The sequence below is a fragment of the Neofelis nebulosa genome, chromosome 4 (genome assembly GCF_028018385.1).
Source record: "Neofelis nebulosa isolate mNeoNeb1 chromosome 4, mNeoNeb1.pri, whole genome shotgun sequence".
In the NCBI taxonomy this organism is placed as follows: domain Eukaryota; kingdom Metazoa; phylum Chordata; class Mammalia; order Carnivora; family Felidae; genus Neofelis; species Neofelis nebulosa.
The window spans coordinates 58,969,669-59,258,026 of NC_080785.1; the positions used below are offsets into that span (position 1 = coordinate 58,969,669).

A 288,358-nucleotide genomic window follows, 5' to 3' on the forward strand; every position below is an offset into this window, starting at 1 on the left:
TTTGTTTGATCAGCTACTGGGAGACTGGGTCTTCAGGGCTATGATATAGCTGGTCACTAAAAGGGAACAGGGCATCATGGATCTTGCCCTAGATTTCATCCAGAGATAAAGTGATAACTAGACCCAGAGAAACCATTTCAAAAGGGAGTGGGAGACAAATATACATGTTTTTTAATACACTACATAAGCTATTCTGATTTGATATAATAGTTTTACCTGGTAACTTGCTGCATATACAGGCTAAGGGAAAGGAAACTATCACAAAAGGAAAAACAGGCATGAAGAGGGAAAATAATGAGTTTGATTTCAGATGAAGTAGGACTACCAGAGTCTTCAAAAACTTGTTGGCAATGGAAATCTTATTTATTTCTTCCATGCATCCATGCATCTATTCCTTAATTGAATAGAACATTATCAAATGTCTATTAGTGCCTGCACTGGGATTAGAGGGGAGGGCAAGTGTATAGAGCAGTTAACAAAACAGATGTGGTCTTTGTCCTCATGGGTCTCACAATCTCAAGGGTTGACACCAGAGGTAGAGACTATTGGTTCATGAAGATTGGCTTTAAGAGGAAAAATGGAAGAAACTAGAGGCAATGGCAAAGTTAAAGATTTTTTTTTAATGAGGAAAGAGCTAGTAGGCAGAGGTTAAAGATACAGAGAGGAGATAAATGATAAAGTAGACCTAGAAGAAGAAAGGAAGGTCTGGACTTGATAATTCTCACATATATTTGGGGAAAGATGGTGGGAGGTACAGTTGGCCAGGGAAGGAGTTTCAGTTGCTCCAGTTTGCCAGTGTCTATGCCCATGGTGAGGTAGAAAGTAAGGACAATTGCTAAAAAGATCTGGAGGGCAGGAGTCCTAGGGGTTTCTATGAGGAAGTTTAGAATGGCCTGATGAGAAATATGCAGTCATCTAGTGGTTAAAATGCATTGTTCTGACATCAGAGAGGAATTGGTTTGAACTCTGGCTCCTTCATCTACTATGATGAGGGGCAAATGGTTTAATGTCCCCAGTCCTAAATTTCTTCACCTGTAAGATGAAGTCAATAGTAATACCTGTCATGGGGTGTGTAGGATTAAATGAGATAATGCTTGTAAAATACCTATAACAAGGAGTGTTCAATAAATATAAGCTATCAATTATATTAACAGAAATAAAAGGGCAGACAAATTACTAGAGCTTTGGAGAGAGTGTATATTGACACATGATATTTTTAGAAGGATTTTCACATGGCCTTAAAGGACCAACTGAGACTACTCTATATTTTGAATGGCCCCCTTCTCTACAGTTAGGCAATATTTATAGCTGTCCTTTGCAGCCTGGATATAACAGGGGGGGAAAGGATAGATTGTACAATTGAGTTGAGAATTTGCAGGCAGGGTTGACCAAAGAAACTTTAAGGGTGTTAGTGAGAGACGCTTTGGCATCTGCTGTGAGGTACATTGTCTGTAGAGAAGCAAGTAGAGTGGGCAGAAGTTGAATGAAAGTGAAGATGCTATGAGAAGGCAGATAACCTTGAGTCAGAGGGAGGTAGAGTGAAACTAGAAGGAGCCATCTAAGAGCTGGAGAAAGAAAGTGTTGCTATGAATAGAGAGTATGACTCCAGAGAGCTCCACAAGAGCTCTGTCCATCCACAGCATGCCTATGAAAGCAGGTTAAGGTTCACTGAGGGCTCAAAATGTGGTCAGCAAACCCCACTTCATGAGGTCCCAGCTGCTCCCAACCAGACAGGCAGCTCATGTATACTGTCTGCCTCCCATTCCACTGAGTTTCAAATGGCTTTCTCAGATGATTCAGGGTCCTTCTCAATGGTCACCCAGTATAAGACACCAGTCTCTCCCCATTGTGCAGTCCCAATACCATCAGGGGTTCTGTAAGTGTTTTCTCTTGGAATACACATATCCCCAATATTAGGGGAATTAGGCAATATTTATAGCTCATCCACTGTGAGGTATGTTGTGTTTACAGAAGCATTGCTCTGTCCCCAAGGTGCTGATCAAACCCTTCATTTCAGGTACTCCTCCATAGGCGGGCTTGTTCTTGACTAATAGCTGATGACCCTAACTTAGGTGATCAGGTAAAGGCTGATGAGCCTTTCTGCTCTCCCCTACCTCAGTCAAGCTGCCAAAAAGCCCCCAGCTGCCCCCAGTGGCTGATGACTCTAAGGTCCCTCCTCCCTGTGACCGGCCTTAGCTGGGGTAGGTACGAAGAATGCCAAAATTTTCATCCTGATGCAAACCAATCGGTAAAGCTCTGCTGATGATCGAATGGATGATGGAAGACACTAGCCATTAGAAATGGTATCAGTTTTGCAGTTTGTTTAGTAGGTTTAAAATGTGCAGTCATTACCCAAATATGCAGAAATGATGATGGAAATCTCATACTTCTACCATTTCAATACCTTTAACTCTTCTTTAAAATGTAATGTCTTCCAAGCAGGTGGTTAAAAAAAAAAAGTCATTTTCCTTCTCCTTCTCCTCCTCCTCCGCCTCTTCAATCTTCTCTTCTCTCCCCTAAGTGAACCAAGTTCCCTGAGAACAGGGAGTATCTTGTCCCAAAACTGTGTGCTTTGTCAGTCGTGTCCTGTCTCTATCCTGTTCCTCTCCCTTCACCCACTACCCATCTTCAGGCATGCTAACTTGGCATTTGCTATGGTTTGGATGCCCTTACTTGGCCTTTGGGTATTATGGGCTGCCATCTGCTGCTGCTATCCGTGCTGACTGCCCTGATGCCTGGTCACAAGATCCCATGCATTTGGAGATTTCTCATCCTAATTTCAAGCCTTTTTCACCGCCTCCCTCCACTTCTTAGCTCTTCTATATACCTCTAGAGAGCTCAAAGACACGCAGCTGTTTTCCCCTCCTATGCTGCAATGTGTGTGGGTCTCTGCAAGTGCACCATCAGGGTCTATTGTCCAGACACATTCTCCAGCTGCGGATCCAAGTCCCATAGCAGCAGGATTCTTGCAGAATTTCTTTAAGGAGTCTGTGTTCTTCTTTGCTATTTTTCTTGAATTCCTCTTCAATCTGTTTGAATTTTCTAGCTAAGGCAGGATCTAAATCTTAGTCATCTTCCTCTCACCTTCTTCTTGACAGCTAGCTAAAATGTTATCTCTTTTCCTAGTGGTGAGAAAAATGCCCAGACATTAAAGAGTAAATTCTTCCCGTTTTATGATTTATAGCGTAAACCATAGATTTTCAAGGTATAAATTGCAATTCATTAATAGGTTATAAAATCTATTTTTGTTAACGTTAAATAGAATCAAACATACGCTACTCTATCATATCATAGGTGTAAGTATTGTTTTGTAAAACTTCTGTTTTATTTGTGTGTTTGTGTGTGTGTTGTATACTGGATCAAGATGTAAAAATATTAATTTCTGTGAACTACCATCAAAAAAAGTTTTAAAAACACTGGTGTAAACTCTTTTTCAGTTCTCCAAGCTCTGACTTTTTGGAGCCTAAAACATTTTTCTCCTTCAAATTGTTTGGCTCTTGTAAATCAAAGTGTTTGACCTGTCATTGGTTTTTGACATAAATTTTCAGATATCAGTATTGGCTTTTTATTCCAGATTCTATCATATCTTCCTCTGAGACAATGGACAGCACTGGATGATTGGGTAAAGATGCTTATGACAAGAAAAAAAGTAGGAAAAAAGAAACTGGGACTAAAGTGTTCATAAATTTTCCTATTAAATGGTCTCAGAATGCATATCAACAATTAACTTCCCAAGTGGGTGAAAATAAAAGGATTCACACAGTTCCATATAAATGAAGCTATGATTGTTTTATGCAATAACTATATCTAACATTTACTGAACATCTAACGTGCCAGGGATGGGAACATAGAGATGAATAAGAAATTTCTGCTCACATCCTAACTGTGTAGGCAGATAAAAATAATTCATAATGTAGTAAGTGCTGGTAACATAAGTCAATGCAAAGTGCTGAAGGTCCATAGAAGAAGAATGTCAAATTTCAGAATTCTGAAGACAAATAGGGGTTTTCCAGGCAAAGAATGGGAGGAAGTATACTCCAGGCAGAAGGAATAGCAAAAGTGGGAAAAGTACATGAATGCACAGTGCATGTTTAGGGTAATTGGATGGAAAATACAAGGCAGAAGTGTAGTGAGATAAGGCTGAAAACAAAGACTGAGGACAGACTGAAAAATGGGACGTTCTTAACACAATCCTGGCAATAGCATATATTAATTTTATTGCTATGTGCCATGCTTAGGTATTCGTACTTACTTTTGTAAGGCACATGGGAGCCGGAAAGTTTTAAACAAATGTGTGCTTTTTCAATGTGTTTTAGAAAGGTAAGTGCAGTGGAGAAATGTTATGATGTGAAGAAAGTTAGTAGAATCAAAAAGAATATGGCAATCAATTGGAGGTGGGGAATGAGGGTGCCAAGGGCATTCCAAAAGCCCCTAGCTTAGGGTAAGTGTGTGGATGGCAATAGCAGTACCTAAGATGTGGTTTATAGGAAAAATTGCAGATTTGAGAAGCATAGGATCTCATGTGAAGTTTGGCATAAAACTACAAGTAGGGGAAGAAACTATAAAGGTCATCAACACTATTAAGGGAATTTATTCTAGTGTGGGTTTCCAGGAAGGGAGGACTGAAGATGCGTGCCTATCATAAAGATACTCTTTCTCAAGGTGTTTGATGAGATCTGACTGCATCAGAATGGGGCAGAAGGGGAGAATAGATAATCTCAATATAATACTGGGGTGGGGCATATGCTGAGGCCACAAATCCAGTTGAAGGCTAAGAATGTCTGTGTCACCTAGAGTGACTAGAGATAGGCAGTAGGTGGTAGTAGAGTCAAACCTCTGTAAAGGGAAAATCTATTTTGACTTGTTTGTCCAATGGGCAACCAAGCATAATGATATATAATTCAGGGAAAGATAATATCTGGGACTCCCAGTGGGCAGACAACTAGTGCTAGTGTGGGGGAAATCTGTCAGTAGGTAACACATTCACTGGTGGGTCTTATAGGAGAATTCTAGTGCCTAAGAGAAAAACTGATAAGGCAAGTAACTATAGACCTTTGAAAAATGGAATACTCTGTGGGTTAATACCCCACTGGCATCCCCACTAGGGACCTAGGTAAGGAAACAAAAACAGGGATCCAAGTATAAGGCTCTGGGTACAGTTTGGGAAGTGGGTCTTGGCAATAAGACAGAAGCCTATTACTAGCTGACCAGGCAGAACATGGAGAAGAGAGCTGATAGGGAACTGAATTGCAGAATGTTAGTACCTCTCTACGTGGCTAGCACATTATAATCACTTGGGGGTAATCGAAACAAATATCTTCGCCTAGTACCCAATCTAAACCAATTAAAATCAGAATCTCTGAGGGTGAAGACTGGGCATTGATATTTAACACAAAAACCATGCAAGTGTCCTAAGTCAAAGTTGAGAAACACTAAAGTATTCTTAACCTTAACTGCCCATTGTAATCACCTGGGTAGCTTAAAACAATCCTGAGGCCAGGTTCAATCCCAATAGATTCTACTTTAACAAGTCTGGGGTTTGGCTTAGACATCAGGTCTTTAAAAAAGGTCCCTAGACAATTATAATATGTAGAGATTTGTGGTCTAAAACTATACTCTCCAATATGGTAGCCACTAGCTACATGTGGCTATAAAGCACATGAAATGTCACTATTCTGAGTCAAGATGTTCTATGAGAATAAAATACATACTGGATTTCAAAGACTATGAAAATAATAATGTAAAATATTCATCAATAATTTTTATGTTGATTACATGTCAGAATGCTAATATTTTGGGTATGTTAGGTCAAGTAATATATTAATAAACTTAATTTTGCATTTTGTTTTACTTTTTAAAATTAGCTACTAGAACATTCAAAATTACTTATGTGACTCATGTTATATTTCCATTGGACAAACGACAGTCTAGCGCTTCTTACATGTTTCCAGCCTGAAGTCCAAATTGGTTCTAAGGAATGCAATTGAACTAAGCCTAGGATAGACTGGCTGTGGGAGGAAAAAGGCCTGTGGCCAAAAAGATCTTTTCTTTATACAACCCTTATTTACTCATAAAATTAAAGTATGTCAGGGTTAAAGGGAATATTAAAAGTCATTCAGTTTAACTCCATTTTATACTAAGAACTGTATATTTCATTTCACTTTGTTGTCCTAAATGAAATACTTCCAATTAGTTATTATGATTAGGTAACAAACATTTTCCTTTAATAATGTAAATAACCTGAGACTAAAGAAACTTAATCACTGACACAAGATTCAAACAAATTCTTTCCTTGTAGTACCTAAGGGAAGGCTGTGGGGAGACAAACAGATTGCTTTTCTCATAATCCCTAAAGGAAAGCTGTGGGGGAAGAAATTTGAGTTTGGACTTGGGGAGGGGAGCAAGGTAAATGGGAACAGTGAGTACTCCGGAGAATAAAATAGGTCTCAGAGGAATCCTACAAGGGGCACTTAGTACAGGAAGAAGACACCATGAATCTGAATGGACCAGGAGGAGATAGTGGGAAAAAAAAGATACTAAAAGGAATTGGGAAGCTTTTTATTTCAAAATTTTGCCTGTTTCCAAGGAAACAGGAGAAAGAAAACTCAATCTCCATTTTTGCAATTCCCGTAAGTCTGACTAATACTACAGTATTAAAGTTTAGTGACACTGAAAGTTAAATAGGCTTTTAAAAATTAAAAGTTGCCCATGTAGAACACTGACTGTTAAGTGGAAAATTCCTCATAAAACTTAGCTACATACAGCACCTGGATTTTCTAAATGGTAGCACATGGCATAAATCTGGACAGAACTACACTTTGGAGGGGTTGCTTTATAGCTCAGAGTTTGTGTCTCTTTGAAGGCTAATATCCTTGAGTTAGATACTTTGGACAAGAAGGAAAGTGTTCATTTCCTCTTCGTATATGAGAGTTGGTCATGATGTAGTTTAGAGAATCAGGAACATTAAAATGGGCCTAGGAGTCCAAACTTGATTTGGTAACTTTTTGACAATGAATTTTTTTAAAAAGTAAATTCTGTTTCCTGTGCTTTGAGAAAGAGGTCTCTGTTTCTCCTATCACTTCCTCATATGAGATGATGATCATTTAAATCCAGTTCTATCTGTGCAACTTGTAGCAAATGCAAGATTCTTCTTTAAGGTGAGGCATTCTGCTTTTGGGTACAAAAATAGAACCTCAGTAGGGTGGTAAAAAGAAATTCTGGCCAAGCGAAGGGGGCCATGTGAATAAAAAATTTAGATCAGCCAAAAAATTTTGAATTGATATTTTGCTCAAAATGTATTATTGGCTCACTCACACAAACAAAAGAAAACAAAATAAAACTCCTTATGTAATCTTTGTGAAAGAAAAATTGACTAAAAATTTTAATGATAAGAGGAAATTCGAAGATTACAAGAGAAATGTGTTTAGTTAACAGGTTTGTAGGTGCTTAGATACTCACTTATATCTTGTGGGCTTCATTCTTCCCAGCTTTGTAAACCAAGATTCACCTCCCAGAACTTTGAGTACCAGGCTGCTGTCTGATTGAGTTCCAGAAATGTCTCTACATGTAGTGCAGTTCTTTTTAAAATCCCATGTCCTTATTTATCTCCTTTTTCTCCACTCTGCAGCAATGGACCCATCTGAGTCAACTGAGTATACAGTCAATTGCCTTTTTTCAAAAAGAAACACTTTCTTGCTTCCAAATGAGTCTGTGCTTAACAAATTTTTTCTTCTCACATGTAAACTGATTTTTTTCTTGATTGAAAAACAAGTCTGTGATTCTCAGAGTTTCTTAGGAAGTAAAAGTGAGGCATAGAGAACAACTTAAAGAGTCCAAGAGGCTCTTATAAACTAGCTTCAGAAAACTTCACAAACACCTCAGGAAAATGTGGCAGTTATGAAATTTGTTGTGTATCAAATTCCTAGCAGAGCTTTTATACCTCCTACTTGGAAGTTTCTTACTTTTTAATTTTCAATTATGCATTTCAAGTATGCATTCAAATCGAACTTATCAGAATTACATTGGCCCAAATTGGGTAAATAGGGTATAATAATCCATGACATTTCTTCCTAGTTTTTTAAAATTTTTTAAAAATTTTTTGATAACATTAATTCATTTTTGAGAGACAGAGTGTGAGTGGGGGAGGGGCAGAGAGAGAGAGGGAGACACAGAATCAAAAGCAGGCTCCAGGCTCTGAGCTATCTGCACAGAGCCCAATGCGGGGCTCAAACCCACCAACTGTGAGATCATGACCTGAGCTGAAGTCAGACGCTCAACTGACGGAGCCACTCAGGCACCCCTCTTCCTAATTTTTAAATAAAATAGTGTCACTTTTACTTGTGGTTTTTAATAGAACCCTGTTTTTTTAACTGAGTACATAATCACTCAGAATAAAGACTACATTTCTCAGCTATCCAGGTAGCTCATTATGGATACTAATAAGTTCTATTCAACGAGAAAAAATGAAGTGATGAGCACAAGTTTTAGGAAGAATATCATTCAATAAAATGGGAGTGCAGATGGTGATGACATTACAATGCATACCTCTTTCTCCATCCACACATATTATAAATATATATGCACATATATATATCTACACACATATATATATACACATGTATATGTATATATACACATACATATATACATATATATGTGTGTAGATATATATATGTGCATATATATATACACATATATACACGCATATATATATATATATATATCAGAAGAAATGCAGAAACCATTCCAAGTTTTGCCAAATATAATTTTATATTCGTTTTTATAAACAATTAGACACATTTTGGAAATTGTTCATTTTCTCACTTCAGTGACTAATATCCTCACCCCCTACGCCCATGCCATATGGCTTTTTTTAATGTTCCTTTTACACATAAAAGAGTATGGAGACAGGGCTAGGCCCAGGAGAGCCTAAATAAAATCTCTTTATGAGTTTGTCACATTGACCAGTCTCTTTGAGATTCTAGCTGATACCATTTATCAGTCAGAAGAGCATATGATTTTTGATCCTAGGGTGGTGAGTTTGAGCCCCATGTGGGTGTAGCAGTTACTAAAAATAAATTAATTAATAAACTCCCAAAAACGAGAATAGTAAGAACAAGAATAACCAATATATACATTCAGAATGTCAAGTGCCAGTCACTGTGTATAAACATGATCTTATTTCATGCTTACTACACCATAGAGAAGTAGGTATTGCTATTATCCCCATTTTAAAGAAAACCTAATTTTAGGATAAAGTTTAATTCCTTATTCATTTTTCTCTTGCTGGGACTAAAAATGAAAGAACTGTGAAGTGTAGCAAGTTATTTGGGTGGTAAGTGCCTGGAGTTATTCTGCACAACCCATTGCTGGGGCCCTTACAAATATAAAAAAAGCACAAAACACCTCATACAGATGTGTTTTGTGAGTAAGTGGGTTGGAGGAGGGCATTGTTTTTAATCAGTCAGCCTGAGTATTTTGGTCCTTGACAACCTAATTAAACTCTAGCTTTGGCTATTTTCTGTCAATGAGATGCAAAGAAACAAAGATATGAGTCATTTTGCTTTTTGCTTTTTTGGATATTTTTCCTTCAGTTAAATCAATATCATTAAACAATCTCAGAGAACCTGGAGTTTTGGACATCCTTCATATTTTTGAAAATTAGTGTGTTCAGGAAAAAATTATTAATACAGAATTCTATTCCGCATGATAAAAATACAACCTTGACATGAAACTGTTGCCAGGAGAGGATTATATACTTCAAAGAAAAAATTGGTTAAAACATTCATCTTTATTCTTTTTTGCTTCATCCCATCAACTTAATGAAACCACGAATGACAAGCTATAAGGAAAACCTGCATCTCAAGCCATGATTTTCTTCCTAAAATCAAATCTATTTTTAACAGCTACTGTGAGCCAGGGACTAATTTTTACACAAAATTATACATTCATGGAAAAACTGTGAATGAATCTACTGCTTGTTAAATGAACGTTAAGTAAGTGATGGAGTAAGCTGCCACCTAGAGTTGAGATTTCAATTCAGTTCAAAATATAATATGAAATTGATTCTATCAGTCTGAGATTTTTTTTTTAATGTCTCAATATTTAGATGTACACAGAAGTCCTTTACTTCTGAAAGTTAATGTCTGTATAGATTTGGAAATTTTGCCAAAGAAGAAAAGGGTAATATTTCTTAAGGAAGCTACAAGAGTCCTAGAAGTTAAATATGTTGATATGCATTAGCCATATATATATATATTTTTAATGAGTCTTTGGGAAAATATATTTAATATGTGAACACATGTAAGTACTCCCAAAATGATTTGGAATGTCTTATGTTAGGGCACCTGGCTGGCTCAGTTGGTAAAGCATGCAACTCTTGATCTCAGAGTCATGAGTTCAAGCCCCATAGTGGGCATGGAGATTACTTTAAAAAAAGTCTTATAACTTTCTGGAACAACAGTCTATTTAGCCCAACTCTTTTATTAATAACCTATTTGATTTCCTGCTTCACTTACAGCCATACTGAGGGCCAAAGGCTTCTACTGTATGTGTATCAGGATCAGTGTCAAAATCCAGGTCAACTGGGGCACCTGGCTGGCTTGTTGGAAGAGCATGCGACTTTTGATGTCAGGGCTGTGAGTTCAAACCCCAGGTTGGGTGTAAAGATTGCTTAAACTATTATTTATTTATTTATCTACCTATCTATCTATTTACTTATTTATTTGGCAGAGGCAGGCAGTTATGGAGGGGCAAAGAGAGAGGAGAGAGAGCACAGAGCCCGACTTGGGCTCAAACTCACCAACTCTGAGATCATGACCTGAGCTGAAATCTAGAGTTGGACGCTTAACCAACTGAGCCACCCTGGCACCCCAGGTGTAGAGACTACTTAAATAAATAATACTTTAAAGAAAAATCTGGGTCACTTATTCAAATTTAAATATGACTGTTAATTGTTCAAAGGTCTGGAAAGCTAATGTTTTCACTTCCTTAAACAAGGTTGGTCTAAAATCATACTCTTGTCAGAAACGCTGAAATCAATAGATTAGTCATTAGAAAACCCAGCTGGCTTAATAAATTGTGAATAGCCCATTCTCACCCTGAATTTGCATCTACCCAAAAGTGTGGAAAGGATTTCTATGTCCTAACCACTCCACGTGCAGCATGGATGGAGCCATGACTGCATGGATGGAGACATACATGCTCTGTATGGATTTTCTGAGTCAAACAGAGCTGGAGATTGTCTATGAAGTAAGAGTTTAGGGTAAGGGGTACCTGGGTGGCTCAGTTGGTTAAACGTCTAACTTCAGCTCACGTTGTGATCTCATGATTCATGAGTTCCAGCCCTGCATCAGGCTCTGCACAGCCTCCTATCAGGCTCTGCACTGGCAGTGTGGAGCCTACTTGGGACTCTCTCTCTCCCTCTCTCTGCTTCTCCCTTGATCTCTCTCTCCCTCTCTCTGTCTCTGTCTCTCTCTCTCAAACTAAATAAACTTTAAAAAAAAAGAGTTTAGGGTAAGCTATCTCTTCATCTGCACAATTCTATGATTGTACGTTTTTCACCTGACTACACTCATTCTTCAACCTTGGCTATGTACCTGGTTTATCTATCAGTCTCTTGGTGCGTGGAGAATAAATTGTTGACTCTTTTCCACCTCACGGAATGTCCTACTTCTTTCTCCTACTCCAGGACTTCCTCATTCTTGTTCTCTCCACCCACTTTCACAGCACACATTTATTGTCCTCATTTTGTCCCACAAAATTCTTTTTCAATAATCCTTTCCCCCTCATTTCCATCATCCTCTGTGTGACCTCTATGGCCCAGTCCCCTGAGGGCAAATGTGTGTTTAATCCTGTTGATTTGTTGTAACTTCCCTTGGCTCTTCTAGGCTCTCCCTAAGAGTCCTTGCCTCCCTTACAGCTCCCCATAGGAAGCTCTTGCTTTCCTGCTTCTACAATCAGCCAGAAAGGAAGCAAGATAGGTTTCCTTCTCACTCCCTGGCAATGTCTGTATTGTTAAACTGTATTCTTTGACTTGTCATTATTTGACATTTGCACTTTATTTCTTCTGTCCAACTTGCCTACAAGTCCCTATGCATCTTCTTTTCTCTTTCTTCTCCCCCACCCCTTCACTAAGCCATTTTTGTCTACTTTAGACATTTTTGATCTTCATTGCCCTCTTGGTTTCTACCCCATGTTTAACTATAATATTAGTGTCTTGCCATTTATATCAAAATGTCTTACAACATGAATTGAATACCCGCTGTGTGAAAGGCATTATTCTATGTGCTTTGCAGTAGTTATTACTTCATGTTAAAAAAAAACAAAAAAACAAAAAAAAACAACTTCAAGAAGTAGGTATTATTATTGCCCCTATTTGGCAGGTGAGGAAACCTATGCACACAAAAACCTAAGTAACTTGACCAAGGGAACACAGGCAGTAATTAGTAAACCAGGAGTTTGAATCCCAAAAGGTTAGGCTCCAGAATCCATAGACAAAGTCACTAGGCTCTACTGCCTCCATGTCTTAGCACTTCTCTTAACTCTTCCTTTTACTTCCAGTGCATACTATGACTCTCAAAAATTATCAGAAAACCTAGATTCAGGTTGCTTTGAGAAGGGGCTACGAAAGTCTTCTCACCTCAGGCCACTGCAACAGCAAAGCACTGTGGATCCAGGCAGCTCTGCTGTAAACAGCAAAATGGTAGAAAGGATTTGGAATTAGATAGACTCAGATTTGATTCAGGCTCCATCCCGTATATGGTAGACGTTGTGTGGTTATTTGACTTTTCAAGTTTTTCTTGTGTGACACGGAGATAGGTGTCTATCTTTAGTTCATGTCAGGATTCTAATCCAAAATTAAGTCTCTTTCCATTTTCCCTCTTACTCCTTCTAGTCATGTCTCCTCTAATTTATTGTTTTAATTATTTTCAATGTTTATTTATTTTTGAGAGAGAGAGAGAGAGACAGAGCATGAGCAGGGGAGGGGCAGAGATAGAGGGAAACAGAATTCGAAGCAGGCCCTAGGCTCTGAGCTGTCAGAACAGAGTCCGATGCAGGGCTTGAATTCATGAGCCATGAGATCATGACCTGAGTCAGATGCTGAACCAACTGAGCCACCCAGGCACCCCTTGTCTCCGCTAATTTAATACTGTCTTCTGGTAGTTGTTCTCAACTGAGAAAGATGACTGATACCTGAGCTGATAGAGATCTGGAGCCCTGGACCCTATCCTTCCCCCTCTATACTGTCTTCATTGTCCACTCTTGTAATGTTTGATTCTTGTCAGCATCTGCTAAATGGAAGACTAAAATTATTTTCTATAGAACTCACCAGAAGTAGTAAGTAAATGCCTAGAAAACAAAGGGTATTTTCCATAGGAAGTGGGAAATGGGAAAATTGCTTGTGAATGCAAGGTGACTTGAAGAATCTTCACGGTATTTGTGGAGAGTTAGGCAAATATACATATATGTTCTACCATCTATAAGTGACTGTATGAATTAGTATACATATATATGGGTTACAGATTTGTGAGGGAATATTAGATGAGATAACGCAAGTCAAATGATTAGCATAGAGCTAGGCATGTAGTAAGTACTCAATAAATATTAACTATTGTTTTCATTACAGTCCTGTAAGTGAGTCTATCACTTGATTATTAAAAGCCTGACTAGTATTCTTTGCAAATAAAAATAACAGGACATGCCCACTTCAGAAGTGAACACACAACTGCTTTCACATTTTTATCTTTTCAGTTTGATCAAATAGATTACACTACTCACATACCACTGATTATAATGTACTTGAATTTAGATCCATATTAGCTTTTCAAATTTAATGTTGTAGCCTGAATGGTGCTCTTAGAATATAAGTGGGAGGGCACCTGGGTGGCTCACTTGGTTAAGCATCAGACTCTTGATTTTGGCTCAGGATATCATCTCGTGGTTTGTGAGATTGAGCCCCATGTTGGGCTCTGCACTGACAGTGCCAGGCCTGCTTGGGATTCTCTCTCTCTCTCTCTCTCTCTCTCTCTGCCCTCTCCTGCTCACTCTCTTTCTCTCTTCCTCTCTCTCTCTCTCTCAAAATAAATAAGTATTTAAAAAAATATATAAGGGGAAACTTTAAGCAATATCAACATTGCTTAATCAATGTGTAGATCAGATCATTTCTCTTCACCAATATGTTGAGAACACTGAAAATATGCTACAGGAATGTGAATGTTTTAGGTGTTTAGAAAACAAACCATATTTTTCTAGGGGATTATTTTTGTGTGTATTATTGCTTCATGTCATATTCCAGCATGGGCAAAAGGAAACCTGCTCTGGTTAATAAAATGGGCTAATTCTGGAAAGTGGCATCAAATATAGGCAGAAATTTCGGGAGCAGTTGTTCACCACAAAAATGCATACGTGCAGCTGTTCCTGATAAAAAATCAGAAATCCCCCAGGAAACTGATAGAAGCTAAAATGGAAAATAGATGGGTAACTAGATACTATCAACAAAAGGGGTCAGGAAAAAGAAGAATTCAGATTAATTCTTCCATATAGTTTGCTTACTAAAATGATTTTTTATTAATCTAGTCATACATACAAAAGTATTGACCCAAGTATGATGATACTTTACTTAAAGGCATTGTTATGCCCATGAGACCTCTAGGTCTCATTTCACAGGGAAATTGTGGGTGTCCTAAGAAGATATACAGAGACAGAGTTCAGGGACAGATGAGTACTCAAGAATATTGCTAGACCCATGAGCCACCAAGGTTATTGAGTTGCCCTGGACACATTAGTAAACTCTGCCTGCATCTTCTTATTTGTAAGACAGGGTAGTAATAAACCTATGGGATAGGATTGTCTAGAGAATTTAAAAAGATAGTAAGCGGAAAAGCACTTCAAACAGCTTCAGATCATAGTATCTGCTTATTAGATGTTAGTCGTCACCATCATCATCATCATCATCACCATCACCATCACCATCTGTATTTAAATTTAAAAATGGGCCATCTGAGTACTTATTCCCTGGAAACTCCTTCCAGTGATAATCACTTTGACAAATTTCCCATCTGCTAGGAATTGTTTCAGCCCTGTGAATTGATCATACTTCTACCATTTTCTTTAGCCTCATATCATTAAAGATATAGCAGCAGAACGTCCTTTATTAATAGTGGAAGGGAACCAACAATTATTTTCTTCTTTACACTTATTCTAGTCTGAAGATTTAAAAATCATGTTGCCTTTCATCAGCACAGATCCCAAGGAAGTTGTACTAGTTCTTCAAGTTTGAGAAGGGCTTGATATTTTCTTTCTTTTTAAAAAAAAATTTAATGTTTTATTTTATTTTTTTGAGAGATAGAGACAGAGCACGAGCAGGGGAGGGGTAGAGAGCGAGGGAGACACAGACATCAAGGCAGGCTCCGGGCTCTGAGCCATCAGCACAGAGCCCAATGCGGGGCTCGAAACCACGGATGCAGGATCATGACCTGAGCCAAAGTCGGATGCTCAACTGACTGAGCCACCCAGGTGCCCCAGAGCTTGATATTTTCAAAGCAGCTTCAAATATTAAACATCCCCATGAAGTAAACCAGTAACTTCATCTTTCATCATAGATAAACAGGACACGGTGAGTTAAAATAATAATTTGCCTTAGGTCATGAACTAGCTCATCATTTGAAATGTCTTCCTTTCAGTTAACTAGTCTGTGCTTCAATCTAATAGGCCAAGCTACAACAAACAATATCAAAGTACTTATTTGTATTTTGTTATATTTACTGAGTCATCACGGTAACCTGTTCCTCATGAATCTGAACTTTGCATCTCATGTTCTACCTGCATGGAATGGCCTTTCTTCCCTAGCCCCTTTGTATTCTATTTTCTACTCACTGTTGTAACTTACATGCAACCTCCTGTAAGAAGCCTTCCCCGATTTGCAGTCTCCTATTTATTGTTAATATAACACTCTGGATCCCACAGATCCATAGTGTATTACAGCAAAAACTATACTCTATTGGAACAATAGGCTCTCTGGAAAAAAAATTCTTATTTGTTTTTATATTCTCTAGCACATGCCTAGCACATGGCATATGCTCAACCAAAAATTTTGAAGAAAGAATGCCTAAATGATATGTGTATTAGGACACAAGAGGATGTACCATGATAACAAACGCAGCCTACATTTATTTCTAATTTTAATATAAGTGTCCAACAGATCAGAAGGAGGTTCTTTCCCAATAATTCAAGAATACAGGTTGACAAGTCTCTACCATCTTGTGGTTACTGGCTTGTCTGAAGAAGGTGGCCACGATTTCCAAGCAGGTTCTGGGTTGCCAAGATGGGAGAGGAAAATGCTGGTGGATGGCACAGGAAATGAAATTTACCTGTGATAGTAATTTCCTTCCAAAAATTATTGGCCAGAACTACTCAACATGTAAGGTAGACAATGCGTATCCCTGGCTTATCTCCTTCTGTCTCCAGCCTACATGAATTCAATGGATAGCACCTGTGGCTCCTTTTCAACCACCTGCCTTTGAGCAGGTACTCTCTTTGAAACTTCTTTGTACAGATTTAGAAGTGCTTGGCATTCACATGGATGAACCCTGATGTGGGTGTTGTTTAATGACTATTCTGTGCAAGAATATAAGCTCAGTTTCCTTTTCTCAGCTTAGGACAATTCAGAGATGTCACTTATCCTCCAGAATTCTCCTGTGGGATCATGCTAAAACCTAACCTGAGTGGGACTTTTGTCTGAACATTTACTTGGCTTTATTTAATTCCTTGTTTTGCTTCATTTCTTTACTGTTCTCCCTTGTGAATATTTTCTTAATACAACACTTGCATACACATTTTTGTCTTAGAAACTGCATCCAAGAAGCTCAACCTAAAATACTGACACCTAACTAAAAGATGGACAAAGGGGCACCTAGATGGCTTAGTTGGTTAAGCATCAGACTTCGGCTTAGGTCATGATCTCGTGGTCTATGAGGTTAAGCCCCGCATCAGGCTCTGGGCTGACAGCTGAGCCTGGAGTCTTCTTCAGATTCTTTGTCTCCCTCTCTCTCTCTGCCCCTCCACTGCTCATGTTCTGTCTCTCTCTCTCCTCCTCCTTTCTCTCTCTCAAAAATAAATAAACATTAAAAAAAAAAAGGTGGGGAAAAAAGTATTACGCATGTCTTTTCCTGAAAGAGAAGAACCGATATAGGTAAGCCCTGTTATTTCTACCACAGCACAATGAAAGTCAATTTGGTGATTAAAGGCTAAAAGACGTGGGTTTAGCTATCTAACTACCAAACAAGGACTAGACATCAAGAAGACGGAAGACAGAAAAAGGTTCCCTGAAAAGAACGACTTCTTTGCTGGGTGAGAAGCTGGGGAAGTCAGGCCAGTGGCCCAAAATACAAAGTTGAAAGAAGCCCTGGGCTTGGTTCTGGCAGAAGTCGTTACTTGAGGAGGGTCGATTGTGCAGTACAAATAAAGATGACAGGCAATACAAGGAGCCCACGTGACATCACAGTATAAACAGTATATGCAGGAAAGCGTAAACACTGGAAGAAGTCAATTTGATGCTACTTTGGGGTTATTATTTCACAATGGGTCCTTAATCAATGATGAACGGTAGGGGGATTTGAGGGATAGGATGTGGCCTTCTGATGGGAAGATGGCAGTAAATTTTATGCAGGGTTGCCGGGTAGTAGAGAAGCCGGCCAGAGGCTCCAGTTTCAGTCTAGTACCAGGTAGGGAATCAAAGGGAGAATCCCAATTGTATGAAGTAAGCATGCTGTGAGAGCGAGAGTCATGTTGCCCTTGATTGGCACAGATCTGCTCAGTGTGCATAGACACCCTAGTACTGATTCCTGTAGCTGCAAGATTCATCCCACATCCCTCAAGTTGATTTTCTCTGCTCAGCTTCCTATGGAATAAAGATTCCTTCAGGAATAAAGGATGGGAAGTAAAAGATTTCTTATTAATGCTTCCAGATTTTGAGTTAAAATTAAAAAGCCTTTCCATCCACCCATGTTTTAAATGAATCCACTTATGTTTTGTGCTTATATGATATTTTTTACATTAGATATCCGATGCAGTCAGAGTTTTCTCTTTGGTATGGGTGAGATACGTGTCTAATTTTGTCTCTTCCAAAATTCTGTTTAATATTCTAAAATACTTTTTTAAATCCATCATTCCCCCGGTCATTTAAACAGCCACCTGTATATCATTTACTAAGTTCCACAGATAGTTGGATCTCTTTCTGGGCTTGTATTGTTACATGTGTCTCTGTATTCATGTATCCACTCCCTATTTTTTAAATTATAGAGACTTTATAGTGTGTTTTGTATCACATAGGGCTAGTCCTCGCTCATTAGATTTTCTTTAGAGTTACTCTAGCTACCCTTGCATGTTTATCTTACCATATGAACTTTAGAATCAACCTATATTAATCAAAACAAAAACAAAAACAAACAACTTCAAGGTATTTTTATTATTATTAATCAGGATCACAATAAATTTATATATTAACTTGGAGAGAATTTACATCTTTATAATGTTGAGTTGTTTTATCTCAAAACAAGGGATGCCTTTCCATTTCTTTAGGTCTACTTTCTGGGTTCAAGAGTATTTAAATTTTTTCCTATATAGGTTTGTCACCTTTTTTGTTAAGATTATTCTTAAGTATTTCTCTTTTCATTGTTACTATATTTTTACTTCAATTATGGATTTTAAGTGATTATTTTTCTGTGAAAGTTATTGATTTTTATAGTTAGTTTAATATCTCCTACCTTATTAAGTGTTTTTTCTTATTGGTATTAGAATTGATTCTTTTCTGTGTTTTAGGTATACAAATATATCATATGTCATTGGATATAGTTTTACTCTTTCTTTTTCGATTCTTATACTTCTGCTTATTCTCTCTTATACGATTGAATTCACTGATACCTCTGCTCCAAGATGAACAGTAGTGGAGCTAACGGGCATCTTTGCCTTGTTCCTGACTTTGGTGGTTCTGTATGTACTCATCATGTTATGGAATAGTGTACCAACTTGCTGAGCTTTTTCAACATATGTAGGCCTGTGTATGGTTCCTGAGGATCTGTTTTATGAAAAGCTTCAAAAGTGATTCTAATATAAACTCTCATTTGAGTGTATGCTCCATAATCATACAAGATAAAAGTAAGTAAATTAAACAATTACATGAACATTTGAGTCACATTTTGTGTAGGAGTGGTGGATATGAAGATAGCATTTTTTTCCTTCAAGGAGCTCAATTTAGTAGACAAGAAAGACATAAACCCATGGTTGTGTACAGTATAACTATTACTCGATAGAAAGTGTTCCATCACTAGTATCCTTCCTGGAAGTTGTCTTTCTCTAGAGAGTTAATAAAATATTTACTGTGAAGTTTTCCAAGATTGCATCCTATAATGCTATCTATTGGTCTCTGATTTTTAAACTCATTCAAAATTGGCCTTTATCAAGAGTCACTGACTGAAAAAACCATGATGTCCTACAAAAATTCTAAATTTCCTGCCCTGCTTCCCCCTCACCCCACATCTTATTTTCAAACTGTAGCTATATTGATTATAGCAAGCAATCTAACTCATTTGTCAATTCCTGGTATTCTCTAAGTTATTTTACCATCAGAGAACAATCGGTTGTCTGTTAGACAAAATTATGTGCTACATTGTTTTAAGAAGAAAGGAATTCTCTACTTTTGTTAAGCAGTTTACACAAATATTTTAAATATTCTTTACCTATCCCAAACCAACTCTGAGACCCATATTTTCCCTCTGTGCCTATTGGGTTTATTCTTTTTAAGTTCTCAGCTACTTTCAAATTTGGAGGGGGGTATAAAAGATGGTCTTAATGCTTGCGGTGGAGGGTAGAAGTAGACCTTTTGGAAAAAGAAGAGATAGAGTTTTAAACCTGAAATGGACTGTGGAATTTTACAAATTAGAAATAATGGGTTAAATCTTTGTCCTTCTGTGTCCTTCAGCTCGAACTGGTGCAACATTTGGATGGCTTTCTCCCACTTGCTGTCTGTCAGTCTCCTTGGTCGGAAGGACTGTCTGTTTGGGAGTTACTCATGATTATTGTTTAATTTGAGATAAGTTACTACTTTTTTTTAAAGTTTATTTATTTTGTAGAGGGAAGGGCAGAGAGAGAGGGAAAGAGAGTGAATCCCAAGCAGACTGTCAGTGCGGAGCCCGACTAGGGTCTTGAACTCAGGAACTGGGAGATCATGACCTGAGCCAAAATCTAGAGTCGGGTGCCTAACCCAGGTGCTTTGGGATAAGTTACTACTTTTAATGTCACGGGAGGGCATCTTATGGAAGAAATGAATATATAAATAAGTATATGATAAAGAATAATGAGTCACATATTTCTTGTTCCCAAACAGAATTTTAATGTCTAACTTTTTATTCTTGGAGCTGAACACCTATAGCCATGTTCATTTGCACTTCTCCTATAATGAACTGTGATGAAAATATGGATTCTGGGGACAGGAACATCCAGGGGCAAATCTCTTAGCCTTGTTGTACCCAAACCTTTCTTTTAGCTGTAAATTAAAGGATGGCAAAACATTGTCTGTTTGGTCATTGGGGCCATCATACCTTTCTATTTCATGCTTATCTATCAATCTATTTGTACACGTTTAGATTAATAATATAGCCAATAGTATAAGAAATATTTGTAAAGACGATTGTAGACTCCAAGAATGTGAGCTAGCCTTAAAGGTCAGACTAGCTTGACTACCCATTAAATAGATACAACCTACTGTAGCCTTAGAATTAAAGATAGAATTTCTTTCTGTACATCTATGAATCATTCTCAACTGGGAACTTAATGATTAACATGATTAGAGAAGCAACACTAAATTTCATCTCAAAGTAAAGTTGGAATGTGGTAAAATTTTTGTTAAAATGGTCCAGTTGATTTGATAGCTTTAGCTCCTCAACTTTCATTATTAGATTTACCAGTTAACCTGATATCTTAGTCTAGTTGTATTCAGTATAAGCCTTAAACATTATTCACTTCAGCCTTGACAGGATATTTATAATGTTGTCTATTGGCTATGATGACAAAGTATTTTTAGTTCTTAGAAACTTCAGTGTACCACATTTTAATTTTCAAACCAAATATATTTTCAAAGAAACCTTGACTACATTACTTTATTGTGGCCGTTATATTTTAAATGAGATTTAAATAATTTCTTCTGGTGCAATAGGTACAATCCACCAGAACTGTTACAGAGGCTAACAGAATATTGCTTCAGTGAGGTAAGTGGGGCCTGCACAGCCTTCTGTGTCATGCTTATCCAAGCAATAAATTACTTTCTTAGACAAAAATCATCTTATGAAATTGCTTTAGCTTTTTCTGAAGTAAAGGTATTGAATACATAGTATTGGGAACACTTTATTTTGCTTTTTATCACATACAATTATTTTCCACTTGATAGCTAACACACAAGAGAACAAGATGGATTTCTTATATTTTACTGTTTTCTCATTTATATTGTGTCCAGTTTTAATTTTCCTCAATAAAGATTCTTTCTGCCCTATAACTTAATTTCACTGGCTTCTTAACCCAGAAGTCTTTTTGAAAGTAATCTTAAAACGTCTGAGTTGTATTTATCAAATTTAAATTTAATGCATAATATTATTTCCCTATTATTTTCCTGAAGGTTATTTCCAAAGGTAGACAAAAGTCAAGTCTAAAGGTTTTTTAGAATATAGATAGTGGCTTCTTATTAGATGTTCATCTTCTTTGATGTTTGACAAGCGAATAGCGAGTGCCTCTCATTTTACTCTCTTGAGAAATATGCTAACAATATCACACATATACAAATAGGCTAGTATGTGAAGAAAGTAACAAGGAAGGAATTAAATGAAAAATAAGTGTCTTTGGTATTTAAAACTCTTAGGAAGCCTTAGAATCTAGTTTAAAAACATCAGGCAAAGACAGACTCCAATCCATACTCAGGTGAATGTAACCACCTTGGTATGGTATATTCTGAGTAAATTCTGACACAGAAAGCTATTTGTTTAGTTTATTTTTATTCATACTAACTTAAGTCAGCTTTTGTAGGCTTATAGGTCTTTTTTTTGAATCTGAGGCAAACTACAAAACTATTCCCGGGAGGCGGGGGTGCAAAGTGCACTTAGAATCGAACACAAAATCTTGCATACAATTTCATGCAGTTTGCAGACTTGCCAAAGCCCACCCATTAACTGCATAGGGATTTGTATTAGTCGGGACTCTAATATTACAAGTAAAGAGGAAATCAGTTCATGTTATTTTAAGGCAAAGGTAAATGTAGTGGTCCCTGTTTCTAGGAAGATACTGAAATAACTCATAGAAATGAAGAAATGGCTACAGAAAGTAATGCCTATAGAAAGAATTGGATCTGGGAACTCAACATTCCCAGAACATACTCTTTCTGCTGCTCATTTCTGCTTGTCTCTACTTCTCTTGACATATTAATATCACTTTCTCCTGCTCTGCAGATATGCCTCCTTTATGTGGCACAGAACATACTTGCCAGCAGATTCTACTTAGCAACCCCAAAAATATAGTATCCTGAACATACATAGTATCAAAGCCAGAAAGGGATTCTATCTCTGCTTATATCACTTGTCAATTCACTAATCACTGTTGCTCAAATTAATCAGGTGCAAGTTCCACGGCCACTTCTGTGGCAAGGGAGGCAGAGTCTGTAAGCAAAAGAAAGAGGACGGGTCACCTTAAACACTATAACTGACATTGTTGGGTCTCCACATCAAGAATCTGAAATAATAGAGATGCTGAACAAGGAATTACCTTTCTCAACCTTTGAGAACTATTACAAGTCATAACCAATCAAATGTGAGGTTGGAGGAGAGGAAGAATAAGCTGGCAACCAATGGCTGAACTGAGACTGTGTGAAGGGGTTCAGAGTGTCAGTGCTCAACAGTGGTAAGCTGGTTAAGTGGCTCTTCAGGGGGAAAAAAATGGTACACATATATTTATAGGTATATATAGATTTATCACGGATTTTACCAATACCAGAAAATGAGTGGCACACAATTTATTTAAAATGATACAATGTTCAGGGGACACCTGGGTGGCTCAGTTGGCTAAGCATCTGACTTCGGCTCAGGTCATGATCTCGTGGTCCATGAATTCAAGCCCTGCATTGGACTCTGTGGTGACAGCTTAGAGCCTGGAGCCTGCTTAGGATTGTGTGTCTCCCTCTCTCTCTGTCCCTCCCCCACTCACGCCCTGTTTCTCTCCTTCTCTCAAAAATAAATCAACGTTAAAAAAAAGAATATAGAAAAAGATACAACGTTCAATATTGTTTATTATTTGCATATAGGCAATTAACTCTCTTCTAATGATTTTGTCGATTTTTGCGGAATTCTTGTATTCTAGCTCAACTGTGATTGCAACTGACAAACAAGTGTGAACAAACACTGGTTGATATTTTATTTTTCCTTAACAAGTAAGATGTCAGAAGTTCATTCATTTGTCAACAGTGTGAGCAACTTCCTTCCTGAAATGGATAGTAGTGTTTGAATACTAGAATAGTTCCTCAAATTTTTTTGTGTGTTATTTACAATATAACAGTTGGTCATGACACCTTTCAAGTTTAATATGCATTATCAACATGTTCTTGATCCCTTCCTTAACTCTAGAAAATCAGCAAAACAGTAACTCACATCTTGATTTTGTAGTATTTACCAATTTCCTTGGTGTAAACACTCCCTCCACAGCTGGTCTCCAGCTATCACCAGGACACCGCGAACAAAGAGTTAGGAAGAGATGTGAAGTAGCCCACTATTCTATAGTTTTTTTCCCCACGCAATAAACATAAATGACCTCGAAAACACAGATAGTGGTAAAAAGTAGTAAAATAGTTGGGAAGCAAAGATTTTTTTTTGAGTATTTATGGCCTTCATTTTACATATAATTTATTTAATTGTAAGTTCATATACTTTAATTTTTAGTAATGATTGTATCTAAAAACCGGCGAGTAAAATTCCACGAATTTTAACAATTGGCCCCTAGCTCATGAGTCAGGCTGAAGCAGCTCTGTGATGCTTTGCATGATTTTTATGAAGCATAGGTAAGAAATAGTACTTGAAGTTACTGTAAAATAGAGAGCTAAAATGTAAAATTAGGGTTCTGTTATGGCATCACTATGATTTCTCTAAAATAGTGTACTCAGTAATACTGGTGGATATCCAGTATTAAACATGCTCAAATTTGAATGGCTTTACTTCATAGTTTGACAAGTTTTATAGATTGTTCGCCATTTTAGATTTTTCAAATCCATTTTCTTTTGTATTAGGGCAAGTGATCAGGTACCTATTTTATCACATTTCCATTAGCTTTATATTTTAGCTAGAAAAGGAAGCCAAAGCAGAATCTCTGCAAGCCTTTTCTGTTCCTTCATCAATGTGTGTGATTAAAATCTCACTTCTTGGGGCGCCTGGGTGGCTCAGTTGGTTAAGCGTCCGACTTCAGCTCAGGTCACGATCTCATGGTCCGTGAGTTCGAGCCCCGCGTCGGGCTCTGGGCTGATGGCTCAGAGCCTGGAGCCTGCTTCTGATTCTGTGTCTCCCTCTCTCTCTGCCCCTCCCCCGTTCATGCTCTGTCTCTCTCTGTCTCAAAAATAAATAAACGTTAAACAAATTTCTTTTAAAATCTCACTTCTTTTGCTTCATTGCATTATAAACTATCAGAATCTCTTTCATATTCTAATAATCTTCTAAAAAACTATACTAGACAAAGTGGGACAATGAACACTAGGAATACGCTTTTTATCTCAGATAGACTGCCATCTTTCAGAGAAAATAATTTGTCCAAAAAATAGGAATGAAGGAAAAGAACAGTGAGAAAACCTTTGATATTTTACTTTACTTTTACATTTTTAGCACCAAATACAAAAGCATCTGCTTACTAGCTTTCTAGCAACTCAAAACTCTCATGTGCTTTAGAGGAATACATGATATGGATAAATGAGAGTAATTGTTGAGTAAGTTAAGTTGAAAACTGGATAGTAATTGTGTCATTTAGTAATCATTTTGTCTTGTGGAGGGCAGATTTATTACTTTTAAACATTGTATTGTGAAAACCTATCAGTTTTAGCTAGCATACATTTTGAATTTTAGTGTATTTCTTAAAATAAGCCAAGAAAAACATACGATTATAGGAGACGCAGTATTCCAAAGATATTTCTAAGGAATTGGTTAAAAAGAAAAGGGATAATGAATGAGACTAATAAATAAGGGAAAGATAATCTGGGGCTTAGGAGAAAAATCAGAAATAAACTGATAATAAACTTACTATCAAAATGGGACTTTGCAAATCAACTCTGGACTTAACTTCTCATAAATGTCCATGTGCTGCAGCAAAACAGACACGCTGTTGAAGTTAGCGCACAACTGTACTCTGTAGTTTGTTCTTACTGGTGGTTGCAGATCACAGGTCATCCCTTTCAGTTCCAGTGGGGCTCAGAGGCAGCCCGTGACCATGGTCACAAGGACATTAGGGACTAAGGGTTAGCCTAAGGAGACAGAGTTGATTAATGAGAGACTTATCAATGTCAGACACAGTCGAGGAGAAGGGATACAATTGGTTCAGGAAAATGGAAAAGCATAGGTCTCTGAGGGTGAAAAGTGAAGGAGAAGAGAAATTACACAGCTCAAGTCTGGTACTTCACTGGGGAAGGGAGGCAGAAGAAAAGACATAGACGGGATACCATCCCCTTAGGTTACAGTGTAAGCCTGGCATGAGGCAGAGGCCAATAGGCGTGAGGCAGACATAGAAAGATCGCATGATGTCAGTGATAAACAGGCCTCAAGTGGGCTCAGAGAAATTAGCTGAATGTATTATGCATATCAATCAATGAGAAAAATTCAATAAAAACGTGAGATTAACTTTTACTATCAGGAGAGGTAAATTGCGTTTACATTAGAGTAGAACTATGGTTAGATTTTGACAAGTTAACAGAAAAAATCAGATAAAACTCTATAGGGTTCATACTCTTATTTCTTCTTTTATGAGGGAGGGGGGAAAGTAGGTAAACTGGAAAAACAAGTTATTGTTAGATACATTATAGTTTAATTCAAGAGATCCTGAAGAGATCTAGGCTGCAACAAGCAGGAAATGTTTGAGAAAAAGAGAGTTTTTATTGGACATTCAAAGGGCATATTAACTCCTAGATTTGTGGCTGAGTGTGTGGGAAATATAGTAGGAAAAAAAAGTTTCAAATCTGAAAAGTCTAGACTCAAATTGATTTGCTATTAGCACAGAACTCTGAGGTGAATTAAACTTCTGAGTCTCAATGTCCTCATTTAAAAAATGTAGCTAACAATACTTACCATGAAGTGTAAAGGTAACAAGATACCCAATGCACCTGGCACAGAGGTGTGTAATAACATTATTTCCCTTGTTCCTGAGTGAACTTTCAGTGTGGGAGACTCTCCTGATCAGGGTGAGGAGCACCTGTAAGGCATCCCCAGGCAAAACTTGCCCCACAGTCCAATTAACCAAAGTCATTCTTTGATACAACTCCCGAGCCAAACACCTGACTGTATTACCTCCTTAGTTCCCAATTTTGCCACATTCTTGGATAATGGGTATTGGAACTCCCTGGGAAGGCTCTTACTACTTTAAGAGGAACTTGTCCTTCGTTCTGGTTCATGCTGGCCTTTTATTCACTCTTTTTTTCTTCCATTAACTCTCCTGGCTTTCTTTTCTGAGTAGACCAGATGAAACAGGGTCTTCAGCCTGTCCACCTCTCCCAGAAATACTCTGTGTGTGTGTGTGTGTGTGTATGTGTGTGTGTTTAATGTGTAACACTAGGTTGTGATTTGATAAAGTAGTTCTACTTAAAAACTGGTGTAACTACTAAGGCTCTTAAGTACTATCACTTAAAACAGTCCCCTCATCCTGGGAATTGGGTGGCAGAAGAGAGGGTAAGGATTTCTCAGGTTAGACACTTTATACTCCCAGTAAGTTGAGTTAAAAGTATTTTATTTGGGGTGTATATTGCTAGATGTGATAACAACAACTCACAACAACGAAATAACTTGTCACTCATGCAAAGTCTAAAGTTTTTTTCTTTTTTGATCTAATAGATGGGTTCTCCTGTGTGGTTCCCTCCATCTATTACCTTAACCAACAGCCAAGGTCACCTTGGAAGGTGGAGAGAGAGGAGGATTGCTACATTCCATTGGCCTGAGCTAGTTACACAACCCCACCTAGACAGGCAGGATTTGTAATTTTTTTTCAGTCCCCAGAGGAAAATGAAATGACTAGGTCAATACAGCATCATCTGCCACAGAATGATTTAGACAGATATTATGAAATATTCCCTCTTTCCCAAAAGCTAATGGTTCATAGATTAAAAACTTGCTTCTAAAGACCAAAATCAAATTTGGAAGATAGAAACTTAATTACATTTTCACATCACAGAATTTCAGTGTAACCAAAATTTCTGGCATAACCATGAAGAATACATTTGATGAATTAATCAGAGACACAGCTTGAAACAAAGTAAAAGCTCTTGTTTAGGAGATCTACAGTCTTTCACAGAGTAATACAACACAATTAAGGTACTGATAACATAGAACTTAATTTGGGGTTGGGGCGCCTGGGTGGCGCAGTCGGTTAAGCGTCCGACTTCAGCCAGGTCACGATCTCGCGGTCCGTGAGTTCGAGCCCCGCGTCAGGCTCTGGGCTGATGGCTCGGAGCCTGGAGCCTGTTTCCAATTCTGTGTCTCCCTCTCTCTCTGCCCCTCCCCCGTTCATGCTCTGTCTCTCTCTGTCCCAAAAATAAATAAAAAACGTTGAAAAAAAAATTAAAAAAAAAAAAAAACTTAATTTGGGGTTAACGAAATTATATTAAAAATAATTTTGTAATTGTTAAATTTAGGATAGCCAGAATGGCCATTTTTCATGCAGTTTTAAGCTCAGTGTATATCAAACTAATATTTTATACTTATTTGCTTGCCTGTGATATTTCCCCCATCAGCTTCCTGCCCTAAACAGTGCAAATAATATATACAAAGATGAAGGGCAAGATGGCTTGCATTTTAATTATATGATACTAAGATTTGAAGGGAAAGCCAGATCTCATTTATTTCTTTCCCTACCCCCTTTTTTTGGAAGCTAAATTACTTTAGATGAAAAATGTAAAGATGATAAATGTCTTCTTTGTACCTTCTAACCACTGGAAGTTCAGTGGTAATAAATGTTTCAGTATGAATTCTATAATCCTGTGATCTTTACAATTTGGATAGTTAGTCCATTTATGCTTTAGTGAATAAAATGATGTGTAAACAAATAAACCAGCTTCATGATTCTATTAAAGAATCTGGTAAATAACCAATCATATTCCTTTACCCAGAAGGCAGACATCTCACTTACAGAAACAGTTTTTTTTTTTTTAATGGATTCCTTCATTCATCCTTCTGCTACTCCTACCAATAAAAACAAACATTTCCCATTCAAAGCAGAACATTTAGCTCTGTTAGCAACAGAAAGAACACTTCCCCAGCAACAGGAAAACCCAAAAAGGACATCTATTTTTAAAAATAAAATGTGAAGCCCTCTGCATTTTGCTGATTTAGTGAACAAGATAAATCTTATCCATCCAAATTAGGTGAATGCCCTATAGATTTCAGGAATAAATAGCCTGATTTCACATTCCTTTTATTTGAGTATTTGCTTTTTTTTTTTTTTTTTTTTTTTATAGCCCAGGACTTTCCTTGACATGTTTGCTGATTTCTCTGTTCGTGGATATTTACACACATTGCCATGATAAGGTAGGAAGTGTCTTATTTTAAGTGGTAAGGTGGTAATTCAAGGAGTTCATTACCATACGCATAACAGTTCACAGCAGAGTGTGCCTCTGTTCTGTAGCAAGGTTTTTGAAAATGGTGATGATGAGTATGTTCGTTGGAGGAAAGTGATAGGAAAATGAACTGCAACTTACTTGCTATCATTAAGTACCAGTTTTAAACTTGAAAAAACTTAGAGTGTTTGCTCTTGAGACAGAGGACATTGTCCAATGCTTCAAATAACACCTCCCATGTATACAGTATATTAGTGTTAAATTAATTATATGTTTTAATCTCCTAGCTTTACAGAAAAAGACACTATGGTCAACAAATGATGGATTTTCATTTCCAAGGTTTAATCTTATTTGATAGTAAAGACAGGACCACAATGTAAATCTTCTCAGGCTCATATTCATTACATTCGACAGTCAATATTATGGGGCACATGTCTAATATCTCTTCAATTTAATTGTGTGTATGTCTATTACTAATAGGTTTAAATGTAAAATCTTTATTAAAAACAGAAAGATCACTGTACATGCAAGGGTGAAGGCAGGTCAAATTAACTTTGTACCAATTAACATATTACCATTTAAAAACAATAGTAATTTTTAGAATGATCTTATTTTTTTACCTTAGTTGTTAAGCTATTAAAGTAGGGAACAATAGAATAGCAGTGTTTAATTTCACCCTTACTCTGTAAAAATGGAACTAGCTGAGTTAAGCTTTAAATATGGGGACATATTGGGTTCTGTCTATGAGCACGGATTCCTTTTCTCATTTCCTCCTCGGGATAAAGGCAAAAAAAGGAGGTCAAAGGCTAATCACAATTCTTATGATTCACATAAGAAATTGAGGACATGATTCTTGAAAAATTTTAATTTTTAAGATTAACTAATTTAATATACTTGAAGATACAGTATTTACACATATATAATTCAGAATTATACAACTATACAGAATTATATAGCTATATATATACACACACATATATTTTTTCATTAAATATAGACTACATATAATTATACATTGTATGTAGACACTATGCATATGTCTGGGTATACATTAAATATAGACTACATTCTACATGCATACATTGAATAATACTATGTATACTATTTATACATTAAATATAGATTACACTATATGCAGACATTATGTATATGTCTAGGTATACATTAAATATAGACAATTTGAGCAACAAGAGTATTGGATTTAACCTGAAGTATAAAATAAAGGTCTATGAATCTTTACTCATATGATTGAATCAATAAAAAATGAAGAAGAGAAAGATTTCCCATGCCAAATAATTTCAAATCATTTAAGTAGATATTCCACCCTCATAATTCCCTGCTGATAGTGTCTGGCCTGCTTATAGTGACTTCCTTCCAAGGAGTAGAGCAATATGGAAAGAGGGAAAAAGTAACTTTGTACTGGAGAAGTCTGACAAACGCTACCTCAGCTAGGTTGATTGAAGCCAGCGTTCACAGTGATAAATGATGTTGATAGCGTATATGCTTGATAGATGACTTGGATTCACTAACTTTGTCATGGCCTTAAAGTGTAATAAGATCTACTGTGAAAGTCTTCTTCAACTGTTAAGTATATTATATGCAAAATGCCTCCCACAGCATCTTGGGCCCATCCTAGGTACTGAAAAATAGTGTTCGTATTTGAGAATTAAATGTTTGAAAGGTGCTCTAGTTTTTGTGATGTTAAAAACAAAACTATTTTATTTAAAAACTATTTATTTCAAAAACTATTGGCTGAGGTTGCCAGTGATCTTATACTTTTGAAATGTCAACATTATTATTTTGCTATAGCTGCATCTATTGTTAGGAAAACTTCATATTGTTTGTTTCTTAGGCTTGAGTTGCCTCAGTATTTCCTCAAAAAATACTATGTAAGAAAAAAGCACAGACTGGGCTATTTGAAGCTAGACTTCAGATCACTCTTAAATGCCCTGAAATTTCTGCTTACTGCTGTTTACAGCTTTCTGTTACTAAAGCTTTAACACAGACTCAGGACATCCTGCTGTTGACTGTTCTTAGAATGTGTCTTCTCTGTTGGCAGTACATTACTTCAACGCCAATTCACTGGCTTTGATATTGGGCTTTGTTAATGAATGTGTAGTACTATTTAATGTTCAGTAGAGGTGTAGTTGACACTGACGATATTGTATTACAAGGAAACTGCAGTTAATAAAATGGCTCAAAAACCCAAAAGATTAAAAAGTAACAACTGTTTGATAGGTGTGATTTGCTTGAAACGTTGATGCTATATTCTTCCAGTTTCTCAAAAAGAATTGTAGCCAATTTGTGACAACCTGAATACTTGGGAGAGTTTTTTCGTCTGATATATCCAGGCAAACTGGATATATCAAATTGTTGCTTGGGGGTTTAGAAATCACTGGCAGTGGCCTGTTGAAAAGCATTATACACTTGATTTTTGCCTCTGACCTCTTTTGTCATCCTTTCCTGCGTTAATTGGGCAGATTGGACAGTGCTACTGGGGAATCAAACCTTTTGCAGTAACAGCCACGTAAATATCCTTATCATGTGTTTCTTAAGACGGATTGTTTTGTTTTGAATTTCTGATTGATAGCCAAAGGACCCTACGTCTCAGATCAGTTGGTCCCAGGTTTCCTCTGTAACAACTGATATGATGTTTTTAAGACTACATGGAATGCAACTGTAATCTGTACCAAATTAGGTGCTTATTTTAAGCTAGTGGATTCTGTAAACATTCTCTTTCCCAACTATATAACTCAATTTCCATAACTCGCCAAAAGGCATACCTTAATCAGTTTCTGCTTGCCTTGCTAGCAATTAATTTTAACTCATGCCCAAGATAGAAGGTTTGTTTTGAATATATTTTCTTTATTATCCCCTATCCCATTACCACCATTTAAAATATCAGCAATGAGCTAGGTGAAGGAAAAGGCATAGCTCACAATTCTGTCATAAACTTTTCTCTAGCATTCTAGTGACAGTAAAAGTAATTCCCCCATAATTGCAAAATAAGAACACATAATGGCCAATTTTTTTTTTTTTTTTTAATTAACCTTTCAACAGTAAAGATTGTGTTTTAAATCAGGGGCACCTGGGTGGCTCAGTCCGTTAAGCATCTGGCTCTTGATTTGTTAGGTCATGATCTAGCCCCATGTTGGGTTCTGCACTGACAGCCCAGGGCCTGCTTAGGATTCTCTACCCCCCCCCCCCCCGGCTCCACTTGCTCATATGTTCTCTCTCTCTCAAAATAAATAAACATTAAAAAAAATAAATCAACTTTAATTAGGCTTTTTCCTTTTGAGGTCTTTTAGGAAATGATTTACCCATTCATTGAAGAAATTTTTATTGAGTATCTACTATGTGACATGCAGTATTCTTATATTATAGGTGCTGAGGAAACATCCATGAACAAAGCAAAAAAATCCCTGACCTTGTGGAGCTTATGTCCTAATGGAAGGAAGGCAGACAATAAGAAAAAGAGTAACTGTTAGAAAGTGTAAGAGTTATGAACTAAAGGAAGGGAGGATAGAGACAGGCAACATTTTAAATGGGATGGTCAGAGTAGGCTTCTTTAAAAAGATGACATTTGAGCAGGGATGGGACAGAAGTGAAGGGGCTAGCCACGCAAGTATTTGGTGGATAGATCCTTCTAGATAGAGTGTAGTCAGTGCAAAGGCCCCAAGTCAAGAACATGACTTGCTGTTATAGGAGCAGGAAAGCTGGGACAAAGTGCCTGGTAGAAATGAGGTCAGAGCAGTGGATGTGAGGAGAGACCTGCAAGGCTAGCTAGCATAAGGTTTTTTAGGTCACAGAAAGGACGCTCGCTGAGAAAACTGGGAGCTGATGATTTTGGCTTTCTCTCTCCTAGGTCTACAGATAAACTCTTAAATATTAAAAGCATGTCTGGGTCATATTACAGGTTGGTATAAACTCAAGTAATGCCTACACTTACTTTACTACCTTTAGACCAAGTGAAAATGTATTACTTCTGTAACGGGAAAAGATGTGCAAAAAGTTAAATACTTAGGCTAGACACCTAAATTATAGTTGTAATTCACTAGTTGGTATCTTAAATATTAACAAGTCTCCTTCTCTGTTTTCTTACTTACAGGTTGGAACAATATCTTTTTCCAGCTTCCTTGTTGTCTCTAGTATCTCTTAGTTTCCCTTAATATCTTAGTCCAGATAGTATTTTCCAATCGTATTTCCTATCATGGCTTAATCTGTCAATACTAGTAACACATTTTATTGTGTTGCAGAGGTCAGAATTCTGCTGGCCCAGGAATACGGAAATCATGTATCAGATGTGTATCAAAACAAAAACTACTTTGCCTCAATTAGTTGAATTGGGCAAAATGAGGGTTTTTCTTGATTTTTTTACCTGACTACCTAAATAGTTTTGTTTCCTTGGGGAGGATACAATAGAGATAACACAAGTTTGTAATATTTTGAGACTATAATAGTAATGTATTAAGCAAATTTCATTTTATAGAATAGTACCACCGTTGTTAAGGAAGGAGATTCGGGAAAAGGGGAATGAACGACGTTAGTTTTCAAAGTGCTTTTGTACCCCTCATAAAAAAAGATGGAAGGGTTCTGCATATCAAATCTGAAAATCTTCAATTTCCTTCTAAACTAATTTCTAACACACAACAGAACAACACGCTTTGACAGCAGGTTCAGGTAAACCACTTTCGTTAAAATTCAGGTAGAAGTGACTGCCTCTAACTCCACATATTGTAACTCATCTAGTGGTAGATTCAGAATGGTGTCAGTCTCAGGGGCTTCTTTGAATGCACACTGAGGGCCAGAGTTCAGTCCCATTTCAGCTTGGCACTAGCTACAATGCCACTTGCTGAAATCTGCTCACACTGATACACCAGACACATTGTATCAAGAGGCTAGGAGAGCTGTAAAAGATGACAGCTAAAAAGCAAAAGTGGCTTTATTATTTTTTTAAAGAGGTCTCTTAGAAAAAGCAAAACTAAGATCTCATTGTGATGTAGGTGCTGGCCAATCACTTAATCAGCGACCGTCCTAAGTGCTAGGATCCTGGGTAAAGCTGATATGCCTGTATCAATTCTACAACCTGTCGCACACCCCAAAAGAGGGCTCGCTGACGATTGGTTAAGGACAAAGGAAAGTTTCTGTCAAAGTTCAAGAAGAGAGGGACTGCGTGAGGAGCAGTTTCAGATCATATTTAACCCCACACCGTGGAGGGAACCGAGCCTCCGCGTGCTCTTCGGTCGCCGCTGTGCAAAGGAAATGCCAGAGGGAAGTTTGTCTACAGGACATCTGCCTCTCAGTTCCCGAGAAGCGCGAGGTCCGCAGCGACATCAGTCGAAGGCTCGGCCTCTGCCCATCTCACTCCACCCTAGGGCCGGCCTACGCCGGCGAGCCGCGGAGGACGACCCAACCCGGAGGGCGAGCGCGCCCGCTCCCGGGCTGGCCTCACACTGGGCCCCGTCTCTACTACCGGCAATCGCAAGTTACCCTGGGAACCCAGCTTTGGCGGCCTCACCGCGGTGGCCGAGTGGGCCGCGAGGCGCCCGCCTCCGCTTCCCCACGCGCCGGCGCCATGGAGACGGTCACGAGTCGCCGGCGGCTCCTGCGCCCACCAATGGAAGCGCACGTCGCAGAGAGACGCGGACGTCGCTCTTCCAAGATGGCGGCGCGTCCGTCGCGAGCAGCCGGGCCGGGGGGAAGCCAGCGAAGCCGAGTAAAGCCGCCGCCCGGGAGACGACTGAAGGAGCTGTTTCGGCCGTTGGCGGCGGCTCCGGCAGTTTTCGCTGCTGCTACGGCTGTTGCCATGCGGCGAGGCTAGGGAGGAGCTCACTTCCCCGGGGTGTAATAATGTTAACAGAGGTAAGCGGCGACGGCGGCCAGTGTTTACCTGTGAAATGGGGAAGGGGCCGGCGCCAGCTCTTCCGAGAACAGCGTTTCTCCTGACCGCGGTCCCGACCCTCCGTTGCGGGCCCCGGAGCCCGAAGAGCAACGGGGATCCTACAAGTGCCCCCTGAATAGGAGCTGTGCTGACTCAACAGAGTCCCACCACCTCCGGCTGCTGTGCCTCTTCTTTCGTAGTTGCCACTTGCCCGTCGCCCGTGGCACTGGCCACCCTCTTGCTGTCGCTACCTCCTAACTCATCGTTTCCTTCGTGGTGTCCCCTTACACGCTGCTCCGTGGCAGCGTTGGTCTCTGCGTTGGTGCTGCTGTTCCCCTACGGTTTGCCCGAGATCTCCCTTCTCCGGTCCCTGGCCTCCAGGGCCCTCCACCTCCAAGCTCGGTCAGCATCCTGGGTTTGTCACTTGGCCAGACCGGTTTTTCCTACCCCCTACTTTGACTACTTCGTGAAGTGGACCTTTTTTCTCAAGCCACACTTGGATAGCCCAGTTATCTCACCTCCCCCTCTAACCCCCACCCATTGTCACCTTTTTAAATCGTAGGAATCAGAAAGTTCAGTTTAGCATCTACACTCTTGATTTGCTTAAGGCTCCCTTGATACTCTCCGTGGAATAGCTTTTTTTTTTTTTTTTTTTTTTCCTCGTTTGGACCTGAAATGGAAGTAGGGCAACTATGACTAGCCAGTCAGTTTCCCTTTTCTAGTGCTTGATGTCCATTGCAAAAAGCAGACTTTTTGAAGAAGTAGAGTTCCTTACTAGCAATACGTTCAGGGGAGGAATTAAATTGATCTCATCAGATACTTGACCCCGGTTAACAGTTAGGTGTAGTGCTATGTGGTGGTGTGGGCGTCACTGAAGATAAATTGTGCAGCTTGTGGATTTGAGCAAATGTCTTAGAAGTTACTCGCTTGAAGTCCTGTGAAGGTTCTGGTATCAGTTGTCAGGGACTACTAGTTTGGGCATCTTTGTGGGCTGCACTAAGGAAAGGAAACAGTTTTAATGGGCAGTATTCCTTCCTACCTGGGCCAAAAGGAAATAAAAACGTTTGTAGATGAGTGGCTTTTGTGGCGTGAAAATGTGATGAAAAAGCATTTACTTGCCTTTACCATTTGATTAATTCTGAGGAAGTTCACACTTGGTATTTGCACATAATGTACGCACAGAGCCTGGAGTATGATGTATCTGGTAAATATTTTACTGGCTGACTTTAATGAACTAATTATCTCTAATAGCTTGCTTTTCACTTTATATTTTTAAATTCCACATTATTTTGCATCCTGGAGTTTATTTTATTCCCGGAGATTATGGTATAAGTTTCTGTTTTCATTAGCAGTATTAGGTTAAAAAAAAAAAAAAAAAGACCTAAGTAGCAGTTCTATTTTTACCTTCACTGTGATATTTTGGTGAGAACAATTAGCCTTCTAACAAGGTTTCAGTGCTGTCTCTAATGTACGATATTTTATGATCTTTTGATGAAACTTGGCTTAGGTTAGCATGTTGTAAAAAGTTGTAATGCTGTCATATGAGCTCCGTGTCTGCTAGTAAAATGCTAGTGTCTTGATGTGGAAGGACTGTGCCTTCTAAGTTTCTGTACTGTAAAACGATTTTGTGTTTCAGGGAAATATTTTAAACAGTAAACCATTGATGCTAGTAAGAAGTACTGTAGTGCTGGGGCACCTGAGTGCTCAGTAGGTTGTGTCCCTCTGTGTCAGGTCATTCCACGGTTTGTGGGTTTGAGCCCCGTGTCGGTCTGTGTGCCGAGAGCTCAGAGCCTGGAGCCTGTTTCAGATACCGTGTTTCCCTCTCTCTCTGCCCTTCCCCCGCTCGTGCTCTGCCTCTAGCTCAAAAATAAATAAACATTAAAAGTTTTTTAAACATTAAAAAAAAAAAAAGGTGTCCCGTGGTGCGTTGTGTGTCTACCGGTGTGCAACTTGTAAGTGGCAGAGTCAGTGGCAGTTCCTGCTGAGTCCATTCTCTTAACTACTATGTGGGATTGCCTCTCCGGAGAAAGGCCCAGATTAAACGGCACTTGGATTTTATCTTTGGTTTTTAGTATTCATTTTATAGATTAGAAAACTGAAGCCCAGGGACTTGTCCAAGGTCAAGCAGTTATTAGTTGCAAATACGAAACTTGAATCCCATCTCCTGACTCAGTACAGAATTCTATTTAGCTTTCAGTAATTTTCAGCTCTCTTGATCGATGTTAATAATACACTATTTCTTGTCTGAATATTGTCAGTAGGTAAACTGAGACTTATCATTACTTAAGAAAGACTTCTTGCTTTAGCTTTTTTTTTTAAGTCTGAAAAATAGTCCTATTTTGAAATATCATAGATATAAAATTGTATTCCATATTGGTTACTAAAAAATTAGTAGTGTAGTACTTTATTTTACTGCTTCTCTTAGTTTTAACACAGATCAGGAGGCATTAGGGGAGGTGAAGAGGTGATTTAATTCATGTTAGATTTCAAAATATTTAGTTACGAGCTGTGTTACAGAAGATTCTCTTGTTCAACAAGTGTATACTATGCTTAGAAAGTGGTGAGTGGTACTATCTGCTTGGGTCTTTTGCATCTCAGCATTGAGGTAGGAGATACTATTCTCATTAGCCAGGTGAGAAGACAGACTCAGTTAAAATAGTTGGCTTAAAATTATATAACAAGTGGTGGAGCTGGGAATCATACCTAGGTCGTCTTATTCCAAATTGTGTGCTGTTTTTGTGGCTCAGTATGGAATGTGTCATTGATTTTCTTTTGTAATCGATAGTCATCAGTATACTATTTTTAGGTTTAGGTTTTTTGGTTTTTGTTTTTGAACCAAAGTAGGGATGCCAAGTATATAGATACATAATAATAACAGTAGTGATAAACATTCATATGAAACTTTTCAGTTTTGCATTTTGTCAAAATAGATCTTTGAAACCTTTTCAGAAATGAGAAACCATTCATGTGAGCAATTAAGGGCCGTACTAAGCTACAAGGAAAAATTACTCAATTCAGCAAATTAATATGTACATTGAACTTTGAAACCTGTGATATGATAGATTGGTGCGATTTGAAAGTAGAGCACCAGTAGGTTCTTCTGCCCCCCCCCCCTTATTTTTTAAAAAAAAATTTTTAATGTTTATTTATTTTTGAGACAGAGACAGAGCATGAACAGGGGAGGGTCAGAGAGAGGGAGACACAGAATCTGAAACAAGCTCCAGGCTCTGAGCTGTCAGCACAGAGCCCGACGCGGGGCTTGAACTCACTGACCGCGAGATCATGACCCGAGCCGAAGTCGGCCACTCAACCCACTGAGCCACCCAGGTGCCCCCCCCACCCTTATTTTTTAAAAGAGGAGGTAGCATAGTTTCTGATTTAAACCTTTTGACTTCAATTTGTATTATTTTCATTCTCAATATAATTGAAATATTTATGAGACTTGCTAGACATATCTGTGTGTCTTTTGCATTTTCCATATAGGGATGACAGCTTTGTTTGTTTTAAATGTTTAAATTATTTTTCCCCTTCTGTCTTTGCCCTTTAGGACGTCTTACTCTTAATGTTACTCTTATTTGTCATAGTATACTTGAAAATTATTTGTTTCATACCCACCCTTCCTCCACCACTCTCTTTTTAAAAATAAGTGTAAATTTCCATATATCATAATTAGGGTCTGAGATGTTTACTTAAGGATTTGTTAAAATCTGAATTTTCACAGCATTAGAATATAATGAAATATTTATCAGTGAATTTTCATTAAACGCATTTTTAAACTTTTTTCAAAAGCTATTAAGGTTATTATTCTGAGCATTTATTATTAACAGAGAACTAAAGCTATAGAAGATAAAAGAAAATGTGTTGAATTTGAACCAGAGCTGTGGTATACTCAGGAGATTGTTTTTGCCTAACACCCAGTTATCAGTCAGCCTGTTGACATTTGTGTGTGCTTTTAAAAATATGGAGTGAAAAGTTGTAGCTGTTTAAACTTAATAGTTTGAGTTGTGTGCAAATGTGAGGCATTAGTAGATGTTAAAAAAGGTTTACGTTGGTGTTAAGTCACTGCCACCCAGATTTGTTGGTTTTTAGATATTAATACTAAATTGTTGATTTTGTGGTTAACAATTATGATACAGATGGGAAAAGATGTACTCTGTAGCACTTTTAAAAGTTCCAGGTTAATAGTTGTTAACGGAATAAAATTTTGTGTTTCAAATACATTTTGAAGATACTTGCACAAAGGAAGATAATTGCTTTGTTCTTTCAGGATTTCTCATAGCTTTTGATAGGTGATTTGCTCTCAAAGAACGTGATAGAATTTGCATTATATGGCAAAGTTGTTTAAATTTTTTTTTTTTAACGTTTATTTATTTTTGAGACAGAAAGAGACACAGCATGAACGGGGGAGGGGCAGAGAGAGAGGGAAACACAGAATCGGAAGCAGGCTCCAGGCTCTGAGCCATCAGCTCAGAGCCCGACGCGGGGCTCGAACTCGCGGACCGCGAGGTCGTGACCTGAGTTGAAGTCGGACGCGTAACCGACTGAGCCACCCAGGCGCCCCAATGGCAAAGTTGTTTAACCATGTGATGGGTAATTTTGTCAGTTTGGCCACGGAGGGTCAAGATTAAACATTATTTCTGGGTGTGTCTCTTAGGGTGTACTGGATGAGGATGAGATTAGCATTTGAGTCAGTGGTCTCTTTAAAGTAGATTGCTCTTCCATTGTGGATGCTCACTATCTAAACTATGTAATCCATTGAGTGCCAGAATAGGACACATGGAGGGAGGAAGAATTTGCCTCCCTCCCACCCCCCCACCCCGCCCCACCTTACTGCTTGAGCTGGGCATCCATCACATCTTATTTCATCTCCCGCCCCCAGGGATTTAAATGATCAGTTCCCTGGTTCTTAGGCCTTTGGACTGAATTACCACTAGTTTTCCTGGATCCCCAGCTTGCACATGGCAGATGGTGGGACTTCTCAGCCCCTGTCATCATGGGAACCAATTCCTCATAATCTCCTTAAAAAGTTCTGTATCTATATCTCCTGTTGTTTCTGTTTCTTTGGAGAACCCTAATAGCAGAGACTTAGAGAGTTTCTTGTATGGGAAATCCTGAGATGTGATAAGTTGTACAGCAAGGAAAGGTCTTTGGACGTTCAGGGCTCTTTTGAAAGACACATACACACACTCTCTTGCCCATCATAAATGTTTAGTAAAAATTTATGACTTGATTAGGTTAAGAGAAATATTCTTGGGATGGGTTAATCTTTAAACTGCATGAGCAATTTTTAAAATAATTAATTAATGATATTGTAAAGGCTACTAACTAGAATAAGAACTATAGCCTCAATTGGCATTTAAAGGATGTTAAAAAGTAGGAAAGAGATTTTATAAGGGGAGTGGAAGGACATCACTGTCTAGAATGAGACTGGCTTGTAACTGTACATACAATATTGTTTAGCATCTTTTGATAAGCCAAATTGAATATTGCCAACATTTCTCAAGAATTTTAAAGGGGTGGGGTGCCTGGTTGGCTCAGTCACTAGTAGGGTGTGTGACTCTTGATCTCGGGGTTATGAGTTTGAACCCCATATTGGGTGTAGAGATTACCTAAAAATAAAATCTTAAAAAAAAATTAAAAACAAATTTTAAAGTTTATTCTTGAGAGGGAGAGAGAGAAAGAGAGAGAGGGAGGGAATGAGGGAGGCAGGGAGAGGGTGAACAAGCAGGGGAGGGGCAGAGAGAGAGAGAGAGAGAGAGAGAGAGAGAGAGAGAGAATCTGAAGCAGGCTCCAAGCTGTCACACAGAGCTGACATAGGACTTGAACTCACGAACCACAAGATCATAACCTGAGCTAGTCGGACACTTAACTGCCTGAGCCACCCAGGCGGCCCCCCCGCCAAAAAAAAGAAATTTAAAAGGCTTTTGTTTTATTTTTTCCCTTTTGATTCCAGGTTTTCAGAGCTTATAAATAAATTACATTCATAATTACTTTCATTATGTTTTATTAATCCAGCACACATAAACCCCTTCCCTCCTGATCAGTAGCTAGCTAGTTGATCGAATTGCAAGCAGAAGCAAATATATGTGACATTTTAGTTAAGCCCTGTAACTTTATATTGAACATGCCTTCCATTTGGTATTTTGAAATACTAAAATAGAGGTTTTAGATGTTCATAACTATCCTTGGGGGTCCTAAATAGGGAGATATCAGTGTTTATGACTCTGTTGTTTGGATGGATTGTTCTAAAGTTTGTTGACCAGTTTTCCATAGACATTGATAAAAAATATTTTCTTAACTAGTCTATGGTATGTTTATGGTTAAAGTGTTACATTAATTGCTACACATTTATAAAATTATTTTATTTGAGGAAATATGGAATTAAATTTGGGAGAAGAACTGAGAAATAAGTAGAAGTGTTTGTAGTTTTAACGATTACAAGTATTGGTTGTATGTCATATGGTCCCTGTAAAATGTATTGGCTTTTCATCTCTTTACGTAGTAACTACCAGTACATATATAGCCTTTTGCAGATTATGTAGTGTGGTTTCTGTATTAATCTGGTTATGTTAAATGTGCTCATGCTTGCTTATGTTCAGTTTCATTTCTAGCTATGGAATGAAGAGAAATCTCTTAAAGGGAGAAGAAAAGGGGAATGAGAGGATCTTTGCTTCAGGTGGAATTAAGCCGTGTTAGCCGAATTATAATGGGAAAGGAGGGAGCATGAACTTTTGGAAGAGGGAGAAAATAGGTTCTATCATGGGGAGGAGTGTTCAGTGCTGGTCACTAACTAGCTAGCTATTTGGTGACTTTATGGCATTCCCTGAGTGACTTTTTAAATGTGTTTTGAAATTTTGTGGTTTCACAGACCATTAATTGCTCTGTTTATTGATGGTAATCTAAAACTGGCTTTCCATTTCTCAGGTTTAATTTTGATATTACAACACTTTATTATTATTTTTTAAAATGTTTATTTTGAGAGAGAGAAAAAGCTTGCGAGCAGGGGAGGAGCAGAGAGGAAGGGAGAGAGAATCCCAAGCAGGTTCCTGCTGTGTGTGGAGTCCTACATGGAGCTCGATCACGATCACTGTGAGGTCATGACTGGAGCCGGGGGATGCTTAACCGTCTGAGCTACCCAGGTGTCCTGTTACTACAGAGCTTTAAATATCTTAGAGGAGAGGGAACTTTGAATTAAATCAAGTGGACAGCTTTTAAACTATCTTAACCCCTTTAAAAAGAGGTTAATATTGAGTGAATAGATAGGCTGGACTCGTGGTAATGCATCCTCATGTCTGTAAACAAGTTACACCTACCATGGTAGTGAGACAACATACAAATAACCTTAAGTAATATAAGGCTGAGTCACAACTTCACTTATTTATGATGTGACATTGGGGAAGCTGTTTGAAATTTTTGAGTCTTAGTTTCCTTCTTTATAAAATTGGATAATAATAGCAACTTTCTAGCTGCTCTCACATTGTTGTGAAGATCAGATAAAATGAGAGTACAGAGAATATAACTCTTTGTAAATTGCCAATCATTATACAAATATTAGTAGTTAAACTGTCAGGTGTTTTCTCTGTATGCCTTGCACTAGTGTGAATTCAAGTCCTAGGCTCCATCCAGGTTTATGGCTCACTAGCTGCTCAGTGGGGGGATGAATGGATCTCCTGAGAAAGAGGGTGCCCCCCTGGCCATCGGTGTAGTTATAGGGGAATCAGGCAATAGGTTATAAGAGGTGAAAGAAAAAAAAAAGTAGACCAAGAGCATGTCTTGCAAACTAGTAATGAGGTTAGTTTCCCTTGTAGTTGGTAAACAAATATTTTGAAAAAGGTTACTTATTTGAGGTTTAGTAGTCATTTGTACATGTTCTGAAATATTTGTGACAAAAGAAAACTTTTAATCAGTCCTAGTTATTTCTTTAAAGAAGAAGCTGTTAGGATAATTTTCATTAAGCTTTGGTTTTAACTTGTACTGGATATTCATTTTTGTGGATTAATTTGTTCACCAAACACAAATATACCTACTGTATGGTAGGCAAATAAGAAGTTCTGGTGCTGAAGTGGTGAGTCAGATCTGAAACCTGCCGTCAGAAAATTCACTATCAGAGCTAAATTGTGCCAGTTGGGCAGTCACTCAGCTGAAGCCTTGAAGTCTTTTGTCAAAATAAAACAAGTACCATAATTAAAGGATGGGAAATTAAGAGAAATAAAAGGTTGGAATATGTAATCAAAAGGTAATTACTTGCATTAGCTTTATAACTCCAGGTAGAATTACCAGTTTGGATGAGATGGCAGCTCTAAAATGAGTTTCTCCTTGCAATTGAAGCATCAACCATCTTGCCTGTCTATGTGTGTATATATATATTCATATATATTTATATATGAGAACAGAGAAGCAAAAAAAAAAAAAAAAATCTGTGCATTTGTCATGTTTCTCCACCCCAAAAATACTCTAAATCTCCTTAAGAGTTCTACTATAGTCTACTGAAGGATCCAGCTGAATTCCATTATCCTGGTGAAAGTAACACTTGGTCTCCACCTTCATATGCTATATATTCATTTATTTATCTTTTTTGTGTTTCTTCCCCACTAGAATGTAAACTGAAGATGTGGCTCACATTTGTGTTTTCAGTGCTTAGAATAGAGCTTGACACCTAGTGTCCTCACTAAATATCTATTAAATGAATGAATGTTAAATATTTCCTTCAGTAAGGTTAAGGTAAAAGTGAAAAGACAAAAGCTGTCTACCGTAAATTTAAGCTGTCACATTAATTATCCTTCAAGGATTAGTTACTATCAGTGTCTATTAGACATTTTTCAGTAGGGCATTGTGGTTGAATATTGTGTTTGGGATCACAAAACAACAACAACAAAAAAAAATAGAAAAAGTTGAACACCAGGCTTTTTTGTTAGAATGTAATTAATTCTGTCTTGATTTTTCCAACAGGTAAAAATCTGATTGGTTTGATCTTTTCTTCTTCTTTTTTTAATGTTTATTTATGAGAGAGAGAGAGGAGCGTGCACGCATGGGTGGGGGAGGAGCAGAGTGAGAGAGGGACACAGAAATTGAAGCAGGCTCCAGGCTCTGAGCTGTCAGCACGAGCTCCACGTGGGGCTCAAACTCATGAACTGCGAGATGATGAACTGAGCCGAAGTTGGATGCTTAACCAACTTGAGCCACCCAGGTGCTCTTGGATTGATCTTATTTTCGTATGACCAATTACAAATGCAGGAACAACTTAGAATTTCATGTTGCATCTTTTTAATACTTAATTTTTCTTTTTTTTAAGTTGGCTCCACACCCAGAGTGGAGCCCAGTGCAGGGCTTGAACTCACAACCCTGATGAGATCAACACCTGAACTGAGATCAAGAGTTGGACACTTAACCATCTGAACCACCTAGGAGCCTCGATACTTGATTTTTATTACGATCTTATGTGTACTATTTAAAATCTATATTCCTGAACTAGATAAACTTAAAGCTTTGTTTCTAATAGCATAATAGTGCTGATTTTTGTGTTTTGTTGAGTGTTTCACAGTTTGCGTGGCCTCTAATGCTATCTTGAAAGTTTGCAAGTATGAGTAAAAATTTGGGCATGGATATTAAAAAGTTGGAAATTTTGGGGGGTATACCTTCAAGGAAGGCAGCTGTTGCTCTAATCTCTTGACTAAAATTCCTCTCAGTGTCACTATTGGATACAGAGTATTGTTAGGTCATTTCACTCATCTGTACTTCCATTGTAAATTTAGAAATCGTATGTACCAGAGAAATTCCCAAAGTAATTCTATGTTCAACTGTGAGAATTGAACTGTTTTAATGATCTTTAAGTTAGTATGAAATACTCACATAAGGAGGCTGGAATTATTTAGTATAGTTGGTTTATTGTACTGTTTTCTCCAATTTCATGAGGAACATTTTTATTCTGATGCATCTGTGAAACCCCCAAGGTGAATCCTGCTTTTGCCTTGTCCTTAGCTCTGCATTACAGGGGAGTCCTTGTAAGTTACTTCACTTAAACCTGAATTGGTTTTGCTCCTGGAGCCCTGGGACTACTTTTAAGTAGCTTGGCTGTGGTTTGGCACCTGAGAGAGTGTGTGATTCTTTGTATTGTGACTTTTTAAAAAAAATTTTTTTTTGAGAGAGGAGAGAGCGAGTGAGCGCATGTGCAAGTGAGCAGGGGAGGGCAGAGAGAGAAGGAGATAGAGAATCTGAAGTAGACTCCAGGCTCTGAGCTGTTTACATAGAGCCTGACATGGGGCTTGAACTTACAAACCATTAGATCATGACCTGAGCCAAAGTTGGACACTTAACTGACTGAGCCACCCAGGCGCCCCTGTATTGTGAGACACCATGCATGTGTGGAGAATGGCTTTTGGATTCACCATCATTTGAGGCTTAGACATCATAAAACTGATTGAAGTTGTACAGTGCTAATGGAAGAGTTAAGTGTAGTGTGAAATAAAATGTCATCTCATTTTAGTTATTAACATAAATTTTGGGAAGTAATTGGTCTGATGTTAAGATATGATCTTTTGTGTTATGTACTGTTTCTTTAAGTCATAATATTGTACTTTAGAGTTCTTGATTTCTCTTCCCGAGTTTATTTGAGATGGCATATTTTTTTCAGGATATTTAATCAGACTGCAGCTATTAATATAATCAGCTATTTTTACATCCGAAGTTAATTACTAACATCTCATGCATTTTCTTGGGTAGTACCTAAGTGCTTAACACTTTAAACTGTTGGAGTAGTCTAATTCTGGTAAAAGTGGGCAGAATAAGGGGAAATGGGCTAAAGGGATGTTGGAGGCAGCTTTAAAGGTGTAACAGTAAAGAGAAAAAGAAACATTGAAATAATGTATTTTACAAAGAGAGAGTGTGTTTACTACATAACAATTTTAGAAATATAAATTAGGCTTAAGAGTATTTTATAATTTATTAAAAGTTTGTTGTATGAACCAAAAAGCTCTGCAAGTTAATGTCTGGTAACTCAGAATATTCAATCAATTAATAGACACTAACGCAAAATTTATAGGACTACCAAAGTGTGATTATCTTTGTAGTGGGGTGCAGTGATAATCATCATTTTTTCTATATCTATATATTTTTTATCTGTACATGCACATATATGTGTGTATCTTCTGATCACAAATTGAACATTCTTAAGTTTTAAGTGTCATATATGGATGGTTAAGAGTGATGGCTGGTGTCATATTATTTGGATTTGAATCAAAGTTTTGTCACTTTGGAGCATTTTGGCTTTGAAAAGTTATTAATTTTTTTACCCTTAGTTTTCTCATCTGTGTGACTGTAAGTTAATGGTACTCATGCCACAGGGTTGTTAGAAGTATTAAGTGAAATAACACATGTTAAGTACTGTGAACAGTGTTTCCCACAGTAACACTCAGTAAATACTAGGTTTTATTATTGATTTTTCAGGTGTAAATAGCAAGTAGCTTATTTTCATAACTTACAATTTAGTGTTTGGAGTTGTTTTCTGTGTTGTTTGTGTCATTAAGGTTTCAAAATGTCAAAAATAACAAATCCTCTTTGACCTAGATGGTCTAATTCTTCCCTTTCTGTCTCCATTTTTACTGACTTTCTAATTTATGTATTACATTAAGTGCTAGATTAAGAGTGGATTTCAGGAGGAAATAGGTGCTACCTTTACATTATGAAATGGTCATAACTAGAACTTTTGACTAATATATCTCTTCTGGCCATTAAAGTTTTTTACTGTAGATGAAGTGAAAGGGAAAAGTAGTACAATTTCATATTAAGCTTTAAAAATGCCAGTGTTGTGGGGTGCCTGGGTGGCTCAGTCAGTTAAGCGTCCACCTTCAGCTCAGGTCATGATCTCATGGTCCATGGGTTCAAGCTCCACATCAGGCTCTTTGCTGACAGCTCAGAACCTGGAGCCTGCTTTGGTTTCCGTGTCTCTCTCTCTCTCTCTCTGCCCCGCCCCCATGCTCTGTCTCTTCAAAAATGAATAAACATTCAAAAAATTTTTTAAAAATGTCAGTGTTGTGTAGTTTTCTATTATGGGAAGTACTATGATTCTTGTCAGTTTGATAAAGTTTTATGTAAAGCAGCTTTGAATTTAGGTAAGTTCTTTTAGATTGTTCCTTTTATAGGGGATAGATAGATGAGGAACACAAGAATCCTTTGTTTAAGATATAAATATGTATATATATATATATATACATATATACACGCATATATAATTGGCTTCATTAGTATTACTAATACTGTGCAGTAGGTTAAGAAAGGACTGAGGGCTGCGCTATTACAAATAAAATTTGTACTTACGAGTCTAAATATGGATACGAAATATAAATAATTTCAGTCTATACAACAGCTGCCTATTTGCATTCATACAATAATATAATAAACTGCTATACTTAAGAAGGGGGTGTTCATGTTATAAAAACATTTTACTTAGCTGGAGATTATGCCATCACAGTCCTTTGTGGGTGAATCTAGATGTCTTTGTCTTCCTTTCTATACTTAGTTTTGCTTTCTTATTACTGATGCTTTTTGGATGTGTTGATTATTTTCTCTTGGCTTCTGTCTTTTACTATTCTCTGTGTCTGTAAGCTTGCAGTTTGCTCTCTTAGGGCTTTTCCCCAATCTTTACCCTTTCCTCCCTCCCGTCCTACCCTAAACAGGACATGATAGAGAATTTAACTTTGATTTTTAAATTACACAACACTTATGGATATAAAAATATTTTCTGTTGTTAACTTAAGTGGTGAACAAATAAAACAGTTTATATATATTTAATACATTGTATTAGAATTTCTTTTTGTGGTTGTATGCCTCTTGTCTAAATTTATTTTGATTAAAAAAGACTCATAATCTCTGAGTTAACACTGCTGAGGGTTTTTTTTTTTTTATTATGATTTTAGAGGATTTTGTAGTACTTTCAGGGTCATTGTTCTGATATTAAGTTGTTACTGTACAGCCTTCAGAAATGTGAAGGAAATTATGTGAATCTGTGCCAACTCTAGAACATACCCTGAAAGTTATCTGAATTCTAATAGCTGCGTCAGATCTAATTGACATCAGATTCTTAAAGAGTACCAAGGGCTTTAAGATACTAGTGTCAGTTTAGTTACTTTAGGTATTTCTGATAAATTGAATTTTTAAAAATAAATCACTTTTATTTGGCTATTCAGATATCGGGTATAGAATTTTGCCTATCCCCTCCTTTTTTAAAAAGTCTACTTGAGAGTCAGTTTATTTTATTTTTTTAAATGTTTATTTATGTTTGAGACAGAGAGAGACAGACCATGAACGGGGGAGGAGCAGAGAGAGAGAGGGAGACACAGAATCCAAAGCAGGCTCCAGGCTCTGAGCTGTCAGCACAGAGCCCGATGCGGGGCTCAAACTCACAGACCATGAGATCGTGACCTGAGCCGAAGTCAGACGCTTAACCGACTGAGCCACCCAGGGGCCCCGAGAGTCAGTTTAAAATAATGGTATAGAGCATGCTTGAATTTTAAACAAAGTTCAGTTCATGGTCCAGTTCTATGACGGAGCTGTTCCCTTATTTGCAGAATAGAGTTAGTAATACGACTTCGGTCAGAGTTGTTGTGAGAAATATACGTAAAGTGGTTGGCAAAGGTCTTAGCCAGTGCTAAGCACTTAATAAATGATGGCTCCTATTGTTGTTTTAGAGGATGCCCTTTTTCATAAGAAAGAAAGGAAAGGTAGAAGATTGGTGATAGTTCATTGCTAAGCTGTACGTTGAAATACAGCTCTCTCTGCTGTGATAGGCTTGTGTTGTTTTGATTTCCCCTTGGTGCTATATTATGGGGAAAAGCAGAAGTTGAGTTGTGAATATTGAAACTTTTATTCTTGTATTGTTATAGTCATATATAAATGAGGGAGAAGAGAGACCATTTATGAATATGGCCTGTTTTATCTTGCTTTTGCACCCAGGAACTGCTGTGGTAAAAGTTTTGTGTATTTCAGAACACTTTTGTAAGTGGAAGTCTTCTGGTGTATTAATTGAATTCATTCTTTATAATTCAGTTTTTTTAAAGGTACTTATTAATATGAATTGCCATGTAACTAAGCTTATTTTTCAGTATGAGTTAATGATAAGAGAATGGTCTTTGATGTTTGAGGATCTTTATGTAGCCCAGAGAGGGTAGGTAAGCAGTATACCAATTGTGGGATTAGAAATGCCAAGTGTAATATTGTATTATGTCAGAACAGTACATTTCAGTTTAGTTTAGTGTCATAGTGACAGGATCTAAAGAGAACAAGGTATTTGTGGAATGGGAAGAAAATTAGTGAGAAACCTGGACATTCAAGATTTTAATTTTTTTTTTGTTTTCTTGCCTTGCAAAATATAATGGAATAATGCCCCCTTTCCCATTAAAACATTTCCATGGTTGTTTGAAGAAATGTAGTACATGAAAACACTCTCCATTATTCAGAAAGATAATTTTTAAAATAATGTACTTAAAGAAGTATATAAATTATATAAAAATAAAAAGTACATAATTTAAATCAATTTTTTAAAATGCAAGTTTGCAAACATATAGAAACCTTGAAAAATACTGCCATTAGCACCCATGTACCTGCTAAGTACTTGGATTTGCTAACATTTTTTTGTCATATTTGCTTTATTTTTGACTCTGTGTGTGTTGTTATTGTAGCTGAATCTTTTTTGTTTTTTTTGAGTTTATTTATTTATTGTGAGAGAGAGAATCCCAAGCAGGCTCTGTGCTGTTAGTGGGGAGAGTCTGGTGGGTGGGCCCAGGCTCATGACCATAAGATAGTGACCTGAGCCAAAAAATCAGCAGTCGGACCCCATAACCGAGTGAGCCACCCGGGTGCTCCTGTAGCTGAATCATTTTAAAGTAAACTGCAGATATTATGTCACTTCTCCTCACAATATCCCATAATCTTCCAAAAATAAGGATTTTTTTTGGAGGGGAGGGGACTTTTTAAGTTTCTATTTTAATTCCCGTATAGTTAACCTACAGTGTTCTGTCAGTTTCAGGTGTACAGTATAGTGATTCACCAAGTCCGTACATTACCTGATGCTCGTCACAAGTGTGCTCCTTAATCCCCATCACCTATTTAACCCATCTCCTCATTCCCTTCCCCTTTGGTAACCATCATTTCTCTATAATCAAGAGTTTGTTTCTTGATTTGTCTTTTTTCCCTTTGCTCATTTGTCTTGTTTCTTAAATTTCATATATGAGTGATACATGGCATTTATCTTTCTCTGACTTATTTTGCTTAGCTTAATATTCTCTAGCTCCATCCATGCCATTGCAAATGGCAAGATTTCTTTCTTTTGTATGACTGAATAATATTCCATTGTATATATATACACCACATCTGTATCCACTCAGCAATTGATGGACACTCGGGCTCTTCCATATCTTGGCTATTGTGACTAATACTGCTAAACACAGGGGTGCATGTGTCCCTTTGAATTGGTGTTTTTGTATTCTTTGGGTAAATAAATACCCAATAGTGCGATTGCTGGATCTTAGGGTAGGTCCATTTTTAATTTTTAATTTTTGAGGAACCTGCATACTGTTTTCCAGAGTGGCTGCACCAGTTTGCATTCCTACCAACCATATGCAAGTGTTTCTTTTTCTCCACCTGTTGTTTGTTGTGTTATTGTTTTTAGCCATTCTGACAGGTTTGAGGAGATATCTCACTGTAGTTTTGATTTGCATTTCCCTGATGGTAAGTGATGATGAACATCTTTTCATGTGTCTGTTGGCCATCTATACATCCCTGGAGAAATGTCTGTTCATGTCTTCTGCCATTTTTTTAAAAAAAAGTGTATTTACTTATTTATTTTGAGAGAGAGAGAGAGAGAGAGAGAGAGAGAGAGGGAGAGAGAGAGAGAGAGAGAATGAATCCCAAGCAGGCTCCGTGCTGTCAGTGCAGAGCCGGACATAAGGCTTGATCTGATGATCCGTGGATCCGTGAGATCATGACCTGAGCTGAAACCATGAGTTGGACGCTTAACTGACTGAGCCACCCAGGTGCCCCTGCACATATTTTAGTTGGATTTATTATGGGTATTGAGTTTTATCAGTTCTTTATATATTTTGGATAGTAACCTTTTATCAGATATGTCATTAGCAAATATCTTCTCCCATTCCATCGGTTGCCATTTAGTTTTGCTGATTGTTTCCTTCTCTGTGCAGATGCTTTTTATTTTGATGTAGTTTCATATATTTGCTTTTATTTCCCTTGCTTCAGGAGACAACTAGAAAAAAGTTGCTATGGCTGATGTCAAAGTGGTTACTGCCTATGTTCTCTTCTAGGATTTTTTATGGTTTCAGGTCTCACATTTAGATCTCTAATCCATTTTGAGTTCATTTTTGTGTATGATGTAAGAAAGTGGTCCAGTTTCTTTCCTTTGCATGTTACTGTCCAGTTTTCCCAGCACCATCTGTGAAGAAACTTTTTCCCATTGAATATTCTTTCTTTGTTGAAGAGTAATTGACCATATAGTTATGGATATCTGGGTTTTCTCTTCTGTTCATCTCTATGTCTGTTTTTGTGCCAGTTCCATACTGTTTTGATCCCTGCAGCTTTGTAATATAACTTGAAGTCCGGAATTGTATGACTTCAACTTTTCTTTTCCTTTTCGAGATTGCTTTGACTATTTGGGCTCTTTGTGGTTCCATACAAATTTTAGAATTGTTTGTTCTGGTTCTGTGAAAAATGTTGTTAGTATTTTGATGGGGATTGTATTAAATGAGGATTAAAAAAATTTTTTTTTAATGTTCATTTATTTTTGAGAGAGGCAGAGTGTGAGCAGGGGAGGGGCAGACAGGGAGGGAGACACAGAATCCAAAGCAAGCCCCAGGCTCTGAACTGCCAGCACAGAGCCTGACGCGCGGCTCGAACCCATGAACTGTGAGACCATGACCTGAGCCAAAGTCGGACGCCCAACTGACTGAGCCACCCAGGCACCCCAAATGAGGATTTTTAAAAATTTAGCCACAGTATTATTGTTACACCTAATAAAACTACCAGTAATTTTCTGTTGTCATTGAATATTCACTGTATTAAAATTCCCCAGTTTGAACCAGGATCTACTCCAGTAATATCTTTAATCCAGAATAGGTAATCTCATCTTTGTTTCTCCTCTCTTTCTCATCCTCAGTTTCCTCTTCATTGTTGTGAGTGTTCTGTTTTAGGATGCTGTGTGGAATGCACACAGCAACATCGTGGGCCTCCATGATTGTACCTACTCCTCTACCTCCCATCACCTTTTGATAACCAAAAAATGGCTCTATATGTTGCTAAATGTCTCCCAGGGAGCAAAGTTGTCCCTGGCTGAGAGCCACTGCATTAAAGGTAGTACCTTTTCTGCACTTCAATTTTTTAGATACTTATTCTTTAGAATTTTTTTTAATCTTGATTCTGTTCTGTTGTTCTGCGTGTCCAGCCTGTTTTGCTTATTTATTTTACTTTTCTTTGTTGTTTAACTAGTAAGTGGTACTCTAAAAATAGTTTTATTGAGATATTATTCATATCATATAATTCATTCAAAGGGTATAAATTCGGTGACTTTAATAAGAATTATGCTTCCATTGCTGCAATAAGTTGTAGAACTCCTTACCCCCAAATAGAAAAACCCTCACCCTTTAGCCATCATTTCCAAATCTTCCTTCCTTTGAGCCCCAGACCATCACAAATATGTCTCTGTGGATTTGCCTATTCGGGACATTTTGTATGAATGGAATCAGAATATGTGGACTTTGTGATTGGCTTCTTTCACTTAGCATGTTTTCACGGTTCATCCATGTTTGTAGCACGTATTAGTACTTGAAACTTTTTTAATTGCTGAATATTCCATTGTATAGCTACACCACATTTTGTGTATCCTTTTATCTTTTGATGGGCATTGGGTCATTTCCATTTTTGGGCTATTCTGAATAATGCTGGTATGAACACTTGTGTGCAGGTTTTTGTATGGACATATGTTTTTATTTCTCTTGGGATGTATACTAGGAATGGGATTTCAGGATCATATGTTAACTATATTTAACCTTTTGAGGAACTGTGGAGTGTTTTCCAAAGTGGCTTATACCATTTGACATTACCATCAGCAATATAGATAAGGTTCTAATTTCCACATCCTTGAGATTATTTGTTATTATCTCTCTTTTTGATTATAGCTGTCTGGTGGGTGAGAAGTGGTGTCTTATAGTGGTTTTGATTTGCATTTCCCTTATGCATAATGTTGTTGAACCTTTTTTCATCTGCTTTTCATGACCAGTTATCTTCACTGGAGAAATTTGTATACGAATCTCGTGCTCATTTTAAAATTGGGCTATTTGTATATTTCTTACTCAGTTTTAACAGTTTGTTGTATGTTATATATAGAGGTTCATTAGCAGATGTATAATTTATAAACATTTTCTCCCATTCTGTGTCTTGGGTTTCATTTTCTTGATGGTATCATTTGAGTGCAAACTTTTCTGATCTTGATATAGTCCAATCTATCTACTTTTCTTTGGTTGATAGTGCTTCTGGTGTCAAAAGGTGTTTACATTTTGCAATGCATTTTTGGTTAACTTCAGGAGATAGTATTAAGATAGACTTAACAGATAAAAGTAGGACTGAAATTAAATCGTTGCAGTTTTCTCCAACTTGAGTTAAAAAAATTATTTTTTGTGAATTTTAATATCATATCTAGGTGGTGTGTATGTGTTTATAGAAAAGACTTTACTGAGATTTGAGGGTGATGAGTTGGGTTTACATTGTGCAGTGTTGGATAATTAACAACCACTGTATTCTTTAGTGGGGAAGCTAACTACAGTAACCTGAAATTCTGCAGTGTTTCTGTCTTCATTTGCCTTGCTATGAGTGTTCTTCATGGTTAGTAACACCCCTGGAGGAGGAGGAATCTTCGAAAAGCAAAGATACCATATGTTTCCAACCTTGCCCTCTCTGCTCCTGTAATCTGCTTACTCCTGCTCACTAAATTCTTGGATGCATTATCTCCTTGATAAATTCTTAGTTGTATTATCTCATGATAATTTCGGTGCTTATTCATTATTTTTTCTCCTAGCATAATCTGAGTTTCTAGGTACTAACTTTGGAGATCCTTTATTGGCCTGGCTTGATTCAGCATCACTCTAGGTTCAGGAATCTTATTTCAGATCATGATACTCTTGAGGATCATCTGTTTATGGTTCGGCTGCCTCTCCACAGTCACTTGCAGCAGTGTCTGCCTTCCTCACCCCCACCTTCTTAGTTATACTTCTTACTGAATGTTGTAAGATTCTTGTTAACTACTTAGACTTTGGTAATATACAAATATCTAGTTTTTCTTTAAGATTTTCCATATGCAAATCTGTTTTAAAGGTCATGTGTGTTAAGCTATTGCCTCATTATTACCGTAATTTGACCACCTATTTTGTCTTGCTTTCTCCAGAAGGTGAAAGGTTTTACTTGGTGAAGTACAAGTTTTATGACAGCCTTTGTGATCTTAGCTTGATAGAAATAAATGTAATAATGTATTCATTTAAATATTTTAAGTGAATTGTTAATCAAATATTAATAAAATCAGTTAAGAATATGGTGTATCTTTTGTAGGAAAAGTGATATGTGTAATCTAAAAATAGTATTGTTTGCGCTTTATTTTCTTGTTAAAAAATTACATGAATTTTGAAAAGTAAATCAGTGCAAAAGCATTTTTTAGTAAAAAGTGAAAGTATTGTTTTCTTTTTCCATTAAAAATGTTTCTGTATTTACTTCCATTCCTTTCTCTATATTTCAACACGCTAGAGAATTTTCATTAAATGTTTAAAAATTACTGTTAAGATAGTGATGTGAATTACCTTTTCCTGCTTTGATAAGTTTCTGAAATGTTTATCTAATTTTTCCAATGGTTTTTGTTTGTTGGTACACTTAAACTCTTATCTTCTCTCTACTGTGTAGACAGTAGTTGCTCAATGAATTGATTTGATACAGAAACCAAGGGTAAGTGGAACCTAAGTGTTTGGATGCCAGTTGATGATCAGAAAGGAAGATAAACTGTTGAAGATTAATATTGGGGAAAAAAGTCTTGATATGTATAATGTTTATTTAGATGATTGATCAGGATACTGTGTGTTCAGTATATACTACTGAGAGCATACTGTATGTGCCAAATGTTACACTTGGCACCAAGAATACATCAATGAACAAAACATACACAATTTATGTCCTCATGAGACTTATAGCATATGGTATATATATCAGAAAATAAACAAGCACTTCCAACATAATGTGATAAATGAGGATATTGGCAAGAGAGTGGTTGAAATGGTAAACCATGGAGTCCTATTTAGATAGGGAAGTGAATACAGAAGTGGGCTAAATGAGGAGAAAGTAGAAGAATCAAGTGTCTGCAACTCTGAATGACAAAAATAGTTGCAGTTGATATAACTAATTTGAGCTGGAAGATTGTGGTCAGAGAATAAGATAATTTTCACATTTCCCTTTCAAAAAAGACAGGTGATGATGAAGTCTAGAGTGTGGTGTTATAGTGGCTAAAGTGGAGTTGCATTGAAAGTTGGCAGAGATCAAATGCTAATGATGTTCAAAGTAGCGTAATGGTTGGATTATCCATATGTATGTTAAATACTTCAGGGTTATGTAGCATTTGGGAGAGAAGAATATTGTGTGCCATGTATAAAGAGTTTTGAGTGAATAGTTAGGAATTCCTTGGAGACTAATAGTTCCCACCTGTGACCATATTGGAATCACCTGGGGAACTTTACAAACTAATAATGCTCTTTCCTTAACTTTGATGCACCTTGGAAAAATGGCTAGCTCTCATCCCTAGCTTCTCTGATTCAATTTGCATGTGGTGTAACGTGGGCAGTGAGACTTTAAATGCCCCAGGTGATTCCAAGGTGCAGGAATTGCACAGGAACAGGGGGTTTTACAGGAAACTGCCTGGGACTTATGATTGCGATCATGACCCAGCATCAAAAAGTGGGACTAAGTGATAAATGAAAAAATAAGCAACCTTTGAGAGGGTTGCTGGAGAAGCAGCTTTTACTTAAAGCCAACAGTGAGGGTTTTGAGGTGTGCTAGTTTTTATTGTGGAGCAGAGTAAACCTACAGGAAAGCTTTGGGAGGGAAGGAGGCAGTGGGAAGTAGGATAATGGAGGGGAAAAAAGCAAGAACAGTACAGTGGTTAGTGTACAGGTGAGTTCTGGTAAGTGAATAAATTTGTCTGTTGGTACTGACCAAAAACAACAGGGCATAGTGGGTTTGGAATTCATGTGGAAAGTACATTCATTAGTCCCACAGTGGATGACAGTTGGTAATGGGTTAATGGTTCTCAGGAGTTAGTTTCAACCTTGATGGGTTCAACATCATAGGAAATGGTAGCCTTGTACCCTTCTCTTTGTTACAGGGTTTGGGTTGATTGAGCAAGATCCATGGAGAGACCCAGAGTTCTGGGAGGTTAGTCTACAGGCTCCCTGGGGAGGGGTTAGAGGCATGGTCTGTTTGTTCTGCTACTGGCAGGTGGCAGCTTTGGAGCCTTAAGGCTTGGTCAGTTCTGCATAGCCTAGTTTTGTTTACTCCAATTTGCTGCTTATGTGATTTTGGCACTCTGCTGTACCTACTAATACTGGCAAAGCCTTCACTATTTCTTTACTTTTACACTTGATGCTTTTCAGGAAAAATTTTGTTTCCAGTTTCAGATTTGTGAGCAACTATTGATGGGTTCCCCCCCCCCCAATGTACAAGATGTGACATAGACTTAGAAATAATGAAAAAGGACCTTATGTATTACATAGGCAAACTTCCCTTATTATATATTAGAATTTTAAGTGTAGAGAGTCAAAGTGAGTTTCACAAAGAAACCACTCAGCCTAGATTAACTGACGTATAAACCATATATGGGCCTAAAGGTTTATAATTGTTAAACTGATTCAAATTTGTGGCAAGAATAAACGGGTTAGTTGCAGCTCGTTTAATCATTTTGACATGTAACTTTAAACTTGGGAAATGAGATCATCAGACCTCCCTGTCAACAGAGTGCAGCCAGTTTACTTTTCTTTTAAAATTAAAGCTTTTTAAAGTATAATACTTGAAGGCTGAAAGAGCTACCCTAGCTATGCAAATATACTATGAAATTACTTTTGAATGAAGAGTTCATTGAAAACATTCTAAAAAAATTTCGATATATTTTGGTCAAAATAAGGTAAGTAGTAATGTAGTAAATTTGATAACAGCCTGGTATAGAAATAAGAAAATTGTATGCTAAGTGGAAAACAAGACTTTTTGCATAATTATAGTGTATCATGTTAACTAGCAATTAAAACCCATGTGCTTTTACTAAGCAAAATGTATGTCATGATTAAAGCTTTTATACTTTTTAAAATTAGATGATTTTTCATACAGTGACCTTATTTCATATGTGTTTGAATTGTGGAATTAAAAGTAATTTTGGGGCGCCTGGGTGGCGCAGTCGGTTGAGCGTCCGACTTCAGCCAGGTCACGATCTCGCGGTCTGTGAGTTCGAGCCCCGCGTCAGGCTCTGGGCTGATGGCTCGGAGCCTGGAGCCTGTTTCCGATTCTGTGTCTCCCTCTTTCTCTGCCCCTCCCCCGTTCATGCTCTGTCTCTCTCTGTCCCAAAAATAAATTGAAAACGTTGAAAAAAAAAATTAAAAAAAAAAAAAAAAAAAAGTAATATTTTGAGGCTATGATACAAAGCAAATGAAGCCTATGATAGGTCATGGGGATTTAGGGTACATAAAAAAGATGGTTGTAACAGCTGGGTTATGACATGCGTTTTTGTATCTTTTGTATTCATAGTTTTCAGATGTACTTAGCAAAGTGAAAATTGAGGCACAATTATGCTAAATAGTGCTTGTTTTCCTTTTCTGTCCTTTTTTATAAGTTTTAGAGCACATGAGTGGGGGTGGGGGGAGAGAGAGAGAGAGAGAGAGAGAGAGAGAGAGAGAGACAGAGACAATCTTAAGCAGACTTCACGCTCAGCATAGAGACCAACATGGGGCTCTATCCCATAATCTTGGCATCATGACCTGAGCTGAAATCAAGAGTTGATGCTCAACCAACTGAGCCACCTGGGTGCCCCTCCTTTTCTCTTCTTGGATTGCGTTCATTGACTTATCTGATGTTTAGGTCGATATGAATGGTACTGATAGTTCTAAAACTCAGATGATATTTATTAAAAAAACTACACGACAAGTCAGTTGTCTCAGTCATCTTTCGTTACATCTTAATGTTTAAACAATACAGATTCAGGTGATTCAGAGGAATGTTAAAATTTTTCTTTGGTTATGACAGCTGACATCTTTTGGCTTAAATTTTCTAAGCCAAAATTATTTCTACTCTCCTGTATGGTGGGAAATTCTGGTAACTCAGGTCAACATTTGTTATGTTGGATTATATCGAAAGCTGCTTCCTGTGGGAAACTTTGGCTTTGCTCATTTGTTTTTGCTTTTGTCGGCCACCTTATAAAAGTAGGGTTGTGAGAACACTAGTGTCTTTAAGACTTACCTGATTTTTAGGTGTATGTGGGTTAACTCTAAATTAGAAATATAGACTACCAACATCTCAGACTGTATGATACTCAGTACAGAGCCCAAAAGATTTGATACTGAGGCAAAATCCCCAACAGTTATTTAATCCAACTTTTCTTCTAGACTCTCTTTCATCTAGTTTTTTGTTGATAATTGTGGTTAGATTCTCTAATTTTTGCACTTGGATATGTAGTTTGACCCCTAGAAAACCTTAATCTTAGAACACATTAGTTTTACTCCTTGCAGAATTGTCTTCATTGAATTGACTTTTAATGTTTATGTCCACTTTTATTTAAAGTCATTATGAGAAGCAATGTTGTTAAACTTTCTAATGACTTTCCTGCATAACTATTGTTGAGAACATTAACCAGTACTTCGTGCTTTGTTTTTCAGATAAATTCCTATATGATACAATTGTTTAAAAATTCAGAGCTGCAAATAGAGAGCACTAGTTAAGTGAGAGGAACCTTGGATATCATCTGTTTCCAACCTGTTTACAGATGAAGAAATTAAGGCCCAGAGAGGTCAGCTATAAGTAGCTGGCCTAGAACCCGAGTCTGGAAATTGTGTCTTCTAACAACTGACCCAGTTTTTTTTTTAAGTTTTTAAAAAAATTGAGATGAAATTGAAGTTGACATAGCAGAGTTAACCATTTTAAAATGAACAGTTCATTGGCATTTAGTATATTCACAGTGTTGTGCAACTACTACCTCTATCTAGTTCCAAGACATTTTCATCACCTCAAAAAGAAGACTTTATTCATTACACTTGTTCCCCATTTTCTCCCTCCTCCTCCTCCTCCTCCTCCTCCTCCTCCCCCCCCCCGCCACCCCCCCCCCCCCACCCCGGCAGTTGGCAGCCACCATTCTGCATTATGTCTCTATGGATGTAGCTATTCTGGATATTTCACATAAATGGAATCATACAGTTTGACCTTTAGTATATGGCATCTTTCGTTTAGCATAATGTATACATGTTGTAGCATGCATCAGTACTTTATTCCTTTTTATGGCTGATTAATGCTCTGTTGTATGTAGATACCACGATTTGTTTACATCCATTCACTTATTGACAGACATTTGGGCCGTTTCCACTTTTTGGCTATTATGAATAGTGATGCCATGAATGTATATGTACATGTATTTGAGTTTTCAGTCCTTTGGGGTATTTCGCTGGAAGTGAAATTTCTGGGTCACGTAGTAACTGTTCATTGTAGGGTCTTTCCATTTTACCTATCACCTAGTTTTATTTATTTTTGTTTCCTCTCTCCTCCACTATGATAAGAGCATGGTGACTTGGAAAAGAAAGTGAGCCAAAAAAAGTTTTTTAAAGGTATGAGCTCTTGGTATGTTTTATGCAATAGATTTTCAACCACACTTATCCTTTTTTTTTTTTTTTTGCTCCCTGTGGTTTATTGGTTTATTGAATTTGATTTTGGTTTGTTCCTTTCATTCAAACTGAAATTGTACTCCTTCATTTCTTTTTCCTTACTAGAACCCACGAGAATGGTTTTAGACATCTAAGTAAATTTATTTATTGTCATTTATGACAACGACCTGAAGATAATCAAAAAGAAGAAATAGCAACACAGATAGTCTTGGCTTCTTTCAAGGAGTTATGTTTAGGTTTTAATTGACTTAAGTGCAGGTCAGATTTCTTTGTCTTCCACTTGTGTTTTTGGGGTCAATTGGTAGGGCTTGGCAGTTTTTGTGTTGATCAAAAATTTTGAGACCATTGTATCACTTTAATGTATTTATTAAAACAATGCCTTATATTATACTTGATGAATGGTTGTTGTAGAAAATTTAAAGTAAATGCTTTAAGGTAGATTAAATAGTCATCAAATCTCTTGTTTTTGAGGTAAAGCTGATTTTGATTTAGTTGGACTAAATAATGACCCTCTGTCATTATTGAAGTGTCATATATATATATATATATATATATGTATTTCATTTTTTCTTTGGTTTTAATAATAAAATGGCCCTCACTGAATTATCTGTTTGCCTAGAAAGAAAAAAAAAAGTGTTAAACTATTGTTAACCCTGGAAGACCTAATTGAGTTTTCCTGTTCACTGAGAAAACTTATTCCAAATAAGATTATAAACCTACATTTATAGTACTTGAGGAAAGACTCTGGAGGTCATTATTATTATTTTTTTTTTTTACTTCAGTTTTAGAAGATAGAGATATAACAGGTACATAGAATGCATTTATTTCACTTTATGAAAAGTATTAGGTAAATTAGACTTTTTTTTTTTTTTTTAACATGCAGAGCACAGAGCAATTTTGGAATTATCTTAGGTGACAAGAATTTTATTGAAAAGGTAGATGATGAAATCAGTAAAATAAGAGTATTATTACAGTCATGCTTCATAGAACAGAGAAATGCCTTGCCTATTTAGCTACCTAGTTACCTTGTGACCCTCTTCAGCATTAGATTTTTGTTAGCCCCTGTGGTAGTGCTTTGCTATTATTATTATTGACTCTCTGTTACTGCCTTACTGCTGCTTTTATCCCTCTTAGTACCAATTGACAGTTTTAAGAGAAGATCTTATCAGTCATATCAGAGTCACCATTTTCGCTAGGCTACCTATGTTACTTGATAGAGCTTTTCTGCCAGGTCATCTCACAGAACATTAAACCGGCTATAGATATCCACCATTGTAGCTGTCTCTGGTCTATCATGGTGGGGGTATTTATGTGAATCAGAACATGGCGCTGTATTCTTAAGGAATCCTTCAGAAGATCCTTTAAGGTATGGAAGGCAGGTAGGACTTTTTTGAGAAAAGTCCAAGAAGGGAGGCATTATATCAGGTGAATACTTTGCTTGTCTTGAAGTTTTATATTTTGACATCGTTACTACATTTGCTTTAGGTGCTGCTTTATGGATTTCTGGGGTCTTAGGAGAAAACCATTTTATATTCCAAGTTTACGTCTTTCATGTAGTTAGAAAAATTTGCAAGAGACTTCCAAAGGGTTGCTTTAAGAGTAAATACATGTTTGAATTTGTTGTGTATGTACGCATAAACACACCCCTCACACTGTCATCTCGAGTTAACTTTTAAGCCATTTGAGTATGGGAGATCTATAATCCAATTCCATCTTTTCAAAGTGAGTAAACAAAAGTTGAGAGACATTTTGATTGCCCAGATTTGCACGATATCTTAGAGGAGAGCTATGATTAGAAACCGGAATTCCTAACTACTTCTGCCTTACAGTGTGTAGTGCCTATTTAGTGACTTAGAAAAACAAAAACAGCTTCTGTATTCCTGGCATTAATCTAATCTTGTTTAGGACTTTCCAGTTGGGAATCTTAATTGTAAGAAACAGAAATATACCCCAGCTACCTCATATAAAAAGGAGAATTCAGGGAAGTAAAATGAAACACAGCTGGTCCTGTGGGAACTGAAAAGCTGACTGAGATCTCAACTCTCTCAGTCTCTCTCCTCCTCTTCTTTCTCTCCTTCCCTCCCTTTCTTCCTCACCCTCTCTCCTTCTCCCCAATCCTTCTTTCTCCTTCTCTTCCACTTTGTCTTTCTTTCTCTCACAGGTAACCACAAAGTCTCTCATCTCAGCTTTGCAGGGTGTATTTGCTTCATTTTCAGTTTTTGTCTCAGTTGGTTTCCTGGCTTACTCATTGGCTTATCTGTTCCTTAAAATAGCCACCTCAGCCCCAGAATGTACATATTCTTTTTCAGGTCCATTGCCCACCATTGGCTGCCTACAATTTGTACTTTTTTAAGTTACTCACAGAGAGCCTAGCTCAGATCACTGATGAAGTCAGGTCTCACAAGGTATACATTGTCTGCTATTGTGTCATGGAAAGGAAGTTGACTTCCTAGAGATACCTGGTCTAGACCATGGTGAGGTTGGGGGAGGGAAACGTAAGTAGGATAATAGGATTCTTAGAGCTGTGGATGAAAGGATGGGATGAGTAGATGTAACCTGCTTTTTACATATGTAACAATTACTGGCTTTATATTTCAAATAAAAATTATTTTGTCTTGTTCACTCCTAAATAATTGGATGGCAAAGACTGAAAAGATCTTAGCATGGGACATCATATCCTATACATTTGTGCATTAAGTTCCATTAATTGTGAGTGAATCTCTGAAATGATAACTTGAGATACTTGATAATTCTTATTATCACTTCTAGACACATGCTTCTAGCGGCTATTTCTTTTTAGGTTTTTTTTTTTGGGGGGGGTCAGTTCTATTAGAAAAGGAGCCTCCTCCTGAATTCATTCATATATTCATATTCATACATATCACAGACTCTGAATTGTATTATGTTCCAGGAACTTTGGTAGCTATGAAGAGATAACGTTGAACATGATACCTAAGTTCCGTGCGGTAAAAGAACTTTAAATTTTGGAAACAGCTATACCTCTTGCAATTAATTAGAGGTCCGACTGTCTTTGTACCTTTGAACCCTTCAGCTACTGCTCAGTCACACCTATTTGACGTGTCTTCTTTTTACTAGGTTTTTTTCCTAGACCCTGGCATACATACAAATCTCTTCCCACTTATTCCTAAAACTACTGCAGTGTTGTTCTATGCTTACTACTCTATTATGCTGCTCTCAGTAAAATCATCAGTTACCATTTGTTGTCAAGTCCCCTGGACACTGCTGATAACTTCTTTCTTATGGAGATACTGTTAGCTTCTAGGACTCCACTGAGTTATGGGTTCTTTTTGTCTTTTTAAGCTTGCCTTCTCAGCCCTGGTCATGGGCTTCATTTTTCTTTTTCTGCCCTTTAAAATGTTGATGTTACCAGTATTTCAGTTTTGACTTGATGCTATCTTCATGATCTACTTCATTCTAATTTATAAGATTACTATTTGTGTGACAATAACTTCAAATTCTGTATCTGTAGCCAGAGTATTTCCTTGAAAATAACTTGTATTACTATATTCAGTTGCTTGCAGATTATCTTCACTTGAGGTCTTGTGTATTACCCTCAACATGCCCCTTAATGAACTTGACTTCTTCATCTACAAAACAAAACAAAACAATAAACATTCCCCCAACCCTGTTGTCCTTGGTGGTGTTTTGGGTGACTGGTTGTTCAGCCAGTTACTACTGAAGCTTAAAAAGCTATGATGATGGCTCTTTCTCATGCTCCATGCAGTTACGTACAAGGTTTATTGCTTGAGTCATCCAGATACTTCTCCAGTCTATAGACTTTGGTCCATCCACCCTACCTTTGCCCTGTTTCTGACTTTTAGATAACATGACTGTAATTGCCCTTCATAGGTTTTTCTGTCTCCAGTTTTGAAACCTTGCAGGTAGTTGATAGAATGGTTTAAACTTGAGTATCATGTATACTTCTTACAGTCTACTTTATAAAAACAACCTTCACTGGACTCCCCATGGAAGCGTTTCTTGCTTCAGTGCCTATTCCTGTCGTCTTTTTATCAGGTTCCCTGTTCTTTATCTGGCTATGTCCTGTTACTCTCTGAGACTAATCTTAGGTATCACCTGTTTCAGGTTGCTTCCTCTGATTTGTTGTCCTTTCTCCTCTTCATGCTGGATCAGATCACTTATTGCTTTGCAATAGCTGATGCATTTCTATCATTTTACTTACTGCATTTTTTTATATTTGTATATATGTGATTCTTTTCACAAGACTGTGAGCTTCTTGAGGCATGAACAGTGCTTTACTTATCTTTGAAACCGCAGAACTTGGCTATGGTGGGCACATGATAGATCTTAGTAAATGTTTAGTCAATTAATGAAAGAAGCTTCCAGTCTAGAAAGGCACATACATATGAATAACTCTGTAGAATTAAAAAAGAAAAATTTAATGTTTATTTTTAAGAGAGAGACAGAGTGCAAGCGGGGGAGGGCAGCGAGAGAGGGAGACACAGAATCCAAAGCAGGCTCTAGGGCCTGAGCCATCAGCACAGAACCTGATGCAGGGCTAAAACTCACGAGCCATGAAATTATGACCTGAGCGAAAGTCGGACGCTTGACTGACTGAGCCACCCAGGTGCCCCTGTAGAATTTTAAATAGTGCTGTGTAGACAGAGAATGCAGGGACTGAACATTCTCTCTATGGAGAGAGATGTCCTTGTGAGGGAGGACTTGTTTCATGGAACATGTAAGTTTGAGCTGGTACTTGAGGGGAATTTGATAGAGATTCTTGCTAAAGAGGAAAGATAATCCATCCTAAAGGATACACAGAAGAGAATGAGTTCTGCTCATGGAATAGCCAGGTATTTCAGAATCTTTTCAAAGGTCATTTTGGCAGTAAGGAGGATAGAAAAGAGGGGAGGAAGAAATTGTAGTCTTGCAGACTATAGTGAAGGTCTTGCCTAAGGCTTTAATGGTGAAGAGGGGAAGGACCCAAGAGATATTTAGGATATAAAATGTAATTGGTTGGATGTGACAGTTCCAAGAGGGGACAGTCCAAGATAACTCTGAGATTTATCTTTTCAGTAATTGGATAGGCACTGATGCTTCTTTTAAGTAAGGGAATATAGGAGATATTTAAGGTATGTAATGAGTTTAATTTTAGACATGATGAATTTGAGGTACCCATGAGAACCTTAGGCAGAAATGTTAAGTATGCAGTTCAGTGTAAGTTTTAGAAACTCAAGAGGGATATGTGGGCTGGAGGCACAGTTCTGAAAGTCACAGACAGTACATAAGAGGTAGTGAAAAGTGGTGGATTAGAAAACAAAGTTACTCAGGGATTGGATGTATAGAAGATTCTATGACAGTGAAAACAGAATCCTGGGAATTGCAGGCTTTTTTTTTTTTTTTTTTCTTTTTTTTTTTTTTTCTTAAAGATGATCAGGGCATATGTACAGAGCAGTATTAATTTTCCTTGATCCCTTTACTTATTTTGAAGGAGAGAGAGAGAGAGAGGGAGGGAGCACAAGTAGGGGAGGGGCAGAGAGAGAGGGAGAGAGAGAATCCTAAGCAGGCTTTACTCTCTGCACTAAGACCAGTAATGGGGGTCGATCCCAGGACTGTGAGATCATGACCTGAGCTAAAATCACCAGTTGGGACACCTAACCTCCTGAGCCACCCCATTGCCCCTCCTTTTATCCTTAACCACTTTAACAGATTTCAGAAGTTTCCTGTTTGTAATCCCTATTTGTGATTTCCTAATTTTTTTTCCTTCCTTTTTTTACCCATTGGATTCTTCTAGAGACTATTAGCTTATTCTTCTTTAAAGTGTTTGTTGTCAGACTAAACTAGGGAAAAGGAAAGGCCTGACTTAGATATGTGAATTCAGGTCTCTTCCATGAAATGGGCACATGCATTTATACCTTTGCTTCCACTAAGTAATAGACTGTTGCCATTTTTAAAACATGTTACTCTTGGTTTATCTTCTGTTTTCCCACTTTTGATAATGACATAGTTATAGGTCAACATTTGGCATCTTTAAAACAGCTGTGAAGTTCTGACGATAAATTACATCTTGGACCCAGAATCAGATAAACCTTAGCAGGTGTTGGTACTGTGGCAATACTGAGGACTTCCTGGCTCATTTTCATGGGGGTTATTGCCACTCAATTTTATCTCATTGTTCCCTTGCAGGCATGTTATTCTTTGATATCCAAATTTTTCATTTTTCAAGAAAAGCCTGAAATTCCGATTTGTATGTGATGTTTTAAATGTTTATTAAGAATTAAAAAAAAACATTTGTTGGCTAAATAAAACACACCACTTTTTGATCCCTTTCTCCAACCTTAAATTGTTTATAACAAAGATCAACCAGAGATCAACCAAAGATCTCAGAATCACCTACTGAGATATTTGAGATATATTTGGTTCTATTGCATATTAGGATAAGAGAGGAAACTTGACTGGAAGCCACAGAAGACTATGGTGGAAAAGGAGACAGGTTCAATCCCTTAGTTTGGAAGATTGAATAATAATTGGGTCATGAAGTCAAATGGGCTGAGACTTACTCCACATGCAGTAAGTATTCTGACAGTGAATTTTCCTTACCCTCTGCTCCTTGTTTGCTGAGGTCTTGATTCTGAACACTTAGGGAGGATATTTTTCTATTATTTTATGCTGAGTATTTAAGTACAGAATTAAAACACCCTCCCTCTCCTCTCTCTCTCTCTCTCTCTCTCTCTCTCTCTCTCTCTGTGTCTCTCTCTCTCTCTGTGTCTCTTTGTTTCTGTCTCTGTCTTTCTCACACCCTTCCCACTCTACTTTGTTGTTTTGCCCCAAGAATGCAACCCAGATAAATAATGCTTCTGTCAGTTTCAAGTTCAGAACACCTAATTTGTTAGGGCTTACGGTATTATCTTGATTTATTTCTTTTTGTTGAGTCAGTTTTTATAGGAAGTCTCCTACTCATTCCATGGGAAAATCAGAGAGATATATTGGAGCTTACCTTTGGCTTTTCTGCTTTTTCTTCATGGGAGGGAGGAGTAATGATTCTTGCAAGTGGAACTGTCATAGTTTTGATTGTGCATGTTTTAGCAACAGCTTTTTCTTGTAAGTAAATAAATTTCATTGGTATAAAAATTAGAACTTACAATTAAAAATTATATTTAAGGGGCACCTGGGTGGTTCAGTTGGGTGAGTGTCCAGCTTCAGCTCAGGTTATGATCTCATGGTTCCTGAGTTTGGGCCCCGCCTAGGGCTCTGTGCTGACAGCTCAGAGCCTGGAGCCTGCTTCAGATTCTGTGTTCCCCTCTCTATCTGCCCCTCCCCACTCATGCTCTGTCTCTTTCTGCCTCTCAAAAATAAAGAAAACTAATAAAAAAAATTTAAAAAAATATATTTAAAATAGTGCCACAAAATGTTAGAATTTGATGATTAATTTTTGAATTCACTGGCTTTTCACCATATCATAGTAGATTATAAGAGGTATTTATTTACTAGGAGCCTTGAATAAGGGAAGTGTAATTTTCTTTGGGTGGAGAGGGGACTCTAAGTGGAATTGAAGTATGTGCTGGTATATTATATCAACCAAAATTTTGATGATCTAATAATTATCCATACTTAGGTGATACATATTTTTTATATGTTTGTAGTTTATCTTAGAGTTTTCTGTGTCAGAGTGGTTGATCTCTAGTTTCCTATACTAAGATGAGAGATTATGAAATTTGTGAAGTGAATTTAAATAGTTAATTTTAATATATAAAAATAGTTTTGTGGGTTTTTTTTTTACATTTTATTAAAAGTTGTATGAATTTTGAGTTTGACTTTTAGCATTTGTTCTTTTAATTTATGACTGATGGCATCTTGTTATCATTTTCTCTCTTTGTGAAATCATTTTGTACGTGTGATTATTTATATGTAGTTTTTAAAAGATTTTTCGGTGAGCAATTTTCAGTTTACGAATTGGGGGAAAGGTATAGAGATTCCTATCTGTTTTCTGCTCTCATATACATGTAGTCTCCCTTATATATCTCTCACAAGAATGGTAGATTTTGTGGAGGCTAAACTTAAATTGATCCATGATAATCACCCAAACTCTAGTTTACCTTGGGGTTCACCTTTGTTCGTGTTGTACATTTGGTGGGTTGCAGCAGAAGTGTAATAACATATCCATCATAATATCATCCAGGGTGTTCTCAGTCCCCTAAAAATTCTCTGTACTCTTTACTTGTTCATCTTCCTATCTTGTCTCCCTCAACCACTGATGTTTTTATTGTCTTCATAGTTTTGCCTTTTGTAGAATGTTATATAGTTGGAATCATACAGTATGTAACTTTTTTATATTAGCTTCTTTAACATTGTAACACACATTTAAGGTTCTCCATGTCTTTTCATGGTTAGATAGCTCATTTCTTTTTAGTGGTGAATAATATTCCATTGTTTGAACGTACCACAGTTTATCTACTCAGCTACTTTAGGACATCTTGGTTGCTTCTAAGTTTTGCCAGTGATGAATACACTTGCTTTAAATAAATTCTGTGCAGGTTTTTATAGGCATGTTTTCATTCCTTGTGGGTAAATACCAAGGAGCATGATTTCTGGATCATATGGTAAGAGTATATTTAGTTTTGTAAGAAATTGCCAAATTGACCTCCAGAATGGCATTTTACCTTTCCACTAGCAGTGTATGAGATTTCCTGTTGTCCCACGTCATGTCAGTATTTGGTGTTGTCAGGGTCCTGGATATTGGCCATTCTGATAGATGTGTGGTGGTATCTCATTGTGGTTTTAATTCACATCTCCCTGATGACATATGATGTAGAATATCTTCTTACATGCTTATTTGCGTGTATATCTTCTTCAGTGAGGTGTCTATTAAAGTCTTTGGCTCATTTTTTAATTAGGATTGTTTGTTTTCTTATTTTTGAATTTTAAGAGTTCTTTGTATATTCTGGATAACTCCTTTATCTGATGTGTCTTTTGCAAATATTTTCTCCTAGTCTGTGGCTGATCTTTTAGTTATTGTGATACTATCTTTTGCTGAACAGAAGTTTTTAATTTTAATGAAGTGCAGTTTATCATTTATTTCTTAATGGGTTGTCTTTGGTGTTGTAGCTAAAAAGTCATCATCATGCTCAAGGTCATGTAGGTTTTCTCTTATGTTTTCTTCTGGAGTTTTATAGTTTTGTCTTTTACTTTCAGGTCTTTGATCTATTTTGAGATCTATTTTTATGACAGTTATATGTTGTCTTAAATTCATTTTTTTTTTTTTTTTTGCATATGGATGTTTATTTTTCCCAGTATCATTTGTTGAAAAGAATGTCTTTGATTATGTGTAGTTTTTTGGAAGTTCTTGAATAGTGCATTTATCCTTCACAACTTACTTTGTTGCCATTTATAAATGGAATCTTTAAATATATTTAGGGATAACATTATAAATAGCCTTGAGCATTGGGCTTAAATTCAGTAAACAAATGATATTCTTTGTCCTACTTTTAAATCCAAGGGTACTTTCTCTTGAATAGCCTTAGCATCTGTGAATCTTTGTTCAGTTGGAGTTTTTATTTTTGGAAATTACCAGAACTTTAGTGAATAAAGTTTGTAATCAGTTTTGGGCAATACCATTTTGATGGAAAAAAAGTAGGTGACTGTAAAGAAAAGAGATTGATTTTCTTAACTGCAAAATTGCCTTTTGAAGGCAATTTCAAAGGAGTTTGCTCTAGAGGCTTTATCTTTTCTGTATTTCCACTTTGTAAATCTTTTTATTGTGATACTTAATCACTGTTCTATGTTGTCATTACAAGTGTATTTTACTTATTTAGTTTGTGAGCATATTGAGGACAGAAACTGATACATCTTTGTATAATTAAGGCCCAGTACATTGCTATGTAATTATTATAGAATCATATGAAATCCCCCAAAATAATTATTTTGAATAGTTGTTCTTATATAAAACGTGCACATAACCACGCAAAAAATAGGATGTTAAAACTCATTACTTAGTTGCATATTTAAAAGAATCTTTTTCTTCTCTTTTTCTTTTCATTTCTTCTCTTTTCTTTTTGAAAGAGACACATGTGAGTAGGGGAGGGGCAGAGAGAGAGGGAGACACAGAATCTGAAGCAGGTTCCAGGCTCTGAGCTGTCAGCACGGTTCCCAACGTGGGGCTCAAAACCATGAACCATGAGATCATGACCTGCACTGAAGTTGGATGCTTAACTGACTGAGCTACCCAGGGGCCCCTAAAAGAATAATAGCCAAGTGTATGTTGCTCTACTGTGAACTAATGATAGGAAATTTTTAATCCCAAATTATTTTCTGGGGTGTAAACATGGAGCATGTTTGTGGGCTGTTTATTTTGTGAAGTGGTTACTTAAGAAATTCAAGTACATTTGCTATGTACGTAAATTTTGTGATTATTGTGTATGTTTAAACAATTTTTTACTAAAGCATTTCAAGCATTAAAAGTAGAAAGATTAATGAATTCCCTATCCTCATGCCCAGCTTAGACATTTAACACATGGGCAGTTACGTTTTATCTATATGTTTTTTCACTTTTTCCCCAGTCTCTACTTACAGAATTATTTTGAAGTGTATTCTAGATATAGAATTTAATCTGTAAATAATTCCTCATGTGTCTGTAAAACATAAAGATTCCCTTTGTTAAAATATAACCATAATGTCATTCTACCAAGTAAAAAATAAGCAGTAACTTAATATCATTAAATATCCAGAAAATATTAAGAATTACCCATTACCCATTTCTCTTTTCCTTCCTCATCCTTTTTTCTCTTTTCCTTTCTCCACTGTATTTCCTTTAAAATCAAGTTGAATAAGCTCTACATATTGCAATTTTACCCACAGATTCTCCCAAACCCTCTTCCTTCCTCCCTTGCCCCCTTCTCTTATATGGGTTTTCTCTTACCCTTCATTTGTTGAAGGAACTCTGTGTTTTTTGCCCTTTAGTGTTTCTCACAGTCTCGAGTTTTTGCTTAGGTCATCTCCATGGTGTACTGTAACATTTTCTCTAGTCTTCTGATTTCCTGACATCAGATTCAGGTTTGATTCCCCCTCCATACAAGAATATTTCATAGATGGTGGTGTGTTTTTTTCTTTCAGGAAGCATATGATAACTGGTTTGTGTTCGTTCTTTCTCTCCCTCCCTCCTTCCCTTCTTCCTCTGCTAGACCTCTAATATATTAAGGATTGCAATATGGTGCTATTCTGATTCAATCATTTCTTCTTTATTATATGGAATATTTCCTTAAAGAGAAATTAAATTTTCATAAACTTTCTGATTACCCTGATAAATGCTTAATTCTGTGCCACTTTTCAAACAGAGTTGCACCCTTTAAAGGTCATTAATGGAATTTAAAAAAAGTCTTCATATTTTCATGAACTCAAATATTTGAAGTGCTCCCGTCCACTGCAGTTACTAATCTTAGTGATGCCATCTTTAACCAATTAAAGCGTTTTCAGGTTGTCTTGAGTCCTTTTTTTAAAGTTTATTTGTTTGGGGGCTCAAACCCATGAACCGTGAGATCATGCATGACCTGAGCCAAAGTCAAGAGCCTGACTGAACCACCCAAACGCCTCTCCTGAGTCCTTCTGACTTGTCCTCAGTGGTCTATAGTAGCTTTCTGGTATATCAAGGTACACAGGCCCAGTTTAAACTTATTTCCTGCCCCAGTCTTGGAATCAACCATTGCTTCACTATCCCTGGTTTGCTTTAGTGGAACTGTCAACACTATTTTTCTACTGAAGCACACTATTAGATTTTCATTGTTATTGTTATTAGAGTGCATATCACTAATGATCCACAGTTGAATAACTGTATTGTAAAATCACTTAAAATAGTTTCTCTGTGTGGTTATTCCACATTAGTAGTATATAGTTAGATTGATTTTACTTTGCTTTTGATGGTATAAACGTATTTATACCATTACAAAATCAGATCCACACAACAAAGTATTTTTAGATGTCTAGTTCTTATAATTGTCTCCTCTACCTCCATTTTCTTCATTCCTCATAAATCATTTAAAAAAGTATCTGTATATACTTATATTAAAAAAATAAGCAAATGTGTGTTTATTTCTAACTCTCTTTCTTAGGTGAATGATAGCTATACATACTTTACTAATATGTAGTTGAATTCAGAATAATCAGGGTCAATATGCTGATACAAAAAAAAAAAATGCAGTTTGTGTAGAATACATAGAACTGGTATTTTCCGTTCTGATATCTTGATGGATTCTAGTAGCACATAATTAGAAATTTAACTGTCTTATTCTTTGGTACGTTTAAAATTTTTGCGTTAATCAGTTATTTTTTAGGGAATACTTTTCCTTTTTGTATGTCATATATATATACAACATGTGTACACATATGTCATCTATATACACACATATGTTTGTCTCCTTCATAAACAAATTAAAAATAGACCTTTATCTGCCAAATGGAAACATTAGGAAAAGAATCTATTTTGCTTCTTTTTGATGGAGATTGAAGGTTTATTATTTAAACATATCTCTATTATTTTTGAGATTTATTACTTACATAGACTCCAAAACAGTATGTGTAACTAGAAATATGTAGTCTCTGAAAATCTCTTTTGATTAATTTATTTCATTCTTGTGTATCTACTAGAGACCTTTTATTAGAAATTCGGGAAACTTTGATAAAGTAGTTTTTCAATTTGAGGCTTTGAGTATTTATTGGAAGTCTGTCAGGACTATTCTTTGCTATACTGCCTCATCCACATTTTAAATAATTTTATGATTTTTCCTGTATAAGAGAAAGTGTTCAGTTAATACAGTCTTTTGTTTTCTTTTGTTTTCAATACTACAGTTACATCAAGACTCCAATTCAGTGATTCCCAGTGTATGGGCTGTGGGGATGAGAAGAGGGTCTGCAGCCTATAACGTAGTTTGTATCCTGAATAAACAAATGCATATTATGAATGTACCTGCTATTGTTTTCAAACTGTGTATAGGTATGTGGTAATTGACAGTAATCTAGTTTAAAAAACAGTAATTTATTGTAGCTTGTATATTCTTTGTCATTGGATGCTAGGAGTCCTGATTGTGTATAATTGTGTGGTAGTCTATGACCTTTTATAACTACTGCTCTAATAAAAAGTGAAGGGTTTGTTCAAGCGGTCATCTGTATATTTGTATATAATTCATTCTTGAAAATCTGTAACAGTTGAACAATACACTTTTCTTGTAAGGGAGAAGGTTCTATTACCAGAGAACTAAAAATACACACCCCCGATTGGGAGAGGTAGGAGAAACTCCACAAGTATCCAGTGGCTGTTACCTTTGCAGGTTGGGTATTCAGCCATCTTGGAGACCAGGGTCATTGACTGAGGTGTCTACCCTTTCCACAGGCCCTCTATCTCCCCTGGCTCAATACACCCGATCACAGTAGTCTTTAACTATCCTCCCAAGAATATACTAAGTATCTTAAGTAAGAGTGAGTGGAAGAGGATCTTTATTCCTGTGTCCCTGGAGTGTGAAAAGCAGGGTTTGGGACCAGTTGGCCCAGCAAATGTACTCATGATCCCTGTGTGGCTCCTGTTCTGTGACTTCCTCCCTGAAAAGGAAATAATAAGGTGGGATGCCGTGAGCATGTGTTGAGGCAGCCTAAGGAAAGCTTTTTTGTACATCAGTCTCGTGGAAGAACAAAGTCCAGCTTTTTGAGTGATTTTTGAGAGTGGGAATTTGGTATGGTTTGTACTAGAAAGAATGTATAGCTCTGCTTAAAGCCATAAGGTGAGGGGTGGAGGAGCACTTCAATTTAGGCTGCTTTTCCTTTTCACTTTTCCTAGACCTTCTTCCTTTCTTGCCATTTCCCCTTTCCCCTCCTTTTCTCCCTTCCCCTTTCCTTCTATCCCCTTCATTTTACTTCTCTAGTTAGTAAATTAAATAGTTACATAATTAGTGAACAACTTCTTTGTACCAGGCTTTGGTTAAATTATTATATAATGTTGAATAAGACAAGGTTCCTATAGTTACAATAAGGCCACTCTTCTTATGAGTACTTATTTTTTTTGTTAAGTAAGTAAAGTTTCATAAGAAGTAAGATTTCATAAGAAATCATATGACTTCTGTGACCCAAATTGGCGCTGAAGTAGTATCAGTTTTAAGATTCTCATCCCTATCTGTCTGGCTGCCCCATGCCATATAATGTGTTCAGATATACCAGGTCATTATAACTCTGAGGGTGGTTGACCCATTCTAGTGAGACTTACATCACAGTCTGACGTCCATGTTGTGGGAGCTCTGACCATCTGTTTTTTATGTGATCTAAAATAAAATAGCTCTTTCCACTTAGTCCCATTCTCCTATAGCCAGGAGAATCTGGGTCTGGCTTTGCATTGAAATAGCTGTGTCATTATGAAGAAAGTTACTTAATCAATCTATTACAGTTAGATTTGACTTGAGAGTCCACTTACTGTGCTAATGGGAACTTTGGATCAAAGAGAGTGATTTTGCAGAGGTTACACAGAATGTTAGTGGTAAACTGACTCGGTATTTTCTTTGTGTTCTTACTACTATATGATGCTACCTTTACTATCGTAAGAGACTATGGTGAGGAACAGATGAAATAGATATCAACAGGACTTGATAGGCATAAAATATTACAGGGAAAATTATTTCCACTTGCTTCCTGTTGTCAGGAGGCATTATCCTTTCTTGGTTCTTGAACATCTTGGAAGCAGGGGTCAGTTTTTATGTCTATGTGTCCCTGTGCTCAAAGCCACACTGATGTGTATAGGTGTCAGGACATACTCATAAATTGAGACCCTTGAAATTCTTTCCATTACTTATGTAGGGTATACATGGTTATATTGATTTTCTAATAATAAAAGTTATATACTTATATTCAGACCAGGGATTTATTATATTCATTACAAGACATTTTCTGACTAATATCTTGGGAAGCGTATTAAATTGATTAATTTTTGGATAAAGGGAAACACTCGTTGATGATTTTAACATTCTTTTCTTTTTGTGATTTAACTTTAGGTAGTTGTCAGTGACAAATTTTAAGGTTTAATAAGGAGCTGGGATTTCCCTAGAATCAAATCTCACTTTTATGCTTACTAGCTTGCATGACCTTGGGCAGTTTTTTATTTTAAGCTTCTCTGTGCCTTGGTTTCTCTCTTGCTAAACTAGGAATAATTGTGATTAAGGTAAAATTGAATACAAGACCAGGGACTCATTTACTCCCCACAACAGCCACATAGGTGAGGAAATTAAGGCATTTGGTGATTACCCAACTAATAAATAGTAAAGGTGAGATTTGCACTCAGTCTAACTCCACTGGGGCACTATGCTGTACTAAGTTCTTGATTACTTCATAAAATGTTCTGAGAAATAAATGAGATAGTGTTTAGAATGTTTGGTACAGTTTTGGTTCTCAAAGCTTTTTGAATTTTTGAGTTGTGGAAAAGGTTTTGTGGACCTAGTGATTAAGGAAAATTATAAATAGGTAGTTGTTCTTAGTTCTAAACAGTTCTGATAGCTTGTTAGAAATGAAAGAATCACAGAGATAATGGATCAGCATCTGCATTTTAAGAGTCTGTATTTAAGGTCCTTAAAGTTTGAGAAGCACTAGAGTAGATGATTTTGAAAATTTCTTCCAATGCCTAGTTGATAAGTCCGTGATTTTAAGGAATCACATAGCATGGGTATTTCGGTGTTGATTATTGTATTTAGAGGAGAAAATGATAATATGTCAAGTATTATTTTAATGTAAATCACTGTAATAGAGATCTGTTTCTATTTTTTGGCTTCCATGGTAGGTCAGTTCTTGAGGTAATGAATACTTATTTGAATTTGTAAAAAGTTTCTGATGTGGTACAGAATTATCCTAAATTTTATCATTTTAGGAAATAATTAGAACTCAAGATTTTTATATGGTTATGGTGTAAGATTAGTTGTTTTTCTTAATCTCACCAAATAATAACATTATAATATCAACCAATTACATTATATCTGGGAACACTTGGAATAATATGAAACTTTCTAGTTTTGGACAATTCACTATTCTGGTGTTTCCATGAACAGTTTAAAATTTGACGTTAACTATAAATGAGCTCCTGACTTGCTTGATTTGACATGCTTAATTTTATTAGTCTCTGGAATATAAAAATTTCTTTCACAATTAAAGAAAGGGTCTTCTCTTGTAGAGTTTTAAAACTATGACAGTAATGTCTATTTTGTTCACTGTTAAGTCACTAGTGCCTGGCACATTGTGATAGATATTGACAAGTGTTTGTAGAATGAATGAGTAATAATTCATTATTGTGATAGATATTGACAAGTGTTTGTAGAATGAATGAGTAATAATTCATTTTTTTGATCATTTTGCTACCATTTTCAAATGAGAAGAGACAAGATTCTGAAAACTTATGTTTTAGACATTCGAGCATCTACCATGGTAACTAACTGCTGCATTAAATAATCTTCCCCATATTAACTAACTGTGATTCCTCTTTAAAATTTTTTTTTAATTGTGAGATGTATGATTCACATAGAAGAAATATTACATTTATTCAGTTTAAGGCAAACAGTTGATTAAGAAATAGAACCCTACTGAATATTTGAGAAGCCTCCTGTGGGTTGTCCTCCAATTGCGTGCTCCCTTCCTTTATCTACAGAGGTAGCCAGTTTGCTTCGTTTCATTTTTTTTTTTTTTAATTTTTTTTAACGTTTATTTATTTTTGAGACAGAGAGAGACAGAGCATGAACAGGGGAGGGGCAGAGAGAGAGGGAGACACAGAATCGGAAGCAGGCTCCAGGCTCTGAGCCATCAGCCCAGAGCCTGACATGGGGCTCGAACTCACAAACCGTGAGATCGCGACCTGAGCTGAAGTCGGATGCTTAACCGACTGAGCCACCCAGGCGCCCCTGCTTCGTTTCATTTTAAAACCTCTTAAAATATCCAAGCAGTAAGTTGTTTAGTTTTGACAAACTGGCTAGCAAGCATAAATCTAACATTGTAAAGAAAAAATAATATTGTAAATATTAGGCCAGATCTCAATGGAGAAGATAGATTGATTAAAGTATTTGGGTCATAGTCTGGTTTCAGCTTTCCTGAGAGTGTATGAGAACTCTTTGCAGGAATTCAGTGGATAAGGTTTTGAGTGAATCTTGGGAAATAGCATCTGCTTTCCATAGTTGGGCCTCTGGCAGTACTGTAGTGTGGATCAGGTACTGGATGTTCAGCAGAAGGATTGGACTGCTTTTGTATTTTAAATCCCCATGGTTTACTTTCAGCTCTTAGAAGTCAGAGACCACTTCTGTAGGTGAAATAGTTTCCCCAGCTGATTCAAGGAGGAAATCATGAGGTCAGAGCAGAAACTTCATCAGTGGGTGTTCTGTCCTCTGGTTAAAAAGATAATAGTGGCCAGAATGAGGAAAAAGGATAATAAATACAAACGAACAAGATTGAAGTAGCCTTATATAGAAGAAGAAATATTTAAAATTTCCACAGAGTGACATTAAAGAGGATATGAATAAATGGAAAAACATTACTTGGGGTAGGAAGACTCATTATTATAAATTATAGTTAAATAAATCTTTTCTAAGATTTCTGTTCATATGTCATCTAGCCGAAAGCTTCTTATATAGTCCTATATATATAACTTATATAGCAATCATATGTAATTGCTTTATTTTTCTCCATAGCACTTTTCCCTGGCTGATATAACTGTACATTTATTTATTACTTGTTTTTTCCCCTTCTGGAATGTAAACTTATGCAAATGTGTAAATTTATAAGAGTATGCTTATCTCTCTCTTTTCTAGAAAGTAGCCTTATGAGGATATGTTTTATTCCTTGTGGTTTCCCCAAGCACTTTCAGCTTATAGCACATAAGAAACATTCATTGACTGAGGAATGAATGAATAAATAAAATGTTCTTTCTCTCATAATCCATAGAACTTACTGTCTATTCCAGTTTTTTGGTCATTAATTTTGTTCACTTTAGCATCTTATAATGCTTTCTATTATTTTCTTTTGGTTCAGTGTCTAATTGTTTCATTCCTGTAAGACATTCTTCTCTGTGCTCCTTGATGGCAGGAATGGGACAAGTGCATCCTTTGTAGGCCTCACAGTACAAGGCAAATGCATGTAGGAACTTACTGAATTGAATACGTTTATTTATTCGTAAGGACTTAAATTGCTAAAATCCAGTTTGCTTTCAACAAAAGGAGTATTTTAAATATATAATACAGTATAATTCTAAACAAAACAGGGTTTTTTGTTTATTTTTAAGGATTGAGAATTTTGGAGATTTTTTTGAGCTCATGGTGTATTTTGGTAACTGAAAATTGGAAGTTGTGCAATTATAATTTTATAAATTTCTATGTAAATTTGAGTAAAATTTTCAGTGAGATGTGGATTTCTTACCTTGAAATTTTAAGTTTTAAAAAATGTTATACTGTATTTCTGTTGGAACTTAGTTTTAAGATGAAATACTCTAAACATGTACAACTTTGGAGGCTATTTAACCTTTTATATATATGTGTGCATATGTAAATGTTTTTATAAATACTTTTTTTATCATTTCTCATGCCAGCATATCATTCAACAGTTTGTGTAATGATTGCTTTTGTGCTTTTACATTGCCACTAGATTTTTAAAAAATCATTGCTGATGTAGTATAAATCCCTTTCTACATATAGATTCTGTATATTGTTTCTTAGAGATAAGTCTCCAAGAATGTAGTTAACATTTTCAAAAACACATTATGTAACAAATACTGCAAATAGTACTGTATATGTTGAAAGGATGTAAAAGTTTTGTTTTTTCTTTTCTAATTCATATGGAAATTTATTTATTAAAAATTATTTTCCTTTTCTTTATTTCAGACCAGTCTATCCATATGGGGATGGGGAAGCCTTGGCATTGTCCTTTCTCTAATAACCTTTGGACCCTTTGTAATATTTTATTTGGCATTTTATATCCTCTGCTTTGTGGGTGGGTAAGTATTCTCAAAGATAATCTTATAATTGCTATGTCATACTCTGTTGTTAAAAATTGAAACAAATGACCATGAGACCTCAAGAAGAAGAAAAAAATGACCATGAGAAATGGAAGTATGGTTTGTGAATGCTCTTTTTTGCAAATTATTTTTTACCAAAGTTAAATGAAATAAAATTAAGATACCTAACTAAAAGCAATGTAATGGGGGACACTTGGGTGGCTCAGTTGGTTGAGCATCTGACTTTGGCTTAGGTCATCGTCTCCCAGTTCGTGAGTTCGAGCCCTGTGTCGGGCTCTGTGCTGACAGCTCAGAGCCTGGAGCCTGGTTTGGATTCTGTGTCTCCTCTCTCTTTATCCCTCCCCCCCATTCGTGCTTGCGTGCGCTCTCTCTCTCAAAAATAAACAAACATTAAAAAAAAAAAAAACAATGGTGATTGTTATTTGTATCAGAAATATGCGTAATAATTTTCAAAAAGCTTTCAATTTCCAATGATATAAACTTTTTGTATAATTTGACAGTTTTAAAGAGTTTTTATTCCTTTTAGTGTTATTACCTTTTAGGAGTGAAAAAATTTTAAATCTATTATATTAATAAGTTATATTGAGATGATTCAAGTTTTGTATAGTATAGAAGATACTGTTTCATTGATTAGACTTCAAACAATGTTAATTTCCCTTGGGGAATGCTGTTACTTTGTTATAGAAAATTCAAACAACCGATTTTGCCTTTTTCTCTTCATGTTTGTTTGGTTAACAGTGTTTATGCTTTACCTTGAATTGATAATCCTTTACAAGAGAGGTTTCAATCATGATTTAGTATAGCTTCCTATATGGAGCATTTGGTATCAGATGTGAGTTGTATATGAGAAAATCTATAGAAAACAGAGGTAGATGCTTGTTATTTAGATACTCAAACCAAGGTCGCTTAGCTGAGTATTTTGTTGTTACTATGTGTGTGTGAATGTACATATATGTTTGTGTGTGTGTCTGTATTTTTAAGATACGTTTATGTAATTGTGGAATGAATACCTTTGAGTTCTTTTTTTTTTTTTTAAGTTTATGTATTTTGAGAGAAAGCAAGCAAGCACGGGCACCAGTGTGGAGGGTGGGAGAGGGAGAGAATCCCAAGCAGGCTTCTGGCTGTCATCATGGAGTAGGCTGACATGGGACTCAAATTTTCGAACCGTAGTAAGATCATGACTGAGCCAAAGTCAAGGATTGGGTGCTTAACTGACTCAGCCACCTAGGCACCCTCTTGAGATCTTTTTAAAAAATCTTTTGAGACCCCAAATATTTGGAAGAGCTATTTGAACCTATAGGTTTAGAGAACTTAGCTGAATTGAATAGCATATATAAACTGTGTCCTGAGAGACTGTAAGATACTCAAGAACTGACTTCTAAATGTACATAACACCACCCACCTCTTTCACAATAGGGTTTGAAAGTTATGTGTAGCCATTTTATAGGGAGTGCACCCACTGTTTGTAGAACAAGTGAGAATCAAATCAAACATTTACCTCAAGGACTATTCCTAAAACTATATTTCAGATTGAATATTTTCATCATTATTGCTTAGATATGATACTATATACTGAAGCAATTAGAAATAAGCCATAGGAATTAGATAAGTAAAATTTTGAATATCTTTGTTGATTATAAAGATGACTGAAGACTTTATAGGTCTACAGCCTTCTTTGCTTCATAAATTAGACTTCTTTGTTACAAATTAAGACCAGAGCAGCATGGTTGCATAACTATACAGTTGCACCTCTTCTCTATAGGGTCATGAGTGATTTTACCGATTGGAAAGGAGACTGTTTTGACATGTTTCTCTGAAAAGAAGAGATTTCTTCTGTTCACTAAATGAATAAAACTTTGGCAAAAGTGATGGAGAAGGATTTCAGAATATTTTCCAATATTTCATAAAGGGAGGAAATTGCAACTTTGTCAGCAGGAGCTCTAGGATCCTTTGGAAGGTGGAGGAGTGGAGAATCATTTCTCTTACACGAAAGTGCTCCATATAAAGTTTTGGAAAAGGGGAAGGGTGATGAGTCCATTCATTTCAGAGTCATGGTAACTTTTCTTGTTCCCTTTGTGAGTCTGCAGATTTATCAAGAAGTAATCTCAAAATATTTTTTAGACACTTCTAAAGTTCTGTAAATTTTTAGATAAGATGGAATTTTTAAGGGTGTGTGAAGGCCACTAAAACTCTTTGGGTAGATAATATGAAGAGTCACATGGTAGGGTCTGAAATTCTAAGTTGATATTATATCATAAATTGATTGGATGTTCTGTCCCAGGTTGTTGATCTCCATGAAATTCCCTGCTATGGTAAGGGAACTTTAACTTAAATACTAAGGGCTTCCCAGAATTGTCTCGGGGGTTAGTTAATTAAGCATTTCTCAATTAACTCTGTTATGGTCAATGAGTACCATAATTCCTGAATCACATCTTTCCTATATTGTCTTTAACTACAAAGAATGATTGTCTTTTCTTTAATGTAACTTTGTATGGTTTAATGCTTTATGAATTGTAAGAACGAAAATAGGTTTTTAAATATCAATCTTAAGTAAAATAATTACATTCCATATACTAACCATTTCTTAATTTTAGTGCTTTTTTATTGTGCAAGTTTTTAAAGTTATTTTTTTCCCCTTAAAAATGCAAGTTTGAGAGGAATTAATACATTTCCTATGGCAACCACCTTTTGTTTTTGTTCTGCAGTTTGCCCTTCTACATTGTTGCTAATGTATATATTTTGCTTATAGTCAAAGCTAATTCCTTATTTTCTAATAAAAAGAAAACTTTTGGAAGGAAGATCATTTAGGGATTTTTTTTGTGTGTTTTTTAAAAAAAATTTTGGGGATGCTATTGATACTATATTATGGGCTACTTCATGTGGTTCTGTTGTATCGGATGATAGAGTCATTTGTAGCATCTGATTTTGCTTAAACCTCAAGGCTGAAACTATTAATTAGGTTCTTTGTAAGATCAAACTGTTCCTTCGCTTACTTTCCTACTATCATACTTTGGACAGAGGTTAGTGTTTTATCAGTCTGTTTCATGATAATATTTTTGTTAGCACTGTTAACTTAATGTAAGCATTTTATTGTGTCTGTAAATGTACATATCACTAGATAAAACTGAACTATGAGGCCAGCTTGATTCTTACTAATAATAGCAGATGCAAGACAGGTGAAATTTTTGGTAATTCTGAGGCCAGCTCTTTTAAAAAGAAACAAAAATAGAATTGATGACATGGGCTCATATGACTTGATTTTCTCCACTCCCCTTTCTGCGTTTGTGGTGCTTATACTAAGGAGCAGATAGCCACAGAAAGCAGAGAACTTTGAGAATCTTCCTTTCAGTAGTTGAGGCTGACCATAGTTAATTTTTCACAGTTCCCTTGTCACCACAGCCTTTGAATCATTGGAAGATTACTCCAAGATCATTGTAAAGTTAGAATTTGATGTTTTTTTTTTTTTTTTTTATGGATTTCCTATCTACTTAGTGGTGCTTAGATTTAAGTGGTAAATTTTAAATATAGAAAATATTGATAACGTTTAGTAAATACAGTAAAGCAGTTCTAAACCAGTTTTTGTCTTACTGCAACTCTAATTATTTCAGAACAATTAGCCTTTGGGATATATTTATATGTATCTTTAATTTCCAGTCTGACTTTAAGCTATAAATTAAATCTGTTTCTTTCCTGTATAGCCTTTATTTATTTTATTTCCATAGTGGCAAATTATATTACTATCTCACATTAATCAGTTAACTACAGAAATGTGTGATTTTAGCTATGGATTTAGATCCTATTTGTCTTTGGTTAGCTAGCCTACTTACTTATCGAGGGCTGATTTTCCTAAAGTTTGAACTTGTTGCCCGGGATTCTTTATGAAGTATATTGTATAAAAACTTTGAAAGGCACTCTTGTGTAAATTCATAAAATATTTATAGGTGTTTTAAACTTCAGAACATAACAAAATTGTCAGTTACTTGCCTTGCCAAAGTCAAAAACTTTTTAGTGAATGACAGGGCATCTATTAAACCTGAAAAATACATTTGGTAATAGATGTGTTAACTTATAATAAAATTTTATTTTTGTATCTAAAATTAATTTTTCCCCCAGGGGTTTCGTGGTTACTCTCCTGTTTGGAAAAACAAACTCAGAGAAGTACCTAGAACAGTGTGAACACTCATTTCTTCCTCCAACATCCACTGGGATTCCTAAGGTAAATAGAGTAAAGGAATGTGTGAAACCTCAAAGTCCTTTTCTATGCGGTGATGATAATGTGATCACCTGTATATGGCTTGGCAGATTTTCCTGTAATTCACTAATGCTCACTGTCAGTTTATGGGAGACTTCCTGATCATGCTTAGAAAATGCATTTTTAAAAGAATACTTTGAAAACTTTTTTAATGTTAGATGTTAAAAAGTGGAAATGCAAGTTTTAGGAAAAGATAGAAATTTGGGCCCTCATCCTGCTATCTTAACGTAGGATTTCAAAATTTAGAATGAAGTAAATTACATAGAAACCGGAGAGAAGAAAATGGGCACTTTTCTTTAACTGACTTGGAAAATACAGCTTGCAGTTAGGCTATGCAGTATCTATAATTTTAATAATTTAGGCCCAGTTTTATATATATATATATATATATATATCCATCCAACATCTTGAATGTTGGTATATTTCTATTTTTTATATCATAACCTATAAAAATAAATTGGAATTCAGTATTATAAATAAGCTTCAGATTTGCATTGCCTTCAATTGTTGGGTATTCAGGATGGTTTGTTTCATCTTGTATGAAGAGAGACGAATGGTCTGGAGTTGATACCTGTATTTTAACTTTACATTTATTAACTTGTCCATTATGTGCTAAGATGTAGGAGATGCAGAGATAGTAATATACAGTATTATTTTATATTACTGAAATAAAAGAATTTCACCCCATCCTAGTAACTTTCATATTAATAATTTTTTTTCTTCTAATACTTAACATTTAAAATCTCTTTGAGACTTTCTCCTGGCCTCCTTTAGAATTCCTGTTTATACGTATTCTTTTGAGTTTGCTCACAAATCTTTTCGAGGAAATGAACCTTTTCTTTTTGGATTGTTTCTTAGCCATCCATTACTTTTCATTCATTGGAATGGTACATAATATAGGATGGGAAATACGTTAAAAATTAATATCCTAAATGGAAATAATAACAGTCAAGACTAGCTAAGTCTTATAATCTGTTTTTTAGTACATCATATAAAAAGAGTGATTTTCATTTGCTATTTCTAAAATGATATATAAGTATGTTTTATGAAAAAAGTCTTAGCAGTTGCATGTTATAATTTGAAGCCTATGTTATATATATATATATAATGTATGTTAAATAATATATATATATATTTGTGCTTTGCTATTTGTTCATATTTTTAATTGAAGAGTGTCCCACTGGTTTTCACTGTATTTCCAGTCCACTGATCTTTCTGAAGACTACAGAGAAATAGAGGAATTCATTTTCTTTAGTTGATAAAAATCATCCCTAAATAAAGTTAATTAAAATATATTCATTTGGCAGCTGTGTATATAGGGTGGGAAGGGAGAAGAGGAGAGTTTAATAAAGACAATTATTAATTTGACTCACCTGAAACACTAACTTAGGGCTTTGAAGTTTAATTGAAATATAGCAACAATATCTTTTCAGTTTTCTCACATTATAAATAATATTTGCTGATTTTTTAAATTTTTGAAGATAACAATAGAATTTTTTTCTGGGTGTCTAACTTTGTTAGAGAAACTTTGAGAGCTGGTGTTTGGTTTATACCAGAGCCTTAAGAAATAGGGCTATTATTGACTGACTTGAAGATGACAGGAAAGTTACAATGAATATTCAGTTAGAAGTGAACTATAGAGATTTTAAATTGAGAAACTGTGCAGTAAAATGTTATTATTTTCTTTAAGTGCTTAGAAGAAATGAAACGAGAAGCCAGGACTATAAAGATTGATAGAAGATTGACAGGTGCCAATATAATTGATGAACCTCTCCAGCAAGTGAGTTTTCCTTTGTGGTATTTGCATACCTTGTATTGTGTAATAAGGTTTATTTCTTTTGAAAATACTAGGAAATATTTTTTGTTATATATGTAATATGCTGGAAATTTCTTATGCTGTCCTTGGATCCTGTATTTAAACATGGTACCTTATTTGAGAAATCATTCATAATGAAGGGGCTTATGTAATATTCAAGCCTTTTGTTTGAATTTGCGTTTAGAAAAAAGTTTCTTTGATAATGTTTCTAATTATTTTAAAGTTAAAATGCTCTTTAGCTGATGAACAAGCTTAGTGGTTTGGTAAATCAGACATTTTTTTCCTATTGTTTTTTAAATGGATATACTTGATTTGATTAAAAAAAATTTAAAAATCAGATTAAAAAATTTTTTTCTCCTCCCAGATATTTTTCGTTGATGTTTATTTAATTATATGATTATTATGTGTACTTTAAAATTCTAACATTTCTTTTGTAGATGAACCATATTTAGTGTACCTGATTTTCAAAAATAATACACATCAAGTTGTATTATTTGCTGTTTATTGGCTGCTTTAATACTGTTGCAGTATCCAAGGTCCTAGAATTAAGTGAACTCCTTTGTCTTTTTTGGTAATTTGTCTGCAGTATATTTGAAGATATAATCTTGGAAAAGAGGTTTCTTTTTGAGAATTAGGGTCATTTGGTATTATTTTGCACCTCATTCCATTGAACTAATTAAACTCTTGATTGTATCATGGCACTGAAAGTTTATGCTTTTTGCAGACTCTGTCTTTACCTGAATATGGGTAGGGATTGACCACAGATAAGGCAGTTTTTTTAAAATCACAGTTTAGTGTGTAGAGAGTAAATATAAATTGATAAATAATCCTTCCAGGTTTTAATTCACCACTGATCCTTTTTAAATCCTAAAGCTGTATTTTTCCCCAATATTTTTGTTTTAGGTTATCCAGTTTTCCTTGAGGGATTATGTCCAGTACTGGTATTATACACTAAGTGATGATGAATCTTTTCTTCTTGAAATTAGGCAGACTCTTCAAAATGCACTCATTCAGTTTGCTACTAGGTAAGGTCACTGTTTGATGCAGAAAAATTTAAAATATATTGTTTATACCAGTAAGGAAAATGACTTTTAAATGGAAGGGGGAAATTGATTATTAAAAGGTAAGTAGAGGGCTTCTGGGTGGCTCAGTTGGTGAAGTGGCCAATTTCAGTTCAGGGCATGATCTCAGGGTCCATGAGTTCGAGCCCCACGTCAGGCTCTGTGCTGACAGCTCAGAGCCCGGAACCTGCTTCAGATTCTGTCTCCCTCTCTCTCTGCCCCTCCCTCCTTCTCACTCTGTCTCTTTCTCTCAAAAATAAACATTAAAAATTTTTTTTTAAAAAAGGTAAGTAGAACAGTAGTTATTATTGTGAGATAACGCTCGGATTATAGAACTGGAGCTCGAAAAACGTATACTTCTTTAACCTTTATATTTACAGGATGTTGATCTTGATTAAGCCTTGATTTCTGTCTGGATGTAAGTTTCTTCATCCAGGTCTGGTCATGTGACTTTCACCCCACTTATTGAGAATACCTTTTTTTTCCCCCTCTTATGCAGATACTCTGTTTTATTTTAGTGCCATGGAAGTAGTTTCAGTATAACTTCTCTTTTACTTTTGACACATACCTAGAAGTACTTTTAGGGGGAGAAGAAACCAAAGGATCATTAAGTCAGTGGAGAATATTCAGTTTATTTTCAGAAGGGAGTGTAGTTTGATGAGTTTGCTTTAAGAAATTTTTAGGAGATATACTAAATTTCTTACCTTACAAAACTTGCTTATATACTACCTTTCGTATGACAAAATATTTTGGTCTCTATTGTATTTAAACTACTTGATTTTTTGGGTGGCCATTTCATATCCAGAAATTACTTATTTTTGAAAGAAAGGATTTTATGTTTGGATGAGTTTGCTTTTTTTTTTTTATTTTTTATTGAAGGATTTTGTTACCCACTCCACACACAGATTTTCCTACCAGCCTGTAGCCTCAAGGCAGGAAGTTGCATGCCTTGACCTTCAGTACACTTTCAAATCTGAAGGTGTTGTTTTTTAGCCAGCCCCTCTTCTTCCCCACTTAAATTCTTGAAATACAATCTTGTACTTCTGACAGTCTTGGAGAATTAGAGCTTTGCCCTGGGGCTTGTATGGCATTTTCATCTCTGTGCACATAGATGTTTCCAGCTCATGCTACCCTGTCAGGACTTTTCAGCTGTAACTCATTTAATCCTGAGCTTCAGAGTAGGAGCTTAGTTCTTCAACCTCAGGTCACTGGGGAGGCCTGCAGTAATGTGTATGGTTTGAATAATAACCTTACGTGTAGAGATAGATCTGAACTCCTTCTCCCTCAGTGTTAACAGCAAACATTTGCCCAGTAGCCAGCCATCATTACAAGTGTACGCTCCCTGTGGAACACCAAAAATAAGGTATGATAAAAAGTCAGAGATTGGATTTTATCTCCTTTATTTCATATATATAACATTATTGAGTATTGGGTATTCATTCTTTCAGGTAACTCTTCTGAATCAGTCATTCACTACTTTCTATAGTAACATCATCCTAATGACTTTTTTTTTCTTCCTTTGGAAAGGTAGAAATAAGAGTCCATTATTGATGTATCTGACGGCCTAAGTATGTATTGAAATCTAACAAATTTTAGACCTGGAAAGAACTTTGAACTAGTAATTGGGAGACTTGAGTTTGCATTCTGCTCTACTACTTAGCTATGGAACTATGAACAAGTATTTTAAACTTTTTGAATCTTTGTTTTTCTCATATGTGAAATAAGCATAATCATACCTTATCTGTTCTGTGTTCCTTACAGGGTTATTGTTGGCATCAAATTTATTTAATTCATTCAACTAATATTTTGTGCCTACTTTGTACCAACCAGGTGCTGCAGATACTGCAGTGAATAAAACAGAATCCCCATTTGATGGAATGTAATAAAAATAACACTTGTGAAAATGTTTTTAAAGTTGTGAAGGAATTTGAAATTTAAATTTTTAACGCCCTCCAGCATTTATAATTTCACAGATGAGGAAGCTAAGGTCCAGAAAGATTGATTAGTCCAAGATTATCCACAGTCTAGTATTCTTCTTTCATTCCCTACCAGATATGTCATCATTTAGATTTTTCATCTTAGGAGTGCCTTGGTGGCTCAGCCTGTTAAGCAGCTGACTTTGGCTCAGGTCATGATCTTATGGTTTGTGAGTTCCAACACTGCACTGGGCTCCCTGCTGACAGTGTGGAGCTTGCTTGGGATGCTTGCTCACTGGCTCTCTCCCCCTCCCCACCCTCTGTGCCTCTCTCTGTCCCTCCCCCACTCATGCTCCCTATCTCAAAACAAAACCAAAAACAAACAAAAAAAAAACTTTAGATTTTCATCCTAATTTCCCCCCCTTTTTACCTCTCATTGCACTATTTTCCCTGTTTTTGATCCCCCAAACCACCTTTTCTTTACCCTTCATGTAATAAATTGTTTTGTTTTTATTCTTTTCCCCCTTTTGTAACATTGTGTGCTATCAAGGTGAATATTTGGGTGATTGCAGAAAGAGTCAGGTTTCTTTCATCCTGGACTGACCTGAATTTATATCTTTGCTTTCTCATTGACCTTAAGTTTTTGGACAAATAAATCCTCTCCTTTTGAACCTTAGTTTCCTCATTTGTAATAGACTGATAATAACGAAGTTACTTTTGAGGCTGTTTTCAGGGTAAAAATGATACAAAGTCAAGTCCCTGGTATTTAGTAAGGTTCAGTAATTGTGTCATCCATGTGAATGACTTTATTTTTGTTCTATGTTGGCTTTTTCTTTTACTACTAAAAGGTATGTCTTACAGAGTCTCCATGATTGTTTTCAATGATAGTATGGAAAGTAGGTCTGTTTGCAGTCACTTGAATACTACTTTGTTCCTTGTTCTGTGCTGTCTGTTGTTTCTGGAGCATGTAACAGGAGCATTAAGTTATTGCCTCTGCCCTTCAAGGTACAGTCTTGTATAGGGGCCCATGAAGCCCTGAAAGTGTATGCACAACTGTTTTTTTTTAATTGGGTGATTACAGATTTCATTTTAAAAAGGGACTATGAACCCAGAAAAAAATTTGAAGCCCTCCATTTTGGTGGTCATATTTATTCATTACCTTGAGGAAACAATTACAGAGTATTGGTATAAAATGTAAAGCTAATTTTGAGACACAGTAGGAAGAAAAGACATATGAAGAGTCTGAAGTCCTGATTTTGAGCTTTAATGCTATTATTAAGCTGTAAGACCTTGAATGAACAGAATATATAAATTCTTTGAGTCTGGTGATAACTCATATCTACTTATCAGGTTGTTAGGTTTAAATGACATCACATGACATCACATGTGAGAGAGGACCTTGTATTAACATTAGTATCTATTACTCTAGTAGCATTTTGGGGATGGGAACCTTCATGGAGCACACTTGAGTTCTCTGTGGTAGAACCTGGGTGTGAACTAGGCTGGAGCTTTAGGGGATGAATATGTGATAACCTTTGTATTTTTATTCCTCTTTCAAATAAGATATTATGATACAGCACTGAGAGCTCTGGGATATCTGTATTACAGTTCTACCTGTACCATTGAGTTATAGTGTACTTAAGATTTCTTACCATTTATGTAAAATAATAACATTTGTAGCAAACTCAGAATTGTGAGGGGCAAATGAGATGATGTTCAGAAAGCATTTCATGGAATATTTATCAGCCAATAAGTGGTATTTTGAGCAAGTTACTTGACTTTCTCTGTTTCAATCTCTGCATCAGTGAAATGGGATAATTATCCCATGGGGTTATTGTAATGTTTATATATGGTACTAGTGCATGTAAAATACCACAGGATTGGTACACAGTAAATGTTCAGTGTATGTTAACTTAATTTTTGTATGTAACTTAATTTTTGCTACTTACTATGTTCCTAGAATATATACACAGATTCTTTTACCTTATCTTAGTTTGTTTGGGGGGCATGGGGTGGGGGGGGGGAGATCAAATTAAAGCACTTAAGATATAGAGCAACAAAGTAGTCATTTGTGTGGTATTAAAAGCAATTTTTTTTTTTAAGTTTATTTTGAGAGAGAGAGGGTGCACATGAGTGTGGGAGGGGCTCAGCACAGAGCCCGATGCAGGGCTTGATCTCATGACTCTGGGATCATGACTTGAGCTGAAATCAGAAGTTGGATGCTTAACTGCCTGAACGAGCACCCAGGCGTCCCAAGAGCAATTTTTATGTAGAGGTAGAATGGACCAGAGTAACTAATGAAGACCTCTTGTGGATTAAGGTTAAAACTGGTCTTCAAGAATGGATATGTGGGATAGAGAGGGATGAAGGACGTGCTAGGAAAGAGCAAAGTTCTGAGAAGGGAGATAAGGTTAGTGTAGTAGAAGCCATAGGGAAATACAAGTGATCAAGTAACCTAGTTGCGCTCAAAGGTAAAATATGGCAACTCTGTTCCTTCACCTCTGTTCCCCTTAACCCCAAGGTTAGTAGAAAAGAGATATATTCTAATGCCATGGCTGTGTTCTTCCTAAAGGGTTTTCCTGTGGGAGGAGGAGGTATGGCTATGTATGTTCCAGGATTCAGTGGATACTAATGATAGTGCTCTTTCTGGAATGATGGGAGATATGTTGTGATTATTTAGCCATTTTTCTCACAACCTTTGTCATAGAAGTAATAGATCATGTGTTCCTAGACTCCTCCAAAAGGGAAGCACAACTCAGATAATGGACATTTGTATCAGTAAAGTTGTACACTCTTTTGCCATTTTCTAGTCTTTGCCATTTGAAGACTTAGCTTAAAACTGACCTTAATCAGGGGCACTTGGGTGGCTCAGTCAGTTAAGCGTCTGACTTGGCTCAGGTCATGATGCCATGGCTCACGGGTTCGAGCCCTTTGTAAGGCTTTGTGCTCACAGCTCAGAGTCTGGAGCCTGCTTCGGCTTCTGTGTCTCCCTCTCTCCCTCTGCCCCTCCGCCGCTCATGCCCGGTCTCTAATATACATAAACAATAAAAAATGAAGAAAAACAGACTTTAATTAAAAAAATGATTATTGTCCTATTTACTACAGTACAGCAAAAACAATTAGGATTATTTATTTGTTTACTTATTTTAAAGATTTCATTTTTAAGTGATCTCTAGTGTTGGGCTCGAACCCACAATCCTGAGATCCAGAGTTGCACGCCCCAACAGCTGAGCCAGCCAGGTGTCCCAGGAACCGTTGAGTATTTAAAAGAAGGGAAAATAACTTAATGTTTTTACATATGTAGAATAGAACAGGGGTTGTTAATTGTATATTATATAATTCACATATCACACAATTTAACCACTTAAAGTCAGTGACTTTTATTTATGGAGTTATGCAGTCTTCATCACAGTCATTTCAAGAACACGTAAATGACCCACAAGAAACCTTGTATCTACTGTCATTCACTCCCTGTATTCCCCTCCCCGCCCCCCCCCCCCCCCCGCCCCCCAAGTATCTATTTCTAGGTAACCCTTACCTAATTTCTGTTCCTCCTAATTATGTGTCCTTTTGTGACTGGCTTCTTTTTCTTTCACTTAGCATAATGTTTTCGAGGTTTATCCATGTAGCATATGTTACTATTCTTTCTTATTGCTGAATAAGAAATAACAAATAACAACTGCCAGACAGGCACTCTGTGATTTTGTCTGTCTTTTTGATTACAGCTGTCTTAGTGGGTGTGAAGCGGTATTTCATTATGGTTTTGATTTGCATTTCCCTGAGAGAGAGTGGTATTGAGCATTTTTTCATGGGATTATGAGTTATTTGTTGTTATTTGTTATTTATTTCATCGTATGATAATAAACCACATTTTGTTTATTCATTAGTTGGTGGACATGTGGATTCATCAGCTGGTGGATATGTGGATTGTTTCCACCTTTTGGATATTATGAAGAATGGTACTGTGGACACTCATGTACAGGTTTTTCTGTGGACTTACGTTTGTATTTCTCTTGGATATACAGGAGTAGAATTTCTATGTCTGTTTCTAACTCTAACCTTTGAGGAGCTGCAAATTGTTTTTCAAAGTGGCTACATATTCTCACCACTACACTATAAAGGTTCTGATTTCTCCACATCCTCGCCTACACTTGATTTTGTCTTTTCTTTTTTCTTCATTTAAGTAACCTCTGTACCCTACATGGGGCTTGAACTCATGACCCTGAGATCAAGGGTTGCATGCTCTTTTGATTGTGCCAGACAGGCATTCTGTGTTTTGTCTGTCTTTTTGATTACAGCTGTCTTAGTGCGTGTGAAGTGGTATTTCATAATTGTTTTGATTTGCATTTCCCTGAGAGGTAGTGGTATTGAGCATTTTTTCATGGGCTTATGAGTTATTTTTTGTATAGCATCTTTAGCGGATGTCTACTCAGATTTTTCCCCATTTTAAAATTAGGTTATTCAGTAATTTTAGTAAGTATAGTATATTGTAGACAGTTTTTGTAAATACAGTTTTATTGGACAGTCACACTCATTTGTTTGCATTTTTGTCCATGGCTGCTCCTGTGCTACAATAGCAGAGTTGACTAGTTGTGACCCAGACAGTGTGGTCTGCAAAGCCTAAAAAAAATTGCCATTTGGCTCATTAGAAAATAAGTTTTCTGACTCTTGAATTAGTTTTGTAGTCATTAAAATATTTAGGAAGCATTGTTAAACTAATAGGAAATACATTAGAGTAAAAATTATTCAACATAGTGTATGATTTTAGCCATGTAAGAAAACCATAAATATGCATGCATAGCAAAGAGACTGATGGGAAATACACTAAAATATTAACTGATCTTTGGATTGTGGATTATGGCTGATTAAGGCTGATGCTGAAAATTAAAAGAAGGAAATTACATTTGGGGCACCTCAGTGGCTCAGTCAGTTAAGTGTCTGACTGGCTCAGGTCATGTCACAGTTAGTGGGTTCAAGGCCTGTGTCGGGCTCTGTGCTGACAGCTCAGAGCCTGTAGCCTGCTTCAGATTCTGTGTCTCCCTCTCTCTCTGCCCCTCCCCTACTCGTGTTCTGTCTCTCTGTGTCTCTCAAAAGTAAATAAATATTAAAAAAACAAAAAAAAAGGAAGGAAAGAAATTACATTTTACAGAATGAGACTGTATTCTTTTTATAGCCAGAGACCGAAGATAGAAACATTTGGTAATGAGCAATAAAGATATCTAGGATGGCAGCCACATCCCTTTATTTCTTTGGGAAGTGATCTGGAAACTAATGCTCAAAATAGTGTTTTTATATGTGATTAAATAGTAACTAGTCAAATTCTTCTTGATTTAGGTCCATTTATGACTTGTATGACTTGTTTTTCCCTACAGAATTTTGATATATTTTACTGTGGGGTCTAGGAATGTTTCATTTGTCAGGTACATCTTGTTAGAAAAGCTTGTTTATTTTAATATTTTAATACTTAACCTTATATCTAAGAGGATGCACACTTAGCCCTAGGTTATTTCTTTTCCTTTCCTACAGCTTGATTAAGGCTTCCATCGCTGTGTTCTTTATACTCACCCTCTAAAATAGCTGAGTGTGTGCCTCATGTGTGTTTCTCTAAGTTGTTCATTGTATTCTGAGATCTGTGTCCTTTAGAACATCTGGATCTTTAATCTCTTTGAAGCATTGGGCACAGGATGTAGAATTGAACATCTTATGTGGTGTTAGAGTTCACTAAATATAATTTCCCTTAATATGGTTACATAAAACTGCATGCCTAAATTTTTTTTCCATTTTTTTTAGTTTTCTTATAACTTTAAGAGTCAGGAGGTTTTGTGTTATTAAGGCACAGTAAATAAAACACTGAATGGAAAATTAAGAATCCTGATTTATTTATTTTTAATTTAAAAAATTTTTTTAAATGTTCATGTTCTTGAGAATACAGTGGGTGGGTTCCCCTCATCGGGCTCAGTGCTGACAGTGTGGAGCCTGGGGCCTGGTTCAGGTTCTGTGTCTCCCTCTCTGTCTGCCATTCCTTTCTTGTGCTCACTCTCACTCTCAAAAATAAATAAACTTTTTAAAAAAATTAAAAAAACTAAAGCCTTGATCTCACTAACTGTATGATCTAGAAGAAGTAATTGAAGTCTGGCTCTATAATGGTGGGACTTGTAATTATTTCAGATCCCTTGAAATTCTAAAATACTAAGACTTCCTTGGTCAGGTTGTATTAGTGTCGGTTTGTTTTTATTTTTCCAGTCATACCTCATCCTCAAAACATGCACTCACATACTCTGTCATACCTTACATTTTGGATACCATTTGGGGAGTCACTTTTTATAGTGTCTTATGTTGCTAATGAAATTTGATTTACTTAGGAATTAAAGCGCTCTTCTATCTGTTGTTTTACTAGTAGGAGGTCTTAGAGTAGAATGATAATAAAGTTTGTTTATACTTTTTATTATGTTTCTATGTGGTTAGGAAGAATGCTTGACTTAAGACATAAAAGACATTTAGTGGACTAATCTTTTCTCGATGGTTAAGTCTTGTATCATTGAAAATGAAAAAAAAATTATTATCCAAATTATTTATGGCTGCTATTCTTTATAGAATGGTGAAAACAATACATTTGTCGTTTTAGAAGTCTAAGTTTTGTGAAGTGTAAGTATTCCTCCCATGGTTGATTTTAAGCTATTGGCAGGCAGTCACTGAACATGGAACTAGAAAAGGAATGTGCACATTTGGCTCTCCCACTTTCTTTTTTTTCCCCTGCTGGGAAAAGGTGCTTCCAATGAAGGGAGCAGACAGATTTGTAATGATGAAGCAGTGAGACTTGTTTCCTTGTGTGGTTGATGATTCAGTTCTTTTATATGTATTTGAGGATTATGGTAAAGAGTAATAGTAAATTTAATGTAAATTCAGTAATGTGAAAAAAAAGTTTCATTATTTTATTCATATCCTTATAATTAGATTTTTAAAGTAGATTTTCAAAGGGAAACAAAGGTGCTCTGGAGAGATGGTTACGGTCACATGTATTTATGAGTAAGTTGAGATGGCACGAAGGGTAATTCTTTTAATGGATTTAGAAGCAAGTTTACAGTTCTGTGCCTTAAAAACCTGCACAAATTCAATTTCAGGCTGAAGCTTTGGACACTGTAACAAAGTAGTCCTTAAAGGGCTCCTGAAGGCTGGAAACAATTTAAGGTTTATGTTAAAGTGTGTATCCTTTCTGATAGTGAATTATGAGGGGGAAGTTACTGCCTGATTCAGTGCCTCAAGAAGGGATTCTTCTTTAACAGGCCACCTACTTTCACTAAAAGATGTCTTTGGATCAGTTGATCAAAAGCCCTCTACTGCAGTAAAACATTTTTCAAAATCTCCTCTAAGATTCTTGCTTATTAAAATCTACCCAGGAAAAAGTAGGAATTTTACTACAGTAAAGATTTTTTTTCAAATGCCCATTTTTTTAAAATAGAAGGTAAAAGAGATGATATAGGAGATATTATAATTTTATGTGATTGTTTATTATATTGCTTTGTTAATATATCTTTAAAAAGCCTTCAGATATGTACATGTATGTGTGTGTATATATACATATACACTTAAACACGTACACACTATGCAGTATTCAGTGCCATTCTTACTGTATTCAAATAGGGTCTTAGTAGTTATTTCTGAAAAAAAAAATGTGGCATCAGGAACACAACATTTATTACAGGATTTTGTGTGTGTGTGTGTGTGTGTGTGAAAATCAGTTTTTACTTTTATCCCTTTGACATAAAAGACCATTTCCAGGAAAGTATTCTGCCACGGATGTGAAAATTGCCTTTAGTACCCAACAGCCACCCCGTCTTTAGTCAGGCACATCCACCGCATGATGACCCTTACATATACCATGCTTATTCCCTCCTTTTGCTCATTCCTATATCCTGTCTTTCTCCCATTTCAGTACCACTCATTCAATAAGATTTGTTTTAAATGTAGCTTCTTTATTTAATCCGTTTAAACTACAGCATAACACTTCGCTTCTACTTTTGTGTGTAGTTATTGTCAGTAAAATTTTCAGCTAGTTTTGGTATGTTTCCAATTCTGTACTGCTGTGGTAGCAATTCTCTTAACTTATTTCAGTTAACCAGTATTCTCTATTCCCTTTGTAAGACATACAGATTTATGCCCTTAGCATTAAAGCTAGGTGAAAAGACCACTTTCTGGCATTTATGTCCGCTCTTGTTCCCATCTTTTGAGTTTTAGGTTTCTCAAAAGTATGCTTGGCCTCCAGAATATCTGGTTCACTTGGTCTGTGTTGTGAGCTGAACATGTGTGATTTAGAGGAGAAAGATAACCAAATATGTTAAAAAAGAAAGTTGTATTTGTCCAGGTGTGTGTATCCCAGTTAAGCTTATTATAATCATCATTTAATTTACTCCTACATCGTTGGAAGAACTATGAGAATGGCAAGGTAGTTTCTATGAAAACTGCCTTTTGCATTGGATTTTACTCAAAGCTAGGTGTTAAATGGATTATAGTTGAATCAGGTGTGCACAAGACAAGTAATGAAATATTGGTGGAAAATCTTTTTTTTTTAAATTTTTTAAAAAATATTTATTTACTCTTGAGACAGAGCATGAGCAGGGGGAGGGGCAGAGAGAGAGGGAGACACAGAATCCAAAGCAGGCTCCAGGCTCTGAGCTGTCAGCACAGAGCCCAACGCGGGGCTTGAACTCACCGACTGTGAGGTCATGACCTGAAGCTGAAGTCGGATGCTTATCTGACTGAGCCTCCCAGGCGCCCCAGAAATATTGGTGGAAAATCTTGAAAGACTCTGCATTCAGATTTGTTCACAAATGTCTTTAGTTATACTGTTTAAAAGGAATTGGGCGCCAAACTGTTGCAGTGTAGGAACGTTTTATTAAAGACAAAAGCCACATTGATATATCATTTAGCAAAACCTTGGTCAAATATAAAGTCTTCATTTTATGTTGAAAGTTTATATGATTTACATTAAAATGAAATATATTCATGACTCCTTTTGGTCAGATATTTTCATTTTCTTACCAGTTACCAGTTTTCCATGTCCTGTGTGTGTGTGTGTGTGTGTGTGTGTGTGTGTTGTACATGCTTGGATGCGTATTCAGGTTATATAATCATGGACTCTTAAAACTCGTTAGTCCTTAGAGAAAACAAACCCTGGGAAGTGATGTGGCTTGCTGAATTTCACAACTAATGTAATGGTGCTCTTTTACAGAAATAGTTACTTGATTTTGGTGTGTTTTTTTGCATTACTGATGATGAGCTGTACACTGCTTAGCATAGATGGAATCAGTGATGTAATTTATATAATCTCATTGTCAGCCCCCATATTTGGGATATTCATTGTCTTGTTTTGGTATTAGCATTAAGTAACTTTAGGATTTAGAAAGGCAAGAAGAACTTCTCACTTTGTGTCCTATTTCAGAACTTAAATAGGGAACCATCATGTGTGCCTCATGTTGTCTCTCTTGGGACACTTGTTAACAGTGTTTTGACCCTGAAAGAGGAATCCATGAATCAGTATGCATCGAGTGCCTCCAGTGTTCAACACACTGTTTAGCTATGGGAGATACCCTTGTGAATAAAAGGAACACAGAATAAGACAGACAAAGTCTCTGGCTTCCTGAGGTTTTTATCTCAGCAATTAAATTCATCTCTAGCAGTTGAATTATTTCACTGTAGGTTGTAAGTGCTATAAAGAATGGAAAATTTGGTGCTTTGACATTGTATCACTGCAGATCCATACCTAGTCTGAAGAAATAAGGCAGAGAGGGAGAAGAGTGAGGGTCAGGGAAGGCTGCCAAGTGAAATTGACTTTTTAGATGAACTCTAAAGTAAGTGGGAATTGTCAAGTGAATGTGAGGGAGAGAAGGGAAATGTGTGGAGGGTGGGTGGGGGTGAACAAACTTGGCAGAGGGATCAGCGTATCTACAGGCTTTGAAATAAGACAGGACGTATTTGAGTTTGAGAAATGGAAAGAGCCCGTGAGTCAGCAGAACAGAAAGGAAGTAAGAGGGTGGAACAGATGGTGATGAGGAAGTAAGCAGGGTCATCCTGGGTATGCACGTTCTTAGAGAAAGTGTTCATGCTTAGCCCTAAGATCCATGGGGAGTTATTGAAGGGGTTTTGAATCTCTTATCTTGTACTATCATATTTGTATTTTTAAAAAGATCGCTCTGGCTGCTGTATGCATCCAGAATGATGGGGATACAAAGGTGGTAGACATGGGAAACCGTTTAAAATAAAAGGCCAGGAATAGAATGCTGGCCGGAGGAATGGAGATAAAGACATGCAAATATATGTTCAGAGAGGTACACTTGATGGTTTGGTTTTTGCTCTTATACTTTAGTAAAACTTCATTACTTGTTTGCATTTCTAGTTAACTTTCTTAATTTTTGCAACTATTTTGCCAAGATATGACAGAAAGGCTTTAGTGGCCTGCTGTAAATTTTAGAATCTCAGGGTAGGTTTGACTATATCACTTATCCCCTTGGTAATATAGGCAATAATTCTCTCCTTATTTAAATTCAAGAAATGAAAGCTTATAATAGTAATAAAATGAATTTTATTTTATTGTGTAATAATCCAAGTGTTTTTATTAGAATAAGAATCATGTGGAGGAATAGTTTAAACAAAGTGAAAAGAGCCTTGACTTGTAGATATAATTTAAGAATAATTGATACTAAGAGCTCTAATAGAAAACTACATGTGGATCAATAGAAGGAAGTGTGGCTGTCACATAAATTGAATGATTTTTAATTGGTTTTTATATTCATGTTCCATTTTTACCTATTACATAATTTTAGAAAGTACGTCACTATCTTCAGAATATTTCCATAAGTTTTAAAAGATAAATAGTACTAGAAATTTTTAGTAGATGTTTTCCTAATTTACAAAGGGAAGCAGTGTATTCTTCTTCTATCTTCCTAACTTAGAAGAGTTCTTTTGAGTTGAGATTAACATTAAATTTTCACATACTCAGTGGAAGTGAGTTAAGTGAGGAGAAAATAGTGATCTTAGAGATATAGAATACTGTGTTCCCTGTTTTTTTCATTCTCAACATATTTATCTTTTAAGGTAGAAATCCCTATTTTAAATTTAAAATAAATTTTATGTACTTGAATTGCTTATTTTCACTTATTTTGAGTGTTGCTGTCTGTAATGAGTTGAGATGAGTTGAGAACACCTTCTAAAATTAGTAAATTGGAATGGCTGGATGGCTCAGTTGGTTGAGCATCTGCCTCTTGAATTCACCTTAGGTCATGTTCTCAGGGTTGTGAGATTGAGCCCTGTGCTGGGTTCTGCATTGAGCATGGAGCCTGCTTGAGATTCTCTCTTTCTCTCATTCTGCCCTTCTGCTCATGCTCTCTCTCTTTTTCAAATAATATTAAAAAAATTTTAAATTAGTAAATTGTATTTTGTTTGCAAAATTCAGCAAAATATATCAATTGCATTGTACCATGAAATGTAACAGATATAATTTGAAAGTTTACATATTCAGCTTCTAAATTTGTTAGAATGAACCTTGTATCAATTAAATGAGTAATGACCTATACCAACTGATTTCTATTATAAAATTTTGAGGTATGGATGATTTTTTATAAATAACTCAAGCAAAGGTTGAGTTATTTATATGCTTATACAGATTGTTATTTTTTTCTATTTATTTATTTGTTTGTTTCTAAAGTTGATTTGTTTTGAAAGGGGGGGAGGGGCAGAAAGAGAAGGAGAGAGAGAATCCCAAGCAGTCTCCTCACTGTCAGTGTGAAGCCCCATGCGGGGCTTAAACTCACGAACCGTGAGATCATGACTTGAGCCGAAACCAAGAGTCAGATGCTTAACCTACTGAGCCACCCAAGCGCCCTTTTTTCTTTTTTAAATAAGAATAAAGAAAACTCTAGAGACTGCTAGATTTAAATTTTTATTTTTAAATTGAGGCTGAGTATTGTTATTAAATGTAGTATATGGTTATATACTATGGCTCTTACAGTACTCTAAATAATGTTAACCCCTTCTCACATCCCTGAGTGAAGGTTACCTTTTTAATGTTAATTTGTTTTTGTGTTCATGTACTTAAAGTTTACTCTTTCTTCCCATGTATGTATCAGAATTATGGTTGTTCATTTAAAAAATACTGTATTAATAACTTCTGTTTTTATTTGAAAACAAGCGTCTGTTACAGTCCTCAATGCCATTGCCACCTTTAAGATTTCTCCAGAAGTGCAACAATAATCAAGTTAATTTCTTCATTAGCTTCTTTATTACATATATTTGGGTAAATAACATAATGAATTATAGTTTACTTTTTCTTTGCTCTTCTCTCACCCAGCATCTTCATGAGTAGATTCTTTCTTTTATCTACTTGGTTTGTTTCAAAAAAAGGTGAATTAAGTTGAATGCTAATTTAAGGAAAATAGCCCTGGAAAAACTATTTAAAAATATCACTTAATCCAGTGTAAACTGTTTTTGGCTTATCTGTTTTGTTACCTGTTTCACTGGTGTACTAAATTAGCAATGTTTCTTGAGGTTTGTTACTTTTAAAATAGAGTACTAGGTAGCTTAATAAAATTAGTAATCCTCTTTTTCATGGATAGTGACTTTTTATATCCTTCTTTAAACTATTTCTGTGGGACTATATTTCAAATGATCAAGTTTTTAAGTGCTAGTATCTGCAAATGGAAATCAGCCTCCTACTGATGGTATTTGGTTCAGAACTTGGGCTGTATAATTAAGGCGAAGAATGTGGAGAATTCAGTAAGGTTTCAGAAGGAATCAAGAAATGTCTCAAATGCTCTTTTAAAAGCAAGCAAAAACATTCTGAATCCCTAATTTATTCTTACATGTGGGGTGAGAAATTACATGATATACCTGTTGTCAGACTCATTTCAGATATAACTGGAAAAACTATTTTTCTATTTATTTTATGCACTTAGAAAGTATTTTTAAGCTGTGGCAGATAAAATATTTCAAATAATATTGTTCAAAGACCTAATCAAGTAGATTTGATATACTTTGGGTCTTGTGAAAGGGAGGACTAAGATGTAATAGTAATTAACTGAACAAAATCTCATTATAAATAAATTCAGTCTCTGTGATGATCATGTTGTCTGTGAGTCATTAAAATGAATTTATACTTTCTGATTAAAACATTTATATAATGTGTTTTTTATAAGGTCAAAAGAAATAGACTGGCAACCTTATTTTACTACACGCATTGTAGATGATTTTGGCACACACCTACGAGTATTCAGAAAGGCTCAACAGAAGATAACAGAGAAAGATGATCAAGCAAAAGGTAATATGTCTATTGCCTTTGAAAATTAGGACTTTAAAATCTGTTTTTCTTTATTATTCTGCATTTCTTGAATTGTTCTTTTCTTTGTCCAGGTACAGCAGAAGATCTTGTGGATACCTTCTTTGAAGTTGAAGTTGAAATGGAGAAGGATGTTTGCCGTGATCTAGTGTGCACTTCTCCCAAAGATGAAGAAGGTTTTCTTTTCAATTTAAGTCTTTGGAGAACAGTGTGCAGAATGGTTAGAGACAAGTTAGCTGAACAACGAATAGAAGGGTAAAAGGTGAAATTATTTTTACAGGAAAGGTAGCATAGTGTAGACACTGTCACTATTCATTGTATTTCTTTTTTTTTAGCTATTAAAAGTAGTTTCCAGATTCTTTTCTTTTTTTTTTAAAGTAATCTTTAAAATTTGAAGATGAGATTAGAGATTACCTCTCTTAAAATATAGCAAGCACAAACATTTTATGATTGTATATTTACTTTTTATGATCTGTAGTAGATTATCTTCTCCTTGAGTTTATCATTTCTACTTCAAGAATACACTGTTACCCTAAAATATTTTCTAAAAGAATGAGTATAATTTCAGATAAAATTTATGGAGTTGAATGGACTTGTACTTTCTTTGTCAGAGGTTAGACTAGATAAGTTTTAGCTGAAGATGTCTTTTTTTAGTTTTATAGCCACTGAGAAAGAGTCAGAAAGAGTCTTTGCTACTTGACACATTTTTTGTTGTTAACAGAATCGGCTGTATAATTACGTTTCCAGGAAATGTTAGCATATGAACAACTGCAGAAAAGTGTTTGTGGTTGTGGAAACTGTTTTCTTTGACTTCTACAATGTGCACAACTTTTTGTTTTCCTCTTTTATCCTTTTTTCTTCTTTCCTTTTTATATATATTGTGCAATGCAATTTTTAATTGCCATTTCCTTAGCACTGACCTGAAATAATAACCAAATAGAAGAAATAGAGTGATGTGCGTAGATTGAGCCCTCATAAATTAGTAACGTAGAAGAGCATAACTTCTTCTTTTGTTATTATCTGACAGAATAGTGGAAGTTCTTTCTTTGAAAGAAGAATTACAGGTATATCTTAAAATATGCAAGAAGCTTTTACGTATACAAGGTAATTTGTAGTAGAAGTGTAGAATACACGATACAGCTAAAACTGTTTTGGGGAAAACACTTTTATAATTGAAGTTTCTCAATGATTCAAAAATAGGGTAAAACTGAGCAGAATAAAAAAATATTAGTTTGATTAATGAATAGTTACTGTTTGGAGAATAATGAAAAAACTTTAATGAATACTATATGGACTAATTAATTATTGAAATAATAAACTTGTATAATCAGCCGCTTATTTCTGCCTTTTTGTGTTTTTTTTAATCAAGAGTAGGTGGAGATTTTATATTTTCTAATGTAACAGCCACCTTTTTCATTTCTAGGATTCCTAAGGGATCTGTGTGAGGTCTTACTATATTTATTGCTACCTCCTGGAGATTTCCAGAACAAGATCATGCGATACTTTGTCAGGGTAAGTGTAAACTCCTATTAAATAAATGTCTGAAGAAACTTAGAGTAATAATTTTCAAAATATTTGGTCTCAGGACCCTGTGAAACTCTTAAAACTCATTGAGGACCCCAAAGAGTTTTTGTTTACATGGGTTTTTGTTTACAGATTTATTTATCAATATTTACTGTATCATAAGTTAAAACTAAGAAATTTTGAAACACAAGAATGCACAAGCACACATTCCATTAGTTAATTGATGGTATCATCACACCATCATGTTCGTTTCTGAAAATAACACTGTGTGTTTGTCTCCCTCCATCCCTCAGAGGTCTCTGGACAACACTTAGACAAACTGCCTTAGAGTCAGATACTGGGATTTTGGGTTATAACAAGGATATGTTTTAGATTTTATTTAATATAGCTTTACCTATAAACTTACTGGAATGAGGCTAATTAAAATAATACTTCTGGATAGAAACTTAAAAAAAAAAAACCCAGACAGTTAAGATTCTGCTTCTTATAATTAGAAAATTATTGGGGCGCCTGGGTGGCTCAGTCGGCTAAGCATCCGACTTCAGCTCAGGTCATGATCTCACGGTCTGTGAGTTTGAGCCCCGCGTCGGGCTCTGTGCTGACAGCTCAGAGCCTGGAGCCTGTTTCACATTCTGTGTCTCCCTCTCTCTCTGACCCTCCCTGTTCATGCTCTGTCTCTCTCTGTCTCAAAAATAAATAAACGTTAAAAAAAAAAAAAAAAAAAAAAGAAAATTATTAAGTGGGATGAGAACAGTAGTTTTGGAATTTTTATGTCCTGTATGTAAACATTTGGAGTAAAATTCCAAATATGGATATAAAGGAATAATATTTTGGTTTTGGCTGCTGGTAATGATTGAGAAATGCTAGCTAGCTACAACTATTATGCTGGTTGAATGGGTAAAATGAAAGCTTCTAATTTATATGAAAAGGAAAGCTTAGAATCTTTTTAGTCTATCATCCAGCAAAATAGATACTAATTGCTGAGGTGTGCTTTTATGCTTATATGTTATTATTTAAGCAATACCACACAATTTCTTAGTACCTACCTAAGTTGAGTTCAGTGTCCTTCTCAAGTAGGGTAGTGGTACTGTGAATTAGGTAGAAAATTATTGGTTTTAATAGGAAATGTCTGATAGATGATGTATTTTTAAGACCAGTTATTTGGGCTAGTCATTATCACGGGTGGTAAAATACCTGACAGGTCAATCGCTAGATTTCACAACTGTCACTGAAGGAAGATACTGGTAGTCAGTTATAGCTCTCATTCACAGAATCATTGTCTTCCTGGTACATTTGACAGCCACTGCTAGGCAGTGTCTCAGCTACTTCCTTATGGCTGACAATCTTTTCTCTCTTGAAATTCTGTCTTGTCTTGGGTTCCATGTCTTTGCTCTCTTGATTTTTCTCTTCGCTTGGTCTCTTTTTTAGTCCTTTTTAGATGCTTTAACTCCTCTTATATCTAACTTTTAAATACTTAAGTTCTTAATCCTAAGCCCTCTTCTTACCCATTCCTGTGCCTTTAAAATCCATTCAAGTGCTAATGACTTTCAAATTTATATCTTGGTACAGACTTCACTTATGAGTCCCAGGCTACTGTGACATGCTGCCCACTGAAATCACCATTCGATTGACCTTTTAAACTTCAAATGTCCAAAATGGAAATCTTACTCTTGTTTCCATGTCCTCTCTTGCCTTTTAAGTCTTTTCTCCATCCTAGCCAATGCCATGACCATCAAGTAAATTTTTCACATCTTGAGTTCTTCCAGAGATTTGCAAGGCCATGCATGATGTGGCCTTGTTTACCTCTCTGGCCTTTGTGCCATGCAGTCACTGTATTCCAGGGATACTGATTTCTCCAAAAGTGCCATTTTCTCCCCACCATAGGGCCATCTTATACTCTTTTTTGTCTGCTCAGAATGGTTCCCCTTATTTTCTTGGGTAAATTGTCTACATCTTTCATATCTCACCTTCTCAGAAATGCCTCCCCTGACCACCCAATCTAAACTTCCCTCATAATTCCCTATTACCATACGTAAGTAAACAGTTATTTTCCTTCATAGCATTTGCCATATTTAATATTATAACTGGGTTGTTGTGTTTATTTACTTGCTGCCTCTTTCTGCCAGTAGTACTGTGAGCCCCATAAGGACAGAGGACATATCTGTATCATCATTATGTACTTAGTGGCTATCATCACACCTGGCACATAGCAGATACCCAGTCAGAGAATTAGTTTTAGTAAGAGGAAACCTATTTGCCCTTCTTGCTGCTGTGGTGTACATGCTACTTTAGCTTCTTGAAGATTAAATTGACTTTTAGGAGATGGAATGAAGATGTGCCTTATTACATGAGGTTATAGTTTAAATAAGTAGGATTGTTTAAAAAGCAAATATATTTTGCTATAGATTGCTCTTTTAGACCATTATTTCATTTCTTTATGTTTGAATAATTATAGGGTACTATATTCAGCAAATCAGTTTTTTCTTTTTTTCTTTCAGCTTGATGGTTGATCAGTTTTCTTTTGTTGGTAATTCAGGTTTTCCCCAAAGATGCTTTTGATCAGATTAAATAACAGATTAAAGAGTTGTTACTTATTTCCTTTATAGGGATCCTTTATATGAATTGTACAAATCACAGAACTTGACTGCAATAATTGCTCTTTAGTCGTGTCTGCTTTCTTTCCATTACCATGTTTTATTTAAAGATTCATGGCCTCAGTGACTTTGTAGCTTTTAAGCCTTCATATTGGACAGCTGGCACTTCTGTCAAAGTAGAAATTATAAGGAAAAGGCTACCTATTTTGGAATGTTTAGAGCTTTCACTAGAACCTGTATAGGAATTGTTGAGTCATAGGATTACATCTTGACTAACCAGACCCTTTCATGAGGCAAATTAGAAGATCAAAGTAATTTTCTAAGACAGATTGACAGATTGCATTGACTAATAAGAATCACTAGATCTATTCAAAATTCTTTCCCACATGTGTTTTTTTCTTATTTTGCAAAGAAACTTGCAAAAAACTTGGTTTTATTTATGCATTTTCTTCTTACATAGTACATTTAAAAATTTGAGCATATGAATTCACCTGGGTGGCTCAGTCGGTTGGGTGACTGACTACAAGCTCAGGTCATGATCTCCTGGTGTGTGAGTTCGAGCCCCGCGTCAGGCTCTGTGGTGCCAGCTCAGAGCCTGGAGCCTGTTTCCAATTTTGTGTCTCCCTCTTTCTCTGCCCCTTCCCTGCTTGCTCTCTCAAAAATAGCAAACATTAAAATTTGAGTATATGTGGCCAGAGACATAACTTGAAGGAATGAATTATATAAATATAATTTTTAAAATTTGGAGACTGAAGCTAATCTTGAAAGAATAAAAAATTACTTCTAATTTAAGACTGTAAGATGTCTTAAAAGATGCTTGAAAAAGTTATTGGACCTGCCCCACGTTGGGCATAGAGATGACTTTAAAAAAAAAAAAAGATGTGCCTAGCTGGCTCACTTGGTAGATTATACCACTCTAGATCTCAGGGTTGTGAGCCCTCAGGGTTTGAGCCCCACTTTGGGTGTAGAGATTACATTTAAAAAATGTGAAGAAAAGAAAGGAATTATAAAACAGAAAGTTATTGGAACCTTCATGGATACCTTTTGGAAATGTTAATTCATCCTTAGGTAATAGTTGTCAGAGACTTGCACAGCTTACAAAAAGTGGAATTTATATAAGATAACTCACTGAAGGAAAATAAAGTGAAGGCTACCTTTATGAACTTATTATACTGGAAAATGAACCAGATAAGTTAGAGATCTTGGTAAAAGGAATAAATAAATTGGTCCTTTAATTAGAGAAGTGAAACATCCTGTTAAACTGACATTTATTTAGCCTTTCCAGTATTCTTAAGAAATGGTGTTTTATAAATTTAGATATCACGTGCGTAAAAGGATGAAGATTAATAATGGGTGAAAATATGGTATAAATAGGATCAGCACTAAATTCTTAATTTGCTTTATTTCCATTCCTTTAATATTTATCAAATGCCTGCCATGTTTAAGACAGTGACCTTGAGTAAATATTTTTGAAGATAGATAAATCAGTAGATCAACTAACAAACGTCACTTATATACAGAAGGTTCCTGGATATTTGCGGTGTTTCAGAGAAGTAGAAGATAACACAATTACATGGGGAATGATAAGTGATAAATGCCATAAATTCAGGGCACGAGTGTATCTTAAACATGTAAGTAAAAAAGTGTTCAGCTGGAATGATCAGGGTTTAATTTGATTGGAGATTTCATTCTGTAGTCAAGGGCAGGATTTTAATAGGTTGCAGAGTAAACAGTTGTAAAGAATGAGAAGATATATTCTAGAGAAAGATGAATAATTATATTACCATATTATTTTTTTATTTTCTCTTAGGAAAAGTTTCAAACACAGACAAGTATAGAGAATAATGCAGTAGACATTTATGTACCAACTACCAAAATTTAACCACTGTTAATGTTTTGCTATAGTTGCTCTTTTCCTCCCTTGAAGGTAACCACTATTTTACAATTGGTGTGTATCTTTTCCTATTATCCTTCATTTTTATTCTTTTAATTAGATGTAGGAATTCATAGACACTTGGTGCCATGTTTTGCCTTCTAAAACTTGACATAAATGCTAACATACTAGAGATACCCTTCTGCTTTTTTCTACTCAACTCTAGATGTCATTGTGGAGATACGGCCAAGTTGATACAGGTAGCTTTATCTCATTTATTTTAACTGAGGTGGTATTAGGTCATCTTTTTATAAGATGTGTTGATTATCAAGTTTTACATGTGTCATATCTTTCTTAAGTAACAGCATTGTGTTGTTTACATTATGCTATTGATTTGAGAAGTATATTAAGTTAAATTTGCTTTTTTTTTTTTTTTTTTACATTTTTGGTCCAGGAAATCCTTGCACGAGGAGTTCTTCTTCCATTAATAAATCAACTCAGTGATCCTGATTATATTAATCAATATATCATATGGATGGTATGTACTTTCTAAAATTACAACTCTGTTTTTAAAGCATTTTTTTAAAATTTAGAAATAATATCTGGGGATCAGGATGATCAAGCAATAATTTATTGAATAAATTAGGTAAAAATATATTTATAGATAATCTTTATGTTTCTGGTATTTCTGTTTGCTCATAGGTTGAAAGTGCTAGACAAATTCATTGTAAGAAGTTTGTTGATAGGATAATCCTCTCACAATTTCGGTATTGTTACCACTTATTTAAATTTAAAAAAAGGATGTTTTCCTGACGGAGTGTATAGATTATGAGTACTTTTAAAAACTGCTATTTGGTTTCAAACACGGCTGTGGTCTGAACTACTTAAATATATGTACTTTATGTTTTATACTATATAGTGGAGGAAAATGGGGTAGGAAACCTGGACTGAGAATGGAGCCTGTGTGTTTTAGGTTTGTTTCTGTAAGTTGCTTAGTGTGTATATAAGTAGCTAACTCATAGTTTTCTCATCCTGGCAGACATATCAAAGGGTTAGTGATTATTAAGTTTAGTAGTTATTTTTGTGTGATTATATATGGCTTTCCTCAATAAATTCATGGTCAAGGAAGTATTGTAAATGGGGTGTTGCTGGAATACTTTGATAAATACTTCCAGATCTTTGATTCATTTTCTTGAATTGGAATTTTTCCAGTAACTCAGTCTAGTTTTCGTAGGAGAGAGTTACTTTATTTATTGTTCTTTGTTTCCAGTAGCCATTATCAAACTAGCCATTATCAAACTATGGAGGTCACACAACTTGATTCTTCTTTTCCTTTATCCTACTAGGCTCTACCAAAAGCTTTAAAAATATGTATATCTGTCTAATTAAAATTTTTACAAATACGTATCCTCTGGTTAGGAGTTCTACTCTGAAATTTATTCTAAAGTAGTAATAAGTTTGAAACCAAGGCCATTAATGGCCGTTGCTTATAATACTGAAAACTTGAAAGCTTTTTAAGTGTTCTACATAGAGGATTGTGTAATTATGGCATATTGACACAGTAGAATATTTTGCAGCCATTAAAAAGAATGATGATGGTAGTGTATCTTGAATATGAAAACATGTTTATATTTTTAAGTTGAAAAGGATAACTAAAAGTGATGTGTGTTTGTAGATAATGCTTTTTAAAAACAAATATGTAAATATTTATTAGTGACTGTATAATTCTGATAGTGTATATACTGATTGAAATGTTAATAGAAAGGTAGGATTATGGTAGTTTTAATTTTTCTCTTTTGTTTATATATTTCATTTTATATGGAATATTGGGTATATAACAAAAAAGTAATGTTTTAAGAAATAGGAAAATACAGGTAAAATTTAAAAACATTTAAGTAATAAAATAAGGGTAAAAGGTATTAAAACATTTTATTATAACACCAGAAAATGGATGTTTTATGCTGTATAATCTTACCTGGGTTACAGAAAAGGGTGCATGTTCACCAGAATGTTATCTCTCACTCATGGGATTAGGAAATATTTTTATTCCTATTTATATTTTTCTTTAGCTTTCAATTTTTCTTTTGCTGACCTTGTATTAACTGTATAATTAATTGTATGGTGAAAACATTTTGGGGGAGAGATTTAACATATAGATAGTCTAAAAAGAATTCAAAACACCAAATTTTTACTCGTTCTTCCCACACTTGGGCTTCTACTATTGTGTATGATGCTTGTGTCTTTTTGCTATTTAATGAACAGGAATTGATCACTATTTTACTTGCAACACAATATCAGAAAATATATTTAAAAGAGAGGAGTTTATCAATAAAGGATCTCTAGCCTACTTGTGGTCTGGTTTACAGTCTTTTTTTTTTTTTTTTTTTTAATTTTTTTTTTCAACGTTTTTTATTTATTTTTGGGACAGAGAGAGACAGAGCACGAACGGGGAAGGGGCAGAGAGAGAGGGAGACACAGAATCGGAAACAGGCTCCAGGCTCTGAGCCATCAGCCCAGAGCCTGACGCGGGGCTCGAACTCACGGACCGCGAGATCGTGACCTGGCTGAAGTCGGACGCTTAACCGACTGCGCCACCCAGGCGCCCCTGGTTTACAGTCTTTTGACATTGTGTGGAAAACCTTGTATGCATAGGTATTATAAACATTAAAATAAGCTCAGTTCTTAGTTCAGTTCATTTCTATGAACTTAGTGTACAGTTCATTTCCATTTGAAAGGAAAAGTTTAGAGCAGTTTATTATTTATTTATTTATTTTTGAGAGAGAGGGCACAAGTGAGTGAGGGCCAGAGAGAGAGAGAGACAGGGAGAGAGAAAACTCTATGAGGCAGAGAGAAAGAGAGAGAGGGAGAGAAGTGGGGCTCACCTGAAGCAGGGCTCAAGCTCACCTGATGGGGGATCTCGAATTCAAAAACCATGAGATCATGACCTGAGCCAAAGTCCAGTGCCTAACCACATGAGCCACCCAGGCACCCCCAACAGTAAGCAGTTTAGTAGTAACATATTTTCTCTCTGTATAAACTGTTAGTGTTACCCAACAGTATTTTTTTTTTTAAGTTTTTTAAAATTTATTTTGAGAGAGGCAGAGAGAGAGCGAGAATCCTAAGCAGGCTCCCTGCTGTGAGCACAGAGCCCTACTCAGGGCTGGAGCTCACAACCTTGAGATCATGACCTGGGCAGAAATCAAGAGTCTGAAGCTTAACTGGAAGCTTAACCCACTGAACCACCCAGGCACCCCACCCCACAGTTTTAAGTCATTTCTAAAAATAGTATGGGTGAATTTGCATTATTCATCTCTGAGTATGTATTTTTTTTAATACAAACTAAGGATAAGTCTTATCTTTTACTGTGGAATAGATTACTTAATTGGCTCATATTGTTATCTCTAGAGCAGATGAATGGACAGCTGTTAATTTGTTTCTTAATGTATTCTTAGAAAAATCAAGACTTTAATAACCTACCTTTTTTTTAATCACTCAAGTAAAATTTACATGAAGTAAAAGAAATTGCCAAGTGGTCTTCCGAAGTTGTGTTCTAATTTTGCACTTTGGTAGTACCATTTGAGAGTTTTTGTGTCTCCACTTTCTGGTCAACATTTGGCATTGTCGTTTTGTTGTGGTTAACTTGCATATCTAAATGATATTTGAGCATCTTTTCATACACTTACTGGCCAGTTTTTCCTTAGTTCTGAACTTAAACAATCACTAGTTTTTTGACCTCTTTGGAGAATGGATAATATCTCAAGTCTGCTACCTTTTCATAGATCCCCTTATTGCTTTACTTAAATTTTATTGGCAGTCACAGTGGTTAGTTACTTCATAATATCCTTGACTACTTTTTCACCCTCTATCTTTGTTATTTGCTTGGTGCAACCACACTCTGGTTAAATTCAGCTCTACTCTCCACCCCATTCCTGTTCTTAAATAGCACGTGGCTCGAGAAAAAGACAAAATGACAGAGTTATTTATGTCATCACATTGATTCTGTGCAATTTAGGTCAGAGAATGTTACTTTTCTCTTTAAAACCCTGCAGTAACTTTTCATTCCGCTCAGAGTAAAAGCCACAACACATATTGTACGCTGCCCGATGTGCCTTCCATTGCCACTAATCTCGTCTTCTACTCCTCTGCCTCTTCCCGGGACCCATGAGTACAGAGGTTTTCATTTTGTTTTCTTATACGCACTGGAATAAACACTTGCTGTAAGGTTCTGCCTAGCACATGGTAGGCACTGAAGATTCCTTTTTTCCTTAATAAGTCCCCCTCGCACATATTGTTTGAACTTTTTTTATAGATCCGTGATTCTAATTGCAACTATGAGGCCTTTATGAACATTATTAAATTGAGTGACAATATTGGAGAGCTAGAAGCAGTCAGAGATAAGGCAGTAGAAGAATTACAGTATCTTCGATCTCTAGATACGGTTGGTGATGGTAAGTCATTTAAGTATGAAAATGTCTTCTTTAATCATTACTATATCTCTAAATAAAACTTTATTTGCCTAAGTGTCATTTTATGCTATTTTTTACCTTAACTGCATCTAAATCTTTATTATGTTAACATGTGCTAAGAATAAAAGCATTATAATTTCCTGAATGTGAAGCAATTAATACTGTAAGTCTCTAAAAATAATTGGCATGGTTTAACTTTAATTAAATAATTTCACCATAAAATTTCAGATTATTTCTCTTATTGTTTGCTCTGTTCATTGGTTATTATGTTAAAGTAAGTGCATGTTTAAAGTATTTCATAAATAACATTACCGATTTCTAGCTCACAATCAATTTGTTTGCTTTTAGATATCAACACTATCAAAAATCAAATAAATAGCTTATTATTTGTAAAAAAAGTATGTGACTCAAGAATACAGCGGTTACAGTCAGGCAAAGTAAGTACTTTCTAATTAATGTTTAGTTACAAATACCTTAAATTCATTTAAATATCTAGCAAATAACAAGAATTGGGATATTAACCAGTGTAGCCCTCCACAAAAGGCCTTGCAGAAAACTTTTTGGATACACTGTATTATCCTATTTATTAAACGAAGCTAAAGAGATTAAAAACTTCCTGAATAATGCTACAGTAATTAAAGGTTTTTTATTTATTCACCTATTCATTTGTTATTCAAAATTCAACCTTTACATAATTTTATACAGTGGGCACCATTTTAGATGGATGTAATAGACAAAATCTCTCTCTTCATTGAACTTAACATTTTAGTTGCAGAATCAAAAAATAAACCACTAAGTAAATTAATATATAATGCTAAAAAATGTACAATATGAAAAATAACAAGTAAAGCAAACTAGAGGGATAGAGAATGTATAAGACTGTTTTAGATAGATGCTGACTGATTTGGTGACATATGAGCATAGAGAAATCTGATAGATTAATGAGAAAGTCCTGAGAATTTTTGTCTTTTATTGATCTTTCAGGCAAAGGTAAAAGCATATACAAAGGTCCTGAGATAGGAAAGTGTTTGCTGAGTTAGAGCAGGTCAGTATGGCTGGTATAGAATGAATGAGAAGGGATTATATTAGGAATGAAACTGGAGAGGAACCTTGGGGGTTAGATCATATATAGTTTTATCTGCCATGCAAAATTATTTCAAAATTCTAATTATGATGGGAACCCATTGGAGATTTGTTCTGGCGACTGACATGATCTGACTTACGAGTTAAAATGACTACTTTGACTCTTGGTGATGATTAGATTGTGGTGGAGTTGCGGGGGACAAGAATGGAGACTGACAGATCATTAGGAGACTACTGCTTTAGTCAAGTAAGAGGTGTCTACAGAGGTTGTGAGAAGTAATTGAAGACTGGATATAGTACTGACAGATTTACTAAGAGATTAAATATGGAGTGAGAGAAAAAAAAGGAGGATTCCTAGAATTTTTGGCCTGAGCAACTGCATGAAAAATGTTGCTATTTACCTTTATAAAATGGATAATACAGGGAAGAGGAGTTTTGGCAGAGAGAATTAAATTTTCATGTTTTAGTTTGAGATCCCTGTTAAACAGTCAAGTCAACTCACTAATTGGTAAACTTTGTAGTTCAAGGGAACGGTCAGTGATGGCCTAAACTTTGAGGATCCTCAGGATTATTAGACAGTTATTTAAAATTGAGACTGGATGGATGAGGTTTCTTACAAGAGTGAAGGTGAGTAAGAAGATACCAAAGACTTAGTTCAGTGGCACTATAGTTACTAGAGTTTAAGACAAAGTGGAAGATCTAGCTAAAGAAACAGCTAAGTTGCTGATGAAATTAAAGGAAAACCTGGGAGTGTGATATTCCAGAAGCCAAGCATAGAAAGTTTTTAAAGAAGTGAGAGATCACATAGTTCAAAGGCTGCTAATAAGTTGAGGAAGATGAAGACTCAGAATTGGCCATTAGATTTGCCACCAGGGAATATTGGTGATCTGATAATAGCATTTTGGAGTGTGGAGAGAAACCCTAAGTGAAACCAGTCCAGGAGAAAATGGGAAAAGATGAATTAGAAATAGTGATTATAGGCAGCTGTTTGGAGGAGTTTTGCCCTGCAGAGAAGCAGAGAAATGGGGCTTTAAAACAGAAAAAAAGCAGTTTTTACTACTTTTAGTTTTTAGTGTAGTCAGGGTTTTTTTGGCTGATTTTCTATTTTGGAAATTTATTGTGACTCTCTGGGCTTGTAATTTTGCAGTGTATTTAAATTTATTAAGGAACAGAAGACTAATTTTTGTAAATCTTGGTTTAGTTTGCTGGATTAATTATAACTGACCTTACTTGAGGCCACATTTGTCGTATACCTGAGTATACGTGTATGTATGACTGTTCTAGTTAAGTGTTATTTTAAAATTATTTACCCGTGCAAATTCAGAATGGAAGAATGGTATGATTTCACTTATGCTTAGTTTACCTTATCTAGACCTTAGAGTTAGTGATCTTTCATCATCATTATTTAAAGTCCATTTGTTGGGACACCTTTTGATAGCAAATCCTTTTAAAATTTAGATGTCTTGTTTGAAGCTGGTCACTTCTATTTTGAATATCAAGCTTCACCTTTTTAGTAGTTCAGGTCATACAGTAGTTTTTCTTTGAAAGAAAAATCAGAATCCCCACAGAGGTGAAGTTTTTTAACCGTACTACCCATCTTGAAGTCTTAGAAGGCCCTTTATCTTTTTTATTACTAATAAGGTTGCAGTGAATACTCTTCTGCATCCCTTATCTGTGGAGCTGCTTCTGGGAAGGAGAAAAAGGGATAAATTTGAAGAAAGAAGATTTAGATAGGAGAAATCATATGCTGGCATTGGGTAACTTTATGCCAAACGTTTTAAGTCACTTATCTGTTTATTATACAGTATTTAAAGAAATTTTTTTTGCATTAAATTTTTTTCCGTATTTTATTTTTTATTTTATTTTATTTTATTTTATTTTATTTTATTTTATTTTATTTTATTTTATTTTATTTTATTTTATTATTTTTTTAATTTACTTCCAAGTTAGCATATAGTGCAACAGTTATTTCAGGAATAGATTCCTTAATGCCCCTTATCCATTTAACCCATCCCCCTCCCACAACACCCCCGTAACCCTCTCTTTGTTCTCCATATTGAAGAGTCTCTTATGTTTTGTCCCCTCCCTATTTTTATATTATTTTTGCTTCCCTTCCTTGTGTTCATCTGTTCTGTGCCTTAAACTCCTCATATGAGTGAAGTCATATATTTGTCTTTCTCTGACTAATTTCGCTTAGGATTATACCCTCTAGTTCCATCCACATAGTTGCAGATGGCAAGATTTCATTCTTTTTGATTGCCAAGTAATACTCCATTTTGTGTGTGTGTGTGTGTGTGTGTGTGTGTGTGTGTGTGTGTGTGTGTATTTTTTTTTTTTTTTTTTGCATGTTGAGTTTGATAAGTTCTTTATATATTTTGGATACTAACCCTTTATCTGATATGTCTTTTGCAAATGTCTTCTCCCATTCTGTTGGTTGCCTTTTAGTGTTGCTGATTGTTTCCTTTGCTGTGCAGAAGCTTTTTATTTTGATGAGGTTCCAGTAGTTCATTTTTGCTTTTGTTTCCCTTGCCTCTGGAGCCATGTTGATTAAGAAGTTGCTGCGGCCAAGATCAAAGAGGTTTTTGCCTGCTTTCTCCTTGAGGATTTTGATGGCTTCCTATCTTACATTTAGGTCTTTCATCCATTTTGAGTTTATTTATACGAAGGGAGATAATAAATACAGAGGACATTTTCCCTCCTTTTTTCAAGTTATCTTCTTTCTCCTTTATGTACTACCTGTATCTAATTTAGTATCCACACCTAATTAAGGCAGCCTAACTTTCAGAAAAACCTTACTGTCTTTCTTTTTTAAAAAGATGGTTATGAGGGATGGATTTAGGAATACAGACAAACTGATACTTCACCGAAACATCATGGGTTTTATGGGAAAAGCTGCAGGCTTTGAAAACAGTCTTTCTTGCCAGCTCTGTGATCATAGGCAGCCTTTCTGATCTTAAGCTTTCTTCTCCAGTAAGTAGGATTGGCAATATTTATCCAATAGGATTGTTGTGGATAATAAAGTAATGTGTATAATGTACCTAGCACTGTGCTTGACACATAGATTCTCTAAATTTTGAACCTATGTTTGTTTTATTTTTTTATTTTTCATTTTTTTCTGTGTGTAGGTAGTTATCTTACTGTGTTACTTTGAAAAATGAATATAATTTACTATTTAGGTAGTGTGAGAAGAACATTTTATATAAAGACTGTAGAGTTTTTGCTCTGTGAGAAGCAAAATCACTCTGAATATTTTCTGTTTTCTCATTGGATAGACCTCAATCTATACTTGAGAATGTTGGTATTTATTTATTATTGCACATCGTGAGTATTCCATACATCCCCTTTAGCCCCTAAAATATTTGTTTTCATTTGAAATATGTGTAGAGATAGAGAATATATGAAATTCCAATAATTTAGAATTACTTTGTATTGAAAGAAATGGATGCTTATCATACTTTTAATGCATATTCACTAAACAACTTAAAATAACTAGGAAATTCTCCAGGCTTATACTGTTTTGAGAACCTAAATGAATGAGAAGGAAAAAACACTTTATTCCATTTTAGTGTAATGTTTTTATATCTATGTAATGATCTTTAACCTAGTGAGTGAATAGATAAAATATTAACCTATATTTACTTTTATTTGTAGGAAATAAATACTGTGAAACTGGCAGCAAACTTTGGGAAACTTTGCACAGTCCCCTTGGACAGCATTCTTGTAGACAATGTTGCACTACAGTTTTTTATGGGTAGGTAAATCCATCTTACGAAAATAATAATAGCCCTTGAAATTTTTATTTAAGTTTATTTTTTATTTTGAGAGAGAGAGAGAGAGTGAGAGCAAGCATGAGTGGGGGAGGGGCAGGGAGAGAGAGGAAGAGAGAGAGAATCCTAAGCAGGCTCCACACTGTCAGCATGGACCCCAGTGTGGGACTCTAACCCACGAACTGTGAGATCATGACCTGAGCTAAAATCAAGAGTCAAACACTTTACTGACTGAGCCACCCGGGTGCCCCACCCCTTGAAATTTTTAATAATTGTAAAGATTACTAACATTTAAATATCTGAAATTAAGCATGCCAGTTATGTCTTTCCTCCACTCTTCATTTTCTGAAATAGTCCTTTTCTTTGGAAATCATCGAGGTGGAGATTTATTTTGTTTTGAAGGAATGAAATGCTTTTCATAACTTAAATGTGTGTTTGTTAAATTGCTTTTAAAATAAACCCTAGGAGGGGCGCCCGGGTAGCTCATTTGGGTAAGCATCCGACTCTCGATCTCAGCTCAGGTCTTGATCTCAGGGTCATGAGTTCAAGTCTCACATGGGCTCCATGCTGAGTGTGCAGCCTACTTAAAAGAAACACCCAGTGGTGTTTAAAAATAAACTCTAGGAGATTCTACTATGAATTTAAATTAATTAATTTATTTTGAGAAAGAAAGTGAGCAGGAGAGGGAGAGAGAAAAATCCCAGGCATGTTCTGCACAGTCAACACAGAGCCCGACATGGGGCTCGAGCTCATGAACTGTTAAGATGATGACCTGACCTGAAATCAGGCGTTGGACCCTTAACTGACTAAGCCACCCAGGTGCCCCTAAATTGTTTGGGAAGGAGTACTTTATCAGCAGTACACAGTGCTTGTAAGTTATTTGTATCTTTCAGTGCATGAATGGGAAAGGGATTTTTTATATCATTTTAATAAATATAAATATTTAGTAGTTTTGATAATATAGTTGATCCTTGAACAACACAAATTTGAGCTCTGCAGATTCACTTTACTTGGATTTTATCCAATAAATACAGTACAGTAATACAAATGTGTTTTTCTAATGACTCGTAATATTTCCTTCTCTAGTTTATTTTATAGTAAGAATACAGCATATGATACATTTAACATACAAAATGTTATATGTGTTAATTAACTGTTTATATTAATGGTAAGGCTTCCAGTCAAGAGTGGACTACTAGTAGTTATGGTTTGGGGGGAGTCTAAAGTTACACATGGATATTTGACTGCATGGTGAGTCAGTGCCCCTAACCTCTGCATTGTTCAGGGGTCAACTATACATCAAAATTGCTTTTATCTGGAGGACATTTTCATTAAACTTCCCTGATTCTTCATTTTCATGACCAAAAACATAAATACATGGCTTGTTGAAGATACTAATCCTTATTTTTTAAATTTGTGGAAATATTAATATTATAATTAATAATCTTTATTGAGAACAGAAGCTGAATATTGAAATAATTTATTTCTGATGAAGCCTTCTGTGCAATTATATCTCGAAATTTTATCATGAAAAATGAAATTTTTAAAAAAAAAATATGCTTCAGTTTGTGCTTTTTACATAACTGTGGTCTTTTTAGCTTAACAGTTTGTGATGTAAGTATTCTTTACCTCAAGCATTTGCCTCACAGTTTGAAAATATAGGGTTTTAAGTATTTGAAACTTAAATCCTTCTTAACTTGTCATATGGTTACATGCACCCGAAAACATGTGACATGAATAACTACATTGTTATGGATTTTGTTTGCTAGATTACATGCAGCAAACTGGAGGTCAAGCACACCTCTTCTTCTGGATGACAGTGGAAGGATACCGAGTTACAGCCCAACAGCAACTAGAAGTTTTATTAAGTCGTCAGAAGGATGGAAAACATCAAACTAACCAAACCAAAGGTCTTCTAAGAGCAGCTGCTGTTGGAATATATGAACAGTATTTATCAGAAAAGGTGGGGATATATTTTTGTTACTGTTTTCTTAACTTCTTTGGTAGTATCTTTAGTAATAAATTTTGTAATATAAATGAATATTCATTACTTATAGTAGGCACTGCTGCTTGGAAACAGTGTCTCATTTAAATCTGATAAGTCTTATTGTATATTATTATCTTTATTTTATAGGTAAAGAAACTCATGTTTAGAAAATTGAATTAACTTTGCCAAGGTCACGCAAATACTAATGATAGAATCAAGATTTAAGGGCACACACTCTAGATTCAAGGACACAAAAGATTGAAAGTAAAAGAATGGAAAAAGATAAACCATGCAAGCAGTAACCAAAACAGAGCTGGAGCGGCTATACTAATATTAGACAATAGATTTTAAGACAAAATTTGTTTTTAGAGAAAAGAGGAACATTTTATAATGCTAAAAGGGTCAGTTGATCAAAATGGTAAAATAATTATAAACACAACAGCAAAACCTCCACAGACACATAGAACAAAACCTGATAGAATTGAAGGGAGAAATAGACAATTTAACAGTAATAGTTGAAGACTTCAATACCCACTCGATAATTGACAGAATGATTAGAAAGAAAATGACCAAATGGGAAAAGAAAAAAATGGCCAAAATTATACAAGAATCGAAGAACACTGTAAACCAATTAGATCTAACACATCTGTAGAATACTTGCACTAACAACAGCAGAATACCCACTATTTTCAAGCTCTTGTGGAACATTGTCTAGGGTAGACAGACTTTTTACTAGGCCATAAAACAACTCTGAATTTAAAAGGATTGAAATTAGGGGCACCTGGGGAGCTCACTTGATTGAGTGCCTGGCTCTTGATTTTGACTCAGGTAATGACCTCACTGTTCAGGGAATTGAGCCCCATGTCAGCCTCTGTAGTGACAGCGCAGAGCCTGCTTGGGTTCTCTTCTTCCCTCCCCTTCCCTGCCCTTTCCCTGCTTGTGTGCTCTCTCTCTCTCTCTCAAAAATAAGTAAAGAAACATTAAAAAATGTATTGAAACCATAGAAAGAATGTCTATTTATCGTAGTACAATTAATTAGAAATTAACAAAGGAATTTTGAGAAATTATAAATATTTAAAAATTAACACATTTCTAAGTAGTCTCTAGGTCATAAGGAAATCAGAAGGAAATTAGAAGGTATTTTGAATGAAAATGAGAACACAATGTATCACAATTTATGGGATGCAATTACAGCAGTGCTTAGAGGGAAATTTGTAGCTTTAAATGCCTAGTTAGAAAGAGGAAAGATCTCAAAATGACAATTTATATTTTCACCTTAAACCAGAAGAAGAAAAGCAAAATAAATTCAAGGTAAACTGAAGGAAGGAAGCAGTAAAGATCAGAATAGACATGAGTGAAATGAAAAACAGAAAAACAGTAATGAAAACAATAAAACCAAGAGGTGTTTCTTTGAAAGAGAAATAGAATTGAAAAACTTTAGCAGGATTGGCCAAGAAAGAAAGTCACAGATACCAAAATCATGAGGCATCATTACCAACCGTATAGAAATCAAAAAGACCATAAGCAAATATTATAAACAACTTTATCACAACAAACTAGACACCTTAGGTGACATGGGCAAATGCTTTCAAAGACACAGATTGCCAAACTGTCATTCTGATAACAAAGCCAGACAAAGACCTCACTCAGGAGACTATCGACCAATATCCCTCATTAATATGGACACAGCAATCCTTGAGATTTCTCACACTCCAGTACTTGTAATGGCTATGCTATAATACCTTTTAATTTATACTTAACTAGCACAAAAGTTGGATTTGAATTTAAGTGTGAATTTTGTTTGAAACCTGCTCATTCATCCATTTGCTTATATTTTTGCCTTATGAAATATATCATACGTAACAGAGTGCACATTTTAAAGAATAATACTATAACAGACACCTTTATACACCCCATTTAGCTGAAGAAATAAAACATTTACTATGCTTTTGAAGATCCTTAATATATTCTTCACCTGTCTTCACCTATCATGTTTACCGGTTTCTTTAATTCCTTGTAATTATTCACTTGCTTTTCCCTACCATTTTAATATACATGTGTGTTCTAAAGCACACATTGCTTATACACTGCTTTATTTATTTATTTATTTATTTATTTATTTATTTATTTATTTATTTATTTTGAGAGAGAGAGAGAAAGCGTGAGCAGGGGAGGGGTGAGGAGAGAAAGGGGGAGAGAGACTCCTTGCTGTCAGCTCAGAACCCAATGCAGAGCTCGATGGACAAAACACGAGATCATGGCCTGAGCTGAAATCAAGAGGAGTCAGAGTCGGACATTTAACCGACTGAGCCACCCAGGTGCCCCCTTAGCTTTGTTTTTAGCCTTTATGTAAATGGTCTGATACTATATGCATTGTTTTATTCTCATTATTATATTGATATTTATACATTTTGATTCATGCAAGTATAGTTCATTTTCACTGAAGTATTTTATCATACACATATACAAGACTTTATTTACCTTCAGTAATATTTATGAGCAATTTGGTTTGTTTTCCATTTCTTTTCTCTCATACTTTTGCTCTGAATATTGCTGTTCATGTTTTCTTATTGCACACATTCAAGAGTTTCTATTTAAAAACACAGCTTTAAGGTATATATCAAAGTCTTTCTATGTTAGTTTTTAAAGTAGGTTGTGGTCATTTCTTTTTTATGTAATCCAGTGTGGGGATTATAGTTAATACTGGATAAATAAAAAATTAATAATTATTTAAGCTAATTTCTTTCAGCATTTTAAAGATAGCATTTCATTGTTTTCTGGCTTTTATGTTTCTACTGAGAAATCAACTATGAGTTTAATTGTTACTCTTTTGAAGGTCATCTCTTTTTAAAGCATTGAAAGACCTCCTGAGTCTTGGGAAACCTTTCCCCAGGACACAGCAAGTCCCACATTTTAGCATTGGATGGAGAAGATTGGCAAAAATTCAAAACCTCAATGTGATGCCAGAAATTCAGGGCTGAAGGCAACATGTTAGTGTCAAATGACTATGGTGTGGATTTTTCACAGTCATCGTTGTCTTTTTTCCTTAGCTTATAATATTGGCAGCCATTATTTGCTCTTCACAGTAATGGACTCTATTGTCTATACTGCATCTACAATTTAAGTGATTTGTTATCCTGGATATTCACAGTCTGTCTTTTACTTTTCCTGTCATGTGTTTTGTATTGTGATAGGACTTTTTAATTTTTAAATTTCTTGAATGTTTATTTATTATTGAGAGACAGAGAGAGACAGAGCATGAGCAGGGGAGGGGCAGAGAGAGAGGGAGACACAGAATCCGAAGCAGGCTCTAGGCTCTGAGCTGTCAGCACAGAGCCCAACGTGGCGCTTGAACTCACAAACCGTGAAATCATGACTTGAGCCGAAGTCGGATGCTTAACCAACTGAGCCACCCAGGTGTCCCAGGACTTTTTAATTTTTAACATTATGAATATTAAAACCATGTTTTCTAAAAGTTGAGACATGAAAATGAGGATAATTACAGTACCATCATCAGCATGACCTAGACAGTGCCAGAAAAGAAGACTAAATGACTATGTCGTTTTAATGACAAAGAGAAGGAGCCTTATACCTGGATTAGGGAGAGTAACCAAAATAAAGCATACTACATGATGTATAAAAAATGTTTTGTGATTGGTCTTGGTGGAGAAGGGGATATAAAAGCAAATATTGAAACTGAATATTGCAAATAATTTTAAATTAATAAGTTTTTGCTTTTGTTTTTTTTCCATCTCCCCAAAAGACCCCAGTGATCAGTTAAAACTAGTGAGGATTAAGTGAATTAGCTTGGGCACAGTGTACAAATGAACACACATTAGCCTATCTGTCCCTTGTTTGCTTTGTAAAAGTAGAGTTACTTTTAAACTGAATAGTGTTACATTTCATGATTCAGAAGTTTCAGCTGAAATATCCTGTGGGTAAACAAGAGAGAAAGTTTTGATAACGTGTTCTGGCCCTTTCAAGTTTAGAACTTATTCTGGCAGTTCTTAACCAGCAGTCATGCTTTTGGTAGTGTATTGTGTTACATCACATTGTGGCAAGAAGGGTATGTTTCCCATAGCTACTAGGTTCTTCGATGTGAAGAAATGGGGAATTTTAGATAATCTTGATGTTTAACATTTTAATAAATTGCAGAAAACATAAAAGAAACTTTGCTTTTATATAAATACATATTTATCAGACAGTGCAAATGTAAATTTTGACAAATTTCTTTCAGTCTATAAACTTCTTACCAAAGAAAATGAAAAGATCTTACCTGCTAAATAATGTATTCCTTCTATACAATACTGCTAAAATGGGGTACCATTTGCTTACCTGTGATACCGAGGCTTTCATAAAAGTTTTTTGGTCAATTTTTAGTTTCTTCAAAACATTCATAAACACTTAATGAGATTCTTGACATTATAAAAGTGTCAGAAAATAAGCATTTTAGACATTTGCTTCAACATGGCTATGGCTATCGTTGCCAGCCATAGAAAAAATGCTAAAATATTGATAGCAGTAAAATCATGTTTTCAAAGAATGGGAGAAGAATAATGTCTTCTAATTTGAAAATACATAAAAAATAAATATGGTGGAAAGAATTATGGTAAACCAATATTTTTATTTTTATTTATTTATTTTTTTGGTAAACAGAAATTTATATGCCTTTTTCTCCAGAACTGTTGAATGATCTTTGAAGAGGCTAAGAGGAACCTTGAGAAGGATGGTTTGACCTAAGTTGTTTTTGTGTGGGTTATAGAAAAACTCAGTGAACAAAATGGCTAATGTTTTTGTTTGTTTGTTTGAGATGAGACTATTGAGGACTCAAAAAATATCACCAGAAAGGGACCGCCAGCTTTAATAGGATTTTCTGTTTCTTTACTAAAACTATAATTTGTTTGGAATTCACCTTCACTCTCACAAGTTTAAATGATCTGTGTGTTTTAAAACCATTTTTCTTAAGGAAGAGAAGTTTAACTTTTAATGACATGCATTATGCTTTGAAGTGTTTAAAATGGGCATTTTAGACATAAAGTCTATATGGTAAATTCTTAGATACACTGGGCCTATAGGTCTAAAAACCTGCTGCTGCTTTTAGTAAGGAAAGTCTTAGTATTCTATGCCAAAATGGTTTTATTGAAAGGATATTTATTTATTTTATTTATGTATTAAAAAAAATTTTTTTTTAACGTTTATTTTTGAGACAGAGAGAGACAGAGCATGAATGGGGGAGGGTCAGAGAGAGGGAGACACAGAATCTGAAACAGGCTCCAGGCTCTGAGCTGTCAGCACAGAGCCCGACACGGGGCGTGAACTCACGGACCGCGAGATCATGACCTGAGCCACCCAGGCACCCCGAAAGGGTATTTATTTAACTTGATGTCATCACATTGGACTGATAAGGGAAATAAGTGTGATGTAGGCTTAAGAACAGAGGTAAAAGTCAAGGTGAATTTTGTATTTGGTTGTATTCAGTTATACCCCCTGGTTTAAGAAAAAAAAAAAAAAAAGTCCCAAAGTCTGCAGGCAGATTAGAGAAGTATTGTTAAAAAAGGAAACATAAAAAGTAAAAATATCTTCATCAGATTGTGGAATCAAAAGGAAAGTAATTTTTTAAGTTAAATATAGATAATACCTGTTTAGTCTTATTATATTTATAATCTTTTTAAAAGTCTTCTATTTATGCACTTTAATAATACACAATAATAAAGCCTGCAATATTTATTATATAACGAAGAGCTTAAAAAGTTAAATTGTGTATCAGAAAACAGAACCTAAATAGTTAGGTTTTTCTCAAACATTATTTGTTGAATTAGTCCTATTAATTACTAATTGCCACTATTAAGTAGTCCTCTTGTTTAAATAATCACATTTGTGTAGTGGAAAAGTGCAGAACACACATTAATAGATAATTCTGAAAAAACACATTTTTGTATTTTTATGTTAAATAGTAAAAAATGTATAGAAATATTTTTTTCTATATTGATTCTTTGAGATCTGGTTAGTTGTGTCCTGTGATAACTCTTTAAAAACGTTGGTCACCCTATACCAAAGATGAGGCTTAATTCAGTTCTGTATATTTGAGATTATAGGAAAAAGTAAACTAAATGTGAAATGTTGTAATTTTCAAATTTGCATCTTCTTATTTCCTAGAAACTGAGTTTAGTCATCTTAGAGGGCAAATGAAAGGACAAAACTAGCTAACATCAGTTCCTCTCTAATATTTTTTTACAGACTTGAAGTTGTTTAGTTTTTTTGTTATTTCAGGGGAAAACATACACACACCACCACACCACATCCTCTCATACACAGTCAACAAATAAGCACCCTCCCCTTCCTCCTCCAAAAAGCTCCAACCACCCTGCACCACCTACTTGGGTTTACTAGTTATAATGTTGAATTAACAAGGGAACATTAGAAGTTGTATAGTCCTTTTCCTATACATTTATACTCTGTTGTTTACTTATTTGTAAACCTTTCTCTTTTTCTGTATTTATCCATTCTTTTCTTTAGATAATTCTATTGGATAGCATAAAGAAATTATTTAAACAATGCATTCTTGTTCTAGTTTTTTAAAAGTTAACATCCTTATCACTCATTTATTCTCCAGAGGCTTCAGAACTAAAAATTCAAGTTGACATGCCAAAGAAGACCATATTTCTAGTTTTTCAGCATTTTTTTCTTTCAATAAAGAAATTTTTCACATTGAACATCAGATTTTATATTTCTGTGGTGTATCTGTCATATTATGCACTTTAAAATGAAAGTCATTGGAAGAAATTAACTTTTCATATTTTTGCCCTCCCATATCACACTGGGATTTTGCTACAGCGATATAAAGCCAAATTTAGGAAAAGGATAGTCTCTTTTAAAGGCAACTTAAAAGGACTATTTCTAGTGTTAAATGATAAGTAAAAAATGGCTTATTGTTTTGACAGTCATTAAATAGACATCCAGGGCTACTGGATGTTAAACACTAATTCCTAATGACAGTGTTTCTTATGTGCTAGACACTGGGATTGTATGCCTTAGATAAATCTCTCATGGTTACATAATAATCGTAGGTGGTATTATATCCATTTTGCATATTGTGGAAATTAAGCCTATTGAGAGGGAACTTATTCAGCAAATGCCAGGATTTAAATCCATGTTTGTCTCCCATTCTGTATTACATTATGACAAGAAGGTTTGGTTCTTATTTCAGGCTTATTAAACATCACAGTGTTGTTTACAAAGCAAGGATTTTTTGCCAGTTACTTTCAATAATATGATTCCACTATGTAATTCTTCTTTAAAAAATAAACTTGTATTTAGAAACGCAAAATGTCATTACTACTGTTATTTTTCTCTGTTTGTTAGGCATCTCCAAGAGTTACTGTTGATGATTATTTGGTAGCAAAATTAGCAGATACTTTGAATCATGAAGATCCAACCCCTGAAATCTTTGATGACATTCAAAGGAAGGTATATGTTGAGTTTATCATTCTTTCTTATAAAAAATATGTATTTCTTTGTACATGTAATTCAGTTTTTCAAAGGTTATTGAAGCATAAAAGTATAAATAACTAAAAAGGTGAGTAATGGAACTCAGATTTCTCAGTTACAAAAAGGATAGGCCAGTTTGTTTGTTCATTTAATTGACAAGTGAGGAAAATCCTTATGTTGGGTTGGTATTTAAATCTAAAGGGCCAGATACATAGTCTTAGACTTTCATGAGTTGATGATATGTCAGTAACCTGACGTAATTTATTTTACTGTGATCCTGGAGCCTTTATGTGGGCTTGTTTCTTAGAATATAGTACTTCCTAGAACACTATATATAACCTGTCATGTGACTTGTGTTGCTGTAGGACCATTTTCAATGCAGTTTAGGTATTGGAGGGTCCCTTAGTTGTGAAATTAGTTGAGAAATCATTATTTGTGATAGAGGCTTATTGTTGATATCTTATAAATACGGAATCTGTGATTCTTTATAGCAAGACCTCTGTCTAGCTTTTGGTGAAATCTTATTAGTGAAAATTAGTATATTATCTGTATTAATGGTGGAATATCTTAATTTATTTCAATAAGGTTTATGAATTGATGCTACGAGATGAAAGATTTTATCCTTCCTTCAGACAGAATGCACTTTATGTGCGCATGTTAGCCGAGCTGGATATGTTAAAAGATCCTAGTTTCAGAGGATCAGATGATGGTGATGGAGGTAAGGTGACACACATTGCACATGTGTGTGTGTTTGTGTGTGTGTGTATGTGTGTGTACACATAACGTATTCCTACATATATTCTGTTGCCAAAACATGATCTTTAAAACAAGATAGAAAATACCTTGAAGCCCAATTATAAATTATATTTAAAATTCTATAAATGAATGACAAAGTTTAGTTACCTCACTAAATCAAAATGTTGAAAATTTAATAACAGATTAGAACATAGCTATAAAAGCCTTGGAGTCTTAAAAAATGTTTTCTTGAATTGTATCACCCAAATATTTTTTATGATAGTTTCCCTTTTGCTAATAACTAATAGTATTCATGATTAACAGGATTATTGAGAGGATTAAATGAGATAACAAGTAGTGATCCTGAGAGTGTACCATAATCCAAAGAGCATTGTTTTAAAAAAAACAGTTTTTTTCCCTTTAATTATACCCTGCACAGTATAAGCTGGAAGAAGCTACAAAAGTCATTTGTTTCAACATTGAATTTTTTCAGATGAGGCTATTACCACTGTGGCATAATGAGGAAAGCAGATTTTGAGAATCAGAATATTTAGATTTTACTCCTGTTCTGCTACTTAGTACCTCTGTGATGTTGGCCAAATACTTAATTTCTTTAAGCCTCATTTTTCTTAGTTGTAAATCTAGGATAAAATTTTTGCCATATTTTCAGAGTTATTATGATATCATTTGTCGGATTTAAGGGAAATTATGTATATGAGAATGATTTATAGACTAAAACACAAATACCAGTTTTTATCAGTAGTATATAAGCTGTTATTTAAAAATAGTGGGAGAGGCAGCCTTTAGAGCACAAGTCTCCATATTGTGAGGCCCAGTGGCCATTTTACTTATGATCCAATTCATTAGTACTTATTAAACTAATTAAATATTTCAATAAGGTTTGAAATTTGTCTATATAAGCAATGAAAATAAAAAGTAAATGGGAAAGATTTGACAAAGTAATTATTTTAAGAGAATGCTTTAATTTTAATCATTTACTTATGAATAGGTTTTAAGGGCTGGACCACTGGGGTTGGACATACAATAGATCTCTTAGGTAGTAAGCACTGCTTTAAAAAGTATCTCCATTATCAAAGGTTCTTAGCCTTCCTTCTCCTCTGTCTCCCCTTCCCCACTCCCTGGTCTACATTAATAAGATATTACTTTTTAAATAATCTAAGAAACCCAGTTAGAGAAGTTTGCGTTTGAGTTTTGTTAACTTTTATATTGGTTGTTGGTCTAGTATTGTGGGAGTTTTAGTTAATACTCTTTCTGGTTTTATTTCTAAAACTGGAATAATATTCCATTAACTGGATTTGATTGCATAATTAAGGAACTTTTTTTTTTTTTTGAAGAGTACTTCTGTAGGAGCTAACCTCAAGTTTAGTATATCTGTACTTACTGTCTGTTGAAAAATCTTTTACAAAGCTGCTGTGAATAGCAAGTAGCAGCGCTATTTCCAGAAAGGACTATTAGAATTTTTTTTTGTCTATTTTAATTCCATCTACTTTAGAAATTTCTTAGTATTGTGAAGTGGATTTGCTATATGACCCAGAATGAAAGAAGATATGTTGAATCATAATCAGCTAATTGTATGAGCTTCTAAATGATACATAATTTAAAATGGCGATGGTAGCAATATATTTTGTGGGAGTAGTTTTTGATCCTATAGTGTAAGAACTTTTCCAAAGTCTTGTAAATTCACTTGTAGCTTTTATTCATAATCTCTTAAGTGCTAAAAACCATACCTTAACTTAAAACTGTATATGAATTTTACTTGGCCATACATTTATTTGTATTTTTAACAGAGTTGCATCTTAATGGATAACTTCGCGTGTTCAGATATAGAATAAAAAACTGAGGGAAAAGACATTAATTTTAATAATGTATAATTGACTTAGCTCTCTAACATTACTGTTTAAAAATAATTTTAGTTGCTTTTTAATTCAATGGCATTGTATATGAAGTTTTATATATCTTGTTTTATTAGTGAGATATTTAGGAACCTAGGGTTGCAATGTTTTTGAGCCAAATCTACCAAGAATAAGTGGAAATAATAGCTATATTAATAATCTATTTATTCTTCACAGGAAAGAAAAGTTTTATTTGTAATACGTCTTAATCCAGTAAAAACTAACAAAATACTTGAGACCTTTCTTAATGGACTTCACTCTGCAGTGTTTTCCTCATATTTACACTGTATCAGACAACTTCATATGATAATGGGAAAATAAAATATTTAATAATTGTTTTCCTATACATGAACACCTTTTTTTGGTATATGTTTTAGATGGGGCAACTTAGGTACATAAATATTTTCACTGAAATACCTGGCTTGGAAAACCATGAGGCTTAAGGAAACAGGTGTTTGGGAGTACTGTACCACAGTTTTCTGTGCTCTTTTGTTAATAAGTCTTTGCTTTGGTGACTTTCATTCTTAGCGTTTTAACCTTAGATAAAACAACTCTTTCCAAAATGTTATTAATGTATACTAAGTTGAATTTTCCCTCCCACAGAATCTTTTAATGGGTCTCCTACAGGAAGCATAAATTTGGTAAGTACTCTTAGGGTGCCTTAATTATTAAAGTGGCTTGAAAATATTATCAAAGGTGAGCCATAACATACATAAATAAATGATATATTAGAAGCTCTCAGATCATGCTTTCATATTTTAAGAAGTTACTTGCTTTAAAAGAAATGTTAAATTCACATATAAGAGCCTCTGAAATTTATTTATTTTCACTTATAAGAGTGTGCTTAAGTCACACCTGCATAATTCAGTTGTATTTGATAATCGATTTCATATTTTCATTCCCAATATTTAGTATTTTGAAGTGACTTTGAACAGTGGTGTTTTGAATAGTAAACTTGTGACATATAAATGTGTACATTGAAATTTGCTCTTTCTTTTTGTGTGTAGAAGAGAAATATAAAATTAGTTAGGATATCTGAAAAATTCCAGATATTTCTAATAGTGTACACTGTAACAAATTCAGGTTTTTGTATATATAAAAAAAGAGCTTAAAGCCTTATAGTAAATTAAGCAACTTTATCTTACGATTACAGGTTTAAGAATGACATATTTTTTAACATATAAGCTGTCATTGGCATTTTATACATTCATAGTAAAGTGTGAAATAATGAACATTTCAGTTCTTTTATATATCCATCCTTGGCATGAATAACTTACTTCATAAAATGTTGCTAGGAAGATATATTATCTTCTATGAAAGTTTCAGTGCAATGTTCATGGGGGGGGGTGGTTAGGGAGAGATTGTTTCCTTTGTTTTTCATTCTAGCTACACTACTTTCATACTTTTTGTAATAGCTAAATGGTCTAGAGGTCCATTATCTTATGTTGTTTTCTGTATTACTAAAATGACCATATTGAGTGTTTTATTACTCTATAAATTACATAACCTTTAACAAAATACCAAGGCAGTCAGCTATAGTGTTATGTCAGAGGTGGTGTAACATTTAGAATATTTTCCTAAGTCATTTGGTATCACTACCATTTTTTTGTTGTACTCCATAGCCTTATAACGAGAAGGAATAACTCCCAGAGCATGAAGAAAGTATTAGTAATAATGTTCATTATATAGAAAAAATGCCTAAATGCAATGAAACTTTTCCTTCATTTGAAATTTCAGGTATTCATATTTGTAGTGTTTGTATAAATGTGTGAACACTAGTAACAAATACTTGTTTCCTTTATTCCATATTTGGAATAAATGCTTTTTCAAATAACAGTTTCTTTATCACATAGTGATAGAAATCAGAACACTATCTTGATTGACAAAGGTCACACTTGAGGTTGATGACTTGACGTATTTTGTTATTCACTTAATTTTATTAAATTTGAGCTTTTAAGTAGGTGGAGTCTTTTGGATTCTTTTTAAATATATAGACAATTTTTTAAATTACTATTTTTTTAGGAAGAGAGTGTGTGTGAGTGGGGGAGAGGGGGGAGAAGGAAAGCAGGGAAGACAGAGAAAGAGAGAGAGAGAGAGAGAGAATATCTTAGGCAGGCTCCATGATCAGCAGGGAGCCTGATCCCAGGACCCAAAGTCAAGAGTCAGGGGCTCAACTGACTGCACCACCCAGGAATCCCAATATATAGATAAATGTTAGCGGATAGCTCCATTTTAAAAATAGCTTGAAGTTTGTAAAATAGGTCATAATAGTTTTTTTCCCATATAATAAGCAAAGAAAATATTTATTTGTATTGATTTACTCATTTTTCAATTGAGATTGGCACATGAATTGTAAACATTTCTAGCAGGGACATCATAGTTGTATGGGTTATCATAGTAAATCTGAATTTTCAGTTTTTGACTTAACATAGTAGTTTAAAAAAGGATCTTCTTCTTTTTTTGCCAAAGATTCAAGAATCTTAACCCAAGGATCACTGAACAAAAACTATGTTTTATTTCAGGGCAGCATTAGTGTACTTGTTTTGATCATAGTTTTCTTTTACTAAATAGTACTTATAATTCTAAATCAGACTGTAATTAATATTATTTCATCACTTGTAATTTTATATAGTCTCCTTGATATTTACATTTGCATTATACCTGTGACTAGTGTTTAAGAGATGTTTCAATAGATTATTTCATCATATTTAATGAAAATAATACTTATTAATTGTATATTTTAGGTGTACTAAAAAGACATTTATGTACAAAGTTCTATAACAACTTCTGGGTTGCATAGTATAAGATGCTAACATGTTTAAAGTAAGTAGCATTTAGCTGTTGAAATGTTACCTACAAGGAAAGGTTAATCATAATAATAATGATAGTAATTAACAACAATAATACTTTTTGAAAAACAGTTGTTATATATTCTCTGTGATAGTTTGTAATTGGAAGAAGATCGTAGTAGATAACAATCTGAATTTTGTAGAAAATTCTATTTTCTTTGAAGCTTTTTCATATAAAAGTAATATTAAAACAAAGGTTATATTTCTAACAAGATATTTGACTATTGGTCATATGACCACTTAAATAAGTGGATTCTTTTTTTCTTTTCAAAGCATTATAATTTACTTTATAAACTGACAAAATTGTAGAGCAAGTATTATGCCATTACATCATGGGGAAAACTGAGGTACAAGAAAGAACAGTTGATTTGGCTAAAGTCTCTTAGGGTATCACTGGAGAAGCCCCATTTTAACTAAATGATTCGCCTTCTTGACTTGACCAGGGGAATACGGTGGATTATTTGTGTGGAATTATCATATTTTGCTTCTCTTAATCAGTCTTCAGTAGATAAATTTTGGCCTTCTCCTTAGAATGCAATTGCCTTAATTTAAATGGCTTTGTGTCACATGTATGGCTGCATTTAAGTCATTTAACTGACTCTAGTAGTATTGGTAATATCATGTTAAGACTTCGGAGTTCATTCAGATACTGTGGTTTTTAAAGTGTAAGATCTCTGAACCATATAATGTCTGTGTGTCAAGAAGTCCCCAAGACCATTTTGATGTTCAGTGATTACTAAGAGGACTCACAGGGCTCAGCATAGTCATGCTTATAGATAGGATTTATTATAGACAAAGGATATAAAGCAAAATCAGCAAAAGGAAAAGGCTCATGGGACAAAGTCCAGAGGAAACCAGATACAAGTTTCCAAGAATCCTCTCCCATGGAAATCTCATGGGACATACTTAATTCTCCCAGCAGTGAAAGTGACAACACATATGAAATGCTGGTACTAAGAAAGCCCATCTGAGACTAAGTGACCAAGGTTTTCATTGAAGGCCGGTCACATAGGCAAACTTCTGGTTAGTGTATACTAAAATTCAAGACTCCCAAAAGGAAAGCGGGTGTTCAACATAAACCACATTGTTTATACAAACAGGTTAGGTACAATGAATGACTTTTAGCAGTTAGGCAGTGGTGGGAACCTTCCCACCAATTGTCATCCAAGGGCCAGGCTTGTAAGCAGTCCTTTCTGAGGAGAGCAATTTCAAGTTAATTCTTTTTTGTTGCTGTTTATTTTTCTCCAGCTTTACTGAGTTATAACTGACATAAAACATTATATAAGTTGAATACGTACAACATATTGATTTGATAATTACATAATGGTTACTACCATAAGGTTAGCTAACCCCTCTATCACATCACATAGTTACCATTTTTATATTAAGAACATATAAGATTTACCTTCAGTAATTTCAAGTACATAATATGGTGTTGTTATTACTATTATTATTATTATTATTATTATTACTACTACTACTACTACTACTACTACTACTACTACTACAATAAATATAATTGGCTCAAGGTAACTCTTTCCTGCAGTCTATCATGATGTGATTATGTTCCCTTCTAGGTATGTGTGGGTGTATGTATCTGAGGCAAAAAAGTTTTAAATTTAAACCCAAAGGCCATAGTTAAAAAAGATTCATTTTGAATCACTCAGTAATGATTTTTGTGCAATTATTTTTCAAAATTATTTGAAATCTGTCTTAGAGTCTGGATTCACTTCATACAGATCACAATAATAGATAACTTTTTGTGTTAGGCAGTCTTACTAAATGTTTTACATGTCTTCTTATTTAATCCTTATGTAACCAATGTGTAGGTACTATTATTCTCATGTTAGATAAGGAATCTAAAATTATTTCTAAATTAATAAAAATGCTAAATAATAAGGAATTAGTTCTAGTACATTTTAAAAAATTGAAATGTTAAGAATATGTCTACTGATTTTTTCCATATTTTTTTCTTGCCATGTATTGAATATAATCAAGAAGTAGCAAGTGCAGATAAGCAATGAAGGAAGAAATAATCTGATGTACTAAGTTGATTTCCGAATCTTTGTTTTATAGTTTTTTTAATTGTGGATTTTCTCTATCCTGTTCATATAAATAGGATTATTGTTGGGGGAGGGATACAAATAATATAAAGATTACATGGGGCAAAGATGGGTAAGGCATATGTGACATAAAATGCTTTAACACTTTTTTTCCTATAAAATTAAAAATGTATACATTTATTTATTTATTTATTTTTTCCAAGTCGTTAGATGACCTTTCAAATGTATCTTCTGATGACTCAGTACAACTTCATGCTTACATTTCAGACACTGGTAAGAGACTTTGTGGTACAATTATTGCTTAAAAATTGATTATTATTACACCTGGATTATTTTCCACATATATTTTTACAAACCATTTTTCTGTTCTATAGTCGTATTTTTAAGTTACATGTTTTTCTGCATTGTTTTTTGTTAACTTCTAAAATGTTTATTGTGTATATGGTTTGATATATACTTTGTATCATGTTTGATGATACCTTATATGTATGTTAGAATATACTTATATATCTTCCTTCTCTAAGGTTGTTACTGTTAACACTTGGAAAAGCTTAAATTCTAAGCATTTTGTCATAGCTAATAAACTTGAAACCCAGTCTTTTCCTCTTGTTTGTGTCTAGCTGATAACTGTCTGCAGAATTCTTAAGAATCACTTGGGGTAGATTTTAGCTCAAACTTTTTCATAATGCAGAGTCAGACTAGATAACTGGGTTAATGAAACTTTGGTATAGGAGCTTACAGAAGTTTAAGGAATGCTTGGATAAGGTGAGAAACCTCTAAAATTTTGTGACTCAGTCAGCATACATGCAAAATGGTTAGTGAACTGAGGAAAAAAATCAATTTACATCATTGCCACTGGGTTATTAGATAATGCCAATGAGTAGTAGGTAATGGTGGTTTACTTGTCCAGCCTCTCACTATTCCTAGATTACAGGATTATGTCTGTCAGATTACATTTGAAATGTTACCATATTGAGGTATCTCAGTTCAATTTCGTGCTTACGTTTTAGGTACTAAAAAGAGATCTTACAGTACCAATGCAGTTTAAAAGATAATTTACATCTTTTTTTTTTTTTTTTTTTTTTTAAGATCTCTGTTTTCTTTTGCTTCTCACTGGAGCTAGAATCTCATTTTGCACTGTGTTACCTGCCATATTTCTGAAATAAGTTATTTATAATTGCTGTCTAAGTTGTTCTTTTATCCTTTACAGTTAGTTGGTGCATACACTACCTGCTCTTAAGGGTCATTGGATGACACCTTTGTCAATAAAATCAGAAGTTTTGTTGCTTTTCCTTCTAGCTTTTGTTATAGTTGTTTCACTGTTGTTTCAATTTTCCTTCCTGAAATGTAAAATTCTTTTTAAAAGTCTCTCTTTTCTTTGTTGGTTTGTCTTCCAAATGGGAGGATATTTCCAAACTGCAAATATTCGATATTTGTCCTTATTTCTTTCTTGAGGACCTTATACTTTATGTCTCAAGGAAGATACTTATGTTCATGTTTCTTTTGTAGATCTTTCTTTTCTGTAAACATTCTGATTTTCTAGCTCCTTTATCCATTTATTTAAAAGTATTTATTAGCTTCTTAAAATGTATGGAAGCACTAAAAGCATTTTTAATAAATTGTTATTTCTGTCAGACAAACTTAAGTATAAATACTAAAGAGGCAACATAATATAGTTGTTAAGAGCATAACTTTTTTCCCATTTGCGTGGGTTCAAGTCCCAGCTCTGCCACCTAATGGTTGGGTGAACTTGGCAAGTTCCTTAACTTCTGTGATCCATAAAATGGATCAATAATAATGTGTACGTCACAGAGCTGTTATGAGACTAATTAATTACATTAGTAATTACGTGAGTAGCCATTATATATTAGTGTTTGTTCAATAAATATTTTACCAGTTAGACTTCATAGTCTCTGAGTCTAGATTTTATGTTTTTAACATCTTATTACAGGAAGTAGAACGTAGATTCTAGTGAAGTGCTTCTCAAGGAGTGATCCATGGGCTACTGAACACTTCTCTTTGTGAAATCTTTAAAATCTACTAGCTAAATTCAGCAATGTAGTTAGTGATGAGAGCTTGATTTACATTCTGGTCTAGTTCCTTATCTCATTCTGGATTAGTGACACATAGCTTGTACATCACCTGCCATAAGTAACATTGTCTTAATGAAAGCAAAACCTATTTCCACTGTAATATCTCACCGTCATCTTATAATAAATATATGCAGCCTCATTATCTGTTTTTAAAATCAAATTACCTTTTTGTCTTCTGCACAACCTATTCTTCCTATTGTTCATGCACCCGAGTCATGAGCTCCTCTGCCTGTCAATTTGTGAGAAATCTTTTTTAGAATGCTTTCTTAACATTCTTCCCTTCATTTCTTTTCTATTCCATCCTAGTCTTGCTCTTGTTAACTTCTAGTTGGTTATGATTTGTTTCCTAATAGGCTTCTGCTTTCTGTTTTCTTTCACCAAGCCTCTCTTGAACACAACAGATAAAACTGTTCCCTCATTGCCGTGCTAACTGTTGAGTGGTGCTGGTTCTATAACAGGATGAAAAAGTTCGGTGCAGTTTGTTCTGCACGGGTCTCTGTGAGAAGGATCATTGGAAGAAGTGAACAGTGGATAATAAATAATGTTACATAGAGCTAAAGTCTCAGAGAGTGAAGCAACCAAAGTCTATCCCTAATCTTATATTTTGACAAATCAGGAAATTGATATTAGATAAAAAGGGAACAAAGGGCAATTCTGAGTAGACAGTGCAAATCTTAGAAAAATGTTGATGAAAGCCTAAAAGAGGTTTCTGTCCAAACTGCATTTGCCAGTTTAGATTTTTAGCGTTCATGCTATTAAAATAATTTAGTAAGATGCTATGCAAACCCTTCTTGGCCTAATTATATACAAAATACAAAATATTTAGTCAGCCACTATTTCCCCTCACAATTATGGATTAATGTAATCTATTATTAGAAGAGCAATTTATACTTGTGGGCCAAGTGGTAGTCTAAAGTGCTATTGGAAATCCTGCCTTCCACACATAGAAAGGCTGAAAACAGTAAAATAAAAATAGCTACAGGGAGAAATGTACAGGTGCCATAGGCCATGACGAAAAATAAATTTAGGAAAGCAAAGTGGAGTTGAAGCCAGGGAGCTCACAGGAGCATAAACATTGCTATCTTGATTTTATTTTTTTTTATTTTAATCAAAAAAGATTTTTTTTTTATTTTAGAGAGTGAGCGAGTAGGGGAGAAGGGCAAAGGGAGAGAGAGAGAGAGGGAGTGAGTCTAAGCAGGCTCTGTACTTAGCATGGAGCCCCATGTGGGGCTCAATTTCACGACTCTGGGATCATGAGCTGAGCTGAAACTGAGCCACTCGGGCACCCCTGCTATTTTGATTTTTGAGAGCATTTTCATGTCCCTCAAATTTAGAAGTGGCAGGATGAGCTAAGGCCATAGTAAGCTGGAACCTAGTACTTCACATGAAGCCCAGAGTAACCAAGGGTGGCTTAATAGGAACGAGGAACTAGAAAAACTTAGCCTGGTGTCAAGAGAATAAAACAAAGAATGCCAAGATCATGTCTGGAAATGGTACCCACAAGAAATTGAAAGCCCGTCTTGATTCCCAGCGTGGGTGTGTCTAGATATAGCCATCCTCAAGTGATTGTGTACCACAGGGTCTCCTAGCCTGAGAGGATATTAAAAACACTTGTAGAGATAAAAGCTAAGGCAAGAATGCAACACTTTGTCAAAAGAAGCAAAATAAAATCATAGAAAAAAATACTGTAATTGAAACTGAGGTCAGTGGATGGATTAAGAATCAGACCAGATATAGATGACTAGAGACTCAAAACTTGTAGAGACCTGAAGAAACGATCTAGAATACAACACTAGAAGGAGGAAAGAAACTGGAAAATAGGAAAGAAAATTAGAGAAAATGATTCACAACAAATGTCTTAAGTTTAGTACAAAATCGGAACAGGTTTTGAGTTTACCTCACTAGGATGCTGTGTAGGAAAATGTCTTTAAAAAGAAAAAAATCTCCAGAATGAACTACATTTATAAATTTTTGATAATTGTAAACAGTAAAGAGACTTGCCAGAAGTCCATGAATTGTAGTTCTTGGCTTTTGCTTTCTGTTTGGTGGGAGAGATATTAATTGAAATACAATTGAATAGTGAAAGCTAGTATCAAAGGTTGTTATTTTATATGTTACTTTTCTTTTATTAAATATGTAGAGAATAATGTTACATTATGAGGCGGTAGTGTGGTGTCATACTAAGAATAGGTACAAGCTCTTGAGGAAGTGAGTCGAAGTAGGTAGGTATCACTGTGTGGCTAGTAGTGTCATCATAAACTTGTAATGTGAATGTGAGTCCAGAGGATGGGAGTCTTTTATCCTTTGGTGACATCCTTTTGTCTCAGTCTGACATTTCAAATTCTTCTTCACTTCATGTTCTTTTGTTTGTTTTTGTTCTTCATCTTCCTCTTCTGTGTGTGTTTTGCTCCTCTTCATTTTGTTTGAAATGACTAGTATATGCTGACTATGACCCATATGCTGTGGCAGGCGTTTGTAATGATCATGGCAAGACATACGCGTTATATGCTATCACTGTTCACCGGCGTGGTCTTAACAGCGAGGAGATGTGGAAAACCTATCGCCGTTACAGCGACTTTCATGACTTCCACATGAGGATCACTGAACAGGTAATCCTCCAATGAACGTACATTTTCGAGTTTGTGCATTTTTTGTTGTTTCCTGATTTGATATTTGATTCTAAATAGCTCTGAGGATGCTAAGATAATGAGCAGAGCCAAAGGAAGTAAGGTAAGAATTTTTGTATAGTCAGTATAATGTTAGAATGATTAGGAGCATTTAACCAGTAAATCAGTCTTAAACCAGTTATAACCATTGTAGACTAGTGACAAAATATCAGTGGTCTGCTTTGGAAAATTATAATGAATGTATCTTTATAACTTTGTGTGTGTGTGTGTGTGTGTGTGTGTGTGTGTGTGTGTGTGTGTGTGTGTTGTGCTTTGCAAGAGGTTTTTGGGATTTGGGTTTGGTTTAAGATATGGAGGAGTATCACTGTAGGGCGTTTTGTGTTTTTATTTTGGACAATATAATCCAGAGCTATAGTTATTTTAAATAGTATCCTTACCCAATAGTGTAACAGTTAAATCCTTGGTCTATTAAGTTGTTTTAAGAACCACAACCTAAATTAAGTTTAACATTAGCCAATTAATGTTTTAATTCTTACTAAATACATCCCTCTTGTTTTATAGAAGTATGTGGACGCTTAAAGACAACAAATGTAAATGAATTATTTCTCTATTTTACTTTTTATTAAATACTTTTTTCCTTAACTTAAAAAAAAAATAGATCATCATCACATGAATTGGAATATGTGATCTATGGAATGTAACTTTTGAGAATCTGTGATTTCATTCAAAGTTTTTTAACTATACATGCTGGTTTTAAACCAGTAAAAATACTGATAATTAATGGTGACATCTGAATGGACAGAAGCTTTGAAATGACATTGTATTATTTGAGTAATCAGAAAATATCTTTTTTCAGTTAAGATAATGGAAAAAATATGGTTGGCACCATGATCATTTCATTAAAATACTCTGTGAATAGAGTGAGATAAACAATTAATAGCTTAAAAGTGATTAAAACCAGATTAGGGTTGACTCCAGAAGCCCATATGAAAAATACTATTTTAAATTATATTCATAAGGAAATTAACAACTTTGGACATGTCTATTCTTCTGTTTTCGTTGTCTTGGTTTGTTTCTTCAGCTTAGATTGATTTTTTTGCAGAGGTGAAAGAATTTTCTGTCCCACATTGATGAAATAATTGCTTTAATTTTATAAATATTACCTATTTTAGAGTCTAAAATCCCACAGCTTATATTATCTTTCTTCCCATCCTCATATATCAACCAAACCTGATAAATTTTAAAATAATTTGAATTGCTAAGTAGTTTTATTTACTTGGAAATCAATGGAAATTTGGAATAATGTGAAATTTTCTTTGTTTGAATAGTGTTAACTTTTTACTATTAAGAGGAATAATAACTGCATAATTTAAATATTCTAGGCAAGGACTGTAAATATCATGTTTATGTTTACATATTGACAATTATAAGTGAAGAACATACTTAAAAAAAAAAACCTTTATTAATAGAACAGTCCATACAGAAATTTCCTTTTACAATACAGCAAAAATTCAATGAAATTAATAAAGTGAATTCATTTTTATTTTTTATTACTTTTTTTTTTTTTTTTTTTTTTTAACATTTATTTATTTGAGAGACAGAGCACAAATGGGGGAGTGGCAGAGAGAGAAGAAGACAGAATCTGAAGCAGGCTCCAGGCTGTTAGCTATCAGCACAGAGCCTGATGCAGGGCTTGAATCCACAAACTGTGAGATCATGACCTGAGCCAAAGTCGGTTAACAACTGAGCTACCCAGGTGCCCCAAGAGAAGTCATTTGTAAAAGGGCTCAGTGCAGGCAAAGTGCATGTGTTTTGACTTTGTGTTTCTTATCAAGTCACAGTAGTGTATGATTACTTAGATTGCTCACAGAGCTTAAGAATTTAAAAACAAAGCTTCTAAGTGAAAATGTAGCTTTAAGGAAAATGCTAAACATTTGTAAATAAGACCCAGGCTATTCGCCTTTTAGCTCTGCCTTATCTATATTTTTTTTTTAATTTTTTTTTTTTTTTTTTTTTTTTACATTTATTTATTTTTGAGACAGAGAGAGACAGAGCATGAACGGGGGAGGGTCAGAGAGAGGGAGACACAGAATCTGAAACAGGCTCCAGGCTCTGAGCTGTCAGCACAGAGCCCGACGCGGGGCTCGAACTCACGGACCGTGAGATCATGACCTGAGCCGAAGTTGGCTGCTTAACCGACTGAGCCACCCAGGCGCCCCTGCCTTATCTATATTTTTAAACTCAAATCTCTCATAAAACAGCAGAAGAAAAATGCAGTGATTCATAGTAATTCATCAGTTGGTAACAGTACAACCTATTGACACAAATAAATTTTAACTCCATAGAGCTCTTCAAGTGTTAACATTATTTTAAAACAGGTTTTGTTTTCTTAACTTTGTGATGTAAGCTTTTCCAGTCTAAATATACTATCATTTTCTTTACAGATGTTTTTAGGCTCATTGGATGTTTTATTGATAAAGATTTATAAAATTGAAAGAAAATAATTAATATTAAATATCACGTTATTTTAGAAATGGCCTGAACTATGCATTTATTCAGCATATATATGTGTATATACACATATGCATGTGTATATACACATATATATATATGTATATGTGTATATATATATGTATATATACATATACACATGTGTATATACGTATATACACATACACACACACTGAGTTTTTTCTGTGTGCCTGGTACTGTTCTCAGTGCTCAGAATACAACAGTGAACAAGACAGACCTAGTCTTTGCCTCTGGGAGTCTACATTCTAGTAGACACTGTGCAATTGTATTATATTGAGTGAATTGTATATTAGCACAGATAAAATACTAGTGATTTAAATATTAAGTATGCTTTAAGGTAACTGAGTAAAAGTATTTATGTGCTTGGATATAAACAAATTTTGAATCCTTGTAACGTTTAAAAAATATTTTAAAAATATTTAAAAAATAATGGGGGGCACCTGGCTGGCTCAGTCATTAAGTGGCCAACTTCAGCTCAGGTCATGATCTCACCATTCATGGGTTTGAGCCTCATGTCAGGCTCTGTGCTGACAGCTCAGAGCTTGGAACCTGCTTCAGATTCTGTGTCTCCCTCTCTCTCTGCTGCTTTCCCATTCACACTCTGTCTGTCTCTCAAAAATAAATATTAAAAAAAAAATACATTCATGAATTTTTGCAGAGAGAATTATATTACCTTTCGGGGAATGGGCTCCCTTTACCTTGTATTTAAATATAATCTTTAAAATACCACGATTATAGTAAGTTTAAATTAGAGTATAAAATTTCCCCATTTTTCTTTTTATAATAGCCATATTTGAGAAAACTATCAGTCCTATATGCTTCTGTTCTAGACAGTTTAAAAAGGAGTTTGATAATCTCGGCTTTAAGAAAATAACTATTTTTGTGGCATTTAATTTATTTCTTTTTATTAACAACATTTAATAATTTAAAGTTTCTGAAATTAAAAAAATTTCTTTTTAATGTTTATTTTTGACAGAGAGAGAGAGAGCAAGTAGAGGAGGGGCAGAGAGAGAGGGAGACACAGAATCGGAATCAGGCTCCAGACTCAGCCGTCAGCACAGAGCTCGATGTGATGCTTGAACTCACAAACCACAAGGTCATAACCTGAGCTGAAGTCAGACACTTAACCAACTGAGCCTCTCAGTTACCCCCAAAATAAATTGTTATTTTATTGCATACTGTTATATTCCCTTGATGTATTAATTTGCCAGGGCTATCATAACAAAATACCACAGACTAAGTGGCTTAAACAATAAAAATAATTTTCTTGCAGTTCTGGAGGTTAGAAGTCCAACATCAAGGTGTTGGTAAATTTGTTTTTTTCCTGAAATATCTCTCTTTGGCTGTCAAATGGATGCCTTTCTTAATATGGCCTCACATGGCCTTTTCTGTGTTTGCTCACGTCCCTGGTGTCTCTTTTCTCTTTGCGTGTTCAGATTTCCTCCTCTTATAATGATACCAGTCATATTAGATTACACCCACCCTGAGGGCTTTGTTTTACTTAATTCCCTCTCTGAAGTCCCTGTCTGCAAATATAACCCCATTCTGAAGTACTAGGGGTTAAAAACTCAGCATCTGAACTTGGGAGCGCAGTACACTTCACCCATAACGTACTTGTAATACTAGAATAAAGTATGTATTCTGTAAAATTAAATCAGTAGTTTAGGAGAGGTGGGTGGCCAACATGGCGGAGACGTAGGGGAATCTGTACTTCCCACGTCTCTCAAACAAAGAAGGGCTGAAGCCAAAGGACTTTGAACCCCAAGAGTCTGGGAGGAAAAGAAACTAAGTTTACCAGGGAGAAACCAGGACAACCTGAGGGGCCATAGGGCCATTTCAAGGAAAAAATTAAACCACACCTGGTGGAGGGTCCAAAACATCATTATGAGTAGGGAAATAAAATAACCAAAGTCACAACAACAGAGAGAAAGTAACACTCTCCACAAAACACTTCCTGAAGGGCCAGACCCTGGACAGTGTATGACCCCCTTTAACATAGCAGTGCTCGCAGATGTAGAGCACACATGACAAGCTTTTAAAACTCATAAGGGACAGAAAACTAGCCAAAATAATGCAATGGAAGAATTCTCATCAAATTCCAGGAAGAAATGACAGCTAAAAAATTGATCAAAACAGATACAAGCAACATAACTGAACAAGAATTTAGGAATCTATTGCCACAGAGATCAAGAGTTATCATGAATTTAAAAAGTGCTATAATGAGGTGCAAAATAAAATGGAGGTGGCCACAGTGTGAACTGAAGAGACAGAGGGGAGAATAGATGAATTAGAAGATAAAATTATGGAAAAAGAGAAAAAAAATCTAGGATTATGAGGGGAGAATTAGAGAACTAAGTGATTCAATGAAACGGAACAATGACTGTATCATAGGAATTCCAGAAGAAGAGAGAGAAAGGGGCTGAAGGTGTACTTGAACAAATCGTAACTGAGAATGTCCCAATGTGGGGAAGGAAACAGGCATTGAAATCCAAGAGGCACAGAGAACTCCCTTCAGATGTAACTTGAATCAATCTTCTGTACCACATATCATAGGGAAACTGGCAAAATACAAGGATAAAGAGAGGATTCTGATAAACAGGCCTTAACATACAAGGGTAGACACATAAGGGTAGTAGCAGACCTATCCACTGAAAGTTGGCAGACCAGAAAGGAGTGGCAGGAAATTTTCAGTGTGATGAACAGGAAAAATATGCAGCCAAGAATCCTTTGTCCAGCAAGCCTGTCATTCAGAATAGAAGGAGAGAATGATTTTCCCAAACAAAAACTGAAAGAATTCATCACCAATAAACCAGCCGTACAAAAGATCCTAAAGGGGATTCTGTGAGTGAAATGTTGCAAGGACCACAAAGTACCAGAGACATCACTACAAGCATGAAACCTGCAGATAACACAATGACTCTAAACCCATATCTTTAATAACACTGAATGCAAGTATACTAAATGCTGCAATCAAAAGACATAGCGTATCAGAATGGATAAAGAAACAAGACCCATCTATTTGCTGTCTACAAGAGACTCATTTTAGGGGCGCCTGGGTGGCTCAGTTGGTTGAGCGTCCGACTTCAGCTCAGGTCACGATCTCGCGGTCCGCGAGTTCGAGCCCCGCGTCGGGCTCTGGGCTGATGGCTCAGAGCCTGGAGCCTGCTTCCCATTCTGTGTCTCCCTCTCTCTCTGCCCCTCCCCCGTTCATGCTGTGTCTCTCTCTGTCTCAAAAAAAATAATAAACGTTAAAAAAAAAATAATTTTTAAGAGACTCATTTTAGATCTGAGGACACCTTCAGATTGAAAGTGAGGGGATGGAGAGCTATCTATCCTAGTGAAAATCAAAAGAAAGCTGGAGTAGCCATACTTATATCAGACAAACTGGACTTTAAAAAAGGTTGTAACAAGAGGTGAAGGGCATTATATAATTACTGGGTCTATCCATCAGGAAGAGCTAACAAATATAAATGTCTATGCACCGAATTCAGGAGCACCCAAATATGTAAAACAATTAATCACAAACATAAGCAACCTTATTGATAAGAATGTGGTAATTGCAGGGGACTTTAATACTCCACTTACAGCACTGGACAGATCATCTAGACAGAGAATCTGTAAAGAAACAATGGCCCTGAACGATACATTGGACCAGATGGACTTGACAGATACATTTAGAACCCTGTATCCCAAAGCAGCAGAATATACTTTCTTCTCGAGTGCACATGGCACATTCTCCAAGACAGACCACATAATGGGTCACAAAACAGCCCTCAGTAAATATAAAAGAATTGAGATCATACCATGCGCACTTTGAGATCTCAATGCTAGGAAACTTGAAATCAACCTGAGGAAAAAGTCTGGAAAAGCTACAGAAGCATGGAGGTTAAAGAACATCCTGCTAAAGAACGAATAGGTCAACCAGGCAATTAGAGAAGAAATTAAAAAATATATGGAAACAAATGCAAATGAAAATACAACAATCCAAACCCTTTTGGATGCAGCAAAAGCAGTCCTAAGAGGAAAATACATTGCAATCCAGGCCCATCTTGAGAAATAAGAAAGATCCCAAATACAGAATCTATCAGCACACCTAAAGGAACTAGAAGCAGAACAACAAAGACACCCCAAACCTAGCAGAAGAAGAGAAATAATAAAGATCAGAGCAGAAATGAACAATATAGAATCACAAAAACAAAACAAAACAGTAGAACAGATCAATTAAACCAAGAGTTGGTTTTTTGAAAAGATAAACATAATTAATAAACCTCTAGCCAGGCTTCACAAAAAGAAAAGAGAGAGGACCCAAATAGATAAAATCACAATTGAAAATGGATTTATTACAACCAATCCCTTAGAAATACAAGCAATTACCAAGGAATACTATGAAAAATTATATGCCAACAAACCGGACAACCTGGAAGAAATTGGACAAATTCCTAAACACCCATACAGTACCAAAACTCAAACGGGAAGAAATAGAAAATTTGAACAGACCCATAACTAGTGAAGAAATTGAATCACTTACCAAAAATCTCCCAACAAATAAGAGTCCTGGACCAGATGACTTCCCAGGGGAATTCTACCAGACATTTAAAGCAGAGTTAATATCTGCTTTATATTTTATATATTATATATTATATATTATATATTAATATATTATACATATTATTATATATATATAATTATACATAATAATATATATAATATAATAATATATTATATATATTATTAATATCTGCTAATATTCTCAAGCTGTTCCAAAAAATAGAAATGGATGGAAAGCTTCCTGACTCATTCTATGAAGCCAGCATTACTTTGATTCCCAAACCAGACAGAGACCCCATAAAAAAGGAGACCTACAGGCCAATATCCCGGATGAATATGGATGCCAAGATTCTCAACAAGATACTAGCAAATCGAATTCAACAGCATATAAAAAGAATTACTCACCATGATCAAGTGGGGTTCATTCCTGGGCTGCAGGGCTGGTTCAACATTCACAAATCAATCAATGTGATACATCACATTAATAAAAGAAAAGAACCATATCATTCTGTCAATAGATGCAAAAAAGTATTTGACAAAATACAGCATCCTTTCTTGATAAAAATCGTCAAGAAAGTCGGGATAGAAACATCATAAAAGCCATTTATGCTGGGGTGCCTGGGTGGCTCGGTTGGGCAACCGACTTCGGCTCGGGTCACGATCTTGCAGTCTGTGAGTTCAAGCCCCATGTTGGGCTCTGTGCTGACAGCTCAGAGCCTGGAGCCTGCTTCAGATTCTGTGTCTCCCCCTCTCTCTACCCCTCCCCTCCTCACGCTCTGTGTCTCTCAATAATAAATAAATGTTAAAGAAAAAAAAATTAAAAACATTTATGAAAAGCCCACAGCTAATATCATCCTCAGTGGGGAAAACTGAGAGCTTTCCCCCTGAGATCAGGAACGTGACAGGGATGTCCACTCTCACCACTGTTGTTTAACATAGTGTTGGAAGTCCTAACATCAAAAATCAGACAACAAAATGAAAAGGCATCAAAATTGGGAAAGATGAAGTCAAACTTTTCACCTTTCGCAGACAACATGATACTCTACGTGGAAAACCTGACAGATTCCACCAAAAGTCTGCTAGAACTGATACCATGAATTCAGCAAAGTCTCAGGGTACAAAATCAATGTACAGAAATTGGTTGCATTTTTATACACCCATAATTAAGCAACAGAAAGAGAAATAAAGACACTGATCCCATTGACAGTTGCACCAAGAACCATAGAATACCTTGGAATAAACCTAACCAAAGATGTAAAAGATCTGTATGCTGAAAACTATAGAAAGCTTATGAAGGAAATTGAAGAAGACACAAAGAAATGGGAAAACATTCCATCCTCATGGATTGGAAGAATAAATATTGTTAAAATGTCAATACTACCCAAAGCAATCTACACATTCAGTGCAATCCCAATCAAAATTGCACCAGCATTCTTTTCAAAGCTAGAACAAACAATCCTAAGATTTGTATGGATCCACAAAAGACCCCAAATAGACAAAGTAATATTGAAGAGGAAAACCAAAGTGGGAGGCATCACAATCCCAGACTTTAGCCTCTACTACAAAGCTGTTATCATCAAGACCATATAGTATTGGCACAAAAAGAGACACATAGACCAGTGGAATAGAATAGAGACTCCAGAATTGGACCCACAAATGTATGGCTAACTAATCTTTGACAAAGTAGCAAAGAGTGTCCAATGGAAAAAAGACAGCCTCTTTAGCAAATAGTGCTGGGAGAACTTGACAGCAACACGGGGAAGAATGAAACTAGACCACTTCCTTGCACCATACACAAAAATAAACTGAAAATGGATAAAGGACCTAAATGTGAGACAGGAAACCATCAAAACCCTAGAGGAGAAAGCAGGAAAAAACCTCTTTTATCTTAGCCACTGCAGGTTCTTACTCGAGACATCTTCAAAGGTAAGGGAATTAAAAGCAAAAATGAACTGTTGGGACCTCATGATGATAAAAAGCTTCTGCACTGCAAGAGAAACAGTCAACAAAACTAAAAGGCAACTGACAGAATGGGAAAAGATATTTGCAAATGACATACTGGATAAAGGGCTGGTATCCAAAATCTATAAAGAACTCACCAAACTCCACACCCAAAAAACAGATAATCCAGTGAAGAAATGGGCAGAAGACATGAATAGAGTCTTTTCCAAAGAAGACATCCAGATGGTCAACAGACACATGAAAAGGTGCTCAACGTCACTCCTCATCAGGGAAATACAAATCAAAACCACACTGAGATACCACCTCACAGCAGTCAGAGTGGCTAAAATGAACAAATCAGGAGACTATAGATGCTGGCGAGTATGTGGAGAAATGGGAACCCTCTTGCACTGTTGGTGGGAATGCAAACTGGTGCAGCCACTCTGGAAAACAGTGTGGAGTTTCCTCAAAAAATTAAAAATAGATCTACCCTATGACCCAGCAATAGCACTGCTAGGAATTTACCCAAGGGATACAGGAGTGCTGATGCATAGGGACACATATACCCCAATGTTTATAGCAGCACTTTCAACAATAGCTAAATTAGAGAAAGAGCCTAAATGTCCATCAGCTGACGAACAGATAAAGAAGATGTGGTTTATATGTATAATGGAATACTATGTAGCAATGAGAAAGAATGAAATATGGCCTTTTGTAGCAATGTGGATGGAACTGGAGAGTGTTATCCTAAGTGAAATAAATCACGCAGAGAAAGATACCATATGTTTTCACTCATAGGTGGATCTTGAGACACTGAACAGAAGACCATGGGGGAGGGGAGGGGGGAAAAAAAAGTTACAGGGAGGGAGGCAAACCATAAGAGACTCTTGGATACTGAGAGCAAACTAAGGATTGCTGAGAGGTTGGGGGAGAGGGGAAAGTGGGTGATGGGCATTGAGGAGGGAACTTGTTGGGCTGAGCACTGGGTGTTATATGGAAACCAATTTGACAATAAATTATATTAAAAATAAATCAGTAGTTTAGGATAATGTAGATAAGTAATATTCTGGAAAATTAAATATTTTTAGGACACCTTGAAAAAATAAATTTATTTCCATAAGGTATGATTTAAAAAAAAAAAAAAAATTCTTAAAACCAGGAGCTCTCCACTGGACATTTGATCTAATGAGGACCTATTTTAATACTGTTGTGGCCAAACAAATTTATGAATATCACTCCAGCATAACATTTTCCCTGTAAATTGCATGTTTCCTTTTTTTGTTTTTGTTGTTGTTGATTTTTTTTGGGGGGGGGTTGCCTTTGTTGAGGCAAAAGAGTTGCCTTTACCTTTCATGTATAACATACAATGAACTTATTCACATTATAGTGTCAAGCAACTATCTGATTTGCCATTCCATTTATAAATTTATCAGAATGGGATACCTGAGTGACTCAGTCGGTTGAGGCTGATCATCTGACTTTAGCTCAGGTCATGAACTCACGGCTCGTGGGTTCGAGCCCTGCATATACTCACTACTGTCAGCCTGTCAGCGCAGAGCCTGCTTTGAATCCTCTGTTCCCCTCTCTCTGCCCCTCCCCCACTTGCACTCCCAAAAATAAATAAATATTGAAAAATAAAATAAATTATCTGAATCTTTCAGTTTGGAGATATAAATCATCCTGCATCTTTTCATTCCCTCTTTAATCTCTGCACCAGGAATGAATTTTCTCTATAGATCCATTATTGTTGATGTTTTTAAACAAAGAATGGTTTTAGAAAGTTTATTTCACTTCAGGACGTGTATCACATGGGAAAGACACTAAGATTGCTTGAAATTTCAATTACTAGACTGCTGGCCAGGCTTAGTCACTAGCTAAATGACTTTGCTCTTACACTCTGTTAGCCCCTGGTACAGTTAAAATTTGTGCTTTAGCAAGGCACAGCAGAGTACTGTATATGTGGATCTTTGAAGGTGTGCCTAAATGTTAAGTCTATAAATGCTAGACTTAGAGCATGTATACTTTGTGTTTGTGTCCTTATAAAGATAAGATACATATTAATGGCTCTTAGACTTTTTCTTAGTAATCTGTGAGTTCATTTCTCATGTGTTTGGTGGGGAAGAAGTGTCAGTGTTACACTATAATTGTTTATATACAGAGTTGTAGTATAATTGCAATCTGTATTTTGAAATTACCTTTTGTTTTTAATAGCTATTACAATGATTAACTGATTTAAAGTCATTAATAGTAAAAAAGATTTGTTAGATTTCTTAAAGAGCCAGAAACTCATGGATCTTTGATCATTAAAAATATATTTGCTAGGGCGCCTGGGTGGCTCAGTCGGTTAAGCGTCCGACTTCGGCTCAGGTCACGATCTCGCGGTCCGTGAGTTCGAGCCCTGCGTCAGGCTCTAGGCTGACGGCTCAGAGCCTGGAGCCTGTTTCCGATTCTGTTTCTCCCTCTCTCTCTGCCCCTCCCCCGTTCATGCTCTGTCTCTCTCTGTCTCAAAAATAAATAAACGTTAAAAAAAATAAAAATAAAAATAAATAAAAATATATTTGCTAATACTTTATTCGTAAGTCAAAATGTTAAAGAAAACACTTCTAAAACCTTTTAGTATTGATAATTCTGAACAAAATCGGGAGTTTTAAAATGAAATCCCATGTGGACATCACCCATCTTTATTAGTTATTCATGTTTGTCATTCTTAATTGAAAATACTCCTTTATTAATAAATAGCATTACTACTGTGTTTTGGACATATTTTCTTATTTTTGCTTAGTATAATGCATTGCAAAAGAATCTGTTAAAGATGCTTTTGATAAATAGAGGATTGTTATTTGGAAAATACTTTTTTTCTATAAAATTAAAATTGTTGAATGTATTTTATCTTCTAGTTTGAAAATCTGTCAAGCATATTGAAGCTTCCTGGTAAAAAGACGTTTAATAATATGGATAGAGATTTTTTAGAAAAGAGAAAAAAGGATCTAAATGCATATTTGCAGGTAAGTCCTTGTTTATTGTTACTCATGGATTTTTATTTTAATATAGCGTATAGATATAGTAGATTTTTCTTTATTAAGTAATGTTTTAATATAATAGTGGAATAGAATACCACCTTTGAGTAGCATGTCCAATGTGACATGCAGTCTGCTCAGTAATTTATCAACATTATTTCTCTGTTTATTGACAAAGAAGTTTTCTGGACACTGAGTGATCAGGATTTTGTGTGTTCAGGGTTAGATGCATACACCTATCTTTTCTACATTACTGTAAAGTCTAGGTGTTTGATGGTACATGAAACAGTTTAATGTTGCCAATTCAGTGGATAGTAGCTCTTCAAGGTGTATCCAAAGCTAGCAGATTTTCATTCCTGATAAATGCTTCCTATGGTCCATAATGAGTCTAAGGCTTCTAAAATTGTAGGATAGTTCAAGAGAGGAATAGATTCAAGGGACTGTTTCTGACATGTAGTATTTTAGATTTACAGATTTCTGTCATGAAATAACAAAATTTGTCTCACAAGTTACTTACCTCATGAGCTGTTAGGACTCCCCGAAGTAACTTTGTTTTAGACATGGGTACCCAGATGCCAGATATAATAATGATACTACATTATAGTTCTTTATTCCAATGAATAATTTGCAAAGGTTTACTAGTAGACCCAGCCTCAGCCCAGGTATATAATGTTCTATTGTTTAGATCCCCACTCCATCCTCTAGAACAAGGACCAGCAAATGGCAGACTGCAGACCAAATCTAGCTCACCACATGTTTTATTAAGTTTTATTAGAAAACAGCTATCCATTTAGTTTATTATCGTCTGTTACTGCTTTTACATTACTACAGCAGAGTTGAGTAGTTTCAGCAAACACAGTGGGCCACAAACCTGAAATAATTACTATATGAACCTTTATGAAAGGTTTACTGACCCTGCCTTAGTATGTAGTGAAACTTAGCTAATGCTATACTGGATATTTTGTTGGGAAAGTTTCTCTCTCTCTTACACATTTATAAAAGCATTTATAAGTTCAGTTTGGTTTATTTATAACCATAATTGTAATTCCATGGCATTATTATTTCCTGAAAGGATAGTAAAAACATATAATCTCTTACTATTTACCTTTGTCTTCTGACTTAAAACTGAACATCAGAAATGATTGATATGACTCTTGTCAAACATTTTGATTTTTTTAATGTACTAGCTTTAATTGTGTAAAAATCTATATCAATTATTAGATATAGAAGATAACTACCTTCTTCCAAGTCTGGCTCCTTAAATGAATCTTTTAAAAGTGGCTGTACCGTATATATTGTATCTAATGAACTCAATGTATGTCAAAACCTTCCACTGAAGGAACTAAGTAGTAGGTTATGTCATTAACAGTTGTGAAGGCTGTATTTTGTTTTCGTGCTTCTTTATGATGCTTCAGAGTTTTTATTTGGATTATTTTATGTACTTTCTATTAATATTAACATTAGAATTAGAATGTGAATAACATAATAGTTTACTGTTGTGGATCTTTATAGTGTAAACTGTAAAGCCTGAAAATGGACTACTGGAGTCTCCCCTTATCCATGGTTTTACTTTCTGTGGTTTGTTATCTATGGCCAGCTGTGGTCTAGAAGCAGAGATCGTCCTTCTGACGAATTGTCAGAAGGTCATTAGTAGCCTGATACTATGTCACACGCATATTGTCATTCACTTCACCTCATCTAATCATGTAGGCATTTTATCATCTCTTACCATCACAAGAAGGATGGGGACAGTAAGATATTTTGAGAGAGAGACCACATTCACACAACTTTTGTTAGAGTTTATTAGAATTGTTCTATTTTTAGCTGTTGGTAATCTCTTACTGTGCCTGATTTATAAGTTAAACTTTATCACAGGTATGGAGAGGGAGGACTACTGTGGTAAATCCATTCAGACAGCTTTGACATTAGATGCACTGAAAGTCAAAAATAGCACAATGAGAAAAATAGGCACCAAACTGTTAATGATAATAGAATTATTGATGACTTTATTTATAAACTGTATATTTGTGTTTTTTAAAGCACAGAATTAAAATTCTGTATATTCTTAACTTTCTAGCAGATAAAATTATAGACAGGAGTAAATTTCCAGTACCATATCAATACAAGATACCATTTTTTTCCTGTTAGTTACTACTAACTCCTGAAATGATGAAAGCATCCCCAGCTTTGGCTCACTATGTGTATGATTTCCTTGAGAACAAAGCCTACAGTAAAGGGAAAGGGGATTTTGCTCGCAAGGTAAGCAGACTATTACACTGGTTTTCTTTATAGGTCCGTTTTCATACTTTCTTTTTAAATAAAACAAAATAAATTTGTATATGTATGTTTTAAAACCAGAAAATTTTCTTAAATACTTCGTAGCATGTTTATCTTCTATGCTTTAGTAAACTTACTATTGATAGTTATTCCTAATAAGTATAAACTCCTGTTTTTACATGTAGATTAAAGTCTAACAGGAGCTTGAAAAAAAGAAAAAAGATTTTTTGAAATAATGCAATAAGGAAGGTTTACCTGAGATAGGTCACAAGCTTTTCAATAACTTGAGAAGGAACTTTTACTGGGAGGAAATGTCTTATACATGGAATAAGGGTAAGAAAAAATGTTAAATAGTTTACGTTCCCGAAAGTATTTATGTCCCTTGAGTGAAAACTTTATTATTTTAAATGCCTTTCAAAGAATATGAGCCGTACACTTGGAATTAGATGGTAGGTTAAGACAATAAATGACTACCGAAATTGGGCAAGATTGTTTAGTAGGTGAGAATACAGACTTTGGAATTAGTCTTTGGTTTAACTCCTTACTCTCCCATTTACTAGCTATGACTTGGAATATGTTACTTCACCTTTTGGTCCTTTAGTTTTCTCAAGTAATGAAGACGTTCTCATTTTGAAGCGTTGTACGAATCAAATGTGGTACTCCTTGTGTTATAGCACCTGGTACATCAGTAACCTCGGAATGAATGTTGGTTCTTAGTAGTAGTAGTGGCAGTAATAACAGGAGAAGTCACAGCACTCGGGAAAGCTGGGTGAATAATGTGCAGGAACTCTATATACTCTTGCAACTTTTTAGAAGTCTCAGATTATTTCAAAATGAAAAACAAAACAAAACTCACAACCTCCCTGCCACTCCTTCCCCCCACCCCCACTGAAAAGACTCTTTTTTTTTTTTTTAGAAGATGAAGAAATTGGTACAAAATAAGTAAAAATTAAGCATCAGAACTTTTATGATTAATCTAGGGTGTTGGGTCTTAACGTCCAAGTGGATGTTAAGATTTTTAAGTGGAGTGTTATAATAACAAGCTCCATATTATGTACCTTACAATGTCGGAAGGAGGGGATGTGGTGGGATTGTCTTTGTATTTCATGATTGACATGATTGAGTGGAAATTTCAACTCTGAATAGTTTTATTGTCAGTAGAGATTCCTTCTGGTGTTCTGTCTTTTTGATGTTTACCTTATATGCTCTCTTAAGATTGTATCAATTTTAAGATAAACTAATGAATTGATGACAGTTTTTTTGAGATAAAAGAAACATTACATCAGATCTACCCAATTCTTTTAAAAATTTTTTTGACTTTATTTTTAAGAGAGAATGAGACAGGGGTGCCTGGGTGGCTCAGTCAGTTGAGCGGCCGACTTCAGCTCAGGTCATGATCTCGTGGTCCATGGGTTCGAGCCCCACGTCGGGCTCTGTGCTGACAGCTCGGAGCCTGGAGCCTGTTTCGGATTCTGTGTCTCCCTCTCTCTGACCCTCCCCCGTTCATGCTTTGTCTCTCTCTGTCTCAAAAATAAATAAACGTTAAAAATAAAAAAAAGAGAGAATGAGACAGAGACAGAGACTGAGTGCGAGCAGGAGAGGGGCAGAGAGAGAGGGAGACAAAGAATCTGAGTCTCCAGGCTCTGACAGCAGAGAGCCAGATGTGGGGCTCGAACCCACAGACCGTGAGATCATGACCTGAGCTGAAGTGTGACACTCAACCGACTGAGCCTCCCAGGCTCTCCTACCCAATTCTTTTTTTTTTTTTTTTTAAATCTTTTTTTTTTTTAATTTTTTTTTCAACGTTTTTAATTTATTTTTGGGACAGAGAGAGACAGAGCATGAACGGGGAAGGGGCAGAGAGAGAGGGAGACACACAGAATTGGAAACAGGCTCCAGGCTCCGAGCCATCAGCCCAGAGCCTGACGCGGGGCTCGAACTCACAGACCGCGAGATCGTGACCTGGCTGAAGTCGGACGCTTAACCGACTGCGCCACCCAGGCGCCCCTACCCAATTCTTTTTTATCAACCATAGTAGCGTCTGTGTGTGTGTGTTTGTGTAAAGCACATATATGTTTGTATATCCAAACAGCTATGTGTCACTTTTTAAAAATATTACTACTGGAGTTTAAAGATCCTTCCAAATCATTTCTGGAAATCCTTAGTAACATACATTTTTGATATATCATGTTGGTAATTACCAAGTTCATCTTGACCTCTTTTAATTGGCAAAATAATTTTATGCATGTCAAGAATTAGAGGTTTTTCAGCTACATATCCTTTTTGGCTAAATTATAATTTAATATTTTTTCCTTAATTATATTTCACTGGACATTAAATAGCTATTAGAGAAAATCACCTGCAAGCATTTTATCCGTGGCTCTCAGAGCTTGAGAAATAATACATTATAACACATTAACTTGGTCACACAATTTGTCTAGCCTTGCAAGACATGCAGGCGATTCCTAGGAAGAGATAAGTAACAGTCTTCCTTTATGCACACAGTTATCTTTCTTCCAGTTTATTTTATTTTATTTTTTATTTGTATGTCAGTTATTTATTTATTTATTTATTTATTTATTTATTTATTTATAACATTTATTTATTGTTGAGAGACAGAGAGTGTGAGCAGGGCAGGGCAGAGAGACAGGGAGACACAGAATCTGAAGCAGTTTCCAAGCTGTGAGCTGTCAGCACAGAGCCCGATGTAGGGCTCAAACCCATAAACCGCGAGATCATGACCTGAGTGGAAGTTGAACGCTTAACCGACTGAGCCACCCAGGCTTCCCTATTTTTATTTTAGAAAGAGATAGCATGAGCCACGGAGAGGGGAGAATCTCAAGCAGGCTCCATGCTCAGTGCAGAACCTGACACAAAGCTTAATCCCACAACCCTGAGATCACAACCCAAGCTGAAATCGAGAGTCAGATGCTCAACCGAGTGAGCCACCCAAGCACCCCTCTATCCAGTTTTACATCATGGTATGAGGCATTTTAAGCTATAGTTAGGGATCTAAATTTAAGTTAAAATTAATTTGTGTTGTTACTGATACACATATCTGAAGTGATAACGAATAAGCAACATTTTTGGTAAGTCAGGATACGTGTACATTTATGATGGCAATCCATAATTCACTCCTCTGCTTGGTAATTTACACATTTGTTTGTTTGTTTGTTTGTTTGTTTAAGCATGTTTTAAGAGATATCTTGTTTTTGGAAACCTTGTCATAAGTGATGGACTCTGTTTTTATGCTTCTAAAATTCTGTTTTTTTCAGGATTAGGCATCAGAATCATTTGTGGAGGTTTTTCCATCCCCCTAGTTTATCCATTCCGCACCCCCAACACAGATGCTTGGACTTTACCCTCAGAAATTAAAAAGCAAAAAGGAAGAAGGATAGAAAAATAAGTGGATTCTGTAGGTCAAGGATGGTGCACAGGCAACTATTTATAATTATTAACTAACTCATGATATAGATTTAGGTTCTGTCTTTTAAAAGAGTATCAGTGATAGTTTAGTGTTAAGATAGCATGAGGCTACATATATAAGACCACACAATTTTACACACAAGGGCACATGCACAGAGTGAGTTTCATCTTTTTATCCTTTTTACTTCTGTATCTGTGTACCAGTGGTAGTGTTTTTCAAATCCTTCTTCATCTTTGATTTTTGTCCTTTGGTTCTCCTCTGACTTGTTCTTTTGTGACAGTGTCTCTCCTGAATGTTACATATTCCATCAAGCATATCTGTAGCGCTATTGGCTCAGTTTAATCCAAGGAGTAACTAAAAACTCCCAGTTATTTTACAGTTCTCTTGAAATTCACTTTTTGCTGTTGTTTATTAATAGTACTTATTTTATCTTTTCTAGTTTTTCTTAATGAAAAAATCATGAAAACATTAGAGTAAAGGAATTTTGTCTGCTTGAACTCATCTCTTAACATTGTGCTGTGTTCCTGAAGCAATGGAGTTCGTTTTTTTTTTTCTTTTTCTTTTTCTTTTTTCTTCAGGGAACATAATTTGTTTCTGCAATAGTTTTCATGCGACTCACATTTTCTGGAAAATATTCTTTAGTTTTTTGTATGACTTTGGTTTTCTGTCCCTTTTTTCTTTTTTGTTTCTATTAAAAATCTCAGTACCATATGTAGGCTATTTTGGTTTCTAGATATTTCTCCCTTTCTTAATTGAAATTATCTAACATTTGTACAATCAGAATGTCAATTTTAATGCTTCCTAGCCCTCTGGAGATTATTCCTTTTTATGTTCCTCATCACATTTTCTTTTATACTTCTTCTATTCTGTCTTACTAAAGGATTCCATATTCCCTGTATAGATTTAAACATTATGTAATGTAATCTAAAACTTATTTAAAAAAAAAAAAAAAGATCTTAGTTGTTAATTACTTGAGCTTTCTGCTTATTTTATCTAATTGTTTATTTTTCAGTGTTTCCTCAAAATGTCTATGTTATTGTTGCCTTGAATTGTAGCAGAAGTACATTGTGGCTAATTCCATTTGTGTTAATTTCTCTTTGGGAATTTTTTTTTTTTTTCAGGATTTCCTTAATAAGGCAGCCAAACTTAGTATCTCTAACAGTGTATTTTATTTTTATATAAGCAAAAGCTTATATTTTCTAGCAATAGCCTCATCACCCCCAAGCTTTTAATCATATTTGTGTGTGAAAATACAGCTTTAAGACCATACATTTTGAAGACAACAGTTCTGTACTTTTAAAATACAATGAGATATTATAGACTAGAAAATGATTGCATTCTTCTTGTGTATTGATTCTGTTTTTCCCACGCTTCTCAGTTAAGTAACAAATCTGATAAAATGAAGTCATGGTATGATATCTTTTCCCCTTAGATGGACACTTTTGTAAATCCACTTCGAAATTCTATGAGGAATGTTTCAAATGCAGTTAAATCCCTCCCTGATAGCTTGGCAGAGGGAATGACTAAAATGTCAGACAACATGGGCAAAATGTCAGAAAGATTAGGCCAAGACATAAAGCAATCATTTTTCAAGGTAAGAAGATGTTTTCAGTAATACCTACAGCAAACTATTTTTAAGTTAACTAAGATTTATTGAGCTCCTGCTTAGATTTACCTTATTTCTTTTCAGAAGTCCACAGCCTTCTAGACATATAGTCTTATAAATAATAAAAAAACTAAAGAGAATAAATTCTTATCAGAAATGGATACTCTATAATCCAGTCATTCCTCAAGCTCTGCTGTGGTAGAATTGTAAAAGCCAGTAATGTTAACATTATTTATACTGTTATATTCTATTATGCCGTTTTTATTTTATGATGCTATTAAATTCTAAAACAAAGCAAGTAAGCGCTATTGTGCGAATTAGCTATGTTAGTATTCATCAGGAAACATAAAGCCTAATTTCTCCTGATTCACATGATCAAGTGGCTAGATCAGAGGGAGGAAAAGTCTCACAGTCATCTATCTCTGAGCCCATAACTTATTTTTATATACCAGTGAGTGGTATTAGAAGAGTTTCCTAGGAAACTTTTTCATTACATTAGCAAATACAGGTAGCAGACCAAATAGGTTGTTACTTTCTCATTTATACTTGTTATTATTTTGACCTACTTGTTTAAGGTTATGATCAAGACTATAAAGAAAGGATGTAACTATTAGAGTTTTCTATTTGTTAGATCATGTGTCAGATCTAACTAAATATCTATCATATATATACGTATGTATGTATATTTAAATAACAGAAATTCATTAAGAGACAACTCCTAAAATAATGTGTATCTCAATCCATACTTTTCTATTTATTCTCATACTTTCTCTGATGCTTTATCTTTGTTTCTAATCATGGGAACATAACGCTAACACTGAAAATGAGGATTTTCCAGTGCCATTCTTGCTGATAACTACCCATATGACTTTGTTCAGAACTCACTGAGCTTTTCCAGGTCCCTTTTCCTTACTAGTAACATGAAGGGGTTATAGGTAATCTTGATGATTCCTGTCATGCTGACAAATGATAATTTGTCCATTTTCCCCATAACTTATATTATCTAACAACAGGTTAATTCATTTTTTAAGCTTGTTAATATACTGTTAAGCTCCCTATGGTAAAAGAAAGAAGATTGGAATTTTGTTCCCTGGCTGTGCTACGAACATTTGGTTTTTAAATCATTTAACCTTTCTTAGCTTTAATTTCTTCTAAAAAGTATAGGAGTTTGACTAAATAATCTCCCCTTCCAACTCAAAAGTCCATTTTTTCTTTTAAAGGAAAAAATATCTTTTGGCAAAGAAGTAATCACACTTTAACATTTGGTTTCTAATTGTAGATTTTTAATACTTTTTAATACTATGTAAATTTTGCTTATGTATTGTCCCCAAAATAAAATTAAACACTATTATTATGCTTAATGCTCATTTTGATTGATTATTGTATCGTGTTCTTTCACTGTCTTCTTTAGTGTGTTTACTTTGTTGTTTTTTGTTTTTGTTTTTGTTTTTAAACGTTAGGTGCCTCCTTTAATTCCGAAGACTGATTCAGATCCTGAACATTGTCGGGTCTCAGCTCAACTTGATGATACTGTGAGTTAATTTTGTTTTTGGTAATACTCAACTGTAATTGAAATCATACTTGGCAAATCTTTTTAACTTTTTAACAAAGTATAATATGTATATCTATCAGTAATGTGTATATATTGTATGTGTTAAGTTTGATGAATTCTTACAAACTGAACATGTCCATGTAATCACTCTAAACAAGAAACAGAATGTTAATACCCCAGAAAGCCCCTAATGCTCTCTTCCTGTCACTATCCTCTCCCCACCAAGGATAATCACTATCCTGACTTCTACCCTGCTTTTATACTTTATATAAATGAAACAGTAAGGTATGTACTCCTTTAAGTCTGGCTTATTTTGCTCAACATTGTGATATTCTTCCATGTTGTTTTGTGTGATTGTAGTTTCTTCATTCTTGTCGACCTACAGTATTCCATTTTGTAAATATAGTATAATTTATTTGTTGTATTATGAGTAGTACTCCTATGGACATTCTTGTACATGTCATTTGATTAAAAAATTAAGTACACATTTCTGTTGGGTCTATACCCAGGAATGGAATTGCTTGGTTAGAGGGTATTCATAGATTCAGTTTTAATAGATACTGTCAAATAGTTTTCCACAGTGTTCGTGCTGCTTACACTGCTACCAGCAATGCATGAGAATTTCAATGCTCCATAGCCTGCCAACAGTCAATATGTTACGTCTTTTAAATTTTAGCCACTCGGGTTGTATCTCATGTGGGTTTCCATTTCTCTGATGACTGTTGAAATGTTGAACCTTTTTGCATATGTTTATTGGCCATTTGGGTGTCTTGTCTTGTGTGTCTAGCTCTTTCCTCTGTTTTTCTGTTGGCTTGGCTGTCTTTGTCTTTTTGATTAACAAGAGTGCTTTATATAATCTGAATAGTGGTTCTTTGTTAGATATAAGTATTTGTGTATTGTGAATATCTTCTGATTTGTGTCCTGTTGTGTAATGTATATATATAATCTGTGCCTACTGAAAGGTCACAGAGATCACCTATGATTTTCTTTAAAAATATTTTTTATTTTATCATGGAAAAATTTAGATTCCCCATTCATCTAGGATTGATTTTTGTGTATGGAATGAGGGTAGGGGTCCAGTTGACCCAAGCACCATTTAATGAGAAGGCCCTCTTTTCCCATGTGTCCTATATTTCTCCCTTGTGACAAATCAGATTATCATATATGTTTGAGTCTGGGCTTTGTATTCTGTTTTCTTAGGCAGATTTATTTTCAAGTTACAATTACCTCCCTTCAGTTTCACATTGAAATTCTTATAATAAACTGTATTAAAGATAATCTATTATTTGCTTTTTAAAATTAATTTTAGAATGTTTTGTTACGATTTATGCTGGTATAATATCCAAAACATCATACCTTCTGTTAGAGGTTTTTACAATTTAGGTATTTATTAGAATTACCATGTTGTTCCAAACTTGTGAGTATACTTGATTAGAGACTAGAGCAATATTTATTTTACCTCAGGAGTGAAATTGGTCTCTTTCCCCACCAGCCATGCCCCTCACCAACCTCAGCCACCCTTGTTTGGTTTAGCTATGAGTTTTCGACATGTGAAAGGAAAGGTGCACTAAGAAAATGTTGACAGCATGACAGTGAAAAATATATAACTCATGGAATTTCCTAAAGATTTAAGTTACAACATAGATGAGGAAATAATTAGAGTATGTTGGTGATGAAAGTATTATAAAATTACTGGCATTTATGTGCAGTTTTATTATAGTTCTAAATCTTTGCTTTGTATGTATTTTTGGAATCAAAACATTCTAGTTGCATTTACTTTTTACCTTTTTTAAAACTTTTTTTAACTTTTTTCTAGTTGTCTTTACTTTTACCTTTATTTTTATACCATTAATTGCATATTCCCATAACAAAAGTGTACAGATTTTTACTTGTTAAAAGTTAAAATTTTAGAAATATAGTGAAATATGCCTTTTGTAGTATTAACTTAGCTATATACTGGATTTTATTTCAGCTTCTTAGAATACCTAAATACAGACAACTCACTAACAAAGGAAAACATGTTATTTTGTGTAGATTGTGTTTTGTTCTATTAAATAAGGAGAAATGTTGAGAATATTTTGTTCTCTTGTAAAAGATGCTCCAGAAAATAGGCAAAGGGAATAGCATTTACCTTATCAGACTAGTACAGACTCTACTAAAAGTAAAAGAGCCAAATTTTCTCTTCCCAGGACTTCATAGATTCACTTTAAGAAGTTTTTTTCTCTACCACCGTGGAATTGTAGGGTTGTGAAATTTTATATTGTGTCAAAATGACTGTTAAAAACATATATTTTATTTTATTTTTTCAATATATGAAGTTTATTGTCAAATTGGTTTCCATACAACACCCAGTGCTCATCCCAAAAGGTGCCCTCCCCAATACCCATCACCCACCCTCCCCTCCCTCCCACCCCCCATCAACCCTCAGTTTGTTCTCAGTTTTTAAGAGTCTCTTATGATTTGGCTCTCTCCCACTCTAACCTCTTTTTTTTTTTTTTTTCCTTCCCCTCCCCCATGGGTTTCTGTTAAGTTTCTCAGGATCCACATAAGAGTGAAACTATATGGTATCTGTCTTTCTCTGTATGGCTTATTTCACTTAGCATCACACTCTCCAGTTCCATCCACGTTGCTACAAAGGGCCATATTTCATTCTTTCTCATTGCCACGTAGTACTCCATTCTGTATATAAACCACAATTTTTTTATCCATTCATCAGTTGATGGACATTTAGGCTCTTTCCATAATTTGGCTATTAAAAATATATATTTTAAAAATTAGACTGAAATGTTAGATTATGAAGACTATAATACAACTTGTTCTCTGATGTCTGAAATAGTGGCAATGATTTTGTAAAAGCAGCAGAAGTAGCCATTCATAATAGATAGGTAACTCAAACATTTTTTTATTTCTTCCCATATTTTGTCAGGTGGATGACAATATTCCACTTAGAGTAATGCTGCTTCTTATGGATGAAGTGTTTGACTTAAAAGAGAGGAATCAGTGGTTGCGAAGGAATATCAAAAACCTACTTCAGCAGCTTATTAGAGCCACTTATGGTGATACTATTAACAGGTACCAGGGTTTTTTGTTTTTTTCTTTTTTCTTTTCTTTTTTTTTTTTCATCCCTTACAACTGTTCTTACTTAGCTTTTAAACTTGTACTTCTGGAAGTAGATTGCTCAACTTTTGTAGGAGAATTTTCATCTCTGGGCCTTTTATGATCATTAAAACAGCCTGGTGTTTTTACAGATAATTTACATACAAACTAAGTTGCTTACTCCATGAAAGTAGTGTTTCCTTATTTTATATATTTTCTAAAATTTTCACCCTTACTCATTTAAATTTCCTTACTTTCAGAAAAATAGTTGACCATGTTGATTGGATGACCTCACCTGAGCAAGTAGCGGACTTAGTGAAACGTTTCAGGTATATCTTAAGACACAGTCACTTCTTTCAGGTAGTACAGTGTTTAGCATTGTTATCACTAATTAACTTACACTGCTTTTCTTTGCTTTGTTTTCTTCCTTTTTGATGAACAAAAAGACTTGAAAGAATTATAATAAACATTTGTTCCATGGACCCTTTGTCTGTGTTTCTTTAAAAGCAGAATTGAAAAAAGTGTTATAGAATAATCTTTAAGATACTGGTTACATTTTATCATAGTAATGTGACTTGAAAATAATTGAAATCCTTGATTTTAAATGAAAATTTTAAAAAAGTACGTACATCTCTGGCTCTGGACTTATTATTAACTATTTGAACCTCCGAAAAGAATATAAATCAAGAGCAGTAGTACTCCAGTTCATATGTTCATCCTACACAAATACCCTGCGCCTCTCCTCTGTGCCTAGTAATTTGCCAGTCATCAGGACTGAGATAAAATACAGTCCCTTTAAGGAAAGCATGGCATAGTCCAGAAATGAACCTCTTTTCTAAAAGTGAAAGATAAGGCATATTCATGGCATCATGTACTTTGAAGTAACAGAAGCAAGAAAGGAGCTGTCAATATTGAACCTTAATTATTTGCTTGGCACCTACTGCTTTATGTACACTTTCTGATTTTTATCCTATTTTATGAGATACGAATTTTTGTCTCCATTTTTTATTATGTGGAAACTGAGGATTAGAGAAGTTCAGCGGCTTGTCCAAAGGCTCACATGCTGTAAAGTAGGGAACAGCAAATTTCTTTAATCTAAAGCTGAGTTTCTCCTCCCTACCCCACACTGTTTCCAAAAGTCTGACCACCTGCTATGGCACATGTACATTCCATTTCAGGGTAGGGTAGTGATGTTTACTCTGGAGCACTGATTCCCAGCCTTGGCTGCATGTTGGAATCACTCGGAGAGCTTTAAAAAATAGTGATGTTTGGGTCCCATCTTAGGAGCCTAACTTACTAATTAATCCAGTAGAAGGCCTAAACATTAAGATTTTAAAGCTCCCATGTGTTTCTCATGTTCAGTCAAAGTTAAGAAAAACTGCTCTGGGAAGTCTGTCTCCCTCAGCCCAAATTCCCAGGTGGAACCTTAGGTATTGTGCTCAGTTCCTATCTTTGGCCTGTGAATTGGAGAATAGAAATCAGACACACCAAGTGAGGGAGAATAGGGTGTGAATGTGAAAGGAATGTTGTAAAAAGGCTAGCTGTAAGTGTGTGTGCAGGATTGGTTCAAATTGGCTAAGTTATAGGGGCACCAAGGGAGATTAACCATAAGGTATCCAAATTCAAGATATTATGAGGTTGTATTTGGATGAGATTTCATTCTCATTGAGATCAGAGGCCTACTTTGAGTTTAAATGTAGTCGCCTATATATTCCATTTTGCTATCTTTATCACTTGTTAATGTTTGTAAGTTATTCTAGGGCAGAATTCATCTGTTACTTTTCCAATGTATATCCCTTTACACTTAAAATTGAACCCTGCTCTTAGTTACTATTTGTTGAATATCATACATCTATAAAATTTCATAATGTTTCCACTTTCTGTTAACATTTGTGTCTTCTGTAGAAAATTGGAATAATTGTGCTAACTTGTATCATTTGAAAATGAAAGTTTTTACAAGATTTATTTGATTTTCTTAAATAGAGATGCCTTTTGGCCAAATGGCATTTTAGCAGAGACTGTTCCATGCAGAGATAAAGCTATTCGAATGAGAACAAGAGTTGCAGGAAAAACTAAATTACTTTCAATTATGCCAGGTGAGTGAACATGTTTGATAAAAATCTTATTAATTTGTAGTTCTTCTGAATTTTTGGCATTGAGCATGCTGGTTTAGCTGCCTTTTGATTATATTAACTACCAGTTAATGACTTGCCGTATATCAGCTATTGTGCTACGCATTTCTCATATATTCTTTACTAATTCTCATAACAGTATTAAGAAGCTAGGCACTGTTAACATCACAGCTTTCTATGGGTGGAAACGGCAGCTCAAAGAGGTTAAAGAAGCTACCCCAGGTTCAGAGCTAGTATAATAAGTGACTGTTCAGCTTCTGCTCTGTGCTCAGCAACTGGAAAAGCCACTACTTTCAGTCATGAAAAATAGTGGTGCTTTTAACCACTTCATTTGCTACCTTGAACCATTTTGAGAATAAAGTTGATGATAAATATCCTGTGTAACAGATGAAAGGGCTAATAAAAGAACATGAAATGTGAGGTTTCCAGGAAGAATATTTGTCCTACTTCAGAGAAAAAACAAATTCTTTCAGAGATTCCTTTTACATAGTAACAACTGTTTGGTCCATTAATCTCTATTAAAACATGATTCCAAAGAAAGTATACATAGTGGCATTCTGTTCTAATTTGCATTACTTTAGAACACTGCTATCTCACTAACTTAGACTCACTTTGTCCCCATTTTGACTTCTCTCAACAAGAGAGCCTATGTCATATGAAAAGCAGTTTTGTGTGACTGGATGGATGTTTGCTTCCTTCTTTAGTTACGAATATCTTTGAAAATACTTAGATATTTCTTCTCCACATTTTAATTATGAATATAGAGAATGGAGAAGGAGTATTTGTGAAGTTCTTTAACATCATTTAACGTTTTTTTTCTCTTTGTTTTTCTTTAAAACTATATTTTCATCATAGATTTAAAAATCTCTCTTCCATCGGTTAAGTTGGAGTTCTGCCAAATGGTTATTAATTCTGCCTTATAGATTATACTATTGCATTTGGAGAAAAACAAATCATAGAAATAACATCTTAGGAAAATAGAAATAAACAATAGCTTAGGATGAAATATTATTTAATGTACTATTTATTAGTAAACCAGTTGTGCTGTAGACTGAATTACATAGCTGAAAGAAACTTTATTGCATTTGTTCAGTAAATATTTATTAAGAGCGTATCATGTGCCACACTTTCTTTGCATGAATCTCTGCCTTCTTGGAGCTTGCATTTTGTTAGGGAGACACAGGCAGAAGGCAGAGCAATAGAGAAAAGCCAGAATGTGAGCTCTTGGTGAACGCTGAGGAGACCAGTAGTCTGGTGAGTTGCTGTTGTGAGAGGAGAGGACACTTGTGTGAGGACTCGACGGAAGTGAGGGAAAATACAAAGCTGTATGTTTTTATATATACATAATCCCTTACCTGTTTTTAATACATTCATAAGCCATTTGCTTTAAATTGTATAGTACTCCTACTTAGAGACATACTTTTTGGAAGTTGTATGTTTCTTTTGAAAACAATTACATAGCATTTACTGCTATTGGGGTCCTGATTATAAATCATTAAGGATAATCATACATATTCCCTTACTCAGATATCTGTAATAACTTCACATTGCCTAGGAGTAAACTCCAAACTTGGCTCACTCTGGTAGCCACAGCACTTTTTTCCATTCTTCCCTCCACTTTTTTTTTTTTTTTTTTCCCAAAGAATCTTAAAATTTAGCTGAATTGTAGCGCTCCCATTTTTTGAACCTGCCTTCTTTTTTCCACTTAGGGCTCATTTGCTCATTGCTCTCTCCACCAAAAGTAAACCATCATCTGTTTGTGCCTGTCAACATCCCGCTCAGGTAGCAAAGTCTACCCCACTCGTCACTTCCACAAAGAGAGCCTTTCCTTGTTGTGTACCATGTGAAATTCTCCCCTCTGTAAACATCTTCATACTTATGGTATTTTCATGGCACTTTGACCATTGCAAGTTTTTTGAGATCAGTAATCAGCTTTCGTACATCATTTCCTTATAGTATTTCTCACTGTGCATTAGATACATTAAGACTGTTTGTACAGTGTTTAAGACTTTGTGGATTACTTTTCACATTATTTCATTAAAGTTCTCTAAATTCCTACAGTTATAAGAGTTTGCTTATTGTAAATCCCCATTTCACAGATAAAGAAACAAACCCAGGATGGGTAAGTACCATATAGGTATTAAGGGATTCTAACTCTAATGTGGGGTTTCTGAGTCCAGATGCTGATTTTTCCTTTGCTTTATCATCCCCAGTGTCTAGTAAGTAGGTGGCTGCCTGCAGATGTTTAAATTTTAAGTCTCAGTTATAATATGTAGCCAAAACACATTAACTGAATACCTCCTGTATTACTCAACTGTGTATTTAATATACTTTATTTAACTTAGAGCATAGTTTAGGCCTTGCGTTTCCTTTATATGAGTAATGAATTATGTTTATTTTCCCCCTCTTCATTTAGATGAGCTGAAGCACATTATTGGGGCTGAGACAACACGGAAAGGTATTCTTCGTGTTTTTGAAATGTTTCAGCACAACCAGTTAAATAGGAGAATGGTTTATGTCTTCCTGGAAGGCTTTTTGGAAACCTTATTTCCACAGTATAAATTTCGTGAACTTTTCAACAAACTGCATTCACGGTCAAAGCAGATACAGAAATATAAACAGAAACTTCAGACTACTCAAGCGCCTTCTTTACAGAAAAGGTGACACTCCAATCTATGAAGCTGGTGTTCATTTTGTCCAAGACTAATAATATGGACAGATCTTCTGGGGCTTAACTCATATACTGTTGTGTCGCACCAGTCTTTCAGTGTCTCAAAATAGATTATTAATACATCCATAGGACTGTGGTTCTTCTCATCCTCGTCTGTAATCCAGCCACTACCAAGAGAGATTTCTGTGTCTTAAATGATTTGGTGCATATTTTTGCAGCATTGAGAGGATACTGCCCCCTTCTCAAGCAAGAATGACGTTGGTCTCTTCCATTTCAGCCTAATCAGCATTCTCCAGCAATGACAAAGTGCCAGAATGTATATACGAAAGCTAAGGAAAGCACAAAACAATGGTTCACAGATAAACTGGCTAATTTGTTTAACACTGGGAAACTGAGCAGTGTATGACTTGGAGGGATTTGTTTTTTGCGTAATAATTTTATAGGTCTTTATCAGAATTTTGATATAATGTGGATTAGCCAGGCGAATGATCCTTGCAACATCTGCTTCAGGTCTGGGGAAAGTGACAGGATGCCCTTAAAGTATGAAGTAACCTTATATCCTAATCACAGTTTTGTGACATAAAATAAAACCAATCAAAACCAGAATTTGATTGGATTTGTTATTCATTGGTATAAAACAAATTTTAATTGATTCTTATGTGCTTTGGGGCTCTATTTTGCTCTTATGGTACTCAACCATAAATTTTCTTCTGGTATTCTGTGTGCAAAAAGAAGCATATAGTGGCATTCTCACTTAAGTTTCAAAATTATTACAGGTTTCTTTATCTTTAAGAGATTATGGATTATACAATAGGGAGTATAATCTCTTGAAAGAACTGCCAAATACATTGTTGTTTTAAAAAATATGGAAATTAAAAAAAACACACTCTTGAAAGTTACAATATGATAATTTTAAATTGTGTGATCTAGACATACCTTAGGCGATTGCAAAAGTAGCAAATCAAAGGATTAAATGAGCTTAGTAGTCATATGTAAACATACAAATTCTTAATTCTATTACTGTGTATATATGAAAATAAATAATGAAAACAGAACTATAATATTTTTTAAAATATGCTTTTATTTATATTTTGCATAATGTAAAATTCTACTAAATAAAGCGAGTTGGCAAAACCCCTGGGTGTATACATTTAAATCCCTAAAATAATTTTATACCAACAACAACAAATTACCTTTTCCAGTTTTGGAGCCTCTGCATTTCTTATAGTTTCTCGTTCTCCATTTGTCCATCTTGGAAGTCTTCATATCCCTTGTATGCAGGATTTCTGCATAGTTTTAAATACTTACACTGACTAAGGGTTTGGGTATGTCAGCATTTTTTGTTTTAAAAATACTTAACACTACAACCTTAAAATAGTGAAGCTACTCATCAGACCACTGAGCCAAGATCCTGGTATTAAAAGAACGTCTGGGTGCTTAAGATAAAGGGACAGAGTATCAGTATCCCAGTTATTTGGGAGCTTTAAGATTGGAACAAGATGTTACTGTCTTGTTTTCACTGAGGTCCTACTTACAGAGTGAAGCCTAATAACAGAATAAAGCCTTCCTTTAAAGCTTTATAATAATAATCATATTTATTAATGATGCTGTTGTGCATACTTACAGTATGCATATATTCAGTATGTGTTGCATGTCTAAAGAATTACATAAATGAAATCCCTTTCATTGCAACTTGGAAATGAGAAAAGATCCTTATTGACTCTGATGGAAGAAATAGTATTTTTTCTTCTCATTGTGTCTCCCTGCTGAGGTCCCTCCGATGCCCCAGGCTTTCAAAGTGAGGATTTGTGAAACACGTCTGTGGGAAGCATCGGCATGGCCACAAGTGCAATGATTTTCAAATATACCCTTGCCCATTTCAAGTATATTTTTGACATAAATAAGTCTAAGAGTAAACAAGAATTCATGTAAGAGCCTAGTGTGTACCTGTGAAAAGCATTTCCAGATAATGTGAGGAATGTTGGCCATCAACCAGGGAAAGAAAGGTCGTGCAAAATGGCAACTTTTCATAACAGAGCCCTGCAAGGTAACTGCAGTCATACCAAAAACTATATGAGTAAGTGGGTTTTTAAAACAATTTTTGTTGAAAGAGTTTATATTTCAGAAGCAGAAATGTCAAATGGTAGAATCTATGTAAATGGCTGTGCGTCTTCTCCACGCACATCTGTGTTTTTACATCAGAGAGAGCTGTGGTCATGCTAAAATTAGAGATACGTTTTAATGACTTGGTCAAGCTGTATGTAAAATATTTAATCCATGTCAAGTACAGTGTACTACATTTAATAAAGTTATTACATTTAATGCATTTATTGCATATATAAATATATACCTAAAGAGGCTTTAAGTCTTCGGATATTTGATTTTTGAATGTGTTTTTAAGTCAGTGGTGCCTTTAGGCAAGAACCTTCAAAATTAATCATATTTTGTTTGGGTTTTCTGATTTTTCAGGTAACATATAAACTATTTAGAAACCGTCACTACTAACTTCTAGTTTATTCACCTAAATATTGATTGTATGATTTAAATATAGTGCTTAGCTGGGCATTTCCTACGATTAGGGTGTTCTGAATAGTTGCTGAAAAATTGTGCCATTGACCAATGGATGCACTTGGTTAGCCTTAATATTTTTGTTAAAAAAAAAAGTTAAAAACTTTCTTGTATATTTCAGTTCGCTCATTTTAAGTTTGTGCTGCTGGTGTTTGGGGGAAAATCAGTTAAGTGCTACCAGAAAGTGTATCAATTTTTTAAAAATTAAGAACAATATAAATTTCACAATTTAAAATTTTAATTTTGTGCAATATTTTCATTTAATGCATGTGTATTTGAGTAATTGTAAAATAAATGAATTTTTAATGTTTGGAGATCTAGTTTAAACTGTTTCTTAACCCAACAACTTACATTCCGTTGTTGCTGCATCCTTTTATTTAAGGACTTGTTTTAAAAGTCTTTTTTGTCACTCCTTGTAAAATTATTTTGTTATTAGTAAATTTTGCTTATAGGAGCATGGCTCCTGTACTACAAGGGAAGAATATAAAGAGCACATCTTAGTATTATAGTTGTTAAAAGATAACTTGTGCATATCATTGTACAGTAAATGTCAACTGTGTGCCTAACCTATCAATACTTTCCTTCTTTAACAAAGAAGAAACAACAATCAGAATGTCAGTTATTTTTATTGAACTAAAAGGAAGATTAAAGTTTTTATTTGGTTTGCGTTATGTTCTGTCCATTAGAAAATACTAATAAAGTATTAACAAACCTTTTTGTTGAATTTATTTAGTAGTGTTGTATTTTTATTACTTAAAAAAAAAAAATGCTTGTTCAGTGGTCTTTTAGTGTCTGTGTATATTTTCCTTTCTTTTCATTTTAGCAACCAGGCAGTTCAAGTTCCAGATTGATAGAAGAGCTGTTGAGTGATTACCGACAACTAATTGAATTTAATATTTCCATTTTATGGGCCAAGTAATTTACTACCATAATGTTAAGGAAACTTCATACAAAATTAGAAAGTCATTTCCTCATTGAGAAAGATCTATAATAAGTAATCCATTAACAGTTTTTATTTGATCTCATTTTTAATTCATAGTCTTCCTAATATTTTAGATGTTTCAGTTCTAAAGGCAATAGACTCAGTAGTCAACGTGGCCATGTCTGGGTGGTCATAATATTCTCAGTCTTCTTATATTTGTGTAGACTTCTCAGACATCAACTGTGAGTACTTTTTCCCTACTAGGGACAGGCATAGCATTTGTTAAAGTGCACACTGTAAAATATTGGTCCCCTTTACGATGTTTCTGAGCAGTAATATACTTCTATGTAACTTATGCAAGTCTACATACTATTCAAAACCCTAAAATGTTCCTTTACAATCCAAGTGATACTATCAAAGTTTCTGAAAATTTCTGTAATAAATGAGTCTGTTTAATTTTGTTTACCTAACTTCCCAAACTTAACCACAGAATTTTTTGTCATATGCACCTTAATTAATAGCTTGAGGATAATGTTCCCAAGGAACATGATTTGAGAAATTGTAGATGGGGAGGGAAAAAAGGTGAAGCATCTTTAATTAGGGAATATAAACTCTAGACAGAAAAACCAGTGGACTTGGGCCACAAAGTTTTATTTGTAGCCTATCATTCCAATGGAAAGTTGAATCTTTGGAAGATAAAGGAGAATATGAAAAATTAACAGGTTGTTAAATAGCAGCTTTAGAGTTTAATTCGACCCTGGGTACCAGAATAATGAACTCAGTAAGGGATAATATAGTATGTCCCGTGAGGAGTGGGAAAGATACTTGCCAAAAATCTTGCTAGTGTGGTCAAAAGGGTATTACTAGCAAGTGCAGAGGGGAGAGAGGAATGTGATACATTTCAGTTCTTAAAATGTGTACCAGACATTGGCCCATATATACTGGCAGATATCTGGCCTGGGCAAACTTGAAGCAGCTGAGAACCCAGAACGTCACAAGAAAAAATAAATAAATAAATAACACGGGGCACCTGGTTGGCTCAGTTGGTTAAGTGTCCGACTTCAGCTGAGATCATGATCTCGTGGTTCGTGGTTTTGAGCCCCACATTGGGCTCCGTGCTGACAGCTCAGAGCCTGGAGCCTGCTCTGGATTCTGTGTCTCCCTCTCTCTCTCTCTGGCCCTCCCCCACTTGTGCTCTGTCTCTCATAAATAAAAACATTTAAATAAATTTAACTCATTTACCAATTCACAGTGTATGAGAAATGCATGAAATACGGTATTTTAACGTAAGTGGGTAAACATGACCTTTCACATATCAGGTGGAATAAAAGTAGGACTTTGCATTGGAAGTCCCAAAGACCACCCCCTGGCGATTCACTGGAAGAGCTGACAGGACTCCAAGCATATGGTCCTACTCACAGCTAAGATTTATTACAGCAAAAGGCTATATAGAACAAGATCAAAGGAAAAGGATGCCTGGCACAAAGTCTGAGGGAAACCTCATGAGCTTCGCAAGTTCCCTTACAAATGAAGTCTTGCAGAATACACTTAATTCCCCTGCAGCAATGAATTGTGACAACACGTGAACTATTGCCTACCAGGGGAGCTCATTCAAGATTGATTTTTATTGGGGAGAGGTCCTGTAGGCACCCTCTGCATGGTATGTACCAAAATTCTGGACTCCCTGCAGGAAAGCACGTGTTCTATACAAGCCATGTATTTCGTACAAATAGTTGAGGCATAATGAGCCACTTTTATCAGTTTAGAGAATGGTAGGAATGCTTCCAGAATCTAACTTCTCAGATACCTGAGAAGGGCCAATCTTGCAAGCAGGGTTTTCAAAGGGCAGCAGTCCTACCTGCTATGTTAACTTTTTTTTTTTTTTTTTTTTGCATACCTATATATCGATCCAAAGAAATGGCTAATAGTAAAAAAAAAAAACAAAAAAAAAAAACAGATTTGCACTGAAAGTCAGTAAGATTTATCCTCCTGTACAAGCCTCTATACCTAAAGGTGGAAACAGTAGAGAGAATTCAGATGTAGATGAAAGGGAACAAAGATCAAATGATATAATATGGATATATACTCCCAAGAAGCTTGAGGAACAGATTTGTGTATTTCCAATAAAGACTCCCATAGCACCCAGTTACTTAGTATTTCATAATCAAAATGACTTTTTGAGGTGTACTACTGTTCTCCAGTTTACAGATGGGAGTCATTAACCCCCAATTTCACAGCCGTTAAGTGTGAGGATGAAATCTCCACGGTGGTGGTCTGGGTGGTGGTCTGATTGTAGTGTGTGCCACTGTTTCTCAGTAGTGCTGTTGATATTTCAGGCTGCATAATTTGTTGGAGCTGTCCTGTGCACGATGGGATCTTTATCAGCCTCCCTGGGCCCTACCCACTTGATAATTCCAGTAGCACTACCCTTCACCCCCAGTTATGATAACCAAGAATGACTCCAGACACTGCCAAGTGATGTCTGGGGCAAAACTGCTCCCAGTTGAGAGCCACTGATATGCTTTCATAGAGACAGTCTTTTCTCCATAAGCAAACAGCCAACAAATGTGTGGCTTCCCTTGTATGGAGAATGTAAAGGGGATGCCTAAGTCTGCATTAAGAGGAGGGGAAGGCCAGGGACTGGCAGCAAAGCCAAGTATTTTACTTAAGGAAGCATCCAATAGTTGAGGGGTGGGGGAAGAAAACAAAGGGATTTTGCAACCTGAGAAAACAGCGTTTTTCTTGAGGATGTGAAATGAATGGTTATATGAGAAAATTGCCATGATCAGGCTATTAACTAAGGAACACTGATACTGTGGGATATTTTTCTTTCAGATACCTACTGTCCTTTTTGTTTTGTGAGCCAGCCCTTCTAGGGCCTGAAAATTCCCTTGCAGTCTTTGTAAACACCTTTCCCTAATGCTCTTGTTTCTTGAGTTTTCCTTTGACAGGTGCAAAGCCCACTGAGATGCCCAGGTGACTCACCTAATGCACTGACTTCACCTTTAGGGATGAACCTCCTTAAACAATTACAGCTTTTATCCCTGCTGTTTTCTTTTTCTTTCCCTCTGCTTCTTTTTCTGGGTCTTGGTCAAGTCCAGTTCTGGTTTTGATTAAGTGCACAGCTGCTTTATTTCTCCGTTGGTTGAAGCAATGTTGAGAAGCTGGTTTTTGCCGTCTGATCTTCTGATTGTCTATCAAGCAGCCAGTTGTCTTTTTTGTTTGCCGGTTTTGAGGATTCTTAGTATCATACTGACATTTTAGTAAGGCTGGGAGCTGGTCACACCTGTGAGATTAGGACGAGCTTGTTGCAGCCCACAGGTGTTTCTACTGGCAGAAGTAGGCCACTCCATCTTGTTTGTCTTCCTCATACAGTACTACAAGCTTAAAAAAGAAAAAAAAAAAAAGACAAGAAAATGTTTTCGTGCCTGTGGGAAAGGGAGCACCTTCCCGCAGTCCTTCTTGCCTCTCAACTCCCTCCTTCCAAAGCTGCTGTAGTGAATTGGTGAGTTTTGCTCTTTATTTTTGATTCAGGATGCAGTGGTAAAAGTGAGGCTGCTAGCTGTGTGTGTGTGTGTGTGTGTGTGTGTGTGTGTGTGTGTAAATGGAGAAGAAAAATGTCTTTTCTCTTAATATAAAAGAAAGTTGGCCTTTTACAAATTGTTTGTGACACTGTATTTGTCGCTGGCATTTACCCACTTCATTGCCTCAACTTCTGGAAATTAATTGGGCATAAAAATTGATCGCACTATTGGGAATATCTAATGTAAAAATACAGATTAACCATCAAATAGGAGAGAACACATACGAAGATTTTTTAAAAAAATGGAAATTAGTTTCACTGGCTTTAGGGTAAGAGTTGAGACTTAGGAATTTTCCTTGGTTTTTATAACAGTTATTTCAATGAGTATGTATGCATGACAGAATGGGACTGCAGATTGAAAGATTACTTTTGGCTTGTCAGGAGCTTCATGACTTTCTATGCAACCTGAAGAATGCTAAGTAGCCTTTATTTTTCTTGCTCATTTAAAAAAAATTAAATGTTTATTATTTTTTTTTAATTTTTTTATATTGTATTTATTTTTGATAGAGACAGAGCACAAGTGGGGGAGGGGCAGAGAGAGAGAGGGAGACACAGAATCCGAAGCAGGCTCCAGGCTCTGAGCTATCAGCACAGAGCCCAACGTGGGGCTCAAACCCACAAACTGTGAGATCATGACCTGAGTTGAAGTTGGACGTTTAACCGACTGAGTCACCCAGGCGCCCCTCTTGATCATTTCTTTAAAAACCAAAAAAAACATTAATGAACCAGATGACTATATGAAAGATACTCAATTATAAAGTATTAAATTTAATGAAGCTCCTATTTTGATTGCATAAGTTGACTAGGACTTAATATAAATTAAAAATAAAGGAACCAAATAAGTTTCAGGGAGAAAATGTCAACAAATAGTCCAGTGGATAAGTTTGCTAGTTCTTTAAGGAAACTCGAATTCTTGCTGAAGAAGGTGGGTACAAAAAGCTTGTCATTCTTTAAGTTAATGGCCTTAATACAAGATAAGAAACAAAAGCATGCATCAGTTATCAAATAAAAGAACAATGCTAAGAACTTGTTTTAATAATTAGGTATTAGGTAAAAGTCAGAAAATATTCCTAAATGAAGTGAATAATTAGACAAATAATTTTAATAATTATGGTTTAAATGTTGGTTTTAATAATTTTGGTTTAAAACATCTACATGTCTTCACCTTAGTGTTAAAAGTATTACACTGAAGTTTCTAATTATTAAAAAATTTGGATATGTTTTCCTATGTAAAGCCCAATTTGAGTGCCTTGAATTTCCTATGCTGATTTAATGGATCAAGTAAGTTATCTTTGTCTCCACAAAACTTTTAGGTTATGAAAATGTAGAAGTTGTGTTTGACTGATTTAGTAGTGTTCAAATGGGAGTGAGTTTACCTTTCATGCAACATAAGGGAATATCTGGACATTTTTGATTGTCGGGACCAGAGAAGTTGCTAGTAACCTCTTAATAAGTAGAGGCCAGGAATGTAGCTAAACATCCTATCATAGCCCACAACAAAGAACTTTCTGGTCCAAAACATCAATAGTACTGAGGATGTAAATCACTGAGCTGAATAAAATTATTATGGCTTTATAAAAAGACTTTAATCTTCTGATGGCTTCAGATCATAAAACAGTGTTACACAGAGAGTTACTATGTTTAAAATGACTATGTAAAATTTTTTTCATATTGTTTTTGAAATTCATGTATGTTGTTACATGTATCAATAACTCATGCTTTTTATTGTTGTTAATGTTCCATAATATACATATGGATAACAACAATTGTTTTATCTACTCATCAGTTGAAGGACACTGGGTTATTTCAAGACCTCGGTAATTATAAATAAAGCTACTATGAACATGGTTGTATAATAAAGAATTTGACCTCTATCCTTTGTTGCTGACTCTGGAAGACTCTAAATTCATGGAATTTCCCTTGTAATAGGAGTGTTTTTGTTATTCATGAGCCCCTTAGAGCACCTGAGTCATGCTAAGGCGATGAGTTGACTTAGGAAGGGAGCTGATCTCCAGAAAGATCAGTCACATGATGAGAAGGTTTGGGACTTAGAGCCAGCTGACCTTTGGTGAGGAGAGGGGGGACTTGATATTGAGTTTCATTACATGGCCAGTGATTCAGTCATCCATGACTCTGTCATGAAAGTCCAATACAAACTGTGGACTTCAAAGCTCACTAGAACTTCCTGGTTGAACAACAAACATATTATTGTGCTAGTAGTTTGACCCACCTTTATTCTACGGGAAGGGGGCAAGAAATATCGGCATTGGGGAACCTCACAGAACTCACCCTATGTGCCTCTTTATTTGACTGTCCTGATTTATATCCTTGATAGTAAAAGTGTCATCATAATTATAGTGCTTTTCTGAATTCTGTGAATAGTTCTAGTGAATTACTAAAACAAGAGGTTGTTGGAACTCCTGGATTCATAACCAGTTTATCAAAAGTACAAGTGGCCTGGGCACTCCCAAATGTGGTTGGCAGCAGGATTAAGGGCAATCTTGTTGGAGACTGTGCCTTTAAACCCGTAGAATGTGATGATAACTCTGAATGATTAGCGTTAGAATTGTATTGCAGTATGTCAGCTGGGGGCAGAATAAGCCTTCACATACAGGTGTTTGTGCATATGCCTTCATTCTCTTGGGTAAATACCTAGGAGAGGCATTGCTAGGTTCTTTGATAAATATATATATTTATATTTTTTTTTCCAAAATTGCCAAACTGTTTTTTTTAAAGTGGTTGTATGTAGCATTTTGTGTTCCCACTAGTGATTTGTTACAGTTTCAGTTTCTCTGCATCCTTGTCAGCACTGGGTATTATAAAGCTTTTTTTTTTTTTTTTTTTTTTTTTTTTTTATGATTTTACTTTTAAGTAATCCCTCTACCCAAACATGGGGTCAAACTCGTGACACTGAGATCAAGAGTCATGTGCTCCACTGACTGAGACAGCCAGGTGCCCCTGGCTTTCCTTTTTTCTTTTTTTTTTTTTTTTTTTAAGTTTAGACATTTTACTGGTTGTGTCTCATTGTCTCTTAGTGTGGCTTTAATATGCATTTCCCTGCTGACTAATATTTTATGTATCTTTTCATATACTTATTTGCCATCCTATCTCTTCCTTTGTGAAGTGTATACTCAAATCTTTCTAACAGATGTGTATTTTTCAAAGGATTTTCTCCTTGTTTGTGGCTTATCTTTTAATTTCCTTAACAGTCTCTTTTGAAGAGTAGATTTTAATACATTTTAATAAAGTGTCATTTATCAATTTTTCCTTTTTTATTCTTCTGTCTTATCTAAGAAAACTTTCCTTAATACCACAAAGGTAATCTCTTTCAGAAGTTTCATAGTTTTAGGTTTTACATATATTTCAGTCTGCATTCCCTCTCAAATTAAGTTAGTGTATGATGTGAGGTATGAGTTGAGGTTCCTCTTTTTCTGCATATTGATAGACAATTATTACTGCACCACCACTGCAGAAACTATCCTGTTCCCCCATTGAATTATCTTGTCACTTTTGTTGGATGTCAGTTGGCCATAAATATGTGATTCTATTTCTAGATTTCTATTCCATGGATCCATATATTCTTTGGCCAGCATCATACATTATAGTTTTAGGGTAAATCTCAAAATTACATTACATGAACCCTCTGACTTGGTTTTGTTTTCTTCAAAATAGTTGTAGCTATTTAGGCTCCTTTACTTCTCCTTACAAATTTTAGAATGAGCTTGTTTGAAAAACAAAACGAAGACAAAAAACCCTACTAGGATTTTGAGTGGGATTACATTTAATCACTAACTCATTGAGGTAAGAATTGGCATCTTAATATTGAATCTTCCAATCCATGAATATGGTATGATTTCTCTCCTCAGTGTTTTATAGTTTCATGGACCAAGTATTTTACATATTTTGCTAGCTTTAATCTGTGTTTCACGTTTTTTTTAAAATGTTATTGGAAATGGTATTATATTTTAACTTCCAGCTGTTTATTGTTAGTATATAGAAATGTGATATTTTATGTTGACCTTATTTTCTGTGATCTTACTAAACTCACTAAGGATTCTTTGGAATTTTCTACATGATAATCACATATTCTGTTAATATAGGCAGTTTTAAATCTCTTTCTAATCTATAAGCTTCCTCTCTCTCTTTCTCTCTTTCTCTCCCTCTCTTGCTTTACTTCTCTGGCTCAGAACTTTAGTATTTTGCTGACTAGGAATGATGAGAGAGGATGTCCATGCCTGTTTTCTCACCAGTAAGTTTAGAGGTGAGCTGTAGGCTTTTGGTAGGTTTGATCACAAATGGATGGTTTTTAGTGATATGCTTATTGTTTTTAGACTGGTGAATTAAATAGATGATTTCCTAATGTTGAATAGACCTTCCATTCCTGTGATTAACCACAGTTGGTCACAATTTATTATCCTTTTTATAAATTGTTGCATTTTAACTGCTATTACTAACATTTTTTACAGTTGTGATCATGAGGGATATTAGTCACTGATTCTCTTGCAAAGTCTGGTCTTGGTAACAAGGATAATGATTTCATAAAATGAGTTGGGAGGTGTTCCTTTTATTTTTTATATTCTGTAAGAATGTGTGTAAAGTTGGTATTATTTCTTCCAAAATGTTAGAAATTACCTGTGGGGTCATAGAGTCCTGGAGTTTTCTTATGTATAAAATTTTGAAGTATGAATTCACTATCTTATATAGATAGAGAATTATTCACATTGCCTCTTCTTGAGAAAATTTTGGTAGTTGACATCTTTTAAGGAATTTGTCCATTTCATCTCAGTCAGGGTTTTTCAACCAAAGTGGCATTTGGATAGGATAATTCTTTGCTGTGGGAGGGTGTCCTTTGAATGATCGAGTGTTTGGTGGCATCCCAGGCCTCTACATACTAGATGGCAGGAACAAGCCCCCCATTTGTGACAACCCAAAATGTCTTCAGACACACATCCCCTGTTGACTGAGAACCACTGATTTAAGTTGTCAAATTCATTGTCATAATGTTTCTTGTGATATTCTTTATCTTTTTAATGTATGTATGAGCTGAAGGAATTTTCTGTCTTTGATCTCTGATGTTGGTAATTTGTGTCTTTTCTTCTTCTCCCTCTCCTTCCCTCCTTTCTCTCTCTATCTTTTTCTCTTATCAGATTGGCTAGAGTTTCATTAATTTTCTTAGAGCTACTTTTGATTTTATTTGATTTGGTTTCATTTGATTTTCTCTGCTACTTTTTTGCTTTCAATTGTATTTATTTAGGCTTTTGTCTTTATGTCTCTCCTTCTTGATTTCAATTTCCTCCTCCATTTGTAGTTCCTTAAAGTAGAAGCTTAGATTATTTCCTAATATATTCATTTAGTATTATTATAAATTTCCCTCTAGTGTGCTTTAGTTTCACCCCATACATTTGGCATTGTTTTCTATTTATTTTCATTCAATTCAAAAGGTATTTTATTTCTATTTGACTCCTTTCTTCCATGAGTTACTTAGAAGTGTATTTAATTTCTAAACATTTTGGGATTTTCCATATATATGCTATTGATTTCTAGTCTATTCCATTTTGGTTAAAGAACACTATATACTTGCCGTTGTTTTTAACTTTTCTGGGATTTATCTTGGTGAATCTTTCATGTGCCGTTGAAAAGAATGTGTACTCTGTTGTTACTGGGTGGAGTATTCAGTCATTGTTGGTTAGGTCTTTGGTTGTAGTGCTCAGGCCTGCATCTATACCGTGTTTTATTTCTGCTTGGTCTTTCAATTACTAAAATAGGAGTGGTTGAAGTCCCCAGTCACAGTTGTGAGTCTGTTTCCTTTTAGTTCTATTAGGTTTCGCTTCATGTCATTGAAGCTTTGTTTCATGCATATTGACGAATTGCCCCATTTATCATTGCCTAATGCTTCTCTTTATCACTCATGATATTAGTTGTTCTGATGTCTACTTTGATAATAAGAAGACCTTAAAAAAACCATACTGCAGGCTAGACTTAGGCCATGAGCCATAGTGTGTTCACTTCTGTTTTAAAGGTTTCTTGTTCACAAGACGTAGTTGACTCTTTTGTTGCTGGTTGGTTGGTTGATCTCTGCCATTTAATTTGGGTATTTAAATCACTTAAATTGTTATAATTGTTGTTAAATTTCAATTTATCATCTTGCTAGTTGTTTTCTTTTTTTTCCATTTATTCTCTGTTCCTTTTTCCTCTTCTTTTGGATTGGTTTTTATGAATCTGTTTTATCTTTCCTAATGGCTTTTAGCTTTACTTCTTAAAAAAAATAATAGTTCTAAAGTTTAAAATGGTTTTGTTTTTAATTTATGTGGAGAGAGAGAGAGAGAGGAAGGGGCAAAGAGAGATGGGGAGAGAATCTCAAACAGGCTCTGTGCTGTCAGCACAAAACCTGATGTGGGGCTTGAACCCACAAACTATGAGATCGTGACCTGAGCCGAAATCAAGCATCAAGGAGCTCAACCGAATGAGGCACCTGTGTGCCCCAGTTCTTCTAAAGTTTAAAATATATGTCTTTAGGGGCGCCTGGGCGACTCTCTCTCTTTCTCAAAAATAAGTAAACATTTATATAATATATATATATGTATATATATGTATGCATATATGTATATACACTATATATACAATGTATATACACTATATACAATGTATATACACTATATACATTGTATCCACACATACATTGTATATATTATATATACATTGTATGCACATTGTATACACATTGTATATACATTGTGTGTGTATATAAACATTTATATAATATATATGTATGCGTATATATATGTATGCATACATAAGCATGTATACGCATATATATGTATATGTGTGTGTGTGTATATACATATTTATACAAACTTTAACTTGTCACAGCTGTTTTAAAATCTGTAAGAATCGTACAATGTATTTCCAGTTTCTCCCTCCTTTATTGTTGTTTTATTTTACATTTCATTTTTACACATATTACAAGCCTTACAGCTAAATTCTTAATTATTTTACCTTAGCCAAATATTTCTTAAAGTGGCTAAAAACAAGGAAAAATATCATTTATACTTCAGTTCATTTTTGCCATTTCCAAAGCTTTCCATTTGTTTGTGCAAATCCAAGTTTCCATCTGGTAATAATACTCTTGCCTCAGAAATTCTGACTTAACATTCCTTGTGATACACATCTCTTGCCATTGAGTTCTCTCAGTTTTTGCTGTCTACAAAAGTCTTTTCTTCACCTTAATTTTTGAACAATATTTTCATGTGCATACTATTCTGGGTTGATTCTGCTTTTTTTTCCCCCCCAGTACTATAAATATGCTATACCATGACTATAAAAACATCAGTGGTTGTCAGGGAGTTGGGAGGTGGAAAGGGAGGGATGAATAGGTGAAACAAAGGGGATTTTCTGGGGGCATCTGGGTGGCTCAGTCACTTAAGCCTCGTACTTTGGCTCAGGTCATGATCTCGTAGTTCATGAGTTTGAGCCCCGTATAGGGCTCTGTGCTGACAGCTCAGAGCCTCAAGCCTGCCTCTGATCTGTGTCTTCCTCTCTGCTCCTTCCCTTCTCACACTCTGTCTCTCTCTCTCTCAAAAACAAAATCATAAGCATAAAAAAATTAAACAAAAGGGATTTTCTGGGTGAGGAAACTTTTTTTAATAAAACAAATGGTGGATACACATCATTAGGCATATGTTAAAGCCCACAAAACTACACAATTCAAAGAGTAAACCTTAATTTAAAGTATGGACTATAGTTATGTAATCCATAGTTTACATGGTCAATATACATTAATAATGTACAGCATGGAATAATTAAAACTACATTATTATAATAAGCAATTGTAACAATTGTTTAACACTAGTGCAAGATGTTAATAATAGGGAAAACTGCGGAGTTGGAGAGTGAAGTGGAGAGGGGTGGGTATATCGAATTTTATGAACTATCTCTTAATTGAGTAAACCTAAAACTACTAACGAAAATAAAGTCTGTTAATGATTTTTAAAAATACATTTTTAGAAATGTTTTTGTGTGAAAAGTCTGATGTAATTCTTTTGTTTGTTTCTTTACGTAGGTTGCATCTTTTTTTTCTTTTTGCTAGTTGCCTTCAAGATTTTTTTTCTTTGCTTTGGAGCATTTTATGATGTCTCTAGATTTTTGTGTGTGCATATGCCTGTGTACATGCCTGTGGTTTTCATCTTGCTTACTTACGACGCTTTTCTGAGCTTCATGGATCTGGGATTTTACATATTTCATTATTCTTAGAAAAGATCTTCATATATTTTTTATTTCTTTTTCTCTTACTTTTTCTAGGACTCCGCTTACCCATATGTTTGTTTGATTGATTGGCATCCTACATTTCTGGGATTTATTCCCACCCTTTTTCTCTTTGTCTTCAATACAGGAGAGAGGATTTGGTTGATTCATCTAATCAACATCCAGTTTAGGGGATTCCTTTTTTTTTTTTAATGTTTATTTATGTTTGAAAGAGAAAGAAGGAGAGATGGAGTGAGAGCGGGGGGAGGGGCAGAGAGGGAGAGAGATACAGAATGTGGAGCAGGTTCCGGGCTCCAAGCTGTCAGCACAGAGCCCAGCCTGACTTGGGGCTGAAACTCAGGAACTGCAAGATCACGACCCAGGCCAGAGTGGGATGCTTACCTGACTGAGCCACCCAGGTGCCCCAGTTTAGGGAATTCCTATTGGGTGGAGATTTTAGAACAAACCACCTCAATAGTCATCATTGGGTTGGGAGCCTTTCTTTGTCTGGTCATCTATGCCAATCCTTTATGGTATGGAGCATGGATGGTCTATATCTGATTGTCTCAGCAGGCATCAGAGGCAAGATTTCTGATAGAGGTAATATGCATGGCCAGCATCCCAAGTATGACAGACTTCTGTAACCAATACAGGTTACAAGGGAAAGCAAAGTAGGAAAAGTAAAATCATGCTTTGGAAAAGGGAAACCAAGATATTTTTCATGCTCCTGCCCTAAGTCACAGACATATTGTACAGAAGCTCATTCACCCTCTGGTGTCCATGAGTTCATAGGAGATAGTTACTTCCATTTTACCTAGAATTTCTATGACGAATAGAAGAGAGTTACCCCTGAGAAGGCAGAGGAAAATTTAAATGACACCTAGAATCAAGTGGTTAATAATATACTGAAGATTAGATACCAGGTCTGGGTTCCTATTATAACAGTATCACACATTGCACCAAAGCTACACTTGTCTGAAGTTGGTACATAGAAAACAGTTTTTAAGGAATTTACTAATTAATCCGCTCTGCTGAAGGGTAATTGTGGGGAAAGATAATCCTTTTTTAACTGTAGTGAGACTTCTCCCTTCCTGATTACTGCTCCTACTTATTGACTTGTACTGTATGCAGTGAGGGAAAAGGAAAAGGACATTGGAATAAGACTGTCACGGCTAAGGTAGTAGTTCTATAACCCAGTGACTCTGTGTCCCTGTCACTGACAAAAATCATTCTCGGGCAAAAACGAGTTGGAGCCTCAGCTATGCTCATTCTTTCTTTCTTTCTTTTTTTTTTTTTTTAACATTTATTTATTTTTTTGAAAAACACAGAGAGGCAGAGCACAAGGAGGGGAGGGGCAGAGAGAGAGGGAGACATAGAATCTAAAGCAGGCTGCAGGCTCTGAATTGTCAGCACAGAGACCGACATGGGGCTTGAACCCACGAACTGTGAGATCATGACCTGAGCCGAAGTCGGACACTTAACCGACTGAGCCAAACAGGGCCTCCAATGAGCTAATTCTTGAATTCAAACGCTTTCAGGCACACATAATTGATGTATGGAGAGGTCCTGAGAACCTTCTGGAAGAGGATGTTTCCAAAGGAAAGAGGGAGTCTGGGTTAGAAGCTTGGTCAGATAACATTGCCCCAGTGATCTGAAAGGAATAGCAGTACTGAGAGCAGCATCTCAAAGAGGGGCCTTCCCAAAATTTCTGTAAAACCTTGGTGTAACATGGTGATTATTTAGGATTCATGTAACTGAGAGCATAGCTCAGAGAAGGAGCTGAGAGGTAAAGTCTCCTCACTTCCCCAGGAAAGCTTTGAGGCACTGTGGGCTCTGAAGAACAGAGCACATTTTGGGCACCTGTGAACTGCTGGCAAGGAGAGCTCTCGTGGGCATGAGCCCTAGAAAGGCTCTGGGCCCTGGTTCTTCCTGTATGCATTCTTCTGGGAATTGTTTTCCTGTTAGCCCAGTCATTGGTTAGTAATTTGTTTTTCTTTGGAGACTTTTTAACTGTTGGGTGTTAGGCTTCCTAGATGATATCTACACATTCTTTGGCAGACCCATTTCTATTTCTTGAGTTATTGCTGAGCTTACAAATTACTTTGGGGGATTTTCTTAGGTGGAGAGAGAAACATCAAACACTAAGTGGTAAAGAAATGAATGATTCTGTTCCTTCAGTCCATCTACCAGCTGGTATTTAGAACTACTCTCTCGTGTTGGTCCTGTGAAGGCATGGGACCTCAACTTAGGGAATTAAATTTATTTCTATTGAGCAATAATCATGGAGATAAAGTTACCAAAGATCAGTTTACAAATTATAAAAAAATAACTTGGTACTTTTCACATCTTGTTCTTTTTTTTTTAATGTTTATTTTGAGAGAGACCGGGGGGGGGGGCGGAGAGGCAGAGAAACAGGGAGACAGAGGACCTCAAGCATGCTCAGCACCATCAGCACAAACCTGACACATGGCTCGAACTGACAAGTCATGAGATCTGACCTGAGCTGAAACCAAGAGTTGGACGCTCAACTGACTGAGCCACACAGGTGCCCCAGTACTTTTTACATCTTCTAATTCTGCATTTCAGAGTGTCCCTTAAGACTTTGATTCATAAGACTGTTCTGTATTGACTAAAGGTGTGCCTTTTCCTGAATAATAATAATCCTAGCTAGTGTTCAGTGAGTGCTCGACATTGAACTCCTTTACATAGCTTGCCTATTGTAATCCTTGAAAAATCTGCATGAGGTACTATTATCATTATTATCCCATTCTATAGCAGCAGAGCCTCATTGACAGGAGTAAGGTATATAATCTGTGCATGGTCACACAGTTAAGACTCAGTTGAGCCAGAATTCCAAGTTGCTATGCCACCTTGCCTTCAAATAGTGAGGAAAATGCCACTGGGTGGAAAGCCAAGCTTGAAAGCATAGAGACTGGACCATGAATCACAGTGGGGACACATGGCCAGGATAAGAAAACCCACGGCCCGTGATGTATGAGCATATGAGTTTGATTAATGGATGTGGGAGCCCCGAATACAGAATACTATGAAAAGGATAACCCCTGAAACATTGGGCTGCATGTAGGAAATGTAAGACATTATTAATGTTGCTTATCAGTTAGTAGACCTGTTTCTATGAAGAGATGGTTGTGGATGCAGACCATTTCCTTTGAATTCTTATTCTTAACAATTCTTGTCCCCGTCCAATAATTTGAAGGGAGTGTGAATCTACAAATTGTCCTACAACCATAAGATCATACATTCAAATTGGCAGATTGACAAATTAGAATGCCAGTTTCAAGAAGAAATAAGATTTCCAAAGTTGATTAGGTCAATGTTGCTTTGCAATCTGATAATGCAATCTCATATCAGAAGGCCTACATAAGTTGTCCTGGGACTCAGCTGTGACTAAAGGACTGGTAGGATCAGGCTTGCTGGAGCTCCCCTGGCACAAGCTGAAACACACTTTGAGATGAGAGATTTTTATAACCTCTAAGTACAGAGGTTTCAAGAATGATAGGCCTCAAGGGAAGAGTACGATGCCTGTTACTCATTTAGATGATCCTCAAGTCCTTTTTCTACTTTGAGTTTGAAGGCAAAAGCTATAATGAAAGATCAGGTCAAAAATGAATCAAGCCAGGATCCTGAGATCACAAGGTGCCAGGAACCCGGGCGTCAGCACCCAGAGACAGCCCCTCACCATGGAGCTCAGGGGTTTGCAATCTTCGACACAGAGATGTGACCATGAGGGCCTCACCAGCCTTGTGGTACCTTAAAAAGGCATTAGTCAGCACAACACAATGAGCCAGAGCTTGTGAGGAAGGCTGAAAGCTACAGAGTAGTCAAGAATACCAGGATGGGGAACACATGAGATGCCTCCTAGAACAATTCAGGGGGGATTTGAGACATTCGTAGGTTCCCCAGCAAATGTGAGTGGAGACAAGGAACCATCGCTGGTGGCTGTATTGCAACCCAATGTATACATACAGGCTGTGCTCACTATGCAATGGGGTTATGTGGCTGATGTCTAGAAACGTCGCCCTTTGGGTCTGTCTCCTGCTTAGAATTCATGAATCACCAGGGGTCCCTGAGAGATGCTTTGGATGATGTCGAACCAGTCAGTACCATTGTGATGTGAGCTTGCAGCTTCCTAAAGTCTCTCTAACAAAAAAGTTCAGGCTTCGGAATAGGTAATCCTCAAACAGTAAGTTGGAAAATTACAGTAAAGAGACACAGTTGCACTAGTTAGCTGGTCCTTAATGATGCCGGTTTCTAAAAGACACCATCTTTAAATCCATACACACTTTGGAGGAGAGAAGCACTTCAGATGGCTGGAGAACAGTCTACTCCCTTGGAAAATCTTTCAGCAACAGGTGTTACTTCTTTTTGTCTTGAGGACATCAAACCCTCAGAGAAGCATGAAATTTTTCCTAATGCAGCTTAGCTGCTAATCATTCACAAAGAAATGAAATTTTGATGGAGTTGTGAACACATGCCTTTTGGCACCTGTTTTTGCCATCTTGGTTTGTTTTTCTTCCCACAGCGTTTTACACCTTCTAATTTAATTTGTGACTGGCCCCTTTCCTCCCAGCTGTTCAGGCCTAGAAAGCACACACACACATATTCAAATGGGTTACTGGAGCTTAACACGGCACAGGGACGGAACCAACAGCATCGGCCAAGTCATACTCAGGTCTTGAGGCCAGCGCTCCTGGTGCCTTATCCCACTATGCACTGGTAACTTGAGACTAGAGGTCTAATATGGAGCCTGCAAAGTTCAAACACTGTCAGAAAGTCTATCCCGTCCAAACAGGGCTTTCTAGGGGATTAAAGAGACCTCGGGTCACAGTGTGGCCTATGCAAGAGCTTTGTGATATGAAAAGTGACTTTGTCGGAGTAACCTCTGTGACATTCTCACCATACGCCTGAGTCAAGCTGCCCTTGTGTTGTGGTTTCTGGGGAATGTGTGTAGATCCTGGATCCAACAGCAGACCCATACACCAAGTTCGGAGCCTAGAAAATTGGAACTTGTGATTTTATCCTGCACTTCACATGAAGTCAAGGAGATGTGAATGGGCAGAATTAGTATACTTTCTCTTTTGGGCTACAGACAGTGTGAAGTTAATCCCAATCCAAATGGTTGCTATTTTCCAAAGAGTACATGTGGAGTTGAGCAGAGAGAATGATATGAATTCAAAAATCTCATCAGGGGAGTATCACAATATCTTTATCAATAAGGACAGTGTTTCTCTAGATGTGGGTCCTTCTGAAGCCTCACTGTAAAACCACCGTTTGTTACTGCTATAATTTCCCTGGGACAATGAGGGATGTTGGCAATAACACGGTACATTAAAAGACCATAAATTTATCTGCAGGACTCAAATAATATTTTGGTACAAAGGCAAAAGCCTCTGGCTGCCTTGTAAATCAAAAACATGGTCCCAAGGGGACAAAATAAATCCAGAAAAAATCCAAAATACCTAAGAAAATTCAATTTGTGATAAAGAGGTTATCTCATATCAGCAGAGCAAGGAAGGCAATTTAATAATGGATGTTTTGAAAATAGTGATCTCATTCGTATCTCCACCTATATATCACAATAAATTGAAAATACATTAAGAATCCCATGTGAAAAAGAAATTCTAAAAGCGCCATAAGAAAATATTGGGAGGATTTCCTTGCACCCCTGAAGTGGGAAAGGTCTTTCTAATGATGATTCAAAATCCAAAAGCTATAAAATGAAAAATTCAAGTACAAAAGATAAAAACAACTTTTGCATGATAAATTATACCCCAACCGTATCAAAAATCAAATGACAAACTGGGAAGAATTTTTAAGAACCAAAGGCTGAACTCCCAATACACAAAGATCTCCAAAAAATCAATTTTGAAAAAGATTTATTTTAAACATAAAGGCAGCACATTATTTATATTCTGCATCCTGTCTTTGAGCTTAGTGATAGCTTCTTTATACTTTTTCACCACTGTGTTTTATTGTTTGGGGAATTTCTTTACCCAGTCAGTCCCCTATTGATGTACACGTGTATGGGATACTCCCCCCAAATCTATAGCTTTAAATAATTTTTCAAGAAAAAGAATTGCAGTGTTCAAGAGCTGAGACTGTGAAGTCAGTTCACCTGGGGGTTCCAGTTTTGGCTATTATCAATTTCAAGCTATGTGACCTTGACTTTGGGCCTCTGTTCATCTGTGTAATGGGTTTGAAGTTAATAGTATCAGCAACATGAGATTGTGGTGAGGATTCAATGTGTTACCATACGAGTAAAGGATTTAGAATAGTACCTGACCTAAGATAACTGTTGTAGAAGGCTTAATCATTATGATTATCACTTTTTGGCAAATAATATATAAATTGTATTAGCTCTGCTTTTATAACCTCTACTTTTATAATGTTTAGGACTCATAGTGAAAGAGAATTGAAGGGAGAGATGTTTTTTAATTTTTAATTTTTAATGTTTATTTTTGAGAAAGAGAGAGAGAGGGCAGGGGAGGGGCAGAGAGGGAGGGAGACACAGAATCTGAAGCAGGTTCCAGGCTCTGACCTGTCACACAGAGCCCGATGCGGAGCTCGAACTCACGGAACCATGAGATCATGACCTGAGCCCAAGTCAGATGCTTACCAACTGAGCCACCTAGGTGCCCCAGAGATGCTCTCTTCCAAAGTCAAAACATGGGATCCAATGGTGGGAAAATAATTCTATTACTTGCTGTTTCTTGCTTTTTAGTGAAGAGCTGCTTACAAATGCAGCCCAAAAGGCATCAGGCCTGGATGCCAGGAAGGGTGAAGAGCAGCCCTGGAACCTGCATTGTAATAAGCATACCAGGGGTTCTGCTGCAGGTGGCCCCAGACAACTTGTTTGTTTGTTTTTTTTTAACTTTTTGAAGTAGTTTTTATTTTCTCCACTTTAAAGGTACAGAGACTGAACCCAGAGAAAGCAAGTTCATAGCCCACTAATTTGGAAGCATTACTGACAAGATTTGACATAAAGCCTTTTTGGTTTGCCACACTGAGTCTTAACTCCACAAAACTACTTCTCTTCCTCCTCCTCCTCCTCCTCCTCCTCCTCCTCCTCCTCCTCCTCTTTCATTAAGAGACTTCATTTTTTTAGAACATTTTTAGATTTACAGAAAAATTGAACATATAGTTCAGGGAGTTTCTACATTACTCCTCCTTGTTTCTATTATTATTACATAATAATACATGTACATAATATCTCATAATAATACAAGGTACATCTTGCATTGGTGTGGTACATTGGTTACAGTAACTAAATGGATACATCATTGATGCATTAACAGAAGTACATATTTTACAGGTGATTTTTAGGGCAGAAAAACTATTCTGTAGGATACTGTTATGGTGGACACATGTCATAAGACATTTCCCAAGACACACAGAATGTACAACACAAAGAGTGAACCTTGTAAACTGTGTATGTAAACTGGGTAGTTTAGTTACTGCAAACCAGACAACATTTTGAAAAAGTACTGCTAACTGTCCCCTGGGTGGATGTTTGAATTGTAAGTGTAGTGACTTAGAGAAATTGATCAGGCTCAAGTTTCTTAAAAGTTATGCCAGTGTTTCACCATAACAAGTATCATAAACCAGTTCAGAAGAGAAAATGTTGACTTTATTGAGATGTTCTTTCCCACTGCCTTTGGGGTATGTTGCTTACTTGTGTTTTGCATTTTAATTTATATTGCAAGTTCATGAAATAAGTGAACTTGATTTTCAGTTTTTTTCAGTGTCTTCCAAGTCCAGGACATATTCTCTTAGCACGTTCTTGTTCATATTCTAATGCTATGTAAAGCTAATAAAGAAAGAAGTTCTAATTCTGCTTCAAGAATTCTTGTTAGATTGGAACATTGAGATTGAGTGGCATGAAAGACCACAGGCTTCAGAGTCGGTCAATTCTCAGCTCATCGATGACTAAACAGAAATGTTGGGAAACTTACTAAACTGTCCTGAAAATAAAGTAACCCCTTTATAAAATCAGGAGGTAAATACTGCATGCTCACAGTTATTCCAATGAATAGAGAGACTATAAAGAGGATGCCAACCCAGCAGGTGTTCAGTCATGGTAGATATTATTTGATTAGAATTGGGTTTTTCAGGGAATTCTCTTCTGGTTGTCTGATGCCCCCTCCTGGACAGTCCAGAATGTGTAGTAAGCAAGAGTTCATTTATTTGCTTCAAATATAAGGTTATACGAGGTTTCTAGAAGCAGTATTTCAGGAAGAGTCTGAAGTCAGAGCCAGATATCCATCCAGTCTAACCAAGGAGAAAATCTAATAGAGAGGCACTGGGCAGAAACCTGAGAAGCAAGATAAGGGTGGAAGGCAGAGCCCAGAATTTTCTGAATGATAATATTAATTATGATAATTTGTTGATATTTACATGTTCAGAATTTGTATACATTATCTCAATCTTCATTGAAATTCTATGGTACATAGAGTAAATCTTCATGACCTTGGATTAAGCAACAGTACCCAAAACAAAAAGAACCATAGGAAAAAAAAAAAAACATAGAGAAATTGGGCTTCATCAAAATTAAAAGTGTTTTCTTATATGTGGAATCTAAAAAAAAAAAAAATTCAAACCCATAGAAACAGAGATCAGACTCTTACCAGAGCCAGAATATAGAGGGAATGGGAAATGGAGGAAGGTCGTCAAAAGATACCAACTTCTAGTTAAAAGCTGAGTAGGCACTAGGGATGTAATGTACAACATAATGACTATAGATAACACTGCTGTACATATATAGACAAGTTGTTAAGAGAGTAAACCTTAAGAGTTCTCATTACAAAGAGAATTACCTTTTCTTTGCCTTTCTTTTTATTGTATCTGTATGAGAAGTTAGATGTTAGCTGAACCTATTGTGGTAATCATTTCACAATATATGTAAATCCAACTATCATGCTAGGTACCCTAAAACTATACAGTGATATATGTCATTTATTTTTCAATAAAACTGGAAAAAAATTAGAAGTATTTTGTTTCAAAGAGAACCATCAAGAAAGTGAAAAGACAGCCCACAGGGAGAAAATATTTGCAAGTCATCTACCTGATAAGAGACTTGCAACCAGAATATAAAATGAATCCTTACAACTCACTAATAAAAAGGCAAATTACTCAGTTAAAGAATGGGCAAAGGGTCTGAATATACATTCCTCCCAAGGAGATATACAAGTGTCCAATAGCACATGAAAAGACACTCTACGTTGTTATTAGTCATTAGGGAAATACAAATTAAAAAAAAAAAAACAATGGGAGACTATTTTATATTCATGAGAATGACTTTAACAAAAAAATACAAACAAGGATGCGGAGAAACATAGAACCCTCATCCACTGCTTGGGAATGTAAAATGGTGCAGCCATTTTGGAAAACTATTTGGCATTTCCTCAGCATGTTAAACATAGAGTCACCATATGACCTTGCAGTTCTACTTCCAGGTATATACCCAAGAGAAAGGAAAACATATATCCACACAAAAATTTGTTCAAACATGTTTATATGGCTGCACTATTCATAGTAGCCCTAGTTGGGAGCAACACAAATGTCCATTAACTGATGAATGGATAAACAAAATGGGGCATATTTATACAGTGGGATATTATTTGGCAATAATGAGGAATAAATATCGGTACATGCTACAGTATGGGTAAATGCTCAATGAAAGAAAGTAGTTACAAAAGGCTGTATAATGTATGATTCTGTTTACATGAAATGTTCCCAGTAGGCAAATCTATAGAAACAGAAAGTAGATTAATGTTATCGGGGACTAGGGGAAGAAAGGGAGATAAGGTGTGACTGCTCATGGTTATGGAATTCCTTTTTGGGGTAATGAAAATGTTCTGGAATTAATGGTGATGGTCACACAACTCTGTGAATACACTAAAAAGCCCTGAAATATATTCTTTAAATGTGTAAATTGTATCGTCTATGAATTAAATCCCAATAAAGCTGTCAATAAGTGTAAATTCAAAAAAATCTTGTGAAGTACATATTCTGTTTGATAGATAAAGTAACTGAGCCTGGCTGAAAGCCAAATGAGCTAATGATGGAGCCAGAATTCAAAAGCAGTCTGTCATCTCCACAACCTGGATTTTTTTTTTTTTTTTCTAATTTAGATTCTAGTTAGTTAACATATAGTGTAGTATTGGCTTCAGGAGTAGAATTTAGTGATTCATCACTTACATAAAACACCCAGTGCTCATCCCAACAAATGCCCTCTTTAATGCCCATCACCCATTTAGCCCTTCCCTCCAGCAACCCTAGGTTTGTTCTCGGTATTTAACAGTTCTTATGGTTTGCCTCCCTCTCTGTTTTTAAAATTTCATTCTTTTGATCACTGAGTACTATTCCATTGTAATGTATACACCACATCTTCTTTATCCATTTATCTGTTGATGGACATTGGGGCTCTGTCCATAATTTGGCTATTGTTGATTGTGATGCTGTAAACTTTGGGGTCCACATGTTCCTTCAAATCAGCATTTTTGTATCTTTTGGATAAATAACTAGTACTGCAATTTCTGGGTAGGGTAGTTCTATTTTTAACTTTTTGAGGAGCCTCCATACTGTTTTCCAGAGTGGCTGCACCTCTTTGTATTTTCACCAACAGTGTCAAAGTGTTCCCCTTTCTCTGCATCCTCACCAACATCTGTTGTTGCCTGAGTTGTTGATTTTAGCCATTCTGCCAGGTGTGAGGTGGTATCTCATTGTGGTTTTGATTTTTATTTCCCTGATGATGAGTGATTTTGAGCATCTTTGTATGTGTCTGTTAGCCATCTGGATGTCTTCTTTGGAAAATGTCCATTCATGTCTTCTGCCCATTTCTTCACTGGATTATTTGTTTTTTGGGTGTTGAGTTTGGTAAGTTCTTAAAGATTTGGATACTAGCCCTTTACCTGATATGTCATTTGTAAACGTCTTCTCCCATTCTATGGACTGTCTTTTAGTTTTGTTGACTGTTTCCTTCACTATGCAGAAGCTTTTTATCTTGATGAGGTCCCAATAGTTCATTTTTGCTTTTGTTTCCCTTACCTTTGGGAGACATGTTAATAAGAAGTTGCTGTGGCCAAGGTCAAAGAAGTTGCAGCTGGTTCTCTCCTCTAGGATTTTGATGGTTTCCTGTCTTACATTTAGTTCTTCCATCCATTTTGAATTTACTTTTGTGTATGTGTAAGAAAATGGTCCAGTTTCATTCTTCTGCATGTCACCGTCCAGTTTTCCCAACACCATTTGCTGAAGAGACTCTTTTTTCCATTGGATACTCTTTCCTGCTTTGTCAAATATTAGTTGGCCATACATTTGTGGGTCCATTTCTTGATTTTCTATTTTGTTCCATTGATCTATGTGTCTGTTTTTATGCCAGTATCATACCGTTTTGATGATATCAGCTTTGTAACACAGTTTGAAGCCCAGAATTGTGATGCCTCCAACTTTGGTTTTCTTTTTCAGCATTACTTTGGCTCTTCAGGGTCTTTTCTAGTTCCATACACATTTTAAGATTGTGTGTTATAGCTCTGTGAAAAATGCTGATGTTATTTTGATAGGGATTGCATGAATGTGTAGATTGCTTTGGGTAATATAGACATTTTAACAGTATTTGTTCTTCCAATTCATGAGCATGGCACATTTTTCCATTTCTTTGTGTCTTCTTCAATTTCTTTCATTAGCATACTATAATTTTCAATATACATATCTTTTACCCCTTTAGTTAATTTTATTCTTAGGTATCTTATGGGTTTTGATGCAATTGTAAATAGGATCGATTCCTTGATTTCTCTTTCTGCTGCTTCATTATTGGTGTATAGAAATTCAACAGATTTCTGTATGTTGATTTTACATCCTGCAACTTTGCTGAACTCATGTATCAGTTCTAGTAATTTTTTGATTCTGCTCCCTGGATTCTTGACCAGAATATTCTAAGGCTCTAAAGCTTTCCTGAGCTAGAGAGAGAACCTGAAGTAACTTTTATAAGGGACCTTGGTCTTAGGCCTCCCAGAGGAGTGCCATTGCTTAATAGTCAGGCCTGGTTTCTGAGGCAGATTGTTTTGACATGATTCTGGTTTACCACGTCGTGAAGGAGTGATCTCAGCACGCTGAAATTATTCAGTGTTTGCTAAGATCTTGACAAGACCAACTGATGTGTATGGCACAGAAGGCTTTACACAGGACATTCACTGGGATATACTGAGTCCAGAGGCTCTGAAACTTTGGTGCCTTTCAGCATCACCTGAAAATCTTGTTGAAAATGCAAATATCCAGGTTCTACCCAAGACATACTGAATCTAAAAGTAAACAACACTGCCTGGTGGTGAGTGTTGTCAGCTGGATGAGACAAAGACAGAAAATCTGTTGATAATGGATAGGTTCTTATAAATAGGTGTTGCTTACCAAAAACTCTAGAGGAGGTTATTCCAATTCTGGCACCAGAGGCACTGCTCAAGAGCAGTGAGCTGCTGTGTGCCACAAGCTGACCCCCAGCTATTATCGGAGAAGCTCCAGAAACCTTGCTTAGAATCGTGAACCACAATAGGGGCTGAAGGAGCAAAACTTTGATTCTGAGAGGTCCAATACATGTTTGGACTATATCAAGAAAAATAATTTGTCTTCTTTTGAAAAATACTCAAATAATCAAGAAAAATATGAAGTTCTAAGTAAAATTCATCCCACATTTTCCACCGCAGAAAACCATTGTTTTATGCTTTGATGACAACAATCCCAGATATATGACTCTGAGCCTACGTACATGTAGACAGTCTTTTAACAGCTTTACATGAATAGGGTAACAGAGTCAATGCCTGATATTTTGCAGACTTGGTATGAGTATCTTTGGAACCTATATGTTTTTGAGAGAAAAGACCCTATCTTAAAGAAAGACAGTTTGGGTTTGATGTCTACAGTTTTATAATAGTCACCATTTTATATGAAGAAAAAAACAATCCTAGTCTTAAAGTACATATCCCAAATCAACAGATCGCACATTTTTTTATTGCTGCTTATGTCATTACCCTCTTTTTCCTATGTTAATTGCAAAGCTAATAAAGAAATAGATTGAAATAAACAGTTCATTTCTTCCATAAATTTTTAGCAGTGCAGGAAATATAATGGTTGTCAAAAAAAATTTATGAATGCTTTCTAGATGCATGAATGTGTACAGGTCCTTGGAAACAAAAATTGTGGTGTTTGAGAGTTTTTAACTTTTAAGTTAATACTTCCTTTTTTTTTCTTAACATGAAATTTATTGTCAAATTGGTTTGCATACAACACCCAGTGCTCATCCCAAAAGGTGCCCTCCTCAATACCCATCACCCACTCACCTCTCCCTCCCACCCCCCATAAACCCTCAGTTTGTTCTCAGTTTTTAGGATTCTCTTATGTTTTGGCTCCCTCCCTCTCTAACCATTTTTTTTTCCTTCCCCTTCCCCATGGTCTTCTGTTCTGTTAAGTTTCTCAGGATCCACATAGGAGTGAAAACATATGGAATCTGTCCTTCTCTGTATGACTTATTTCACTTAGCATAACACTCTCCAGTTCCATCCACGTTGCTACAAAAGGCCATGTTTCATTCTTTCTCATTGCCACATAGTACTCCATTGTGTATATAAACCACAGTTTCTTTACCCATTCGTCAGTTGATGGACATTTAGGTTCTTTCCATAATTTAGCTATTGTTGAGAGTGCTGCTATAAACTTTGGGGTACAAGTGCCCCTGTGCATCAGTACTCCTGTATCCCTTGGGTAAATTCCTAGCAGTGCTATTGCTGGGTCATAGGGTAGCTCTATTTTTAATTTTTTGAGGAACCTCCACACTGTTTTCCAGAGCGGCTGCACCAGTTTGCATTCCCACCAACAGTGCAAGAGGGTTCCCATTTCTCTACATCCTCTCCAGCATCTATAGTCTCCTGATTTCTTCATTTTGGCCACTCTGACTGGCGTGAGGTGATATCTCAGTGTGGTTTTGATTTGTATTTCCCTGATGAGGAGCGACGTTGAGCATCTTTTCATGTGCCTGTTGGCCATCTGGATGTCTTCTTTAGAGAAGTGTCTATTCATGTTTTCTGCTCATTTCTTCACTGGATCATTTGTTTTTCGGGTGTGGAGTTTGGTGAGCTCTTTATAAATTTTGGATACTAGCCCTTTGTCTGATATGTCATTTGCAAATATCTTTTCCCATTCCGTTGGTTGCCTTTTAGTTTTGTTGACTGTTTCCTTTGCAGTACAGAAGCTTTTTATCTTCATGAGGTCCCAATAGTTCATTTTTGTTTTTAATTCCCTTGCCTTTCATATGTAGAAGGACAAAATATTAGGTTTTTCCCACTCTGTTTCTTTGCAATTCTAAAATTCTACTGGAGCAAGAATTAACTTATAAGCTAGTCTATAAACCTCACTGTACTTTCTAATAAACATACACTGAACATGTCCCAATAAATGTTCACTGACAAAAATTGTAAAAGTTTTCAAAACCAAACCTTATGTTCTGATAATCACTCTTCCTGTCTTCATGGAATTCAACAGAATGTTTTCACTTTTTATGCTGGGGGACGTCTACATGAGACTGGAATTCTCGATTCCAGAACCCAGAGCAAGAGGTAAGTTAATCTAGAAAATAGGTGGAAGATACTTTGTTTTGAAACATTTTTTTTTATTTTCCATGGTATGAGAACTGATCCTAAAAATGTTAGCTGTTTTTCAAGAGAAAGATTTAATTTGATCTACAGAAATAATAAGGAGCAAACCTTCTTTTATTAATGTTTATTTAAAATGAAAAAAAATTCAGTATAATTAACTTACAGTGTTACATTCATTTCAGGTGTACAATATAGTGATTCAACACTTACATACATTGTTCAGTGCTCATCATAAGTGTACTCTTAACCCCCTTCACCGATTTCACCCGTCCGCCTACCCACCTCCGTTCTGGCAACTGCCAGTTAGTTTTCTGTATTTAAAAGTCTGGTTTCTTTTTGGTTTTGGTTTTGTTTTTTGGTTTTGTTTTGGTTTGGTTTGGTTTGGCTCATTTTCCTTTGTTCTTTTGTTTTGTTTCTTAAATTCCAGACCTGAGTGAAATCATACGGTGGGAAAGTGCAAATCTTTTTTATTCACAGTTAAATGGGCTATTAGTAAGGATTTAGAAAACATCTGGAGCAAACAGACAGAAATCTCTTATCCTCAGTGATAGCACATTTAAATATAAAGATATGTATTTGACACTTTTTTTTTTCTCCACACGTATTTGCCTTCACCTACTGTTGGTATGAATCCATATTCTTTTTTTAGAGGTGTATTCCTCCCTCTAGAAAATATTCAAATTCTCTTGGGATATCCATAAATAAACAACAAGTTCTTTTTAATTTCAAGGGATTTTGCACAAATATAACTTTTCGACTTGTTACCACTTCTTTCTTTGTAATTGGACAGTTTGATAAAAGTGAAAATTAAACTTTTTCATAAAAAGCATACAAATACCAATCACTTATTAAAAGCTTTTCCTTTTTATATGCCCTAAGGGACTACACACTGGCTTTCGAAGTCTGCTAATCCACAGGATACTGGATCCTTTTTTTTTTTTTTTTTTCCTGAACCTGATGGCAATGCCTGGGTTAGGGACGGGGGGTGGTTATAAACAGTTCCTAGGTTTTGAAGGGTTAATGTTAGGAGTATAAATATATATTTGATCATTTGCTTTTAGCAATTTCAGTTACTGACTAACCAATTATCACTTGTAGATAGTGACAGAGCAAAAAAACCAAAGAGAGAAAACACTGAAAAATAGAAGTGTCAAGTGGCATTAACAGTGCTGGGCACGCCCTGCTTTCCTTCCAAAGAGCAGTGTCACGATGAACTTCAGAGGGTCTTTTTATATTGGCACACATATGTGGACACCCCAGGTGGACAGAAGCTCCTGCTTAGGGTGAAAGTTTTCTTGAGATTTTCCTATGAATGTTGCATCTCTGTGCCACCAAACACCAAGCCTCGGGGTGAAAACTCAGAGCCTGACTGCCCTTCACATGGTCGTGAATGTTGAGATAGATGAAATACCCCTGCATGGGGGTATTCAGTCTTTATAGCCACTCACTTGTTTAGAGAGAGATTCTTACTCTTTCAGGAAGATGTGAGGCTAAGTCCACGTGATCCTTGGTAAAGCCATCTGCATAGGCCACTGAATTGTGCTCAGAAGGAATAGGGAATACCAAGGCTGGTTCATATTGCCCCACTGGGGAATTTATGTCCATTTTGAGATCATGGCCAAAGGCAATTAAATCACCTAAGGAAGTGTGGGCCAATACTGACAGAATCAGAAAATGTTTGAAAATAGCATTGGGAAACTGAAGGTACCTGAATGAGATTTACCACTTTCCATTTACATGTACTGGACCAGCTATAACATCAGAGCTCAGAAGCCTAAGTAGGAGCCATGGTAGGAATTACAATGGTAACAGAAGTTTCTCTGAAGTTTGAGAACCTCTAGGCCGCTTCGCAGATGCTGCTTCCTGAAGGGACTACTATTAGATAATAAATATTACCCATCTTTTATTTAGATTTATTGAAAAGGAAGGTCTTTCAGAGGCTACCTCATAGATACATTTTCAGTGCAAAAAAAAATGGAGTACTGTTATGGATTGTGAAAAGCATAGCATATATATTAAAATAAATAGATTGCAGTCTTAGCTCTCACTAACTAGACTTGTGATCAGGGAGTTTTACCCTTTAACAAATTAACATAAAAGTAGATAAGAATACAATTTCAAATGGCAAATGTATTATTATCATTAAAATTGTGGTAGCCCTGTTAACCTTAGAGAATAGGACCTTTTGATATCCTTCAGGCTTCCTGAAGTATTTATTATTAAATCTTAATATCACAAAGCAAGATGGGATCTTGAATTAGACCCCGAATGAAAATACCTTTATTAGATCACTGTTAAAGCTTGATATATTGAACCTCAGTTTAAAGGATGAGAGTCAAAAAGATGCTTTGGGTGCCTGGGTGGCTCAGTTGGATAAGCGTCCGACTCCTGGTTTTGGCTCTGATCATGATTTCACAGTTTCTGAGTTTGAGCCCTGCATCGGGCTCCATGCTGATAGTGTGGAGCTGGTTTCAGATTCTCTCTCTCCCTCTCTGCCTTTCCTATGCTTGTGCTATCTCTTACTAAAACATAAAATAAACCTAAAATTAAAAAAGACATTTGATACGCTGAGATAAGCAAGTAGAGATGAGGAAGGACTCTGTGATGAAATGTATCTGCGGGGTTCTGTGCACGTTATTGTTAGATATGATAGAGACAGTATGACTCTATTCTGAAGCTTTCTGAGCTAAACAGTAGAGGTTAAAATGACAGAACTGATCCTTGGCTTCTGACAATAATAGTTAATTGAAGACAAACTCTCCCATTGAGTTTATCTAGACATGCTAGGCAAAAGAAACAAACATTGGTTTTCAGATAGTAGATTACTACCAAGGCAATCAGAAATTGAGGCATGAAAATCCCAGAGAGAAGGGAAGTGCTTTGAGGTGTGTACCTTCCTCCTCAAAACATTAGTGAATTTGTAGGTGCCATCAAACCAAGAGGCTTACAGGCTGAGTAGCTGCTGCTAAAACAAAAACAAAAGCAAAAACAAAAAACGAACAAAAAACTGTGTAGAGTTTTGAGCTATCTCACAAGGGTAGAGAAAAAGAGAGAGAGAGAGAAAGGATTTGAAGGCCCATCAAGAAAGGGAACACTGGAATACCCACACTTCCAGTAGGATGTCAGAAGGGACTATACCTTGGGAGTAAGGGCAAGTTAAAAAATACCAGTCTTGGGGCGCCTGGGTGGCGCAGTCGGTTAAGCGTCCGACTTCAGCCAGGTCACGATCTCGCGGTCTGTGAGTTCGAGCCCCGCGTCGGGCTCTGGGCCGATGGCTCGGAGCCTGGAGCCTGTTTCCGATTCTGTGTCTCCCTCTCTCTCTGCCCCTCCCCCGTTCATGCTCTGTCTCTCTCTGTCCCAAAAATAAATAAAAAACGTTGAAAAAAAAATTAAAAAAAAAAAAAAATACCAGTCTTTATAAGGACTAAAACCCCGTTTTTAAACAGTTGAAGCCCATATTAGGTTAAGGTGATGTGCCAGTACTGTAACTACCCATCTCCCCTCCCCAATATAAAAATAAATCTTCTCCAATAAAATAGAGGGGGGCACTTGGGTGGTTCAGCTGGTTGAGAGACCAACTCCTGATGTCAGCTCAGGTCATGATCTCATGGTTGTGGGATCAAGCCCCATCTTGGGCTCTGGGCTGGGCATGGAGCCTGCTTAGGGTTCTCTTTTTCCCACTTACTCCTCATGCTCTCTCTCTTTGTCTCTCGAAAGAAAGAAAGAAAGAAAGAAAGAAAGAAAGAAAGAAAGAAAGAAAGTCCTCTCCAGGGGAATATAATACCAACCATATACTCGTATATCTCTAGATTCTGCCATTGAATTCATTCACTTTATTATGTAGGAAAATACAGGCAGAAAACTAAAAACAAAAGGAAAAGATATATTAGAAATCAACAGGTGTTTCAATTATTGGAGCTTTCCAACATAGGCTTTAAAATGACAGTAAGTATTGTTTCAATAAAATCAATAAAATGAAGAATTTCATCAAACACTAAAATATATAGAAAATAACATAAAAATTCAAGTACTGAAAAGTAACTCTAGGTCTGAGTTTAATGGATTAGATATATCACAGGACTAGTGAATGGAAAGGTAAATTGGAAGAAAATATACAGATGAAGAGGGGAAAAAAAAGGAAAATACACGACCTGGTGAAAAAGTCCAACATACATGTAGTAGTAGTCTCCAAAATATAGAATGGAAAGGGACAAAAGCAAATATTTGAAAAGATTTGAAATACACTGAGAATTCCCTGAAACAGATAAAAATACATTAAGCCATATATTGAAAAAGCTCTATAAGCCTCAAGTAGGATAAATATAAAGAAATCACACCTCAGCACATCCTAGTAAAACTGTTAAAAATCACATAACTAAGAGAAAATATTAAAAGAAGCCAACAGAAAAAATACATTACCTTCTTAGGAGTAACAAGAAGCTGAATTCTCATAGAAATGGTAGAAGTCAGAAGACAATGTGCTAACAGCTTTAAAGTCCTAAAAGGAATGCCAACTGGGAACTATATATCCATTGGATAGGTCTTTCAAAAATTAATGCAAAATAAAGATATTTGCAAACAAAACAAAGATAAACTCATGTTTATGTGGTCAATTAATCTGCAAAAAAGAGTGCAAGTATATCCAATGGGGAAAACACAGTCTCTTCAACAAATAATGCTGTAAAAACTGGACAGCAGCATGCAAAAGAATGAAATTGGACCATTTTCTTACACCATGCACAAAAATTCACTCAAAATGGATTAAAGACCTAAGTGTGGGACCTGAAACCATAAAATTCCTAGAAGAAAACATATGCAATAATTTCTTTGACATCGGTTGCAGAAACATTTTTCTAAATATGTCTCATTAGGCAAGGGGAACAAAAGCAAAAATAAGCTATTACACCAAATGAAAAGCTTTTGTACAGTGAAGGAAACCATCATCAAAACAAAAAGTCAATCTATTGAATGGGCTAAGACATTTGCAAATCATGTATCCGATAAGGAATTAATATCCAAAATAATATAAATAACTTATACAATTCAACACCCAAAAAACAAATAATCCAATTAAAAATGAGCAGAGGACCTGAACAGGCATTTTTCCAAAGAAAATATGCAGATGGCCAACAGACACATGAGAAGATACTCAACATCACTAATTATCAGGGAAATGCTAATCAAAACTACAATGAGATATCACTCGACACCTGTCAGAATGGTTAAAATTGAAAACACAAGGAATAAGTATTGGTGAGGATATGGAGAAAAGGAACGTCGTGCACTGTTCATGGGAATGCAAACTGGTGAAACCACTGTGGAAAACAATAGGGAGTTGCTTTAAAAAATTCAAAATAGTAGTATCATATGATCCAGTGATTCCACTATTTGGTATTTACCTGAAGAAAATGAAAACACTTATTCAAAAAGATATATTGCAGCATCAGTTACAATAGCCAAGTTATGGAAGTGACTCAAGTCTCCATCCATAGATGAATGCATAAAGAGATGCATAAAAGGCAGTGAGATCTTGCTATTTGCAGCAACATGAATGGACCTAGCGGGCATAATGCTAAGTGAAATAAGTCAGTCAAGGAAAAACAATTACCATATTATTTCACTCATATGTCCAGTTTAAGAAACAAAACAAAGAGACAAATAAAATAACCGGACTCTAAAACACAGAGAACAAACTAGTGGTTGCCTGAGGGGAGGTAGGTAGGGGGATGGGTGAAATAGATAAAAGGGAAAAGAATACACTTATCTTGATGAGTGCTGAACAATGTATAGAAATGTTAAATCTTTGTACACCTAAAATTAATATAACACTCTGTTTATTATACTTGAATAAAAAAGGTAAAAAAAAAACCTAAACTGTTCTAAAGACTAAAAAAAAAAAGCAAAATAAATGTATTTGCAATAAAATAAAGAAAGTTTGCCACTACTACTAGACTCATGCTAAAAGAAATATCCAAAGTGAATTTTCAGGAAGAAGAAAAATCATCCCAGGTGAATGCATGGAAGTGCAAAAAGGATTGGCAAGTAATGGAAAGGCTAAATGCATGGGTAAGTCTAAATAATCAGTTACAGCATGTAAGAACACCGTTCTAAAGGCTTAAAACAGGAAGGATGAAAATACTTGAGAATTACAGGACAAAAGGCAGGAAAGTGAATAATTGAGTCACGGGGTTGTAAGGTTCCTAAGCTGTTAAAAGTACTGAACAGGTAAAAGTAGTTAAGCCAGGGATGCATGTTATCATCTCTAGTAACTCCTAACAGCAGAGAAAAACAATATATAATAAATAATAAAGGGGGGACATGAAATGACAGAAGTAGTTGACAAATACAAAGGAGGGCAAAAAGAAAAGGAAGAAAGGTAACATATAAGACAAATGGACCAAATAAGAAAAAAAAAAAAAAGGGGTAGAATCAAACTTAAATACACACGTGACATTAAATATAAATGGAATTCAATGAAAAGTCCAGAATCGTCAGACTAGATTAAAAACAAAACATCTGTATTCAAGAAATAGTTAAAAGAAAAAGGAAGAATGAAAGTAAACAGACGAAAAAGATAAACCATGCAAACTTGAACCAAGAGAAAAATAGGGCTGGTGGAGCTTTGTGTGTGTCAGATAAAGCAGGCTTCGATAAAAGTGTTTCTTCAAATAGAGAGGAACACTTTATGATGGCGACAGTAATCAGTACATCAGTATAATGTTTAATTTGTACGCATCTAGTAGCCCCTGCTTCAAATAGATGAATCCAAATTGGCAAGATAAATCACAAAAGTGGGCAAATGTACAATTCTAGCTGGAGTTGGAATATACCTCTCTCAGTAACAATAGAACAAGTGTCAAAACCGAGCCCACGGTGTTACAGGATACTTGAGTAGTAAAATTATCAAATTTGACCAAATACCATAGCCTTAGTTTTACGTGTGATAATGGAGTATTGGTTATATTTTTTAAATGTATTTTTCTGTTAGGGAAACATATTGTAGTACTTAACAAATGGGGGGGATGAAAGGCCCTGAAGAGGGTGGCTTTAGATAAGTCATGGGGGACAGAGGATGCATTGGAAAGGAAATGGAGGTACAGCAACGTTAGAGAAGTAGTGTGGCCCGGACTTATGGCCCCAGTATCAGAGTGAGACTGAAAGACAACAGACAATGCAAAGATCAATAATTTGCAAGTATAATTTTTACAAGTTAGATTGCTTATCATTATGCTTCAAAAATTTTAAAGAGCACGACAGTAGCATAACACATTTTAAAAACAATCATCAGTAAAACTCAGGGACATCCCAGCAATTTACGTATATCTGCTAATTTCATATTTTGTTGTAATCTATAGAAACTGGAGTACGCTTTCCCTTCCATTACAATGCACTGTTGCTTTAATATTTTGCAACAGCTTCCCTTTAACAGAGATTCCTTTTCCGACCGAATACGTACTTGAAAATGCTCTAAACAAGTAATTTAAATCTTCCAGAGGTTATAATTTAAATCTTTCCAGGGAGTATAAAAGTCTTAATGGATCCAATTCCTTTGTAGTTACCTCTAGTTAAATCATGCTTTACTCTCAAAGTCGATTTTTAGCTCAGTTAATTCTTCCTGAAAATACTGGCTAACATGTTCCACTTCTTTTGTTAAATGAATAAATCACAGAAAATGATACTGTGAAGATCGTTTTAGATCCTTAAGTTTTATTATCATATCTTTTTAACAGCTTCCAATTGGGAGTCTATTTTCAAATCAATGGTTTAAACCAATCAGTTTTTAGTTGCTGTTAAAACAGAAACTCTGAAAATTCTGTGGGCAGGCTTGCTTTAAAATTATTTAAATTGTCTATTAACTCTCATTAAGTTTTCTTTTACTTTAATGATCTCATTTCCTTCCAGTTTAAGAAGGATTTCATTTAAGCTTTTAAGGATATTTTAGAGAGGTTTGTGTAATTTTATATTTTAAGTTTTATTGCTTAATATTTCATTTGATAAAATAAAAATCAAAAATAGTATTCAACAATGCTATCAAATATTAAAACAAAAACAAAACAAAACAAATAATTTTCTTTGGAGGGTCAACTTCCTTTTGTAGTATAAGATACACAAATTCTTCTTTATATCGTTGAGCATTTTACAAAATAATCTGTCATTTAAGGGATCACTCTTGGGGCGCCTGGGTGACTCAGTCGGTTGAGCGGCCGACTTAGGCTCAGGTCATGATCTCACAGCTCGTGAGTTCGAGCCCCGCGTTGGGCTCTGTGCTGACAGCTCACAGCCTGGAGCCTGTTTTGGTTTCTGTGTCTCCCTCTCTCTCTGCCCCTAACCCACTCGCATTCTGTCTCTGTCTCTCTCAAAAATAAACATTAAAAAAAAAAAGGGGATCACTCTTAATTTTATGAATTGACCTAATAGCATATACTGATCTATCAAGTCTCTTACTACGGTTCTTGGCAATTAATTGCCAAGGAATAATATAATGAATTGCTAAAATATTTGTTGCTACTTCTTTTAAGTTCCTATAAATCTATTGCTAAAGAATTCAAGACACAGGCCCCAAATGAAGTTGCTTATGCTAAGCCTCACATCACCTGAGATTTAACTATAAATTCAGCTCCCCCTGAAATAGAATCTTAAACCAATCAGGAATTGTCTGATCAGCACTAGTTAGCTAATCTGCCCAATAGACAAATATTCGCTAGAGGAAAATAACTTTGCAATAATGAACCTTTTTTTTTTTTCCCTCATATAAGTTCCTTGTTCCCACTCCCTGCTGGTTATAAACATTTTTTTTCATTTTGTATAGCTCCTCAGAGCTCCTTTCTTAAGCTAGATTGGATGCTGCCCAATTCAAATGGATTTTTTTTCTCAAACTCTTAAAATTTTTAAAATATGCTTCAGTTTATCTTTTCATATTGTGTTACTAACTAGTTATAGTTGCAACTTTACCTTTTGTATAAGTAAGTAGATTGGGTAAGGTAATACTTTGCCTGTTAAAAAGGTAAAGATTTCAAACACTGACAACTTTTTTTATCCATTGCCAGTAATTTAGAAAAAAACATTCCCTTGAGTACTTTTTCTCCTTAACACTGTTACCTACATGTAAGATCTCCTTGTCATGGGAGATATATGTTCTTTTGATTGTTGTTTATTAAATGACTGAATTTTGCCATCTTTTACCATTTTATTTTATTTTAATTTTTTTAATGTTTTTATTTATTTTTGAGACAGAGAGAGACAGAGCATGAGCGAGGATGGGGCAGAGAGAGAGAGGGAGACACAGAATCTGAAGCAGGCTCCAGGCTCTGAGCTGTCAGCACAGAGCCCGATGCAGGGCTTGAATTCACAGATCATGACCTGAACTGAAGTCAGATGCTCACCCGACTGAGCCACCCAGGCGCCCCTATCTTTTACCATTTTAATGGTTATTCTTATTTTTGTATATAATGTGTTTTAATTTATTTTTGAGAGAGACAGAGTGCGAGCGGAGGAGGGGAAGAGAGAGAGGGAGACACAGAATCTGAAGCAGGCTCCAGGCTCTGAGCTGTGACCACAGAGCTCGATGCAGGGCTTGAACCCATGAACAGTGAGATCATGACTGACCTGAGCAGAAGTTGGATGCTTAACTGACTGAGCCACCCAGGTGACCCAAAATACATTTACTTTAAAATAACTATAACCTTTGGGATATTTTACTGGGTTTTGAACATGGACAGAAATATCCCCTTTTTTATTCAAGCCCTCCCTAAAACTAGCTGACTTATTAGCTAAAAAGAAAGTAAAATTTAAACTGGATCAACTAAATGGTCAGGACTCAGTAATGTAAGATTAAAAGATAGCTTTATTTTTTTTCCTACCATTTTTGAAAACTTCTCTGTCAGATATTCCTTCTTCACACCTAGATGGTATTTTCTGGCCACTTTCAGTTTCATTTTTCAGGGATTAAAAGAGCAGTCTGATCTAAACTGAACTTCTCAGATCCACTTCAGTGCTTTTCCCTTGCTCTTGGGCGTGACCCAGAAGGTCAGGAAGGGGTGTGTTGAGTCTTCTCTCTTTCTTAGTTTATATCTTCCTGACTTCCTGACTTCCATCCTTTCCCTCTGGATTTTTCAGAGTTAGATGGGACAGAGGAGTAAGACATATGGGGCAAAAGAAGAGTCTTATTTATTTAGCGGGTGCTTCTTGGAGATCTTAGCTGTCAAGTGTTCTCTGGTATGGCAGGCTCCTAATGCTGGCTTTTTCTTTTTTTTTTTTTTTTTCCTTTTTAAAAAAATTAAAAAAAAATTTTTTTAACGTTTATTTATTTTTGAGACGGAGAGACCGAGCATGAACGGGAGAGGGGCAGAGAGAGAGAGGGAGACACAGAATCGGAAGCAGGCTCCAGGCTCTGAGCCATCAGCCCAGAGCCCGATGCGGGGCTCAAACTCACGGACCGTGAGATTGTGACTTGAGCTGAAGTCGGAGGCTTAACCGACTGAGCCACCCAGGCGCCCCAAAAATTTTTTTAAATGTTTATTCACTTTTGAGAGACAGAAAGAATGCAAGCAGGGGAGGGGCAGAGAGACAGGGAGACAGAGAATCCGAAGCAGGGTCCAGTCTCCGAACTGTCAGCACAGAGCCAAACGCGGGGCTCAAACCCACAAACAGTGAGATCATGACTTGATCCAAAGTTGGACATTTAATCTACTGAGCCACCCAGGCACCCTTTAATGGTTATTCTGAAACCAGTATAATTCTTAAATGGAAGGTAATAAATTATTTTGTTTAGATTTTTTTTCCCCTTTGTCACATAACTGTCACCTTTCTCCAACATTGGGTGCCTTATCCCATCTGTGATCATTTGTGTTATTTGATGATCTCTGATTAGAAGATTTTTAAGCACTTGAAGTGGCAATATTTATAGTTTTCAAACATCTTTATTAACTCTTACAAAGATAAGTCTATTTTGCCCGCTCTGTTAGTGTGTTTCTTGTAAAATGTTCCGTTGATCTTGCTGGTTGTTTCCTCAATTAAAAAAAAAAAAAAAGTACACATGCACATTTGCAGGGCTAAGATGGTTTGTCTCAATCCAGACCTATTAGTTTTGAAAATAATGAAATATTACCATTCCAGTTGGTAATTAACCTCTATTCTGAGTCTCTGAGTTTTCAAAACAGTATGTTCATATATACTTTGTGTTTGTATCTAAAATAGCCATAGGGTCTCGACTCAGATGTTTGTAAGTGGGTATAACATATGTTTTTCTCATCTACATTAATGTCTGGAGAAGTATTTGGATGTTTGGAGGAATGTGGTACAATTTTTGGTAATGTTGGACTTCTAGCATCCCTGGTCTCACATTAAATACCAATAGTTCCTCAGTCACTGGGAAAACCAAAAATGTGTCTACATTTTTCCAGAATGTTCCATATCTGCATTGAGAAACACTGGATTAGCATATATTATTAAGTACTAGTATATCTCCTGCATTGGCCCATCAGAAAGACTTGAGTCAAAACATTTAACTTTATGTTACCTTCGAAAGACCAGAACAGAATAATCTTAGTTCCATATAAATAGAGAATGTGAGGCAAATGACACCAAAACTGTACAGGGAGGGTCAGGAAAGAGTAGCAATGAGGACATTATCTGAAAGAAAACACTGTAAGTCCATGTGATTTTCCATAACAATAATGACAAAAATAATTATGATTTGTTGGACAATTGCTTTTCACCAGGCTCTGGGATGATTGTTTTATGTGTTTGGATTTTATTTAATCCTTTCAACAGCCAAATCTGGAATAGGTATTGCTATGCACTTGAGAGGAAAGCTATATTCTCAAGAAAGCTGCCTGCTGTGTGGTCTGAGCCTGATGTCTGGCTTCTAAGCAGGAGGGCTCTGAGGATGGGGTTTGAGGCTGGGGTCTAAAGATCACCACTTTCCTCAGACCCAGGAAATATACAGAGTGAATGGTTGAAAGCACAGCCAATGTCATCTATGGGGTTTTTCTGCCCCTCTAAATCCTAGGATCTTGATTTTTTAAAACATTCCTCTGTGTAATTTCTATTTTATAGGTTTCTTCCTCTCACTTTTCAAAATTGAGCTATTAAATTGAGGCAATCATTTTTTAAAAAGCATTTTGTCATACCACTCCTTGGATTCTTGGACTGTTTACCAGAGTTTTGTTTTCTTATAGGAGTAATTAAACTCTTTCTGTATCTGATTATTTTCTGTAAATAGACAGAAATTGCTATTTGGAGACACATGATTTCCAGCAGAAACTTGGAGCATCAACTTATTGGCTAGAAAGAAGCCATTTAGTCCAAATATTTGTTGGAGAGAACAATGTCTTTGTTAATCCCTGTCATTTGGGAACGCAGTATTGATTCTTCCTCTAAATTCAGATCTGTTGACACATCATTGATGGTAATAGTTGGGCTCAGAAATGTGTAAGTAAGGTCCGGTGAAAAGTGTGTGTTCTTTGGATTTCAGTCAGGCGCATCCTGATTGTGTGTTGGCCGTAGCAGATAATTACAGAACCGCAGAAGCCCCATTAGAACCTCACTGAGACCAGTTTCAGCGAGGAGAGGCTTTTTACATTAACCGATGTGCTTCAGCTATGGGAAACCTATTTTAAACAGAAGCAATTTTACTTTAAGTCTGACTTTGCCTCTCCTAATGACAGGAGGTGCCTATATTAAAAAACAAGTAAGTAATAAAAAACTTTTAGTTACTCTATTGTTTATATTCAGTACTCTTGGGAAAAGAGAAGTTACAGGGAGAGAAAGCGATAGTGGGTGTACTTACAGATTGGTTATCTGAACTGGTGGAAAAGATTAAGAAGCTCTAGGAGGCACAGTGTTTTCCAGTGATGAAATCTGTCACTATAAGTCCAATGGAGACTATATTTATATTTACAGTATTTAATGAATAAAGAAAAATAAGATCATTGGGTTCCAAAGGCTAATACTAACTTCAAAGGTCAGAGTCTTTCTTTGGGTGGGAGTTGGAAGCCATCAGGAACCCTGAGAGAAATTAGTCAAAATACTTGTGTATGCAACACTGGCAAAGAAGTTTTATGAACAGTAAAGGGCTTTCCAAGCATTGGTAACACATATACAAAGTCTTCATGCTGCTGAAGGGCATGTGGGGTACAGCCTGATAATGAGGAGTTTACCAAGGCTGAATGTGGAGAGTGTTGGCAGATGAAGTAGGCTCTTTTGGAATCTTACCCCAAACAAATACCACTTTGTCTCCCAGACTGTCCCCTGAATTATTCGATACATGTAAACCTTCAATATAAAGCTGACGGATTCAGCTTGATTACAGTAACATTTTAAGCTTAGGGTCAAGTTAGGGGCCAAGGCTAAGATCTAGAAGGATGATTGAAAAAAAGTGATGTCGTTTTAAATATTGGGTGAATTGTAGCCCCAATTTTGTGGAAAATAGATCCACCAAAAGCTTATGTTTTGAATTCATCATTAGAAAGTTCAAACCTAGGGAAGAGAGAATGAGGGAAATAGGAAATGAGGCAGAGGAGAGAGGACAGGTCTGAGGGAGTGCATGATAGGGAGGGCTTGTGCTAGTTCTCCAGAGCAACTGATGGCTCTACCTCTCAGGGCCATTTTCTGGGAGCCATTTGAACTACTGAATATTAGGAAAGTCTTTCTGAGGGAGAGAGTAAAGAAAAAATTTATCTGACAATGCCCATTCCCCATCGGTTAAAGATTTACCCCTCCAAGGTATTAATTCCTCAGGGGATATTAACTCCATAGAGCCAGGGTGCACACAATTGATCATCAAGAAGATTCCTGGCTTCTCATGCTTCAGCAGCAATAGAAAACCTGGGAACAGTGAAGCCACATGTGCTGTGGGCTTGAAGCCAGGTCCTGTGGGCTTGTGCAGTGAAAGCTAATGGAAAACAAGTGGCTAGGGGTCCTGGAGACAGGTGGGGCCAGGAGAATCTGAAATAGCAAGTATGAGTCCTGATACAGGGGGTGATGTGTGCCTGGGCAGTACAGCTCTTGAATGCCTGGCCTCTCACCATGAATCAAGATAACATTTAGTTAACACTGTATGTAGAGAGACCCATAAGAGAGGCCATCTTTGGCCCCAGTGTAGCAAACAGGACATGTAGCAGGTGCTCATTCTTCTCCAGAGCAGATGGGGACCCAACTGTCTTGGTGCACCATTAAGATGGATTTGATGGAGGGGCACCTGGGTGGCTCAGTTGGTTAAGCTTCTGACTCGGTTTTGGCTCAGGGCATGATCTCATGGTTCTTGAGTTTGAGCCCCACATAGGGCTCTGTGCTGAAAGTCTGCTTGGGACCCTGCTTTGGATTTTCTCTCTTCCTCTCTCTCTGTCCTTCCTCCATTCTCTCTCTCAAAATAAATAAATAAACTTTTAAAAAAAAGATGGATTTGATGGAAAGTAGCTGACAACTCCAGCTGGTATAGCATTAAGGAAATGTATTAACTCAGATAAGAGGAAGTCTAGAATTTGGTGAATTCAGCAGTTGAATCATGTTCAAGCTCTCTGCTTTCAAATAGGCTACCATCTGCCCAGATTTCTTTCTTTCCTTTTTTTTTTTTTTTCTGAGAACTAGTCCTATGTAATATGTTCCAATATCATACATTTTTCTGTTTCTCTTTATACAACAGCCCTGGCACCACAAGATAGAAACGACTGACTGTTTTGTCAGCTGTTTCACAACCTCCTGAACAAAGTTGCCAATTTCCAAGCTAGGAACATGAGTTGGGTTCTCATTTATTTCTTCCCTATATTTTGCATTCACACAAATCCACGTTTTACATTCCCTTATTTGCCATACGTCCTCTTCCGGTATCATATTTTGTACTTTTAGGATTCTTGGTTGCAAACAACGATAAAAACGTGGCTAACTTAAGCAGAAATTGAATCCATTAAAAGTCTAGCTAGGCCGCCAGCATCTACGGGAAAGCTGGAAAAACAACTCAGGCAGAAACCATGACAGGTAAAGCACAGCCAAAATTCTGCCACAGGACGATCTGCTTAGACTATCACTGCTGGTAGCGCTGCCTGCCTACACCTGTCCCCATGCAGCTGGATTCATTGTCCCTGTCACACCCCTCCCCAGGTTGAACCATCTGACCCATCTATTGGGTAATGATTTCTCATTATTATGATTTCCCTTGCTAAAAATCCTAAAAAAGTGAATAACACGTGCATTTCAGAACTAGAGACCTTTGTCAATTGAATTGATTTTTTTCAGCCCCTGTTGTCTCTAAAGACCTGGCTTTTCAAATAATGAATCTTAAACATTATCCAGTGGCAAACCACATTATCGTGGGAGCTGCTTCCCTGGTGGGTTTTCACTACAAATGATTGATGTTTTCTCCCTATTGGTTCTACTTCAGTTTTAATCAAATAAAATCAAGTAATCTGAGTTTTCTGCCCTAGGATTTGGCATGTTTTCTGGAAACTAAATGAATAAATTTATTGAGCATGCATAGCTTGAAATTTTCTGGTGATAGTGTTTTATTGATTTGCTCTTTGTAATTAAATAAAATAAGCTAACATTTCTAGGTACCCAAGCAGAGTGAACATGACTTAAACATTTATCGAACTGGATTTGTTATTTTGTGCAATTGTGCTGATGGACACACTGAACCGTGCAAGATGAGATATGAAATGTAATAAAACCCACATATTATCCACAGAGCAAAGTCTACTTTTATCTGAGCTGTCCAGATTTTTTAGCACCAGCTGAGGAGGAAAAGGTCTGAGTAATGGTGGCTTATATTACCCATCCCAGTGTGATTACAGTTAGAAAAAAAATGGATTGTTTCTAGCCTAGCGGGTCTTTCCTCCAAGGAACCAAAACCGTGACTGCATTTCGCAGATGTTTTCAATGTGTTTAGTTAAAGAAAAACAGTAGAAATCAATAAAAAATTTAATTTTGGAAATGGGATCTATAAGATATATATGAACAAAACATTTGACTGACTTTTTAATCCTTAAGCCAGCATTTAAGATAATTTAAACTAGTCCACATTTTTCATGAATTGTGTACATCCTTATTAGACCAGCTAGGGGCTATCAAAAGGAAAAGGCTTTGCTACTAATACAAAGGGCCGTAAAGAATCACTTGTATTTACAAAGTGCATTAACAGAATCAATGACTAGATTATTTTGCTTTCATAATGTGTAAGGAAACATCCCCCACCAGGTCCTCTGCCATAACCACAGACGTGCATATGGTAGGCTATTCGTGGACTTAATTCTGCTAAAATTGCATATGGTAAATTCAATCTAAATAAACCTAGAAACATAGTCTCTCTCTGTCTCTGTCTCTGTCTCTCTGTCTCTCTGTCTCTTTTAACCAAGGAAAAAGACTAGGGTTTAAAGAGTGACATATTGGGGCGCCTGGGTGGCGCAGTCAGTTAAGCGTCCGACTTCAGCCAGGTCACGATCTCGCGGTCCGTGAGTTCGAGCCCCGCGTCGGGCTCTGGGCTGATGGCTCGGAGCCTGCAGCCTGTTTCTGATTCTGTGTCTCCCTCTCTCTCTGCCCCTCCCCCGTTCATGCTCTGTCTCTCTCTGTCCCTAAAATAAAAAAACGTTAAAAAATAAAAAATTAAAAAAAAAATAAAAAAAAATAAAGAGTGACATATTGAAACTGGATGTCGTTATAAATAGCACCACTGCATCCTTGTGATTCTGTCCTAGAGCATAATGGTGGGAGGTCGTCCTCTTTCTACGAGGATGGTAACACTGGAGGAACAAAAAAGGGCCAATCTGGAGAGCATTCATCACTCTTCATGAGCATTGCTAAATGAGTCCTTCTGGAAAGGCTGTTTAGCTCCTGGAGATACTTCAAAAGAGCCCATGGAAGCCTGGGAAAAGCAGGTTGTCTCTGCAAACTTTAAAGGGCTTTGGGAGCTACCTGAGTTTCTTGGGCCGGAATGTATTCTGTATTTGGCAGTAACCAAACTAGCTGAATCAGATCCATTACAGACTCACCGAGTGTGTGGCTCTTGACCTTGTAAAGATCAGGCACTCCCTTTCAAATGCCTGACGCCGTAATCCTAGTTGAGAGGTACAGATTGGGAGTGACCTGTGATTTTCAGGTTTCCTTTTGATCTTCCAGCCCCCCTCATTTGCTGCTCTGCCACATGTGCATTCCAGCACAGTAACTGTCCCTGTACCTTCCCTAGAGAGCCCCCCACCTGCTCACCACCAGCCGCCTCTTTGAAGTGATGGGCTTCTTTTCGTATGGCGCCCCCATCCCTCATCTTCCTACTCCTCCAGACCCTCCCTGTCCCATTAAACACACACACACACACACTCACCCACACTCAGACACACACATGCACGCACATGCACTGCACTGAGATCCTAGTTCAAACTGTAGAAGCTGATGTGATTTCTCTACATTTTGATTTCCCACAGCACAGTGTACCGTGGTTTTAAATGATTTTGTAACTGATAGGAATGGCACCATTAGGCAAATATTATTCAGTGCCATTATTAAATTTCTCCTCTCTTCTCTGTGGTGACCTGAGGGTAATTTATAAGTACGAACAACTGCACATTATGGTCCAGCACAGAATATTTCTTTCCACTTTTCATTTAAGCTTAAGTTATACAAAAGCTGTTGTGGACTTTATGTGGACTCACCCATAATTTTCTAGTTAGTTAAATCATTTATCAAATGGCTGGCAGATCTCTGTTGTTCTGTGTCTTTTTAGAACAGTGATGAGGATTAACTACTTGATCCAGTATTATTTATTAGTAATTATTAAACAGCAAATCAGAATCTCAATTTCTCCACTTCTTAGTGACCACTGGAAAATAAAAGCACGAATCAATTTTTTTTACAGAAAGACCTATATCTTTAATTTAATCAGCATTAAGTACAGAATGCAGAGTCTAGAATAATGCTGAAGATCTTTTTATCCTGAGGTCTCCCATGTTACATTTAAAAAAAAAAAAATTTTTTTTTTTTAACGTTTGTTTATTTTTGAGACAGAGAGAGACAGAGCATGAATAGGGGAGGGGCAGAGAGACAGGGAGATACAGAATCTGAAACAGGCTCCAGGCTCTGAGCTGTCAGCACAGAGCTCGACGTGGGGCTCGAACTCAGCGGACCGCAAGATCATGACCTGAGCCGAAGTCGGACGCTTAACCGACCAAGACACCCAGGTGCCCCAACTCATGTTACATTTTAAAGCAGATTCCAGTTAAAGGGATAACAGGATGGAGACTTGCTTCATTTTGCTAGCTGGGGACAGGTTTCGCAACTTCTAAGAGTCTCAGTCTCCTCCTCTGTAAAGTGAAGATAATGGTTTGTCCGTCTCTCCCCAGTCATAGGGTTGAATGAGACTAGTACTTGAAAATATAGGAACCTGCTGTATAAACAGGAATCCTGAAACTGCTTGTGTGGAAACTGGTGAGCAGCTGACCCATGCTGACTTCCTCTTCCCGGGGATTAAGGGAAACTCAATGAATGGGTCTTTTCTCCAGTACCTTCTGGTGAGCCACATCTTCCAGGCTCCTCTCTGCTTCTCCCAAATTGATTTCGCACTCATTGCCTAACCATAGCCACCTGACCTAGCGATTCCAATTCCCCAAGGCACAGATTTTTAAAAGATAGCATTTGCCAAATCCCTGGGATGAGTTTATAATATTTCTTCCCTACCAGCCATTTTGACCAAACTAACATGTTCATGTTTGGAGGCTTCCCCACCCTCATTTGACAGTCAAGATGTCTTAACAAATGGTTGATGGCTACATATTAATGGAATTGGACCAATATTGAAAACTTTTCACAAACTTCTTTCAATTTAATTATGTGATCAAATTTTTTTTTTTATTTAACATGCTGAAAATTCTTTCTGACTTTTCTTACTACTTTTCTTTTTTTGAATTATATTCACCAGGATCAGTTCCCTTCTATAGAAAATTTACAACAACAAAAAAGTTTTTTAAAATTTTTGTTTATTTTTGAGAGAGAGAGAGAAACAGACTGTGAGCAGGGGAGGGGCAGAGAGAGAGGCAGACACAGAATTGGAAACAGGCTCCAGCCTCTGAGCTGTCAGCACAGAGCCCGACGCAGGGCTGGAACTCATGAACCATGAGATCATGACCTGAGCTGAAGTCAAATGCTTAATCAACTGAGCCACACAAGTGCCCCAACAAAAATTTGATTTATCCATCATATTGTTTTAACCCATGTCATTTTTTTTTTTTTTACCCATTGCCATTGTAGGGTTTTGGGGGCATTATTTCTTTAAATTTTTTAATTTATGAAGATGTCTTTGCCCACAGAAAAGTTGGAGGGAGAATAAAACAAATGATCTTATACTCCTTCCATAAGTACATTGAATTTACCATAGCTATTCTAGCTCTTTAACACATTTTCCCTTCCCCAAATCAGTAAGAGTGGGGTGCAGAATCATAGCACTTCACCCCTAAATACTTGTCTGTCCTGAGTACATTATTCTACAAAAACCAACTCCTTAGTTGAATTGGGCTTATAGTTAATAAGGGGGAAATGATTCAACCAACATGAATTCAGTAGCATCAACTAACATAAAGTTCATACTGAATTTTTTCAAATTGTCCCCAACTGGTCCTGTGTAGTTTTTTGTTGTTTTCATTTTTGGGGTCTGTGTTTGATTCAGCTTCCCACCTCACACATGGCTATTGTTTCCCTTGTGAAAGAAAGCAAAATGGACAGTATTCTGTTGTTGTACCTCACCAACGCCATCACAGTCAGGGGCACTTTGCCCTCTAAGATAGACAAAAGTAACTGGGTCACTCTGTTTGTTTCAGATCCTAAAAAACACAAAGCAAATGTGGACATTTGCATAAATCTAAAGTCCCTTGCAAAAGCAAATTTAGCCTTAACTTTCACAGTGCAAATACTGGAATATATGTCACAACCTTTGTTAGTATGTTAATTATCAGAGAATATTGCTTTATTTCCACCATAAGCAGACTAATGTAAATGTGGTAACCTTGAGAAGTTTTGTGGTTTTCCCTTCATGTGCATTTGTGATTTCTTTTTTTATATTGGGCTAATTCCTTTGTGTCTGTTTGTATGTCCTTTATTTTTTTTTAAGTTTACTTATTTATTTTGAAAGAGAGAGAGAGTGTGCACACAAGCTGAGGAGGGGCAGAGAGAGAGGGAGACAGAATCGGGAGATAGAATCTGAAGCAGGCTCCAGGCTCTCTGAACTGTCAGCAAAGAGCCCGATGCAGGGCTTGAACTCACGAGCCATGAGATCATGACCTGAGCTGAAGTTGGATGCCTAACTGACTGAGCCACCCAGGCGCCCTTGTTTGCATGTCCTTTAGATACTTGCCTCTCCAAGTCTTCACTGCGTTCTCCTGAGTCTCTCTCAGTCTGGAGCAATCCCACTGTTTCCCTCTGTTTTTCATGACACTGATTCCTTTCAAGAGTCTACGAAGGTTGTACTGCAGAAGATCCCACACTGAGAAACGTTTGATGTGATAAGAATCCATGACCATCATTACTCTTTTTGATGCCAACATTGTTCCAAATTAGCCAGAGAGCACCACTTCAAAAGCCAGTGTCCTACTGATGTTTGAGCACCTCCTTGCTTTCTGGTACACTGAGTTGTTCCAGATTCATCCCAGCCCTGAAATCAGTTATATCTCCAAATGGTCGTTGGTTCCCTTTCACTGGAGGTTGTATTTGGAAATCATGATCTAGGACTTTTCAATGGATAAAGCTAGGATAATTAAAAAAAAAATTGTATTGTTACATCCAATTCAGTTCAACAACACATGAGTTTTCCCTGCTTTCTCCCATTCCATTTTATATCTCTTCTCTCTGCAGTGAAACTACTGGTTCCTAACAACATCTCCTATATTTACTCCTTTATTCCAAAGTACAATATTTCCGAATTACAACACCAATAGCAACAAAACTACTGAGTAGTTTAAGATTACTTTGTATTTTGGGGGCATCTGGGTGGCTCAGTCAGTTGAGAGGCTGAGTGTTTGACTTTGGCTCAGCTCACGATCTCATGGTTCCTGAGTTTGAGCCCCACGTCAGGTTTGCTGCTGTCAGCACAATGCCTGCTTCGAATCCTCTGTCCCTCTCTCTCTCTGCCCCTTCCCTGCTTGTGCTCTCTCCTTTCTCTCCCTTTCTCTCTCTCTCTCCATCTCTCAAAAATAAACAAAACATTTTTTAAAAAAGGTTGCTTTGCATTTTTTTGTTCCCAGAATATATCCCACAATACTGTGTTCTAATTACACGAATGACTTATGTTCTCTGTATGATTATGTTATTAATTACATATACTTTTAGGATAGTTTCTCATTATATTTAATTTTAGAATTTACTTTTTCTATCATTTCTGATTTAATTTTGTTTATTGGATATGTAAAATGTTTTATATGTTTATATAAGTCAAAACTAAAAATTAATTTACACTCAGAATAGTTTTGCTCTTCCTGTCTCTCCTGTACACCATTCCTATCTACTGCTGCTGGTAACTATTTTTGTTAGCTGATCTACCTTTCCTGTGTTTCGTATAAGCAAAAACTAGATATTTTCTTACACAATAGGAAAAGTTCTACATATACTGTCCTTTTGAACTTTGCTTTTTTTACTTAAAAATATATACTCGAAATGACTCCTAAGTGGCTCACAGAGCTTTCTTCATTATGGCCATGATTCCTATAAGATTCAGTTCTCCTGGCCTAAAGGATTTTTCTATAAATTTTAAGTCGATAGATTTACTGTGTGCAGCCAATGTCAATTATGTCTTTATGTTTTTCCCAGGTCAGTTTTTTTATTAAAGTATTTCACTGTCACAAAGATGTTATTCTGTTTATCATCAAAAACAAATTTTTTGTTTGTTTTCACATCGCTTTTTAAAAATCTCACTAGTAAATCCGGCATTCTAAAAACGGAGATTTTTGGGGCACCTGGGTGGCTCAGTTGGTTAAGCGTCCACCTTTGGGTCAGGTCGTGATCTCATGGCTCGTGACTTCCAGCCTCTCGCAGGGTTCTGTGCTGACAGCTCAGACCCTGGAGCTTGCTTCAGATTCTCTGTCTCCCTCTATCTCTGCCTCTCCCCACTCATGCTCTCTCTATCTCTCTCAAAAATAAGTAAACATTAAAAAAAATTTTTTAAACAGTGGGATTATTTCTTTTACTCTCTCTCTGCCCTTCCCTGGTTTGAGTCTCTCTCTTTCTCTCTCTCTCTTTCAAAAAATAAACATTAATTTTTTTATTTTTAAAGGGGGGCAACTAGGTGGCTCCGTCGGTTAAGCATCCAATTTGGCTCAGGTCATGATCTCATGGTTCATGAGTTTAAGCCCCTCATTGCTCATAGTGCAGAGACTGCTTGGGATTTCTCTCTCCCCGCCTCTCTTTTTCTGACTCTCCCTGATTTGCTCTCTCTCTCTCTCTCAAAAAATAAATGAAATGGTGGGATTAAAAAAATTAAAAAATGGTGGGATTATTTATTTTTAGAAATATTTATTATTCATTTGATAATTAACCTCTGATTCATAATCTAATCTGTGAGAAGATTTTTAAAAATTTCCTTTAGGATACCCTATTATTCAGGATTAGATGACAAATCAATTTTACATTCTTTATATCACTTTGGTGATGGTAGTCATTGACTATGTGGCTGGCTAAGCAGAGTAAGTGGCAAGGTAAAAACTGGTTAAAAGTCCCTGGTTTAAAATGACAGAATTAAAGGTGCCTGGCTGGTTCAGTCAGTAGAACATGTGGCTCTTGGTCTCAGTGTCGTGAGCTTAAGCCCCACTTTGGGTAGGTAGCCTACTTTAAAAAAACCCAAAAATTAAAAATTACAAAACAAAACAAAACAAAACAAAAAATATGTCTTGGTAAACCCAACCTTAAAATGGCAGAGTTAAATAGTGGGGTCAGATGGTCTGGTTTATGTTCAGGACAGCTGTATGAAGAGTCTATGCTGTTGTGTTAAACAGATTATTCTGATTTGCAGCATGTAAGATTCATCCAAGTTGTCTTTTGATATTGTATCAGATGGTAAGAGCTTCTGTTATCACTATAAATTGGAGTTTTCTAGTAAATTATTAGAAAACACTTTTAGAAGAATTTGGTGAGTTGGTAGCTCTCTTGCTCAAGCCTGAAAATCTCAGAAACAAATTTCACCAACTATGTCATTTGTTTGTGATTGTGCCAGTTACAACATGGCTCCTGTTACTGTCGTTGGTTTAACTCTGGAAAATGCTGTTGCTAGGCAATAAGGACTTACTGGTCAGATCTCAATGGCTTCTTGAGGAAAATCCCAAACTCATACCTTTGTTGCAATTCTTGCACTGACTTCTTTTTCTGTGACATTGCAAAATTTATGTCAGGTGTCTCCTTTTGAAGTGATGATGCAAACTGGAAGTGTTGGAAGGGAGTCAAGGTGGGCAAGAAATGCAATGTAGGAGGAGTGAAATAATCTGGGGGTCAATTTGCCTTTCTTCATGTTTCACACTGAGGCATTACCATATTTTCACAGAGTTCAAGAGATTGAAGCTGCCCTCTCTGTGCCACTTAGCCATTTCATCTCAGGCTGTCTTGCGTACCAGCTTTTCATCTATAAAATGGAGGTAACACTATTTACTGTTAGTGCCCTCCTCACTCTCTTCCATGTTGGAATATTATATTCATGATTATTCTTTGCTCTCAGTTCTTTGAAGATCACGCTTCTGTAGGGTGATGCTTGCCAGTGGTTGCTGTAAACCTCTAAATTAAACTGTGCCTGTCTACAGACTGTACAAATAAATATACGACATTTTTATTATTGCTGTAGCAATAGAGCAGTATGACACTACTTGGCCCCAGGTGTATTTTCTAAACCTTCTCCATCATACTATTTTTACTTTGGTAGCTGTTGGAGTTTGCTGGGCTGTAGTGGTTGAGAAGTGGGTATGAGCTTTGGAGTGTGATATGATGTATTACGGTGACTTTCAAGTCATTTATTTAAAACCTGGAAAGTGCGTAAGGGTTTACTTTCTTTGCTCCAGGGCTAGCACACACATCATTATGAATTATCAAGCCATGTTGACAGTGTACTTTTCCTTCTGGGTAAAGCAACTGTAGAAGCACGTATCTATGGATCACAGACCACTAGCCTGTGGGAGGGAAGAAGAATGGAGGTCCAAGTTTGAGCCTTAGCTGTCACCCCTCGGCTTTGGACATGTCTAGAGATGCTTGAGATTGCGGCAGTGGACTTCTGTGTATTTACAGGAGAGAAAAGGTACTTGCTCTAACCAAGGAGAGAGTCAGAAGACACAGGCTTAGTCTCATCGCAGGGTCCTGGCTTTGGAGTAGAGGGTGGAACCGAAGATAACACGACAACTGTCCTTTTGGAGTCTCCTCTGGCCTAGCCCACAATACTGATTTCGTGGGAAGGGGCTTTAAGTGGACCAGAAAGGGAGAGGTTCACAGAAAGTGTCATTGAGCCACTACAGATTTAAAACCGCTGTGTTTTGGGAACTGGGTAATAGATTGAAGGAATCTTGTGGCTTTGTTTATGGATTGGAAATTCCAGTATCAGCAGTTATGGCAGTGACAGAACACAGAGCAAATGGTAGCCACACCATGTGAGACTTCCCTGGGACTCCAGAAATCATTATGTAGTGGAGTGTGTGTGTGTGTGTGTGTGTGTGTGTGTGTGTGTGTGTGTGTGTGTTGGGGGAAATGTGTATGGGGAGGCACTTCAAGAGTTCTATTAGTCCTAAGATTACAGGTGGAGATAGAATCAGAGACACCATGTTTCACACTTATCGGGACTCTCCATTTTGTCTTAGACCAGTGCAGTAGTTTGCTTAATAATTTGAAGATAAATGGAGGCAGAGAGGCACAATAATGTGGTCTACTTAATGCCTGTGAAATACACACTTAACAATGGTTAAGATGGGAAATTTTATGTTATGTGTATTTTACCACATTAAAATTAAAAAAAAAATGGGGTGGACAGGAGGGAGATACAAGTTACTTCTCCTTTTAAGGAAAAACAGGTACTATTTTTACATTTAATTTAGTAAGTAGAAAAACGTGGGATAAAGGATAGCCTCAAAGGGATTTCTGCCAGTCAGGCTGAATAATAATCCACTCTGGTTGAGTCATTAGCTCTCCTATCTGGTCATTAATCCCTGTGCCTTGAAAACAGACAAGCACCAAGCACAATCCTTCAATCTACTTTCCAGTAGGATATCCGAATTACACTCACTCCACTGAACCTTTTCCAGACCAGATGTTTGAAGACTTTTCAGTCCTCTGGATAAAAACTGTCCTTTATCTTCTTGATTTACGACAGCCTTTCATTTAATGATCAAACGGAGCCACTAATAATTCTGTTCTGGATGTCTTAGAAGGTCCTCAGCAGAATATTTATGTCTCATAGGCTCTTGGCCTTCAATCCTGCTTTCCTCTATCAGACGCAGGGGTCTTAGTGCCCTATGCGCTCTCTTCCATGTTGGAATATTATTTACATGATTCTTCTTTCCTCTCACTTCTTTGAAGATCACGCCTCTGTAGGGTGATGCTTGAAATGGCTATCACTTGGGGTGAAATACACCAGGTACTACCCTAAGCCACTCCTGTAACTTGAACCAGGTGGGCCATGGAATTCCATTGTCATAGTTACCGTGTGTTATGAAAGGTTTTCTGTTTTACCTACTCAATGCAGTAAGGTTTGGGAAATGTGATTCTTGTGTAGTGAGCAATAAAATGACTATATGTTAACATCTGCATTTTCTTTTAGAAGAAAGATAATGAAAGGGATATCTTTTCTTAAGAATGAGAAAAATTATTGGGGCGCCTCGGTGGCTCAGTCAGTTGAGCATCTGACTTCGGCTGATCTCACATGATCTCACAGCTCGTGGGTTTGAACCCCACGTCGGGCTCCTTGCTGACAGCTTGGAACCTGGAGCCTGCTTCAGATTCTGTGTCTCCCTCTCTTTCTGCCCCTCCCCTGCTTGTGCTCTGTCATTCTCTCTCCCTCAAAAATAAATAAACATTAAAAAAAAATTATTAAAGGACTCAACAGTAAGACTGAAGTGGTTGGAGCACTCAGAGAGAGGCACAGTTAGAAATACAACTTGCTATTTCTACTTGAAATTTTCCCCCTTGGCTGTAAGAATAGCACCTCACAAAGCAATTGAGAGGTCTAATCTTTTTAGTCTTTAGACATTATATCACACAGTCATGCAGCAACTGATTGGAAAACACTTGGTTTGATTTTGCTAAGACCACAGACCAGAGAGTATTTATTCTTACCTGTAGGGGAACAAAGGTGATTACAGTTCCAGTAAATATAAAGGAGAATATATGCCATTTTGAGGCCACAAGGCCACCTACCCTCTCTCCAGAAAGGCTTTCTTATCCATTGTTAGGTGCCTGAAATCATGTTATGATTACTTTTTCTCCTCTGTAGTTTAAGATCTTATATGTAAATGTCTCTGCAAGGAGTTAAGCCACTTTTTCTAAGTGTGGGAGTATCTGTTTTAAAGTCACCTAGGGTACTCATTAAAATGCAGATTTGTACCAAGGTCATTTGAATCAGAAATTTGGGGATTTACATTTCAATCAGCCCCTAGGTGATTGTTTTCCACCAAAGATGGATATCACTATTTAAATCTCTTACAGTCTTTTTGACATAATTGAGCTGTTTTGCTGAGGGCAAATGTTGGCAGGGAGGAGATGTGGAGAGCATTCAGGAGAGGGATGGGAGGATAGAGCAACTCTCAAGGGAAGAAAAAAAAGGAGGGAAAAAATGACAGGAAATAGAGAGCCTGTTAGGAGAGATACTTGTCCTGCCTGTTTCACAGTTTGATCTTTGGAAATTGGGAAGGGCTTTGAGGGTGTTCCAGAACTTGCACTACAGGAGAATTTAAAAGAAGAAAATACATACTCAGGCCATAGGCAAATTAGAAGGTACAGAGCAGACATCCTATTCAACAATGGGGAATGATAGCTTGAAACTCCTGGAAATACTACAAGAAATTACAAATTGAAAGAGGACTTAGAATGCCATAAACACCATATTTTCACATCCCCAAACAGAAGAACATGAATGCAAATGAATATAAACACACATTTAACAAAAATATAATGGAAAATTATGGAAAGAATCTGATATGTATTATAAACCTACTATATGCCAGGAACTTGCACATACTTGTCTAATCCTTACAACCGCTCTAGGAGGTCCTTTTATGGTCGGATTCAAAAATGAAAAACAGGATCAGAAAAGTTAAGTACCTTGCTCTATATGATCATCGGATAGTGACTTAGGAGTCCACATTCTTAACACCGGGCACAGCGGGTTCCGTACTGTGGCAGAGACAGATAGTTGCTCACCACAGCCCAAGTTATCTTCTCTCTGCTAAGTATGCAGCTGGACTGCATTTCCCAGACCCCTGCATTGAGTTGGCCATATGATGAGTTTACCAAATGGATTGATAGAGGAGGTAAGAGTTCCACTTCCAGACCTAGTCTAAAAAATTCTTCTATGAATACTCCTCTTTCTTTTCCCTCCTCTTGCTTGGGATAGAGAAGCGTCCCAGGGCAACTTACATGGAGCTTACAGGCTATATAGCCTGAGATCCTGATAATTGTATAGACTGACCTGCATAAGCAAAACACAGATTCCTCATATCCTTGAACCCTGACACCTATTGATTACAACGATTATCCTGTCATAACTAATGATGTGAAGGAATCATGTTACACTTCTAACACTCCAGGGACAAATGGGCAAATGATATATAAAGTCTATTTTATAGGAAACATACCCAGTAAGGAAATGTACAGAGCCATATTCCACCTAGAGAAGAGTTAAAAATTCGTAAATTAAAATGTGAAATGTGTGGAAAACACTCTGGGGGCCAACATACATTTACACAATAGTAAAGCATTATATGTTGGTATAATCTTTTTTTTTGGATGGAGACTAGAAAATATTTATTAAGAGCCATTGTAACTTGTATCCATTTGAATTGAAACCTAACCCTAGATTTTAATCCTAAATAATTATTTGAGATAAAACTATCAGTATAGAATTGTATTTTTGATGGCTAACAAACAAACCGCAAATCCAAAACTAATGCATTAGAATTCTCCAGAGAAATAGAACCAGGGTGTGTGTGTGTGTGTGTGTGTGTGTGTGTGTGTGTGTATCAAAAGAGATTTATTTTAAGAAATTGGCTCATGTGATTGTGTTTCAAGTCCAAAATCTACAGATTAGGTCAGCAGACTAGAGACCTCGGGAAAAGTTGCAATTTGAGTCCAAAGGTAGTCTGCTGGCAGAATTCCCTCCTTTTCTGGGAAGGTCAGGGGTTTTTTTTTGTTTGTTTGTTTGTTTTTTCTTTCTATTAAGACTTTCAACTGATTGGGTAAGTCCCACCTCACATATGGAGAGCACTATACTTTACTCAAAATCTACCGATTTAAATGTTAGTTAAATATTGAGAATAATATTTGGCCAAATATCTGAGTACTGTGGTCTAGTCAAGTTGACACATAAAATTAACCACCACAACTAATATAGTTAAAAATTATGAATATGAAAATTATATAGAAACATGGAATGTCATTTTCTCATTTCATGGAAGCTTTTTGAATGCCCTGATTGCCAAGACCTGTGGGTGATGATGGATAAGCCTTATCTTTTCATCTCAAGATGTTTACAGCCCAATGAGACAGGCATCCTGGGAGACTGTGTGTGTGTGTGGGGTGTGTGTGTGTGTGTATGTGTGTGTGTGTGTGTTTGGTGGGGGACAGGCTTTGCTTGTGGAAGGTGGGGATTAGTGACAGAGGAAGCTGAGGGAATGGGTAAAGATCAGCTCATGAAAGGCTAAAAGATGAATTCATTGCTGAGGCATTTGGGCTTTACCCTATGGCAATGGGGAGCCTCGGAAATGTCTTTGAAGACAGAAGCTTTGCCTTTCTGGGAGATGATTTTGGTAGTAGGATAGGGATTGGTGTATAAGGAGGCCTCAGTCTGGGAGACTAATTAAATAGGCCTGATGAGAAATGACTGGGGCCTGAATTAAAGTGGTGGCAGGGGAGATGGAAAAGAGGGAAGAGATTTTGGGAAAATATATAAGTCAGAAGCAGTGGCTTTTGATGGTAGACTGGCTATAGAGGCTAAAGGAGAGGAAAAAACAAACAAACAAACAACATTAGGAAAAAGTCCCAGACTTCTGGCTTGTGGTTTCTTCTCCACAAAGATACAGGATAGATGAGGAAAAGCAATTTGGGAGGGAGGAGAAAATGAGAGTTTGAGTCCAGTTTTGAATATGTGTCACTTCTTTGTTTCACGTGCTTTGGGACAACGACAGGCAGGGTGCAGTCAGAAGACAAACCAAACTAGTTATTTTGGCAGAAAGAAATGAAGATAAGGGAGAGATAAGCAAGAGAAAGCTAAAAAGGGACACTTCAGTAACAGATCTATTAATTGCAGGAAGCAGCTTCCATCCTACAGCTGAGGGGACCAAAAAGTTTGGAAGAGGTCCCCTGTGGAGCTGGGATGAGCTGAGGAACAATGAGGGGGGTTGGGCTGAACCCACAGGTGCCACTGGAGGGAAAGGCTATTGCTGGGTGGGGCTTCAGGATGGGAGGGGTTAAGAAAGGGCAAGGCCCTTCTTCCTCCATGGTGGCCTCCGCATCGTCTCAACACCCCCTTTGCAGGGGCTGGCCCATGAATGGAGTAGAATTGTAGTGTGTGCAGTAAGAATCCCAGCATCACAGATTGCAAGGTACAGAAGGATGGTTTTAAAGATGAAAAGAATAGCTTAATTTAGAAAACAATATTTGAAAGTAGGCTGAAAAATCAATGACCAAGGTATCCTTCTCAAAAGTTAGGAAAAGACTAAACTAAAGCAAGGAGAAGAAACAGTATTAAGGAGCAGTAATTAAGGAAATTGAAAACCAATGTATAATAGGGAAAGTCAACAAAGTTTTTCTTTTTCAACTAGAAAAATTGATGAACTTAGTAAAACTGATTATGAATAAAAGAGAGAACTTGGCAAAATTCACCACCAGTGTCTTGACTGGAGAAAGCATATTAGGACATATTCCATCATCATTAAAGAGAGAAAAAATACACATGGAACAACTTCACCCAGGGCATTGAAACCCCTTGAAACTGAAAATGAGAAAAAATGTTTCTTTGATGTACCAACTTGGAGGCCAAAGCCTGCTAGAGCTGTGCTGCTTAGTCATTCTAGAAGGAGCCCTCTGATTTTAGCAACTATGTCAGCTTATTCTTGGATGAGCAAATGCTCAGTAACAGGACTAAGAAGACATCTGCTGTAGTTTGTTCATTCAGTGACCAAACTTGCCACACAGAATATGATGACTCTCACTAACACAAGGTAGGACAAAAGAAGCCGGACACAAAAGATTGCATTGTGTAGGAGTCTGTTTAATGTTGGGAGGAAGGTAAAACTGACTGCTCATGGTAGAAACCAGAACTGTGGTTGCCTTGGGAGGAGAACCAGTAACTGGGATGAGGCATGAAAGTGCTGCTGGGTCTGTATGTGGTCACGAGATGTACTTGACTTGAGAAAATTCATCAAGCTGTATGTATGCATGTTATACTTTAATAATAAAAAAATACCATTAAAATTCATGGGAATAAATAAATTGGGATCGAGACCAAGAGAGGGCTTCTGTTTTGCTTTAGTCTCGTTTCTTTGCTAGCCTTACTTGACCCTGTGTTGTCTTCTAATTTGCTTCTTTGCTTTCCTTTCAACTGGATCAGCAACTTCTTTAATCAGGAAGGACTTGAGGTCTTGTTTGCAATGGCTGGAGATGTTGAAAGGCAGAAATACCTTTTGGTTTTCGTTAGGAGGATGTCATCGGTTGGATTTCCTCTGTACTGGCTGTTTGCGTTGATCGCCACTGCTTTGCAAGGCTTTCAATCAGGGAACTGCAGGAAGAGGGACTCTTTGCCAGTGCCTGTGCACTCAACTAAAACCTTTGGCAAAACTGCTCATTTGAAATGCAGTGCAGAGAGAAATTTGATAAATCTCTCTGGCTTCAGACACGAAAAAAGATACCTCTGGGCTGGGCATCACCCAGAAGACCTCCCCGCTGTGCTATTTCCTAGTCTACCTAGTCTAACAGATACGCCCCAGACAAGAGTGCTCAGATTCCGGGTGTCTGCTTGAAGCTGCACTGGGAATTTTATTGTTTGGCTTTTTTGTGGCTTCTTGCTTCTAGGTGTTATCTACATAGTAATAACTTTAATGGGTTGAATTTAAAAATTACACATTATAGAATGACAAATACTAACCTCCATTAATTAATATTCATAAGACACACAAAGGCACAGACACATATGAACAATTTTCTTTTTTTTAAAGTTTATTTATTTTATTTTGAGAGTGCGGGGGGGAGGGGAGAGAGAACATGCTCAAGGGAGGGAGGGGCAGAGAGAGAAGATCCCAAGCTGGCTCTGCGCTGTCAGCAAGGAGCCAGAGGAGGGAATCCTGAGATCGTGACCTGAGCCAAAATCAAGAGTGGGAAGCTTACCCCAGGCGCCCCACATTAACACTTTTTTAAAAGTCCCCAAACAAGGTTAAATTTGGTTAATTTACAGAAAAAATCAGTATTAGCAGTTAGATAAGTTGCAGAGGAGCTCAAGTGGTACATGACTGATTTTTTTTACTTTTCAACTATGTCAACTGGTTTCACGTAGATACTTTGTCAGACACTTAGATTACAGTAGTCTTTTCGTTGCTTGATTAAAGGTTTGACCACTTTCTAGCTACGTCCTCTAATAGGCTGCAAATACAGGCGTGAAGCTGTGAAGGTGGGTTGGAGCATCACGGGGCACCAGAGAGAGTGCTGCAGGCATCCGTTTCCTCACAGGCGAGAGGGAGACCTGACTACCACCTTGCACACAGTGCCACCAGCTCTTTATTGGTTTGCAGACACTAAGAAATAAGTTCTGCCAATGAAGTGGAAACAGAATCCTACACAGGCCCCCTCTTGGTTTCTTGCTTTCATTAAAAAAAAAAAAATTAATGTCTATTTATTTTTGAGACAGAAAGACAGAGTTCCAGCTGGCGGCGGGGGACGGGGAGGGGGAGGTGCAGAGAGAAAGGGAGACACAATCTGAAGCAGGATCCAGGCTCTGAGCTGTCAGCACAGGGCCCGATGCTGACCTGGGCCAAAAGTTGGATGCTTAACCTTCGGAGCCACCCAGGCTCCTGACTTGCTTTCATTTTTGAAAATATTTCAAAGCTTTGGTACTTGCCACTGCATAGTTGCAAAGTATTTTGGAGAAGCTCTTAATGCTTCATCCATCATGTGTTGTGATTTTAAAGCAAACCATAAAAAGCCCTGATGATGATGATATTTTAAAATTGCTTTTATTTTTTAAAGTTTGTAACAGAAAGTTTCTAACAGAATCCAATGTATAAAGAATAACAGAATATAAACTCATGTACCTACTACCCAGATTAAGGAAGAAATTTTATAAATGTAGTTGAAATAGTTCTTCTCTTAATCCTTCTCTGTCCTACAGGTTTTCCTTTTTCTTCAGTCAGATGTTTATCACTGCATGAGCTTTTTAATATTTTATATATATCCCTAATACTTGATACTTAATCCTTTAATACTCTTAATCTATATTTTATTATGTATTATATATATCTTTAATACTTGATTTCTTACTATGCTGTGTATATATTATACAATATATACTATATACTTTGGGATATATATAAATATATAAAATAGGGTATATATATGTATAATTAGGTATATATATATATAATTAGGTATATATAGCTATATATATACAGTTATAATATATATACATACACATATATACCCTTAAGTGGTATGTGTGTATGTGTACAGTATTGCTTTTCATTTAGAAATTTTATATAAATTGCCTCATACTGTATGTAGTCTTGTTATTTGCTTTTTGGTCAAGTTTCTGTTGATGCAGTACAGATGCATTCTTTTTTACTGCTCTGTAACACTCCATTGCATTAATATATTATTATTTTTTATTAAAAAATTTTTAGTGTTTATTTATTTTTGAGAGAGAGAGAGAGAGAGAGGGAGAGAGAGAGAGACAGGCAGAGACAGACAGAGTCCAAGCTGGGGAGGGTTGGCGCAGAGAGAGAGGGAGACACAGAATCTGAAGCAGGCTCTAAGCTGTCAGCATAGAGCCCGATGGGGGGCTTGAACTCACGAACTGTGAGATCATGACCTGAGCCGAAGTCGGACGCTTAACTGACTGAGCCACCCAGGCGCCCCACATTAATACATTATTATTAATCAATTTTCCTGTTGTTGAGTATTAGTTCATATTAACTAATAAAATAAATATTTGCTAAAAAAAAAGAGAAACTATGCTACCACTTGGTTTGTTTTTGTTGGTTTTGTTTTGATTTTCTGATTTAGGTCAATAAGCTTTTGTTTTCTAATCAGTATATTTGGAAAAAGGCAGGACTTGGTCTTTAGTAAACAGTGTTACCGGGACCTGGGTTGAGAGCACATTTATGATGCTGTTCTTTATGCTAGCATTTTAATGACCTCATTTCTACTTCCCTCTCCTTCATGGTTGGGAACATTCTGTCAAAGCCCATTCTCTTTCTCTCTGTCTCTCTCTTAATTGAAATATAATTCACATACCATAAAATTCACTCTTTAGAGCATAAAACTCAATGGTTTGTAGTGTGTTTACAAAGCTCTGCACTATTTAATTCCATAACATTTCATCACCCCAGAAGAAAACCCCATTCCCATTAGTAGTCACTCCCATTCTGCCCTACCCCCAGCCCTTGAACACTACTAATATACCTCTGTCCACAGATTGGCCTATTCTGGAAATTTCATACAAATGGAACAACATTTGGTCCTTTGTGAGTGCTTTCTTATATTTAGCTCCATTTTTCCTCCATGTTGTAGCATGTATCAGTACTTTCATTCCTTTTTATGCATGAATACTATTCCTTGGTACAGATACACCACGTTGTATTTAGTTATCTGTCAGTTGATGGACCTTGGATTGTTTTCACGTTTTGGTTATTGTAAATATTGTTGCTATGAACATTGGCGTGTAGGTTTTTGTGTGAATAAGTATTTTTAATTATCTTGGGTATATACCTAGGGATGCAATTGCTGGGTTCAACTTTTTGAGGAACTGCCAAGCTATTTTCCAACATGGCTGCATCATTTTACACTCCCATTAGCAACGTATGAGGGTTCTGCACATCTTTGCTAACACTTATTATTATCTTATTTTTAAGTTAATATTGCTTCCTTTATTACGTAAAGCCAATACTGCTACTTCTAAGTTCAACTGTGTGCATCTCTATATTGTTCAAAGTGCTATGCCTGTGATGTTAAAGACAATCACTTCCAAGTGTCATCAGGCAGTGGCTTCCTGTGGGTGTCATCCATTATACCTGCTCCCCATTTCACATGAAATCAACAAACTGCTCTAGGAAATTAGGAAGTTCTCCCAGGCCCCAGAGTAAACATAAACTCAATGCTCTTCCACACCTTATTGTACCTGAAGCAACAAAATTCTGAAGGAGACGCAAAGATGTCACAGTTGGCCCAACTTGTCAATACACCATTTTATGATTTTCACTAACAGAGTATATTACAATGGAACTCTAATTTGCATCATTGTTAGTTGTTACAAGGTATGGCACATTCTCCTGAGGACACATCATGATTGGATTTCCAAGATGCTAGGTCACTCTCAGAACAATCTCCCAGCTAGTGAGTGGAGAGCTCACTATAGGTGCAAGGAACTGCTTCCGGCGTTTCAACTGCGTGCTCAAAATAATGTTTTGCAAGATTAGCGCTGGTTAGAAGTGTGCACATTTCTTTCTTTTTTTTCATGTTTCAAGTGAATTCTAGTTCGTTGGCATGCAGTGTGATATTGGTTGCAGGAGTAGATTTAGTGATTCATCACTTACATACAACATTCAGTGCTCATCCCAACAAATGCCCTCCTTAGTGAGAAGTGTGAACAATTCTGAGGCAGTCTCCATTACACGCTTGCTAGAATTAAGTCTGCCTGACTTAATCTTACTGTAGCTAGTATATTAGAGCTGTTACATGTAGAGAGGAGATTTATTTTCCATTGTATGGTTTAGCTTAAGAGAGAATAAAGAATCTGGGGCCAAAATTATAACCAGATTGTGACCAATTCTCTAAGCAAAAGAAACAAAGTAACTGTTGAGGTAGCAAAGAGGCAATAATTCTCTTCATATGGCCTTGTACTGTTTTGTGAACTACATGATTAAAAATCATGGGTTTAACAAAAATCTTTACAAGCCAACTCATCAAAACAGACATTGGGCCAATAAGAATTTAATGTCACAATAATATGTCTTCAGATTTTAGATTTACTTAGGACCATTTTTGCATATTGATAGAATATTTAGTTTAACCGATGACAAGACAGCTCCCCCTCAATGGAACCCTGGCCTAAACATACTTGTTTTGCTTATATAGCAAGAGGATACCATTAAACATGGGAGCTTTTGATTTGTGGCACTGAATGATGGTCTACACAGCATTCTTCAAAAGCTACAGTTAAGGATCCTTCTAGCTTGTAAGCAGTACAAGCCTGACTGAGGTCTTCTGGCCCATTTGCTTGGTATTCATGTTTTATGCCTTGAAATTTCTTTATGATTGCATCCTTGGGGCTCACATTGATCACTTAACTTTCCAGAGGAGCTGGTTCTGATACCCTTGTCTACTCCTCCCACAGAGAATAGTTTCTGTCCTTGGGAACTAGGAACAGAGCAATCTCTAGGTCTCTCCGGTTCTTATGCCTTTCAACTTGAATGTCCAAGGATGGAGGCAGAGCCATAACTACCATCTCAGGTCTGGAAATTGCTTGAGAACAAAAACAAACAAACAAACAAAAACCCTCAAAAACATCAGCTGCTTTTTTCTGGATTCCTTAGTTTCAAAACTTGCATCATACAAAGTATAGCGACATCTTTTTCAGGAAGCATTTCTGCAAAATGTTTGAAAGGATCGGTTATGGTTTAACCCACATCTCTAACCAAGATTTCTTTCCCTTCTTCTACAATGATGCACTTTTTATCTGCACTGAGACAAAACATGGCAGACTTCTTTCTTTTCTTGATTTCTTCTGGTGTGGAGCACTTCTGAAATTTCATGTCATAAAAAATAAGATATACTTCATCGGCAACTTGCATTTCTGAGGACTGTCTCCTCCATTAGAATGTATACTTTATATGGACAGGGACTTTGTCTTGTATACTGTTGAATCTGCAAAGCCTACCATAGTACCTGGTTCCTTCCAGGACCTGGGGGACAGATCCACCCCCCTCACCAGCTTGGGCCTGTGGGGTGGGGCTTTCTTCATCTACTAGGGAGGAGAAGGCTGAGCTCAGGCTGGCACCTGGCCTCAAGGGGCAGGCAAAGAATCAAGCTGGATAGGGAACCGTATTTCCCCCACTCCCTGAGGGCTGGGGTCACGTGATACCCCACCTTTGCTATTGTCTTTAAACAAATTATTATTATAGCTATCCTAACAGGTCTGGAGCGTACCTTGTGGTTTTGATTTTCATTTCCCTAATGACTAATCATGCCGGGTATTTTTTCATGTGCTTATTGGTCATTTGTATCTGTGTTTTTTGGAGGACTCTCTGTCCAAAACCTTTGCCCATTCAAAAATCGGGTTATTTTTTTAGTTGTTGAGTTCTAAATCTGCCTTATATATTATGGGCATTAGATCCTTATTAGATATATCATTTATCAATATTTTCTCCCATTCTGTGGGTTGTCCTCTCACTTTCTTTTTTTTTAAAAAATTTTTTTGTGTTTATTCATTTTTGAAAGACAGAGAATGACAGAGCACAGGCAGGCGTAGGGCAAAGAGAGAGGGAGACACAGAATCTGAAGCAGGTTCCGGGCTCTGAGCTGTCAGCACAGAGCCAGATGCAGGGCCCAAACTCACGACCTGCGAGATCATGATCTGAGCCGAAGTGAGATGCTCAACCGACTGAGCCATCCAGATGCCTCTCACTTTCTTAACAGTGCCCTCTAGAGCACAGAATTTTAAAAATTTTGATGTCAATTTATGCATTTTTTTCCTAGTGTGGTTTGTGCTTTGATGTCAGATCTTAGAAACCATTGCCTAATTCAAGGTCACAAAAACTTATACCTATGTTTTCTTCTAACAGTTGTACAGTGCTACCTCTTACATTTACGTATTACATTTAAATACATTTTGAATTAATTTTTGTATATGATGTGATGTAGGGTACAAATTCATTCTTTTGAGTGTGTATAATAGTTGTCCAAGTGCCACTTGTTGAAAACATTCTTCTTCCCTCATTGAATTGTCTTGGGGCCCTTGTCCGAAATCAATTGATCATAAGCGTATGGGTTTATTTTGGGGTTCTGTTAATCTTTATGTCTATCCTTATGCCAATATCACACAATCTTGATTACTATAGCTTTGTAGTAAGTTTTAAAATCCAGAAGTGTGAGACCTTCATTTTTGTTCTTTTTCAAGGTTGGTTTAGCTATTCTGGATCCCTTGCATATCTATATGAATTTTAGGATTAGCTTGTCAATTTCTGCAAAAATGCCATCTAAGATTTTTATAGGAATTGTATTGAATGTGAAGATCAATTTCTTTTATCATCTTAACAAATTTGGAAGATATTAAAATATCTTCTGATCCATGAACCTCGGACATTTTTTAAAATATTTATTTATTTTTGAGAGAGAGAGACAGAGAGACAGAGAGACAGACAGAGAGACAGAGACAGAGAGAGAGAGAGAGAGAGAGAGAGAGAGAGAGAGAGAGCATGTGCAGGGGAGGGGCAGAGAGAGAGGGAAACAGAGGATCCAAAGTAGGCTCTGTGCTGATAGCAGAGAGCCCGATGTGGGGCTTGGACTCATGAACCATGAATTCATGACCTCAGCAAAAGCCAGCCCACTTAACTGAGTCACCCAGACATCCCTGGGATGTTTTTTATTCAGTAAGATCTTTATCAGTTTCCAGTGATATTTTGCAGCTTTTGGTGTACACACCTAGCAATTATTTTTTCTACAATTCTTTTGTTAAATTTACTCCTAAGTATTTTATTGTTTTTGATTCTGTTATAAATGGAAGTAATTTCTTAATTTAACTCTGGATTGTTAATTGCTAGTGAGCACATTCTATCTTGTCTAAGAATGAACTTTCAGTTTGATTGAAGTAGCTTTCAGGATTCCCTCTTAAATTTGGTTTAACAAAAAAGATGATTGCTATAACAGCAAGCATTTAGAGGAAACATTAAGGCCACATAGGTGATTTTTTGTAACTGCTCAAAATTTGAACTCATAGTTCTGAAATTGAGTTTAATCTCATTTACACACAGAGTGTACACACACACACACACACACACACACACACACACACACACCTTTTGTAGCAAGTTATCAGTGAGAAAGTCTTGACTAGTGCTTATTAAGAGTAGCACACAAAAGCATTCATTTGCAAAAGGAGCATTTTGAAGGGGCACCTGGGTGGCTCAGTCGATGGAGATGGAGAATCCACTCTTGATTTCAGCTTAGGTCATGACCCCAACTGATGGAGGGATGGAGCCCCATGTGTGGGGCTCTGTACTGAGCATGGAGCTTGCTTGAGATTCTTTTTCTCTCTCTTTCTCTCTCTCTGCCCCTCTCCCTGGCTTGTATGTGTACCCTGTCTAAAATAAAAATTAAAAAAAAAAAAAACTAATTAAAAACAAAACAAAAACCCAAAGGGAGCATTTTGGAAAATATCTTATTCTTCAGACTTCAGTCACTATAATTCCGAAGCTTGGTTAGTAACTTCTCTTTGTCCACATAGTCAGATTTATATGATTTACAAAATTTAAGTTCCATAAAATATGCTTCTGTTAAATATACTTGGCTATCCCCTGAGGGTAGGTTCATGTCTCAAGAATACTAAGTGTTATAAACACTTATATGTCTCTCATGAACTTTTACGGTCTCCAAAAGTGCCTGTAAAGTGCAGTAGATCCTCAGAAAGGATTTCACTAATCTAATTTATCCTATCACTAACCAACGGATACTCTTAATTCCCTTCATTTTCAGGGTTGAAGCAAGAGAATATGTGGCTATTTATTATTCCCTGATCACTCTGTCAATTTCTGAGAAGATAAAAGATAACTTTTGCTAAAAACTTTCCTTATAACGTGGCCATGGACAAAACAAAATTCTTCAGTTATACCCAAGTTGGGATAAACACTCGGGGCGTGTAGCCAGCCTGCCCCTGCCGCCCAGGCAAAGGCTCCAAGTGTGAAGCGGCACTGCCCTCTGGTGAGGAAACTGGAAAAATGACCAGTTTACCAAAGTCCCCCCTCGGTGCATCTGTGCCTATCCGTTTAACTGTAGCCTAATTGGAACCTAAACTTTATGGACCACCAATTTTTACCACATATTTCCATCACAGGCTCACAGGTGTTCAATTTTTATTTTTATCCTAAAATATATTCAATTTTTATCCTTAAAGAACACTTCCAGTGTTCTAATAATCATGATCCTCCTTGCCCCACCCCCTAAGTAATTTAATGTGTTTTAGATTACTAAAACCTCACCATGTTTCACCAAATAAATGTAGTTAAACAACATCAAGTATGGTGCTTCCTCAGTTACGAATGCTTCATGACAGCAGGATGTTGCCCATATGGCTGAAAGCAGGACAATCTACGGAGATAGTCTGTTTCTTCTAGATACACTGCCCCTCCTTTTTGTGGTGAGAAGCTGGAGGTCCAGAGAAACATAGGCATTATCAAAGGGTGTGATTTGTAGTCTTTGCCCCTTATGCATTTGTCCAGCTCTGTTATTGTTAAAGGATGTGACAGGATGTCACTCTGTAAAGGCAGCCGCTGCTTATGTAACAGTTCTGTCACCTTGGTAGATTGGCACTGTGATGAACCCTGAACATGGAGATTTTCTCACCCATCAAATATGACTCTCCTTTTTAATATTCCCTGAACCTTATCCTTCATGCCATTGAAAATGGTGATGTTTGGCAGAAAGAAGAGGTAGGGAGGTGGAGAGAGTTAAGCAAGGAACAAGCGAGACCTTCTGCAGTGGTTTGTACCTTCCTTAAAGCAGAGAAGGGGAGTTAAATCTTTGGAGCAGAGTGTGTCTCCCTCTTTTGCTTTCTCAGTTTTCCGCTCTCTTTCCTTGTCTCCTCCTATCCCTTCTATTTTTAAGTAGCTGGCTGAAATGTGTTTTAAAAATTACCAAATGACCCGATTACATCATCTTTCCCCTAAACTTACCGTATTTGTTTGCTTTACCCTGTTTTCCCATTTCTACCATTTTCTACCTCCCATTTCTCAGTCTGGTAAAACGGCAAACTTCATAAGCCCTGTTTGAAATGCATGTATGACTAGATCAGAAATCGGGGTTTGCTTTGATGCTCTATCATGTGGGGTTAAGGCTTTAATGCTAAGTCCTCTCCTAAGCTTCATTTTTCTTATATATTCACTCAATGGTGTATATTGAGAATCATTTCTAGGGCTGCTGCTCATGCCTATGTGAGTTGTATACTGTACAACCCTGCTTGGCAGCCCCAAAGAACACAATCCTTGTTCTCATAGAGCTCACAGTCTAGTAGTAGAAGATCACATCTGAGGGATATATGATGATCATATTATATTCTATTCGGATGTCTCAGATACCTTAAGTTCACGGTGTTTTAATCTAGACTCAGTAGCTTATACCCGGAATTCCAAGCAGGGACTCAGAAATTATCCTAGGCATCTTGATCTCCCCCCATCTTTCAGTGACTTGATCCCATTGATTGTGTTATTACTGTTGCTGTCCATACACCCAAGTGGTTTATGTGGTGTGCAAGATTGCCTGGGCAAGAGCGTCAGTGGGGCTGAAACCAGGGCTGAGCCCTGCACCTGACATGAGTCTGCCTCAGGTGAGTGGAAGGGCAATCTTTCCTGTTACAAAGGGGCTCTTTTTCAAGCTAGGTGTCTACAGGGGTGTGTTGTTCAGAGAAGTTCCTTTCTTTTAATTCCTCTGTTTACCAGTGGTGACTTGGTGATGTTTCCTAATTGGTACAAAGGTTTATTAAAGAATAGTGGCCAACTCTCCACTACATTAGTTCGATGACATCCTAACTGCTCTCCTTGCTTACTTCTCTCTTCCAGTCCACCCTCACAGGCAGCTGGTAAGGATGATTTTTATAAAACTGAAAAGTGACCATGTTGTGCCTTGCCTGAAATCCTTCTTTTGAAGCCTATTCCTCTCAGAAAAATTGCTTTGAAAGCCAGTCTCCAAAACTGTGAAAAATAATTTCTGTTGTTTAAGCGTCTAGTTAAGACTAGACTATAGTATTTTGTTATAGCAGCTTGAGCAGACTAATACAGTCCCTTCCAGGTACTTTTCTCTACATCTTGAATAGTCACTCAGCTCACTTCTCTTCTTTCATGTCCTTGTCCACATGTGACTTTGCTCCACACATCAATTATTCTTGTAATACAGTTGACTTCCTATGTCCTCCTCGGAACATCCTGGGTGTTCAAGAAATGTATATTAAATGAATACGTTGATTCTGTGTTTAAAATGTTAGAAAAATCTACTGCTTCTTCACAGTTCTTTCAAGAGAGAGGAGGTCATATCAAACCTAACTGTTCCAGTGGAAAAACTTGCAATACAAATAACCAAACCAATCAAGTGAAATATATTTGGTGGGGTTGCACCTGGGTGGACACAGGGATAAAATCCCCAGTAGACACACTGAGCATATGCTTAGATCACCAGGAGATAGAGACACAAGCAAATTGAAAAAATTTGGGGAAAAATGGTACTTCAGGAAATGCATTGCATTATTATCATGGTAAGAGTCTGAACTTTGCTGAAATTCTTTTTACCTCAAGGTTTACATCTTTAGAAAAAGTGATAATATGGTAGGTAGTGGTAGAGTGGGAAGCATTGTCTTTAATGCTCAGGACTTCTGAAGATCTTCATCAAGCCCTGGGAAGGTGTTGTACCAAATATTGGTCAAAGTTTAATTTCCTGGCTTTATCAGATTTCCTGATAATCTGTCAGTTTATCAGCTCATATGGCAGGGCAAAATTTCATTATTCTGGAACGAAACTTGAAGGAGTTTGAGCTTGAGAGGACAGGCAGTATGTACCCTTACATTAAAGCAGAACATTTGCTTCAAGCACTAGGTTTTGCTGGTGACTGGTGAGCACTCAAGGGCAAAGTCTCAGTGGAGAGGAGGAGAAAGACCTCCCTAGTTGGTCTGCTCCATTCAGTTCCTTTTGCCATGTTGGAAGCCGATATGATTGACTTTCCTCTTCCCACACACCACTCGGGCAGGTTGCCCTTCCTGACTTACTATCTTCATTCAAGACTGCTCTGGAGGTATAGTCTCACCTGATTTTATCTTTGTAAGGAATTTAAAAAAATGTTTATTTATTTATTTTGATAGTGAGAGGGTATGCACATGAGTGGGGGAGAGGCAGAAAGATAGGAAGAGAGAGAATCCCAAGCAGACTCTGTGCTGTCAGCCCAGAGTCCCAAGTGGGCCTTGATCTCATAAACCGTGAGATCATGACCTGAACTGAAATCAAGAGTTGATTGCTTAACTGAGCCACCCAGGTGCCCCTCTTTGTAAGGAATTTAATGGGTGATCCTACAGTCAGATTTATTAAGACCCAGAAATCTATAAAGATGTCTTTCATGAAAAGGATTTCTGTTCCTTGTGGGGAGAAGAAAAAGGACCAAATTAAGACAAGTAGTGAGATGGGAGATCAGACAAAAATAACAAGGAGAGTTAACAGACTCCTTAACATGACATATATCAAAATTGGAGATGTTTAACTTACATAACAGAGGGAGAATTCAGCCACATGGACAGAAAGAAAACATGTAAAGACAACTTGTTGAATTAAATTTTGTGCTGTTTATCAACTTGAATATCTTCATCCTCCCTTTTATTGACACAGATTTCTCTCTGGTGAAATCATTTCAGTGACTAAGAAAGGCTTCATCCACTGGCCTTGTCTGCGATGAGGGCTCTCTGGGACACCCATCATTGTTTGCACTGCTTGGTTTGAGTGATGCAAGACCCAAGCAGCAACCTGCAATGGCTTTGGCCTCTCTCAGTGCCTCGGGCCTTGTTCTAGACAATATTTCTTTTTAGGCTAAGGGGTGGCAGGCTGCCCACACTGCTTTATTCCAGCACCAAATGAAACCTCCCTTAAGTGTTACTACATGTTAATAAACATAGTCAGTGAAACCCACTTAAAAAGAATGACCTGTTTATGAAAGAAACCTTTTGAAAGACAGAATATTTTCCCCTGTGGGCCAAAGCTTAGGCAGAAAAACAAAGAGCTCTTTCAAAGGCTTTAAACATGATGGAGGATAGATTCTGACTTTCTAACTACAAAAATAATGATACTTTTAGCTCCAACCTGCCTTGCTCTGGGGAGCTGTAAATACACTTTATAGGCACAGGTTGAGCCTTTCCAACTTTCTACCTCCAATGCCATTTGAACTTGTTAAGGGTGAGTGATGTTAGCTCAAATTTATATAGAGAAACTGAGGCAATAGAAATCGAAGTGATTTGTACAATGCCACCAAATAATTTACAGCTGAAGTCAAAAATAGAACAAGTTGAGACTGAATGCTTCCGTTACATTTAAACATCTCCTGATATCAGGACTAGCTGCCTTCTTTTTTTCTCATTATCTTTTTCCTTTCTCTTTGTCTTCCATGTTTTGTTTCATTACTCCTGAATCAGGCCCAGCATGAGTGCAGGCACTTCCATCAGAAAGCACGAGGCGGTTCAGGAGGCAAAGGACCTACAGTTTGTATTACCAGCTTGCTGTTAATCCTGTGAACAATAAAATACTATTAGCAAAACTGATCTTGGAAACAACAAAATTCTTTCATCCTAAATACTTTGTATTCCAAGAAATCCTACCTTAGAGTATAAAATTTTGCAATTTTTAAATTTCCAGTGTTTGGCATTTTTCTAAAGAAATATTGCTTAAATAGGTTTTAATTTTCCCCCATGATTTGTGTCCTAGCTATCAGATGTACATGTATTCACTTATTCAGTAACATTTTTATTTTACAATTATTTATTTTGAAGTTACTTTTGGCTCAGTACTGGGCTATGTAATATGACTTTGTAGAGCAGATCAAAAATACTTTTTTTTTTTTTTTAGACTTTTCTTAGGAAGTGGATGTAAAGCTTAGGAGTTGGTGTCTGGTTAATAGAGAATTAAGTTAGCTTAATGGAAATAAGTGTCACTTTGAGTGACCATTACTGAGTCTGGTCTAACACTCTTTTGAAATATATTAATATGCTTCTCTTGTGCATGCCTCCAGTACCAAGGATCCCTTTGTCTTGGTTAGGTTTCTAGAGATGCTTAAGAAGAAATCAGTGCTCAGCCTTGACACACAACAGGACCAAAATAATCCCAGAGACAATATAATATAAGAGCTAAAGTCCTCTCTCTTTAATTTTTTTTAATGTTTATTTATTCTTGAGACAGAGACAGAGCATGAATAGGGGAGGGGCAGAGAGAGAGGGAGACACAGAATCCGAAACAGGCTCCAGGCTCTGAGCTGTCAGCACAGAGCCTGATGTGGGGCTCAAACACATGAACTGTGAGATCATGACCTGAGCTGAAGTCGGACGCCCAACCGACTGAGCCACCCAGGCGCCCCAAGTCCTCTCTCTTTAAAAGAACTTACTGAGGGTAGTTAAAAAAAGATTTTGTAAACAAAATAAAAGCCAAATCAGAGAATATTTCTTTACCTAAAAACCTGTTACATGAGTATTCATAGCAACATTATTTATCTTAGCCAAAATGTGGAACCAACGTGAATGTCCACTAATGGATAAATGGATAAACAAAATGTGGTATATCCATACAGTGGAATGTTACTTAGACATAGAAGGGAATAAAGCACTGATACTGGTATTACAATATGGGTGAAACTTGGAAACATTATGCTCATAAATGAAAAAAGCCAGACATAAAGGGGCCACATATTGCATGATTCTATTTATATGAAATGTCCATAAGAGGTAAATCCATAAAGACAGAAAGTGAATTTTTTCCCCTAGAATATGGGGGAAGTGACTGCTAATGGATAAGGACTTTATTTCAGGGTGATAAAAAATTCTAGAACTAGACGGTGGAGATGGTTGCAAAACCTTGTGAATATATAAAAAAAAATCACTAAATTGTACCCTTTAAAATGGTGAACTTTAATGGCATATGAATTATGTTTGAATAATAACAATAATAACAAAAACAAACAGCACAAACCACCACAAAAAACTTGAAAATAGAATAGATGAGGAGTTAGGTGAGGGGCCTTGATGGCCTCCTGGACCTGGAAGGATCTTCACACCCCACTCTTGGAGAAAGGGACCAGCTTTGAGAGATTGCTCAGCTCTGCACAAGGGAGCATGGTGGAATCCAAGCAGACTGCAGGGGAGGGTTTGTCCTTGTGAGGGAGCATGTGAAACCACTCATTGTCATCTGCCTGAAAATCTCCCTTGTATCTCCTAACAGGAAGGATTCCTGTTTATTCTTCAAGGGTTTTGCTTAGTCTATCCAACAACCCTTCACCACCTTTCAAAATGTTGGGCTGTAGACACCCAGAGAAGATTGAAGTGGTGTAGAAAGGGAAGTCCTAGCTGTCAGACAACCTATTATAATCTACTTGATGTCCTCTCTCTACCCTAAGGCCTGGGAGTGATGAAACCTACCCCAGGTTTTGACCATCTGATTGACATCTACTGGATGACCACAACTCTAGATGCAGTGTTACTTCTGAAGTCAGTGTGATGGATGCTATGAGCCACACTGTTTGCTAAGAAGGGTCAGATTTTCTTCTTTCTTGCCAATTCTTCTGTTACTGGTTCTTCTAAGACTGTCACTCTTTTGATCTTAACCTTTACCCTCAGTAGCTTTGTGGCATGTTGTTGCAGTGAAAAGAGATGAGATTAGAAATCAGAATCACTGACTGTAAAATGACCTGTTAGAATTTGAAACACCTAGAATGGAGACTCCCAACCACAGTGTTGGATGAGTTGCAAGAGGTGCTTCAAATTACTGAGCTCTCCTACTCTTGGGATCACTCAGGGCCTAACTAGCTGTTAGCAGGCTAGTTCAGGCCACCTCAGAGAGAAACCTGGCAGAGTCTACAGTATGCCGGGAGGTGAGCACAGGCAGCTGCATCAGCATTTGTCGATCCCTGACAAAAAATTCTGTATAATGCCAATAGGGGCTCTGCCTCCAGTATTTTGGTAGCAGCCAGGATTGTACCCATCATGGACAAGCGTCCCATGGCCTGTGGGAGGGGGTAGTTTATGTTCCAAATAGCTAAACATATACAGAGCTCAGTCCAATGTGTAGATGGTCAGGAGTGAGCGGTATGGGACTAGAGTGGGCATTCTGAGTAGGATTCCTGAGGGCACTGGTCCATACCACAGACTCTAATTTACTCTTTTCATATTTACGATACTTCTGTCCCATTTTGGCTGATGGGCCATTTTAGTAGGATTCAAGCCCACTGATTCTTCTAACAACGCACACACCTTTGGCAAATTAGAGATTTACCTGGAAATACTTGATGTAAAAATATTCTATTGGATCCAGTCAATTTGCATTATCATGAAGAAATTTAATATACTTTGTCAATGACAAAAGAAAGAACCATACCAAAATGATCAATTTCTATGTGTGCCCTGATGTAGAGAGGGATGTAAAGAAAGAAAAAGTTCTAGAGTTTCTGAGCCTCATTTTTCTCATCTGCCAAATAATGTAACTAATTAAGGCTAAGCTCAAATGTGACTTTCTTCTTGCCAGGCCCTAAATTAATTAATAGGTTCTTTTTATAAGAAATGAATAAAGGGTTTGGAATTCCAAAAGACAGATATCAGGTAGAAGGTTGTTTTTTGTTTTTTAAACAAAGTCCCTTTTATACTCAAAAACATTAATTAATTATCAGTCATTGCCCTTACCGTTTTCTTAGCTTTCTGTTTTAAGTATTCTCTTCCTTGTTTCACAAATGGAATAGCAAAAATCTTCCCTTCACCCACTAATCTTGGGAGGCATAAATGGAGAAAGTCATCCATAGTCCAGTTCCAGGTATACAGTCTACTTACTGCTTCTTCCCATGGAAAAGGGATTGCCTCCTTCCTTTGTACTCAAGTACATCTACAATGATGGTATTCTGTTATAAATGCTTTCCTTTTTCATTTGGGCCTCTGAGACATGGGTTTGGAAACACTTTCATGACACATGGCAAAACAAAGACTTTCAAACCCTCCCTTCTTTTCTTTTATATAAATTACTGCTTGTTAATGGAATGGCCCAAGCCTTGGGGTATTATACACTCTGGTGATCTCAAGTACATCCTGTTCACTAACAAAGTGGAACTTGTCACATGCCAAATAGCAAGGGAGACTTGGCTCACAAGAACATAGACATACAAGAATTTTGTGATAGACACTGTTACTGAGAACAGTATTATAGGGTTATTGTGAGGATCAATGTGGTTATATGTGTGGGAGCAGTTTGTACAATCAAGTCCTTTGTGTGTATGCTTTATTGTTGTTTTGGATAGAAGATGACTGCCAAATTTTCTCCTGATCTTAAGATACAGGATTGGTCTGGAATGAGAATATTTGGAGGTGTGATTAAAGGGCAGGTAATGAAGGGTAGTAGCTAGAATTTGTGGAGGGAGTGGGAGAGATCTGCCCTTCCTTTGTTCATTGTAACTTCTTCCATCAACCCAGAGGAGAGAAGTGCTTTTAGATTACAAGAAGGATATTGTTCCCCTTCTACCTAAAAATACTTGCCTTTTTTTTGAGGACTGCTTAGGAAGGATAGCTTCTTTAATGAGAAGTAATGTCATTACAATACAGTGTCTGACATGCTGGATACCCATTCTAGACTCAGTGTCTGAGTGCACAGCATGAGAAAAACCAGATAGATTCTACTGTGAACAACCACCATGCCAGTAGTTTTTAGTGTCAAGAATAATTCTAGAAATGACTTTCTAAACCACATTCCCTATGCTATTTTCTTACCCTCCAAATGCTTTCATCAACTCTAAAAACTTACAGTAGTCTCAGGGGTGATAGGGACGGGAGCTGTGGGAAATGTCTTTCAATGGAGATAGTTTTCCAAAATGTAAGTATTACAGGTTAAGGTCTTGGAATTACATACCAACAGATATCACCTTAAAACATTCCTAAACCTCTTAATGCAAAAAGGATTTATTCTGGCATACATATTTCTTCAAAGGAGGGAAGGCTTTTTATGTGTAGCCATTGTTCCAAATTTTCAGGATCTGAATCTGTAATCATCATTTCACTAAGAAAAAACAGACAATGATAGTCCTAGCAAGTGAATCAAGACTTATCTTCTTGAAGATTGAAATCACATCAAGTGCCTTTTCTAACCACAATGGTATGAAACTAGAAATCAGTTAAAAGAATAAAACTGGAAAATTCACAAATGTCAGGATTTAAATAATATGTTACTGAACACCTGAACGGTCAATGAAGAAATCAAAAAAGAAATTAAAAAAATGCCTTGAAACAAATAATGAAAATACAACATACCAAAACTTATGAGATACAGCAAAAGCTGTTCTAAGAGGGAAATTCATAGCAATAAATGCTTATCCAAAGAAACAAGAAAAATCTCAAAGAAATAACCTAAATTTACACCTTAAGGAACTAGAAAAAGATGAAGAAAGCTCAAAGTTAATATAAAAAGGTAATAACAAAGATCATAGCAGAATTAAATAAAATAGAGACTGAAAAAGCAATAGAAAAGATCAGTAAAACTAAGAGCTGGTTCTTTGAAAAGATAAATCAAATTGGCAGACCTTTAGCTACACTCACCAAGAAAAAAAAAAGAGAAGATTCAAATAAATAAAATCAGAAATGAAAAAAGAAATGTTACAACTGCCACCACAGAAATATAAAGGTCTCATAAGAGACCACTGTGAACAATTATATGCCAAAAAATTCAACAACCTAGAAGAAATGGATAAATTCCTAGAAACACACACCGTTCCAAGACTGAGTCATGAAGAAATAGATAATCTGAACACACTGGTTACTAGTAAGGGGATTAAATCAGTAGTCAAAAATCTCTGAACAAACAAAAGTCCAGGACCAGATTGCTTCACTGATGAATTCTATCACTGATGAATTTAAAGAAGAATAAGGAAAAATACTTCTACCAGTATTACACTAGTATGAGAGCCAGACAAGGATATCACAAGAAAAGATAATTATAGGCCAATAACCCTGATGGACATAGATGCAAAAATCTTTAATAAAATATTAGCAAACCAAATTCAACAATGTAGTAAAAGGGTCACACACCATGATCAAGGATTTCTTCCAGGGATCCAAGGATGGTTCATCATCTGCAAATGAATCAACATGATACACCACATTAACAAAATAAAGGATAAAAATCATGATCTTCTCAACAGATGCTGAAAATGCTTTTGATAAAATTCAGTATTTATTTATGACAAAACTCTGTTTTAAAATTTTTTTTTAATATTTATTTTTGAGAGAGAGACAGAGTGCAAGCAGGGGAGGGGCAGAGACAGAGGGAGACACAGAATCTGAAGCAGGCTCCAGGCTCCAAGCTGTCAGCACAGAGCCCGATGTGGGACTTAAACTCATGAACCATGAGATCATGACCTGAGCCAAAGTCGGACGCTCAACCGACTGAGCCACCCAGGCACCCCTATGACAAAAACTCTTAACAAAAGAGGGTATAGAGAGAACATACTTCAACATAATAAAGGTCACATATGATGAGCCCAAAGCTAACATCATACTTAATGAATAGCCTAAAGCTTTTCTTCTTAAATCAGGAGCAAGACAAGAATGCTCACTCTGACCATTTTTATTCAACATAGTATTTGAAGTACTAGCCAGAGCAATTAGGTAAGAAAATGAAATAAAAAGCATCCCAATTTTTAAAGTAGAAGTGTCACTATTTGCAGATGGCACACATTATATATAGAAAACTCTAAAGACTCCACCAAAAAACTTAGAACTAATAAACAAATTCAGTATAGTTGCAGAATACAAAATCAATATATAGACATTTTTTTTGTGTGTTTTTATATACTAATAACAAACTACTAGAAAAAGAAGTTAAGGAAACAATCCTGGGGTGCCTGGCTGGCTCAGTTGATTGAGTGTCCAATTCTTGATTTTGGCTCAGATTATAATCCCAGGGTTGTGGGATTGAGCCCTGCATTGGACTCTATGATGAGCCTGCTTAATATTCATTCATTCATTCTCTCTCTCTCTCTCTCTCTCTCTCCCCCTTTTCTCTCCCTCTCCCTCTGCCTCTCTCCTACTCATGCTCTCTCTCTCTCTGTTTCTAAAATAAATAAAATTTAAAAAACAATCCCATGTACAATTGCATAAAAAATAATAAAATACTTAAGAATAAATTTAACAGGGGCACCTGGGTGGCTCAGTCAGTTAAGAGTCTGACTCTTGGTTTTGACTTAGGTCATGATCTTGTGGTGTGTGAGTTTGAGCCCCACATCGGGCTCCATGCTGACAGTGCAGAGCCTGCTTGGGACTCTTTCTCTCCCTCTCTCTCTCTGCCCCTCCCCTGCTCACTCTCTTTGTCTCTGTCTCAAAAATAAATAAATAAAACTTAAAAGAAAGAATAAATTTAACAAAGGAGTTTAAAGATATGTACTCTAAAATCTGTAAGACATAGATAAAAAATTGAAGAAGACACAAGTAAATAGAAAGATGTTCTGTGCTCATGGATTGGAAGAATTGATATTGTTGGAATGTCCATACTACCTGAAGCAATCTATAGATTCAGTGCAATCCCTGTAAAAATATCCAACAGCATTTTTTCACAGAAATAGGACAGTCTTAAAATTTGTATAAAATCACAGAAGACCTGAATAGCCAAAGCATTCTTGAGGAAGAAGAACAAAGCTCAAGTATCCTGCTCCCTGATTTTGAACTACGTTACAAAGCTATTCTGACCTGAACAGTGTGGTATTGGCATACCATAGATCAATGGACAGAATAGAGTCCAGAAATTAACCCACATACATGGTCAATTAATCTTCAACAAAGGAGCCAAGAATATACAATGGGGGAAGGAACAGTCTCTTCAATAAATGGTGTTGGGAAAACTGGACAGCCACAAGCAAAAGAATGAAATGAGACCACTATCTTACACCATACACAAAAAACTCAAAATGGAAGATTTAAATGTAAGACCCGAAACCATAAAACTCCTAGATGAAAACATAGGCAGTAAGCTCCTTGACATTTGTCTTTGTAATAATGTTTGAAATCTGGTACCAAAAGCAAAGGGAACACAAGCAAAAATAAACAAGTTGGGACTACATCAAACAAAAAAGCTACTGTACAAGCAAAAGAAACCATCAACAAAATGAAAAGGCAACCTACTGAATGGGAGAAAAAATTTGGAAATCATATCTGATAAGGGGTTAATATCTAAAGTATATACAGAACTCGTATAACTCAATAGCAAAAACCCTCTAAATAATCCAAATAAAAAATGGACAGATGATCTGAATAGACGTTTTACAAAGAAGACATACACATGGCCAACATGAAAAGATGTTTGGCATCACAAATAATCAGAGAAATTCACATAAAAACCATGAGATATCACCTCACAGTAGTAGAATGGCTATTTATCAAAAAGATAAGAAATTACAAGTGTTGTCAAGGATGTGAAAAAAAAAAAGAAGAGAACACTTGTTCACTCTTTCTGGGAATGTAAATTGATGCAGCCACTAAGGAAAACAGTAGGGAGGTTCCTCAAAAAATTAAAAATAGAACTATCCAAAGAAAATGCAAACAGAAATTCTAAAACATATATGCACCCTCATGCTTATTGCAGCATTATTTACAATAGTCGAGATAAGGAAACAGCCCAAGGGTCCAATAGCAGTTGAATGGAAAAGAATATGTGATATCTATGTATCTATATCTATATATTTATATAGACATATAATGGAATATTAGCCATGAATAAGAATGTAATCCTGCCATTTGTGACAACATGAATAGAAATTGAGGTCATTATGCTAAGTGAATTAAGTCAGACAGAGAAAAACAAATGCCATATGATCTCACTTATATGTAGAATCTAATAAAACAAAAACAAAAAAAATAAGCTCATAGTTACTGAGAACATATTGGTGGTTGCCAGAGGTGATAAGGGGTGAGAAATGGATGAAAGGAATTGAAATGTACTTCCAGTTATAAAATAAGTAAGTCATAGGGATGTAATGTTGAGCATGGTGACTATAGTTAGTAATACTGTATTGCATATTTTAAATGTGCTGAGAGAGTAGATTTTAAAAACACTTGTCACAAGAAAAAGTAATTCTGTAACTATGTATAAAGACAGATGTCAACTAGACTTATTGTAGTGATCATTTCTCAATATATACAAATATCAAATCATTATGTTGTACACCTGAAATTAATATAACGTATGTCAATTATACTTTCATTAAAAAAGGACTTATCTTCTTGAATTATTATAGACAGAAGCTTTGTCATACATGTAAATACTACTACATAATGAGTAAAGAGTATGGGCCAATTATATTTTAATTCAAGTACCGATGCCCTTGACCATCCTTAAAACAATGTCAACAATAACTCTTTTCCATATGGACTCAGTTTTGTTGGGTGTTTTCCCTTTAATGATGACTTTGGCATTTGGCTGTCCCAAGTATTAGTTCATCTTTATGTATTTATTAGGCACTAACAGGCTGAAGGATCATCGTAGCATTGTCTTATGGATAAAATGGAGGGGATGTAAATTTCACTCCATAATACAAAGTGTAAGAAATGTCATGCTTCGGGGCACCTGGGTACCTCAGTTGGTTAAGTGTCTGACTTCAGCTCAGGTCATGATCTCACAGTTCAGGGGTTCAAGCCCTACATTGAGCTCTGTGCTGACAGCTTAGAGCCTAGATCCTTCTTTGGATTCTGTCACTCTCTGCCCCTCCCCTCTCATGCTCTCTCTTTCTCTCTCTCAAAAATAAATAAACATTAAAAAATTAAGAAAAGAAAAGAAATGCCATACTTATTTTGGGACACCTGGATGGCACGTGAGTGAGTGTCAGAGTCTTGATTTCAGCTCAGGTCATGATCCCAGGGTCTTGGGATTGAGCCCCATGTGTTCTCTCTCTCCCTCTCTCTCTCTCTCTCTCCCTCTCCCTCCCTCCCTCCCTCAGCCCTGCTCGCACATACACATTCTCTCACTCTCTCTCAAAACAATGTCATGCTTCCTTTATTTGTTTAAGTCAAATGTAACCTATATTCCTATTCTGTAAGGTAGGTGGGAACTTCACCCTGTCCTTTGGTGTCTACTTTGACTCCAGAATCATATGAAGATCCCAGTTAACTTCATTGTCTAGAGCCTTTAAAGAAGGTGCCATGTCTTCTTGAGTATACAGTATTCACTACTGATATTTTAATTAACTTGTCCTATTTGGTTCCTTGAAGATAAGTGACTTGACTGCCTTCTGGCAAAGCCTGGACATGTACTTTGACAGGACAAGAAGCCTTACTAAGCTATACTGCAGAGACCAGAAAAGCTGTTGCCCCCTTTCTAATATTGAGATGAAAGCATCAAAATCTTACACTTCATTCTAACATGCAAGAGCTTCAATTCCAAGCCTTCCCTTACATCCCCTTTACTTTTCAGACTATCTGGCATAATTCTCCTGAATAAATTAAGGTCTCCATAAGTAAATATCCAAATCCCATGTGGATGAGGTAGGGTGGCAGGTGGGATATTGGTTTGGGGATACCAGGCAATGCTGCAGTGAGCCCTGCAACACAAAATTTCTGAGGGAAGGAAAGGGAAAGGAAGGGAAGGGAAGGGAAGGGAAGGGAAGCCTTGAGTGACATCTTAAAATAAGAAAAAGAACTCCCTTAGGAGTGAGAACTAAGTAAAATTTCCTGTCAATGAACGTGTCATTATTGTAAATGTCAGATTTGTTGCATACTCACAGAATTCAAAAACTAGATGCGACTGAGGAGCACAGACTAGGAGGGAAGAGGAGCATACCGAGTTCCTATTCTACACCAGGTATTGGCCCATCCAAGTAGTTTGGATTTCATTGAATCCTCACAATAGGTACATGAAACACCATTAGTCCCATTTTAAGAGAGGAAAGCAGAGAAGTTTAAGTAATAATCTTGCTGTGACAGACATCGTTTTTTGTTTTTGTTTTTTTTGCTAATCCATCACACCCCATCTCTTTCTCTCATCCGGAAGAGCTGAAGTCACTTTCTCAGCCTTCCTTATGGCAGTGGTGGTCCCAGGACACAGTATTTGGTACAAGACAAGTAGGAGAGTGATGGGAACTTCTGGAGGAGATTTTGGTCACATTTTTCTTTTATTTTCCTATCTTGAGAATGCCTGCTTGTCTTCAGGCAACTCACATGCCTGTGATGCTCAGGAGCTTATCCCAAAGTCCCTAACACCTTTCTGGTGATGTTAATTGGCTCATGTCACCTCATGTCTGGGGTGGCCTTTACTCTACCTCCCACCCCCACTGTGTCTCAGTCCTGCTCAGACTTATGGGCTCAACTCAACTATTACTCCTTTCCTTGAATCCTTTTCTGGTCCTCCTGAATAGAGCGATTATTCCATCTCCTATATTTCCCCAACATGTTTTCTGTACTTCCTTTATGGTTCTTATCACAATCATTCTCTGAAGTTCTTTGTCTCCATGTTTACTCTTCTCTGTCATGTAAGGCCTTCTAGGCAGGCCCTAGGTGTATATTATGTGCTCCAGAAAGTCCTAGAATACTGCTTGGAATATAGTAGCATTCAAATAATGTTATTTGAGTGATTAAAAGAGAATCTAAGGCCAGATTTGATTTTGGCCTTAGTCCTTAGGCCTTAGTCTACCACTCAGAAGAGACCAAAAGAATCTGAGGCACGTAAGACAATTTATTATCTTTTACTTATGTCACTATTTGTTGGGTATTGTGTGACATAGAGCTAAAAGCAATCCACTTCTTTTCTGATATTCTTCCTGAGGTCACAGAAATGAAGGGCAGAGCTATCTGACTCTAAAATCTAGTAAGGCATACAAAGAATACATTAAGCACCTAAACCTTCAGCTAGTACTGAACTATCTAGAAGTTAGCAGAGAGTATCCCCCTTTTGAAAAAGACTGGAGAATGAATTAAGTAGGTATTTAGATATTAAAGAAGAGATAAAGCCTCCAGGACAGCGCCAAACCTGAGCAAAGCATGAATGTAATGGAAAGTTGGAAGATGTGGCTTTTTCTTGCTTCACCAGGAAAATAGTTTCAGTTTATTGAATTTATGGGGGCAAGGTTGTGTGGACATCTGAGAACTGGCTGTGATGACCACCATTTTCAACAAAATTTCACGGAGCTTGGGTGCTTTGTTTGTGACCCAGATAGAAGTGGGAAATGTCAATGTGGTCCATGAATACTGCAGCTGCCCCTGACATAGGAGGGTTGGGGAACACTGCAGCTCACACCTGCAAAGCACAGAGAAACCCTGCCGATTTATAGCTCATTGGAGAGTATTTAGAGACCCGTGGCTCCAAGTACAGTAGTTCTCTCCACCTAAATTCACTTTATCAAATTGAATAAAAGGTAAACTGTAAAATGTACTCAGACTCATTTGGGCAGGCAGTGAATAATCGTTTGTGTGGTGAAAGGCAGGCAGAGTCCTTGAGAAAGTCAAGCAAGGCTATAACCTTGAGTGCTCTGGACTGAAATGTATCCCCCTGAAATTCATACATTGAGTCCTATCTCAATGCCCTCCATGTGACTGTGTTGGAGATAAAGCCTTTAAAGATGTAACTGAGGTCAAATGAGGTCATAAAGGTAGATCCTAATCCAGTCGGATTGGTGACCTTATGAGGAGAAAGAGAGAGAGATCTCTTGATCCATATGCACGCACCAAGGGAAGGCCATTTGAGGACATAGTGAGAAGATGGCTGTCTGCAAGTTAGGAAGACAGCTCTCACTAGAACCCACCAGGCTGGCACCCTGATCTCAGACTTTGAGGGTCCAGAACTGTGGGGAAAAAGTTATGTTGTATAACCACCCAGTCTGCAGTATTTTATTAGCTGACTAATACATAGGGTGTTGTCAAAAGAGGACCAATGAAGGGTTTGCATTTTGAAAAATTTTGGGGCAACACCATGGACTGTTGGTATTATGAAGCAGCATTTGTTTCTGACAATGATAATTTTCATTATTTTTTTTTCATTATCTTTTATATTGATTGGTTTGTTTGTTACTCTGAGAGTAACCTGGTTAGGGAAGTTGCCAGAAATAAAAACAGCCTCAAGGGACTCAGGACATGTTTACAGGCCAAGGTATCTTTGTATTTTTTTCTATCAAAGCAAGCTCAAAAAGAAACTACTAAAAGAACTTTAAAGCCATTTCCCCTCCACAGCCCTTAACTGGAATCCCTGTTTTCAGAGCTCTGCATTTTGACACGAGATAAAATGACTTCCAATTCTTGCTTTAGGGCACATCTGATACTCCCAGAGGTGTCAAAGTTCTGATAAACAGAGGTCTTGAACAGCTGGCATCAAACATTACTATAATACCATTATATATTTGATATCTTCTTTAGGTTGGCTCATCTTTTGATATTATACATATTTTTGAAAATCTGTGAATTAATGGACCTGGTGAGCTAGTTATATTTTTTCCTTATATGTTAAAATAAATATTTAACTACTGAAATAAAAATATAGTTAATCCTTGTCACCTAAACTTATTCTACATTCTATCAGAGATACCTGGGGAAATACTATAAAAGTTCTGGGGTGTTTTAGTTGGAAACCCATAGGCATATAGCTGCTATTTACAGAAAGAAATTTCTGGTTCATGGTGATGTCACCATAAGAAACTCACAACTAATTCATTTGACTATGCTTAAAAAATGCATTAAAAAATTCTCAACAAGATACTAACAAAAGAAACCCAACAAAGTGATTAAATAATTAAAAGAATTATTCACCACAATCAAGTGGGATGTATTCCTGGGCTGCAGGGGTGGTTCAATATCCACAAATCAATCAACATAATACACCACATTAGTAAAAGAAAGGATGACAGCTATATGTTCCTTTGAATAGATGCAGAAGAAGGATTTGACAAAATATAGCATTCTTTCTTAATACAAACCCTCAAGAAAGTAGCACTAGAAGGAACATACCTCAACATCACCAAGGTCATAAATAAAAGACTTACAACTAATATCATCCTCAATGGGGAAAAACTGAGAGCTTTCCCCCTAAGGTCAGGAACATGACAGAGATGTCCACTCTCACCACTGTTGTTCAACATAGTACTGGAAGTTTTAGCCTCAGCAATCTACCAACAAAAAGAAATAAAACACATCCAAATTGGCAAGGAAGAAGTCAAACTTTCCCTCTTTGTAGACAACATGATACTCTGTGTAGAAAACCCATAAGACTCCCCCCAAACATTGTTAGAACTGATATATGAATTCAGCAAACTGGAAGGATGTAAAATCAATGTACAGAAATCTGTTGCATTTCTATGCACCAATAATGAAGCAGCAGAAAGAGAAATGAAGGAATCAATCCCATTTACAGTTGCACCAGCAAAACAAAACAAAACGAAATAAGACAAAACATAAGATATCTAGGAATAAACTGAACCAAAGAGTTACAAGACCTCTATGCTGAAAACTATAGAATGGCTGTGAAAGAAATTGAAGAAGACAGAAAGAAATGGAGAAACATTTCATGCTTATGAATTGGAAGAACAAATAGTGTTGAAATGTCTGTACTACCCAAAGCAATCTACACATTCAGTGCAATCCCTATCAAAATAACACAAGTGTTTTTCATAGAACTACAGCAAACAATTCTAAAATTTGTATGCAACTAGAAAAGACCCTGAAGGGTCATAGTAATGTTGAAAAGAAAACCAGAGCTGGAGGCATCAGAATTCCAGACTTCAAGCTGCATTACAAAGCTGTAATTATCAAGACAGTATGGTGCTGGCACAAAAACAGACACATAGATCTATAGAACACAACAGAGAACCTAGAAATAGACCCATAAATTCACCAACTAATCTTTGACAAAGCAGGAAAGAATATCCAAAGGAAAAAAGACAGTCTCTTTTAACAAATGGTGTTGGCAAAACTGGACAGTGACATGTAGAAGAATGAACCTGGACCACTTTCTTACACCACACACAAAAATAAATTTAAAATGGACGAAAGACCTAAATGTAAGACAGAAAACCATTAAAATCCTAGAGGAGAACACAGGCAGCAACCTCTTTGACCTTGGCTACAGCAACTTCTTACTAGACATGTCTCCAGAGGCAAGGAAAACAAAAGCAAAAATGAACTATTGGGACCTCATCAAGATAAAAAGCTTCTGCACAGTGAAGGAAACAATCAATAAAACTAAAAGGCAGCTGACAGAAAGGGAGAAGATGTTTGCAAATGACATATCAAATAAAGGGTTAGTATCCAAAAATCTATAAAGAACTTATCAAACACCCAAAACCCAAATAATCCAGTGAAGACATGGGCAGAGGACATGAGTAGACCTTTTCCAAAGATGACATCCAGATGGCTAACAGACACATGAAAAGATGCCCAAAATCACTCATCATCAGGGAAATGCAAAACCACAGTGAGATACCACCTCACACCTGTAAGAATGGCTAGAATTAACAAATCAGGAATAGCCAAATTATGGAAAGAGCCTAAATGTCCATCAACTGATGAATGGATAAAGAAATTGTGGTTTATATACACAATGGAATACTACGTGGCAATGAGAAAGAATGAAATATGGCCTTTTGTAGCAACGTGGATGGAACTGGAGAGTGTGATGCTAAGTGAAATAAGCCATACAGAGAAAGACAGATACCATATGGTTTCACTCTTATGTGGATCCTGAGAAACTTAACAGAAACCCCTGGGGGAGGGGAAGGAAAAAAAAAAGAGGTTAGAGTGGGAGAGAGCCAAAGCATAAGAGACTGTTAAAAACTGAGAACAAACTGAGGGTTGATGGGGGGTGGGAGGGAGGGGAGGGTGGGTGATGGGTATTGAGGAGGGCACCTTTTGGGATGAGCACTGGGTGTTGGTTGTATGGAAACCAATTTGACAATAAATTTCATATATTAAAAAAAAAAGAAATAATGATTTATGTGTAGAACTAGTTTTGTTCTCATTATACCCTGAAAAGCAATAAAACAAATTATTATTTAAAAAAAATAAAATTAACAAATCAGGAAACAACAGAGTTTAGTGAGGATGAGGAGAAAGGGGAACACTCTTGCATTGTTGGTGGGAATGGAAAGTGGTGTAGCCACTCTGGAACACAGTTTGGAGTTTCCTCAAAAAGTTAAAAATAGAACTGTCATAGGACCCAGCAATTATGCTACTAGTTATTTATCCAAAGGATACAAAAATGCTAATTTGAAGGGGCACCTTCAATGTTTATAGCACTGCTATCAACAATAGGCAGTTATTGTTGCCTAATAAATACTAGTTATTCAAAAGATACAAAAATGCTAATTTGAAGGGGCACCCCAATGTTTATAGCACTGCTATCAACAATAGGCAAATTATAGAAAGAGCCTAAATGTCCATTGACTGATCAATGGGTAAAGAAGATGTGGTATATGGATCCTTATATATATAAGAAGGTGTGTGTGTACATGCACACACACACACACACACACATACACACACACACACACGAATATTACTCAGCAATAAAAAAAGAACGAAATCTTGCTCTTTGCAACAACATGGATGGAACCAGAGTGTTTTATGCTAGGTGAAATAAGTCAGTCAGAGAAAAACAAATATAGAGTTTCACTCACATGTGAAATTTAAGAAACAAAACAGATGAACATAGGGGAAGGGAAAGAAAAATAACCAGAGAGGGAGGCAAACCATAAGAGACTATTAAATATAGAGAACTAACTGAGGGTTGCTGGAAGAGAGGTGGGTGGGGGAATGGGCTCAGTGGGTGATGGGTACTAAGGAGGGTACTTGCTGGGATGAGCACGGGATGCCATATGTAAGTAATGGATCATTAAATTCTACTCCTGAAACCAGTGCTACACGATATGTTAGCTAACTTGAATTTAAATTAAAACATACATTAAATATGTGATTTACTTTAAAATACAATGAGGTTTTAACTACTGATATGTTGTTTTTTTATGTTATCATGCCATAATTAAATGCCTTTTTTTGTGTGTGTATGTGTGTGCATGAGAGAGAGAGAGAGAGAGAGAGAGAGAGAGAGAGAGAGAGAGAGAAATTTCAGTCTAAGTTTTGTCTGCTTGTATGGATTACTTATAGATCTTTTTGCATTAATGTTTTTCATCTAAAAGGAGACATGGTGCATTCAATGACTTCTTAACTGTCCCAAGGGAATTCTCAGTTGAACTTTTGATTTAATCTTGTATTTTGATTACTTCTGAAAACTATCTAGTTTGCAACTAGCTCCAAGTCCTTTCCCCATACAATGCCTCCTTCCCATACCACTGCCCAGGTAGTATTCCTTTGTATCTCAATTCCCTGCTTTAAAATTTTCAGTCACTCCCTTACCCTGGTATTGGAAGCCTTTCCAGTACTTTCCTATATAATTTATCTTCAGGCATCTTCACCCCAGTAATACTGAGCTGTTTATTTTTCTTGTACACTTGATGCTTTTTTTCTTCTTTGGTTCATGTTTACACTTTGAAACAGACTTTGCCTCATCTACTGTGTCCCATTTCAACCCATTCTTTAAAGGTACAGCCTAGCTTTCACATTTTTCTTTGAAAACTTCTCATATCTCTTGAGCTAAAAACATTGTTTCATCTCCCGAATTCTGTCTCACTTTTTACCCCCTTTATGGCTTTCATCACAGGCTTGCATTGTGGTTACTTTTGTAACTACATGTGTGGATATGGTTGTCTTCTCTGATGTCATAGCAAGCCTTTTGGGAAGGGCCTACATGTATGTTAATTTCCTCTGCAAAAGCCCAGCACAGTGTGCAACATACAGGCACATTCAGAAAACATTTTCTTTAATTAATAAGTGAATACCTGAGCATCCAAAGCCTGTGTGTGTGGGGGGGGGGGGCGGGGGGAGAGTCTTAGTTAGAAGAGTACCCAAAGTTTAGGATACACCAGATATAGATGGAATACCTTTGAAATACAAATAAATTAAATTAACTTTGTGTGAGCAAGCTAGTCCTTATGGTGGCCTTTGAGGCTTAGAAAATTTCCACCACAGAAATGGTAGAAAGACTATAGCAATTCTAGGCTCCGTGAACAGTTTCAGAGTATCTCAAACTTGCGTAGAGCTATGGTCTTTAAAGTATGGTCCCTGGATCAGCATCAGGGTCTCTTGGAGCTTGTTAGAAATGCAAATACTTGGGCCCCATCCCAGTCCTACAACATTAGAAACTTCAGGAGTTGAAGCCCAGCAATCTATGTTTGAACCAGCCCTTCAGATACTTTGATGCGCATCCAAGGATGAGAAACACTTACTTAAAGAAAGTTCTAGCAGGGCTTCTATTCAGTCTTGGCACTTCTCAGCTCAGCTCAGCTAAAAAAACAAAACCAAAAACACCCAAAAAGAACTTTTATAATTATAGAATGATGGAATGTAAATCTTATAAGTGGTCATACTCTAATGCTCAATCTTCCTAAATGAATCAACAGAGAAGCTAGGATTCTACCTTTGGTGCCCCACCCTTATTTGGTTCATTGTGAGACATGGCTGCTCACAGTAGCTTGACAAGTGAACACGGATACACACACCTGAGCAAAGTATGCTGATGATGAGAAGTTGATGTGAAAAGTAGCAGGGGTTATCAGCTTCCTATGTGAAAGGAATGTTCTTGGCTCTGAGCTGCCTGGATATCCCTGCCCAATGCCCAATATGCATTTTCCATTTCTTTAATGTTTGGCAGTATCCCTTTTTTTTTTCCTTCAGTGCCCATGTCTCCTCCTCCATGTGAGTCAGATTCTGATTTGTCAAAGCCAATTATGGTGGTTCTATTCCCCCAACAGTGACTCATAGAGGATTAGGCAGGTGAACCAGTACTGACTAATAAATTGTGAAGGCAAATCTGCTGATGGGTTTCTGTGAAGGTTTTCTTCGTATTTAGTAACGGATGCACAGGGGGAAACCTAGGCTTTAGGATTTTGTTGTGTGACAATGCAGTATTAGGGGCTGAGAAAACTTTCCTGGTACCACACAGATGCCTTAACCAACACAATGGGGACAGCAGAGGAGAGAAAGTGAAGGCAACCCAGCCTCTCACAGTGTTGCTGAGTCATTGAATTTCCTACTCATAGAGCTCCCCACGTCAAGATTTTTGATAGGAGAAATTGATCTATTTCTGCTTGAAATTTATTAAATATTAAATATTACTGCTCTTCCTCTCCCCTTCCTTTCTCTTGAAAAACAAAAAGAAGGATTGATGTAATGACACCTCTAAATTACTTCTGGTTCCAACAGTCAATGATTCTTTGCTCAAAACATTGTGTGTGGAGTTTTAACGTGAGGCAAGATTTGGAAGGAGTGGGATGTGGAGAGGGTGCCTATCATCTCAGTTAGGGTCAAGTTTATTTCTAAGGTCTAGGAGATAGCATTAGGTTGAGGCTATGAGGTCAGGAGCATGAATTCCTAGGAGCAGAATCAATGTCCTAAGTCCTAGAGCACAGCAAAGTCAGGATTCCACAGAATAGGCCAGATATTGAAGATAATAGACAGGACTTGGGTATAGGACACGTCAGAAAAATTCTCACGCATGATTTGCTTGCCTGCAGGGGGAGCAAATGCTATGTGTTTCACTTAGTCCCTCTAAAGGTACTAGGTGAGAGTGATATATGAGCATTCAGTTCTATAGGGCCAACAGTCTCCATGGGGGGCCTTACCAGGATGGGGAATCCTTTGTTTGTCCTGACTCAGTTGAATTCCCTTACACGTCCACTCAGGAAATTCCTGGCCCTGGCCTGCTGTTTCAGTCTCTGTGACTCCATGCAGCCCCCTTTCTTTCACTTCCAATTGTCTTTGTACTGATGATTTTCTAAGTCCACATGTTTCAGTTCTTGGTCTTCACCTCGTAGTAGTGCAATATCTGACCCTTTCAGATGTCCTGACCTTTGAAAGACAAATTTAAATCAGCCTCGAAAAACGGGAAAGAGGTTGACATTGGTTTTAGCATTTTTGGGTCAACATTGCCACCTAGTGGTGAAATTATCCTGAAGCCTGTGTGTGACTAGAAAGTATTTCCATTGTGCTGGGACATTTGATTTCAAGATCTTCAAATGGTACTATTTTGAGCAAGAGGGGATGGTGATTATGGTTCAATTTGAATGTATCATTTTGAACCTGAGAAGATGGAGACCTGGGGAAAATCCTGTAGACTCAATGAACTGATTATTGGTCTAATAGCCTATGGTTCCTGATTCACAGAAATCCTTAATTTTTTGTTCTTAAGGTTTTGGTTGCTCCCTCAGTTTTGATTCCTTAATTTTAAAGAAATCCTTACCAAATTTAGCCACTTCTTAGTGTAATCATAAAGCAGAATAAAACAAAACCAAAGCAAATAACAACAAAAATCAATTTCAAATGAACCAAGACTCTGTTACTTTTTTCCTCTTGGACATTTTTTTTCCGCTCTTCCCCTCAAGTGTTTCTCAAAGATTTTTGTCAGTTTATAAGTAAAGATTTCAATACGTTCTTTGCCATCTGGCAAGATTTAGAGTTTGGGGCAGGTCTGGGGTAGGGTCTGAGACTCTGAATTTCCACTAAGCTTTCCAAAGATGCCCGTCCTGCTGGTAGAGGACCACACTTTCTATGTCAAGTCTTTATAGAATCATGACTACATTCTCGACAACCCACAATCTCTCTTTGGAATGGATCAGAGACTGTGTTCCGTTTGGGTGACTCTGAGGAAAACCTCCCTTTGCCTGAAGCAGCATCTCTCAGCTGAAGTGGCTGATTCCCTGTTTGCCTGACGTGGAGGTCGTGCAGAAGGTGAAAATGCTGCTGCTTGTACTACTTATGGCAAGGTCAGGAGTTTTCCCTTACTCTGCAATGGCCGTTGGCCTTCTCTGGGGAGTCTGTGATAACAGAGTCTGGCAGATGTCCTTGTCGCCATGCCTCTAGGCCAGACAGTTGCATTAAAGTTCTAAATTTGGTTGCACATTGGTGTCACCTGGGGAACTCAGACACCTAATGATATTTGGGTCCTATTGCTGGGTAAGTTTTAAAAGCTCTCCACGTGGTCCTAATGTGCAGCAAGCCTGAGAGCCGCTGTGAACCAAAAGGCGAGTAACAGGCCAAAAGGACAGTACCTTTCCCTTCTCTTCTTTCTCCTGGTCACCAGCTCAGTCTGAACCACAATCTTGGGGAAGGCCTCTGCTGGACAGAAGTTTCAGCTTTCAGCTGCTGTGGTGCTTCCCCATTTCCTCACTCCCTATCTGCACCCCTCATGGGTGGGTCTGTGTGCTTTAGAGCAAGTTTGGTTCTTCCCCAGTGTCCCTCAGGCTTGGTGAACTTTGTATTACATTTTAATATCCCACCCATCTGTGTCCTCCAGGTCAGCTGAGGTCATGTGATAGCCTGCTGCATCCTGAGGAAAGAGTTTTGGCTTTTACAAGGGCAAGTGCTGGATTGGTCTGATCCTCTGGGAGTTATGAATCAGATGCTCTGAATGCGGTCCTTGTGATGCTTGTGGAGTCAGGAAAGTTATCCAGGTTTTTTTCTCCAGAATTTTTCACATGGGATCCTGGGAGCACCGACCTGGAACTAAAATGGCTCTTGACTTTGAAAATAGATTAATTAGGATTAATTGTTTTAGGCTGCTGCTACCACCTGTGGGAGTGCGTGTTACCGTTTATGGATGGATATGTATTTGTGAAATGCGGTCATAAATAGCCTGGAAACTTTAAAGAGAAGAAGTAGAACAAATTTCATAGTAAAGAAATTGTTAGTTCTGTGGAATTATGGTTAAAGATCAACAGAAAAATGCCTTGCTTCTCCAATCTTGTCTTTTTAATTAGATTACAGAGAGAGGGAGAGAGAGAGAGATTATAGAAACAGAACATTTTCTGTTCTTGCCCTCTTGGTCTTCTGTATTTTTTTTTAAATGCTTATTTATTTATTTTGAGAGAGAGCGAGAATCTCAAGCAGGTGCTGCAATGTCAGTGCAGAGTCCTGACATGAGGCTCGATCCCACGAACTGTGAGATCATGACCTGAGCAGAAATCAAGAGTTGGACACTCAACCGACTGAGTCACCCAAGCGCCCCTCTTCTGGATTTTTGACCCTGTTAATCAGACTCCTTGAAACTGTTTCCTCTCTGATTTTTATGGTGTCACTGCCTCCTGGTTCTCTTTGAACTGTTCTCGATGCTCTTCCCTCTCCTACTCTTCTTCCTCAAATGCAGCCGGTCCCAGGAATCCATCCTTGGCTTTCTTTTCTCCCACATCTCTTCCCTTGAGGGACACCACTCATGACCTGCTCATCCCAGCTGTGCTGGTGACTCTAGTACCACTGCGTAAAGTCCGGGTTTTCCTTCTGAGCATCAGATTCCGACTTTCTTTTCTTACTGAACTACTCAGTAAGTCCTGCAGTAGGTCCTACAGAAAACTAAAATTCAACACGTCCCAACTGAACTTGTCATCCAATTTGTGCCGAAAGTGCCAGATATACCAGTCTCTGGAGATTCAGCAGTGAACAAGACAGATACGGTTCCTCGCTTCGTGAAACTTGCATTCGTGTGGTGGAAGCTGATTAAAAAACATAGTGAAATGTCAAGAAGGGATGAATGTGTTGAAGAAGAATAAAGCAGGGTGAGGAGACAGGGGGATCATGGTGTTCACCTTTTAGGTGAAGTCAGGGAAGATTTTTCTGAAGACGTGGCTTGGAGCCCAGACGTGTGCAAAGTAAGTGAGAGAGTCATTGGTTTGAGAGTGTTCTAGGCAGAGGATTTCCTCCAGATTTGTTCCTGTTTCCCATCTGCTTAGTTGCTTAAGCTAGAAAGTTGGCTGTCCTTATGTATCCCTTTCCTACCCCTACTACCCCTCACTTCATAAGACTTACCATTTTTGTGACATAAGCATGGAATTGCAAAGAGAACTACCAGTTGGGTGTAACCAGAATTGCTGCAGGGACCTGACACAGAAAGATTCAATGTCCATTCATAACCTCCGAAGTCCAAGAACTGCAAGAGGTTTTTGATAGACCATATGTGAAATCAAACCCCCCATTTTGGGTTGTGATTGTCTGTGGCCTCCTGTAAAACCTCATTAGTGTTCCCTTTGTCTAGTGTAAGTACCTCTCAGCATAATGTGTATTTGGTGGCCACTATTTATTTATTTATTTATTTATTTATTTATTTATTTATTTATTTTATTTAAAAAAAATGTTTTTAACGTTTATTTTTTTTTGAGACAGAGAGAGACAGAGCATGAACAGGGGAGGGTCACAGAGAGAAGGAGACACAGAATCTGAAACAGGCTCCAGACTCTGAGCTGTCAGCACAGAGCCCGACGCGGGGCTCGAACCCACGGACCGTGAGATCATGACCTGAGCCAAAGTCGGACGCTTAACCGACTGAGCCACCCAGGCGCCCCTGGTGGCCACTATTTAAATAGTTGTAGCGTCCCTGAGTGAGACACCAAAACCATGTTTGGAAGGTCAGGTAGAGAGTTGAGGGGTCTGGGATTCTGACTATGGACTGTGGAGTCAGAATGTTCATGTTGTCATTTCAGCTGAGTTATATATCCTCTTTAGCCTCAGTTATTGGCTCTCTACAACTGCAATGGCATTCTAATTAATCTTTCAGGAGAGCTGTTGGAGGGTTTATCTAACATTTTACTTTGTAATTATACTTTTTTTTTTGCATTGCTTTAGTTTTTTTTTTTTACATGCATCTCCTTTATTTTCAACAAAAAAAATGAATGTTTCGCATGTTCATTTATTGAGTGCTACTAATGGCCAATTTTGGGTGATGCAAAGAACAAGACAGGATTCCTCCCCTCTGAGTGAAGGCAACGAGAGGCAGTAAAGCCAGAACCTCTGAGTTAGGCGTGAGCTAGAGCCTGTTGGTTCTCCACTCAGAAGCCACCCCTTCCATCTCTCTGGCTAATAGGTCCTTGATGTAAAACAAACAAACAAACAAACAAACAAATAAACAAAACAGAAAGAAAGAAAAAAAGCAAAAAAAAATTAGGGTATGAGGCAGCGACATCTTCAAAGAAGGTGGGCTCCATTCAAAAGATGAATCATTATTGGTTTAAGCTAATCATGTAATCCCATTCCTGTCTGCCATGATGGGTTGGAATGGCCATGTTACTGCATTATGGCCAATGAGATGAGTGCTAGAATCTTCAGGGGACCACCTGGAAAGGGTTCCCTCAGCCATCAAAAATGAGAGACAACTGCGTAGAATGTGTTTCTTTATCTTCCTGCCTCTGAGTGTGGTTAGGCTGGAGCATCAATATCGGGGATGATCAGGTGGACAGATGGAAATGGGGTACATTCCTGATGACACTGTGGAAAACCAGCCATACCACTGAATTTTTCCAGGATTCTTGTTCTCTGAGGTAATGATAATAATCTCCCAATTGTTTCAGCCACTATTAGTCATTAATTATAGGCACCAGAAAAATATTAATTGTTAGGTATTTCAATAGAATCAGGTACAAATCCTTAAAGAAGCACAGAGTTCAAGGAGGTAATTTGGCCAAAGGAAATCAAGGAGGGTTTCCTAGATTAGGTAGACTTTAAGTTGCTTTTTAAAGAATAAGTGGAAATCCACCAGGTGGAAAACACAGGGAGAGGCTTCTGGGTGAAGGAGGGGTACGTAGACATTTTAAACCAACTCATAGTTTTGAGGTATCCAGAGTAGTTTATAGATTCTTAGTAGAATAGATTCACGGCATTTGTGGATTTAGCATTCATTTACATGTGATCTTTAAAGGTTTTTAATTAAGCATATACTCTGAAACATACAGTAACCTGTAATTTGTCCAAGACTTGAATCAAAATGTTGGTGGCTTTCTGTCTTGGAATGAAAGTGAGTCATGTGGGCATTGAGCCAGTCTGGCTGACTGAAGAGCACACACTGCAGCCTCTCATTTTTTTTTTGCTGGTAACTTAGTAACTTTCATAAAACATTTGAAATTTGCTCTCTTTGTCAGTCCTGTTTGAGAAGCAGATGCCAGGGATTAAGCATGCTAGGATTTATATTAGGGAGCCGCGTTGGGAGAGACATGGGGAGGGAACCAGGTGAGGTCAGGAGGCTGGGATGCAATTGGAATACAGAGACAAGGAGAGGGAGAGGAAGAAGTGGAGAAACCATGCAGTCAAAGGAAGGTTCTGAAAGGCCATGGGGGAAGATCTACCACCAGTCACCATTAGAGAAGTTCCCTGTCTCCCAGCAGTGGGCCTGCCTCAGTATCTTTGCCCCACTCAAAGCAGCCACTGGGAAGCATGACCTTGGCATATATGGGACAATGGATTTCAGAGCACAGCTGCTGGACCCATTATCTATTTCAGTTAGAGGTTGGCTGGGGTTTTCCTAAAAAGGTGTCTCAAAAAGAAAACTATAAGTCTGGTAATGGAAGTAAAAAAAGACAAAATACTGGCATATTTTATAGGCAAAGTTGTTAACGCTTTTTTTGAGGGGTCATGGAACCCTTTCAGAACTTGATTTCAGATACTGACTCTATCCCCAGAAAAATTCCTGTATAGAAAAGGGCCCCTGGTATAGTATGACTCCTTCATCTTAGATTGCTAAATTCCCAGGTTTTCTATGGCTGTGTTCTATTAACTGTACTGTGGGCCTTCTACAACTCTCCATTCACTGACATTTGGACCTCTGCAACCAATTGCTGGTTCTACTTCTGGGATAGACTCATGGCTTCAGCAGCTGCAAATAGACTTTCTCTTGAAAGATACCTCAGCTAAGAATATCTGTGTCTTGCCTTTCAGGGCCCATTGGGTACCTCTCCCAGTCTTTAGATCTCTCTGAATCCTCTCTGAGTATTAATTTCTAGAATATCCAAAGGATGGGATTGCTTTTATGTTTAGATCTTGACCATTGCCTTGTCCACTTGGTAAGTTAGGACCTCTCTCACTTTCTTACTCAATGTAAGTCCTTTTGTAAAATTTGCGTTTGTGAACCTAGACTGTGTTCTAGATTTCATTCTTAACACTTAAGTGTATATACCCTCTTTTATGCTCCTTCCAACCTCTGTGCTCACATAATCATAAAGATGAAATGTATAATACACGTACTCTCACACATTGTAGTAAAAACACATAGGTAGTTGATTCTCCTTGTTAGGATAGTTATATTCAATCAAGTCACCATGAGCATTGAATTACTGAATATAGGACCATTGAGCTAGGGGAAATACGTATATATACACATACCTAGCTCACATAGATTATAATTATAATTTTAAATTATGTAAACAACTCATCCCAGGAGATTTTATTTTCTTTATTGTACAAAAGAGAAAACAAGGTTTAGAAGTGGTAAGTGTCTTGCTTGAGGCCATCCCACTAACAGGTACTAGAGTTGGGATTCACACCCCATCCAACTGTCTCAGAGCCTGACCTTCTTGCACTGCACTGTCCCCTACCACCTCCACCCTTGGCCCATCCCTTCATATGAGAGCTGAAACAGAAGGCAGAGTGTCAGCTGGGAAGGGGCTTGTTGGGTCCACCAAAATTTGCACCACCCACTCAACTACTGCAAGTGACCAGTAAAGCACGTGTGTATTGATGTTGGTGTTGCAAATGAATTTGAGCCAGTAGGCAAATCTACAAATAGGGAATTCATGAATAGTGAAGATCAACTGTGCAAGGTTAAAAATTTTTTTTTTAATGTGCCAAAGGGCATAAAGGGAGAAGTATGTCTCCTTTTCTCTTCTATTCTCACACACCCTAGTTCTTCCAGTTCCCTGCTCCCCTGTCCTAAGGGAACTGCTGTTATCAACCTATTTACCCTTTCAGAGGTATTCTTCTAAGGGCATCTTGAAAGGGGATCTGAATCTGAAGAGATAAGGCATCAAAACACAAACCAACATAGGCAAACAACTTAATGCAAACTCTATGCCTCAGTTCCTCAGCTCTAAAATGGAGGTTATTGCCTTGTCCCTCTGCCAGCCGAGAGGGTGAAGCAGTTTCACGCACCTGAAGTGCTTGTCATGGTAAAGGGCACGTGGGAAATGCATGAGCTTCACCTATAAGCACTCTAGCCTTCTAACTGGACACGGTGGTTTTGACCTTCCCTGTTTCACTGCCTGTAACTAACCAACATGTTCCCAGCTTGGAGGACAATTTCACAGTGAAGGATCTGGCTGGAGAAAGGGAGCAGTTAACTAAATGTGGCCATAATATGCATATGAAACCACCAGCCCTTGTAGTTACAGGATTTATGGAAAGAATCATTAATTTTTCTTTCTTTTCTTTTTTTTTTTTTTTAAGGACTGGTATAAATCAGTGTTTAGCTTCAGCTACAGCCAAACCCAGAAGGAGGGGACAGGAAGATACAGGCTAAAGAAGACTAGGGGACATTTCCTCATTCAAATGAATTGGAAAGTGTTGCTTCACCCAGTATAAGCTTCCAGTGATGTGTGGGTGTTCTTTTTCTTCTTTCTAGTGGAAATCTGTCCTTCTTAAGTAGAGAATCCATTTCCTCCCAAGAAAACTAAGCACTCTGGCTTTCTGAATGAATTTCAGGCATTGATCCTGCTTGAAATGATCTACGTGAAATTGACACCCTTGGGAGAATCAAACAGCTTTTTTTTCCCTGTAGAAATTAAAATTATTTTTCAATTATACATATATTTTCACCTACTAGATGTGCCACTGTTGGCAGAGCATTTAGGTAGGATTTAACATACGAACAACCATTTACTTAAATAAAGATAGGGCTTTATCTGAATCAAATATTTCATGCAGTCAATCAAACAACATATAAATAAACATAAAAATGAAATAGAAGACCATGTCATGGCGAAATGAGTCTGGGTTTGAATTGTTTATCTGGTTTATGTTCTGGGCAAAGCTGTCTGAAGCTTGGTTGTTTCTGTCAGATCTTTGAATACTGGTATTTTCCTACTTTGTGTATCTTTGAGATTTAATTCCTCTTGACTTCAAAGGGAAAAATGGTAGCATGATATGGATCAAGATTTTGTCTTGAGGGTTTCAGAGGCTTGTCTGCCTTTTTAAAGGAGATAAAAGCCCTTTTGTTTCCTCATTTGTTCAAGAGTGGCTACCATCCTAAGTGAGAACTCAGATTTCTCACAGTTTTATGTTTTAAAGTAGGGACAGAATATCTAAAGTATGCTTGTGCTTTTTCTGTATCCTTTAACACTTGGGTTGAAATCAAGAGAGGTAAAACTTATTCTGGTCATTAAACCAGTAATTCCTCTCTTCCATTTTTGAAGTCTCAGCTCAGGGCTGATGTTTAGGAAGGTGGGAACCTTTTACTGCTTTGCTCCTCAGAATTCCTGACCACGGATGTTACTGTGGGGATCCTTATTGCCCGCCCCCAGTGCTGGATCAAGGTGGGGAACAGCTAATCATGAGATGCTGCCAACTTCATCTCTTCTGACCTAATCAGCCTCACTACAGCGAATTCTTTCTTGGTAGTCTGTAAACTCTACCATAAACATTGCTAAATGCTTTCTGTTTGCAGAACTCAATGAGAGGAAGGGGATATTCCCACTTGTTCCTTTAGCTCTATTTATAACTTAGAAAATTAATAGATAAAATGTTTGTTTCTCTACTTCCCAATAAACTTTTTCATTACTATGTGCTCCTCGTTATATTGTTTCCCCCTCTTGGTGTGTCAATGACTCTTAATAGGGAAAAGAGTTCCCTAGCTGTGCTAAATGATGATTTCTTCTAATGGTATAGGGCTAAGCTGGCAGAACACAAGGAGAAGGAGAAGTATGGGTTTTTGTCCTTGGGATGCTTACTGTTTGGCTAATGAGAACACACGTGGAATTATTTGCAGTGATATGGAAGTGATATACGTGGTTGTGGTTTAGATAAGTGGTTCTCAACCTGTTTTTCTGCCACAACACACATATGTAAATTTTAGTTCACAGATGTGATGCACACCCATGGGTGTAATCATGGTCAAACACAATTCTTTAGGATGTAGGGAGAACCCCACCCCTTACTTTCCTGTTTAAGAAAACATCAGAATGCACGTGGATCAGCATGCTAATGTTCAAAGAATATCCTTAAATTTATTTATTTAAGGATGCCAATTTGTTAAATACTTTGTGACTTTGTCATGAGTAATGAATTACTTGCAACACACTTTAGGACTGACTGCCTACACAGAAGTTAGAAGTTGAAAGGTGCTGATTTATGTAATAATTGCTACTTGGTTTCATAATACTGCCCCTAGGCTGGGCCTAGCAAATACATGTACAAATATAAAGTTCTCAAAGAGCCTGTGAGTACCCTTGTCTCAGGCAGAGGGCAGCCCACAAACCTGGCCAGATTTTCTCGTGATTAACACTCTTGAGGCTCTAGAGAAACACTGCTCTACATCCCTTTATCCTGTATCCTTGATATCTGGTGTCTGGATGCCATGAAACTTAACAGCTGGTATTCCTGCTGATAGCAGAGAATGACACTACTTCAGGGCTCTGAAAGGATCTTGGTGAAAGAAGTGCTTAGCTATGCCAGATCCATTCATTCAGGAACAAAGTATCACTTCTCAGTAGCACCTGAACAGTAGCCTGGCCAAGTGACTTTGTCCATTTAAATAATAAGAAGCGACATATGTCACTTCCAGGTGGAAGGTTTGAGAGCCATTCCATCTGCCACCATTGTTTTTCTTATTTGCCACAAGAGCAGCACTCGCTTTCCAGGTTAAGGACTGTCCTGGAACGAGGATGTGGAGATCAACTGAAATGTGTCTGCAACTGATGTTAACGTGAGCAAGACATGAACCTTTGTTATGAATCACAAAGATCATGGGGTCATTTTTTTGGTTTCTTTATATATATATATATATATATATATATATATATATATATATATATACACATACATACATACATACATACATACATACATACATACATACTGTTGCAATGAGACTCCATTAGAACATTATAATTAAAAATACATTGAAAACTTAAATGTATAAATGTAAGGAATAGCTTCTCTAGAAGGGAAACAGTTTTTAGCATGAGGCAGATCCTAGACCCACAATCCACCTGTGCTCCTGACTCACTTTGAGATCTTGCACTGTGTTAGTTAAATCCTCCGAGCCAGTTTCCAAATATGTAAAAAGTGGGCGTGAAAGCTAACTGTGCAAGTTTGTTGGGTAGTTACTAGTTTGAAAAGCATCTATCTCAGCGCTCAGCATATGGCAGGAGCTCAATATATGGCAGCTGCTATCACTGTAAGAACTTGGGTTGTTCTTCTCTATCTGTTGTATATTCATGGTATATAATCAACATTACTCAACATTGTAAGCATTTACATATTTAAAGTGTATGGCAGCTGTTGCTTACCTGACTGTTTTGCCTTCCTCAACTCAGCTCCTTTAGGAAAGGACCAATTCATCTTCCCATCCTTGGCCCCAGCATATAAAAGGTGTTAAATAAACATTAGTTGGATTTTTAAAAGATTTGAAGCTTAATTGTGGCTATTCTAAAATAATAAAAGCTAAGAACTTCGAGGCTTTTAAAAAATTTGTATTTCTCAAGGTATGGTTTGAGGCCCACCTGTGTCATGGGTTTGGGAGATGGAAGGAGGTGGGGGTCGTGGGGCAAACTGCTTGTTAAAGTGCAGACTCCACACCTTTGGAGTCAGAACTCTGGGGGCTTGGTGCTCAGGGAACCTGGATTTTTGATGGGAACTTCACTTGATTCCTATAAATATTGAATGTTTGCCCCTTGCTGTTCCAAATGATAGAAAGCTCATATGCAAATGACCACCCTACGTAGGTGTGAAAAATAACTAGAGAGCTTGCACAAATGTGGATTCAGTGACCTCCAATCAGACTTGCAGATTCAGTGGGTCTGTGGTGGAGGTCAGGAATTGGCATTTTTAAGAAACATCCCTGTAGCCCTTTTACCCCTACCCCAGGTAAATGGATACAGATGCCTGAACTTCAAGCTTTGGGAAATAGTAAATAGTAAACTAGCTTCTCTTTTAGAACTGGTATTTTTTCCCCTTATTGTTTGGGGATTCCTTGTCAATTCTGTGTCTTTGTATTTAACTGAAAAGTGTTTGGGAAACATTTAGGATTGTATGTGGCTGGATTTTACCTAAACTAGGTTGTGATAGGTGGGGAAACATAAATAGCACAAGGTTCTCCTGAGGTTTGTGGTTTTTAGGGAAGCGTCTTCCAAGTGCTTTGACTCCACAACTGTCCTGCCTTGTTCCTAAATAGGCTCAGAGGTATTTAAGAATTAATAAATATGTCCTTACTTGAGACGGATCAGTAATGCACCTGCCCCAGCAGTTTGCTCAAGCGACATAAATCACAGCAACCATGCCCTTTGGTGCTCCCCTAGTTTCAGCTGCCCTGTGGCTCCTTTAAGCTACCAGGCTCCAAAGGAGGTAGTTAGGGGGTTATGATAGCAATGGGGTTTTTAATTCAGGGGTTGGTGAAGGGTAGCAATGAAGTTCTAGAAGAGACCGAGTATTCATCCTTCTTGCGAGGACATCTCCCATGTCAAGGATGGGGACCACTGGTGGCAAGACCCCATGTGAGCTGAGGTTACAAATCCCTGGCACACATTACAAGCTGGTTTTAAGATATTAGAGTAGGTGACCTAAGAAGATTAAATACCAGTGCTGATCTTTTTTGAATGATGCATCTGGTGTGACCACACTGGTCACAGGCCCCTGAACCTGCCCTGAATCTAGGGGTGAATACTTTTTAGTCATCTCCCTTAGACACAAAGGGAACTTTGAGTTTCTAAGTTCTTTTTCTTCCATGTGTGATGTACCTTTATTTACACTGAGCTTCTTTTTTATTTTTAAGCTTTTATTTTTAATTCCAGTATAGTTAACATACAGTGTTATATTAGTTTCAGATGTACAATATAGTGATTCAACAAATCTATACATTATTCTGGGTTCATCATGATATGTGTTCTCTTTAATTGCTATCACCTGTTTCATCCATCCCCCACCACTCTGGTAACCATCAGTTCTCTACACTTAAGAATCTGTTTCTTGGTCTGTCTCTCTTTTCTTTTCCTTTGCTTGTTTGTTTTGTTTCTTAAATTCCTCACGAGTGAAATCATGATACTAATTTTCTCTGACTGACTTGTTTTGCTTAGCATTATACTCTTTAGTTCCATCCATGTTGTTGCTAATGGCAAGATTTCATTCCTTTTAATGGCTGAATAATACACCATTGTGTATATATATACCAAATCTTTATCCATTCATTTATTGATGGAGACTTGGGCTGCTTCCATAATTTGACTGTTGCAAATAATGTTGCAATAAACACAGGGGTACATGTATCCCTTTGAATTAGTGCTTTTGTATTTTTTGAGTAAATACCCAGTAGTGTGATTATGGATCATAGGGTAGTTTTATTTTTAACTTTCTGAGGAACCTGCATACTGTTTTCTACAGTGGCTGCACCACTTTGTATTATCACCAACAGTACAAGAGGGTTCCTTTTTCTCACATCCTTGCCAACACTTGTTATTTCTTGTGTTGTTGAATTCAACCATTCTGATAGGTGTGAGATAACACCTCATTGTGGTTTTGATTTGCATTTCCCTGATAATGGATGATGTTGAGAATCTTTTCATGTGCCTGTTGGCCATCTGGATGTCTTCTTTAAAAAAATGTCTATTCATGTCTTCTGCCCATTTTTAATTTGGATTATGAGCTTTTTGGCTGTTGAATTGTGTAAGTTCTTTATATATTTTGGATACTAAATATATCAGATAGATGTCACTTGCAAATATCTTCTCTCATTCCATAGGTTGCCTTTTGGTTTTGTTGATTATTTCCTTCACTGTGCAGAAGCTTTTAATTTTGATGCAGTCCCAATAGTTTATTTTTGCTTTTATTTCACTTGCCTCAGGACATATATCTAGAAAGAAGTTGGTATGGCTGATGTAAAAGAAGTTATTGGGGCACCTGGGTGGCTCAGTCGGTTGAGTGTCCAACTTCAGCTCAGGTCATGATCTCTCTGTTTGTGGGTTTGAGCCCCGCATTAGGCTCTGTGCTGACAGCTCAGAGCCTGGAGCCCGCTTCGGATTGTGTCTCCCTCTCTCTCTGCCTCTCCCCTGCTAATGGTCTGTCTCTCTCTGTCTCTCAATAATAAATAAATGTTAAAAAAATTTTTGAAAAGAAGTTATTATCTGTGTTCTCTTGTAGGATTTCATGTCTTTGGTTACATTTATTCCTTATATTTTTGTACAATTGTAAATGGAATTTTTTTCTTAAATATCTCTTTCTGTTGCTTCATTATTGGTGTATAGATATGCAACAGCTTTCTGTACATTGATTTTGTATCCTGTGACCTTACTGAACTTATCAATTCTAGACGTTTTTTGCTGGAGTCTTGAGGGTTTTCTATGTATAGTATTGTGTCATCTGCAAATAGTGAAAGTTTATTCTTCTTTACCAACTTGGATGCCTTTTATTTCTTTTTGTTGTCTGAATTCACTGGCTCAGACTTCCAGTACTAGGTTGAATAAAAGTGGTGAAAGTAGACACCCTCGTCCTGTTCCTGACCTTAGGGGAGAAGCTCTCAGTTTTTCACTATTGAGTGTTATGTTAGCTGTGAATTTTTCATGTAAGGCCTTTATTATGTTGAGGTTTGTTCCCTCTAGACCTACTTTCTTGTGGGCTTTTTATCATAAATGATGTACTTTGTCAAATGCTTTTTCTGCACCTAAAATATTATTATATGGCTTTTATCTTTTTTTCTTATTGATGTGATGTATCATGTTGGTTGATTTGCAAATATGGGTCACCTCTGCATCCCAGGAATAAATCCCACTTGATTGTACTGAATGATTATTTTTCACGTATTGTTGGATTGGGTTTGCTAGTATTTTGTTGAAAATTTTTGCGTGTATGTTCATCAGACATATTGGCCTATAGTTCTCTCTTTTTTTGTGGCGACTTATCTGGTTTTGGTATCAGGTTGATACTGGCCTCATAGAATGAATTTTGGAAGTTTTCCTTCCCCTTCTATTTTTTTCAAATATTTTGAGAAGAATTGGTATTAATTCTTTTTTTATGTGTTTGGTAGAATTCACCTGTGAAACTGTCTCATCCTGGACTTTTGTTTGGTGGGAGTTTTTGATTACTGACTCAATTTCATTGCTGGTAATCTGTCTGTTCAAATTTTCTATTTCTTCCTGCTTCAGTTTTGGGAATTTATATGTTTCTAGGAATTTTCCCACTTCTTGTAGGTTATCTAATTTGTTGGCATATGTTTTTTCATAATATTCTCTTAAATATTTGTATTTCTGTGGTGTTATTTCTTCTCTCTCATTTGTGATTTAATTTGGGTTTTCGCTCTCTCTTTTTGGTGTATATAGCTAGAGCTGTATCAATTTTGTTGATCTTTTCAAAGAATCAGCTCCTGGTTTCATTGATCTGTTTTACTGTGTGTTTTTTGTTTCTATATCATTTATTTATGCTCTTTATTATTTCCTTTCTTCTGTTGGTTTTTTGTCTTTTCTTCTTCTTTTTAGCTCCTTTAGATATAAGGTTAGGTTGTTTATTTTACATTTTTCTTGTTTCTTGAGATAGGCCTCTATTGCTATCAACTTTCCTCTTAGAACTGCTTTTGATGTATCCCAAAGGTTTTAGACTATTGTGTTTTCCTTCTCATTTGTGTAATTTTTGATTCCTTCTTTGATTTCTTGGTTGATCCATTCATTGTTTAGTAGTGTGTTATTTAACTTCCGTGTATTTGTGGTCTTTCCAGATTTTCTCTTGTGATTGATTTCTAATTTCATAGGGTTGTGATCAGAAAAGATGCATGGTTTGATTTCAATCTTTTTTACTTTCTTGAGAATTATTTTGTGGATTAATATGTGATCTGTTCTGGAGAATGTTCCATGTGCCCTTGAATATAATGTGTATTCTGCTATCTTAGTATGGAATGTTTTGAATATATCCGTTAAATCTATCTGGTCCAGTGGTCACTCAAATCCTTTGTTTCCTTGTTGATTTTATGTTTGGATGATCTGTCCATGGATGTAAGTGGGGTGTTAAAGTCCCCTACTATTATTGTATTACTATTGATTATTTGCTTTATGTTTGTTATTAACTCTTATGTGTTTGGGTGTTCTCATGTTGGGTACCTAAATTTATATAATTGTTATATCTTCTTGCTGGATTGTCCTCTTTAATAATATATGGTGTCCTTTTTTGTTTCTTGTTATAATTTTTGTTTTAAAGTCTAGTTTGTCTGTAATAAGTATTGCTACCCTGGCTTTCTTTTGACATTCATTTCCATGATAAATGTTTCTCCATTCCCTCACTTTCAATCTACAGGTGTGTTTAGATCTAAAACGAGTCTCTTGTAGGCAGCCTATAGATGAGTCTTGTTTTTATTTTTTTTATTCCACTCTATTACCCTATGTCTTGATTGGAGCACTTAGTCCATTTAAATTCAAAGTAGTTATTGATATATATGTATTTATTGCCATTTGTTACTTGTTTTCTGGTTGCTTTTGGAAATTCTCAATTGTTAACAGGTGTTGTGGATTTCTCCTACTCTTCTTGCATGGATAAAGCAAAACAATTTTTTGAACGAAAATAATATTATAAATCAATATGTTTTGTTCTTTTGCTCTTTAAGTGTTTGTTTGTTTGTGATGAGCAATGATTACAAAGTGCTCTTAAAGGTCTAAGTAACCCTTCCCTCCTTGCGGATTTTTTTTTGAGGACTCCCTGTTGAGTTAAACCTCATATGCCCATAGGGTCAACATGGTTTAATTCTAGGGAGATGACATCGGTTTCTACTAAGGGAGACCACAACCACATTTGATGTGGATATATAACATTTTCCACATGTGACCGCAAAGCAACTCAAATCCTCCATTTGCAGGAGACATGATTATGAGTTTAAATAAACCCAGAGCAAACAGCAGGTGCTGAGGGTAAATAAAACTATGACTGGTAGGTTCTCCTTGCCCTTGAGGCTTCTATTTAATAATTAATATAATTTTAGAAACCACTTAAAGATACTCTTTGGGGATTATATTGATAGAGCAATGAGATGTACTATGGATCTTGGTTTTCCTTGTCAACTTGAATCTACTTTGTGTGCTGTTTTTTGCAAAGTCAGAGCAGCATATGGTCTTGTATATTTTCAAGGGTGTGTGGCTATGTAGTATAAATGACATTCATTGATCCCACTGCTTTCAAACCTTTTATCGTGAATAAAGTCAAAAGAAAAATAATGTGCCTGACTCTATGTTCTGTGTAGTACTTTTTAGACCGGAGTGCTTGAAATTGCTAGGATACCAAGTAGATTTACAGTTGGAGATGCTGAATGGCACAAAAATAGTCATCTTAAAAAGGAAAATAAATACAAGAAATACTCTGACCTCTTAGAAGCCTCTAGGATTTAGTAGAGATACCTTCCAAGAGTGTTGTTTTCTTCTGTATGAAAAAAGAAACCAGAGTGGGGGTGATTCTGCTGTTTTTTGAGGTTGGTGGTCTCATGTGTTAGAGAAGAGAAAGTGCTTTGTGTTAATTATGTTTCCCTTTTATTCTCAGTGTATGTTCATTTCATTTGATCACTTCTTATTTTTATTTTTCATACATAATACTTGCTATTATCTGACCTATTATCTACTTACTTGATTATTGCCCATTGTCTGTCACCTCCAGTAAAATACAAAATTCATAATGGCAGGGACCAGGTGTTTTGTTTCCTTCTGTATACCTAGCACCTAGCACAATGATTATTGTGACAATAATAGTTGACAATAGCTAATATTTACTGGCTGTGCCTGATAATGTTCTAAAGCATTTGACATTTATATTTCTTGCCCCTCACAAAAGCCCTGGAGATAAGTAATAGTTCAATCCTCATTTTGTAAATGAGAAAACTGAAGCTTAGAAAAATTAAGCAAATCTCCCAAAACTCATACCATTGATATGCGGGAGGGCCATGATTCAAACCCAGGCTGAGTGGCTTCAGCATTTGCACGTACCACTTTACAGGGACAGGAAGTTTGACTGCCTTGTTTCCTGCTGTGCTCCCTGTCCCAGCACATACTAGGCTCTCAATAGATGTTTTTTGAAAAAAGAATGTTCAGCCTGAAGTGTGATTTTCCTGTCTCCTTCGCTGGGAGCAGCCATCAAAGAATGAGACAAGGCTGAGGGAAGTTAATGGGACTGGTTTCTTCCCAAGCAGTCAGGTATGATTTGTTGTTCTCAAATATAATGCGGAGGTTGTTCCCACTCCTCATGCCTGTGCTTTCTCTTCCATCTTCTGTCCGCCCTTTCCTCACCAATGCGTGGGTTGCTGGGGGCAGGGGCTGATCTAGATTCAAAGCCATCAGCTATGGGACAAGCTTCTCAGAGCAGATTTGCCCACACATCCAGGTAACCCATTCCTCTGACGTGCCTCTGAGTCAGCAGCCTTCACAGGGCCAATATGTCCCCAGCTCAGTGTCCTGGATCTCATCACAGGGCCCACAGAGTTGTTTAGCCCAAGAAATGTGTGGGCTCCATTGACTCATGCTGTATTCCTTTAATGTCCTTCATAAAAAGCTCTCTCTGGGGACAAGCCTTCAATTTCTTTTGTCAAATTAAATATGCTTAGAGATGTATGAATGTGTGTGTGTGTGTGTGTGTGTGTGTGTGTGTGTGTGTGTGTGTGTTGATTACTGTGGCTGAACCCAGAAAACATGTTCATCAGCCTTAAAAATAGTCTGGTATAAAACATTCAGTTTCCTTTGTTCTCTGTTACTGTTACACAGCTGTTAAATTGTGAGTCTAGTGGTAGTAAAGAACATTACTTTAGGCTGTGTGTGTGTGTGTGTGTGTGTGTGTGTGTGTGTGTGTATGTGTATGTGTGCAGGCTTGTGCACCTAAGTGGGAAAAAAGGAGGTAGAGGTATAGCTACATGGCATCTAGGTTTCAAGCATCAAAACACAAAGTTGTTTCTTCATTTCATTTGGGACTGTTAAGCTTTGCAGCCTATTAACACACACAGTGGGGGATCATTACACTTCGCATACTTGGGGGTAACATATAGCACTCCTACTTGGACACAAAGGTTGCCTTAGGAGTCAGGTTGCTTACCACAGAAGGACTTTCAACTAAGAAGAAACCAAGGAGAATAAAAGAGGCCTTTATTTGTGGGTACCTGACAAGCTGAATCCTTCTTCTGTTACCAGGGATATTGACTTTAGGACCAAGGCGTGATATAAGCTTATAAAAACTGAACAAAGAAATTTGCTTTGTGCTTAATAATCGAATTTCTGATAAATATAAATATAAAGGATGCCTTAGGTCTTTTCCATACTTTCACACACTAGGGAGGTATGTAATAACATAAAACTCATTTGGCAGCCAAATGTCCTTATATGTTATCACATATTCTCGTTTGTGAGCTTTTATTTTGCTTCATACATCTAATAAGGAAATGTCAATCAGGCTTGTAGTTAAATCAGTGTTTTTGGTTTTTAAGCCGTATTTATCCTTTTAACCTAAAGTTCTGGTGCAGTGATAAAGGCCCCTTGGAGAGGTAGTTACAGCAGGCATAATTTATCTCACCATAGACTCTATAAACTTGGGCATTGTAAAATCTCATTAACTCTTCAAATATAATGAAAACTGTGATGTTATACAAAGAGTATAAAGAGTGATGTATCTGACTTGAGTCTATGTTAACTTTTTTTACATGCTAAAATAGGGTTATGATGACCTTTGTATAGGAATAAATGCTCTCTAGATTATTATTGACAGCAACATAGTTCATTACTTATTTGCAACAAAACAGAAAAAGGTATCTCTTCCCTCTTGGAGTCTGCATTTTTGTAAAGGAAAGATTCAATAGAGAATAGATATAATAAATAAGTAAAATATGCACTGTTATAACATTATGAGTGCAATAGATAAAAAAAAGGTAGTATGGGGAAATAGAAATTGGGAATTGGGGGTGGGAGATATATGGCAATTTATAGTATGATGGTCAGATTAGGTCTCCATTGAGAAGATGATGTTTGATCAAATGATTGAAGGAAGCAAAGGAATTAGTTGTGTGGATATCTGCGGGAGAAGCATTTCAGGGAAAGACAATAGCCGCTGCAAAGGCCAGCACAGTGTGAGAACACCCAGCATGTATGAGGAACAGCTAAGAAGCTTCTGGGTCTGGGTGCAAGTGAGTGAGTAATAGGACTTAAGGTCAGAACAGAGGGGAATTGTAGGATCTTTTATGTTATGTAAGGACTTTGACTTTACTCTAAACAAGAAAATAGAGCCATTGCAGGATTTTGAGCGAGGTGGGGGGATGATTTGATTAGCTTATTTAAAGGATAAGTCTGAGTGTGCTCTGGACAGTCAAGAGTAGAAGTAAAGATACCAATTATAAGGCTATTATAGTAATTTAGGTGTCTGAGTTATACTGTGTAACAAGTTACCCCAAAACTTGTTAGCTTAAAACAACAAACATTTATTATCTCACAGTTTTTGTTTGTCAGAGTTTGAGCATGGCTAAGTTGGAACTTCTGGCTTTGGGTCTCTCATAAGAATGTAGTCAAGGACCAGTTCAACGCTTGATTGGAGAGGATCATTTCCAAGTTTACTCACAAGGAAATCAGTTCCTTGTGGGTTGTTGGATTGTGGTCTTTGGTTCCTCATTGGATATTGGTCAGAGATCATCCTCTTTGGCAGTATGATCCTCTCCAGTAGAACAAACAAGAAGAATGAACGAGTGAGAGAGAGAAAGAAATGGAAGTCACAGTCTTTTAAGACTCAATCTCTAAAGTGATATCCCATTAGTTTTAAAACATTATATTTGTTAGAAATAAATCATTAAGTCCAGGGGGACTTAATGGGGAAGAGATTATTAGAAATAAGTTATTTTAGTAAGAGATTGTTAGATATAAGTCATTAGGTCGAGGGGGACTTAGGAGGAAGAGATTGTACACAGGCATGAATATCAGGAGGTGGAGATCATAGCCATACATTTCAAAAGCTACCTAACAAACTAGACAAGAGATGATGCTAGAGTAGTAGCAATGGAGGTGGTGAGAAGTAATGGCAAAATACACAGAAAATCTTGGAGTTGTAATCCATGATCTATTTTATTTGTGACTTTAGGCACCTTGTATAATACCTTTAGATTTCATTTTCCTACTTTTAATTGAAAGTTCGCTCACTTACCACAACACAAGTAGCTGAAACTTAAAGAGTTCAAGTGACTAGATCTCATTTACATAGCTACTATATGTGTTTATAACCTGTATTTAAAACCTGGCAATCTGTCTCTATTGGATTATATAAAAGATAAAGTATCTGAAACTATTAAAAAAATACAACATGCTATACAGATATAAGTAAATCATGGTCACCAATGTGGGCACAAGGGAAGGGAAACAGAAATAATATAAAAACAGGGAGGCGAACAAAACAGAAGAGACTCATAAATATGGAGAACAAACTGAGGGTTGCTGGAGGGGTTGTGGGAGGGGGGATGGGCTAAATGGGTAAGGGGCATTAAGGAATCTACTCCTGAAATCATTGCTTCACTATATGCTAACTAATTTGGATGTAAATTTTAAAAGATAAAAGATAAAGTTAAAGAAAATTAAAAAAAAAATCTTAGTTTCAAAGAATGTTCACTCCAAAAATTAATGCTGATGTCAGTTTTCTTGGGAAGAGAATTTGAGCAGCCATGGGCAAAGGATGGAGCCCTTCTGTCTTTCCATGTGTCTTACATGTGTTTTTGTGGGGGTGGAAGCAGAAACGAATTCCTTCTGTAGCCTGTTTCTACACAGTATGGCAGCATTTAGATGCTACCCAGGATAAAGCCACATGGATTTTGATCTAGAGCTCAATAACTGGGGTTAGTGAAGAAAGAATGGTTTGGGAACAGATGAAGGGTTTGACTTAATGTGGGATTGGTTCTGTTTTTAACCAAGAAGTCGTGTGACCCTGACAAGGCAGAATGGCCTTACATGACCTAGCAGTGGCATGTGTTCTGATTCAAAGTGAAATCCACCTGGGGATAGGAAATTCATTGTAGAAGTTTAGGGGCTAGGCCTGGCTGACTAGTTGCAGTATGGATAGAGGCAGGTGAGTATGGCAAGTCGCACTAATAAAATGATTGAGGCAATAGCCTTCATGACACTTGGCTAATGGAGCCAGTGAAAATCATTCTAATATGAATATAAAAATTCCAGCTCATGAGTAGTTTTGCATTATAGCTTTGATACCTCCTTTATTTTATACCATCTGTATCTTTATATTTTAAGGGAATTTCTTAGTACTATATAGTTGAGTGGTTTTTTTTAATCTAGCCTGACAATCTCTGCCTTTTAATTAGAGTGTTTAGATCACTTACATTTAATGTCACTGGCAATATGACTGATTTTAAATTTATCATTTTTCTATTCCTTTTTTAATTGTACCATCTGTTCTTCTCCATTCTTTTCTTCCTTCTTTTGGATTGAGCATGTTTTCGAATTTAATTTCATCTGTACTATTATCTTACTATCTATACCACATTTATATTTTTAGAAATTATTCTACGACTTGTAACATGCATTTTTAACTTATCACAGTTGAATTTAAAATAATATATCTCTTCACATATAATGTATGACTCTTATAATAGTATACTATTACTTCCCTTTCCCATCCTTGATGCTATTGTTGTGATAAACTTTATTTCTACATGTGTTAAAGGCCCTAAAGTACACCGTTACTGTTTTTGCTTTAAATAGTCAACTATCTTGTAAAGACATTAACAATTGAGAAACAAGAGCTTTTTATTTACCCATATATTTACTATTTCTGCCACTCTTCATTCCTTTGTGTGGATCCCAATTTCTGTCTGGTGTTCTTTTCTTTCTGCCTGAAAAACATTTCTTAATGTTTCTTATAGTATAGGTCAGATGGTGATTCTCTCAGCTTCTGTTTTTCAAAAAAAAAAAAAGCCTTTATATTGCCTTAAGTTTTAAAGGAATTTTCACAGGGTACAGAATTCTAGGTTAACATTTGTTCACTCTTTGTTTTAATTGGTAAAAATATGTATTGTAAAATTTATTATCTTAACCATTTTAAGTGTATAGTTCAGTAGTGTTAAGTATATTACATTTTTGTGAAACAGATCTCCAGAACTTTGTCATCTTGCAAATCTTAAACTCTATACCCACTAAATAACAGTTTTCTCTTTCCCACTTTCCTCCTCTCCCAACCCCAAACCCATTTTGCTTTCCTTTTTTATGAATTTGACTAGATTGTATATCTTATATAAGGTGAATCATATAGTATTTGTCCTTTTGTGACTGGCTGATTTCACTTAGCATAAAGTCTTCAAGGTTTGTCCATGTTGTACCATATTGCAGAATGTCCTTCCTTTTTAAGGCAGCATACTATCCCACTGTATGTGTATACCACATTTGGTTTATCCATCTAATTTTCTATGGACATTTGAGTTGCTTCCACCTCATGGTTATTATAAATAATGCTGCTATGAACTTAGTTGTGCAAATGCAAATTTCTCTTTGAGATCCTGATTTCAGTTCTTTCTGATCTATACCCAGAAATAGTATTGCTGGATCATATGGTAGTTCTTTTTTATTTTTATTTTTTTCAGGAACCATCCTATTGTTTTTCATAGTAATCACAAAATTTTACATTCTTATCAACAGCACAGAAGGGGTCCAACTTTCCCACATACCCAGCTACACTTGTTACTTTTTTTCTTTTTTGTTTTGTTTTGTTTTGTTTAATAGCAGCTATCCTAATGGGGTTGAGGTGATATCATTGTGACTCAGATTTGCATTTCTATGAAAAGTAATGATTTTGAGCATCTTTTCATATGTTTTTTGGTCATTTGTATGTCATCTTGGAGAAATGTTTATTCAAGGATTTTCTTATTTTTTAATTATTTGATTTTTATCATTGCTGGGTTGCACTTCTTTGTATACTATGGATATTAGTTCTTTACCAGATATGCAATTAGCAAATATTTTCTTTCATTTTGTAGGTTACCTCTTCACTCCGTTCCTTCTGTCTTTTGACGAACAAAAGTTTTTAAGTTTGATGTAGACCTATTTCTCTATTTTTGCTTTTGTTTCGTATGGACATTTGTTTATTCTTTAAGCACTCTAAGATGCTTTTTCATTATCTTATAGCTTGTATAGTTTCTGATGAAAAGTGTGGTATTATTATCTGTGTTCCTCATATTTAATGTAATTAGTTTCTCCTCAGGCTGTTTTTAAAGATTTTTCTCTTTATTAATAGCTTTAAGAAATTTGATAATGTTGTCCTTTAGTGTGATTTTCTTTATATATATTTTTTCTTGGGGTTTGTTGAACCTCTAAAATTTGTGAGTTTACAGCTTTTTATCAATTTTGGAATATTTTCAACCATTACTTCTTCAAATATTCATTACATTCACCTTTCTTTTTCTTTTGGAATACCAATTACATTTTTGTTAAATATCTTGTTATTGTCTCATAGATCACTGAGACTATTAATTTTTTCAGTATCTTTTTCTCTACGCTTTTTATTAGTTTCTATTGATACCTTAAAATTAACTGATCTTTTCTTTAGCAGTATCTAAACTGTTGTTTATTCCATCTAATAACATTTTTGTTTCAGATATTTTTCATCTGTTTCTACTAATTTTTTTTCTTGGTTATCATTCATATTTTCCTGCTTTTTCATGTCTAATAATTTTTGTTTGGCTCAGATTGTAGACCAGGCTTATCGGTTCAAGTCTTTTTTAAAAAAGTTTTTAAGAGCAGATCTAGAGTAGTCTTTATACCATAACTAATTTAAACTCACTCCTAAGGTGTGGCCCATATCGTCTCTATTGCATATGCCCCATGTAGCCCATGAGGTCTCTGTAGTCTTACTGGTGGGAAGTTGAATTATTTCTGGATCCATGTGAACTTCAGAAATTGTTTAATTTATAACTCATCAATACGTTTCCTTTTCTTAGATGTTATTATTTGTCCTGTCTTATGATATATAATTGTATATTGATATTCCATCATAGATTCTATTTAGATCTCTAGAACTCTTTCTCTGTATAGCTCCCTTTTTTGTACGTATTCTAGTATGCATATATTAGCCACTGTGGCCTCTTGAACTCTGATCTGTCTCCTCCAGTCAGTGAGATTGTAGTTTGGATTTCTCCTCCCTGCTCAGCACTTTAGAAATTTCCATTAGGGAGAAAGTCTAGACAAACATAGGACTCACTTCATTTATTCTTTTTCTTTTCTCTGTTGCCTGTTGTCCAGTGTCTGAAAACAGTTTTCCCTTATATTTTGTTCTGCTTTCCAGTTGTTTACAGGGGAAGGATAATTCCAGGCCCTGTTACTTCCTTATAACAAGAAGTAGTGTATCCCTAACTGTATTAAAAATTCTCCTCTTGTAGCCTTTATATACTTTAATTATAGGGACCTGGCAATGAAAGCCACTAAAAAAGGATGTTTGAAAGTATTGAATTAATCAAGCCAAGAATTAGGTTGAACCACATAAAATTGATAATATTTGGACTACTTTAAACCTATCTGATTTATATGGTTTAAATTTATACATTTTTTTATTTTAGAGAGAGAGGGCACACACACACACACACACACACACACACACACACACACTAATGGGGGAGGGGCAGACGGGGAGAGAGAGAGAATCTTAAGCAAGCTGTACACTAAGCATGGAGCCCAAGATGGGGCTCAATCCCATGACCCTGGGATCATGACCTGAGCCAAAATCAAGAATCAGATGCTCAACTGACTGAGCCACCCAGGTTCCCGTAACTTTATACATTGCTCATTGGATTAGCTAAGGAGAGCAGACTCAGGACTCATGTACAGGTTTTTACGTTTTCAGTGTGAGATCTCAGCCAAAAATAAATTCTTTGTATTGTAAACGATGTCTGGGATTGTGCGTCTGGAAATCTTAGGACACTTCTGTTGACTTAATTCTTCAAACAGAACATTCTAGGTCTACCTTTGCAAGCTTTGGGTTTTTAGGGTCAGCTCTGTTTTTTGTTTTGTTTGTTTTTGTTTTGAGGGGAAGACTCTTTCTCTGATTGGGTTTATTGTTTATTCAAGGAGTATATCCTTCTTCCTCATGCCCTCAACTGAGGTCTGTCCCAAGACAAGATGTTTATAAAAGGAGACTTCAATCTTGTTTTCTGCAGCATAATCAAATACAGTGACCCAGTCTCTTTAACCTGGGGTGGGGAGCTTTTAGCAGAAATGTAGTTGCATTCTTTGTGAGAAAAATGGCCTCACTAAGGACATAAGAATGTTGTTGATTGTTGAACTTGTGGTTGTAAACTGCTGGAAGGGATGGAGGGTTTGGAGAGCTGTGATAAAGGTGACAGGAGTATATTGTGGTCTCGCTGTTAAATGCTCAAAATAGAGAATTAAGTTTGGTAATTACCTCCACAGAAGAAGACTGAAGAAAACCCAAGGTATTCTACTGATAATTACCTGTTGTGGTTTTAGTTTTACTACTTCATAATTTCATATAATATAGAACACTTTACAGTATTTATAAGTGTTTTGTGGGTGACCAGATTGTAATGGGTTTTATTTAGCATTATAGGATATTTACTCATAAGGATTATTTTGTGAGCTTTCTTCAAAAGGTATGATTGAGATAATACATGGCCCAATGGGTTTGTCTTCCTTACTCCTCAGAGTGCAAATCACTCCTAAATGTTGACATTAGTGTTTACCATGTAAGGTTGGATAGAGGATTATTATGGGTTGGATTTGAGTCCCCAAATTTATGTGTTGGAGTTCTACTCCACAGTACCCCAACATGTGACCTTATTTGGAGATAACTTCTTTACAGAGGTAATCAAGTTAAAGTGAAGTCGTTGGGGTTGGCCCTAGTTCAGCATGACTGGTGTCCTCATAAAAAGAAAATTTAGACAGAGGTACAAATAAAGGGGAGATAATGTGAGGAGATATAAGGAGAAGAGGACCATTTACACAGCAAAGAGAGAGGCATGGAGGATCCTTCTGTTGCAGCACTCAGAAGGAACCAACCCTAACAGCTCTTTGACCTCATATTTATAGCCTCCAGAACTGTGAGACAACAAATTTCTGTTGTTCATACACAAAAATAAACTCAAAATGAATGAAAGAACTAAGTGTGAGATGAAACCATCAAAACCCTAGAGGAGAAAACAGGCAACAACCTCTTTGAGCTCAGCTGCAGCAACTTCTTACTCAACATGTCTCCAAAGGCAAGGGAAATAAAAGCAACAATGAACTACCAGGACCTCATCAAGATAAAAAGCTTCTGCATGATCAATAAAACTAAAAGGCAACCAACTGAATGGGAGAAGATATTTGCAAATGACATACTGGATAAAGGGTTGCTATCCAAAATCTATAAAGAACTTACCAAACTCAACACCCAAAAAACAAATAATGCTGTGAAGAAATGGGCAGAAGACATGAATAGACACTTTTCCAAAGAAGACATCCAGATGGCCAACAGACACATGAAAAGATGCTCAACGTCACTCATCATCAGGGAAATACAAATCAAAACCACCTTACACCAGTCAGAGTGGCTAAAATTAACAACTCAGGAAATAACACACTGGTGAAGATGTGGAGAAACGGGAACCGTCTTGCACTGTTGGTGGGAATGCAAACTGGTGCAGCCACTCTGGAAAACAGTGTGGAGGTTCCACAAAAAATTAAAAATAGAGTTACCCTACAACCCAGCAAGAGCATTACTAGGAATTTATCCAAAGGATACAGGAGTGCTGATGTATAGGGGCACATGTACCCCAATGTTTATAGAAGCACTTTCAACAATAGCGAAATTATGGAAAAAGCACAAATGTCCATCAACTGATGAATGGATAAAGAAGATGTGGTTATATATACAATGGAATACTACTTGGCAATGAGAAAGAATGAAATCCTGACATTTGCAGCAACATGGATGGAACTGGAGGGTATTATGCTAAGTGAAATAGGTGAGTCAGAAAAAGATGGATATATGTTTTTACTCATATGTGGAATTTGAGAAACTTAACTGAAGACCATGGGGGAAGGGAAAGGGGAAAGTAGTTTCAAATAGAGGGGGAGGCAAACCATAAGAGACTCTAAAATACAAAGAACAAACTGAAGGTTGGTGAGGGTTGTGGGTAGGAGGGGAAAATGGGTGATGGGCATTGAGGAGGGCACTTGTTGGGATGAGCACTGGGTATTGTATGTAAGCGATGAATCATGGGAATCTACTCCCGAAGCCAAGAGCACACTGTATACACTGTATACATGGATAGATAGATAAGACATATACTGAATGAAAAGAATATTGCAGAGAAATATATGTTTTGTGGCATCATGGAAATGTGGCATATGGAATGTGGCATATGGAAAACTTAAACTATACCCCAAATACTACTACTAATGCTTTTCATGGCTACATATATGCATTCATAAAGGTATACAGAATGGACTAGACAATAGTGTTTCATGGATGATAAAGAAGAAAGAGAAAGGCATGTAACTAAGATTGATATTCAAAGGGAACATAAATTATTTAAATTTTTAAATTTCTTTTTTTAAAGACAGAGAGGCAGTTACTTGAAGGAAATCTGACACTGTTAGCAATCTGGATTGGAAGCAACATGGATGTTTACTAAATACTGTTGCCTGTTCCTTTACTTTACAAATCTTTCACCATAAATAATAACATAGATGGTATGTAAATGTGTAAAACTCACTAAGAAGGGACAGCTAAGGTTGGGGGTAGGGGAGGGGTAACACCATGCTGGGTCAGTAACCAAGTTGCAGGGATATAGAAATGAAAGGTGTGTTCCTGCCCACACAGTGTGATGTTTGAGTGATAAACAGAGAAAGTGAGCCAGGAAAGCCCTCCTGGAGGAGGTGACACCAGAACCATCATTAAGAATCAGGGCTAGCATCCATCAGCTGATGAGGGGATAAATAACATATGATTTATCCATACAATGGCATATTACTTGGCAAAAAAAGGAACAGGGTACTGATATATGCTACAGCATAAGTGGACCTTAACATTATGTTAAGTGAAAGAAGCCAGTCACAGCAAGTGATTCCATTCTTATGAAATGGCCAGAATAAGCAAATTCATAGAGATGGAAAGTAGATTAGTGGCTTCCAGGGGTTTGGAAGGAGGGGGGATGAAAAAACAGGGGGGGGGGTGACTACCAATGGG

The 288,358-nt window shown here is 36.5% G+C and overlaps 1 protein-coding gene, 1 long non-coding RNA gene and 1 pseudogene across 8 annotated transcripts; 1 reads left to right on the forward strand and 2 right to left on the reverse strand.

Moving 5' to 3' along the window:
• Positions 1-20,365: 20,365 nt before the first annotated feature.
• Positions 20,366-34,456, reverse strand: LOC131509319 (uncharacterized). Of its 2 annotated transcripts, XR_009260428.1 has the most exons (4): positions 34,344-34,456; positions 25,312-25,531; positions 22,574-22,697; positions 20,366-20,542 (listed from the first exon to the last, which is right to left on the reverse strand). It is a non-coding gene; the product is annotated as an uncharacterized LOC131509319 (long non-coding RNA). The 2 variants fall into 2 exon arrangements; XR_009260427.1 differs by lacking the exon at positions 20,366-20,542 and having other exon boundaries at positions 21,384-22,697.
• On the forward strand, positions 33,782-170,161 carry SNX13 (sorting nexin 13). Of its 6 annotated transcripts, none has more exons than XR_009260426.1 (27): positions 33,782-34,687; positions 78,499-78,611; positions 82,746-82,848; positions 84,575-84,664; positions 85,604-85,725; positions 91,565-91,636; positions 100,865-100,986; positions 101,079-101,180; positions 102,428-102,516; positions 107,450-107,533; positions 111,305-111,443; positions 111,810-111,898; positions 116,196-116,295; positions 118,081-118,274; positions 125,661-125,765; positions 126,372-126,504; positions 129,038-129,075; positions 133,550-133,619; positions 137,876-138,048; positions 149,985-150,092; positions 152,253-152,363; positions 157,241-157,402; positions 158,875-158,946; positions 161,893-162,038; positions 162,323-162,422; positions 164,046-164,158; positions 166,611-166,741. XR_009260426.1 is itself a non-coding variant. In XM_058724897.1 (27 exons), exons 1-27 carry the CDS (start codon positions 33,890-33,892, stop codon positions 166,856-166,858), a joined length of 3,765 nt encoding a protein of 1,254 aa, XP_058580880.1. In that variant the 5' UTR covers positions 33,794-33,889; the 3' UTR covers positions 166,859-170,161. The 6 variants fall into 6 exon arrangements, 5 of the variants coding, with proteins under 5 accessions (XP_058580884.1, XP_058580880.1, XP_058580881.1 ...); XM_058724897.1 differs by having other exon boundaries at positions 33,794-34,687; positions 162,323-162,391; positions 166,611-170,161; XM_058724898.1 differs by having other exon boundaries at positions 33,800-34,687; positions 137,909-138,048; positions 162,323-162,391; positions 166,611-170,161.
• A 62,175-nt stretch (positions 170,162-232,336) lies between these two features.
• On the reverse strand, positions 232,337-233,042 carry LOC131508551 (destrin-like; annotated as a pseudogene).
• Positions 233,043-288,358: the final 55,316 nt, after the last annotated feature.

Bases quoted from the DNA above. Each gene is read 5' to 3' on its own strand.
- SNX13 (XM_058724897.1), top strand. From the start codon at position 33,890: ATGCCTGTATCAATTCTACAACCTGTCGCACACCCCAAAAGAGGGCTC. The intron at 133,620-137,875 runs GTAAGAGACTTT...TGAAATGACTAG, and splicing joins TGCTTACATTTCAGACACTG to TATATGCTGACTATGACCCA. The intron at 162,039-162,322 runs GTACCAGGGTTT...CCTTACTTTCAG, and splicing joins TATGGTGATACTATTAACAG to AAAAATAGTTGACCATGTTG.